Here is a 281,131-nt window from a genome sequence, read left to right as displayed (position 1 = left end):
ATGATGATTTGCACAAATTAAGGAGCGTGGCTTTATATACAGTACCTAGTGAAAGTCTACACTATTTCAATGTCAGTTTTATTTTTCAGTGGGACAATTACACAAATGTTAATGCCAAAGACACACCAGCATGGTGTTGAGAGTTCCTGAGTTGTCCAGTAGCAGTCCTGACTTGAATCTGCTTGACAATCAGAGACAAAGTTTGAATATTGCTGTCCATCAATGATTCCCAACCAAATTTACAGAGCTTGAGCAATTTTAACAAAAACAATGGATAGATTTGGTAGAATCTTATTCAAAATGATTCACAGCTGTAATTGCTGCCAAAGGTGCTTCCACCAACTATTAACTCTGGGGTGTGAAGACATATGCAATCAAGACATCTTTCATATTTTTTATTAACTAAGAACATTTTCTATAATTTTCACTTTGTTAATGTGAAGCAGGCTGTGTAGATAAATAGGGGGAAAACCCAATATAATCCAATGTATTCCTTTTTTAGATCTACATAATTTTAAGGCAGCAAAAGGTGAAAACTGTGCAAGTGGTGTGTAGACTTTCACTAGACACTGTAAATGAAATGGGAAGAGTTTGAAGAATGCTCTTTCAGGTTTTGGACCTTTGCATATCTCATCAAATAGTACTTTACATTATATTGTTTAATTGGGCATTTTCTTTTAAGAACTAAACATTTTTTGAAAAATGGGAAGAGTTTGAAGAATTTTCTTTCAGGTTTTGGACTGCAGAACCTTTGTATCTCTCACCAAATAGTACTTTACATTCTATTGTTTATTTCTTTTAAGAATAAAAATATTTAAAAAAAATGGGAAACAGACACATTTTGATTTTATTTGATTTATTATCAAGAAATTAAGTGTTTATTCTAATAACAGCCTGGTCTCATAGACTAGACATAACATAGTAAATATAAATCCAGAACACTCAAATGAGTATGATATGTTACGTTTGGTATGGTTGTATAACACAGAAGGTTACTTAAGGCAAAAAGTTGGGTGGTTAGTCGGGGTGGATGGGTGGGCGTATAATGCGAATGTCTGAATCTCATCACGGACAACTTTAGCATTTTAGCTAATTAGAAACTTTGCAACAACTAACTACTTTTTAGCTACTTTGCAACTACTTAGCATGTTAGCTAACCCTTCCCTTAACCCTAACCTTAACTCCTAGCTTAGTTAACATTAGCCACCTAGCTAATGTTAGCGTTAGCCACCTAGCTAATGTTAGCCACAACAAATTGGAATTCGTAACATATCATATGATTAGCAAATTTTTTACATATTGTACAAATTGCAATTCGTAACATATCATATGAATGGTAATTTGTCATATATCATACGAAATGGATGATGGAAATCCACAAATTAATACATACAATACGAAATATAACATATCACATTAATTGGAGTGTCGGATGTGGGTTTACTATGTTACGTCTAAACTTCAGTCCAGGTTGCTAATAAAACATGCACAGATATAAAAAAATTAAGACAAAAATTAAAAGCATTGTCACACACTACTTGGTGGTCAAAATGTTCTCATCATGAGTTAGTTGAACATCTTCTGTATCTTTGGCTTGAGAAATTCCAGCATTCCATTGTTCTCAAAGGTTTGGGGCAGGCTGTCCACATGCATGATGGTCTTGTGAGCTTCGTCAAACAGAGCCTCGCCAAGCTCCTTTTTTACCCTGTCTCTCCAAGCACTGAGAGTGGGCCTGTTCTCAAACAAATCCAGACCAGTGCCAACCGGCTAAAAAATATTCACACAGAGGAAAACCCATATAATTTCAGGGAAAGTACAGTGCAAATCTGCAACCAAAGACATTGGGAGGAACACTTGCAACAGAGAATCCCTCACACAATAGCTTCAAAATCATGCACAACTCATTCTTCCCTACCTTTTCACTTTTGACAAATTTTAAGTTACCTGCATGATCTCTACTATGGCCACCAGATCTGCTAGTGAGATCTTCTCCCCAATGATGAAGGGTCTGTCGTCCAAGAACTTCTCCTCAAACACCTTCAGAGACAGCGTCAGGTCCTCCATAGCGGAGTCCATTTTCTCCTTGGGGACTTCTGAACCAGTTATGATGGGAACTATTGCCTGAAAATATGTTAATATTTTTTAAATTTCACTTGTGTCTATACCCATACTTATTCAATATGGTTTGAAGGTAGACTGAGCAAAATTACGTTGCCACGAGCAGCACCGGAGATATTGAGATGAGCAAGTTGCAACACTGTTCACAGCATGGTAGCCAGGGCACCAAAACAGCAGAGAGGTTGAGCCTAGCGCTTCAACGCTCTTAGTTGTTGCGGAAATTGACCCACTATGCTGTTTACTTTCTGCATCTGAGTCATGTCACTGAGTCTACCTTTAAGATAATAATCCAGTGATAAAATGTATATTCACCAATGCCATAGACTTAAATGATCGATGCTAAGGATTTCCATCAGTCATTAACTAAGTTATTACGTTACAAATTATTTGTGTACAAACGGTTCAATAACCAGCCAAGGTCCACACTTAGAAAAAAGGCTTCCAAATGGGTTCTTGGGCTGTCCCCATAGGAGAACCCTTTTTGGTTCCAGGTAGAACCCCCCTGTGGAACGGAACCAAACCTGGAACCAAAAATGATTATTCAAAGGGTTCTCCTATGGGGACAGCCCAAGAACCCTTTTAGGTTCTAGATAGCACAGTTTTTTCTAATTGCAGTTCCACTTACAGGACATATTGGATGTTTATCTCTTACCCTGAACCAGAACACCTTTGAGCCATGGGCTCGCATGGCTGCGTGTTGCCAGGACAGGTACTCATTGATCCGGGCTCGCTTTTGAAGGTCTGCTGGATACCAGTGGTCTGAATCTGAGGTGCCAAATTTTTCAGTCATGTACTTCAGAATGGCAACACTAAAAATAAGGAAAGATATACAATTAATTGAAGGAACTCCCCAGAAACCTAAGTAGAGTTGACATGTAACCCACTGGGCACAGATGTCAATTCAACATCTATTCCACGTTGGTTCAACGTAATTTCATTGAAACCAGTGTGTGCCCAGTGGGAAGTCTCTCTGTGTAGATTACAGTAGGCTACTTTACCTCTCTGTAAGAATGAAGTCTCCATCTCTCATGACCGGAACCTTTCTCACCACACTGATTTTACCAAAGTCTTCCCCATACTGCTGGCCTGAAGAGCAAAACATCACAATTGTGACACTGATTTATCCAATATGACTTTTAAGAGAATATAGTTATTTTGTTGTTATAATGAATTTACACATATAGCATGATGATTATCTATGGTGAAAAAACTTTTCCATATACAGTATGTCTTTCATGTTTCATGACTTCTCTCTAGTTATTGGGTCCAGTTAGATATTACCTTCTGAATAAACCTACAAGGTCATTATGTAACAAGTTCAAAGTTTGCAATTGGTTGTTTTCACCTAGAAGTTTCTAGGCTACATATATACATATACAATTTAACTTTCATTGTCATAATAGGCTAGGCTACTTCCTAACTTTATTTGCAGTATGCCCATATTTACTAAAATGGTTGGGTGCTTGCTTCAAAATAATCCATTTTCGGATTTACCTCGAGTAGAATTTCACTATATTTTAACATATTTTATACACCAAAATTCTATTGTGTAGAAGTCGTCAAAATAAATACTATATCTTCAATATAAACGTTATAAATCACATTCCAAAACATTTCGCAGTAGCCTACCTGTAGCCAGATCGACAAACTTGAAATCAAACGGAATGTTTGTTTTCTTTGCAAAAATGAACACAGAGCGGCATGGCTGAGAGTGCAGATCAAGGTACAATTCCAACGGCATTTTCACAGATGTAGAAGGGGATGTTATGTGCCGAATCTCTTCCCTTTATGTTGGTATGGAGCCCCTCCCATATAGTCAAATTATTATAAGTGGTTGCGACAGTTCAATGTAGTCTCGGCTACTGGTTGTCTGGGCCAGGCGGTGGCAACATTTTCTAAATATTGATGCAATTATCCAGACAAAATAACTGAGCTATAAGGCGACTCTGTGCAATGGACCATGCTATGATTCAGTTGTTATTTGCATATAGACTGTTTTATTTTAATGTCATATAATGAGCAATGTCCCAGACAGTTATTGTTTGTGAGTCTGGATAATTTCATGAATAAGTATTGGGCTTTCACTAGGTGCAATTTACACCTGCTAAAAAGTTGATGAAAACTTTTTTTAAACAAAAGTTGATAACAAGTGGTGCAGTTGTACCAGTAGTGCAGTTGATAACTAGCGTTATCAATTGCACCACAGTATTGATCATGTTATAAGTAGGTCAAGTATTTTGTTTACTAAAATAATGTTTGCTGATAAAGGGCCTTTAAGACAGATTTGGGAGGAAGGCATAAAGTCCAGGGACTCTCTCACCCAGGGACATCACGCAACCCAAAAATCTGAGGGGTCACAAAGTACATGAGGATGGCTTTTAGCATTTTTCAAAATTCTGAAACAGATTTTTCCTACAATCTAGAGCTATAATTATTATGCTTAATATATATATACAGTACCAGTCAAAAGTTTGGACACACCTACTCATTCAAGGGTTTTTCTTTATTTTTACTATTTTCTACATTGTAGAATAATAGTGAAGACATCAAAACTATGAAATAACACATATGGAATCATGTAGTAACCAAAAAAGTGTTAAACAAATCAAAATATATTTTATATTTGAGATTCTTCAAAGTAGCCACCCTTTGCCTTGATGACAGCTTTGCACACTCTTGGCATTCTCTCAACCAGCTTCACCTGGAATGCTTTTCCAACAGTCTTGAAGGAGCACTTGTTGGTGGCTTTTCCTTCACTCTGCGGTCCAACTCATCCCAAACCATCTCAATTGGGTTGAGGTCGGGGGATTCTGGAGGCCAGGTCATCTGATGCAGCACACCATCACTCTCCTTCTTGGTCAAATAGCCCTTACACAGCCTGGAGGTGTGTTGGGTCATTGTCCTGTTGAAAAACAAATGATAGTCCCACTAAGCGCAAACCAGATGGGATGGTGTATGGCTGCAGAATGCTGTGGTAGCCATGCTGGTTAAGTGTGCCTTGAATTCTAAATAAATCCCGACAGTCTATTGCCCAAGTTTAAGATGTTTTTGTCACTTCCACTCTACATGCACAGTTTTGTCAAATCAAATCACATTTTATTTGTCACATGCTTCGTAAACAACAGGTGTAGACTAACAATGAAATGCTTACTTATGGGCCCATCCCAACAATGCAGAGAGAAAAATAGAAAAATAATAACATGAGGAATAACTACACAATGAGTAACGATAACTTGGCTATATACACAGGGTACCAGTACCGAGTCAGTGTGCAGGGGTACAAGGTAATTGAGGTAGATATGTACATATAGGTAGGGATAAAGTGACTAGGCAACAGGATAGATGTTAAGCAGCGCATGTGATGAGTCAAAAGAGTTAGTGCAAAAGGTGGTCAATGCAGATAGTAAGGTTAGCTATTTGGTTAACTATTTAACTAACTATTTAGGCCTTGGGGGTAGAAGATGTTCAGGGACCTGTTGGTTCCAGACTTGGTGCATCGCTACTGCTTGCCATGCGGTACCAGAGAGAACAGTCTATGACTTGGGTGGCTGGAGTCTTTGACCATTTTTACGGCCTTCCTCTGACACCGCCTGGTATAAAGGTCCTGGATGTCAGGGAGCTAGGCCCCAGTGATGTACTGGGCCATACGCACTACCCTCTGTAGCGCCTTGCGGTCGGATGCCAAGCATTTGCCATACCAAGCGGTGATGCAGCTAGTCAAAATGCTCTAAATGGTGCAGTTGTAGAACTTTTTGAGGATCTGCGGGCCCATGCCAAATCTTTTCAGCCTCCTGAGAGGGAAGAGGCGTTGTCGTGCCTTCTTCACGACTTTGTTGGTGTGTGTGGACCATGTTAATTCCTTAGTGATGTGGACACAGAGGAACTTTAAGCTCTTGGCCCGCTCCACTACAGTCCCGTCGATGTGGATGGGGGCGTGCTCAGCCCTCGGTTTACTGCCCTCACCACACTGCCAGGTCACTGACCTCCTCCCTATAGGCTGTCTCATCGTCATCGGTGATCAGGCCTACCACTGTCGTTTCGTCAGCAAACTTAATGATGGTGTTGGAGTTGTTCACGGCCACGCAGTCGTGGAAGAACAGGGAGTAAAGGAGGGGACTAAGCACGCACCCCTGAGGGTCCCCCGTGTTGAGGGTCAGCGTGGCGGATGTGTTGTTGCCTACCCTCACCACTTGGGGCGGACCTTCAGGAAGTCCAGGATCCAGTTGCAGAGGGAGGTGTTCAGTCCCAGGGTCCTGAGCTTAGTGATAAGCTTGCAGGATACTATGGTGTTAAAGGCTGAGCTGTATAGTTTCAGGTGTTTTTGTCACTTCCACTTTACGTGCACAGTTTTGCCCAATGTATTATTATTATTTTGTCATGATAGAGCATCAACTTGTATCTTGCTTGGAAAACAGGAAACAACTGACTTATGAACAAAAATAGCTTTGAATAAAATAATTAACTGATCACGAAAGCTGTACATGACATCATTACACATAGAATCACTACCATATTTCATCCGGGTTTGATTTTCCTTCAGTCGCAGTAAGGGACCCAACCAAACACTCACCTCAGTCCTTTGTTGTGGTAAGTCCCACAGGAGGTCAAACCAGGTCACTCTGGGGGAGAGAAAGAGGGATAATGGTTCTCCCATAGGGCCAACTTTCATGACCCTGCTATTTTATGACCCTGCTATGAGACCAGCCTGTTGGCGACAGGTTACACACTAGAGCCCAAGGTCTGGTTTGCATTTAGGATGACATGTGATCATTGTTGGGGGCTGACACCTAACCATAACATAACTGAACATGTGAGAATGGGTTTCTCAGGGATGTGATGTAATACGTTGGTTGTTGGAATTGACAATTCCCTCTGAAGTAATGACTGACCATTTATTTTCAGGAAGATTATGTATTGTTCTTAGCATTAACAATTACACATACAGTTCCTTCAGAAAGTATTCATACCCCTTGACTTATTTCACATTTTGTTGTGTTACAGCCTGAAATTAAAAATAGATTAAATTGAAAAAATGTCTCACCCGTCTACACACAATACCCCATAATGACAAAGTGAAAACATGTTTTTAAACATTTGAGAAATATTTTAAAGAATGAAATACAGAAATATTTCATTTACATAAGTATTCACACCCCTGAGTCAATGCATGTTAGAATCACCTTTGGCAGCGATTAAAGCTGTGAGTCTTTCTGGGTAAGTCTCTAAGAGCTTTGCACACCTGGAGTGTACAATATTTGCCCATTATTATTTTCAAAATTCTTCAAGCTCTGTCAAATTGGTTGTTAATCAGTGCTAGACAACCATTTTCAAGTCTTGACATAGATTTTCAAGCTGATTTAAGTCAAAACTGTAACTCGCCCAGTCAGGAACATTCACTGTCTTGTTGGTAAGCAACTCCAGTGTAGATTTGGCCTTGTATTTTAGGCCTTGTGTTTTAGGTTTGTCCTGCTGAAAGGTGAATTCATCTCCCAGTGTCTGGTAGAAAGCAGACTGAACCAGGTTTTCCTATAGGATTTTGCCTGTGCTTAGCTCCATTATGTTTATTTTTCATCCTGAAAAACTCCCCAGTCCTTAATGATTACAAGTATACCCATAACATGATGCAGCCAGTACTCAGTAATGTGTCGTATTGGATTGGCCCCAAAAATAACACTTTGTATTCAGGACAAAAAGTTAATTTCTTTGCCACATTTATTGCAGTATTACTTTAGTGCCTTGTTCCAAACAGGATGCATGTTTTGGAATATGTTTTATTCTGTACAGGCTTCCTTCTTTTCACTCTGTCAATTAGGTTAGTATTGTGGAGTAACTACAATGTTGTTGATCCATCCTCAGTTTTCTCCTATCACAGCCATTAAACTCTGTAACTGTTTCAAAGTAACCATTGGTCTCATGGTGAAATCCCTGAGCGGTTTCCTTCCTCTCTGGCAACTGAATTAGGAAGGGCGTCTATCTTTGTAGTGACTGTGTGTATTCATACACCATCCAAAGTGTAATTAATAACTTCATCATGCTCAAAGGGATATTCAATGTCTGCCTTTTTATTTTTACCCATCTACCAATAGGTGCCCTTCTTTGTGAGGCATTGGAAAACCTCCCTGGTCTTTGTGGTTGAATCTGTGTTTGAAATTCACTGCTCAACTGAGGGACCTTACAGATAATTGCATGTGTGGAGTACAGAGATGAGGTAGTCATTCAAAAAATTATGTTAAACACTATTATTGCACAGAGTCCATGCAACATTTCTAAAAACATATTTCCACTTTGACATTATGGGGTATTGTGTATAGGTCAGTGACAAAAAAATCTCAATTTAATCATTTCTAAATTCAGGCTGAAACACAACAAAATGTGGAAAAGGTCAAGGGGTGTGAAAACTTTCTAAAGGCACTGTACATAATAATACCGTGAGGGAAAAAAGTATTTGAACCCCTGCTGATTTTGTACGTTTGTCCACTGACAAAGAAATGATCAGTCTATAATTTTAATGGTAGGTTTATTTGAACAGTGAGAGACAGAATAACAACAAATAAATCCAGAAAAACGCATGTCAAAAATGTTATAAATTGATTTGCATTTTAATGAGGGAAATAAGTATTTGACCCCATCTCAATCAGAAAGATTTCTGGCTCCCAGGTGTCTTTTATACAGGTAACGAGCTGAGATTAGGAGCACACTCTTAAAGGGAGTGCTCCTAATCTCAGCTTGTTACCTGTATAAAAGACACCTGTCCACAGAAGCAATCAATCAATCAGATTCCAAACTCTCCACCATGGCCAAGACCAAAGAGCTCTCCAAGGATGTCAGGGACAAGATTGTAGACCTACACAAGGCTGGAATGGGCTACAAGGCCATCGCCAAGCAGCTTGGTGAGAAGGTGACAACAGTTGGTGCGATTATTCGCAAATGGAAGAAACACAAAATAACTGTCAATCTCCCTCGGCGTGGGGCTCCATGCAAGATCTCACTTCGTGGAGTTGCAATGATCATGAGAACGGTGAGGAATCAGCCCAGAACTACACGGGAGGATCTTGTCAATGATCTCAAGGCAGCTGGGACCATAGTCACCAAGAAAACAATTGGTAACACACTACGCCGTGAAGGACTGAAATCCTGCAGCGCCCGCAAGGTCCCCCTGCTCAAGGAAGCACATATACAGGGCCGTCTGAAGTTTGCCAATGAACATCTGAATGATTCAGAGGAGAACTGGGTGAAAGTGTTGTGGTCAGATGAGACCAAAATCGAGCTCTTTGGCATCAACTCAACTCGCCGTGTTTGGAGGAGGAGGAATGCTGCCTATGACCCCAAGAACACCATCCCCACCGTCAAACATGGAGGTGGAAACATTTGGGGGTGTTTTTCTGCTAAGGGGACAGGACAACTTCACCGCATCAAAGGGACGATGGACGGGGCCATGTACCGTCAAATCTTGGGTGAGAACCTCCTTCCCTCAGCCAGGGCATTGAAAATGGGTCGTGGATGGGTATTCCAGCATGACAATGACCCAAAACACACAGCCAAGGTAACAAAGGAGTGGCTCAAGAAGAAGCACATTAAGGTCCTGGAGTGGCCTAGCCAGTCTCCAGACCTTAATCCCATAGAACATCTGTGGAGAGAGCTGAAGGTTCGAGTTGCCAAACGTCAGCCTTGAAACCTTAATGACTTGGAGAAGATCTGCAAAGAGGAGTGGAACAAAATCCCTCCTGAGATGTGTGCAAACCTGGTGGCCAACTACAAGAAACGTCTGACCTCTGTGATTGCCAACAAGGGTTTTGCCACCAAGTACTAAGTCATGTTTTGCAGAGGGGTCAAATACTTATTTCCCTCATTAAAATGCAAATCAATTTATAACATTTTTGACATGCGTTTTTCTGGATTTTTTTGTTGTTTTTCTGTCTCTCACTGTTCAAATAAACCTACCATTAAAATTATAGACTGATCATGTCTTTGTCAGTGGGCAAACGTACAAAATCAGCAGGGGATCAAATACTTTTTTCCTCACTGCAACTGTGAATATGTTCACATTGTAAGAATAGATTAGCATTTACAGATTAACCAATATTATAATGAGTTGAATATTAGGCTACTGTACTAGAGAATGTTACTCACACAGACCTGACATGCTTTTAAGGCCAAGGTTTATATATCAAACACCTCATAGGATTTATAGCTGGCCCTCTCTGTAAAGAGCAGTGTGATTTTCTCAGTGTTGCTCACAGGTGATATTAAACAGAAACCCTTTCCTGAGAAAGGAATAAAAAGTCCTGAAGACATCACGCCAGTGTCTGCCATTTGAAACAGACTGAGGCAGAGAGGCCTAATGCAGCCAAGATTTAATATCCATTTCACCCCCACCCAGAGGATTATCTCACTGGAGAGCACTGGAGGAAACAGCAGAGGGAGCACCCCCCTATCCACATCGACGGGACCACAGTTCAGAAGGTGGAAAGCTTCAAGTTCCTCGGCGTACACATCACTGACAAACTGAAATGGTCCACCCACACAGACACAGCACAACAGCGCCTCTTCAACCTCAGGAGGCTGAAGAAATTTGGCTTGGCACCTAAAACCCTCACAAACTTTTACAGATGCACAATTGAGAGCATCCTGTCGGGCTGTATCACCGCCTGGTACGGCAACTGCACCGCCCGCAACCGCAGGGCTCTCCAGAGGGTGGTGCGGTCTGCCCAATGCATCACCAGGGGCAAACTACCAGCCCTCAAGGACACCTACAGCACCCGATGTCACAGGAAGGCCAAAAAGCTATGTTTTTAGGTTCAAGGGCAAAACACTACAACAACAAAAGTGTATTTTATGTGCTGTAGTTAGTGGAGCATAATGTTTGCAATAGTCCATACTATTCTTTGAGTTTACTTCACCTGAACAAAGGTATTCACCTCATCATGTATCTGTCTGACCAACAAGGGGCCCAATGAGGTAGGTCGGATGAGGTGGGTGAGGTCAGTGTTCAGCCACCTGGCCCTGGTTCATGAGAGTTACTTAGTAGTGACACACTTATAAACAGTAATCAAGAAGAAGGGTGGGCACAGCACTGGATTATTGGGAAAATATTTCCTGGAAGGTCTTACCTTCTTGTTGAGTGTCCACAAAAGCCTTCGGGTCCTTGAAAAGCTTTAGTTAGTCAGCAATTTCAAAATCATTCACGCGCACACGCACACACACAAACACACACACACACACACCTCTTTATAATATCTCTTTCATTTAACAAGCCCTCTGTGGTTTGTGGCTTGCAATTCTCTTTCAGGCAAATGGGATTTATTAGGGCCTTTTCCCTGTTCTTACCTGTCTGTCAGTAATTAAATAGACTAGCACTGTTAAATTCCTCAATTCTGTTATTCAATGCCCATACTTACTGAAATTAACTTAAATGGAGTTTCAGGGAATACCTTGCTGTGGGTGTTGCAGCTTTTTTTGTGGCTGGTGTGACTGGTGCCAACTTGGAGATGGGCACCACTCCTAGGACCAAGGTTTGGGTTATGAGAGTTGTTGTGACACATTATTTTCAGAATCAAAGACACAAATGGTGAATGGGCTGTTGTTTTTTGGAAACAATCTCACAACTTCTTGCAAACGAAATGTATGTAGCCTATGTGTGTCATTACCAGTTGGCTGAACTGAATAGCCATACACGTATTAATATCAGCTCAAACATAAACTAAAACCTTCAATAGCGTTCTTGAAATATTTACTGATGAATAACACATTTGAGTTTCACATAAGTTATTTTTCACAAAGAGAAAATGCATTAGTTTCCTATTCTGGCCATTGCAGGTAGATCATCCGTTTTGAATCCAAAAATCCATGTTAGCGCACCACAAAATGGGTTAAATGTTACGTTGTAGCGGGTGGTATTATCACTCCAGAGTCCAGCCTATAAAAAGCGTATTTGAAGAAAGAACAAATAATCAGAACCTATAAAAGAGCCCCAAAAAACTGCGCCGCTACTCTTTGGCTGAAGAGAGAGCTGTCCACGGGTCCAGAAGATGATGATGCAGACTTCTGTCCTTCTATCTTGCCTCTTTACGCTGCAGTGCCTCGGAAGCATGCATTGTTCGCCAGTGCCGGAAGCAATCAGGTACAAATCGACGCCGGTGAGTGCAGAATACTTTAGTTTTATAATTTTTCTTTGTTTGATAATATCACTCAACAGAAACACATAGCTTGATAGTGTAATTACTGGAAGTTTCATCGGTGTTGCAAGTCATTGCCAACTATTATCCGTGCATTTCCAATTCACCTGCAATTTCAAATCATGCACACATGAGAGTGCAGAATAGTTTGCTTAGTTGTCAATCCCAGTTTTCCAGTCTTTTTCGAATGGCCAGTGTGCTATACCCACTCTACAGTGTGCTTGCTTACAGTTATGATTGTGCTTCGCGCTGGTTGACCGACACCAACCTGCTAAATGTTTCAAACCCATCTGTCAAAACAAATAATTTTGTAGATTTTATGCTCAATATTATTAGAAGGGCTCTATGTCAATACTTAGTGTTAAAATGATGCACCTGCCCAGTGGACAAAGTGTCATATATGAAATTAGTATATCACAACATAAGATTTGAAAGGGGCAATCAGCAGTTGCTACATCATTTTTTTGGACCTATACAGTTTGTGATATGTATCCATTGATTTTTGAAGAATATCATTTATAAATGCTTTATGAGCTTAGATTAACGTACCCGATCAAAACCCATAATATTTGCTTGTTTCACTTCAATGTTTGTAAACAAAGTAAAAACAAACACTGTATAGCCTCAAAACATGGTTAAAACTATAATTTTGATATCATGGATGGTCAGTCCTTGCATCCATAGCTCTGTCTATGAATTTGAGAGTGGGTACATTACTCCAGCCCATCCCTCAGCTTTTTTACCGGAACAGAGGTAGGGAGATCGCTTTATTATTGTTTCAATTGCTGATTGGCCCTGTAAACACTGCAACATTAATCCTAAACAAAAATATTTATCTGTCAAACACATAACCCTCCCAGGATGGGACTAAGTCTAAGCAATGTTTCATTTAGAAACTTCACAGAGCCACTGCCACATCATCGACACTGACATCAAAAAGGCTTTTATTTTCAACCTTCATGCAATGTTAATTGATCTGATATGTAACATTTGTGCTACCATGGCACAACTGAAAGTCCAGAAGGGTGTGGGCGTGTGGTAAATAGAGAAGGTAATTGAGTTCTTGTCTCCGCAGGGCAGGAAACGATAATAACTGGTCTATAAGGACATTTTGTCAACAACTCCGTGAATGAGAGGATAAAGAGCGAAGCTCCACATTGCCATTGGGAGTTTTTTATGTCCAAATTGATGTTCTAGATGATATATTACTGATAACTTGCAATATTAGCCTACTGCCTCAATGACAGAGATTATTGGCTACTTGATGAAAACTGGAAAAAAAGGCTAACTCATCAATTTGAGAATGTCTGAGGTAGCCTACTGTAAACCAACTGTATGAAGGACCAAGTATAACAAACGTCCCCTCAATGGCATGGAGGAAAAGTTGTTAATGGAGGAAAAGTTGTTAGTTTAGTTTCTACTCTCTTCCTTTACTGAAATTACTTGCAGTGTTATGTCTAGTTTGTAACTGAACTGGAAAGCCTAATCTATAGTTTTGTCAATTTGTTTCCCGTTGTTGACAAAAGAGTGGGTGATTATACAAGCAGGGACAAGTTTCTCTGTATCTGGGTCAGGAAACACAGTGCCTGTTTGCTCTCACATGGAAAATGGAGGGAAAATAACATGATGGGCTCAATGTTTGGATATCCCTTTGTGAATAAAAGCCATGTCCCTTGGTTTTTCTTCCTGTTTTGCTCCATTAGTTCTGTCCTCTGGCCAAACTGACTGCCAAACACCCATGAGACCGGAAGTGACATCAGAGATTACTAGCCTCAGTTCCCATAGCATCCACCTATTAAATTAGGTCACAGCAGGTCACAAAAACCCAGTTAATGTGTGATCAGGTCATGCACGGTGAGGGTGGCATCATCCCCCTGATTCTCAGCTCGGCAGACAGAGAATCTGGAAACCTGAGGTGTCAGGGGAGGAAGTTTGTTTGCCAGGAAAGATAAGAGAGCATAGTAAGTACCCAGAGGATTTGTAACCTATCTTCCATCGCCTGGTGTTACTGATTGTGGCTGATGTATTGGATTAAGGAGGATAAGGAAGCAGATACCAAGGCATTTGTTGATAGTGGTGCATCTATCTTTCACCTCATCAGTTTAATCTTCTATCCTGTTATAGTGAAACAGTTTGTCTGTATTTACTCAGTAGTATACATACACTCTCCAAATCAAGTCCATATCTGATTTATTGTGTAAACATTACCAAGTTGCTCAGTTCGCAGACAATATCCTCTAGTATTGTTCCTATATGAAAGGGTTTAAGTGTCCTCCTTTTTACAAATTCTTACACGAACTGACAGAATGTCCACATGTTTTAATATCTAGGCTTTAGGATACTTGTATACTTGTACAGACATGTTGAGTTGTGCTCTTTGAATACCACTCTGTCAGATCCCCTCCACTGCAGTGACTCACAGATCACTGTAACCAGAAGCTAGACATGCCCATACATGTAATGGATCCCCCTCCCAAAACACATTGGTTCACAAACACAATGATAAAACATCCTGAGTCACCTAGAGGCCTCTTTCGGAGGGTGAACTACTTCATAAATGGGCATCTTGCATAGTCAGCAGAACAGAAGATAATGGACTGACTGCGTCTCCCAGGGCATAGCTGAGAAACACTGTGCCAGAGACTCCTATAAGGATATTCTCTGTCTGCTCTCAGATTATGTGAGAACACGCAAGCCGGCTGCAGACAAGTCAATATTGTCTGGGGAACTCTGCTCCTCCAATGGCTCTACTACCCAGAGTGGTCATCTAGGAATCTCAAGCCCCTGTTGTTGAGTCCCAGCCAGAGCAGTGAAAGCACAGAAGACACCACTGAACACCACGTATTGGGTATACACAACATATGTTCATATTTAAATATGTGTCCAGTCTGTCTGCTCAGTGGATATACATACAGAAGAGCATATATAGTACATGCCGTAAATGTAAACAAAGACATGCAATTTGAGGACAGTCAAAGCTTTCATAAGTTCACTGTTCAAACCCTGTGACACCATGGAAGTGAACTTTGGCCTTTACCCTGTTGGGAATCTGAGGTGGAGGAGCTGTGCTTTCTCTCACCTTAGGGGCTAGACTGATCCATTTGACAGATGGGAGGGAGTTATTGTCAGCAACTTGTCAACCGCAGTAATTTCTCTTCTCATTTCCCTTTTAGAAATATGTTGAGTGCACACTCCTCCTGCTTGATAGCCACGCTTTACAGCGTACTGTAGACAGCCCACACTCCCATTCTCATGCTGTTGGGTATACATCTTATTACCAAACTAGATTAGAGAGCAAGCCCAACATCCATATATTAGAGTTACATTACAGTTTACAAAGTGAAATGCAGGCGGAATGACTGAGAGTTCTGCTGCCTAGTGTTTCTTCCTTGATTGGGTCACATAACTCAGGGTAAGGCCCTCTCATTTTGAGGTCTGGAGCACATTCCACGAATCCTGCTGGGCATTGTTCCCATTATCCCACAACTCCACAACACTAAAGCCTCACAAAGCAGTAGGCTACCAGAGGGAGGGCTGTCTTGACACAATGACAGAATGATTAGGACTTATGTCTGGTTATCGTTCATCTAGAATACGCTAAACTCTTAGAAAAAAAGGGCTATATAGAACCTAAAAGGGTTATTCAGTTGTCCCCATAGGACAGGGATCATCAAATAGATTCAGCCGCGGGCCGATTTTTTCTGGAGCGGATGGTCAGGGGGCCGGAACATAATTACAAAAAATTTGTAGACTGCAAATTGACCGCAAGAAGCCCAAATCTATATAATGTTAGACTAAAACATAATCATTTCAAACCTTGCTTACATTTGTATACGATCACGTGTCTCTCTATTATGCATGGAAATACTTGGGAACAGATTTCTTAAATTAAAATCACTTGGAGCTGATTTCCTGGTGTTTTTACAGTCTTCTATGTCCAACAATGAAATTCCACACACACAAAAAAGTTTTTTTTGCTCAGAAAACTTGGGGGGCCTAATAGGAACCCTGCCATAGGAGAACCCTTTGAAAAACCCTTTTTGGTTCCAGGTAGAACCCTTTTTGGTTCCATGTACAACCCTTTCCACAGAGGGTTCTATATGGAACCCAAAAGGGTTCTACCTGAAACCAAAAAGGGTTCTAACCTGGAACCAAAAAGGGTTATTCTATGTGCACAGCCGAATAACCTTTTTGGAACCCTTTTTTCTAAGAGTCTAGAATACGCTACATTCTCATGTTCTTAGTGCATTAGGAAATCCAATGTGTTTTACAGTAGCAGTGTCAGAGGAAATGTAAACACTTTTGTGATCATGAGAGCACCGCAATGCTTCCTGAAATGCAAATCTGTAAAAGGCCTTGAATTGTACAACTTCAAAAAGCCATGGAGATGCTGTGCCACTGACAGTATTTCTCCTCTCTGTAATTTATGCTTGAGGTAAGAGGTGATGAGCGAAGTCATTTCTTCTGGGTTCTGCAGGGGGATATTTACTGTAATTGTTCCTATGTGTAATGATAACTGCCAGTAAAGTAAGCTACAAGCCCACTCCAAGTCGACAAGGGAAAACACTATCTGACGCACAATTGTTGTTTGTTTACTCTGTGGAGATTTCCAGTTATTGTTGACCTCTCATACTCATTTACATTTACATTTACATCATTTAGCAGACGCTCTTATCCAGAGCGACTTACAAATTGGTGCATTCAACTTATGATAGCCAGTGGGACAACCACTTTTTTTTTTATGGGTGGGGGAGAGGGGGTTAGAAGGATTACTTTATACTATTCCAGGTATTCCTTACAGAGGTAGGGTTTCAAGTGTCTCCGGAAGGTGGTCAGTGACTCCGCTGTCCTGGTGTCGTGGGGGAGCTTGTTCCACCATTGGGATGCCAGAGCAGCGAATAGCTTTAACTGGGCTGAGCGGGAACTGTAGAAGTAGGGGAGCTAGCAGGCCAGAGGTGGATGAACGTAGTGCCCTCATTTGGGTGCAGGGTCTGATCAGAGCCTGAAGGTAAGGAGGTGCCGTTCCCCTCATAGCTCCGTAGGCAAGCACCATGGTCTTGTAGTAGATGCGAGCCTCAACTGGAAGCCAGTGGAGTGTGCGGAGGAGCGGGGTGACATGAGAGAACTTGGGAAGGTTGAACACCAGACGGGCTGCAGCGTTCTGGATAAGTTGTAGGGGTTTAATGGCACAGGCAGGGAGCCCAGCCAACAGCGAGTTGCAGTAATCCAGACGGGAGATGACAAGTGCCTGGATTAGGACCTGTGCCGCTTTCTGTGTAAGGTAGGGTCGTACTCTGCGAATGTTGTAGAGCATGAACCTGCAGGATCGGGTCACCGCTTTGATGTTAGCGGAGAACGACAGGGTGTTGTCCAGGGTCACGCCAAGGTTCTTTGCACTCTGGGAGGAGGACACAATGGAGTTGTCAACCGTGATGGCGAGATCATGGAGCGGGCAGTCCTTCCCCGGGAGGAAGAGCAGCTCCGTCTTGCCGAGGTTCAGCTTGAGGTGGTGATCCGACATCCACACTGATATGTCTGCCAGACATGCAGAGATGCGATTCGCCACCTGGTTATCAGAAGGGGGAAAGGAGAAAAGTAATTGTGTGTCGTCTGCGTAGCAATGATAGGAGAGACCATGTGAGGATATGACAGAGCCAAGTGACTTGGTGTATAGAGAGAATAGGAGAGGGCCTAGAACTGAGCCCTGGGGGACACCAGTGGTGAGAGCACGTGGTGCGGAGACAGCTTCTCGCCACGCCACCTGGTAGGAGCGACCTGTCAGGTAGGACGCAATCCAAGAGTGAGCAGCGCCGGAGATGCCCAACTCGGAGAGGGTGGAGAGGAGGATCTGATGGTTCACAGTATCAAAGGCAGCGGATAGGTCTAGAAGGATAAGAGCAGAGGAGAGAGAGTTAGCTTTAGCAGTGTGGAGAGCCTCCGTGACACAGAGAAGAGCAGTCTCAGTTGAATGACCAGTCTTGAAACCTGACTGGTTTGGATCAAGAAGGTTATTCTGAGAGAGATAGCAGGAGAGTTGGCTAGAGATGGCACGCTCAAGAGTTTTGGAGAGAAAATAAAGAAGGGATACTGGTCAGTAGTTGTTGACATCGGAGGGATCGAGTGTACATTTTTTGAGGAGGGGTGCAACTCTCGCTCTCTTGAAGACGGAAGGGACATGGCCAGCGGTCAAGGATGAGTTGATGAGCGTGGTGAGGTAAGGGAGAAGGTCTCCGGAAATGGTCTGGAGAAGAGAGGAGGGGATAGGGTCAAGCAGGCAGGTTGTTGGGCGGCCGGCCGTCACAAGTCGCAAGATTTCATCTGGAGAGAGAGGGGAGAAAGAAGTCAAAGCATAGGGTAGGGCAGTGTGAGCAGGACCAGTGGTGTCATTTGACTTAATAAATGAGGATCGGATGTCGTCAACCTTCTTTTCAAAATGGTTGACAAAGTCATCCACAGAGAGGGAGGAGGGAGGGGGAGGAGGAGGAGGATTCAGCAGGGAGGAGAAGGTGGCAAAGAGCTTCCTAGGGTTAGAGGCAGAGGCTTGAAATTTAGAGTGGTAGAAAGTGGCTTTAGCAGCGGAAACAGAGGAAGAGAATGTAGAGAGGAGGGAGTGAAAAGATGACAGGTCTGCAGGGAGTCTAGTTTTCCTCCATTTCCGCTCGGCTGCCCGGAGCCCTCTTCTGTGAGCTCGCAATGAGTCGTCAAGCCACGGAGCAGAAGGGGAGGACCGAGCCGGCCGGGAGGATAGGGGACATAGAGAGTCAAAAGATGCAGACAGGGAGGAGAGGAGGGTTGAGGAGGCAGAATCAGGAGATCAGAGGGAGAAGGATTTAGCAGAGGGAAGAGATGATAGGATGGAAGAGGAGAGTGTAGCGGGAGAGAGAGAGCGAAGGTTGCGACGGCACATTACCATCTGAGTAGGGGCAGAGTGAGTAGTGTTGGAGGAGAGCGAGAGAGAAAAGGATACAAAGTAGTGGTCGGAGACTTGGAGGGGAGTTGCAGTGAGATTAGTAGAAGAACAGCATCTAGTAAAGATGAGGTCAAGCGTATTGCCTGCCTTGTGAGTAGGGGGGGACGGTGAGAGGGTGAGGTCAAAAGAGGAAAGGAGTGGAAAGAAGGAGGCAGAGAGAAATGAGTCAAATGCAGACGTATGGAGGTTAAAGTCACCCAGAACTGTGAGGGGTGAGCCATCCTCAGGAAAGGAACTGATCAAGGCATCAAGCTCATTGATGAACTCTCCAAGGGAACCTGGAGGGCGATAAATAACAAGGATGTTAAGCTTGAATGGGCTAGTGACTGGGAGAGATGAGGATTCCTATGCCACTGCCGCGCTGACCAGATGCTCTCGGGGTATGCGAGAACACATGGTCAGACGAGGAAAGAGCAGTAGGAGTAGCAGTGTTTTCTGTGGTAATCCATGTTTCCATCAGCGCCAAAAAGTCGAGGGACTGGAGGGTAGCATAGGCTGAGATTAACTGCCTTGTTGGCCGCAGAACGGCAGTTCTAGAGGCTGCCAGACACCTGGAACTCCACGTGGGTCGTGCGCGCAGGGACCACCAGATTAGAGTGGCAACAGCCACGTGGTGTGAAGCGTTTGTATGGCCTGTGCAGAGAGGAGAGAACAGGGATAGACAGACACATAGTTGACAGGCTACAGAAAAAGACTACAATAATGCAAAGGAGATCGGAATAAAATGAACTAAACATCTGGGAAAGCGAGAGAGCGGGGCCTCCCTCACTTACGTTTCACTGAAACCCTCAAATATAACTCTCCCAACATCCACTTTAGAAATTATAATTGTTGTAAACTACAGCAGTTCTATGTTTTCTAGGAATAGACTCTAACTTAGTTTATTCAGCTAGCTAATTTGGTACAGTATTCTTCCAAGAAAACCGTCCAGGGCACCGAATCCTATAACGCCATAGCCAACTAGCATGCCAGCCTCCAATAACACGGTTTAGCACCAATACTCAGTTACAACAAACCACCGGTGTGTTAACACGCCAAGCAGATCATTCATGTCCGTGTCTAACGTTGTGTAAAGTTTTGGGTTAGTTTTGACAGTTTGAGTGAGTACGTCGTCAACTTATTCAGCCAGTTAGTTAGCTAGAATAGTTAGCATACTAGCTAGCCATTGCTCTCTGCCAACAAACCAACCCCTCCTCCCACGGCACGAACACACAGAGATACTAGCAATCATGTTAAAGGGAAACTTCAAAAATGTTCAACTTCATATTCATAATCTCCAGCACCACCCCAATATCAACATATGTGAAAATGGTGCGTTTCTATGTTTTGTAGTAAAAATATAGAGGAAGATACGTTTTTCCAATGACATCATCGGTGTGCATCGTGTGATTTTGACCAATTGTGAGTAGGCATTGCCTACTAATTGCCTACTAATTGTCTACAAATCTTTCTCTATCTTTTTTACTACAAAACATAGAAACGCACCATTTTCACATACGTTGATGTTAGGGTGGTCCTGGAGATGATGAATGTGAAGTAGAAAAATTGTGAAATTTCCCTTTAAGGCAATGCCAATGCATGCATGGATTCCAAAAAAGTGCAATGCATTGGGATACATATCTGCACCAAATCTATTGTTCTCTAATGCTTTTTAATTAAAGATGTTCATCCAAATAAGTGACAATTTTGTAAACATGTTTTCTAATAAATGTTGGTCATGATCCTGCTGTTTCAAAGGGATGACTCCAGAGGTCTGATCTCCACGACCTAAAGAAGAGAGGAAGAGTGGCCCATCCTCAGGACACACTCAAAGACACAGCCTTAGACAGAGGAGACCCTGTAAGAGCAGGACTGGTAACACTAACCGCCCCCTCTGTGGTGTTCCTGACTACCCCACGCTGAAGGATGTAATCTACAGGGGGAGACACAGGCAGAAACGCTTTGTCCTGTTTGGGGGGCGCTTGGAGAAAACTGACCTCACCTACAAGTAAGGATAATAATAATGATGATATTATTATTATTATTATTATTATTATTATTATTATTATTATTATTATTATTATTATTATAGTATAACCACACTCTTGTACAGCTTAGAGATGGACTTGGACCCAACAAAGTAAATATAATTGTTATCATGTTTTGGTGCATATTTGCCAGTACTGGAGGGAAAGGTACAGTATGTTCAGAACCCAGTGTTACTCTATCCATCATTAGTCTCCTGTTTTGGTCATACAGTAGCTCTCATATTCTAACTCAACAAGGTAAACAGAAGGTGCTATCTCATTACATGTTTGCCTTAAAAACAACGTGTCTCTGAAAAGGAGGAACCTATTATGTTATTACTCCTTCTGAGACTGCATGGATTGTCTGGGCTGGGCTGTCTGTCGACTGGCTGCTGCCTCTCTGTCTGTGTCCTCTGGTTCCTCTCATTGTGGCTGTTCTTTATCATAATGCAATGGAATCTAAGGAGCCGCTCAGAGAGAGGAGAGGGGAAGCCATGATGGGCTAATGAGACTTTACAGATGAAGTAAATGGGAAGGAACATGACTATGATACACTGTTATCATACAGAGCCTGATGGTCTATGTAACAGCACACCTCTCTGTTGATTTGATGGTTAGATATCCGATGAGCGGGAGGTTATAGGAATGCAACAAGGCCGGTGGTCTCTGGTGTGTTTCTACAGGCTACAGACTATGCTCTGTGTGTGCGTGCGGGCGTGAAGTTTACGGTCTCTGATTTATATCTGTACATCTTCCTTCCTCAGAGTGGTTTGTTTCCCCTGGCAGATGAGTGAAGACAAAGTGCAGCGTGTCCTGCTGGAAGCACTGAGAGTGTGGAGTGAGGTCACACCCCTCACATTCATGAGGTCAGCAGTAGAAAGACTGACATTGTCATCGACTTCACCAGGTACGCATGTGTGTACATTATGTGTATTCAAATGTCAGATTTTAAGTTACTGGTCTGCCAGCGCTTTCCTGATATGGATCTCTACTGTAGATACTGGCATGGAGATAACCTGCCCTTTGACGGCCCTGGGGACATTCTAGCCCATGCCTTCTTCCCCAAGACCCACAGGGAGGGCGAAATCCATTTTGACTATGATGAGGCGTGGTCCCTTGGCAACTATATGGGTGAGTGTTTTCTTGGCAGGGAACATGCAGGAAATATGGAGAGTTGATTTACATAGAGCTTTATGTAAAATGAGTAAAGTCAGGAAGTATTTCTACGGTTGTAGTGTATATCCCTGGAGGTGTGACCCTCTCCCTGACTCTAATGCAGGCACAGACCTTCTCCAAGTGGCTGCTCATGAGTTCAGGCATGTTCTTGGCCTCCAGCACCCCAGGAACCGGGCGCAGTGATGTCCCTCTATTACAGCTTCTCCTATCCCCTGGAGCTGAGCGAGGATGACAAGTTGGGGATCCAATACCTGTATGGCCTTCGTCCACATGTCCAGCCCCCATCTCCACCCCCACCACTGCCACAAATCACCACAGAGTCCAATGAGATCATTAGTAGTATTGTGAGTGTTAATCTCGCCATATTTTTCTTTGGAGGTGCTACACAGGCAAATAATCACAATATAAGACATACAATACAACTGAGATACTAGCCACACAAGAATAAAGCAAAAAGGGTTTCAGAAGGGTTCTTCGGCTGCCACCAGAGGAGAACCCTTTTTGGTTCCAGGTATAATTATTTTGGGTTCCATGTAGAACCCTCTGTGGAAAGGATTATATATGGAAACCAAAAGGGTTCTACCTGGAAATAAAAAGGGTTCTTCAAAGGGTTCTCCTATGGGGACAGCCGAAGAACCCTTGTTGGTTCTAGATAGCACCGTTTTTTCTGTAGTGGTCCTCTTTCTGTCTCCAGCCTGACGCCTGCCAGACAGACTTCGATGCTGTGTCTATGATTCGCGGAGAGCTGTTTTTCTTTATGTCACGCTATGGGTGGCGCATTCGGGAGGGGCGGCTGGAGGCAGGCTACCCCGCCCTGGTGTCCCGCCATTGGAGGGGGATTCCAGAGAGCATTGATGCTGCCTTTGAAGACCAATCAGGGAATATCTGGTTCTTTCAAGGTGGGTGACAGAGATATTGGCCGTCTGTGCTGTGGTTAGTTATGTCTTTTGTGTATAGGATTAGATAAGCCCCAAGTTGAATACAGACAGGTTAATATACATGTAGGCAGACAAGCAGTTAGCCAGAAAAGTGTCCTTCCACAACCTTCCACAACCTTAAGTAGGGCATGTCTCTCTCTCTCTCTCTCTCTCTCTCTCTCTCTCTCTCTCTCTCTCTCTCTCTCTCTCTCTCTCGCTCTCTATTGCAGGTCAAAGCTACTTGGTGTTTGATGCAGAGAGACAGATCACAGGGCCAGACTCTGTGCAGAGCCTCGGCCTGTCAGTCTCCCCACATCCAGGCAGCTCTGCGCTGGGGCCAGGACAGCAACTACAACACCTACTTATGCAAGTCAGGCAGCTACTGGAGATTTAGCCCCAAGGAGAACCGTGTCGACTCGATCTACCCTCGCAACATGCAGGACTGGCATGGCATCCCCAGTGATGTAGACGCAGCCTTCAAGGACCAATATGGTAATATTATGAGTGAATCACCTAATCACCTCAATTTGGGAGTGAGTCCGACATTGAAATGTTAGATCATAGGATAATTATTGGATTGTATTGATGAATTGATTTTTTCCCATTGACAGGATATGCCCACTTTATCAGTGGGAGGCAGTACTGGAAGTTTGATCCTGTGGAGATGAATTCACTACAGGGGTATCCTCGCTATATTCGCATGGACTTCTTTGGTTGCAGAAATGTATGAATAATCATTGTGATTGTCACGATCGCTGGAGGAAGTGGACCAATGCGCAGCGTGATGAGTGAACATACTTATTTATTTCACCACACGAAACAAAACAACAAACGATACGAAACGTGAAGTCCTTGGTTACAATACAAACCATACGGAACAAGATCCCACAACACACTGTGGAAAACAGGCTGCCTAAGTATGGTTCCCAATCAGAGACAACAATCAACAGCTGATACACGTTGCCTCTGATTGAGAACCACACCGGCCAACATAGAAACAAATGAACTAGAAAATCACCCTAGCACACAAAACACATAGAAACAACACACCCTGGCTCAACATAACAGAGTCCCAGAGCCAGGGCGTGACAGTGATAATGCTCTCAAGATCAAATTTAAGTCCAAGTTAAGTCCAACCATGTTCTCGTCCTTATGGTCCTTTCAAATACAACATTGTAATGTTGTGCATTTTGGGTAACAAGACCATTTTGGGTAACAAGACCATTTTGGGTAACAAGACCATTTTGGGGAACAAGACCATTTTGGAGAACAAGACCATTTTGGGGAACAAGACCATTTTGGGGAACAAGACCATTTTGGAGAACAATACCATTTTGGGGAACAAGACCATTTTGGGTAACAAGACCATTTTGGGGAACAAGACCATTTTGGAGAATTAGACCATTTTGGGGAACAAGACCATTTTGGGGAACAAGACCATTTTGGGGAACAAGACCAGAGGCCTCTTTATCGTCATCCAAATGTTGAAGAAACTAACTATTTAGAGGGAGACTTTATTACTTTACTTGAGTGATTTCCACAAAATGTTTTTGTTTACTCATTATCTTAACACTGAATGGACTAGATCATTTTTTCTTCTCAGGAAAACAAAATTCAAATGTTTCCTCAGAGTTTGGACTTCATGTGCAGCTATATAGTTGTATTTATTTGTTGCTGGGTTGGGTTTTACTCTCTGGTGCTATCTAGAACCTAAAAGGGTTCTTCGGCTGTCCCCATAGGAGAACCCTTTGAAGAACCCTTGTTAGTTCTAGGTAGAACCCTTTTGGTTCCAAGTATAACTGTTTTGGGTTCCATGTAGAACCCTTTGCACAGAGCGTTTTTACTTGGAACCAAAAAGGGTTATCCTATGGGGACAGCCAAAGAACCCTTTTGGAACCCTTTTTTCCAAGAGTGTATGGTCAGAAGAGGTGTTGGTAAAGAGAAGGGGCTGAGAGGACAGTGCCATCTGCAGGTTATTAACTGTATTATGATGTCTAATTTACTCCAGAGATGTTGCAGTTAGTTTTGTTCTTAAAGGGAAATATGTCTAAGGCACTGCAATTTTCTATGAAGTATTTTTTTCTTTTTCTTTTTACCAATTAAGGTGCTAAATCTAGAAATCACTGACCATCAGGGACACTTTTGTCTCAAAAGTTATGAACACTTACTCACAATCTTACTTGTATGACATCAAGTACGCTATCACGGTCACATTTATGTTCTCTCTAAGATATCTGTACTTAATTCAATAATGTTCCATCCATAGTGCTCTCAGTCAGTCCAAAGGGATGGAATGTTCCATCCTTGGTGCTGCATGATGTGAATCTCAGCCATGAGGATAAGTTACTTTTTGGAGGGCCATTCCCTGCAGTTTGTAAGTGCAGGACACTGATATGTTTGTTCTTCTTAGCCAGGAAGCAGCCTGAGATCCTCTGGTAGGGCACTATTGACCATTCCAAAGTCTACTGTAGGTTGAAAACAAAAGAAGACTGGGCATTTTCCATTAGAGCCCCTAGCCTTTGGAATGGCCTGCCAGAGGAGATCAGGCTGCAGATTCAGTGCCTCTTTTTAAATCCCTGCTGAAGACACACTTTTATAAAGATGCTTTTAATGTATGATTTAAATGTATGATTTAAATTAGCTATCCTTTCTCCTGTCTTTGTTTATTTGTTAGTACTTTTATTGTATTATTTTATGATGTGAAGCACTTTGTTACCTGTATTGAAAGTGCTGTACAAAGAAAGTTATTATTATTATATCTGCTTTACTGTAAAATATGTATTTGTGATATTTTAGTCATTGTGTTTGACAGCCAATAGCTGCAGGCTGGCAGTGGCAGATCTCTTCTAACGTTTTGGGTGTTGACTATAGAGCTCAGAATCATTTCAAGACATACTTGTCCTTTAATTAAAATAGCCATTATCTGTTCTAATTACATATCTTTATGTTTTAACATGTTTTTCTACTCAAATGTCACATTTACTATGTAAACACAAATATATTAATGATGTACTGTGTTTTGGTACAAATAAAATATTTAAGCTTGTCCATTTTTGTGAATATAGATAAATAAATAGATGGAAAGATAGATAGTCTGATTGGCCAATATAAGTAGGGGCGTGCCATGACTATTATTATGTCTCTTTCGTGTTGCTCTGTTAAAGGTACATCGCTGTTGCACCCGGACTTATGGATCAACAAATGTATCAAGCGTCATAGGCGAAAACGAGTATCTTCTGACCATGGCTCACAGCTTCACTCAGGAATATTTCCAGATTCCTTCCGTTACCAGAGCTTACACTACAGCTTGCGTTTTGACTACAGCAGCGGTGGTAAGCGACTGACGAGTAGCATCTATTTTGCAGCAGGCTTGCAGTTAACAACGCAGACCGTGCACAGGATGTTTTGGAGTAATTGGTTAGAGAAATAATATACAGATACTCAAAGATGGGATAAAACAAATCAAGGGACATAACACATTTTCACCATACGTTATTTAAAGGTATACCATATTGAAACAGTGTAACTTCTGATGATGAGGAATTCATACATTCAATGTATTACCTTTCTTTGGGTTTGTAGCAACTGGAGGTAATCACCCCATTTCAGCTTTATTTCAACCCAGACCTGATCATTAGAAGATACCAGGTAAGAGGAAACGTCTGTTAATAAACACAATGTATTCCTCATACTTAATGGGATAGTTCACACAAATTACAAAATGATACATTGGTTTCCTTACCCTGTAAAAAGTCTACACTCTTAGAAAAAAAGGTGCTATCTAGATCCTAAAAGTGTTCTTCGGCTGTCCCCATAGGATAACCCTTTGAAGAACCCTTTTTGGTTCCAGGTACAACCCTTTTAGTTCCAGGTAGAACCCTATTGGGTTCCATGTATAAATCCCTTTCCACAGAGGGTTCGACATGGAACCCAAAAGGGTTCTACCTGGAACAAAAAAGTTGAACCAAAAAGGGTTCTCTTATGGAGACAGCCGAAGAACCCTTTTGGTACCCTTTTTTCTAAGAGTGTATGGACAAGGTATGACAGCAATCTGTGTTTCCCTGTCGTAACTTGTCCATAGACTGCTTACAGGATAAGGAAACCAATGTGTACTTTGGTAATTTGGGTGAACTATCCCTTTAATATTACTTGTGTTTTCCCTCTCTGTTTTGCAGATATGGCGTCTGATCACCAACTTCCTCTTTTTCGGCTCACTTGGATTCAGTTTTTTGTTCAACATCATCTTTCTGTATCTTTCATCTGGACATTTCCATGAGCAAGAACAACTAAAACTAGATTATTTGTTTTTACAGGGCAGTGTTTATTTGGAGTTATTGCGGTTCCTTTCCTTTACCAGACAAACAGGTATCGGTATTGCCGCATGCTGGAGGAAGGGTCTTTCCGAGGCCGCACTGCAGATTTCGTATATATGTTCCTGTTTGGGGGTGTCCTCATGACTGTATCCTTTACATTAGAACTGACACAATGTATCCAATGCACCCAGGTATTGAAGTAAAAAAAGGCATCCAGCAGTTCCCTGTTCTGTCACAGCTGTAGCCATACTGTGCATTCCTGAAGAATAATATATTGTAGTCTCCAGTTGTTTTTCCAGTTAATAACCTCCTTCTATTGTGCAATGGTCTAGGTACAATTTTATGAGTATGTTTTTGAATTGTGATAGGCAGCAAAACATTTTATGGGTTGCCATGTGTTTTGAGCAAAGACAAATGACATGTTTATACACCTGGTATAATCTCAGGTTGGCATATTGCAGGTGTATCTTATGTTTATACTGGTGTCTTTAACTTGAAGGTCTACACAGCTGTTTGGCCTATTTGCCAACCTATTCTTCCTGGGCCAGGCATTCACCATCATGCTGGTGTATGTGTGGAGTAGAAGGAATCCTTACATACGCATGAACTTCTTCGGCCTTCTGAACTTCCAGGCACCATTTCTGCCCTGGGTGCTCATGGGATTCTCATTGCTGCTTGGCAATTCCATTGTTGTTGACCTTCTAGGTACAGTATGTTATCCGTCTCACAAATACCCTGATATGGTAGTGAGGAACAATATAGGTTTTCCCCTACTTTAACCAAGCTGGCAGTCTACAGTGTTTATCTCTAGTATCTACAGAGCATAGCCTAAAATGTGTCCAGACAAACAATAATGATGTGTCCCCCTGGACATTATGTGTTGTCAGTTCCTTTATGTTTAACAGTCATTGCCTGGCCTATTTATTTTGTGATGTCATTAACTGTAAATGCTACTGGTTTGCTCCTCCACCTCAGGGATCGGAGTAGGACACATCTACTACTTTCTGGAGGATGTGTTTCCAAACCAGCCTGGAGGCAGGAAGCTGCTGATGACACCAGAACTTTTGTGAGTATCAGTATCACTAGTGTTGTTGACTAGTGACTCTGCCCTTTTCTCAAGTTTAATTTTGGCTCTGGCCCTTCAGAGAGTACCCCTCAAAGTGTCTGATGTTACAAAGCAATGTCAGTTGACGCACATTGCACACTTGTTTGTTGTTGTTGCAGTCGAACCATGTTTGACACCCCAGAGGAAGACGCTGGCTACTTCCCTCTCCCTGAGGGGCAGGCTGGAGAGTTCTGGCAGGACCAAGGTGGAGACGGAGGGGAGCCCAATGACCAGAGGCAGTAGCATGGGGACCATCTAACCCCATATAAACCCAAGATATACTCCCAGCCCCACCGAAGAAACCAGGAGCCATCCAGCTGTGGATAGAGAGGGTTTACTCCTCAGAGGGATGTGGATGAAGAGCGCAGGAACGTACCATCTGTACAGTTCAGTGTGTCCACTGGGAGCCACTGTAGTGAGTTTTCATGTTGCAGACTTCTCTTTCACAGAGTGTTGTAACTACAAATATCTAATGCAATCATAGGCCAATGAGCATCGCAACCTTTCCATCACCACATGCATTTCAGGCTGTGGTACTACTGGCACACAACCATTTGCCATTTCAAACAGCATAACACCTTTTAAATACAGGTGCAAACTAAATTCTTGCCTCGTCTTTGTTATGGACCTGCTGCTCGACTCATTCATAAATCTGCCGACTATCTGGAATCCTGTTACCCAGGGAACCTGCACCGTCTGCACTTTCCAACTGTTGCCTTTGTGGGTGAAGCACTGCTGCCAAATAGAAATCACTTAGCCCACCACCACCAACTGGGTTGTGCCAGGTGTTGTATGCGTGAACAAAGCATGCATAAAAGCCCAACAACTATGTAATAAGGCGGCAAACTTATTTTTACTCCCTAAATTAGTTTGATAACCTTTCATTTAATTGTATGGTCACTATGATTTAATGCAATTTACAAAGACATAACACTTACCAAAAGCAATCAAGATCATTTTACTTGTATTTTTGTAAGAATTATTCAAATGTACAAAAAGACAACAAATACAACATAACAGAATATATTGTCTGAGTTTTCCTGTGTTTTTCACTCCTCTGTGGGTGGGTAGAAGAGTCAGTGGTCAAAGTGGGAACAGGTTCACCACACAGGGGAAGGGGGAGGGAGGGAGCACATTATAGGGAGTGTTTGTGGTGGAGCTTTGCTCAAATAAACACATTGTGGGGGTGGAGGGGATGCAGGCTGAGTAGAGAGCTGAGGTGACCAGTGAAGAAGAGGACCTGCTCTGGTAAACAGGCTGAAGGAATGCCTGTGTTAATGCTGTTAGCATAACAAGTCCCAACACTCTCGTACTTCATCAAATGGTCTACTGTCGGTCTTGTTGAAGGAGCAGGACATTCCGCTTGCATCAACTACCACGTGTTTGCCAGTCGTCTCATGCGCCTGTAATGCAAATGTACATGGAGAGTCAATATCATTAACTGTAACATTGTTAACACAAGAAACACATTTTATTGAATGACCAGAAGCTGGGTGGATAGTTACTTTTACCATACTTTGAAACAGGCAGCCCAATTCTGATCTTTTGTTCACTAATTGGTCTCTTGACCAATCAGATCAGCGCTGAAAAACAGCTGATCTGATTGGTCGAAAGACCATAGTGAAAAAAATAATAATAATTGGGCTGCCTGTGTGAAAGCAGGCTTTGGGTAAGATAGACGGGTTTGCTGACAACTTCACAAAAACAATGCGCACGCTTCAATGGGGCAGAAATCTGTGTGTTGTTGTGATTCTGGTTGGCCAGATAGCTAGCAACAATGACAAGAAGCTGCCATGTGGGGAAAATTGGTGGTTCGTTTCAGCTAGTTTTAGCTTGTTCTTGATACCATGTCTTGTTTTGACTGGATGTTATGGTTAAAATTTGCTAGAGCTAACCAACAACTGTTTTGCCCCATAGTTGCGTCTGTTTTGCCCCATAGTTGCGCAGGCATCGGTTTTGTTGCTAAACAACCAACCCATCTATAGATCATGAGGTATATTTTTAGGACAGTAGTCCGAGGCACCACCCACCGAGTGTTTCTATCCTGGTCCCTGATCTTCTTCTCCATCTCTGCGTCTGTCAGTGTCTCCAGCAGGGGGCACCACTGGTCAGCTTCACCTGTGTTCCGGATGGCTATCTCAACCGTGGGCAGCGGGTTCTCACTGCACAGAAACAAAGAGCCACAACAAATGACTTGCACAACCATGAGACACAGCCAAACAGGAAAATAGCATGTTGCTGAAAGGGATATTTTAGGATAGGAGCCCAACAGAGGCAGAGGTCAGTGATACTGTCTTTGGAGTTACTTTTCACCCAATTCATACATTGCTTCACAAACAGACTCTACAAAGTCAAGAACGTCTATTACATTTCACCCAAATACAAAAACTATTGGGAGACAGATCAGTCCTCTGTTACCAGCTCAGCTTTGAGTATTTGCTATACATATGTTAGAGACCCGTTCCCGAGGACAACCTGACCCGTTCCGTATAGACCCAGTCGGATCCAGACCCGGTCCGAGTGAGGTAAGCAGCATAAAAGCCAATTTTTAAGCTACTTTATTATCCGTAGCTGAGCGATTAGATACCTCCTAACTTATTTTGCCACACACGGAGGCTCTATGGCTCTATGACTGTAGTGCTGCTTTGATGACTTATGATTGTCGGACAACAAGGTACACGCCACTCGTGAAAAGCAAGAGCAGAAACATAAATATCATTTTCTCTCTTTCTTTACTGCAGCAGTTGCGTTCAGGTCTGTACGGGTCTTTAAGGGGAAATCTATTATAATTACACATACCTGAGACCCGTGACAATCATATCAGATCGGACCCAGACCTGTGAGAGAATTTAGAATTCTGGACCCGGACCCGTGAAGACCATCAATCTGTATATATTACCTGAAAGCGTATGTCCTCTGGTGCCAACTAAGTTGTCCTCGGATGCTGTAAGCGATGGTGGTGACAAACTCTCCCCCTAGACCCAGCTCCGAGCACAGTTTCAAGGCAAACTTCTCTGGGGAGTTCTCCCTTTCCGACATATCCCACTCAAACTGGTCCACCAGTGAGATGTTTCCAACGTGGATGTTTAGCTTATGGTGAAGATAAGAAATCATGTTTGATCTATCAGTTAAAGGTCCATTATGTGATTTCAGATAGAAATAAGAGTTATAGATCTGTCATTCTCATTGAAAGGAAGTCTCATACGTGGTATGACCTTTGTGTGATATTTCTATGATTTCCCTCCGTAAGTTTTGTATTAGCTCCTTTTTCTTTCGTTTTTTTTTTTACATCAGGTTCAAACGGATGAAAATACAATATTTTCAGTTATTCAAAATATATTTCACAGCAGTTTAAAATTAAATCAGGAAATGGTGGAGCTATTTCTACAAATTGCGCCTTTAATTATAAGACACAGTCTACGTTTCCTAACTCTGGTCTCACCACATCGTTGCACACACAGTAAGTTGACATAACAATCTTGGTTGTACCTTGACGATGACCCTCTGGTCAGTCTGTTCATCCAGGATGCTATCTGTGGGATAGGACTCTATCTGCTGGCGGATGGCTGAAGCGATGGCCGGGACGAAGGCCAGGGGGTTCAGGTCCAGGTCGTCACACAGGATCTCCGCAAACATTTCAGGAGTCATGAGCTTCTCTGAGGAACAACAGCATGTATAACATGAGGACTTGAACTAGGACTGAGAAAAAAAGGTGGTTGGACAGAAGATGACAAGAATGTTGTCATGTTGAAATAACTGTTCTAGAAAAGTATGAGATATAAAGGGATTCAAATACCATCGTTATGGACACCAGTTTTAGACTGTGAAAGCTACAATGCAATCCTACCGTTCATATTCCAGGTGAAAGCATCCCTGAGCTTCTGCCCCTCTATCTCCATGTCCAGTCGGATTGGAACCAGAACCTCAGACTGGGTGGCGTTCTCATGGATCACTGCAGGATCATGGTCATCAAAGCTGTGCATGGGAGAGAGAACAGCCACACATTGGAAAGATTGTTTCAAACAGTTTTGTTTACATTATGATTGACTATGATAGGCCTTTACATCAGAGTTAATCTGTTCTGACAGCGGTTTAGGTTTTTATCAGGCTCACCAGAGAGGGAAGGTCCTCTTCTTGTCTCGGCCTAAGCGGCTGCGGTTGATAGTGGTGGAGCAGGGGACAGCGTCCAGGTGATGAGAGCTGTTGGGCAGTGTGGGGACCCACTGACTATTCCTCTTACCCTTCTGCTCCCTGTTGGCAAGGCCAGACACAGTGACAAGTGAAGACAATATATGAAACAAGACTTATTGACTACAATACCTGGACCATCAAGGGCCAGGCAAAACATTTATGAGAGAATGCATAATGATGATGACAATACCTGAGGTAGGCTGGGGGCTCTGTGCTGATGGAGATAGCTTTGTACTTCTCGTCGTTTCCTTCAAAGATCTCCTCTACCTCTGATGCCTTCAGAAGGGTCACACTGGTAGCTAAGGTTGTGTAACCATGATCTGATAGCAGTGAAGAAAGGGCTTAGCAATTAACCACATTACAAGAGTAGGCCTTCGTTATCCCATATTATCGTTTCATGATCATTAACTAATTAGTTACTAACCGTGTGATGATTCCACTATTTTCTTCCGCTCCTCCACTGATGCCAGTTTCCTCCATAGTGATGGATATCTCTTATACAAGGAACCTCTGAACATACGCAGGTAATTTCCTACCTAAAAGCAAAAACGTCAAATTGAGAAAACGTAAGCGCTTGCTAGCTAACGAGGGCAGCATCTGTTACTGTTGTGTTATCGACTAGCTAGCTACTGTTGCTGCTATCTCTCGCCTCCGCTAGCTGCTAACGCGCCGGTAATTATCAAGCAAACGCACCAAACTGTCGTTACTAACGTTGGTTATACTATAGCTAAATTACACTAAATGACTCATCTTAAAATATACTATAACCAAATAAAATACTAACCTCTGACCCAATCATATAATAATCCCCATCTTCTTCAAGCTGGAATTTGACAGGTTTTTGTCCAAATGTCTTACTAAGCGCCATATTGGAAATGTAACAACAAAGATCAGCGCTGATGAGCATGCGCATTGTGTAAAACACTAACGGGCGCTGCGAAATGACGTCAGTATCATGGGTTCCTTTTCTAACTTCTTTGCTTGTCTCCTTTCCTTCATGACCAGTCTGGAGCGCCAGAGAGAACATAACGAATTCCGTAGTCCAGTAGTGATAAGAGACTGTAGCCTATTATGTTCATCATCTTTGATGCTTTCCTGTGAATATTCTTCTATTGCTTTCATTTATTGTGTAGGCTGTATGAGAGCTTCAAACTGTTGATCCGTTTATACCAGGGGTGAGCGTTACTAGCTATCACATCTGCCAAGGAAGGAGCCATCTCCTCACCTCAATTGAACTAAATTACACCAAAACAACAACGTTAAATAAGTGAGTATTTACTTTTATAAACTTAAGTGTTTATTTGTATTTACATGAGTATAGAATCATCTATAATTACATAAGAGAGGAAATAATATACAATGCATAACAAAATCTTTCTGTACAAACCAATAAATAATGCCAGGTCAACAAAGACGTAAAGAAATACAATTCCATAGAGTATGACATCTCAATATTTTGTTAAATAATTAAGAATAGAAAAACATGAGAGACAAGACACTGCAAACACATACAAAGGTTTTAACTAAGTTATAATGGCAATGGCAAAAGATACTGCAAAATAAATCTGCAGAGGAGGACCAGTCATTCCAGGTAAAGCAAAGCAAGCTCCAGTAATTATGAATAACACCACAAAACAATCAGTCAAGTGGTAGTAAACACAGAGAGTTATGTAAAGCATAAATTATACTGAACCCTTTCTTTGAAAAGAGTCAAAGGACTGTTACTATTTAGGGAAGTGGTCCAGTTTCTCCAAGGGTAACCAGTAGTAACCGCACTGCCACCTAGGCTTGAACAGTGTATCTGAGGTTCTTAGAATGGTGTTGTTGTGTTCAGAACATAACACTCAGAAATGGTCATCTCCCCTAGAAAATGCAAGTGATAGAGAAATGAAACAAACATTGTCTTTTGAGAGTGACAGACCCCCTCTCATCTCTTTGGCACATATAGGGGTAAACCAGTTGCCACCTTTTCTCCATGCCCTGAACACATTTCTACCACCACATGGACCTCTATCTATTCTCTATCAGGGTTGACTTTTACTATTTAATTGTGTCATAATGGAGAGCGAGACAGAGAGAGAAGGGTCGTGTTCCTCTGCTCAGACATTGCTGATGCATGACAGATCTTACAATGCCTGGATGGGTATTTTATGTGTCAGCTAACCAAATCATATGTTATAGCAATCTGGTTCCCGACTGCACAGCCGATGATGTGGCACGCAACCATTGGTTGATGCATGCAACGTCTGAGCAGGGGAACACGACCAATGTGTGTTCACAGTGTTCAGCATAGAAGGGAGCCAATCAGAGTGATCGGCAAAGACCCAATCACAGTGTAAGTAGCAAATTACAGTGACAAAGCACAGCATAGATAACCAATCATTATGCTATGTAGGTCCCAAAAGAACAGCCTCTTCTCCACCCCTTCCAGGCCACGGATACAAGAGGTCTGGATAGTACACATCACAGGGGAGTTTCCACCATATTGCTTTCCCCTACCTCTATGGTTCTATCATGGTCATCAAAGAAAGGACAGTTTTAAAAAGCCATTTAAAGGGGTTGGGACCAGCATGCAGCACTGAGCAATAAAGGCATGTAATGTCAGTGAAATGACAAACATCTTTTTGTCCGTATTTTCCATGACATAAAACGACCACAGAGTTTGTGTCATTACCTCCTCTTGCATGCATGGGGCAGGCATTGGGCAGCCATAAGGGGAATCATCAGGCAGTTACAGATTATACATGATACCACTATCCTACTGTTAGTACAGAGATGTAAACCATTGTTATCCATACAGAGATAGTCCAGTAGGGACGGGGTGGTATGAAATGCCGTCATCGGAGCCCCTGAATCACTTAGTGATACTCAATACAATGCCGTCTTCGGAGAGTCCCAAAGTCATGCCTGTCCTCACCCCCAAAAAAGTTTGTAAAAAAATAAGGAATTATTGACCTTTTATAAAATGTGCATTTAGCAGCAGCATAGCACAGTAAAAAGTAGCAAACAAATAGCCTAACTGTAATGGTAACATCATCAAACATAAAGGTCCATTGCAAAGTAATGCTGATATTATACTGTGTGGGTATTTTGTAAATATCTATCACTCCTCACTGTTTATCTCTTCTTTTTTTTTTTTTTTTACACCAACCCTCCTTAATCTTTCAAATGCTTCTATTGAACATATTGAGCCCCATTGCAATATCCTTATTCCTTGTTGTGGTTATAATTCAATAAAACAAGATGTATGTCTCTTAATAAAGTGGACACTCCTGACACCTTGTTTTCTCTGAAATGATCACACACCTTGACCTATATTCAATATGTCAGCGTCTGCATTAAACTCTTTAAACTTACAATGGACCACCTTTCCATCTATTCACAGTGGAAAAGGGCCACATCCCACCAGGAAAGCACATCAGGTCTCTTTGTCCAGGTCTCTCTTGAAAATGTATTTTATCTCACGAGACTAACCTGGTTTAATAAATCTGGCCACCATTGTTCTCTGTGCCTTCCTCTGTGCTCCTCAGTACAACATTTACCAACACCACTCTAATCACCACACAGTCAGAGAGAGTGTATAACGTGGCCATATGTACGCTATACACTCTCTATAATATACCATTTGTAAACACCACTGACACAAACTTAGGCACGAAGGGTTAGGGACAGCACATTGTTAAGCTCCCCTTCATCAAGGCCTGAGCCAAGAAGACATCAGTCTGATATCAGTAAGTGCTTTTCCTGCTTTGCTGCCTGCTTGTGATGCATGCAGACATGATTTGTTCTTGTTTTCCACTGGGCTCCGTCTCTAGTGTAGTTCTCAGATCCTTTAGCTTAGGTGGATTTAGAGGGCCTTAATCCATCAGACTGACAGAGCTGGGACACTCGTCCTCAGAAGATCCCTTTGGCGATTTTCAGGCCCTTCTGCTTCATGCGGGGCAGCGTGGAGCTGGCTACACTCTTGGCCCGGCCTTTCTTGGACAAGCCACGTTTCTTCAGCACAAAGTCATAGTTGGCGGTAGAGTTCATGGCATAGAAAACGTTGGCATTGTCTGGGATCCGCAGCTCTGTGGTGAGAGGAGAGGTATATATTGTTAGTAAAAACATTAGTTTTTCATTTAAGTAATGAATCAATTAGGACACTTTTGTCATGACTCCTGGGTGAGGATCAAAGGTCTCAGATCAGCTTGGCAAATGGCTGACAACAACCAGACCCTCTTACCCACAGAAGAGGGTGGGGGGGGGGGGGCTGTGCCGGTCTTGACACCTTAACACTCTTCCATAAATTAGAGAGTAGTAGAATCTATCTCTGGCCCTCTAGTATGGTGAAAGGAATGTGCTTTGTCCCCCAGAAGACTTTTGCAGCCAAAACTATAACGTCCAAAAAGTAAACACTGGAACAATATTCCTAACATCTGAATGTTTGGAATGATCAGTCGGGATCTAAAGACTAATCATGTCATATTGTTTATTATTTTGTGATGTCATTAAAAATGTTATAACGAAAATACTGTAATTTGGAAAGTATACACACTTTATCTGTCAAATTTACATCCAATATGTTGTGTATATAATATGGAGAATTACGAGAGTATTTTTGTTAAGCTAGGAATATGATTGTAGTTTTCTAACGAGATCATACGTTTTCATATAAGTTATGCATGGTGATTAGACACACCCCGAGTGAGCTCAGAGACCGTGTCAGCAAGTAGGAACACCCCTTTTACCAGAGTGCATAAAAAGCCTTGGTAACGAAATGTACATTAGACCAGAGAACATGGAGACGGTAGTCCTATTCTCGCTATACACCAAGTCACTTGGCTCTGTCATATCCTCACATGGCCTCTCCTATCATTGCTACGCTGACGACACACAACTCATTTTCTCCTTTCCCCCTTCTGATAACCAGGTGGCGAATCGCATCTCTGCATGTCTGGCAGACATATCAGTATGGATGACGGATCACCACCTCAAGCTGAACCTTGGCAAGACGGAGCTGCTCTTCCTCCCGGGGAAGGACTGCCTGTTCCATGATCTCGCCATCACGGTTGACAACTCCGTTGTGTCCTCCTCCCAGAGTGCGAAGAGCCTTGGCGTGACCCTGGACAACACCCTGTCGTTCTCCGCTAACATCAAGGCGGTGACCCGATCCTGTAGGTTCATGCTCTACAACATTCGGAGAGTACGACCCTGCCTTACACAGGAAGCGGCACAGGTCCTAATCCAGGCACTTGTCATCTCCCGTCTGGATTACTGCAACTCGCTGTTGGCTGGGCTCCCTGCCTGTGCCATTAAACCCCTACAACTCATCCAGAATGCCGCAGCCCGTCTGGTGTTCAACCTTCCCAAGTTCTCTCACGTCACCCCGCTCCTCCGCACACTCCACTGGCTTCCAGTTGAAGCTCGCATCTGCTACAAGACCATGGTGCTTGCCTACGGAGCTGTGAGGGGAACGGCACCTCCGTACCTTCAGGCTCTGATCAGTCCCTACACCCAAACGAGGGCATTGCGTTCATCCACCTCTGGCCTGCTGGCTCCCCTACCTCTGCGGAAGCATAGTTCCCGCTCAGCCCAGTCAAAACTGTTCGCTGCTCTGGCACCCCAATGGTGAAACAAGCTCCCTCACGACGCCAGGACAGCGGAGTCACTCACCACCTTCCGGAGACATTTGAAACCCCACCTCTTTAAGGAATACCTGGGATAGGATAAAGTAATCATTCTACCCCCCCCCTTACCCCAACCCACCCCCCCCCAAAAAAATAATAATAAATAAAATAAAATAAAATTGTAAAGTGGTTATCCCACTGGCTATAAGGTGAATGCACCTATTTGTAAGTCGCTCTGGATAAGAGCGTCCGCTAAATGACGTAAATGTAATGTAAATGTTAGAACTTTGAATCTCAACACTAGGTGAAGAAGATAAACTCACTAGACCAGAACATTGCCAGTCTGCAGCTGTCCGTGTAAAGGGATCTAGAACTTTGACTAACCACATGAGGTAGGAAGAAGAAAATCCAATCTCATACAATCATTAGAATGCATCTGAGTATCTGTTCTATTTTAACACTCCACTCCAAGCCAGGACAACTAAGAAGGACATTGTGACCTCTGGTGGACAAGCAGAGCCTTACACCGAAACTGGACACTAAAACCTACTCCTTCCCAAAGAAGGATTGATTGGTTTCAACGGAGAGACGACGAACAAAGACATCTACACGTAAATACATTAATGACTTCTTACCCAAACGGGCGGTGGTTTGTGAGCAAAGTATTATGATTACTTTGAGGGTAGCTTCCAAATGTATCAACGATAAGTTGACTCTCTCTTTGTCTCTCCCTCTCCCCCTCCCTCTCTCTTCCTTACCCCTCCCTCTTTTGATAATCAAGCAGTCATGCTGTTAGTCCACTAGGGACTTTTTCTCATGTATTATGTATGTATTCTGTGTTATTATTTAGTTAGCTAGTAAATACATAATTAAGCCAATTTGTGTAGTGCTGAATCATAAGTAAAGCTGGGGTTCTTGCGGATCCAAGAATTCTGTGACCGTTCAGAATGAGACTGATAAGAGGTAATGATTGATACGTTGAATGATTTATACATATTGATAGGTAAAGACCTTTTAGAGTTTAATTCGGTAGATGGTAACTCTATAAACAATTTATTCCGTAGTGCCCCAAATCCTAATGAGTTAATTGTTACATGATTAATTTAATTGAGTAACAATTAAACATAGTTAGTTGATTCGATAAATAACAGTCATCATATTAATGAAAGTCATGTCACGACACTATACAAGATGAATGGTTAGAGTGAGTCAACAACAAATGAATATACTATTAACAACAATCTATTTGAACGATAATTAGATTTATATTTTGGTTGGAAATTATCATATGATATGACCTTTTTCTTCAGAGATTTTTTGCATCAATTCATAGTCCTCTGTTTTCTCTCGCTCCAGGTTGTGTTTCACCATGGCTTTCCTGATGACTGCTGGTGTCTTGTCCTGACTGGTCACCTGCACCAGAAGAAGCAAAATACGTTTTTTTGTTTTTGGCTCAGACATTGTTAATTGAATCAACCGTCCACTGCTAACAATTTACATTTTGAATCTATCAATCTATCCCTCTGTCTTACCAGGATGCTCTTGTACATGTTGCCGTTGTCCACGTCTAGGCTGACTCTGATGATGCAGCAGTCATCCACCTGCTGGTTGTAGAGGGGCAGGGAGAGTGTGGAGTAGCAGGACACAGCTGAGACGGAGCGCTTGTGGGAGCGGGAGGCACCTGGGAGAGGAGTGGAGGAGGACACAGAGGAGGACGAGGCGCTGCTGGAGCCCGAACCAGAACCCATCCCTGAGGTGTCTAGAGAAGACAGGGAGGTGGACTCCCAAAACTAGAGCGAGAGAGACAGAGAGAGATAGAGAGAGACTGATTACAACCATTTACAGTCCACAGAACAAACTTCTGTTGCTGCTATAAACAAATAGAATGTGGAATATGACAGTAAATGAGACTCATAAGTATGAATATGAGGATGAGAAACTGTTTGTAATATGATGAGAGTGCAGCATTAGTGTAAGAATCACAGTGATATTCTGGGACTGGTAGATGGAAAGTAGTGAGAGAGGAGGTTAGAACAGAAGAAAAACCCTTGTGATGAGAGAGTTGGAAAGAGAAGGCTGGTGAGTGAAAGTACCGTGGAGTTGGGATCAGGAGTCTGGCTTTCTTTCCCCAAAGCAGAAACGGAATGTTTTACTGAGGATGTAGAGGTCTATAGAGGGAATCAGAGCCACAATCAGCCAAAAGTCAGACAGGTAAAGTAAGTACATGGGTCAGTGTCAAGTCACATGGCCCGTATCACATAGCCCTTATCCTCAACATGGCCCTTACAGAAGATGAATTCAAAGACATGGAAATGTCAGGGCTGAAAATGTTGCAGTGATGCTGGAATTTCAGTATCTCAGGAAGAAAGAAAATCAAGGTGGATGTGTGTGGCATGAATCATGATGAGATGCCTCTGCATCTGGTGGGAGTGTTCTCCTCCCCCATGTGACCTTGGCCCCTCCTCCTCACCTTTCTCTCGTGGGCATCCGGTGAGTCAGACAGGAAGCTGCCGTTGACATCCTCCAGGTCAGATCCGCTGGAGCCGGCTGAGGTGACGCTGAGGGTGTCCCCACTATCACCTCCCCCTCCCTGGTACGGTCTGAAGTGGGACTGGTCAAACAACTTGGAGTGGGAGCTTCCTGCACTGCTGCAGCTGGCTTCAGTTAACTGCCGACTGGAGACAGAGGAAAACACATGGAGACGTATGAGAACAGGGCCCCATAAAATATAATGAACTGTACAATGGAAAACACCAAGTAAGGATGTATGCTCAAAATAAAAATGTCATTATTATTAATTTGCAACTATAATAAACATAGGCATAGTGTGAAAAGTTATCTATACAATATGGGACTTACTCGCTCCAGCGTTTCATGATGCCTCCGTTTTTCTTGGCTCTGATAGTATTGCTGGATGACTCTGACAGTGGTTCAATCTCACAGGACAGAGTGTAGCTGTGGGCAAAATGCATGGAAATGACAACACTATGCCCATATACATTTCATTATTTTCATTTACATTTCATAAAAATCTTTAGGCCTCCTCACCTCTCTGCCTCACTGAGTCTCTCCACTCCTGAGAACCACTCCCTGAAGAGACTGTCCTGGGTGAAACTGTAGTTGTTGGATGCCAGCTGCAGTAGCTTAATCTGAGCTATCACCTCAAACTCCTGCATAGAGAAAGAGAGAGAGGGGGCGGGGTGAGTCTCCAGCCAGTCACCTCTGATAGGCAATAGCCACAATGCCGGCGATGTCTCCCTGTTTATCAACGCCTATTTATCAGAAGCAAGAATTTACCTTTCGTCGCTTCTCAAAGTTGATGAGTCCACTCTGGAATAGAGAACAAAGAACAATTAGATGTGAACAGAGAGACTAAACAAGTAGACTGAAGTGGCTACTGGATCCAGAGATAGATAGCGATAGACGCTCACCTCTGTGTAGTCTTTCATAGCCGTGTCCATCATGACCAGGTCAGTGAGGAAGGTGCCCAGGTAAGGAATGGTCCCCTGCATCACCCCCTATGACAGAGGCATAGTCAGAGAGAGGTTTGATGAGAGTGCAGTGACCACAGGCTCCATGAGCAATAACAATGCTCTCATTTCACCACTAGATGGCACTACGAACCCAATAACAGCACTCAAATATAGCTGGCATAAAGTGGTTGAAGTTGGCATTTCATGATAAATTAATTAACTCCAAAAAGATCTAGACTCACCAAGTCTCTCTGCTGTTGGTGTCTCCTCTGTGCTCGTTTAGGGTTGATTTCCAGGGTGGCAAATTTGGATGTGCCCTCCTACAGAGAGAGAGAGAGGAGAATCTGGTTTTACAAAACTGTGCCTAGAACAGTGCAAAAACTAAATGGAAACAACTGGTAATGGCCATGATTACAATTTCAGAAGAGTAGACATACAGGACTGAACTAATTCACTAATTTATGAATGAGAGGAAGGGTTACAGCTTAGTTAGCTCTAGTGTTTCTGTGAATGATACAAATCAGGGGGATTCTTCACCCAACCTAACCGGAGCTTGCAATGCTACACAGGCCTGGTTGGGCTGGCCCAGATAGATAAAGCAATAGTGGAAAGTAGGAAAGGAGGTAAGTGGGACAACACCTTGGAATTTCCCTTACAGGCTCATGCCTCATCAGGGTGGGGCTCTTTTCTGTACCTGCCAACTGCCTATGACATCAACAGGGATTCCCTCTGAGCAAGCACAGGTTTCCTCCCTCAACTCACAGCCAAGAACCCTAAGCTTCAATGTTAGGGTCAATTCAAATACCTGTCTAATAGCCTAGGAATGTGGATAGCCATACCTCTTGGAGAAACCCTCTGCTTTTTGCAATCATAATTGTTTTGTATGACAGCAAAGCAAATTCACTATTTCACCAGTGAAAGAATATACTGCAAGTTAAAGAGTAACTTATGCAAAATTGGCATAACAATGGCGAGGGCACTTCCTATTTCTTTGTGCAGGAATGTATTCAGGTGAGCAGACTAAATGTTTCTCTTGGAGGAATCAGATATAACTGAACATGTTGTCTGCTATCTAATCCTATGTGGTCTTAATCAAAGCGAATCTGATCTGCCTCTAGTCCTGACAGAGGCACTGAGCCTCATGTTGAAAGAGTAAAATATTCATGACTACTGCCACAGCCTACATTGCTGGTGACACACTTCAACAGGCATGCGGTTACGCATCTCAAGTCCTCTCAAAACACACATACACACACTGATACTTGCACTGGTGGATCACATACATTTTAGAGAGAACACTAGAAGGTAAGATTCTATACTGTGATGTACAACTCATGATGAATGATAAATGAGCTAGCAGCTGAGAGGAGACAAGGTGTTAGCTAGTTTGTCTATTTATGTTCAGGTTGCTATGGAGACCCAGCTGTAGAGATAGAGAGGAGAGTCAATAGAGCAGTAACTAGTTTTCAAATAAACTTTTCAGATACGCACTTCCTGTTTTCAAATGCAGTTAATGTCTTAAATATCTATTAGCTGCTGAGTAACATTCAGGTCAATTATGCGCACAATGGTCTCTATATCCAGTTTAACACATTCAGTATAAGAGGCAGGTGGAAAAAGCCTAAACGAACACAGGCACATTTTCACCTAGAGTAACATGAGGGACAACATGTAGACATGTAGGTAATTTGTACCAACTATTGTCTCCACATCCACTTACACATATGGGGCAGGAGGAAAAGGTCTACACAAACACAGACACACTGTACCACATACACAACAGCCCACAGTAGTTTGTACAAACCCATTACACAGATTCCAGCCTCCTGTAAGTTACATTCAGGAGTATGGTTTTTCCCTCTGATCATTGACCCACCTTGACCAGCAGCTCTCGGCTTAGAGAGTAGTTGTTGTCATCTGAGAAGATCTCTGACAGCTCGCGGAAGGTGCGGAAATTCTCTCTGTTGGCAGAATGAGGTCAAAAGTTCAAAAGTGGCAAAGACAAACATAAACCACCACTGCAAAAGCCCTCCAAATAACAATGAAATCTTAGCTTCAACCATCAACCCAACCAAAGACCCATGTCACTAATTCTGTTTTTCTTGAACACTAATTATGTTTTTCTTGAACACGTAACCTGGCCATGAAAACTCCCTGGTCCAATGTATAATCCAATAGTAAACCCTCCAAACCCAAGCCTCAGTCACTGATCCCCTGTCTCACCTGGACACCTCATCCCAGGTCCTCTTGAGTCGGTGGAGAGAGTTACACTGCAGGGCAGAGAGAATAGCTCGCAGGGATGAGAAGTTCTTGAGGATACGACATTCCTGAACACAGCAGAAAGAACCCATAGAGTGAGAAAAACAGCATGACCAATCATCCACAACTGACACTAACTGCTGAGTGATTGACCCAGAGAGTGGATCTGATGCCTTACCCTGGCCACCTCTATCCAGCGCTCCACCAGTCTGGCTCGCTGGGTGGGTTTTAGACAGGGGTTGCTCAGGCAGGTGGTGATGACACAGTTGGTGACACAGTTGAACTGGGCCACTGTGGCCCGAATGGTGGGGGCCAGGTGCTCCTTCCCCTTCTTATCCCGCTGGGACCAGATGCCCCCCAGGCAGTGGTAAGGGACTACCTTCTTGAACAGATCCTACAGGGTGAGGTCAGGGGAGTGTGTTAGTGTGTAAGGGTGAGTAAGGGTGAGCACAAAGCACAAAGCAAGAGCAGTTGAAATTGAAGTTACTTGAAATTGAGTTGAAATTGAGGGGAGAATGTCTCACCGCATCCATGAGTGTGAACTGCTCGGCAACCATGATGGGGTCAAAGGACAAGAAGTTCAGGGCAGGAAGCTCGTCCTCAAAGACACTCTCTTCCGGTGTGGCGAAGGGACAGCCAATGTGCTCCACTGTAAAGAAAACACAGATGAGCTAATAATCAGACTGCCTAAATGACTGTCTATAGTTCAACAGCATCCCCATCATGTCTGATATCGCTGAGACACAGACAAGCACCAGTTTAACCCTATCCTGGCTCTCACCGTCGAGGTCGGGCTCACACTGCTGCCTGCGGTGTAAGAGGGCCAGCAGGTTGCGTGCGCGGCGCTCCAGGTCGGAGCCAGGGAAGTGGTGGTGTAGGTAGGACATCAGGTGGTGTAGACAGCTATATTGTGGAGGGCTCCAGAAGTCCTCTGAGTACTGGTCCAGCCACGCCCCCAGGATGGACGACACAGTGCTGCAGGACACAACCCAGAGGGAAGAGGCAGGGAATGAGGAGACGTGCAGATGACAGAGAGGGAAGAGGCAGGGAATGAGGAGACGTGCAGATGACAGAGAGGGAAGAGTGTATTGTACAGTACGTGTGTACACTGTGCACAAAAAATGAACATATCAAAATGTTTGATAATGCTGGTCTCCCCAGACACTTACTTTCTGAGCTCTGTGCTGTCATCCTGAGTGTGTCTGTGTACATCTATCCCAGGTTGGTTCTGTAGCTTGGCATACCTAAGACATGAAGGACACATCTGTCAACATTACACTGTGCATAGTGTGTTTTTATATGTATGTGGTTATGTGTGTACACATGTACGTGTGGTTTTAGCTTCATGGCCGTCTCTGTACCTGTTGAGTAGGAGGTCCAGCACCTGCTTGGTGGTGGCGAAGGAGCGGTAGGTGCAGAGGAAGATGGTGACGTAGGTGGAGTCCTTGCCCCTGAACGCAGACACCATGTATTCCACCAGCCTCTCCAGCGTACCAGCCTTTATGGTGCGTACTTTACACGTCTCATACAGGCTGAGAGCAGAGTCTGTCTCCACGCCCAGCCATCGCTGTCCCTTACTGGCCGACTGGTGCAACTGCACCTTCCTCAGGGTGATGGTGAACACTGCCCCCTCCTCCACCTCCTCTCCGATCTCCTGTGTCGAGTTCTACGGGAACAACAAGACAAAGAGATGTGATGGTCTGTCAGAAATACATTTACAAAGATCGGGCCCTCCCTCCCTCCCTACATGTGTGGCTATGAATAACAATACTGTTGCATCAAACAGAGGTTGCTAGATACACAGCCCAACAACACAGGCTAAAGCCCATGCTTTACAAACAAGGAATTAACACAAGCTGCTTGCTCAATGAAAGAGAGCTCTGTACCAAACAGTTGTTGGTTGTTGTCACCATTCATTTTTTCTCCAGCTCTCCAACGCAGAATGATGTGGACAGTAATGGTACATTCAAGGACTTTACAGTGAGCATCCCAGGCACTTTACCCAGATAGCAAAGACAACATCGGTTTGATTACTTTGCGGCTTCCTCAGTGGGGGAGTGGTATGTACACTAATCAAGCATCACACAGGCATCAGTCATACACCTACTTATGTATCTCTAGCACATTATTCATCAGAACCTTTCGGTAGCTAGATATATAGCAGCACCTCCCTCATACATTTCCTGTTAGTCATAGCCTACTCTATGTACTCTCTCACCTTCAATCACACAGCCACTCTGTTTTGCTTGGTTTCCATGGAGCTGAGCAGAGATTCGAATGCAGTTCCAGTGCTATATTACTAACACTGATGCAATCTATTTTTGAACAGAGGAGTTTACTGTACGTGGTTATAAATCATTTGTAACGTGTTTGTATGGCTGTGTTTGAAAGTAGGCGCTGAGCACACAGGCCTTGGACTTGACAGTGAGAGTAGCCCTTATCAGCTGAGCACACAGACACTGCTGGCCTATCAATCTAAACCCAATGGAACACAGCCCTGCTCTTGACATAAGGACAACCTTTCTCTCTCTATGTTAATGGACCAAGGCCTAAGACAACTTAAATCAGACCTATTCAGATTCACTAGGTCTTTAATTTAAAAAAGTATAATTATATATAAGATTATATATAGATTAAAGGGTTACAGATACCATTTGGACTGTATGTGAATGTATACAGTGATGACCTGTGGCAGCCTGTGGTCTGGCCGTGCCACACAGGACCTATTTACAACTGTGGAAAGTCAGGGAACTCTCAGAGGCTTTCAGAGACCAGGTTACCATGGACACCAAGGGGAACTCCCAAATACCCAAAGTAACAGGGCATAAGTAGGGCCAGGAAACGGACATACAAGCGAGAACGGCTTCCCCCATTAAGCCTTGACCAGTCATATCCCCTCTCTGCCTGACTCATAGCTTAGTCATCCAACAGAGGTGGCATTGGGAGCCCTGGTAACACATACACAATAGTAGTATGCCTTTCATGGTCTTAATTCCACGTGTCTGTAGTTCTAACAGAAGAATAGACACCGACACACACACACACACACACACACACTATACAAAATTTGATTCAGGTAAACTAAGAAAGACCTTTGTCACCATCTTGTTGACAGACTTGTATTATTCTGGTTAATATTTTGTGAGTACTCGACTCGTTCATATGATGATTTTATCAAGTGTTGAAAGGCTACTTGAGTTGATTTTTTATTACGTTTTGGATATTAAGTTGATTTTATCAAGTGTTGATAGGCCTACTTGAGTATATGTTTTATTAAGTGTTACTTCTTAAGTTGGTTTATCAAGTGTTGTACTTGAGCACACACTAATAGAGTGGCATCATACATTCTAATAAATAAATCCTTATTATGAAAATAAAAACCAAAAGACTGACAAACAGGTACTGCGCTGTCATAAGAGAGTGATGATTACACGAGATACTAGACAATAGTGGGAAATCCCTATAGGGAAGAAAGGAAAGGAGCCTCACATGAGGAAGAACTAAAGTCAAACAAGTCATGCAGTTTATCAGAAAGCGAAATCTAACTGGAAAGTCAGTCAAAAACGAAGGAATATAAAACTAGCCTGTAATGGACTGACTGAGGACCTCTCCGTAACCACAACAACTGCAACATTTGAATGGGTTCCATTTCACAAGATCACTTTTTATGCAAGACTGCATCAGAATGAAAACTTCTATGGGGAACTTCCTCTGTCAAAGCATGTCAACAATGAGTGGGCATATTAATGGTCTCATCTACGTACTGTACATCCCATCCATAAAAAGAATCTATCTGGAACATGTTGATTCAGTCAGTTAGAAGGCTTATGAATAGCATGTACTGAGGCTGTAGCCACAATGACCACATAAACAAAGCATTGATCTTTGGACTCTGAGCTAGTGTCAACAGAGACATCCATCCTTCAGTCATCAGTGGACAGATGATCAGTTCTATACATGTGCCTGAATACACAATGTCACATGGCACAATCACAGCTTATGTAAATGCACATAGCATCGCTAACCATCTACTTTTCATAATTGTATTTCAGTAGTGTGTTGATAGTGTTGGTTATTTGGAAACTGCTGGCCAATCCACAACTGGTTTGATAATAATCATCCTCTCCTCCAGCTGTTCAGGGAATGACATAGAAAGTCCCCACCAGAAAGAGATGCTCCAAAATAGAGTAAACAAATACACAACACAAATATTAGTTCAGTCCAACAGTGGCTCTCTAGCACTGGCCACCAGCTTCCTCTCACACACAATGACTGTTGAATGCCAATGAGATCATGAACCACTTAGGATCACTTTTTTTTTTTTGTTTACCTTAATTTAACTAGGCAAGTCAGTTAAGAACAAATTCTTATTTACAATGACGGCCTACACCGGCCAAACCCGGACGACGCTGGGCCAATTGTGCGCCGCCCTACGGGACTCCCAATCACGGCCGGTTGTGATACAGCCTGGAATCGAACCAGGGGGTCTGTAGTGACGCCTCAAGCACTGAGATGCAGTGCCTTAGACCGCTGCGCCAAGCAAATTTGCAGAAAATGTCCCATAGACATCAATTTATGATTTGCACAAAACTTAGTTATGCAAGTGTAAACTGATTCAGCTTTTAGTAATTAGGAATGCAAGAGTGCATTATCTGCTTGACTTCCACATTCTCTTTTGAGTGCCACAATGTAAGAGACAGCCTGTGAGCACCAGAGAGAACTTGAATGTTCAGAAAGTTCTTTTTTATATGTGAATTTAGATCAGGAGCTGTATCCAGTAAAGTCATACTTTGAGTAGTCAGACAAACCTAGTAAGTCAGAGACTACCACTTATTTGGTATTATTAAGTCTCGAAAATGTAGAATAAAGTTATTTTCCAGGCTTCAGGCCGAAACATTCCAACCACTGTCTGTTTCTCTCATTCAACCTCCATAAACCTCAGTGCCCCTCTCCCTCTCTCTCACTCACTCTCCCTCTTTCTCTCTATCCCTCGCTCTTCTTTCTGTCTCCATTTGAATGATCTACAACAACAAAAGCTCCTCTGTGTCTGTTTCTACAAATCCACCTCCAGTTTCTAGTTACAGGACTCAGTTAAGCTTCCGTCTGCAGTCTGCAGTCTGCAGTCTTCAGGATAAGATACAACAAACAAAGGTCTCCTTAACATCAGCAAGACATTTATAGACCATTTCCAAACACACACACACACACAAAACAACAACAAAGTATGTCATTCACTAGTCAGAGGGAGAGCATGATTTGCTATTGACATATTTGATTGACAAAATAATATGTCCAATATGTTCACAACCACATATGTGGAAATACATTTAAAATTCCGAACGCCTAATATTTTAATTTTTGCATGATTAACAATAAGACTTTTTGATCTGAACAGGCTTCAGGTCCTTCATATTTTACCAATGAGAATCTGTGCCAATATCACCAGTTGAATCTCTTGGATTGCCCTAATAAACTCATACCCCTAAATAAACAATTAGCTATAGAGTGCAGTACTTTATCATCACTACAGTATATTGGCTAGATGACTATGCATCATTAGGTAATTGTGTTACTGGAGAGGATTATATTAGATTAGAGGAGCGAAAGAGAGAGAGAGAGAGAGAGAGAGAGAGAGAGAGATGTAGTAGTGGAGCCTGAATTGCCCTCTCTAAGCATGTGACATGTACAAATGAAGGAAGCATACTGTCTTTAATAATAACATATCGTCTGAGTTCCAGCCTTTAGTTTCACAAGCTTGGTGAAAATAAAAGCAGCTTTTATTCTTCAGAAGGTTATTGAACATATTTAAAATATACATGTCAGACAGTGGTATTACTGAAAACACACACACATACACACACAGGGTGTGCATAAGAATGCACTTTCCCAGAATTACCAATGTTTTGCCTGTCAATTATTGATCTGATGTAACAACTAACCCAATAGCCAAGCCAACATCAACTCACTTATTTACTTTTCTAACATTCAAAGTCACTGTATCAATTACGCTCTTGCCCTCATCTGATTCCCTGTGATTGAAGGAGGCATTATGTAAGGCCAACCAATTTGATTAGTCATCCCCATTGATTTATTTGCTGCAACTTCTCAGTGAATAACAACTGTTAAAGGAACCGACCCACTTTATAATATGTGCTGAAGATTATGTGCTTCTTTACACTTTCCCCATATGCCTATTTGGTCAATACTGAGCATCAGCAGATAGTAAGTTAAAACCAACATATTCCACTCTTTTGGACCTTCCTAGAGAACTGAAATGTGTCCTTATGCAATGGGTAGTAGGCTACAGGACACTCTGGACACATTTCTGGAGAGCATGATACCACCATATAAAAACTCTGAAACATCACTATGAACTTCAGTAGGCCTAAATTCTATAGATTTTAATAAGACACATATCACTAGGCAACTATCACACACCAAATGTTCAGTTTAGTGACACACTAGCTATAGGTCATAAGCCTAAAATACTGGCTCAGTATTGATGGATAATTATTTACGAACAGTTCGCCAACTTACCTCAAATAGTGGTAGGTCAGGGTCCAAATGTGTAAAACTGTTAAGGACCACCGGGCTTTCGTCCTCGCCAACCTCCAGCTTTACCCCATCCCAAATATTGCGCACCTTCCATGTTCCAGCATCAAACATCTCATCGAGGTATCCCGATTTGATGCTTTGCGCATCAGAGCACATCCCCATAAAGTTGACCATTAGTAACGGATACTATTATGGCAATCAATAGCTGTGACAACCTATCTTTGTCGTACATCCATAGTTACTTCTGATGATAGGCTACAATACATTTCATTTTACCAGAGTATCCACACAGTAAAAAGTGTAGTACATAGATGGAGTTGACTACTGTAGGCTACTAAAGGCGAGCGCCTCGATTTACTGTACTTGGAAATTCATGACTCATTACGGAAAGTTACTCATAGCCCCTCCTCCTTTCTTAAGGTACCAGTCCCTCCATGAATCGTTGTTACTATTATGTCGCTGTGGAAACCGTTTCCAGAGAAGGTATATTCAAGACTGAAATATTGGTCCTGTTAAAATGTTTCCAATGCAGATATCCATACAGGCAAGAGGTATTAGACCTCACCTCGGTAGAAATATAAAAATGATAGAAAAAAAGTAAAGCATAGGCTCATTGTCCACTAAAACCTTAGAATAATAATATGCCATTTAGCAGACGCTTTTATCCAAAGCTACTTACAGTCATGCGTGCATACATTTTTGTGTATGGGTGGTCCCGGAGATCGAACCCACTACCTTGGGGTTACAAGCGCCGTGCTCTACCAGCTGAGCTACAGAGGACCACAATAAAGCTAATGAATGAAAAAATACATCCAGTGTTACAATTGGATGGACCATAGTCAGAGAACCATTGTGAAGGCAATTCCTTTAGATGTAATGTGACCCCCTGGGAATGAGTGAGAACAGCACAACTTCACTTAGTGCTGGGGTTTTATAATATATATATTTTTGTATTATTAACCCATCCACCACCACCCCTCTTCCGAGCACACAAATATACACTACCGTTCAAAGGTTTGGGGTCACTTAGACATTTCCTTGTTTTCGAAAGAAAAGCAATTTTTTTGTCCATTAAAATAACATCAAATTGATCAGAAATACAGTGTAGACATTGTTAATGTTGTAAATGGCTATTGTAGCTGGAAACAGCTGATTTTTAATGGAATATCTACATAGGCGTACAGAGGCCCATTATCAGCAACCATCAGTCCTGTGTTCCAATGGCACATTGTGTTTGCTAATCCAAGTTTATCATTTTAAAAGGCTAATTGATCATTAGAAAACCCCTTTGCAACTATGTTAGCACAGCTGAAAACTGTTGTGCTGATTAAAGAAGCAATCAAACTGGCCTTCTTGAGACTAGTTGAGTATCTGGAGCATCAGCAATTGTTGGTTCGATTACAGGCTCAAAATGGCCAGAAACAAATAACTTTCTTCTGTAACTTGTCAGTCTATTCTTGTTCAGAGAAATGAAGGCTATTCCATGCGAGAAATTGCCAAGAAACTGGAGATCTCGTACAACGCTGTGTACTACTCCCTTCACAGAACAGCGCAAACTGGCTCTAACCAGAATAGAAAGAGGAGTGGGAGGCCCCGGTGCACAACTGAGCAAGAGGACAAATACATTAGAGTGTCTAGTTTGATAAACTGATGCCTCACAGGTCCTTAACTGGCAGCTTCATTAAATAGTACCCGCAAAACACCAGTCTCAACATCAACAGTGAAGAGGTGACTCAGGGATGCTGACCTAGGCAGAGTTGCAAAGAAAAAGCCATATCTCAGACTGGCCAATAAAAAGAAAAGATTAAGATGGGCAGTCTGAGATATGGCTTTTTCTTTGCAACTCTGCCTAGAATTCCCATATGCACTGAACAAAAATACAGTATCTGTTACATAACTCCACCATTTCTATTCATAATATCTTTAATAAACATAATCCCATTTGTTTTCCATAAAGAATGTTTTTTTTTATTCAATCAGTGTATTGGTGTTTAACCATAATATTTGTTCTAATATTTGTTATATCTTTTCTGGAGGATAAAATTGAAAATGTAACCAGCTTTGTATGGCTTGTTTAAGAAAGGGCAATACTTTAAACAAAGTTTTATTTTCAATTAGTTGGAAATGATCAATTGTAATCTGTATAAAGGCAAAAAGGCCATTTCTGAACAAAGGATGAGCATTTCCTGGGTATTATTACCGCTCAATTATGATTTATCCTATTACCTGGAGGTGAGGCAACAACTATAGCATTCAATACTGAAAACATCTGCTTATATCACAAGGATGATACGTTTGCAGTTCAAAGGAATGGTATCATTGGTGTTATTTATGCCTCTTATATTCTGTGGATGAGTGCTCATGTCATCTCCAACATTGACTGGACAGACCATTTTGCTGGTATTTCCCTTGAGTGACACTCCCCTCTACTGGTCAGAATTGGAACACACTTGGAACCTCTTGAGAACCAAGCATTACTACAAGACATTGCAAAAAACAATATTCAACAACATACACTATTCTAAGTATGAGAAAGAAAAACAGGTGTGACTGTGAATTGGTTCATTCGCATCTGCTTCAACAACAGGGGGAGTTTTCCCCAATACATTCCTGAGCCCACATTTTCTCGCCTTTCCCAGCATTCAGCAGCACAAAATACAGATTACCGGTACTGCTACGCTTCAAATTCACAAATCTCTCCCTGAACAGCTGTATGGGATGAGGAGATACAGAAAGACTGAGCGATAGAGATAGAGATAGAGATAGAGATAGAGATAGAGATAGAGATAGAGATAGAGATAGAGATAGAGATAGAGATAGAGATAGAGAGAAAGAGAGCGGGAGAAGGAGATGGAAAGTTGTCAGCCTGTAGGTGCATGCAGTTGGTTGCAATCAATGCAATGTAATTACTCTGCTACCTTTTGCCCTGTGATGATTTAACCACAGTCCACCCTCTTCCATTTGTCAGGATTCCTTCTGGAATCAACAAATAGCAGTGTTGTTCTACTATGGCACTGGCAAATACCCCAACATGATTTACTACTCTCTCAGGAGAGGGACTTCATCCACACACACAAAACACACACAAACTTTGCATAATACAGGCAGCACACTCTACCATAATTGCAATCATTTGAGTTTTCTGACATTTTCAGCCAACCAACACACTCAAACCAGTGACCACAATTCCTGAGGTTGCCATGGCAAAAAGGTTCCCATTATCCACAATTCAACAAGAATTACCAAGCATAAATGAATCCACCTTGAAAAGCATCCATTGTCATCAGCAAATCTACATGGTGGTATCTGTTGACAAGGAAACGTGAATGATTTTGCTGCAATCTGCTGCTGCTCATCAAATTGCTGTTGGGCAATTCCACTGTAACAGAATGACGCCACCAACAGCACAAACCGTCATTCTGTTACCAAACTTTGCATCTGCACTGTTCTTTAAGTAAATGTGTTTTTGTCAAATGTTCATTGGAAATTGTTAAAAAGTAGTCCTTGTGCACAGAGTCTTATGGTTTGTTTAACTTCGCAATCATTGGTTTTTGCTTGTATATATTTTAATGTGAAAAATCTTCATCTCAGCATCACTCTGTTACTGTGGAATTGCCCTGTTGCTGATCATAATTCTAAAATGAGAATGCCTGCAATGGTGTTTTCCGTCTGAGGTCAGTGTTACATGAGTTCAGTCCTTGACCGCTCCTCTCATTACAAGCCCCTGTGAGCTAACAGACCCAGACAGGCAGGTCTCACCACAGAACAACAGGCCTTTTGATCACCAGACAGACTGTTTTAACCATGAAACATGTGCAAGCTATTCAGAAGAAAGAAAAATAATGCTAGTTGATCACAACAAATCTCTGTGTGAGTTAATTGAGAGGAGACCCTGACCTTAACCTTTTCCTTTTTTTGACACTCATTGTGTTTTTGGCCACTTGGGTCACCTCAGGTTGTGCAATTGTACTATCTATTACTACTACCCTATAACTACAAAATACAGAAGTATGAGCATATCGGACTTACAATGCCTTCAGAAAGTATTCACACCCCTTGACTTATTTCACATTTTGTTGTGTTACAGCATGAATTCAAAATGAATTAAATATATGTTTTTTCTCACCCACCTACACACAATACCACATAACGACAAAGTAAAAATATGTTTGTAGAATTTTTCGCAGATTTATTGAAAATGAAATACAGAAATATCTAATTTACATAAGTATTCACACCCCTGAGTCAATCAATACATGTTCGAATCACCTTTGGCAGCGATTACAGCTGTGAGTCTTTCTGGGTAAGTCTCTAAGAGCTTTGCACACCTGGATTGTATAATATTTGCACATTATTCTAAAAAAATTATTCAAGCTCTGTCAAGTTGGTTGTTGATCATTGCGAAACATCCATTTTCAAGTATTGCAATATATTTTCAAGCTGATTTAAGTCTGTAACTAGGCCACTCAGGAACATTCAGTGTCGTCTTGGTAAGCAACTTCAGTGTATTTCACCTTGTGTTTTAGGTTATTGTCCTGCTGAAAGGTGAATTTGTCTCCCAGTGTCTGTTGGAAAGCTTAGCTCTATTCCGTTTATTTTTATCCAACAACATTTTGTCCTTGCCGATGACAAGCATACCCATAACATGATGCAGCCACCACCATGCTTGAAAATATGAAGAGTGGTACTCAGTGATGTGTTGTGTTGGATTTGCCCCAAACATAACGCTTGTATTCAGGACATAAAGTTAATTTCTATGCCAATGTTTTTGTAGTTTTACTTTAGTGCCTTATTGTAAACAGGATGCATGTTTTGGAATATGTTTAATTCTGTACAGTCTTCCCTCTTTTCACTCTGTCATTTAGGTTAGTATTGTGGAGTAACTATGTTGTTGATCCATCCTCAGTTTTCTCCTATCACAGCCATTAAACTCTGTAACTGTTTTAAAGTCACCATTGGCCTCATGGTGAAATCCCCCAAAACATAATTCCACTTTGAAATGATGGGGTATTGTGTGTAGTCCAGTGACACAAAATCTCAATTTAATCAATTTTAAACTCAGGCTGTAACACAACAAAATGTGGAAAAAGTAAAGGTGTGAATACTTTCTGAAGACACTGTAGAATAGAGTCAACAAAGCCAAGCGATTGGATAATATGCCACTGTCACACACATACATATGCACACACGCACATGCTCAGGCTCACTAAAAGCATGTTTAACATGGTCAAAGAAGCTAAGTAAAAAAATATCTGATATCAGATATCAAACTCACATTTCCATGCGTAATATTAAGCATATCAGAGTTGATGCCTACCTGTCTGTCTACCTCTCTGTGTCTCACAATAATGAAGGGAGCCTGGCACATAGACTGAGTCCTACAGCAGCCTCCACTCCTCAGCAGTCCACAGGTCCACTGAGCCCACATCACTGCTTCCCTCAGAACCAGGAGATAACACTGGAGATGAAACCGGACCTGGACGAGCAGGGCTCAGAGTTCACCCTCCCCTTGCTCCCCTCCCCAGTCACAGATTGGGTGACCACCTCAAGCCCACCCTAGTGCGTGTTTACTTAAACAGCTGTGTCAACACACACAGAACAATAAAACATTAACTTCTACTCAAAAATAATTGGGATCCCAATAAGCCTGTTAATAGCTTGTAAGAGTGAATAAACTGTCCCTATGTTCAACAGCACAAACCTTAACAAACTTGGTACTTTATTTATCTGAACAGAAAATGAAAATGAAATCACTGGCATCATGTTACCCTGAAATTCCCAGGGGTATTCCCATTCAACTAACGTTGTGACTCACTCATTTGTTAGGCAAAATGTATACAAAAGCTAGTAGGCCTAACAAAATATGATTATGACAATTCTATATTTGCATCAGAAAATCAACTAATGGATTGACAAATGTATACATGTTAGATTTCAGCTAAACCGAAAGCAAAAATGGTCAGCATAAGCAGTCAAACCAAAAACAGTGCCACTGCCAACACAAGTACAGCTTCTTTACGGTGGAGTACGTTTAGTTCCAACTATACGTTATAGGTGTTTTTGTGGTCAATCTCTGATAAAGGTTACAGAGCCTAGTTTTATGGGGCGTTATGTGAACTAGAAGCTGAACAAAAAAGTCCACTAAGTCACCGAGATATAACTCTTAAAGGAACATCCCACTGACAGACGGAGAGATGGCTCCTAAAGAAACCTTCCATTCAAACAGTGAAATAACTCCTGCAAACCACAGCCCTCCTGACTACCTGACAGAAAGAGGCTGCTCTTAAGAACGGCTAGAATTATTGCTTGCCATTATTTCAAGGAGCTGCTAGCCCATTCTGAGGCATTCCTAGCTCATAGGTCTTGGCATAAAACAATTATTTCACAATACCAACTGCACTGTAGCCAACTGAGGACCATTTGAAAAGCAATCACTCTGAGGCAGTTTAACAATACCTTGAGGAGACAGCCTATCTAATAGCAGGGAAAAACATTGTCTTTCTGACATGGTTTGGGGTGTCCGCATGCTTCCCAGCCTAAACAGTTCAGAAGAGTTCGTGCATATATTATGACAACATTTTGTGATGTTTTTGTTTGTTTTGGACTTCGGTAAGGTTTTTTTTGGTTGTTCAGGCACGCCGAAGTTGGTAGCTGAAGTCTATGCTTGTCATGCCCTGACTCAGGGGACACTTATATGTTGAGTCAGGGTGTGTGTTAGTTCTATGTTGTAGTATCTAGTATGTCTATTTCTATGTTGGCCGGTGTGGTTCCCAATCAGAGGCAGCTGTCGCTCGTTGTCTCTGATTGGGGGCCATACTTAGGCAGCCTATTGGCACTGTGTAGTTGTGGGATCTTGTGCCGTGTTAGGTATGTTGTTTGTGTACCTTGGACTTCACGTTTCGTTTCTTGTTTTGTCGTTGTGTTTAATAGTCAAATAAACATGTATGCATATCATGCTGCGCCTTGCTCTGACCCGTTCATGAACGAGCGTGACAGAAGATCCCACCAAACAAGGACCAAGCAGCGTGCCCAGGAAGAGCGAATAGCCATGTCACAGGTGGGCAAATGGTGGTCATGGGAGGAGATATTTGCGGGGAAAGGGCCATGGGCGAAGGTAGATGCCCAGGCAGGAGAGGTGAAACGGCGCCAACCGTGCCGACGACGGAGACCCGAGAGGCAACCCCAAGAACATTTTGGGGGGGGGCACACGGGGTGGATGACGAGGTTACAGGAGGCTAAAAGGGAGAAGGAAAGTGTTAGGCACGGCGAGAGGAGCTGGTTAGGCAGCAGAAGGAGCGGGGGTTAATAAAGGAACCCAGTCCCGCTCCTCGCACCAAGCTAGTGGTGCACGTCGCCAGCCCGGCCCGGCCTGTTCCTGCCCCTCGCACCAAGCTAGTGGTGCGCGTCGCCAGCCCGGCCCGGCCTGTTCCTGCCCCTCGCACCAAGCTAGTGGTGCGCGTCGCCAGCCCGGCCCGGCCTGTTCCTGCCCCTCGCACCAAGCCAGTGGTGCGCATCGCCAGCCCGGTCCGGCCTGTTCCTGACCCTCGCACCAAGCCAGTGGTGCGCGTCGCCAGCCCGGTCCGGCCTGTTCCTGTCCCTCGCACCAAGCCAGTGGTGCGCGTCGCCAGCCCGGTCCGGCCTGTTCCTATCCCTCGCACCAAGCCAGTGGTGCGCGTCGCCAGCGCGGCCCGGCCTGTTCCTGTCCCTCACACCAAGCCAGTGTTGCGCGTTGCCAGCCCGGTCTGTTCCTGTCCCTCGCACCAATCCAGTGGTGCGCGTCGCCAGCCCGGTCCGGCCTGTTCCTGCTCCTCGCACCAAGCCAGTGGTGCGTGTGTCCAGTCCGGCACGGCCCGTGCCTGTTCCACCGGTGCCTGGTTCGGCACCGGTCAGCTGCTTTACTCCGGAGCCAGAGCAGTCCGCTCCACCGGTGCCTGATCCAGCTCCGGTCAGCTGCTCCACTCCGGAGCCAGAGCAGTCCGCTCAACCGGGGTCCAATCCAGATCCGGTCAGTGGCTCCACTCCGGAGCCAGAGCAGTCCGCTCCACCGGTGCCTGATCCAGCTCCGGTCAGAGGCTCCACTCCGGAGCCAGAGCAGTCCGCTTCACCGGGGTCCAGTCCAGCTCCGGTCAGCGGCTTCACTCCGGAGCCAGAGCAGTCCGCTCCACCGGTGCCTGATCCAGCTCCGGTCAGCGGCTCCAGTCCAGACCCAGACATCAGCCCCTCTCCAGGTTCGGGGTCTCCCACACCAGGGTCCAGACAGGGCTTGGAGTATAGTGGGAGGAAGGAGAGGGGAAGCAACGCGCCGAGGTCTAGACCAGACCAGGGGCGCAACAGGGAGGCGAAGAGTGAGAGGTCGTCACGCCCTGAGCCGGATCCGCCTCCGAGGCGGAATGCCCACCCGGCCCCTACCCTGTTATGTGTATGTTGTGCGGTCGGAGTCCGCACCTTTGGGGGGGGTACTGTCACGCCCTGACTCAGAGGACGCTTATATGTTGAGTCAGGGTGTGTATATTCCGTGTTGTGATTGTCTATGTTGTATTTTCTATGTTTAGATCTAGTATGTCTAGATCTATGTTGGCCGGTGTGGTTCCCAATCAGAGGCAGCTGTCCCTCGTTGTCTCTGATTGGGGACCATACTTAGGCAGCCTATTGGCACTAGTGGGTTGTGGGATCTTGTTCCGTTAAAGGTATGTTGTTTGTGTCTACCTTGGACTTCACGTTTCGTTTCGTTTATTGTTTTGTCGTTGTTTATTAAGTTTAAATAAACATGTATGCATATCACGCTGCGCCTTGGTCTGACCCGTCTATGAACGAGCGTGACAATGCTCCTTCGTCTGTGATTGGTCAATAGTAGGGATTCTTCAGGAAAGTCTTTGTTGTCATTCAACAAGAGAAGACTCGTTTTCATGCACATTTTTTCATTTAGAAATACTGCACAAAACATCTTAGTTTTTAAGACTGCCAGAGGGAACACAATGTTTTTCTTTAAAATGCCTCCAGTGCAAAGATTCTGTTTTCCAATTTCTTTGTTCTACAGGTAATTGGAAATACATCATAGACCAGCAGCTACCATTGGGACCTAGTACAACAAAAACAAGGTCCTCTATCATTAAGTTTAAGAGGGTGTGAGTAAGAAGAGCACAGCTAGAGCAAAACAGCTGACACAATGAAACACACAGAGATGCACCTGTCACAGTCAGAAGGAACTAGAGACCAGTACCACATAGTCTATTTCCAAACTCAGTGAATAACAAACATATCATCAGCAAGTAATACCATATTTATAACTATGTAATAAACAATAAAAACACATCCAAATTCAACAGTGGGCATGATCAAACATGTATGAGAAAAAAAGCAGAAGTGAATGCACACCACAGGGGAATGGTTGCCTAACTCTGCTGTGAATGTGTGCCAGACACACTGAACAGCTGAACCACCACTCTGCTGGTAGCATACTGTAGCATACAAACAAGTCCTCCCTCTCTCACCCATAAACACACACACACACACAGCCAAAGACACTGCGACTGCATCAAATTACAACAGATGAGCTCTTTCTTACCAGATCATCCAGTATGTTGACAGGGAAATCAAACATACACATCTTGACTGGCTGAGCCAGGGCTTTGTGAAGGCTGAAGAGGGACTTGGTCTCCATGCTGCTAATTTCACTCTCAGAGAGAACACAGAGGGTGGAGGCTCCTGCAGCAACAGATCGCTGCTCTCCCTTTCGCTTTAATTCTCACTCTGCATCAATCACACACACACACACACAAACAAACGGGAACTCCGAGCTGCTGCTGACAGAAACACCACCACTGCAGACTGGAAGGAACCCCTCCGCTCCCTCATCTGCTTCTTCTAGCCTCTCTATCTCTCTCTCTCCCTCCCTCCCCCTCCCTCCCCCTCTCACTCTCTTTTCAGTGCAGCTCCACAGAGGGTTTCTCACAAGGGAATGTCTGTGTTCTCAGCAGCTGCCCTCTCTGCTTTCTTCTATTTCATCCTGCTGTAGGTAGAACCGCTCAGCATTCAGCGGCACGTTCAAACATTACTGGCTGCTTTTCCTTCCTCAGTAGCATTGCAATGTTGTTCTCACACCTTTTCACACTGACCACAGTATGTAGAAGGCAGAGAAAAAAAGTAATGTGAAATGCAGCTGGTATGCTCATTTCCCTCCTCTCTGACTGTGCTGTAATGTAGTCTATGTTAACAGGAAGCTGCTTATGTGTAAAGAGAGGTGCTGAAAAAACAACACATCCAGGTAAAACAAGAGAAAATATCTCTGGGGCAAAAGCATGTCGCTATGTTCACTGCTGTCAAGGCAAAATTAAAGGTGCAATATGTCCACACTCAGTCCACACATCTTTCTGCATGAAGTACTGCTCCTGTTAATGCCCCAGCTACCCTCTCTAGTAGCTCACTAGGGCTTCAAACAGAATCACAGGCAAGATACTGTATGTAGGTCACACAGCTTTTAGCTCAAATGGCTAAAGACTAAAGTAGTTTCTTACAAGATTTGAAAAATAAGTTGTTTCTCCCCTGAAGAAAGCACGTACACACTTGGTACATTTTGATTTACAATTCTGGAATATGACTAACACCCTGTTTCATAATTTAAAAGAGTGATTCACAGTAGCTGTTCACAGCATCTCTACATGTAGTACTAGCGTACAATGCTCATTCAGAGAAGTGAGAAGAGAACATTTTGTAATCTAAACCAAATCAAATCATAATTTGCAGATTGGGTGCAATTTAACATTGGCTATAGGTAGACAGATAAGTGGGCAGTGAAAAGAGTATGTGTCCTCTATGTTCAATAGAATGAGGGTTGAGACACTGAAAACTGTTTTCAGATGCAGTGACTGTCCCACACTGCCTGCATACTGTAGAAGAGTAGTTGTCATGGAAACTGTTAGGCAAAGATGTCCCCTCATAGGGCTAAATCGTGTGGCCAATGCGATGGCTGCATGCATGCGAGTCTTGCCTCACTGCCACAGCCAGGACAGGAAGCCGGACTGTAACATAGGCCACAGGTCCACTTCTTGTAGACAAAGGCAGGACAGGGTGGTGCACAGCACACTCAGAACCCACATCATGCAGACAACAAGGTGAGTCTTGTTCTGCTTAAAAGTATAATAGTCTATGCCATCGGACATCATCTATTCGTTATTAATAACATCATCTTTGCTCTCCAATTTCAGCTTTGGTGATATCCAAATAGTTTTATGGAACTTCCATGTCGGCTACTAGTTAGCCGAGGTACATAAAAGGGATAGTTACAAACAGGACCCAAACTGTAGTTGGCCAACCTTCCTGATAGCCACTCTAGCACAGGTGGGATACAATGGGATTTGCAAAATCGTGTGCAAAACGAACCGCTTTCCAAACGTCACTCTTTTGTTGGGTCTTTTGCCCATTCATCAGCAAAGATAAAAACAGCATATGCTCGCCATACCTGTGCATCGCTACTTCCTGGTCATCTGTGTGCCAATATACATGTGACCAGTGACCCAACATATAGTGCCCCCTAGTGTACAAATTACGTGTAATTTACAAAGACAGACAAACTATGGACAACATAACACACAACAACCACATCCAGTGCATTCGGAAAGTATTCAGACCCCTTGACTTTTTCCACATTTTGTTATGTTACAGCTTTGTTCTTAAATGGATTAAAATGTTTTTTCCCTTCATCAATCGACACACAATACTCCATAATGACAAAGCAAAAACAGTTTATTTTTTGCTAATTTACTAAAAATAAAAAAACGTATATATCACATTTACATAAGTATTCAGACCCTCCCATTCTTCTCTGCAGATCCTATCAAGCTCTGCTACTGAAAAACATCCCCACAGTATGACGCTGCCACCACCATGCTTCACCGTAGGGATGGTACCAGGTTTCCTCCAGACGTGACGCTTAGCATTCAGGCCAAAGAGTTCAATCTTGGTTTCATCAGACCAGAGAATCCTGTTTCTCATGGTCTGAGAGTCTTTAGTTGCCTTTTGGCAAACTCCAAGCAGGCTGTCATGTGCCTTTTACTGAGGAGTGGCTTCCGTCTAGCCACTCTACCATAAAGGCCTGATTGGTGGAGTGCTGCAGAGATGGTTGTGGTCCTCTGTAGCTCAATTGGTAGAACATGGCGCTTGTAACGCCAGGGTAGTGGGTTCAATCCCCGGGACCACCCATATGTAAAAATGTATGCGCACATGACTGTAAGTCGCTTTGGATAAAAGCGTCTGCTAAATGGCATATTATATTATTAAGGTTCTCCCATCTCCACAAAGGAACTCTGGAGCTCTGTCAGAGTGAACATCAGGTTCTTGGTCACCTCCCTGACCAAGGCCTTTCTCTCCCGATTGCTCAGTTTGGCCGGGCGGCCAGCTCTAGGAAGAGTCTTGGTGGTTCCAAACTTCTTCCATTTAAGAATGATGGAGGCCACTGTGTTCTTGGGGACCTTCAATGCTGCAGACATTTTTTGCTACCCTTCCCCAGATCTGTCAACTGTGGGACCTTATATAGACAGGTGTGTGCCTTTCCAAATCATGTCCAATCAATAGAACTTTCCACAGGTGGACTCCAATCAAGTTGTAGAAACATCTCAAGGATGATCAATGGAAACAGGATACACTTGAGCTCAATTTCGAGTCTCATAGCAAAGGGTCTGAATACTTATGTAAATAAGGTATTTCTGTTTATTATTTTTTATAAATTTGCAAATATTTCAAAAAAACAGTTTTTGCTTTGTCATTATGGGGTATTGTGTGTAGATTGATGAGAAGAATAAAAAATATGTAATCAATTTTAGAATAAGGCTGTAACATAACAAAATGTGGGAAAAGTCAAGGGGTCTGAATACTTTCCGAATGCACTGTAAGTATGCTGAAATGGCTCCTACAGTAGTAATGGCATAGCCTTTATACCATTGGAACAATGCCAGCCTGCAAAGTAAGGTTACACACAAAGGCATCGTATCATAAGTTAACTCACATTGCAACTCATTCTGATGATTAAAGGGCAGGGCCAAAAAGATATAGAAGGATTATAAGGTGCCTCTTCTGCCTTGTGCACAGAAAACTAAGGCGTGTGATAAAAATTCCGTCTAGGAAAAAAAATCCCATATTCCTGTCACATTCCATAAAGGAGAAGGAACCATATGTGTGTAGTGAGGCCAGTCTTTTAGAGAGGAGGCCTGCTTTTTTCTATTCAGAATCAGAAATGAGCTGTAGCTCAATGGAGCTACATCATACGCCACATCAGAACTGCTTAAAGTCATACAATAATGAAGAGCAAATGCATGCAGAAGATCAATCGTCTACTGTTTTGAAGTCAGGGAAGGAGAAAGACCGAGATCGAAAATGAACAGAGCCATAATTTCATGCCTTTTTAGGCATGTTTCTAAATACACAATCCCCCCTCCCCCCACCCACACCCCAACAGACACACACACAAGCACACAGACACGTGCACATAAAAAAACGAACTTTGTGAGGCAGTTCATGATAGGTTTATGTACAAAGGAAGATCTGTGTTCCAGGAGTGACGCAGAGAGCAACATCCTGCAAAACCTCTCCCCGCCTGCAAGCTCATGGTCGACAGGTGATGTTACCATGGTAACCCCAGATATTTCCTCTCACATATGTATAATATATAAAAATCCAGACAGAGCAAACAAGTCCATTTCAAAGGCTGTTGGAGAGTTTTGTGTTTTTTGGGGAGGCTTTCTTTGCTTTCTTTATAGCCCAAGAACTGAGTTTAACAATGGGAGGTCCCCTTCCGTCTGACGCTGAAGGACAGAGGGCCTGATCCAAAAAGGATATTTCCTAGAGAGCTTAACTTCCTTGCCAAGAATATCATTGTGTTTATTGTTCATTCTTATCAATGCACAGCCTGTCTTAAAAACAACAAACAGAGATATAAATATTCAGCGCCATGCCCTTTATCTTTTCATTAGAAAAGTGTGCATGTGTGTGCGTGCACGTGTGTATGTCATTGAACGTGAAGGCAGCCTACACAGGGGCCTTTGTTGTAAACACACAGACAGAGAAACACACATGATGAAGACATTGGAAATGCAAAGAGACTCCAGAAAGCGTTGTATGTGGATGCATGTTTGTGTATGCGCACGTGCATGGGTTTACCTGTCTGTCCATCTGTCGGTCTCTGTGTGTGTGTGTATGTGTGTGTGTGTGTGTGTGAGAGAGAGAGAGAGAGAGAGAGAGAGAGAGAGAGAGAGAGAGAGAGAGAGAGAGAGAGAGAGAGAGAGAGAGAGAGAGAGAGAGAGAGAGAGAGAACATGAGTGTATAAATGAGTGAGAGAGATACACAGAGAGAGAGAGAGAGAGAGAGAGAGAGAGAGAGAGAGAGAGAGAGAGAGAGAGAGAGATACACAGAGAGAGACAGATGGGGAGAGAGAGAGAGAGCGAGAGAGGGACAGAGGGAGAGAGAGAGAGAGAGAGAGCTTATGTGTATCACATTCAGACCATATCTAAGGATGCTGTCTAACAGATGCAGTTGCAATGATGGATGTGAGATAATGATGTTTACTCATGCAATGACGATGAGGGGATGTTTCACCTTCAGCGTAGTAGACCATAGGGAGAATAATCCACACATCCAAGAAAGGCATAAGCATATTTGGGGTCATGGGCATGCTGACAAATTACTATTCACATGCATTCAGATTAGGGGTTTATTCAGTGAGGTTTCATATGAAAATAATCCACCATGATCAAAATAATAATATGATGTATTATTTATTCTGTGGGTCGACGCAACACTACCACAGAGTGACAGGACAGCTAGCGCACCTCACATAATGAACGTTACCCAGGTGACTGTAGCATACCTGTTTTTCCAGCATTATCATTCTCTCAGATTCATGACCTTCTTAAAATGTCTTCTCGTGCACGTTCAGAATAGATTCTCATTTCTTCTGTGCCGGCATCCAACATGTTGATTATCCACAGTGATGTTCGTGTACCAAATCAGCGAATGGTATCCTTGTGGAAATGTCCTCAGTGAGTCCAGCACCACCTTGAGATGGTGTGTAGTAGGATACTGTAACAGTCTATTCAGCTATTAGTCGAAACTTCACAATACATTGCAATCGATCTGCATTTCATTTCATTCTCAAGCCTCCCTCCTGCAACCATGTGCAATGCGCATTGGTCTGATTTTAAAAATGTAATGATGACATTTCTTTCTTTGGAATTGTTAATTTAATCCAGCCAAAATAGTCATACAAACACGGGTCATATAATTTCTGATACTATCCTTTTACTTTGGTGTACATCGCGTCAAGCATTGAAGCATTATGTCGACTGATGCTCAAAATAAACTTTTAGAGCAAATATGATTTACAGCTGTGAACTGCGAATTGTTTTAAATGTCCAATCTTTCGAATCCAGGTCGTGACCAGCCAAGACGCAGAAAAAAATAGAATTTACAGGATGCGTTAGCTCAAGCGTATAGAAAGTTCATGCTCTTGAACATCCCACCAAATCGCATTACCAAGAGCGCAAGTGCAGCGTCCATACGATGTTCTTGAACAAGTCCCAACGCACAGAATTGTGGGAATTTATGTAAAATTAAGATGGCAGCTGCCTGTGCGAGAACTCTCGGTAAGGTCGGCTGGCACATTTTGGAGTCTCCACCATGTCGTGCTGAGAATATTGCCTCCCTGATTCCAAGGGTCCCGCTACATGGGTCGAGCAGGGCATACAGAACGGGTGGTGCAGGATTCCGTTCCAAACTGCTCTTCAGCACACCTCTGCGCGGTGGCAGGGTCCTGGGGTGTGCGTTCCTGTTTGGAGGGGGGCTTGGCTTATATCAAACAATAAAGCTCTCCGTCCAACATCACCTTGCTGAAGAAGATGTCAAGGTAATAATACTGGGCAAGAATATTAGCTATGAAAGGTATTTGCATTCATTGCCATGTCTACCTGAAGCAAAGTAATCTTATGTTTGTCAGGTGGATGTTTGTCAGCTAACAACCTCTGGTGTGCTTGTCAAGTAGCTTGCCCAATGTTACATCCTCAAATGTGGCAAATTTTGCATTGTAAATGTATATGTAACGTTAATTAATGAAATTGACTTTTAACCGACTTCTCTGTCTTCCTCAGGCTTCTGTTGGTGGCCTGAAGTTGACCCTGTATCAGTACAAGACCTGCCCGTTCTGCAGTAAAGTGCGAGCTTTCCTAGACTACCATGGGCTTCCATATGAGATTGTGGAGGTCAACCCCGTCATGAGGAAGGAAATCAAGTGGTCAACTTACAGAAAAGTGCCAATCGTGATGGTGAATGGTGATGTGGTAAGAGGGGACACAGTCACTCTGCATTACTTGGTATTATAGTTACAACTTACAGGTGTGTATGGGATGATGGAAGACTTGTCATGTGTTCTCTCTCTCTCCTTCTGTGCTCTTGACTCATCAGCAACTGAATGACTCCTCAGTAATAATCAGCGCGTTGAAGACACAGTTGATGAGCAAGTAAGTAACTACCTCCCGAGAAGTGTTCTTGTGTTTTCTTTACATGAAGTGGTCTGATTTCTCTATCTCCCCCTGCAGGGATAAAACCATCGCAGAGATTCTACGCTGTTACCCAGAGATGAAGGCCGTCAATGAGAAGGGGAAAGAGGTGACTGAGTTCAACAACAAGTACTGGGTGATGGTGAATGAAGCTGAAGGTCAGACGATGTACCCCGAGAAAGATTCCAGAAAGTAGGTGAACACATTAGGTGCCAAATTACTGCTGGCCATATAATGACCAAAAACCATTCCGTGCATGGGTCATTAATGAAAATCTCTCTGAGGGTGTACATACTGTGCATAACTACTCTTTTAGATTATGATATTGCTTCTTCCAGTTACTGATTGGCATGCACCCATCAAGAGCAGATTGGCAAATATACAGTAAATTGAGATCACATAACTAAACTAAACAAAAAGGAGAAACTATACCATGGAACAAAGATAAATGATATAAAGAATGATAGTAAAAAGCTCTGGAGTACCTTAAATGAAATTCTAGGCAAAAAAGCGAACTCAAACATTGAGGCAGATGGCTTGTTCATAACAAAACCCTTTGATATTGCCAACCACTTAAATAACTTTTTATGTTGAAAAGATTAGCAAATTTAGGCATGACATGCAAACAACAAACGCTCAGCCTTCATATTTATGCATAACGGACCAAATAATGAAAGACAAGCACTGTAGTTTTGGGTTCTGCAAAGTTGGTGTGGAATAGGTGAACAAAATTGTTGCTATACATAAATAAGGACAAGCATCCTGGTACCGACAACCTGGATGGTACATTGCTGAAGTTGGTAGCGGAATACATTGCGACACCTGTTTGCCACATCTTCAATTTAAGCCTAGAAGACGGTGTGTGCCCTCAGGCCTGGAGGGAGGCAAAGGTCATTCCGCTGGCCAAGAATGGCAAAGCACCCTTTGATGGTTCAAACAGCCAACCAATCAGCCTGTTACCGGTGCTTAGCAAACTTTTGGAAAAATCGTGTTAGACCAAATTCAATGTTATTTTACAGAAAACAAATTAAGACTTTCAGCATGCTTATAGGGAAGGGCACCTAACATGCTCTGCACTGACACAAATGATTGATGATTGGCTGAAATAAATTGATAAAAATAAGATTGTGAGAGCTGTTTTGTTACATTTCAGTGCAGCATTTGATATCATTGATCATAACCTATTGCTGAAAACTTAGGCGTTATGGATTTACATCCTCTGCCTTATCAGTGATTGAGGGTTACCTATTTATACTGAACAAAAATATGAACGCAACATGTAAAGTGTTGGTCCCATGTTTCATGAGCTGAAATAAAAGATCCCAGAAATGTTCCATAGGCACAAAAAGCTTATTTCTCAGAAATGATGTGCACACATTTGTTTACATCCCTGTTAGTGAGCATTTCTCCTTTGCCAAGATAATCCACCTGACAGGTGTGGCATATCAAGAAGCTGAGTAAACAGCATGATCATTACACAGGTGCTTCTTGTGCTGGGGACAATAAAAGGCCACTCTAAAATGTGCCATTTTGTCACACAACACAATGCCACGTGTCAAGTTTTGAGGGAGCTTGCAATTGGCATGCTGACTGCAGGAATATCCTCCAGAGCTGTTGCCAGAGAATTTAATGTTCATTTCTCTACCATAAGCCGCCTCCAACGTCGTTTTAGAGAATTTGGCGGTACGGCCAACCAGCCTCACAACCGCCAATGACGTGTACCCACACCAGCCCAGGACCTCCACATCCGGATTCTTAACCTGCGGGATCGTCTGAGACCAGCCACCCGGACAACTAATGAAACGGTGGGTTTGCACAACCAAATACTTTCTGCACAAACTGTCATAAACCGGCTCTGGAAAGCTCATCTGCGTGCTTGTTGTCCTCACCAGGGTCTTGACCTGACTGCAGTTCGGCGTTGTAACCGTATTCAGTGGGTAAATGCTCACCTTTGATGGCCACTGGCACACTGGAGAAGTGTGCACATTATGGATTAATCCTGGTTTCAACTGTACCGGGCAGATAGCAGACAGTGTGTATGGCATTGTGTAGGCGAGCGGTTTGCTGATGTCAATGTTGTGAACAGAGTGCCCCATGGTGGGGTTATGGTATGGGCAGGCATAAGCTACGGACAACGAACACAATTGCATTTTATCAATGGCAATTTGAATGCACAGAGATACCGTGACGAGATCCTGAGGCCGATTGTCGTGCCATTCATCCTCCTCCAACACCTAATGTTTCAGCATGATAATGCACTGTCCCATGTCACAAGGATCTGAACATAATTCCTGGAAGCTGAAAATGTCCCAGTTCTTCCACGGCCTGCATACTCACCAGACATGTCACCCATTGAGCATGTTTGGGATGCTATGGATCGACGTGTATGACATCGTGTTCCAGTTCCCGCCAATATCCAGCAACTTCGCACAGCCATTGAAGAGGAGTGGGACAACATTCCACAGGCCATAATCAACAGCCTGATCAACTCTATGAGAATGAGATGTCGCGCTGCATGAGGCAAATGGTGGTCACACCAGCTACTGACTGGGTTTCTGATCCACGCCCCAATTTTTGTTTTGCTTAAAGGTATCTGTGACCAACAGATGCATATCTGTATTCCCAGTCATGTGAAATCCATAGATTAGGGCCTAATGAATGTATTTCAATTGACTGTTTTCCTTATGATCTGCAACTCAGTCAATTCTTTGAAATTGTTGCATATTGTTTTTTTGTTTTTTTTTCAGTGTATTAGAACACAGTTTTCTTTAATGGAAGTCTCTCTAATGCGAATTCGGTTGAGTGGTGTACCATATTGTCTATTTTTCCTAATTACCTTCCACTGACCTTTGAGTAAAGCCTGTGTGTCTGTATGCTGATGACTCAACCATATACACGTCAGCTACGACAGTCAAATAAATAATGGATACCCTTAACATAGCGCTCCAGTCAGTTTTAGAATGGGTAACTAGCAATAGGCTGGTGCTCAATAAAAGCATCGTTTTTTGGACAAATCACTCACTCAACCCTAACCTCATCTAGATCTATTACTGAATAATGTGTTGATTGAGCAAGTTGAGGAGACTAAACTTCTGGGTGTAACCCTAGATGGCAAGCTGGCATGGTCAAAACATATACTCAGTGGTTGCTAAAATGGGAAGAGGTCTGTCCATGATAAGGCGTTGCTCTCCTTTCTTGACATCTACATCAACCAGGCAGGTCCTACAGGGCCTAGTGTTGTCAGTGGTGTGTCAAAATTGCAGTTGGTCCAGAACAGAGCAGCGTGTATTGCACTTACTGTAGATATAGACGGAGGGAGAATGTCAGTGGTATTCATGTCAATCTCTCCTGGCTCAAAGTTGAGGAGAGATTGACTGCATCACGATTGGTCTTTGTGCGAGGTGTTGATGGGTTAAAGGTACCGAACTGTCTGCACATTGTTCGGACACCCATCGGTACCACACAAGACGTGCAGCCAGAGGTCTCTTCACAGTTCCCAGGTCCAGAACAGAGGCTGTGAAACACACAGTATTAAAAAGAGCCATGACTACATGCAACTCTGCCACCCCTGGTAACTCAAGCTAGCAATAAAACCAGATTTAAAAAACGGATAAAAGAACACCTTAAGGCACCAAGGGGACTGTCAAGACAGACACTTTTGTATATATAGTGTATATAAAAATATGAGGACACCCCTTCAAATTAATGGATTCAGCTATTTCAGCCACACCCGTTGCTGACAGATGTATAAAATCGCCCACACAGCCATGCAATCACCATAGACAAACATTGGCAGTAGAATGGCCTTACTGAAGAGCTCAGTGCCTTACAATGTGGCACCGTCATAGGATGCCACCTTTCCAACAAGTCAGTTCGTCAAATGTCTGCCCTGCTAGAGCTGCCCCGGTCAATTGTACAGTGGGGAAAAAAAGTATTTAGTCAGCCACCAATTGTGCAAGTTCTCCCACTTAAAAAGATGAGAGAGGCCTGTAATTTTCATCATAGGTACATGTCAACTATGACAGACAAATTGAGAAAATAAATTCCAGAAAATCACATTGTAGGAATTTTAATGAATTTATTTGCAAATTATGGTGGAAAATAAGTATTTGGTCACCTACAAACAAGCAAGATTTCTGGCTCTCACAGACCTGTAACTTCTTCTTTAAGAGGCTCCTCTGTCCTCCACTCGTTACCTGTATTAATGGCACCTGTTTGAACTTGTTATCAGTATAAAAGACACCTGTCCACAACCTCAAACAGTCACACTCCAAACTCCACTATGGCCAAGACCAAAGAGCTGTCAAAGGACACCAGAAACAACATTGTAGACCTGCACCAGGCTGGGAAGACTGAATCTGCAATAGGTAAGCAGCTTGGTTTGAAGAAATCAACTGTGGGAGCAATTATTAGGAAATGGAAGACATACAAGACCACTGATAATCTCCCTCGATCTGGGGCTCCACGCAAGATCTCACCCCGTGGGGTCAAAATGATCACAAGAACAGTGAGCAAAAATCCCAGAACCACACGGGGGGACCTAGTGAATGACCTGCAGAGAGCTGGGACCAAAGTAACAAAGCCTACCATCAGTAACACACTACGCCGCCAGGGACTCAAATCCTGCAGTGCAAGACGTGTCCCCCTGCTTAAGCCAGTACATGTCCAGGCCCGTCTGAAGTTTGCTAGAGTGCATTTGGATGATCCAGAAGAGGATTGGGAGAATGTCATATGGTCAGATGAAACCAAAATATAACTTTTTGGTAAAAACTCAACTCGTCGTGTTTGGAGGACAAAGAATGCTGAGTTGCATCCAAAGAACACCATACCTACTGTGAAGCATGGGGGTGGAAACATCATGCTTTGGGGCTGTTTTTCTGCAAAGGGACCAGGACGACTGATCCGTGTAAAGGAAATAATGAATGGGGCCATGTATCGTGAGATTTTGAGTGAAAACCTCCTTCCATCAGCAAGGGCATTGAAGATGAAACGTGGCTGGGTCTTTCAGCATGACAATGATCCCAAACACACCGCCCGGGCAACGAAGGAGTGGCTTCGTAAGAAGCATTTCAAGGGCCTGGAGTGGCCTAGCCAGCTCCAGATCTCAACCCCATAGAAAATCTTTGGAGGGAGTTGAAAGTCCGTGTTGCCCAGCGACAGCCCCAAAACATCACTGCTCTAGAGGAGATCTGCATGGAGGAATGGGCCAAAATACCAGCAACAGTGTGTGAAAACCTTGTGAAGACTTACAGAAAACGTTTGACCTGTGTCATTGCCAACAAAGGGTATATAACAAAGTATTGAGAAACTTTTGTTATTGACCAAATACTTATTTTTCACCATAATTTGCAAATAAATTCATAAAAAAGTCCTACAATGTGATTTTCTGGATTTTTTATCTCTCATTTTGTCTGTCATAGTTGACGTGTACCTACGATGAAAATTACAGGCCTCTCTCATCTTTTTAAGTGGGAAAACTTGCACAATTGGTGGCTGACTAAATACTTTTTTCCCCCACTGTATCTAGGAGCAACAACGGCTCAGCTACGAAGTGGTAGGCCACACAAGCTCAGAAAGGGACCACCGAGTGCTGAAGCGCGTAAAAATCATCTGTCCTCGGTTGCAACACTCACTACCAAGTTGCAAACTGCTTCTGGAAGAAACGTCAGCACAAGAACTGTTTGTCGGGAGCTTCATGAAATGGGTTTCCATGGCCGAGCAGCTGCACACAAGCCTAAGATTACCATGCGCAATGCCAAGCGTCGGCAATGCCCCTGTGCACAAAGCGAGGTCCATACAGAAATGGTTTGGCGAGATCGGTGTGGAAGAACTTGACTGGCCTGCACAGAATCCTCAACTCAACCCTATCGAACACCTTTGGGATGAATTGGAACACCGACTGCGAGCCAGGCCTAATCGCCCAACATCCGTGCCCGACCTCACTAATACTCTTGTGGCTGAATAGAAGCAAGTCCCCACAGCAATGTTCTAACATCTAGTGGAAATCCCATAAGAGTGGAGGCTGTTATAGCAGCAAAGGGGGGACCAACTCCATATTAATGCCCATGATTTTGGAATGAGATGTTCGACGAGCAGGTGTCCACATACTTTTGGTCATGTAGTGTATCTTGTATTTTATTTGTTCGTTTTTTTTTCTGTTTGGACCCCAGAAAGAGTAGTAATTGGGGATCCTGATAAAAATCCTAAATGTCAAGATTCAGTTAGGATTCAGTTAGGCTTAAATGTTAAGATTCAGTTAGGCTTCAGTTAGGCTTAAATGTCCCTTTCTCTTATCTTTCCCTTCAATCTGCTTCAGGGAGGAGATCAAATGGCGTAAGTGGGCAGATGATTGGCTGGTTCATCTGATCTCGCCCAATGTTTACCGGACCACTGGAGAGGCCCTGGCCTCCTTTGACTATATCGTCCGTGAGGGCAAGTTTGGCACTTATGAGGGCTTCTTTGCAAAGTATGTTGGAGCAGCTGCCATGTTTGTCATCTCAAAAAGACTGAAAAGTAGGTGGGTGCCCCATAAAAAAAATATATGATGATCTGCTCTTTAAGGTTTTGTACATGTATACGGTTTTTGTAAATTGAGTGCTTTTTCTGAATAAGTGGACTTTTCTGAATAACCAGCCAATGTTTGGTGATGAGTTCTGTTTTTATATTAAACGCCTCTATCCTGCAGACACAACCTGCAGGATGACGTGAGACAGGATCTGTACAAGGCAGTCAATGAGTGGGTGGTGGCCATTGGCAAGAAGAGGAAGTTCATGGGTGGAGACCAGCCCAATCTGGCTGACCTGGTAAGAGCACCACATGTCATGTGAAGTATTATCTTAGACTTCTAGAACTGCAGATTTGCTGATGACAGACATTTATTTGGCTTTTTGTTTACTATAGCCAAAATGTGTTTGCTAATTATGTCCACGGCTCTCCTCTCTGCAGGCAGTGTATGGGATCCTGAGAGTGATGGAGGGTCTTGAGGCCTGGGATGACATGATGGAGAACACCAAGGTCAAGAGCTGGTACAAACGAATGGAGAAAGCCACGAGGGCCAAAACTGACCCTGCTCTAAACATTGACCAGCACTAGGAGATCTGATTCAATAGTACTTCCAGCCCTCACTAAATCAGGAGATGTCATGAGATGTGAAAAGTGATTTGCATTAAGGAAAGCTGGTATGATGGGAGAAATTGACTTCTCTAGCTAATTTGGCAAAAGGCCAACCTCTTGATTTATTTCCTGTGAAAATGCACCCAAATGATCTGCGTTGATTTGCTTGAATAAACTGGAAGCAGCAAGCCTTTTAGTTGTAGATCCTTGGTTACTGTGGCATTCTGTCTACCTGGTGTGTCAAGGCTGCAGTGACATGCACAATGTACACTGAGTATACACAACATTAAGAACTCTTTCAATGAGAAAGTCGATATTAGGAAGGTGTTTCTAATGTTAGGTATACTCAGTGTATATAACATAAGTAAAACCAAATTAGCAGCTTTAAATTTACATCAGTGTAAAACATTGTCATATACCTACTACACGCAGTCTTAGCATTTTGGATTACATTTTTTCCCCCCATTCTATTTTCCAAGCTAACATGACTTTTTATTAGCTACAGTTGAAGTCGGAAGTTTACATACACCTTAGCCAAATACATTTAAACTCAGTTTTTCACAATTCCTGACATTTAATCCTAGTAAAAATTCCCTGTCTTAGGTCAGTTAGGATCACCACTTTATTTTAAGAATGTGAAATGTCAGAATAATAGTAGAGAGATTTATTTCAGCTTTTATTTATTTCATCACATTCCCAGTGGGTCAGAAGTTTACATACACTCAATTAGTATTTGGTAGCATTGCCTTTAAATTGTTTAACTTGGGTCAAACGTTTCGGGTAGCCTTCCACAAGCTTCCCACAATAAGTTGGGTGAATTTTGGCCCATTCCTCCTGACAGAGCTGGTGTAACTGAGTCAGGTTTGTAGGCCTCCTTGCTCGCACACGCTTTTTCAGTTCTGCCCACTCATTTTCTACAGGATTGAGGTCAGGGCTTTGTGATGGCCACTCCAATACCTTAACTTTGTTGTCCTTCCTGACTGATGTCTTGAGATGTTGCTTCAATATATCCACATCATTTTCCTTCCTCATGATGCCATCTATTTTGTGAAGTGCACCCGTCCCTCCTGCAGCAAAGCTGCCACCCCCGTGCTTCACGGTTGGGATGGTGTTCTTCGGCTTGCAAGCCACACCCTTTTTCCTCCAAACATAACGATGGTCATTATGGCCAAACAGTTATATTTTTGTTTCATCTGACCAGAGGACATTTCTCCAAAAAGTACGATCTTTGTCCCCATGTGCAGTTGCAAACCATAGTCTGGCTTTTTTATGGCAGTTTTGGAGCAGTGGCTTCTTCCTTGCTGAGCGGCCTTTCAGGTTATGTCGATATAGGACTCGTTTTACTGTGGAAATAGATACTTTTGTACCTGTTTCCTCCAGCATCTTCACAAGGTCCTTTGCTGTTGTTCTAGGATTGATTTGCACTTTTCGCACCAAAGTACGTTCATCTCTAGGAGACAGAACGCGTCTCCTTCCTGAGCGGTATGACGGCTGCGTGGTCCCATGGTGTTTATACTTACGTACTATTGTTTGTACAGATGAACGTGGTACCTTCAGGCGTTTGGAAATTGCTCCCAAGGATGAACCAGACTTGTGGAGGTCTACAATTTTTTATCTGAGGTCTTGGCTGATTTTCCCATGATGAGGTCTTGGCTGATTTTCCCATGATGTCAAGCAGAGGCACTGAGTTTGAAGGTAGGCCTTAAATACATCCACAGCTACACCTCCAATTGACTCAGATTATGTCAATTAGCCTATCAGAAGCTTCTAAAGCCATGACATAATTATCTGGAATTTTCCAAACTGTTTAAAGGCACAGTCAACTTAGTGTATGTAAACTTCTGATCCACTGGAATTGTGATAGTGAATTATAAGTGAAATAATCTGTCTAAACAATTGTTGGAAGAATTACTTGTGTCATGCACAAAGTAGATGTCCTAACCAACTTGCCAAAACTATAGTTAACAAGAAATGTGTGTAGTGGTTGAAAAACCAACCTAAGTGTATGTAAACTTCCGACTTCAACTGTACATCTGATAAGCAGAGTGCTTTTCCTCAGGGATGGAATTCCCCTAAAAAAATGCTAAAAATAGGAATTACACAGTAATCCTGTTTCAGGATTCCCTTTCATCTGTTAATGTCTTGAGGGTTCCAGTCATAGCCAGATTAATTACATTATTTATTTATCAGATAATTCTTATCAACTATGCAGGATATAGCTGGGTGTTAGAAGTTAAATGATTTATAATTTGGCAGCATCCATTGGACAAACTGGTTAACTGTCAATTTGGGTGGAATTAGTACCCATAAACTCCTAACCAATTTCTAAATTAAACACTGGGTATTGAAAACCACCCAATGATGTGCATACATGTAAAAATATTCAATAAAAAAGGAAACCGATAATGTATCATGTTTTAATTCAGGAACACTGTACATTGTTCTATTTTGCGCCACGAGGTATTACATTAATTTTCCAAGGAGCAAGATATGGCTCTTACATTTCATACTTTACAAGTTACACCTGTATTCTCATTTAAATGTTCAATACAACCTCAACAGCAGCTCAGCACCAACTGAGAGACAGTGGTATGTATATACACTATATAAAAAAAAAAATGAAGAGCAAATTATGTCAACGTACAAAATATTAACAAATGTTGGTGGACTACCTTCCATTATCTATGACAACACTGACAATATGGCTTGAATAGTGGATGTCATGATTGAGTAACTGGTTCTAAAAGTAATCAACAAAAAATTCATAAGAATACAAAGACGAGGTAAAGGAAGTCACATTCCCAAAAACTTAAAGGACATAAATCCATCCAATAAAAATAGCACATGGTTAAAATCTACAAGTATTGCAATATGAATTAGGTGAACCCAAAGATTATCACTGCAGTGAATGAGACAGGAAAAAAACCTTGAACCATATACAGCAAGAAGCCACATGAACTACCTTGATAATGATCTTCTCAAGAAGGGTAAGAAACAATGGTTATGACTCAGTAGGTTTAGCACGACCATTGGATAAAATGGTTACTGTTGCAGTCACGATAGAGGCCAATTTATATGCAAATTTGGTTTTGGCATACTATACAGTGCATTCGGAAAGTATTCAGACCCCTTGACCTTTTCCACATTTTGTTACATTACAGCCTTAATAAAAATCCTCGTCAATCTACACATTTCTCATAATGACAAAGCAAAAACATTTTTTTTGAATTTTTGTGCAAATTTATAAAAAATAAAAAACAGATACCTTATTTACATAAGTTTTCAGACCTTTTGCTATGAGACTCGAAATTGAGCTCAGGTGCATCCTGTTTCCATTGATCATCCTTGATGTTTCTACAACTTGATTGGAGTCCACCTGTGGAAAATTCTATTGATTGGACATGATTTGGAAAGGCACACACCTGTCTATATAAGGTCCCACAGTTGACGGTGCATGTCAGAGCAAAGACCAAGCCATGAGGTCGAAGGAATTGTCCGTAGAGCTCAGAGACATGATTGTGTCAAGGTACAGAACTGGGGAAGGGTACCAAAACATTTCTACAGCATTGAAGGTCCCCAAGAACACAGTGGTCTCCATCCATTAAATGGAAGAAGTTTAGAACCACCAAGACTCTTCCTAGAGCTGGCCGCCCTGCCAAACTGAGCAATTGGGGGAGATGGACCTTGGTCAGGGAGGTGACCAAGAACATGATGTTCTCTCTGACAGAGCTCCAGAGTTCCTCTGTGGAGATGGGAGAACCTTCCAGAAGGACAACCATCTCTGCAGCACTCCACCAATCAGGCCTTTATGGTAGAGTGGCTAGACGGAAGCCACTCCTCAGTAAAAGGCACATGACAGTCCACTTGGAGTTTGCCAAAAGGCACCTAAAGGACTCTCAGACCATTAAAAACAAGATTCTCTGGTCTGATGAAACCAAGATTGAACTCTTTGGCCTGAATGCGAAGCGTCACGTCTGGAGGAAACCAGGCACCATCCCTACCGTGAAGCATGGTGGTGGCAGCATCATGCTGTGGGGATGTTTTTCAGCGGCAGGGACTGGGAGACTAGTCAGGATTGAGGGAAAGATGAACGGAGCAAAGTACAGAGAGATCCTTGATGAAAACCTGCTCCAGAGCGCTCAGGACCTCAGACTGGGGCGAAGGTTCAACTTCCAACCGGACAACGACCCTAAGCACACAGCCAAGACAACGCATGAGTGGCTTCGGGACAAGTCTCTGAATGTCCTTGTGTGGCCCAGCCAGAGCTCGGACTTGAACCCGATCTAACATCTCTGGAGAGACCTGAAAATAGATGTGCAACGACGCTCCCCATTCAACCTGACTGTGCTTGAGAGGATCTGCAGAGAATAATGGGAGAAACTCCCCAAATACAGGTGTGCCAAGCTTGTAGCGTCATACCCAAGAAGACTCAAGGCTGTAATCGCTGCTAAAGGTGCTTCAACAAAGTACTGAGTAAAGGGTTTGAATACTTACGTAAATGTGATATTTATGTTTTTGCAAAAATGTCTAAACCTGTTTTTGCTTTGTCATTATGGGGTATTTGGTGTAGATTGATGAGGGGAAAAAACTATTTAATCCATTTTTGAATAAGGCTGTAACGTAACAAAATGTGGACAAAGTTAAGGGGTCTGAATACTTTACGAATGCACTGTACATCATAGGAGGTTGGTGGCACCTTAATTGGGGAGAATGGGCTCGTGGTAATGGCTGGAGCGGAATAATGAGCCGTCCTCGTGTTATACATACTATAAACAAATTGATCAGGATATAGTGCATCATTGCAAACATAACTTCCACATCTAGACATAGCTCCTCTACCTAATGCATTCTATGAGTTGTAGACTGTCACTGGGGTCACACAGCCTTGAATCCAGGCTTATTTGTTATTGTCCAACAAACCTTCCATCCTTCCGTCCCCCAATTAGGATCTCCAGAAGTGGGAGCTCAGCTGGCCTTTGGGGGGAGGGATATGCTTGCTTCTTAATGAACTCTGATAGGAAGATAAAAATAAAACACGATCACTTTGACCAATTGTAACAGAGTTCAGTAGGTTTTAAAGAGTGCAGTGTCAGTTCACAAATGGTGCACAATACCAAAGACAGTACAGTATGAAGATAGTCAGAAAGTGCTTCTCCAATAGAATTCCCTGATCACGCTTGTAGGCGATGTCATGGTGATCTTAGCTCATACGCAGAAACATGGAATCGGGTCTAACGGTCGCGCCGAACTGCGCATGTCCAGGCCATCAAATCAAAGGCACTCCTTCGATATAAAGTTGTTTTTGTCAGTTTGTCACTTTCACCAGGTTGGATTAATAACATGTTCAACTACTTAAGACATTGACTCGAATCTAGGTTGCCTTTAGATTTCGAGAATATTAACTAAGGAAGAATTTGTCACTTCCCTCATTGACTTCTCAAACCCCAAACCTAGGCCTTGTCTGCTTGGTCAGTTTCACAAGCCTTGCAGCTCACTCACATCCAGGAACTACTTCAACCTTGTGACTGAGCCCGTCTGGCCTTGGCTGGTGAAAGCTTCAATCCTGAGAGAGAAGAAATGAAAACATGAGATCTGAGTATTGAAAGAGTGTCTAAGGTAAACTGTACCACAATGCTACACCAGATTATATTTTGTTTCAATGTAAAACTGAACTGCTGAGAGTGGTGATTGTACCTTGGCAAGAACTCCTCTTTGATTAACAGAATGAGCTTCCAAAACTGAACCTGATACTGCTTCATCAGGGCGTTGCCACAGACTTAAGGGAAGACAGAACATCAGTGACCTACATTAAAATGTCTAATCCAGAGACAGTCTTTGGAGAGGTGTCAGACTTGACTTAATCACCTCTAGGAAGTCAAAAAGGAGTGTTGCCGTGACGTCTGCCAGGGGTGCCATGTTCAGCATCTGAGCCAGCCAGCGCCAGCTGTGGTTCATCCCATGTGGGTCAGGCTGGAGGGGTGGACACAAAGAGGAATAATGATGATAATATGGTCAGCCTAATAACATTATACAAAACGGGGTGATATTAGCATCCGTTAGGTAAATACTGTAAGATTGCTCATACCCCCTGCTTGGAGACATAAGGCCATCTGAGCTGTATGATAGCAGCATAGAGGCGGATCATTCCTGACCACCTCTTCAAAAAGCTGTCCTGAACCTCCACCCATCCGTCTTCCACACGGTAGCCTAAGATTCTGATGGGACACAGAACAACACTTCAGACAGAGAAACTAACCTCTTGTTAAGATCGTGGAAGCAACACACTTGAAATGCAGCATAGGTGTTTTCAAACCAAAGTCATGGAATTACTTCAATTTTTGTTTCATTAGTTAGTTCCAGATGCATTGCAAAACAGTGATGCCTCACTGACTGTGCCATCCTTCATAGGTGGGTAGTGGGGCACTTCTTGTGAAGGTGGGCGAGGATGAGAGCTCCCACACCCCAGAGGCCACCACAGCGATGGGGAAGGCTGCCTCGTGGTGGGACGACACCTCCTCCTCTCCCTGTTTCTGGAGACACACATTGACAAGGAAGCATTTAAGAGACCTATGAAAACAAGACACTACAATCTCTTTTATTCGTATGACAAAGGAATTATAGAACATAACATTAGGCACTGTATGGAAGACGTATTGGATTGTAAAGAGACAATACAGACCAATAGTCCTGTGTCTCCACCAGTTCAAATTCAAGGTCATGTGAACTCACCACAAACTTCTCTGCCAGTTTGTAGCTGACAAAGTCCATGCCGTTGGGATGCTGGGAGGTGGAGACTGACTTCCCTCCGGACACCACCAATCGCCCAGACAACAGCTTGTCAATCTTGTCAAAAATGTCACTGAGCTTGCAACCTGGGTATTTGACAAACATGCCGCAAACAATTTCATTCTCACATTTGTTATAGCAATGTTTACCTTCTTACACTGTACCATAGATTAGTGTCATTATTAGCCTCTGATCCCTCTCCATAACCCACAGACGCACCTGAGATACTTGAGATCTGGCTGACAGGGATGGCGGCTGCCTTCTGGAGCTCCATTCTTACCTCCTTTGTCTGAAACATAAAAAAAACAAGGTAATAGGAATGTTGCCATTCATTTTTATTGTGAAGGTGTAGTATCATAAAGTGGGTACTGCATGTTCCTATAACGGCATTGCTCATCCATGCAGTTTCAACCAACCTGGATATCCTTAGAGTTGTTCAGGCCTTCAAAATACTGTGCACACTGGTTAGCCGAGACCTGCAGCTCTTGGTACCACTTTAGAGTACTCTGCTCAGCTTTAGTCTGCAGGAAAAACCGGGTTTTATTTTTTTTTACTTTTACCCCTTTTTCTCCCCAATTCTGTGATATCCAATTGGTAGTTACAGTCTTGTCCCATCACTGCAACTCCCGTATGGACTCGGGAGAGGCGAAGGTCGAGAGCCATGCGTCCTCCGAAACACACTGCTCTTGACACACTGCTTGCTTAACCCGGAAGCCAGCCACACCAATGTGTCGGAGGAAACACTGTACAACTGGCGACCGAAGTCAGCTTACAGACGCCCGGCCCTCCACAAGGAGTCACTAGAGCGCGATGGGACAAGGACATCCCGGCAGGCCAAACCCTCCCCTAACCCGGACGACGCTGGGCCAATTGTGCGCCGCCTCATGGGTCTCCCGGTCACGGCCTGCTGTGACACAGCCTGGAAACGAACTCGGGTCTGTAGTGATGCCTCAAGCACTACGATGCAGTACCTTAGACCGCTGCGCCACTCGGGAGGCAGAACAGTGCTTTTAAACCGATTGTTCAATTCCTAACCTTCCACTCATTCGTACATACCATATGTATCCAAACAAAAACATTCCTGACTTTCCTTTTATCCATCCATTTATCCTCCCTCTCCTTACCCTTCTTCTGTGCTTTCTCTTTGGCTGACAGAGCTGCATTCTTCTTCTGCTCCTCTTGCTGGGCCTGCAGCTCTGCCAACTTCCTGCGCTCCTCTTCCCCCTGCTCCTTCTTCCTCTTCTCCTGGGCCTGGGCAGCCGCCTCCTGCATCACCCGGATCAGTGACCTCATTTCATGCAGTGCCCGCTCTGCCACCGTCAAGTCCTCCACACTGGAGAACTCCCCCTACACAAGCACACATAGCCACTTACACATATTGACCAGAGCAGGGACATAAACAGGATAGCAACAATGGAGGTGTTTACTTTCCCCCCATACTCTGATGAAAAGCCATGATGGAAGAGTTCCACCATTTGACATGTGGTGCTATAATGTCTATTGAAAGTGTAATTTAGGCCATTCAATGCAACCATAGATGAATGAAGAATAGGATCTCACTGACCTCAGCTGTTGTGCGCACCACCTCCGACACTTGGGAGCATAGCTGGTTGGCACGGGTGCTATAGGATGTGAGATCAGGGGTGGGGTCTGACTGGGTGGGTGGGTGCGGCCGGCTCCAGGAGCTGATTGAGTTGCAGTATCTCTTCCTGGATGGCGTTGGGAGCACGTAGTCTCTCCCTGCCCTCCACCTTTCTCTGCCTCCCGCATGCGCAGGTTCAGGATCTGTGGAGGAGGTTTTTCTTTTTTATCTGAACACGATTGTTTTGCATTTTGCTTTCTGAATTTCTAGTGGTTAAACTTTCAATACCTTTATTCTGTTTTTGTGCTCTTCTTTCAACTTCTCTTGGCGCCCGAGGGTTTCTTGTGTTATTTTAAACAAGAGAAAGACAAGCAGCAAATGAAGATTCTTGACACGTAACACATTTTCAGTCCTGTCACAGGGACAGAAGCATATTGGTGGGTGAAAAGGACACTTATTTTTTTGAGGTAAAACAAGCAGTGCTTACTCTCTGTCCATCATGTCCCTCAAACTCTGGTACTCATGCCTCTGCTTCAGCTCCATCAACTCCTCAAAGCGTTTAAGCTGCTCTGACTCACGACTCGCCACTGAAACCCCCAGCATCTCCTGCAGCTCCTGCCTCAGACTCAGCTCCATCTGCATCAGGACATTCAAGGCTCTAGATTAGGTATGAAATGCTAGCATAACATAATGCCATGATGGCTCCCACATATATAGCAAATAAACAGTGTTGGAGACAATATGTAACAGTGATATGTTGATTCATGAACAAGCTAACTAAGAAAAAAACAGCAAGTAGCCTATGCAACCTTGGCCTTGGCACAATGTTTCTTCTCACACATGTGTATAAGTCCTGCCATTTGAGTTGCCCTGGGAGACAGAAGGGAGATGGTGAGGTTGGAGACAGGGCTGAGATCGTCGCTGGTATCTGGGGCACTTTCTTCATCACCAACAATCTGCTGCAGATTGATAGGAAGAGAAATGTGATATAATAGGTTAATAAGAATGTACAGAAATAGTGTGCAAAGAGAGTTAAAATATGGGAGCGAGAGACTTACCTGCTCCTCTTCCTTCTTCGACCTGGGAGTGGGCTGATCATTGGCTGAAGGGAATGAGCTGGTTGAGGAGACTGGGGCCTCCTCGGACAGGCCAGGGCTTGGGTCACGGGAAGCAGAGCCCAAAGAGGTTTTTTGAAGGGGTCGAGGGCTTACATTAAGCCTCTTCAGGATGAGCCCAGAGAGCGGGGACAAGCTGGGAGCTTCATTACAACCTGACAAAATTTCCTGCAGGGGACATGAGAAAGGATCATAATAAGCTAGCTAGCTATATCACATTTCATCCAATGAAAGGCTGATTTCAAATATGTATCTAGTGTTGGCTAGCAAACAAAAATCTTAGACATGTCATGAGCTAGTCTGATTAATCAGGCTGTAATACACAATAAATTGGTATATACAGCCTGAGACATTTGTGTGCAAAATCATGTAAATGTTTCTTATAAGCCAGAATGTTGAATAAAATTACATTTTAACTTATTCTCCCGGTTGTCTGTGCAGTAATGTAATAGCTCTGAAGTAGTTCTGCTACAATGTGCTGTCTAACATTCAAAGATATTACCTAGGTGACATCTGCTGAACCCCATTTATGCCTCAAAACTATCTGAATTAATCTAAGCTAAAACAATAAATGTCAATAATGTCGATGCTTTTTTGGTGAGGAAGTCTTAGTCGCCCCATTTGACACTTAGCTAAGGATTATTGCAGGTCAATGAGCAGTATTTCTGAAGTTTGACTATGGCACGAAAGCTAGCATAAATGTGTCCAACATTAACGCTAATGTTAGCTGAGCCAGTCACTGAAATCATCTTTGACTGAAATGATGCTGCTAACACACAATGTTGAATCTTCTAACAAAAGCTAGCTAGCAAGCTGCAGTAGTTACTAGTGCTAATGCTTACATTATGAGTTTTCATGAAGCAGCCGTTCTTCTGCCACAAGTCATGATACGATCACGGAGAAACATGCTGACCTACGGACTGATTTCTGATAACAGTCAGTTCTTAATTGCGGGGCAGCTTGTCTACAACTTCACGGTAATTAAAACAGGCTAAGAAAGCTTTTTATGTCAGCGAAGGAAGAGCTAGCTAACTACAACAGTTAGCTACACAGCTGATCAAGTCACTGCACTGGCAACCAACATCCTTGCACAGAATTTGTGCAAGCGATAGCCACCGGTTTGTTAGTTTTTTTCTCACGATTACAAACGGTTAAATCACTGTCATAACGTTTGTAATAATTTAGCTCGCTATTTATTCTGCCCATTTAATGGAGAGCGAATGGCGGATGCTCAATATTCAAATTTAATATGAGTTCCACTTCCTACAAGACAGATCGGTTGAGGTACGATTGAAGTGACGCCATCTGGTGAGACGATGCTTGGTTCAATAGCTATTGATGAGAGAACTGAATAGCCAATGTAAAACTAACTTTACATCTGTGCTGAACTGAACCATATACCTACCGGCTCTCTAGAAAGTTGGGTAAACAATACTTTACTGTGGATATTTTGTCTCAAATTTCGAGTAGCTGAAGTACAAACTTCACAGACAACCAGTAGAGTACATTTAAATGTCATTTGAATCAACATTCTGCCAGAATTCTGGCTTGTAAGGAACATTTACACGATTACCCACACAATTTTGTCTCAGGATGTACAGTACCAGTCAAAAGTTTGGACACACCTACTCATTCCAGGGTTTTTCTTTATTTTTACTATTTTCTACATTGTAAAATAATAGTACACATCAAAACTATGAAATAACCCATATGGAATCATGTAGTAACCAAAAACGTGTTAAACAAATCAAAATATATTTAATATTTGAGATTCTTCAAAGTAGCCACCATTTGCCTTTGACAGCTTTGCACACTCTTGGCATTCTCTCAACAAGCTTCATGAGGTAGTCACCTGGAATGCACTTCAATTAACAGTTGTGCCCTGTTAAAAGTTAATTTGTGGAATTTCTTTCCTTCTTAATCCATTTGAGCCAATCAGTTGTGTTGTGACAAGGTGGTAAAAGACCCAAGTCCATATTATGGCAAGAACAGCTCAAATAAGCAAAGAGAAATGACAGTACATCATTACTTTAAGACCTGAAGGTCAGTCAATACGGAACATTTCAAGAACTTTGAAAGTTTCTTCAAGTGCAGTCGCAAAAACCATCATGAGGACTGCCACAGGAACGGAAGACCCAGAGTTACCTCTGCTGCAGAGGATAAGTTAATTAGAGTTAACTGCACCTCAGATTGCAGCCCAAATAAATGCTTCACAGAGTTCAAGTAACAGACACATCTCAACATCAACTGTTCAGAGGAGACTGAGTGAATCAGGCCTTCCTGGTCAAATTGCTGCAAAGAAACCACTACTAAAGGACACCAATAATAAGAAGAGACTTGCTTGGGCCAAGAAACACGAGTAATGGACATTAGACCGGTGGAAATCTGTCCTTTGGTCTGATGAGTCCAAATTTGAGATTTTTGGTTCCAACCGGCCTGTCTTTGTGAGATGCAGAGTAGGTGAACAAATGATCCCCGCATGTGTGGTTCCCACCGTGAAGCATGGAGGAGGTGGTGTGATGGTGCTTTGCTGGTGACACTGTCAGTGATTTATTTAGACTTCAAGGCACACTTAACCAGCATGGCTACCACAGTATTCTGCAGCGATACACCATCCCATCTGGTTTGCGCTTAGTGGGACTTTCATTTGTTTTTCAAACAGGACAATGACCCAAAACACACCTCCAGGCTGTGTAAGGGCTATTTGACCAAGGAGAGTGTTGGAGTGCTGTATCAGATGACCTGACCACCACAATCACTCGACCTCAACCCAATTGAGATGGTTTGGGATGAGTTCGACCACAGAGTTAAGGAAAAGCAGCCAACAAGTGCTCAGTATATCTGGGATCTCCTTCAAGACTGTTGGAAAAACATTCCTCATGAAGCTGGTTGAGAGAATGCCAAGAGTGTGCAAAGCTGTCATCAAGGCAAAGGGTGGCTCCTCTATTTCGATTTGTTTAACACTTATTTGGTTACTACATGATTCCATATGTTATTTCATAGTTTTGATGTCTTCACCATTATTCTACAATGTAGAAAATAGTAAAAATAAATAAAAACCTTTGACTGGTACTGTATATACCAATTAATTGTGTATTACAGCCAGATTAATCAGACTAGTCATGAGCCAACTATCCTGATCATCTTCCAACGTTGTGTTTTAGTAAGCACACAACTTATACAATAACTTTGAACCAGTAGCTAGAACGTTAGCCAACGGTTAAGTTCATTACCTCCCCCTTTTCGAGCCAATCTGGGTTGTATTTCAGTCTTCCTTTTGAATAGTTTTTCAAGGCCTCCAATGTTTCCCATCGTAAACTTTTAGCAGGCATGTCGACGTGTAAATAAACACACAATAGACACTTTGAGAGATCGGTGATGCCGTGGCTAGCAGCTTGCTCAATGAGCTTGCTGCATACGAGCCGCCTAATGAAAAACTCCGAAGGGCTCAACTTCCGGCTATTTCGAGTTCCGATACAATGGTTCCGAGTCAACGGTCCAAACAGTTACAAAGCTACTTTGACCTCATAATGGATCAAATGAAATCATAACATATATATTTTTTAATGTATCTATGGAAAATACTGGGAAAAACACTGGATAACTATTTAGTTATTCATACAACATGTTGTGAGTTTGTTGTTTGTGAAAGAGTGAAACATGTCTGGCAGTCCATATTAGTTTTAAGATTTTATCATAGTTTTGATAAACAGTATACAGTACATTTAAACTGAAAATAACAAATAGATCATTGGTACACACCTCATACAATATAAGGCTAACACTATGCAATCAGATTGGTGAGTGTGTGTGTGTGTGTGTGTGTGTGTGTGTGTGTGTAGTGAGCTTATAATAATAATAATAATAATAATAATAATAATAATAATAATAATAATATGCCATTTAGCAGACGCTTTTATCCAAAGCGACTTACAGTCATGTGTGCATTCATTTTTACGTACGGGTGGTCCCGGGGATCGAACCCACTACCCTGGCGTTACAAGCGCCATGCTCTACCAATTGAGCTACAGAGGACCACTTGATAGCACAGAGTCACCAAACACATTACTATATGAAGCTTTGAGAAACTGAACATAATTCTGCAGGCTGCGGTTGGTAGAGTCAGATTGTTCCAGTCTCTCCTTCATGTTCTTCAACTGATTCTGGAATCGTCGCTCCATCTGCAAAGAAAAAAACAGACTTACATATCAATTCAGTTTGACACAGTTAACATACTTGTTGTATCATACCTTATTATGGTGTTCAGATTTTGTAGTTTGTATAGATATACAGTATTTTGGTATTTTGGGGTATTTTATTAGGAACCCAATTAGCTGTTGCGATAGCAGCAGCAACTTTTCCTGGGGTCCACAAAACATGAAACATGAAATAATACAGAACATTAATAGACAATATCAGCTCAAGGACAGAGCTACACAGTATTCCTTGATTGGGAAGTTGGAACAAATATTTTAAAAGATATTGGATGTATAATGTATAACACATAAATAACTCTATAAAACCAGGTCATTGGGTTAAAAGGTCTCACTCACATCCTCTTTGCTTCTGCGTAACTGACTGAGCTCTGTCCTTTTGAGGCCCAGTTGGCTCTCCAGGTCCAGAGCCTTGGCCTGGATGGACCTCTCTTTGAGTAAAGCCCGCTCCAGGCTCTGATCCGCCTAAAAGTCCAACCAAAATGATCAAGTTGACATTAACAAACCGGTAAAAACAAAATAATCTTGAGACTGAAACAGAAACTGAAAGGTATTTAAGTGATGTTCAGTAATAAGACAGACCTGTCTCTGTCCATCTTCGAAGGCCTGCTCCAGCTGCTTGGAGAGGATGCTGCACTCCCGGGCCCGCTCCTCCAGCTGTTTCTGGGTGCTGTGGATAGTCTCTTCCCGCTTGCCAATTACATGGACCATATCTCTGTTCTGCAAGTTTGCCTCCTCCAGTTTCCTGGGGAGGGAAGGAACAGTCCAGACATTGACCAGCAGAAACATGCAGGATGTCTTGTGGACCTGAGTGTGATCATGGTACATCGGGACACCAAATAGGCGATCTCCCCCTCAGGTATTGATATGACTTACCTCTCTATACTCTCCATCTTCTGCTGCAGAGTTTTGTGCTCCTCCACCAGAAGCAAATTCTTCTCTTGAAAAGTCTCCACCCAACATCCCTGTTGTTCCACCTACACAGAGACACACACAAACACCTTTCTTATTCAAACACAGATCAGAATCAATCTGTGAACAGACGACTGTCCATTTACAGTATGTGTGCATACCTTGTGTCTGAGTTCAGACAGGGTGTTGTTTTGCTCAGTGTTTCTCCTCTCCTGAGTGTGTGTCTCTTCCTGGGCCTCTCTCAGCTGCAGCTCAGAACGCTTCAGCCTCTCAGGCAGAGACTCCAGCTCTTTCAGACGCCCCAGCAGCTGCCTCCTGACCTGCTCAATCTCCCTCTCCAGGTCAGCCTTCATCTCTTGTGCGTGTTTCTCAGAGATCTCCAGCTTTAAGCAGTACTCCTCTGACTCTGATCGAGCCCTCTGAACCTGCAGCACATGATCACTTATCAATTCAAAATCTATGCTACAGACTGGATAGCATGCAGCCTGTACAGTATTTATTGCTGGATTATAACACCTTGGCTTCTTATAAGGTTGAAGTACAGCCCACTCTGGTATGCTGATCAACTGTACCTTGCGCTTATAGTTTTCCACCTGGCTCTCTAGCTTCTTGACTGAATTCTTCAGCTGCTGGGCTTTAGACTGGGACTGCATCAGGTTCTCTTCTGCAGCAGACAGGGTGGTCTCAAGAAGAAGATGCACAAATAACTAAACAACTATCCAGACATTAAAAGTTCTAGAACGTTTAATCCTTACAATGTTTCATATTCTACAGTTTATTACACTCAATGACTGATAGTGAAGAAAAACAGATGTTTACCTTCAGTTTCTGGTTCTCTAGTTTGTTGGAGGAATTGTCAGAGGTGAGGCGGTGCAGCCGGTCCAGGAGCCCCTCCCTCTCTTGATGGCCTTTCTCCTCCACAGTGTGGATCTGTGCAGTCAGCTCACTCACCTGGCTGCACAGACAAGACAGCAGAGCACATAATGAAGAAATCATAAAGGATGAAATGTCTGAGAAACACTTAAAAGGTTTTAGACAACTTTTTTAACAAGATCATTTGCCAAAGACAAACTGTTACAGAGTGAAAGTTGTTGAATCATTCATAACAAACAGGTCTTGAATGCCTCATGGTAGTCACAATTACTCACTTCTTGAGAACAGCGATTTCCACTTCAAGCTGGCTCTTAACAGTCACCTCTTTCGAGTGGCGGGTACACCAGCTCTCAGCTGAGGTAAGGGCCTCTGCCAACTCAGTCTCCTGAATGATGGCATACAAATACATTAGGGCAGTGTGACTCTTGGGCCCAGACCCGGCGCCAGGATAAAGTGACTAAGGGGGCAGTTGAAATCAATGAGGGGGCACCATTTTAGCAGGGTTCTTGCATTGGAATTACATTGAATTCTGCTTATATCACACTATACCACAATAAACAAAGTTCAAATGCAGAGACTCCGAGACCATTGAGTGCTTTTGAAGTGACAGGTTGGCACGATATCTGTAGCCAATCTCCACTGCCCTGTATCAGCACAATGGACAACGCCTACACACTAAAGCAAGGCCTATTTGGCAATGAATATAGGCTACAAGATAGATAGGGTAATTCACCTATTACAAACAGCCTATGTGAATGCAGCCGTACACACAGCTGTCTTACCAAAATAATGCTAACTAAATGCTGAAAGTAGTAGCCTAGTTATTCATGCAAAACAAAAATACTGAATAGCAGTTTGGCTTAGAATACCGACACAACCGTGAATGCGAACAAATGAATGTTAACAGAACAAAACAATGGTAGGCGTACCATAGGCCTATAGACTAAATATCAGATCAATAAAGGCATGACACAATCTATATTTAGGCTAGTTACATTAACAGTAAGCAAAAGGCAAAAGCAAATAACCAAAACATAGCCAACAGCCTACTACAGTGAGATGCAGCCAGGCACAGCTGTCTTGCAAAATAAATAGGCCTATAGGCTGGCTTAAAACATGGAAAATCATGCAGCTCATGCGTTCAGTAACACGTTGCGATATCGCACAATACACTTCTGTGGATCAAATTTGACTCACCCACGTAATCAATTAAGCAATGCCAACCATGAAAAGCAATAGGCTACAAATAAAGCCTACGTTCTATTTCTATGATGAAACATATCGATATGTAGCTATACTCAGGGGCGTCATTTGGGTTCTTGCATTGGAATTATATTGAATTCTGCTTATACCACAGTAAACATCAAAGTTCAAATGCCAAGACCATTGAGTGCTTTTGACCAAGAAGTGAAATCTCTGTTGCGCTCTATCAGCATCATCTCTGCTGGGTTTGGCGGCAGCCTTGGTGGTTTGATTTCTGATATCCATCGTGCCAGATTAGCTGGTTAGAGCTAAATAGGCTAATAACACTAATGCCTTTTACAGCCAGCTAAGAAGATAACTATACTCTGTAGTGGGGGGAGTAAGGCAGAGTTGAGTGAAGCAGCTTCAACTGTAAACTTGACCTCGTCCTTATAAATCAAAATCCAATATTCCAGGCGGAGGCGTATCACGTTATAAACGTTGCCTGCCATGTTATTCATGTAGCCTACCACAGATGAGCAGCGTTTCCCCCCGCTTTTTATGGAAAGGAGTCATAGCCTAACCGCCCAGTGGCTTTCTATACTTCCCTACACACAAACACTCCACGGCACACTCTGTCCATTGTGTTGATACAGCGCAGCGGTGATACAGATTTCGCACCAACCTGTCACTCAATCATTTGAACTTTTATGCAATTTTTACATAAAACTAAAACAGAGGTGGCACAAGTTTCAACTGAGGGGGCTAAGCCCCCTTGTTGAACCTGGCCCGCTTGGATCGCTTGTTAATATAACTATACATGTACCCCTCCCGTGGTCCTCTGTAGCTCAGCTGGTAGAGCACGGCGCTTGTAACGCCAAGGTAGTGGGTTCGATCCCCGGGACCACCCATACACAAAAAATGTATGCACGCATGACTGTAAGTCGCTTTGGATAAAAGCGTCTGCTAAATGGCATATTATATTATTATATTATTATATAATAATATTCACAGGATCACACCCAACCACCCTGTTGCCATCCCAACACCACATGTCAACCCATGAGAGCAGCCTGAGGACCAGTGAGTGTCTGACCTTCTCCAGCAGCTGTGCAGAGAGCTGTCTGGCTGAATCCTCACTGTGCTCTGCCCTATGCCTCTGTGTCTGGTTGGCCTGCTTCAGCCTCTCTTTGTCCTCTTCACTCTGCCGCTTCAGCTCCTCCAGCTGCTCCAGCAGGGCCTGTATCTCCTCCTTCTGCTGCTCCTGGGTCTGCTCCATCTCCTACTCCACACAAGGAAGGGAGATAAAAAAGGGGCGCAATGGAGAGAGAAGATTGTTGTGGTCAGATGTTCCAGTCTATACTTTAAAGACCCACTCCGGACTCCCTAGAAACTAATTTATCACCTGATTTACTTAACAAATGGCTCAATAGGTGGTCCAGGTGTCCTCTGACATTGCTCCTCTATTGCACCATCAGACCAACTCCTTGAATTGCCCCCAAGGACCAAATAAAAGCAGACTCTTAATTATGTGGCCTATAAACCTTGGTACCCACTTTACTATGGCCGGCCTGGCGGTTATTTTCAGTCTCTTTGCTGCGTAACTGAACCATAAGCTGGCTGCAGGTTGACTCCAGAACTTTAGACAGCTCTCCTGTGGTCTTCACAATGTCCTGTATGGAGGATATGGAATGATGAGTAAAGATAAGATGCTATTTGTGAGCACTGGTGGCAGGTAGCCTAGCGGTTACAGCATTGGGCCAGTAACCAAAAGGTTGCTGGTTCAAATCCCAGAGTATTTCCCATTTACACAATTGTACATGACTGAAATAGGACAAAAATAAGTACCCACCAATTTATGATATATATATATATATATATATATTATATATGGTTTTTTTTTATTACCTAGTAAGCTAAATAAAAAACGTTATGATCTCGCTCTGCATCAAATGCAAACGGATGAGAATCTAGAGAACTAGAGACAATGTACCTTTTCAAAATCCAAATGTACTGCAAGCTGGTTGGCTTCCTTTTCTTTGTTGTTGAGTTTTGCAGCAAGATGCTGAAAGCCAGAAAAGCAGAAACAACATTCTTAATGTCATCTATGACATGGATATGCACCACACAGAGTGAAAGGAAACCAATATAAGGGAAATGTAACAGATAAAAGTGCATGGTGATAAACACAGGAACATGGTGATGCATACACACCACTTTTTCTGCTTCTGTGTCCACCAGTCTCTTCAGTAGGCCTTGCCTCTGCTCTGACGTCCTCAATGATTCTATCTATCAATAAATACATCAACAAAAATATAAGACCACAATTCTAATTGTCATTTTAGATATTCTTTCAAAGCCACTGTCCTCGTCAGTCTGAGCAAGTCGATGTATTGGGGAGAGTACCTCTCGTTCATGGCACTCCCTGAGGAGTTCTCGGAGAGTGCGGTTTGTGCTGTCAAATGTTTCTATCTTCTTTGTCAGCAACTCCTGCTGCCTACCAAGCAGGGCAGCGTCCGCCTTGGAAAACCGCTTATCCTAGCAAGGAGAAAGGGCAGTCTTAAAGAACATTTAAAAAAACATTTGTCCATATTTAACAGGGTCACTTGTATCAAATTCACCTTTTTCACACCACCCATTGACTCATTCAGAGCTGTCAACTGTGTGACCACTGCCACCCCATCAAACTCTGCTTCTACCAGCTTCCTCAGTAGCATGTCTCTTTCCCCGTGTAGAGTCCCCGAATAAGCCCTGCACGGAATGGAAAGGTTAAAACCAAGCTGTTCCTAAACTGCCTCACATTTTTAAGTTGTCTTGTAAACATTAAATAGTTCAGATGTATTTTCACTCTATTCTATTGGCTACTCAATCTAATACTGATAATCCTATGCTTGATTACTAAATGTCCTTATGATATTACAGGTGGAGTCCACACCTGTTGTGGCCTGTCTCCCCCCTCTTCCTTAGGGAGTGTTGGATGGAGATCTTCTCTCGTTCTCTAAGGTCCAGCTCTTTGGCGGCATCCAGCAGCTCCTCCTCCTGCTCGTCGATGACACGCTGGCATGCGCTCAGACACTCAGACTGGTGCTCCATCAGACGCTCCTTCTTCCGCAGCTTCACCTGACCACCAAAAGCAGACAAACACACACACACACACACACACACAACTTCTTTGTTTACTGGACACATTCACGAAACAAACAAGAGGGGTGCACTGGATATTGCTGAATTTCAGTGAGATCGTGGCTCGGTATTGTAATGAAGCAGTAAATTGTGATAGTGTGATGAACCATAGAAGGGGCTAAGTTGGGTAAGGGGAAAACAGAATTTTACACACTATACAGTGCCTTCATAAAGTATTCACCCCCCTTGACGTTTTCCAAATTTTGTTGTGTTAGAGCCTGAATTTTAAAATTGATTAAATGTAGATTTTTTTTTTCACTGGCCTATACACAATACCCCATAATGTCAAAGTGGACTTGTGTTTTTAAAATTTTTTAGAAATTAATTACAAATGAAAAGCTAAAATGTCAAGTCAAAAAGTATTCAACCCCTTTGTTATGGCAAGCCTAAATAAGTTCAGGAGTAAAAAAATGTGCTTAACAAGTCACTTAATAAGTTGCATGGACTCGCTCTGTGTGCAATAATAGTGTTTAACAGGATTTCTGAATGACTACCTCATCTCTGTATCCCACATACAATTATCTGTAAGATTCCTGAGTCGAGCAGTGAATTTCAAAAATAGATTCAACCACAAAGACCACAGAGGTTTTCCAATGCCTTGCAACAAAAAGGGCACCTATTGGTAGATGGGTAAAAAAATAAAAAGCTGATATTGAATATCCCTTTGAGCATGGTGAAGTTATTAATTGAACTTTGGATGGTGTACCAATACATCCAGTCACTATAAAGATACAGGCGTCCTTCCTAACTCAGTTGCCGGAGAGGAAGGAAACAGCTCAGGGATTTCACCATGAGGCCAATGTTGACTTTAAAACAGTTACAGAATTTAATGGCTGTGATAGGAGAAAACTGAGGATGGATCAACAACATTGTAGTTACTCCACAATACTAACCTAATTGACAGAGTGAAAAGAAGGAAGCCTGTACAGAATACAAATATTCTAAAACATGCATCCTGTTTGTAATAAGGCACTAAAGTAAAACTGCAACAAAAAAAATGCTATGAAATATACTTCATGCCCTGAATAAAAAGCGTTATGTTTGGGGCCAATCCAATACAGCACATTACTGACTACCACTCTCCATATTTTCAAGCATAGTGCTACGGCTGGCCATGCTTTCCACCTGGCTACCCCTACCCCTACCCCGGCCACCAGCTCTGCACCCTCCGCTGCAACTTGCCCATGCCCCGCCTTTGCTTCTCCTTCACCCAAATTCAGACAGCTGATGTTCTGAAAGAGCTGCAAAATCTGGACCCCTACAAATCAGCTGGGCTAGACAATCTGGACCCTTTCTTTCTAAAATTAGCCACCGAAATTGTCGCAACCCCTATTACTAGCCTGTTCAACCTCTCTTTCGTATCATCTGAGATCCCCAGAGGTTGGAAAGCTGCCACGGTCATCCCTCTCTTCAAAGGGGGTGACACTCTAGATTCAAACTGTTACAGACCTATATCCATCCTGTCCTACCTTTCGAAAGTGTTTGAAAGCCAAGTTAACAAACAGATCACCGACCATTTCGAATCCCACCGTACCTTCTCCGCTATGCAATCCGGTTTCCGAGCTGGTCATGGGTGCACCTCAGCCACGCTCAAGGTCCTAAACGATATTATAACCGCGATCGATAAAAGACAGTACTGTGCAGCCATCTTCATTGAACTGGCCAAGGCTTTCAACTCTGTCAATCACCGCATTCTTATTGGCAGACTAAATAGCCTTGGTTTCTCAAATGACTGCCTCGCCTGGTTCACCAACTACTTCTCAGATATAGTTCAATGTGTCAAATCGGAGGGCTTGTTGTCTGGACCTCTGGCAGTCTCTATGGGGGTGCCACAGGGTTCAATTCTCGGGCTGACTCTATTCTCTGTGTATATCTTGCTGCTGGTGACTCAGATCCACCTCTACGCAGACGACACCATTTTGTATACATCTGGCCCTTCATTGGACACTGTTAACAAACCTCCAAACGCGCTTCAATGCCATACAACACTCCTTCTGTAGCCTCCAACTGCTCTTAAACGCTAGTAAAACTAAATGCATGCTCTTCAATCGAATGCTGCTTGCACCCGCCCGCCCGACTAGAATCACTATTCTCGGCGGGTCTGACTTATGTGGACAACTACAAATACCTAGGTGTCTGGTTAGACCGTAAACTCTCCTTCCAGACTCACATTAAGCATCTCCAATCCAAAGTTACATCTAGAATCGGCTTCCTATTTCACAACAAAGCCTCCTTCACTCATGCTGCCAAACATGCCCTCGTAAAACTGACTATCCTACCGATCCTTGACTTTGGCGATGTCATTTACAAAATAGCCTCCAACACTCTACTCAGCAAATTGGATGTAGTCCATCACAGTGCCATCTGTTTTGTCACCAAAGCCCCATATCCTACCCACCATTGTGACCTGTACGCTCTCGTTGGCTGGCCCTCACTACATATTCGTCGCCAAACCCACTGGCTCCAGGTCATCTATAAATCACTGCTTGGCAAATCCCCGCCTTATCTTAACTCATTGGTCACCATAGCAACACCCACCCGTAGTATGCGCTCCAGCAGGTATATCTCACTGGTCATCCCCGAAGCCAACACCTCCTTTGGCCGCCATTCCATCCAGTTCTCTGCTGCCAATGACTGGAACGAACTGCAAAAATCTCTGAAGCTGGAGACTCTTATCGCCCTCACTAACTTTAAGCATCAGTTGTCAGAGCAGCTTACCGATCACTGCACCTGTACACAGCCCATCTGTAATAAGCCCATCCAACTACCTCATCCCCTTATTGTTATTTATTTTGCTCATTTGCACCCCAGTATCTCTATTTGCACATCAGCTTCTGCACATCTATCACTCCAGTGTTAATACTAAATTGTAATTATTTTGCACTATGGCCTATTTATTGCCTTACCTCCATAACTTACTACATTTGCACACACTGTATATAGATTTTCTATTGTGTTATTGACTGTACGTTTTGTTTATTCCATATGTAACTCTGTGTTGTTGTTGTTTTTAATCACACTGCTTTGCTTTATTTTGGGCAGGTCGCAGTTGTAAATGAGAACTTGTTCTCATCTGGCTTACCTGGTTAAATAAAGGTGAAATAAAAAAAGTAATTAAAAAATAGTGGCGGCTGCATCATGTCATGGGTATGCTTGTAAGCATTAAGGACTGGGGAGTTTTCCTGGATAAAAAAAAATCAATGGAATGGAGCTAAGCACAGGCAAAATCCTAGAGGCTTTCCACCAGACACTGGGAGATGAATTCACCTTTCAGCAGAACAATAACCTAAAACACAAGACAGAATCTACACTGGAGTTGCTTACCAAGAAGATGGTGAATGTTAATCAGTGGCCAAATTACAGTTTTGACTTTAATCTACTTTAAAATCTATAGCAAGACTTGAAAATGGTTGTCTAGCAATGATCAACAACCAATTTGACAGAGCTTGAATAATTTTGAAAGAATAATTGCAAATGTTTTACAATCCAGGTGTGGAAAGCTCTTAAGAGACGTACCCAGAAAGACTCACAGCTGTAATCAGTACTAAAGGTGCTTCTACAAAGTATTGACTTAGGGGTGTGAATACCTATGTAAATTAGATACTTCTGTATTTAATTTTCAATACATTTGCAAAAATGTCTAAAAACTTGCTTTCATGTTGTCATTATGGGACATTTTGTGTAGATGGGCAAGATTGTTTTTTTTCCCCATCCATTTTTAATTCAGCCTGTAACACAACAAAATGTGGAATAAGTCAAGGGGAATGCTTTCTGAAGGCACTGTACATACCTCGTTCTTTGGAGACCCAACATCCATCATGAGTCCATCAATCTTCCTCATATATTTGTTACACTGGCCATGTATCCTCTGCTCTTGTTTATCCTCATTAGACAGGTCAGCCAACTGCAGTGGGGACAGGGAGGGCTTAGCCTGTGATACAGGTGTGATCTCCAGACAGTATGAAGGCTGCTGAGAGACATGAAAATCAACATTGGTAGTTGATTGTAGCTCAGTTGGTTGAGCATGGCGCTTGCAACGCCAGGGTTGTGGGTTCGTTTCCCACGGGGGGCCAGTATGAAAAATGTATGCACTCACTAACTGTAAGTCGCTCTGGATAAGAGCGTCTGCTAAATGACTAAAATTTAAATGTGGATCTAATGATATCATGTAGGATATAATATCTGTGGGAATAGTGAGCAATAAATGTATCTTTGTTAATGTGAAATGTAAGCAATGTCCATAGCACTGGATGAAAATGTATATGTGAGGAGCAAATAACATTTCCAGGACCTTCCACTTGTATGCGTCATCCCGAGTGGCGCTTCTTCCTGTGGCCGGCACCCAGGGGGCCCGGGCCCTCGTCCTGGCACGCAGGTTCCCAATATCCCCCTTGATTTGCACCTCTTTAACCTTCATACGCAAAGAGAGCAGTGGTTGACTGACATGCAACTGTTGAGGCAGTCAAGGGAGGCCTATTTCTATTATAGGCCTACTTTATTTCGAAGGTTGAATAAGTGTATCACTTAATTGACTAAACATTTACTAACCTGTGAGGTCTTTGCAGTGCCGCTCTTCTGACTCCTCTTCAGGTGTACATACATGTACATGTGTGGTCTCTGGCACGTGAACGTGCAATGGTGGGGAAGAATCACGCGTTTTCATTATTGACCAATAATCAGTTAATCTAGAAATTGGAGCACATGATAGAACAGAATTTTCTCTAGCTGCCAGAAAGTCATACACCAGAGATAATGATACCACGACATAGCCGAGTAAACTCAACTCCATATGGTCAAGTTGAGTTCATTCAGCTAACCACGACAACAGTATTGACACCATGTTCAAGATTAGCTTCGTCCAGCTACTATCCAGTTAAATTAACATGTATATGAACAATTTTGACTTTTTATTTTACTGTCAAAATGGTTAATTGAAATGGCTAGTTCACGAGACCACTCCATGCATGACCAGCAAGCTAACCTCAACAAATATAAAGTTCCTTATTCATAAACGTGCTCCATAGCTAACTGAAGCCCTTACAAACTTGTTTCGCAAAAGTGAGTGTTTTGTTAACCAACTAAATATCTATGGATCCGGTCATCTTCTACGCAATTGGCTCGTTCATAACCGATTTCTAAAGACATCGGTCTGTGATTGGAGAACATTAGTTGGACCCACGTTCGAGTTTACGTTGCCAGCAGTAACGGGACGTCCTCTTCAACGCGTCATATTTCCGCGAAATGCCCACCTCCTGCCTGTAGACGGCGCAATGCGTTAACGGATTCATTCGATCTTGACGGTCCTTGTAAACATTACGTGGTTTTCCAGTTAATGTGTGAGGTTTTCAAACGAACCAAATTTTAGAAATGTCTATAAATATATGAATCCGCTGTAGACGTCCGAGGGAAGTACCATTTTCGACTACTCGTGTTTCATCCGAACTCGCTCGTTCCTGATTTGCATCTAGGTGTAAAATAGATTTGCATGATTGCACGCATACAATGATACAAAAGTATATATGTGCGCTTCGAGTTGCTACATTGTTGGCAACAATGGCGGGTAGAGCGAGACAACTGTCTGAAATTCGGCTACAAACACTTCTGTTTTTCACTGTATTTCTGTGCGATTCTAAACTCGTCGAAGCCTGTGTTGGCGAAGATGTCGGAGACTTGTTACTCTGCAGGTCCTGTGGACATGAATTGGCTTTTGAGAAAGATGCCAACTTTATCCACAGTCGACTTGCGCTCTCTTATAGAAATGATACGGTTATTGGGGAAAGAAGAGTGCCCGTCCAGCGGTTCGAAAACCCTCAGGGCTACCAGTTTGAAGTAATGACTTTCAGAAAGGCAGACGTTGTCAAGCACTGGCCTGCGGACAAACATTTCACCTGGTATCCTGGATATGCCTGGACAGTGGCCACATGTCCGCGATGTAACGCGCACCTTGGTGGGTTGGGAATTAAAATAGATTTTGATTCTGTGTCTCATCCATTAAACGTGTCCGGCACGTGGGTCTATTCTAACCTTAGGCAACAATTGCAAACTCAAAATAGAACTACCTTATGCTGTTTGTAATAACGAACATTTCACCCCCTCCCAGGTTGGGCCTTTCAACCCATTGAATGGCCAAAGACATTAACCAAAAAGGAGTTTGAGGAATCGGAGGAGACATTTGTGGCTTTGGTCACTAATCGATTGTTACAAGAAAAATTTGCATCAACACTTCTGACTCCGAAATCATTCAGAAGTTGAAATCTCCTGCTTTCAAAGCTACAAATGATACCTGGCAGCATTTTTTTTTTGTGCATTTCATAATAATAAAAAAGTGTCACTAATACAGCATGTAGTATTTCCTGTGAATTGTAATACACCAAGTATGCACTTTTGAGATAAAGAAACTGTCAGTAACAGTCTTAACATACGTCAGTAACAGTCTTAACATACTGGTCCAGTACTGCAAGCTTACCACAATTATAGAGGTAACAGCCAGACATTTAACATCCATTTAGCTAGTTTCTGGCTCTAGAGCACTAATTGAACTACAATTGACTACTATGGTTGGTTAGATGACACATTCGTGTACACATGACGTTTTATTGTAACAAAGACACTTGTACACCTTTAAGTTTAAAACAGATTGGTTTTTTCCCCCCAGCAGAAAATAAAAATGGTGATTAGATGCAAATTCCATGAGATAACAGGTCATTTTCCATGAAGCAGTGGGGGCCCAAATTTACAAGCAATTTTTTTTTTAAGTTTTTGTTTTGTTTATTAAAAATGTCATTTCAAATCTCACGGATGTCTGTAAAACAATACAATGAAAATCAAAAAACAAACCCATAGTAATGGTGTCATAATGCCCACCCTCCCCAACACCCTAAGATATCCCTCTACCCTACCCCAGCATTGACCACAAACATTGCAAGAAGTGATAGGAATGAGCTAGTACTTTCTATCTGTTCACTTTTAACCACATAGGGGAAAAACATTTTTTTAGGGATCTACTCCCCAACTGAACAAAATTATAAAAACTGGAGGGGTCCGCTAGTGCAAAGTCACTGCACCATGGCTTTTGTTCAGTTAAATCGCACAACCTTTAACAGGAAGAAAAAATTATAGAAATTGCCATTCATTTAACTACAAGATGGCATGCTTATTCTATTGTTTTGTAGGTTTTTTATTTTTCTTCAGATGAATGTGGGAATTATTGTGGTTTGACAATTCAAAAAGGCAGGAATTTGGAGATTAAGCACAAAATAAAAGTAACAAATCTTGCTCCCAAATATGGGTGGATAACCAAATGGAGGGGGGGGGGAATAGCAAAGGTAGATGATTTAATTTTCCGGTTTAGTCATCTTCTCCATCATCCTAAACAAAAGGAAAGAAATCAATACTGTGCAAACAAATCTCACTATTCAATATAGTGAATTGAGTTGATTAATAAGAGCAAATTAATTATTTAGGGCATACCTCGCCATCATCTCCGTCATCCTCCTCTTCTTCCTCCCCATCATCTTCATCACCCTCCTCATCAATGTCCTCAAGACCTTCCTCATCATCATCATCATCTTCACCTTCGCCCTCCTCATCATCCATGTCAGGAACCTGCCAATCAAATTAACCAACCTTTTAACTGTATATCATTTGTCTACATAGCAGACTTAAATCTCCTGGGTGACATTTACAGACAGCAGAATCGACGTTTAATAGTCACATGTACAGGGTTGCAGGTGTAATTACAGGGTACAGTGAAAATCTTAAGCTCCGAGCTCAAACAACGCAGGTCAAAGTGAAATAAAAACATTAAAAGTAATAAAGAATATAACATATACATATTAACACTAACAGTAGTAAACAAACACTCAAAATGAAGCATCCAAATAATTAATACAGTAGCACAATGGGCATAGAAGTCATAGAACATGTAACAAGTCCCATTCAAAGTAAAGGGAACATTGATAACAGGGAGGTGTTAGGCCTTGGAGACCACTCACCAGGTAGTACTGCAGGGGGTTTGGCCAGATGTCATCCTTGATGACCTCTCCCAGCTCATCTGCCCCAGCATCTGAGTGATCAGTGAACCAGGTGAAGAAGCTCTCTGGCTCTTCATGTTGCCTCTTCTTGCCGGCTTTGTTCTGTGTCTGGCTGGAGCGCTTTGTCAGGTCCTTCAGAGACAACGTCACAGGGATTACAAACCAGCTTGTTTTTGTTTGTTTTAAAGCAATGAGTTTTATTTCATAGCAAAACATATGAAATACTGACCACAACTACCAGGCATGAAAACCAAAAGGCTCTGATCACTAAGGCACGTACAACATTCAGGTACAGTGTCTAACCATTATGTTGAGCAGACTTTTAAAGAAGTGCCCCACTTGTTTCTGCCAAATGCCATGCATTAATAGAATGTGCAGTATTCCCATGCATGTGAAAAGACTCATGTGAAATACCTTTCCTGATTTCCATTTGATTTCTGTTGACTTTGAGGATGGGTCTCCACTCTCATTCAGATGGAACTCTTTGGAAAGGACTTTGTTTTCAAAGTATGGATTTTCATCGTAATACTGGAACACAAGTCAATTTAATTGAGTACATTTTAATATACGCTATAAAGTACAGACATTAATGCAATATCCCGTGAATGCAATATGATGGTAATCATTATCGCTTACAAAATCTATTCTGTAGCCTGACTTGATATCTTCAAACTCTGTAACCTCCACCCTGGTCAGATAGTGAAGTGCCTCCTCATCTTCCTCCCCAAGAAGAGCAGAAACTGTAGGGAGAAACAAGAAAACAGTCAGAATCTGAATATTATAGGTTCCTGTGATAAAATCCTGTGACAGAGGCCAAAGTGATGTGCTGAAGCTCACCTTGTGGATGGTTGACGAATGTGGTGACCCAGAAATTGGGGATTTTGGCGATCAGTTCTGATCTCTTCTGAAAGAACGGCTGACGGAGTTTGTTGTATTTCTGTTCTACTTTCAATATCTCCTCACTCGCTTGCTCGTTCAGTCTGGAGAAAATAGATTGCACATCAAGTACACATCACACGGTTAAACACTTTAGTTCTTCTGATACATATACATTTTAACCTGAGTGGCTTACCTGTCAATTTCGTTTTGAACTTCATCGATGTGTTCAATAGCTTCCTGTTGCTCTTTTTCTAGGAGAAGAAAAATGCAATAATGTCAGAAAATATTGTAGCGACCATCCGTGCAGTGCATCAGCGGTAGCTGGACGTCAAAATTAAAGAGTAACTACCAACTTCCTGCGCACTACCAACAAATAATCAAAGACGTAACTTAACTGTAGCAAACAAAGTTACGCGCTAATGGTTCTGAAATTGACCCTGAACACCAAGCTGCTCTCAAGACCATGGACGGAAAACCATTGCAAAAAGCTGCATGAGCTAATCAGTAACGATTTGTAATCTGAAAAGGGGTGAAACATTTGCGCAAATATTATATAAATCTTAACCAACTAATTCTTAAATTGGAATGCATGACTGAAATGTGTGTGTGTTAGCACCACCGTTTTGCAGCTAGATATTTCAGAGCAGCTTGCAAACGGCGTTTCCTGCTGGCTACACTGAGGATGGCCGCGTGGTTTAAATGTGAGAGTCCGCACACCACACTCTGCCTCCTTCCCCAACACTGTCTAATAGCTAGGTAGGTGCGCATTGTATCGACACCATGCCCAAGTTACAGACAAATAACCCTGCATTGTTAAATCCGTTATAAAACTCTTCCAATGGCCTACTTCTCGAAAACGGTCGTTCACTAGATGTTAGCTAACTAGCCGTGTTGCCAATTTCACAGTTGCAAACTAGCTAGCTACGGCTTGCTTCATCATGGCGGATATGCACAACAACAAAGTAACACTAGGCCACGGTTATTTCATTCAACATTGAAAACACATTACTCCTCAGTAACCTACAAAAAAATACACCGTCTATAATAAAAATGTTTTTCAATTGTATTTATAGTAGCAACGACTGGACTTGCGAACGAAAATACTGGACAGGACATGCATTGATTAGACAAATAACTATTAAGGAAATGTTGCTAGCTAGGTAACATGGCCTCCATCACCGGTCTAACGTAGTAGCGTTAACAGCTAGAGAGAACTAACTACGCACTCACGACAGACAATACTGACTGCACCCAAAACCGGGCAGATTCATATTGAAAAGCTCACAGGCGACAAATTACGATTTGTGAACTATATTACATTAAAGTAGTAGTTTTCGGTAGAACTAATAAAGGAAGTGAAAATGGCGGTGAACTGGAGGCCGCCATTCCTTACCGGAGGTCTCGTCCGCTCCGTCATGGTTTGAGTTCAGCTCCTTTTTACTCACTTTTGCCGCCGGTGCCGACATGTTTATCGAAAGCTGTGAATAACAGACTTCGGGAAAGAATACTGAATTTGGTTTTGTATTCTCCCCGAACAGGAGATTAGTATTTCTAAGTACAATTTCGGTGTGCTATAACAACGTGTGCAGCGCTCCTCCACACAATATAACGCGAGGAAGTCAAGCACATTCAGACACTCCACCAAGAAGCTCTAGCCCGCTCACGCGCTCCCTTTCATTACGAACGCGCCTCAGCAAATGGAACCGATTGGGCTCCGCCTCTCGAGAACTAGTCTGCGTGCTGGGTTGTAGTGTTGCTTTCTCATAGGCGAGATTAACTCCGAAAAGGCGGGATTTTATAGAAAAGCTATTACAACGTCTTTGAAAATGTTGTATTCATTTACATAATCATGTTACATTAAAATGATCATAGCTAACAGTTTTACTTTTAAATAGGTCTAGTTATTTTGTCGTCGCATTTGCCCACCTACGGTACCCTGCTGCAAAGGGAAATTACTGCTATTGCCGAAAAATATCGATATTTTTTATATGTGTACATATACCTAAAAAATATGTATATATAACCCCTACAAAAATCTTGGTGTCTTTAGTAATCTGGTTTTTAAATAGGCCTAAAAGGAAAAGAGAAAATAGCTTACATCATTGCATCATTCATGCATATATATTAACCTGATTTTATGGCCCATAATATTTTTCATTTTGGTACCTGGCTGCCTTGCCAAAGTTTAGATGAACATCATAATTCATTGCTCATTCATTCATCTGTCACCCAGTGCTCACCAATATTATCCCACACTTCTACTAGCATAGTGTAAAAACGATTACATAAAGCTATTTTATAAGTACACATATTTTTACAATTATTACACTGCATGCATCCCATTTAAAACTGGACATAAAGACATGTCCTTCTGCATAAAGAGCTGCAGCTGACTCCCCGGAGCGTTTGATGTATGTCCAGGCGCTCCCCCATGCTGGAATGGGTTTAGCAAGGCTCTAGCTGGATGCTCTCTGCCTGTCCTGAGGAGAGCGGCTCTGTGTTTGTCTTTGGTTGGTGACAACAGAGGAACACGTGGTTCTGCGCTGGCCAATGCTGAGCCTGGACAGAGACATCAGCACTCACAGACTAACAGCAGTGTTGGCACAAAAGAGGGATCCTTGCCACCCCTGCAGGAAGCCTACACAGGAAAAACCCAGTGAGAGAGCGAGAGAGAGAGCGAGAGAGGGGGAGAGCGAGAGAGAGGGGGGAGAGAGAGTGATTAGTAACAGAAAGAAGAGGAGAACAGGATGCAGTGGAAGAGGGATTTTGCAGAGCAGTCAGCAGAGAGGCAAAAACAAACAGAAGGAAAGACTGCTGTGTGACCAGATTCACAAGATGTAAAGCAGCATCAGGAGGAACCCTGCCTGCCTGCTTGCCACTGACGGTCTGCAACAACAACAGCAGAGGACTTGTTGTGTTTTCAAGGATAGTGAAGGTGGAGAGGTGCAATGTGAGAAGCCCTCCTGTGGCCAAGAGGATGACAAATTAGCCCTTATTCAGCAAGGAGAGACAGGAGTGCTCCAAGGTTAGTGAAGTGCATGGTCATACTACTGTTTTCACCTGGTTTAGGCATGTTTGTATTATTATTTTAGCTCATACATCCCTTTTTTCAGATTGGACACTGGCAGAGCTGAGACTTAAACAGATGCTCCTTGTTTTTCAGTTTCTCATTCACCACTATTTTATGAGTCAGACAGACTATCAGAGTATTTCTTTTCTTGGACCAATAAATATGGAGCAGGTTTTGTTCAGGTGTACTGTACTGGTGTGGGTGTGTTTCCGCATCATTGTGTTAGTGTTATTGTCACTGTCCAGGATCTGGAGATGCTGTCTACAGCTCAGCAGATGCTGCAGGACAGCCGTTCCAAGATCGAGCTGATCCGAATGCAGATTATCAAAGTCACCCAGACTAGTGTTGGGGATGGGAGCAGCAACCATGGCAGCACCAATCATGGAGGTCAGAGCTTTATGGTACAGTTTAGTTAGGGGATCATGGTTACAATATACAGTTAACTCAATCCACATCTTTGCACAGAATTTAAAATGCTATCAGGATTGAACTGCCATCAGATAGATTACTGTCTTGTATCTTACTATAATTCGTTAGGTACAGTGCATTCGGAAAGTATTCAGACTCCTTCACCTTTTCCACATTTTGTTACGTTACAGCCTTATTCTAAAATTGATTAAATAAATGTTTTTACTCATCAATCTACACACGATACCGCATAATGACAAAGTGAAAACAGAAATACCTTATTTACATAAGTATTCAGAACCTTTGCTATGAGACTCAAAATTGAGCTTAGGTGCATCCTGTTTCCATTTATCATCATTGAGATGTTTCTACAACTTGATTGGAGTCCACCTGTGGTAAATTCAACTGATTGGACATGATTTGGAAAGACACACACCTGTCTATATAAGGTCCCACAGTTGACAGTGCATGTCAGAGCAAAAACCAAGCCATGAGGTAGAAGGAATTGTCCATAGTGCTCCGAGACAGGATTGTGTCGAGGCACAGATCTGCGGAAGAGTACCAAAACATGTCAGCAGCATTGAAGGTCCCCAAGAACACAGTGGCCTCCATCATTCTTAAATGGAAGAAGTTTGGAACCACCAAGACTATGGGAGACTAGTCAGGATCTAGGGAAAGATGAATGGAGCAAAGTACAGAGAGATCCTTAATGAAAACCTGCTCCAGAGCACTCAGGACCTCAGACTGGGGCGAAGGTTCACCTTCCAACAGGACAACGACCCTAAGCACACAGCCAAGACAACACAGGAGTGGCTTCGGGACAACTCTCTAAATGTAATTGAGTGGCCCAGCCAGAGCCCGGACTTGAACCTGATCAAACATCTCTGGAGAGACCTGAAAATAGCTGTGCCGCGACGCTTCCAGTCTAACCTGACAAAGCTTGAGAGGATCTGCAGAGAAGAATGGGAGAAGAATCGAGGCTGTAATTGCTGCCAAAGGTGCTTCAACAAATTACTGAATAAAGGGTCTGAATACTTATGTGAATGTAATATTTCTGTATTTTTTTATATTTTTGATCAATTTACAATTTCTGAAAACCTGTTTTTGCTTTGTCATTATGGGGTATTGTGTAGGTTGATGAGGGGAAAAAACAATTTCATCCATTTTAGGATAAGGCTGTAACGTAACAAAATGTGGGAAAAGTGAAGGAGTCTGAATACTTTCCGAATGCACTGTAGTTCCAGTGTTTGTTTTGCTCGCTATTTTATATGCTGGTATGATTATGAAAAATGTAAGACCACTGAATTTGACAACTGTATTACCTATGTGAGGATATATCATAATGCTTTCTCTATGCAGTCTGAGTCGGAACTTGACCCTATATCTCTGGCCTGTTTTCTCATGCATCATTGATCCAGAAGGAAGTACCCCAGTGGGTGTAAATCCCGTGGACATCCATGTGGCTGAGTTAAAACAATATGTCCAGAGAGAGACAGAGGTGGTGAAGGTGGCCAGGGATGTGGTGAAGCAGCTTGAGGAGCTGCCATCCCAGGACCAATTGGCCCTGGCTGAGGTGGGCTAGCTAGGATGTATCTATAAATTATTTTTATTGTTTTACTATTCTATTTGAAAACATTCTAAAAACAATCACAAAATGAGTATAATTTCAGAGGGATTAATTAATCTTTCGTACAATTAGTTAGTTTGAGAGTGGAAAGAGTCTTGGTTAGAACATTTGTTTTTGTGCCTATGCTATGCATGTATGAGAATGCATAAATCTCTCTACCAGGCCCGGTCCCGTGTGCAAGACTCTTCTCAGAAGCTAGATCTTCTGCGACTTTCTCTGGAGTACCGCCTGTGGGAGTCATCTCAGGAGGCTCTCCGGGAGCCTGTCACCAAACAGGGGCTCCCTACAGGATCCCCACCCCCCGAGGGACAACAGCAAAATTGCCTACTCTGCTCCTTCCCCTCCTCCACCTCCTCATCCTTTCTCAAGCCGGCCTCCCTAACAGGTAACCACTCTCTTCAAACCTTACAGGTATTTTATGTCTGTTTATGGATCTGATGTAAAAGCAGAATGATAATGTTTATTTTAAGGCCTGTTCTCCTGATATATGTAATATTTTACAGGCACACTTGAGGTCAGGCTTCTGGGATGTGAGGACTTGCTGAAATCACTGCCAGGACGAGGCCAAATAACCAGTGGATCGTCTTCTCCGGATAGCCCACCAGATTCCAATGTCAACAGCCAACCTGATCACACAGAAAACCTCTCCTGTAAGTCCCTATATAAAGCCCTACCTCACTCTTTAGTGTTAGATTCAACATCCACTACCTCCTCTCCTGCAGGGAGTGTACCGTGCCTGTATGGGATTACGGTTAGTGCCCAGAGGGCCAGTGACTTTGTGTTGAAGCTGTGGTTGTTGCATTTGAATATCCAAAGTACTGTACCTGTAGAACCATCTCTCCTAAATGTTATTGTAGTCATGGAAGTACAGTACAGGACAGTAATATCAGACTTTCTGTCTGGCAGTGGAGATAAGTGCAGTTTTGAAACTGGATAACAGAGTGGTGGGTCGCACCCACTGGAGACCCCTGAGCAAGCAGGCCTGGAGACAACGCTTCAGCATCCAACTAGAGCGGGTAAGTAGTGTCAAAATAGTGGGCAATTGATACAACAGTGGAAGTTGAAAAGGTGACTGGTTGAGGCAGAGTTCTTTTAACTGAACACCAGGAGGAGCCATTGTACTTCACATAACTGCTTGTACGGGAACTCTATGGGATTGTTGTACATAGTCTGAAAGTGTCTGTATTGGTAAAATGCCATATAATTTCTCAGTTGGGAGATTGCACATGTATTTCATCTTTGTGCCCCCACAGTCTCGGGAGCTGGAGATTGGGGTCTTTTGGCAAGACTGTAGGGTGATGTGTGCTGTTAAGTACCTGCGCCTGGAAGAGTTCCTGGACAACCAACAACATGCCCTGTGTTTGTGCCTGGAGCCCCAGGGAACACTCTTCACTGAGGTCTGATTCCTTTATAGTTCTGAATGTGTGATGGCTTAGCCAGAGTGTGGTCTATCAACCAGATACCCTTATGTAACAAGCTACTTGTTTTTCTGGTGGCTTTGCAGATTACCTTTGTCAACCCTGTGATTGAGCGCCAACCCAAACTAAGGCGTCAGAGGTGCATTTTCACAAAAGAGAAAGGTACTGTATGTAACCTGCCTGTGGTCACAGATCGAATAGACCTACTCATGTTACTATTGATAAGTGTTGATGGGTGTTCCTGTACCTCCACTCAGGGAAGAACTTCCTTCGTGCTGCCCAGATGAACATGAACTTTGCCACATGGGGTCATCTGATGATGAGTGTCCTGCCTCAATGTTCCTTTACCACTTTGAGTCCATCTACTTCCTCTGATGTTGTGGTCAACCCCCCACCTTCTACCAATAAGGTCACTCGGTCAACCCCCCTACTGCCAGGGTGAGAGAGAACACAGTGCTGCCCATGGAAACACAATACAAAAATGTGTGCATTAAGAACTTAGTACAAACCATAAAACAAGTATTTTGTGTAGTGTATTTATAAGAATATTTGGTATGGGAGTATATGTAATATCTTTATCATTGCATGATTTCCCTGACTATATGACCATCACTGTGTTTCTCTTTATCTGCAGTGAAGTGCCGGTGATTAGTCTTAATATAAATGAGGAGCAGTCATCTAAAACGTTTAGCATTGACCAAGGAAGAAACATCCCCAAAATGGTGTCAACAGCACAGAAAACACCACCTATGCCTACTCTGACAGAAAAAGAGGTGAACACCCATACCAGCTCCACTAAACATAAAATTGTGGTTCCAGTCTATTGTCATCTTGGTAAAGTAATGTGCATGTAGTGCATTGGTAGACTTGCTATTTTAATAAATGACTGGCCTCTTTTCAGTCCTCCATTGAAAACAACACAACAGAGAGAACAAGGATGCAGATGGAAGATTTCAAATGTATCTCTGTCCTGGGAAGAGGACACTTTGGAAAGGTCCAGACATTTTTGCCAACACAACATTTATATTACAGTACTATATGATTTTGCATAGCCCACTGCTTCATGTACGCCAATGTTCACCCTATCCAGGTACTTCTAGCTGAGTTTAAGAAGACAGGAAAACTCTACGCCATTAAAGCGTTGAAGAAGAGGGATATTGTAACCCGTGATGAAGTGGACAGGTTAGTGTTCTTTATTAAGACATATACCATACAATGAATAGGCTTGCTCACCTTACACACGTACAGTAGTGATACACACAGATACTAACTTATTTACAGTAAGAAATGCTCTTTCTGATGCCTTGACAGTCTTATGTGTGAGAAGAGGATCTTTGAGATGATCAACGCATCGAGGCACCCTTTCCTGGTCAACCTGCACGGCTGTTTCCAGACCAGTGAGCATGTGTGTTTTGTCATGGAGTACTCACCAGGAGGAGACCTCATGATTCACATCCATAATAACGTCTTCTCTGAGTTGCAGACCAGGTGAGTTTTACCTTCCAACCACAAGCACACACACACATACATACACACACACACATGCACGCGCCATTAAAAAACAATTTGAACAGTGCAAATTTGTATTGTGTTTACTTTTGTTCGATTCTCTTTGGGTTACAGGTTCTACTCAGCTTGTGTTTTGCTGGGTCTAGAGTTCCTGCATCTGAATAAGATAGTTTATCGGTGAGTCGTGTCTGAGTCGTATTGACTCACGGGTGTTATAAACCAGCACTAAATACAGCTCTGGCTACAGCTTATTTAAATTGCATGTGTTTTACACAGAGATTTGAAGTTGGACAACTTGCTGATGGATGCAGACGGATTTGTTAAAATCACAGACTTTGGACTTTGTAAAGAAGGTAAAACTATGGTTTATCATATCTTATGACAGGGTTTGTGGTTATGTGTGGAAATTACGTGTGTGTGTGTGTGTGTGTGTGTGCGCGTGCGTTTAGTTAAACACTGTTCCATCTGCTGTTGTCCTGGCAGGGATGGGGCATGGCGACCGGACATCAACATTCTGTGGAACCCCAGAGTTCCTGGCGCCTGAGGTGCTTACTGATGATAACTACACACGAGCTGTGGACTGGTGGGGCATGGGTGTCCTTATCTTTGAGATGCTTGTGGGAGAGGTAAGTAATCAACAGACCAAAAACACACTCCCTAAAACACAGTCATATATTTTTGTAAAAGAAACAACAACAAAAACAGTCACAAAGCAATAATAACAGCACAAATACACAGAAATGTAATGCTTTATAGTTTCAATGACTGGTGGTTGTATATCAGAATAAAGGCTTCCCTCTCTCTATCTTGTGCCAGTCTCCATTCCCAGGAGAAGATGAAGAGGAGGTGTTTGACAGCATAGTTAATGACGATGTTCAGTATCCTGGATGCCTTTCTCCAGACTCCATCTCCATCATTCAAAATGTATTTTTGTCTCTCATATTTGTTATTCGGAAACTGTTCAGAAAGATTTTTGTTATGAAAATATCAGTGTTTGTTTTGAACCATCACCCTGTCTGTACATGCTGACCCCTAATCAAACCCCTCCACCCTGCAGCTTCTTAAGAGGAATCCAGAGAAAAGACTGGGAGCCGGAGAGGGGGATGCAAATGAAGTCAAGGGAGAGAAATTCTTCAAGGTCATTTAGTTCAAATCAAATAATTTTCAATCAATGCTTTTACATATACTGTAGATGCATCAACCTTATCTTTGAGATGCTTGTGGGAGAATACCTTCTATTTTCTAACTTAACCCTTATGTACTGTATCTATTTGACAAACAGACTATAGACTGGGATGCACTGCTAGCTAAAAAAGTGAAACCTCCATTCCTGCCAAAAATCAAGGAGTCTGTGGATGTCAGTAACTTTGACAGCGAGTTCACGAGTCTCCAGCCGATCCTGTCACCTCCCCCCGTGTCCTGCAGCCTATCCCCTGAGCAGCAGGAGGCCTTCGCAGATTTTGACTTCTCAGCCCTGCATGGATGAAGCAATCAGAGACCAGGGTTGCATCCAGCTCATGAAACGGTTGCATGAACAGTTCCATAGCACAACCTTTTCATAACTGACAATAACTGAATGTAGCACGCCCCAATGGTACATGTAGATGAGGCGGACTGTCCTCACTGCCATCAAACGCCATCATCAACAAACCCAACCAAGCAGGATATGGGATCTGAATGCAACCCTGGTATTTCTGTGCCATGAATGAGTCTGACGGCCAGGTTCTATGACTCTTTCATTGTTTATAGTACCCAGTGACATCCAAACATTAACACTAGTGTGTAATGCTCTCTTGAATGGATTTCACTCAAATAAAATTGGCTGCCATCTACAAAACATAAAGGATTTGAAGAGAGGTCTAATGTGGACAGAATTTGAGCATGCTTTGTGGCCTTTGCTTATTTTGCTATTATCAGATAAATGTTCCCTTCAGAGAGGTACACGCTGCCGTTTCTATGCATCACTGTGAGAGACTTTGCCCACTGCCTTGACTGAGCAAATGAAAAAGGCTGTTTATTCCTGTTACAATATGTCTTTTCAAAATGTTCTGTGTGATGATGAAAAATTCCATGTTCTCATACCTGGGTCCAGTCATTCCCTACCAATGTGTGATTAACTACTAACTCCTACTAACATATCTACCTTCTACCTACCAGCCAATTTATTATTTTTTGTGTGACTAAAATGTGCATGGCACACTTGTTGTGAACTAAGTTTTATGTATACATTTTAATGAGAGAAACCATTAAATAAGGTAGCCATATTTATGAATAAACCAATATTGTGGGATTGAGCACTTAATGCAATAACGAGTGAGATTGTGAAGTGAGAAGCTGATAAATAGTATTTTGCTATTAAAACGGTTCAATAGTTGCTGCTAATAATTATGCATTACCGTATGAATGTATGTGGATTACCACATCAAGAAATGTAAATGAGACAAAATGTATGCATATTCATTGAAATCATTAGTGTTTTATTGTGTTGTCTATGTCAATAAATACAAAAATATGAATACATTATTACCAATTAATGAAAGAGTGAAACGTTTTATCAAAGAATACAGGTAAAAATTCATCAAGCATTTCAACATATAAAACCGAGTACTAAAGTTAATGCATAACATTTTTGTTCAACACCTTTCAATATTACAGTACATCATTAGTTCAACATGACAAAATAACATACTCAATGACTTACGATAAACTGTCACTCAGTTAAACAAAACAATAAAAAATACACAGTACCATGTACTACATAAATATCAAAACATTAGGCAACTTCAACATGGCTACAATTGTAAATGATGGGGGAAGCAGAATGGAAGGCCTACGCGGTGACATGACCCTGGCTTAATCCTATAGCCTGGTATGGGCATGTTGTCTGTAGAGTGAGGTCAGACGTGATTGTGGCTCCCTCTGTAGTACACCTTCTCCCACACCACAGTTCGGTACATGCAGAAGAAGTCCCACAGATTACAGAGAATGCCCTGATCAAAGGGGTTCTCCTCGTCACTGTAGCTCTTCAGGTAGGAGATCCGGTGGCGGGACATGAACTCCCAGGTGGTGGAGTTGATGGAGATCAGATAGAGGTGGCAGCCCAGGAGCAGGACCACCACCAAGGACAACACACCCACAACACACAGCGCCGCCAGCAGAAACCCATTCACAATGAGCCACAGTTTCCAAGTGCCGGCTGAATGGAAACCTGACCTGAAAGACAGAGTACATCAAATTATATTTGCTGCAATAATACAACAAGGGAACTATTGTGTATGTGGGACCATAAGTATTTCAACTACATCTCAAGAATAATAACTCATAGCTACTCTCATCAGGTTAAATCCCCCACACTCACCAAGCAATATGCAGTGCCCAGAGTAGAGCAAGTAGCTGAACAGCCAGATAGATGATGAACCAGCGGTGGTTTCTCTCGCCCACACAATTCTCTATCCACGGACAGTGATGGTCAAACCGCCGCACACAATGTTTGCAGGCCTGGCAGTGCTTAGCTCTCATGGGCTGCTGCTTGAGACAAAGGGGAGAGGACAAGAAGTCATACTAATAACAACATAGCACACCCCCAATATGTCATCCCAGATTTTGGTTATAAGTATATAAGTTATTCCCCATGTAATGATCTAACTGCAACTGGATGGTATTCTACCTGCTGTCCTACCTGTAGCAGACAGTAGCCACAACGGCGCAGGCGAGGAATGGTGTTTTGAGGGATCATCTCCTCCAATTCTTCACCTGAGCCCTGGGCACACTCACACATTCAAAGGCAAAGATAATGTAATAGCAGTAAGGAATACATCTTATCAGAAGGGCTTTTGGGGGAGGGTTGGTGGGGTTTAAGGCTCACCTTGACACTGTCAGAGAGAACAAAGCCTGGGTCCATCAGAGAGACAGTGGAATACAGCATCACTGACAGCAGGACCATCAAGGAAAACACTACAGGCTGCATCAACTCTCCATTCTCCTCTTGTCTTCGGAGATCTTAACAGGCAGGTTAAAGGTTAAAATGTCTATTGTATTCGCTGTGGCTAAATTATATGGCTGAGAGCAACTACTTTATCTAGCCTGCAAGCTATCAATAGTATTGTTGTCATAATATGACAGTCTCCCAGTCTGTGTTGCCTAGCAAGCTAACATTAGCTAGCTAAATGTGTAATCAAATGGGCTCGTCTCGAAGAGAAGCTAACTTACCGGTGTCATGTAAGAATAGTATCAGTGTAATAACCCATGTTAGGATGACATGTACGGTCCTAATTAGAAAACCAGATCGAAACACGTTTTTAAACATCGTTGCATGATTGAACGAACACTAGCTAGCAAAGTTATCTAGCTAGATTTATTTGCGACTTCCTGTTTTGGTAGGGCATGTGGTTTGTGTCAAACTTAGTACTGAAATCGAGGGGGTGAAAGGGTGGTGTCAATTCTAAAATCCCAATCAGAGTCTTTTTAAAAAGACCCTTATTGAACATCCAGCCATGGAGGGGACACACTCAAGGAGTCAAGAAATACACGTGAATATTATACAATACTTTTAATTTATTTGCTCAAAGAACATTGTACAAAATGGTCCATTAAAAAGGTTTAATAATTACATTATTATTTTCAAAAGTTGAAGTGATTTCCCAGTTTGTATCTAAAGGTAATGCAAAACATTCAAAAGTGTCTCCAGCATGAATTAAAGTGCATTACTGTTAATCATCAATCTACTCAAAGCTCTAAAATCATGTTTGGTTTTAGGTATAAAGACATTGATTAAGTGTCCTGACAACCAAGACTCTCCTGACCTCAACACAGAAGTAATTATTGTGCATTTCCATAATAAGCAACTAATGTAAACTGACAAACTATTACATTTATATATTAAGGGAAAATATATGCAGGGTTGACTCAAGCAATAATTTAAAGCTGGTTTGCATTGAAAACATTTACAAATACATGCTCTTTAACATTGCATAAGAATCTCATGTGATCTTATTTAGCAAAAACACCCACAATACTTGTACATAATATGGCTCTTCAGTTAGTTATCCATAACAATCAAACTTATGAACATAAAGGCAGTTAGTGCCGTGTTCTGGAAGAAAAAAAACAGACATGCCATTCGTAATGGTCATCTCCAGACAATAAAAAACCAAAATAAATATTGGATCGATTGGACATCAATAAATACTTAAATCCTTCAGAAATACACCCTAATTTAGTCGGAAATGGCAGTGTGAATAAATTGTCTATCTGCACCAAGTGAGAAGGGGAAAGAAACACCACATGTGCTTTTGCTCAATTCCCTATATTCAAGGAACATGAATGAATATCATTTTCATATCAGGCAAATGTGGGGGAAAAACCAATAACTACTCGGAAAACCCATTAATGCTAAGGAAAATGTCTGAATACATCATGTTAGTCAAAAACATTTGTTGTGCATTGGGCATAACTGAAGTAGTTTCTACTTAATGAGTCTGGTGCAGTTTGCACTGTTGCATAGCCTAATTTACTGAGTGAAACCAAAGTGAGAGAGGAACATTCTTACAGAGGCACTATACCACAAATGGGCAACAACAAGAATTGGTCCCCAATTATAGAGTTGCTCACTCAGTTGAGTAGCTAACCAACATTCACTGTATAATTCTGGTCATAACTCAACAATTGATCTTCTAAAATAAACTATTAAACAATAGCAGCAATAGCAATGTTGAGGGAAGCCCCCCCCCCCCCCCCCCTCCATTTCAGCTCACAGAGTCGATACCTTTTCATTCTGTTGTCCCTTGTTCTCCTCCATCCTCTGACATTCACAGAATGAGATGGCTCCACAAACCTCAAGAGTCAGAGATTCCTTAGCCTCAACTCGGAGGAGTCTCACACACACACCAACCTCCTCAGTGCTTTCAAAGCTGAACCATTCAGATGTCGTGAGTCACCTTCTCATCGCGACTTAACTCCCAGCGACATCTTCAGGTTCTCGTACACCACATAGCTGATGCTGACAGCTGGAATGACCTTCAGGAAGTTAGGGGCCAGGCCCCTGTAGAGGCCAGTGGCCCCTTCTGTCTGGATGATTTGTTTGAAGAGCCCTGACATTGTCATCTGTGGGCTGCCCTCCATCATGGCTGTAGGGGAGAAATGGCACACAGTCAGCATTAAAGCCAAAGATGCATACAAAGGAACAGCAAAACTGGTAGTTAATTATAACCGCATCTCAATAAAATAAGGAAAATATAATATATTTGAAAGAATATAAGCAGTGTAAATTAGGTGTATTGTTGAAGGTCTAACCTTGTGCCTGCATGCGAGTCCTGACCAAGGCTAGGGGGTAGCTGGCCAGCTGACCACAGGTGCTGGAGACTGTGCCACAGCCAAGCAGAACGAACACTCCCGGGTCAGTACTTTTGGTGCCATACTTTTCTAACCAGGAGTTCTTCAATGTCTGTGGAAAAAGGAACATAGTCAGAGAATTCCAAATGGAGCATCCAATGCAGTGAAAACAGCTTTGTAAAGTCATATCCGGGTCTCTTCTTACCTCATACACAGCCAGGTCGATTCCAGCATAGGGGATGATGCCCATCATGTTGGGGATAAAGCCCTTGTAAAAGGCACCCAGTCCCTCTCTCCTAAAGATGTTCTTTGCACAGTCAGAGATGCCAGAGTACTGACCAGTCTTTCGCAGGGCAAGCCGCGTTTTCAGAACCTGGTGTTCAGAAATTAAAGACTATGAAAATCTAGCCGGTGGCATGTAATCGGAGTGAAAATATTGGCATTACTAACTTATTTGCATATAAATTATGTATTTTTGTCCTTTCTATCCTAACAACAATAATATATGTAATCATTCCAGATCTATGCTAGAAGGGGATGATTGATGGCTGCTCACCTCCATGGGGTAGATGGTGCTCTGAGCGATGACTCCAGCCATAGAACCAGCCACAAAACGCTCCAGGATGCCAAGTGTCACCTTATCACTGCCAATCAAACGCTTGATCTGTGCCATAGAGTTTCAGTTGAAACGAGAGAGAGAGAGAGGGGAGAAGATGAGATGGGACAGACACCGGTTAGAACATGAACTTGGTCCTCACAGCAGAAATTGAGATTAAGGAATTATAATAATGGTTTATATATCTTTTTTTTTTTTAAGAGTAATACAATTCTCTAAATTAAGAAAAATGATATAGCAGCAAGTGTGCATTGCATGTAGTACCTGCTCATAAGCCATGAACTTAATGGCAGATTCGGGGGCGATTTTGATGATGTTCATTCCATTCCCTCTCCACAGCGACCTCATCCCACCTTCTTTGATCATCTGGGTGAGCCCACTCATGATGCACATGTTGTTGCTATGGGAACCATGGACCTGACAAATAAAGAATATCAATGTTTATCATACAGAAGACACGTGACCAATAAGACAATTAGGGCCGTATTCTGAATTGAGATCTGTGCACTTAACTCAAATTTTCATGCATGTCTCCCATTGACGGCAATCAATGATTTATATGAAAGTCGGGCCTTTTATTCTCATAACGTTTATTCAGTTATGAGGCATTGGCTCTGAGAATGTGAACATATTTGCTCAACAGGGGGATCAATGTGGAACAAGTCAAAGTGTTCTGGGATCAGTTGTACCAACACACAGATGACTCTAGACGACTTGTTCAAACAGAACCACTAACGCCAATCAGGGGTTACTGATCCCCACATTGCTATCACGTAAAAGCAGATCTACTCTCTTCTGATGCAGCCAATCACATCTCACCAGAGACGATGTGCTGGCTCTTAGCCACTATCATTGGTCAGCTGAATGAGCCGGTGAGAATGAACAGCCCCCAGGACTCTTGCCCTCTGTTCTGGCACATGTACTCTTGAACTAATCTACGTCCTCATTAACCCATGTATGGCTCTTAGGTAATTGAGGGCTAGGTGTACCATTACTAGGACTCAAACTGTTGTTGGGAATACAGGGCTGTGATCGTATCTATTAAGAAAGTAGATCAAGGACTTCTTACCTGCATGAGTACTTTGAGTCGGTCTAAGGGGGCGGTGAATGTTCGGGACACTGCTCCTGCACCTCCGCCGGCAACCAGATGCCTCCACCACATTCCTGTCAGTTTTTCCTCTGTTGTGAAATCATCAGGCACCATCAGATTCTCACCTACATCAAAGAGCTAAAGAGAGCAGAAAGATATAGAACATGAGTATTATCATCCACTATTAGCCTCTCTTTCGGCCCAAAATACATTGGCGTTATCTAAGAGTAGTTTGCAATTACAAATATAGTCAAGCGATAAAAAAGGGGCGAAATGACATTTTTCAGTGTGTGTGATTTCTAAGGCCCCATGTGTACACAAACCTTTCATCTAGAGGTAGGGACAGTGACGAGCGGTATTGACAGTGAAATGTGCGTCAGTGTGTCTGCCCTCATCCCTCAAAACATAGGTCATGAGGCTTTAGGTCAGTGATTACTTAATGTTCTGAGTTAGGAAGCAAGTTGGATTCTGTTGTTTCCTGCTCTCTTATTTCTGGGACACTTCTTTGTAATCTGATATCAAACCAGAGAGAACATAAGGGCGCTTCTGCTTTGATGTCATGGTTCAGACTTAACATGCACTGCAATTATTATATGGGTAAAGAATGAAGGGCATGTTCCCTTCTTGTAAAGCTATCTATTGCATAATGACAATCTGAGTCAGCCAGGGAGACTCTCCACTCTAGACATAGCTTTGGGTACAAGTCCCTACAGAGGTGCCTTTGCAAAACCCAAGCCAGAGTACAGGCTCTATCCCCCCTGAAGTTTTACCATGCCAGAGATGGTTCACCAGCTGGAAACTATTTAATGAGCGCCAAGTTGATATTAAAATCAGAAAATGGCAGCACCTGTTATATAAGTGTAAGTAACACTACTGGCACGAGATGGTCAGGCCAAAGTGACTTGAGTGAATGCCTTGGGACATTTTCCCTGGCCTTTGTTTTAGGTGGTCATCCCATCTCCAAGGAATGCTTCTGAATATGTTTTGCCCCAGCTCGACTTATAAACGTTGTTCTGTAGCTCTTGGCACATAGGAGAGGTACACAGGCTAAGATTTAGAGCCGGCTTCACTCATTAAGACATATTGTATTTCATTACCCCACCCGCATGCTGCCCAAGAACACACTGTCCTGTGAAAGTGGTTCTGAGAACCGAGGGGATAATTTCTGTGTCCTCTTACCACTTTACAAATGTAATGAACATCTTACATAAGGGATCATTAAAAACTGTAATCAACATTTGATATACAAGGGGGTAATTAATGAATCATGTAAATCATGATATTACATTCAGTGCTTTCCTGTCCTATTTTAACACCAATAAGACTTAATTGGTGACGCACGTCCATTCACAGTGTTAATCTATGTAATAGGATGAACATCCCCATTCACAATATTGAACTTTCAGGGATTTTGTCAGTGGATACAGAGTGTACTCAAATTAATGTGAAATAGAAGTGTTCCCTGCTTTGTGAATAGCTAGTTCACACCACCCGTCCTCCCACCCTCCTTACCGTGGAGTGTTTCCAGTAGAGGGTGATCCCAGGGATGTTGTTCTCTTTGGGATGTAGCAGAGGGTAGTTGCTCCACTGATTCCAGTCGATAGTCATCGTTCCATTCTTATCCATGCTATTGACAAAGATAAAAACAAAACCATAAACTATTGAGAATATGAATCAAACTGGTAATAATAGCTATACCGACAAGATTGACTAAAATCTTAAGGAAACTCTGCTCCATCCTAATATCTTACCTTTGTAGGACCTTCTCGGCATGCTGCTGGGATATGTGAAGACCAAGGTCCTGGAGTGACTGCATGATCTCCTTAGAATATATTTTACCTGAATCACAACGGAAGACAATTCATCACAAATCATAATTCCACCTAAATCAGAACAAAACTTTTGAATTGTATGGTAGCTAAGGCATGTTCCAAAACTGTAACAGCTGATTTGTGTATAATAGCATACCAGCTCTCCTTCTGTCCAGGCTCTTGAAGACAATCTTCAGGTCTTTCTCATGATCTTGCAAATAGTTAACAAACTCCTCGAAGACCATCTGCCCATCCAGGTCCTTATCTGCACTTTTCACCACTTTCTGCAAAGGCAAACAAAACCAAATGATCAACAACAGTGGCAAGATACACTGACCTGCTTTCTAATATCAGACAAATTCAAATCAAATTTGCCACATGCGCCGAATACAACAGGTGTAGGTAGACCTTACAGTGAAATGCTTACTTACAAGCCCTTAACCAACAATGCAGTTAAGAAAATAAAAAAAAGTGGTAAGTAAAAAATTAAAATAGCAAATAATTAAAGAGCAGCAGTAAAATAAAATAACAGTAGGGAGGCTATATACAGGGGGTACCGGTACAGAGCCAATGTGCGGGGGCACCGGTTAGTCAAGGTAATTTAGGTCATATGTACATGTGGGTAGAGTTAAAGTGACTATGCATAAATAATAAACAGAGTAGCAGCAGCGTAAAAGTTGGTGTGGGGGGGGGGGGGGGGGGGGCAAGGCAAATAGTCCAGGTAGCCATGATTAGCTGTTCAGGAGTCTTATGGCTTGGGGGTAGAAGCTGTTAAGAGGGGACCATTGAAAATCAATCAACTATAGTAAAGCCAAGACTGGGGGGTTTTCTGGAGGGGGACAATATTAATGGGATGTATTGTAAGCACCTGGAAGGAGGGTAAGGTGTGAATAATGTCAAACTGTGCATCACCTTAATGTCCAGTCAAGACAAACCATTTCAGCAATGTCTCTGAGAGGCAAAGACCACCAAGGCCATATGTTGAATGCACATTGACTCAAATCTAGGCTAACATTCACTGTCAAACGTGACATATGGCTGGATAGAAGGAATGTACTCTATGGGAACACTGTCACATACTGTAGTTCAATACAGTAGATCAAATATAAACACCGGCCCAGCAACCCCGGTCCTATTTTAGACCAGGTAGACAGGCTTAGCGTGAGTTTGCAGGATATAGATAGATGTCACAGGCACTATTACCCACGCCTGAAGACATGAGGACTCGAACCACAACGCCAACCTCTGCCATGAACATCATGTCTTGCCTCTGATAAGTGGGTCACGCAGTCTTGGGGGTCAAGAAGCTCCAGCCAAGTCTTGCATGCACAGTTATTTAATAATTCCATCATCTTCCTGTGATTTCTTCAAGTAGGCTAATTTGCAACCCTGAATCTGATGGTTTAGGGCTCCATGTCAATGATACTTGATTATATTAATAAGATGATATTAATAAGCGGGTCTTGCAGGCCAATAGTTTTAATTTGCAAGCCCTATGCACCATCAATGTGTAGCCAAACAATAATAATCCATCTATGCACTATTTTATCTTTTGATGATACATAGGAGAGTCATTCAATGAATTTAAACTTTCATGAAGCAATTCCTTTTTTAAATATATTAATGAACATCAGGGAGCCCTCTCCTTGAGTAGGGCTTTAGAGTTTTTAAAGCATGTCTGCATAATCTATTACATAAATTCATACGTTCTATTTGGATTTCCATGGGTCTGAATCATTGTTGCATTCAATTCCTCTTGAAATATTTTAACATTATGGTCTGATAGGTGCAGTGAATTGCATGGGATCACTGGGTAGGTGTAGATTTTGACTGAAGTTAGTGCTATCCGGGACCATTGGGACGTTTTGACAAACTCACAGCCACAAAGTCATAAATGCCGCCCATTTCTAAAATGTATCTTCTTAAAAAGTCAATTTAAACCCAACCTTAAACACACTGCTAACCTTATGCCTAACTTTAAATTAAGACCAAAAAGCATATTTTTGTTTTTATGAATTTTTACGATATAGCCAATTTTGACTTTGTGGCTGTGGTAACTAGTGGAAACCATGACAAACCGCGAGTACAGGAAGAAGGGGGTTGTACTTACAGGAAACTACGACAGCATGATCGTTACAAAAATGTGTAGTTTTGAAACCATCACTCAAAATGTAAAACTTGATGTGAACACCGCCGAAGCATAAAGACATGCAAGTAAAATAATATACTGAACGTTTTACCTTTCTCCATTTCCGATAAGTAGAAAATTCTTGTGAAGGTAGAAACACACTCAATTTGAAGAGCGATTTCAACTCTGATGGTAGTCCATTGGACTCAAAATACTCGAATTCAGTCGCATCCGAATTCGGAACAGGCACATAAAGGCACAGGCCAAGCATATTTAAAATAAAGGTAAACACGTTCCACAATAAATAAATAAATAGCTAGTACACCAAAAACTGTTCAACTTGGCGTGTTAATACTAAAATGCCGGTAAGGAAGTGCGTCGTGTTATAGAAACCCATGAAACCACGCCCTTTTAAAAATAGACCTATTTCATTGGCTCCTACGAACTATTTTATTTCCATTCGGCAACGTAATTTGCTCGACCCACCACTGTATCATTCCATTGACGCGCCTTGATCTTGCGTAAAGGGCGCTCAATGACCATTAACCCTTTCCTGTCCCAAACTACTGTTTGACCTACTATGCCATATTCTTGTTTCACCTGATAGGCTATATATTGGGAAAATATCTCATTTGGTCCTGTTTGATATCACTTGATATAGAGATTCGTCATGTCTTGATTGGAATTTGTGTTAGGCCAGTAGACTATTTTGCAGTCTACATCTGGGCTACATGATGATATACTGTACACTGATGTCATTAGACATTTTTTTTTTATATATATTTTTTTATCATCATTGTTTGTCATTCTATATTGTCATTTAAAGTTGATGGATTCTACCAGCAGACAGAATAATGCCAAATACACTCAAAGATGGTCTGAGATCAACCAACATAACATCATAATAGCAACTTTCTGAGAATGTCCGGCTTAGACAGAACAGACAAGCAGTTCCTTGAACTGGTATGTTCCTTGGATTAATATTCAGCCAGTTAGTAACAATGTTTACAACTCTAGGAATTCTGAGATAACGTGACGTGCCTTTTATCATTTTATCATGTGTTTAATACCAACATTCTAGGAGGACTAGCTCAGTTGGTAGAGCATGGCGCTTGCAACGCCAGGGTTGTGGGTTCATTTCCCACAGGGGGCCAGTATGAAAAATGTATGCACTCACTAACTGTAAGTCGCTCAGGATAAGAGCGTCTGCTAAATGACTAAAATGTAAATGACTACATAGCAGAATTTATGTGTGATAATTTGGGTGATAATTTGCTTTATTCTCGCACTAAAGAGAATAAAAAGTAATCAACAGATTTAAACTTTTAATATGAGCAAATGTTTATGTTATTGTTTACATGGGGGTTGTATGTCCTGCAAAGGTCTGCACTTGTCCCACCAGACCTCCAGGTACTAAAGAACATCATGAAGTTGTGTAGTAGAATGATGAAAACATGCCCAGATTTAAATGCCAGGGGACAAGCGCCAAGTGATGATTATACTGGAAGAACATCAAGGTTTTGGGTTAAACCACATGGTGGAAAGACAGCTGAGTCTGGAGCTTCCCTATCTGTAATTATAGAGTCTTAAGGTAAATCCATTGAATGTCAGTCTCCATCAATAAAGACATTGCAATCCTTGACAAACCCTTATAGGGAAAAATAAATTATTTGTGGCATAGAATAGTTACTTTATTTTACTTTATTTCACAATGATTTAAAGCTAAATCAAGTACTATTTGCATTTGAAAATGTCACAGGTTGTATTTGCTCCATTCTTTACATTTTGTGTGGAAGTAGAAAACACAGAGAGGTGCTACAGATAATTAACAGAGACAAGTGCAGGTAATTATATAAGCAGTAATAATGTTTTGCATGATATGTTTAATGGAACCCATCGGTCTATTGACATGGGTAGCCCTTTCCTGCAGTCAAATGATCTACTGGCCTCATAGGTGGAATGTTATACATTTTTTTTCATAATTTGATTAATAAATATATATATTTTTTAAACTGCCGAACATTTGGTGTTTCTATGTCAAACGGTTTTGTTATATTTCAGTCTTCTGTGATTTATATAAAGTGTAACATTGGGATGCAAACTCAAAATTGAACACATTTCAACTCTATATCTGACATGGTATAACTTACTTTAACTTACTACATTCGCACACACTGTATATGTATTTTCTGTTGTATTTTTGACTTTATGTTTTGTTTACCCCATATGTAACTCTGTGTTGTTGTTTTTATCGCACTGCTTGGCCAGGTCGCAGTTGTAAATGAGAACTTGTTCTCAACTGGCTTACCTGGTTAAATAAAGGTGAAATAAATAAAATGGTACAGCTGTCTTATTTTTTGTTGTTGCCCATAACCATGTGTGTGAGGTGTATACTTTTGTTTCAAAGTAGATTTGTTTAACACTACCAAGAAACACTCTGTGTGACCCTGACTTAGCCCACTGCAATAAAAGGTGAAGTGTTTTCATTAAAAGACACCTTCCCCTCTGCATCTGTATTTATATTACTTAAAATGACCAAGTGCCTCAGAAAGGTATAAAGCCATTTTTAGAAGTAACGTCACAAACAAAACAAGATTACCACACAGTGCTGCGGAGAAGAGAGTGCATACTAACCATTCCAAATAGCAAACAGTGTAAACCCCTAAGGTCAAATTCCATGATAGACTGCATCACTTCAGGTTGTTGTTACCTGTTGTTTTTGAATGTGACTGTTCCAATATGTGAATAGCTTTACACATGACAGATAACCTTTATAATGGGCACAAAAACAGAACAACAGCACATCATTATTCTTTATTACCTGTTATACCAACAGCAAACCCCTTATCCATCTGTGAAAGGAAACAACAGGGAAATATGGGACATATTATCAGTAGGATACAATATACAGTATGTATAGTCAGAATACAAACAGATAAAGGTTTTTGTTCACTTCATTCATAATCTGTACCCAAAGACAATTCTCAGTAATTGTAAATAGTACCATATGAAAAAGTATAGTGTTAAGAATGTTTAAGTGTCAAACATGAGTTCTAATGAGAATTTATGGTCGGCAGTCTCGGTACATATTAATTTACTATCCAAAGAACATGGCACCTCTTAGGCAATAAACTCATAAGAGATTGCAATAACTCTGGGACAATAATAGTTTGGCAGGCAAGCTTCAGGGATATCAATTTGGGGTTACAGGGCTTGTTGTCATACCTAGATTCCAGTGCAAGCCCAGTGCGAGCAGGACCTCATCACAATGAGCATTCCAATAAAACTGCAAAGGGCAGCCCTTTTAATGTTTAGGATATCTCTGCATCTGTAACTTCACAGGCATTTTAATAAATATTGTTTTAGGAAAGTGAAAGCAAATTGACCAACTTATAAGAATAATGTACACTACATGACCAAAAGTATGTGGACACGTGCTCGTCGAACATCTCGTTCCAAATCATGGGCATTAGTATGGAGTTGGTCTCCCTTTTGCTGCTGTAACAGCCTCCACTCTTCTGGGAAGGCTTTCCACTAGATGTTGGAACATTGCTGCGGGGACTTGCTTCCTTTCAGCCACAAGAGCATTAGTGAGGTCGGGCATTGATGTTGGGCGATTAGGCCTGGCTCGCAGTCAGGGTTTCGATGGAGTTGAGGTCAGTGCTCTGTGCAGGCCAGTCAAGTTCTTCCACACCGATCTCGACAAACTATTTCTGTATGGACCTCGCTTTGTGCACGGGGGGCATTGTCATGCTAAAACAGGAAAGGGCCTTCCCCAAACTGTTGCCACAAAGTTGGAAGCACAGAATCATCTAGAATGTCATTGTATGCTGTAGCGTTAAGATTTCCCTTCACTGGAACTAAGGGGCCTAGCCCGAACAATGAAAAACATCCCCAGACCATTATTCCTCCTGCACCAAACTTTACAGTTGGCACTATGCATTGGGGCAGGTAGCGTTCTCCTGGCATCCGCCAAACCCAGATTCTTCCGTTGGACTGCCAGATGGTGAAGCGTGATTCATCACTCCAGAGAACGCATTTCCACTGCTCCAGAGTCCAATGGCAGCGAGCTTTACACCACTACAGCCGACGCTTGGCATTGCACATGGTGATCTTAGGCTTGTGTGCGGCTGTTCAGCTATGGAAACCCATTTCAAGAAGCTCCCGATGAACAGTTCTTGTGCTGACGTTGGTTCCAGAGACAGTTTGAAACTCGGTAGTGAGTGTTGCAACCGAGGACAGACGATTTTTACGCACTTCAGCGGTCCCGTTCTGTGAGCTTGTGTGGCCTACCACTTTGTGGCTGAGCCGTTGTTGTTCCTAGACGTTTCCACTTCACAATAACAGCACTTACAGTTGACCGGGGCAGCTCTAGCAGGGCAGAAATTTGATGAAGTGACTTGTTGGAAAGGTACCATCCTATGACGGTGCCACGTTGAAAGTCACTGAGCTCTTCAGTAAGGCCATTCTACTGCCAATGTTTGTCTATGGAGATTGCATGGCTGTGTGCTCGATTTTATACACCTGTCAGCAATGGGTGTGGCTGAAATAGCCGAATCCACTAATTTGAAGGGGTGTCCACATACTTCTGTATATATAGTGTATCTCATTATGTTCAGTAATATCACTTTGGGGAAAGAGAAATGTACGTCAAGTGATTGAAATATTACAGGGTGCAAGTGCAACCATGATTATGTGTACAGGACACAGTAACTATGATGACACTGTCTGATAGAAACCAAGCTGAAGACCACATTTTTTAAAGTCTCAACATTCTGTCCTAGGACACCACAGAATGTGCTGTATTTGAATCAATTTTTCTCCCCCACCAGAACTGTAGTAGACAATCTTTTAAATTTAACCACTCAGATGCATTTATGTCATTTAGCAGACGCTCTTATCCAGAGTGACTTACATTATTTATTTTTCATACCCCCAACCCTGGCGTTGCAAACGCCATGCTCTATCAACTGAGCTACATCCCTGCAGGTCATTCCCTCCCCTACCCTGGATGACGCTGGGCCAATTGCGCGCCGCCCCATGGGTCTCCCGGTCACGGCCGGCTACGACAGAGCCTGGATTCGAACCAGGATCTCTAGTGGCACAGCTACCACTGCGATGCAGTGCCTTAGACCACTGCGCCACTCAGGAGACATATGCAACTTTGAAACATTTTGTAGGGTGCTGGAGGAAACACAACAGAATGTCTGTGACAAAAAGTAATTGTAGCCCTGTGATTATAGGTTATCTTAAATAATTCCCTTTTATTTGTAGAATCATGGTTTCAAAAGTGGTACTCTTTGCAAACACTATATTCTAATACAAAATTATGATTATACTTATACTTTGAAATGCCCTTAATCAAACAGTTCTTGCACCCCATAGCATATATTTAAACTTAGGTTTGAATGAACACAGAAAGATGTGAACCATATCAATGAGACAAACCCAGTTAGAGTGTTGTGATGAAGACATGAAAAGAGAATAAGGATTTTAGTCCAAGCAGGCCATGTTGTAGGCCTATTTATTTATTTTGATACCTTGGGGCTCTATCACTCTCTTGTGGCATGGTATTGTTATGCCAAGTAGCAATAGCAGTTTGAAAGTAAGTATCCACCTGTGTCTGTATATAGTCAAACAAATTATTGAATAAATAAAATCAATAAAATGTATTAGCTATAAAAAGGGGAACCTGGCTATAACCTATGAAACAATGTTTCCCATATAACAATTCCTTATTTACAATGGCCATTACTTGTGAAGAATGCCAGAAGGAGAAAGTTATATAACTAAAACCTGCCTAAGAATAATGAGAGGAACATGTGTGTTTTTAGAGGTTGGAAATTAGACACACACACACACACACACACAAACCATCTTCACAAATGCAATGCAGCATTGAATTCATAACTCTGTGGTGGAAAAAGTACCCAATTGTCATACTTGAGTAAAAGTAAAGATACCTTAATAGAAAATGACTCAAGTAAAAGTGAAAGTCACCCAATAAAATACTACATGAGTAAAAGTCTAAAAGTATTTGGTTTTAAATATACTTAGGTATCAAAAGTAAATGTAATTGCTCAAATGTACTTAAGTATCAAAAGTAAAAGTATGTCATTTCAAATTCCTTATATTAAGCAAACCAGACAGCACAATTTTCATTTTTATTTTATTTACGGTTAGCCAGGGGCACACTCCTACACTCAGACATAATTTACAAATGCATTTGTGTTTAGTGAGTCCCTCAGATAAGAGGCAGTAGAGATGACCGGGGATGTTTTTATTTTTATTTTAATTTTATTTATTTAACCTTTATTTAACCAGGTAAGCCAGTTGAGAACAAGTTCTCATTTACAACTGCGACCTGGCCAAGATAAAGCAAAGCAGTGCGATAAAAACAACAACAGAGTTACATATGGGGTAAAACAAAACATAAAGTCAAAAATACAACAGAAAATATATATACAGTGTGTGCGAATGTAGTAAGTTATGGAGGTAAGGCAATAAATAAGCCATAGTGCAAAATAGTTACAATTTCGTATTAACACTGGAATGATAGATGTGCAAAAGATGATGTGCAAATAGAGATACGGAGGTGCAAATTAGCAAAATATATAACAATATGGGGATGAGGTAGTTGGATGGGCTTATTACAGATGGGCTGTGTACAGGTGCAGTGATCAGTAAGCTGCTCTGACAACTGATGCTTAAAGTCAGTGAGGGCGATAAGAGTCTCCAGCTTCAGAGATTTTTGCAGTTCGTTCCAGTCATTGGCAGCAGAGAACTGGAAGGAATGGCGGCCAAAGGAGGTGTTGGCTTTGGGGATGACCAGTGAGATATACCTGCTGGAGCGCAGACTACCGGTGGGTGTTGCTATGGTGACCAGTGAGCTAAGATAAGACGGGGATTTGCCTAGCAGTGATTTATAGATGACCTGGAGCCAGTGGGTTTGGCAACGAATATGTAGTGAGGGCCAGCCAACAAGAGCGTACAGGTCACAATGGTGGGTAGTATATGGGGCTTTGGTGATAAAACGGATGGCACTGTGATAGACTACATCCAATTTGCTGAGTAGAGTGTTGGAGGCTATTTTGTAAATGACATCGCCGAAGTCAAGGATCGGTAGGATAGTCAGTTTTACGAGGGCATGTTTGGCAGCATGAGTGAAGGAGGCTTTGTTGCGAAATAGGAAGCCGATTCTAGATCGAACTTTTGATTGGAGATGCTTAATGTGAGTCTGGAAGGAGAGTTTACAGTCTAACATGACACCTAGGTATTTGTAGTTGTCCCATACTCTAGGTCAGACCCGCCGAGAGTAGTGATTCTAGTCGGGTGGGCGGGTGCAAGCAGCGTTCGGTTGAAGAGCATGCATTTAGTTTTACTAGTGTTTAAGAGCAGTTGGAGGCTACGGAAGGAGTGTTGTATGGCATTGAAGCTCGTTTGGAGGTTTGTTAACACAGTGTCCAATGAAGGGCCAGATGTATACAAAATGGTGTCGTCCGCATAGAGGTGGATCCGAGCGTCACCAGCATTTACATTTACATTTTACATTTTAGTCATTTAGCAGACGCTCTTATCCAGAGCGACTTACAGGAGCAATTAGGGTTAAGTGCCTTGCTCAAGGGCACATTAACGTCATTTAGCAGACGCTCTTAGCCAGAGCGACTCACAAATTGGTGCGTTCACCCTATAGCCAGTGGGATAACCACTTTACAATTGGGGGGGGGGGGGGTAGAAGGATTCCTTTATCCTATCCCAGGTATTCCTTAAAGAGGTGGGGTTTCAAATGTCTCCGGAAGGTGGTGAGTGACTCCGCTGTCCTGGCGTCGTGAGGGAGCTTGTTCCACCATTGGGGTGCCAGAGCAGCGAACAGTTTTGACTGGGCTGAGCGGGAACTATGCTTCCGCAGAGGAAGGGGAGCCAGCAGGCCAGAGGTGGATGAGCGCAATACTCTCGTTTGGGTGTAGGGACTGGTCAGAGCCTGAAGGTACAGAGGTGCCGTTCCCCTCACTGCTCCATAGGCAAGCACCATGGTCTTGTAGCGGATGCGAGCTTCAACTGGAAGCCAGTGGAGTGTGCGGAGGAGGGGGGTGACGTGAGAGAACTTGGGAAGGTTGAACACCAGACGGGCTGCGGCATTCTGGATGAGTTGTAGAGGTTTAATGGCACAGGCAGGGAGGCCAGCCAACAGCGAGTTGCAGTAGTCCAGACGGGAGATGACAAGCGCCTGGACCAGGACCTGTGCCGCTTCCTGTGTAAGGCAGGGTCGTACTCTCCGAATGTTGTAGAGCATGAACCTGCAGGAGCGGGTCACCGCCTTGATGTTGGCGGAGAACGACAGGGTGTTGTCCAGGGTCACGCCTAGGCTCTTCGCACTCTGGGAGGAGGACACAGCGGAGTTGTCAACCGTGATGGCGAGATCATGGAACGGGCAGTCCTTCCCCGGGAGGAAGAGCAGCTCCGTCTTGCCAGGGTTCAGCTTGAGGTGGTGATCCGTCATCCATACTGATATGTCTGCCAGACATGCAGAGATGCGATTCGCCACCTGGTTATCAGAAGGGGGAAAGCAGCAAGAGCGACATCATTGATATACACAGAGAATAGAGTCGGCCCAAGAATTGAACCCTGTGGCACCCCCATAGAGACTGCCAGAGGTCCAGACAACAAGCCCTCCGATTTGACACATTGAACTCTATCTGAGAAGTAGTTGGTGAACCAGGCGTTACCAGGCGAGGCAGTCATTTGAGAAACCAAGGCTATTCAGTCTGCCAATAAGAATGTGGTGGTGACAGAGTCGAAAGCCTTGGCCAGGTCGATGAAGACGGCTGCACACTACTGTCTTATCGATCGCGGTTATAATATCGTTTAGGACCTTGAGCGTGGCTGAGGTGCACCCATGACCAGCTCGGAAACCGGATTGCATAGCGGAGAAGGTACGGTGGGATTCGAAATGGTCGGTGATCTGTTTGTTAACTTGGCTTTCAAATACTTTCGAAAGGCAGGGCAGGATGGATATAGGTCTGTAACAGTTTGGATCTAGAGTGTCACCCCCTTTGAAGAGGGGGATGACCGCGGCAGCTTTCCAATCTCTGGGGATCTCAGAGGATACGAAAGAGAGGTTGAACAGGCTAGTAATAGGGGTTGCAACAATTCCAGCGGCTAATTTTAGATAGAAAGGGTCCAGATTGTCTAGCCCAGCTGATTTGTAGGGGTCCAGATTTTTCAGCTCTTTCATAACATCAGCTGTCTGAATTTGTGTGAATTGTGTGAATTGGACCATTTTCCTGTCCTGCTAAGCATTCAAAATGTAAAGAGTACTTTTGGGTGTCAGGGATATGTATGGAGTAAAAAGTACATGATTTTCTTAAGGAATGTAGTGAAGTAAAAGTAAAAGTAGTAAAAAATATAAATAGCAAAGTAAAGTATAGATACCCAAAAAAACGACTTAGGTAGTACTTTAAAGTATGTTTTACTTAAGTACTTTACACCACTGATTAGACAGCCATAGGATATTGAGCGGATGGTTACAATTATCGTCCTGAGACGTACCTCTCCACCTCTTATGCATAGCCACAAGGGGTCGTATTCATATCGTTCGATGGGAGCACTAGTCTACACAATCAGTGACGCGTAAGCATCCAGGGGCGGAGCTAATTGAGCAACTTTGGTATGCGTATTATACTAGAACCATACATATTATACGGTGTGGGTCACCTGTGGGATGTCAATTGTCTTTTTTCCTAGCTTTAGCTAGCGATATGTGGAAAATAGATACATGTCATGATAAAAAAAAAAGAATTAGAGGCTGTTTTGAGCAGAAAAGTGCCTGACAAATGCATCGCATCAAGCACACAGAAGAAAACATTGTGAGGTGACTACAAACTGTGGGTCGGTTTCAAGGTATGTAACCAATGTTTTGTAATGATATGTCCTATCAGTTTGTTTCAATGTGTTATGTTCACATCGGTTTCGAATTTAATAGGCTGAATTAATATTTTATGTAGGCTGTTGAGTTTTAATATCTGAACGTTGTTATCATCATCATAATCGAAATCGTTTTTTGTTGTCATTGTTTACAGGTCCTTTACTATATCATTCATCAATGGCTTTTTTTGCAAAAAAGAAGATATTCAAGTTTCAGACACATTTGACATTGGAGGAGCTGACTGCTGTGCCTTTTGTGAACGGGGTATTGTTCTGCAAGCTGAGATTGTTGGACGGTGGAGACTTTGTTGCAACTTCATCAAGGTAGAATGTGCGCATGCCGCATGGGCAATATAGTACACTATAACCAAACTGCTGTCATAATGGTATAACTTTAAATGCCTCATACCACTCTTACCCCAGCATAACCCAAAATATAAAGTTGTTTTACTGCATTGTTAGTAAACAATGTCTTTGTGTACAAATAATAATATAAAAGTACAGTACCAGTCAAAAGTTTGGACACACCTACTCATTCCAGGGTTTTTCTTTATTTTTACCATTTTCTACATTGTAGAATAATAGTGAAGACATCAAAACTATGAAATAACACATGGAATCATGTAGTAACCAAAAAAGTGTTAAACAAATCAAAATATATTTTATAGTTGAGATTCTTCAAGGTAGCCACCATTTGCCTTGATGACAGCTTTGCACACGCTTGGCATTCTTTCAACCAGCTTAATGAGGTACTCACCTGGAATGCATTTCAATTAACTGGTGTGCCTTGTTAATTTGTGGAATTTCTTTCCTTCTTAATGCGTTTGAGCCAATCAGTTGTGTTGTGACAAGGTAGGGGTGGTATACAGAAGATACCCCTATTTGTTAAAAGACCAAGTCCATATTATGGCAAGAACAGCTCAAATAAGCAGAGAGAAACGACAGTCCATCATTACTTTAAGGAATGAAGGTCAGTCAATCCAGAACATTTCAAGAACTTTGAAAGTTTCTTCAAGTGCAGTCGCAAAAACCATCAAGCGCTATGATGAAACTGGCTCTCATGAGGACCGCCACAGGAACGGAACACCCAGTGTTACCTCTGCTGCAGAGGATAAGTTCATTAGTTACCAGCCTCAGATTGCAGCCCAAATAAATGCTTCACAGAGTTCAAGCAACAGACACATCTCAACATCAACTGTTCAGAGGAGAATGCATGAATCAGGCCTTTATGGTCGAATTGCTGCAAAGAAACCACTACTAAAGGACACCAATAAGAAGAAGACTTGCTTGGGCCAAGAAACACGAGCAATGGACATTAGACTGGTGGAAATCTGTCCTTTTGTCTGATGAGTCCACATTTTTGGTTCCAACCGGCGTGTCTTTGTGAGAAGCAGAGTAGGTGAACGGATGATCTTCACATGTGTGGTTCCCACCGTGAAGCATGGAGGTGTGATGGTGTGCGGGTGCTTTGCTGGTGACACTGTCTGTGATTTATTTAGAATTCAAGGCACACTTAACCAGCATGGCTACCACAACATTCTGCAGCGATACACCATCACATCTGGTTTGGGCTTAGTCCCACTATCATTTGTTTTTCAACAGGACAATGACCCAAAACACACCTCCAGGCTGTGTAAGGGCTATTTGACAAAGGAGAGTGATGGAGTGCTGCATCAGATGACCTGGCCTCCACAATCACCTGACCTCAACCTAATTGAGATGGTTTGGGATGAGTTGGACGGCAGAGTGAAGCAAAAGCAGCCAACAAGTGCTCAGCATATGTGGGCACTCCTTCAAGACTGTTGGAAAAGCTTTCCTCATGAAGCTGGTTGAGAGAATGCCAAGAGTGTGCAAAGCTGTCAAGGCAAAGGGTGGCTACTTTGAAGAATCTCAAATATAACATATTTTGATTTGTTTAACACTTTTTTTGGTTACTACATGATTCCATATGTGTTATTTCATAGTTTTGATGTCTTCACTATTATTCTAATAAAGAAAAACCCTGGAATTAGTAGGTGTGTCAACTTTTGACTGGTACTGTATGTCTAACATTATCATGTTGTACTTATGTCAGTCATTGCTAGGGTTGCAACATTCCAGGAACTTTCAATAAATTCCCTGGTTTTCCTGAAATCCTGGTTGGAGGATAAGCAGGAAATCCAGAAACCTCCAGCCAGGATTCCTGGAAAACCAGGACATTTATTGAAGGTTCCTGGAATTGTGCAACCCTAGCATTGCATCCATAGCTCCATCCTATGATCTTGAGATTGGTTAGCCAACCATCCTTCAGCTTTTATAGCAAACCTAGCTATACATTAAAATGGTGGTATGTGAATTCTTCCACAGATCGCACCGCAGCCTAGTGCGGCATCCCCAACGTAGCGTTGTGGACTGCTGCATTGACAATTAATGACTTCCGTTGGAACGCAGAGTTTGATGCATCTGGTATAAAGCCTCATGTCCACCAGATGCATCAAACTGCGTTCCAGTGGAAGTCATTAATTGTCAATGCAGCAGTCTGCAACGCTACGTTGGGGATGCCGCACTAGGCTGCAGTGCGTTCTGTGTACCGCACGCGTTCAATGTTTTCAACTTGTGTGTTGCTTTACCCTGCGGTGGTACAAACTGAAGTACACACACAGACTCCAACTAGCTAGCTTTTAGGTATTTGAAAAGCACGTGCGTCAAGTACAAAAAATGCGGCCTAGACATCTGGCAAAACGAAACGTATATGCATCTGGTGGACATCTGGCATAAAGCCGGTTCTTACGCGACACAGCCGCGGCCACGTATAGAAGTAGATGACAGCGCATCACACAGTGCAATCTAAAAGATGGCTACTATGGAAGAATTCACATATTGCTGTTTTTAATGTATAGCTATAGCAAACCAAATGGCAGGGCTGCCATATAGCTGAAAAACAATCAAGGGCTTTAATATGCCAAGCTATTGATACAGCCTTAACCCTTTAACGCCCGATGTTACAAACACATAAAAGGAGACGCCTTCGTCAGATGACTTGTGTGGGACTGAGAGTCATGATCAATGGCTAACAATTTTATGACTCTTTATATATAATTACGTTGTTTGTATATCACGTCAAATAATGACACACTGAAGATAAACAACTTGTGCAATATATATGATACTGCTTTTATAACTTGGGTTTCAGAAATAATGAGTTTTATTTTGATGAATGTTTACATTTTAGTGCAAGCAGTTCACAATGCAGAAATAGATATTGTTGAAACTGTGTGGTTTGCACCCCTTTCTACCCAATGTTACATATATGAAACATTGCATAACTATTGCTAGGAGTGTTGATTTATTGTATTTTCCTCCAGAAATGTTATTTGGGGTCTCCTTGGGCAGTCCTAATCACTGCTTAATTTTCATGCAAGGAAAATTGGGTCCGGGTTTCTAAGGGATAAACCTCCAAACTCTGGTTTAGAACCTAGGTCATTGTTTACTTTAGTAATTTAAATGAGAACACAAAAGGAATCTGTTTTTTGATCTGGGAGTGTTTGTTGAAGAGTAGGCTGGGGAGGAAAGGGATGCTCCTCTGGGGCTTTCAGTGTTTGGTAGAGGGGTGTGTGACTTCACACACTGACCTAAAGATGAAAGGTAGCCGCACAAAAACAAGACTATTAGGGGGACCTGTTTTGTCTCTTGGATCTGAGGTCATCAGCATTTGTCATGCCACATTTGTCCTAGATGTCCAGAGAACCCCCCCCTTATTTTAATTTATAGGATTCATATTTACATTTATTCAATAAATATAGTACCTAACATTTGATTTGGACCAAACTTCTAACAATGAGTAAGACAAACCCAACGAGTATACAGTATCAGTTCTCTGTCTGACAAGTAGTATGGAGCTGCAGCTCGGAGTATTGTTTCTTCATCCTATGGAATGTATTCTCAGTGAATTGTATTTATTTTTTTATGTTAAGAGAAATTAGTCATTGAAGTTGTTAGGTTTATGGCCCTTCGTACATCCTGATATTACTAGGTTCTGACCACTAGATGGTGCTGTTCCTGCTATTCATTTTAATTTAAATGTATTTTTTAAGATTCCCCCCACCATTCCTCTGGGCTTTCAGATAGAAGCTAAACTTTCTCCCCACTGTAGAGAACCTCATGACACAGTAAGCCCTAACTGAACTTCTGAACTGTGTATGGCCTTTGAAAGAGCACAAAAACAAACTAAATCATCATGATAACCCTTACTATGATAACTGGTCAGCGGATGTTTCTCTCCTATGCCTGTCATCATTGATAAACACATGGAGTTAAAAAGAATGTTGCCCTCCACTCCCCTTCCCCTGCAATGATACAAGACCCGGGTGTGCTGTGCGCCCATTAAGTCTATTTTTTTGGATTATATAACAAGTTGTCTCCATCCAATCTATCTGCCTGAGTTATCTGGCAACTCTGTCTGTGGTTTATCTCAGTAACCCGAGTGCAGGAAACAAGGTCTTCTCAGAAACACAGAGACTGATTTGGTGGTCCCACTGTCTCTGATAGAGATTGTGTTATATCATAGGGCCTGGGGAGTACAGAAGTCCCTTTGTTCAGTTGTTGCCTGAAATATACTGAACAAAAATATAAACGCAACAATTTCATAGATTTTACTGACTTACAATTCGAATAAGGAAATCAGTGAATTTAAATAAATAAATTAGGCCCTAATCTATGGATTTCACATGACTGGGCAGGGGTGCAGCCATGGGTGGGCCTGGGAGGGCATAGGCACACCCACTTGGCAGCCAGGCCCACCCACTGGGGAGACAGGCCCAGCCAATCAGAGTTTTTCCCCACAAAAGGGTTTTATTAAATACAGAAATACTTCCCAGCTTATGGAAGAGAGAACTACACACAATACCCCATAATGACAAAGAGAAAACAGATTTTTAGACATTTTTGCAAATTTATAAAAAACGTACATAAGTATTTAGACCCTTTGCTATGAGACTTGAAATTGAGCTCCGCTGCATCCTGTTTCCATTGATCATCCTTGAGATGTTTCTACAACTTGATTGGAGTCCACCTGTGTGTTCAATTGATTGGACATTACATTTACATTTTACATTTTAGTCATTTAGCAGACGCTCTTATCCAGAGCGACTTACAGGAGCAATTAGGGTTAAGTGCCTTGCTCAAGGGCACATTAACGTTATTTAGCAGACGCTCTTAGCCAGAGCGACTCACAAATTGGTGCGTTCACCCTATAGCCAGTGGGATAACCACTTTACAATTGGGGGGGGGTAGAAGGATTCCTTTATCCTATCCCAGGTATTCCTTAAAGAGGTGGGGTTTCAAATGTCTCCGGAAGGTGGTGAGTGACTCCGCTGTCCTGGCGTCGTGAGGGAGCTTGTTCCACCATTGGGGTGCCAGAGCAGCGAACAGTTTTGACTGGGCTGAGCGGGAACTATGCTTCCGCAGAGGAAGGGGAGCCAGCAGGCCAGAGTTGGATGAGCGCAATGCCCTCGTTTGGGTGTAGGGACTGATCAGAGCCTGAAGGTACAGAGGTGCCGTTCCCCTCACTGCTCCATAGGCAAGCACCATGGTCTTGTAGCGGATGCGAGCTTCAACTGGAAGCCAGTGGAGTGTGCGGAGGAGGGGGGTGACGTGAGAGAACTTGGGAAGGTTGAACACCAGACGGGCTGCGGCATTCTGGATGAGTTGTAGGGGTTTAATGGCACAGGCAGGGAGGCCAGCCAACAGCGAGTTGCAGTAGTCCAGACGGGAGATGACAAGTGCCTGGATTAGGACCTGTGCCGCTTCCTGTGTAAGGCAGGGTCGTACTCTCCGAATGTTGTAGAGCATGAACCTGCAGGAGCGGGTCACCGCCTTGATGTTGGCGGAGAACGACAGGGTGTTGTCCAGGGTCACGCCTAGGCTCTTCGCACTCTGGGAGGAGGACACAGCGGAGTTGTCAACCGTGATGGCGAGATCATGGAACGGGCAGTCCTTCCCCGGGAGGAAGAGCAGCTCCGTCTTGCCAGGGTTCAGCTTGAGGTGGTGATCCGTCATCCATACTGATATGTCTGCCAGACATGCAGAGATGCGATTCGCCACCTGGTTATCAGAAGGGGGAAAGGAGAAGATTAGTTGTGTATCGTCAGCGTAGCAATGATAGGAGAGACCATGTGAGGATATGACAGAGCCAAGTGACTTGGTGTATAGGGAGAAAAGGAGAGGGCCTAGAACTGAGCCTTGGGGGACACCAGTGGTGAGAGCACGTGGTGCGGAGACAGCTTCTCGCCACGCCACTTGGTAGGAGCGACCGGTCAGGTAGGACGCAATCCAGGAGTGAGCCGCGCCGGAGATGCCCAGCTCGGAGAGGGTGGAGAGGAGGATCTGATGGTTCACAGTATCAAAGGCAGCAGACAGGTCTAGAAGGACAAGAGCAGAGGAGAGAGAGAGTTAGCTTTAGCAGTGCGGAGAGTCTCCGTGACACAGAGAAGAGCAGTCTCAGTTGAATGACCAGTCCTGAAACCTGATTGGTTTGGATCAAGAAGGTCATTCTGAGAGAGATAGCAAGAGAGTTGGCTAAAGACGGCACGCTCAATAGTTTTGGAAAGAAAAGAAAGAAGGGATACTGGTCTGTAGTTGTTGACATCAGTGGGGTCGAGTGTTGGTTTTTTGAGAAGGGGAGCAACTCTCGCTCTCTTGAAGACGGAAGGGACATGGCCAGCGGTCAAGGATGAGTTGATCAGCGAGGTGAGGTAGGGGAGAAGGTCACCGGAGATGGTCTGGAGAAGGGAGGAGGGGATGGGGTCAAGCGGGCAGGTTGTTGGGCGGCCTGCAGTCACAAGTCGCAGGATTTTATCTGGAGAGAGAGGGGAGAAAGAAGTCAAAGCATAGGGTAGGGCAGTGTGAGCAGGACCAGCAGTGTCATTAGACTTAACAAACGAGGATCGGATGTCGTCAACCTTCTTTTCAAAGTGGTTGACGAAGTCATCCACAGAGAGAGAGGAGGGGAGGGGGGGGGGGGGGGGGGAGGATTCAGGAGGGAGGAAAATGTGGCAAAGAGCTTCCTAGGGTTAGAGGCAGATGCTTGGAATTTAGAGTGGTAGAAGGTGGCCTTAGCAGCAGAAACAGATGAAGAAAATGTAGAGAGGAGGGAGTGAAAAGATGCCAGGTCGGCAGGGAGTTTAGTTTTCTTCCATTTCCGCTCCGCTGCCCGGAGCTCTGTTCTGTGAGCTCGCAGTGAGTCATCAAGCCACGGAGCTGGAGGGGAGGACCGAGCCGGCCGGGAGGATAGGGGACACAGAGAGTCAAAGGATGCAGAAAGGGAGGAGAGGAGGGTTGAGGAGGCAGAATCAGGAGATTGGAGGGAGAAGGATTGAGCAGAGGGAAGAGATGATAGGATGGAAGAGGAGAGAGTAGTGGGAGAGAGAGAGCGAAGGTTGCGGCGGCGCATTACCATCTGTGTAGGGGCAGAGTGAGTAGTGTGGGAGGAGAGCGAGAGAGAAAAGGAAACAAAGTAGTGGTCGGAGACATGGAGGGGAGTTGCAGTGAGATTAGTAGAGGAGCAGCATCTAGTGAAGATGAGGTCAAGCGTATTGCCTGCCTTGTGAGTAGGGGGGGACGGTGAGAGGGTGAGGTCAAAAGAGGAGAGGAGTGGAAAGAAGGAGGCAGAGAGAAATGAGTCAAATGTGGACATAGGGAGGTTGAAATCCCCCAAAACTGTGAGGGGTGAGCCATCCTCAGGAAAGGAACTTATCAAGGCGTCAAGCTCATTGATGAACTCTCCAAGGGAACCTGGAGGGCGATAGATGACAAGGATATTAAGCTTAAATGGGCTAGTGACTGTGACAGCATGGAATTCAAATGAGGAGATAGACAGATGGGTTAGGGGAAAAATTGAGAATGTCCACTTGGGAGAGATGAGGATTCCTGTACCACCACCCCTCTGACCAGATGCTCTCGGGGTATGCGAGAACACATGGTCAGACGAGGAGAGAGCAGTAGGAGTAGCAGTGTTTTCAGTGGTGATCCATGTTTCCGTCAGCGCCAGGAAGTCGAGGGACTGGAGGTTGGCATAGGCTGGGATGAAGTCAGCTTTGTTGGCAGCAGAACGGCAGTTCCAGAGGCTGCCTGCGACCTGGAACTCCAGGTGAGGGGTGCGTGCAGGGACCACCAGGTTAGAGAGGCAGCAGCCGCGCGGTGTGGTGCGTTTGTGTAGCCTGTGCAGAGAGGAGAGAACAGGGATAGGCAGAGGCATAGTTGACAGGCTGTAGCAAATGGCTACAAAAATGCAGAGGAGATCGGAATGAAATGAGCTAAGCATCTGGGAGAGGAGAGAGCAGGGCCTCCCTCACCAAAAACTTCTACCTCAGAAACTAAAATTGTTTCACTGAACCACCCGAACAAAAACTCTCCCAACTTCCACCTTTAGAAATCAGAATTGTTGTGAACCACAGCGGTTCAATGTTTAAAGGAATAGACTCAACCCACTTTATTCAGCTAGCTAACTATGACACCATAGCTAACTAGCATGCTAGCATCCAATAACACACAGTTTAACACACAGTTTAGCACCAACACTTGGTCACAACAAACCACCAATAGTGTGTTAACTAGCTAACTAGCATGCTAGCATCCAGTAACACACAGTTTAGCACAAACACTTGGTCACAACAAACCACCAATAGTGTGATAACACACTAAACAGATCATTCGTGTCTGTGTCAAGTTCCTTTCATGACGCAGCAATGATTAAACGTTGGCTAGCTAGGACAAGTATATTGTATTTAGCTACTACAGTACAGTTAGCTGGACGTGTTGGGTAGCTAGCAATGGCCACTGTGTTGACTTTGTTTGAAGAACGGCTAGCTAGCTAGCTTCGTGCTACACCCGGCACACAATGGCTACTGTGTTGACTCTGACTGTTCGAAAAAACGGCTAGTTAGCTCGCTTCGTGCTACAGCCGGCACGGCCGAAGACACTGCCAAGACACACCAATAGTATGATAACACACTAAACAGATCATTCGTGTCTGTGTCAAGTTCCTTTCATGACGCAGCAATGATTCAACGTTGGCTAGCTAGGACAAGTATATTGTATTTAGCTACTACAGTACAGTTAGCTGGTCGTGTTGGGTAGCTAGCAATGGCCACAGTGTTGACTTTGTTTGAAGAACGGCTAGCTAGCTAGCTTCGTGCTACACCCGGCACACAATGGCTACTGTGTTGACTCTGACTCTGTTCGAAAAACGGCTAGTTAGCTCGCTTCGTGCTACAGCCGGCACGGCCGAAGACACTGCCAACCTGCAGTAACTACCCACAACAACCCACGATACCTAGCTATGACGCCGTAGCTAACTAGCAAGCTAGCATCCATTAACACACAATTTAGCACCAATACTTGGTTACAACAAACTGCCAAGAGTGTGTTAGCACACTAAACAGATAATTCATGTCCGTGTCTAGTTCCTTTCATAACGCATAACGCAGCAAAAATTAAACGTTGGGTAGCAGCACATTAACATTGGAAACAGCTCTCGACCGTTGCTAATCGTTACCAGTAGCTACCCGCTAGCTAGCTAGCCTCGTGCTTCGATACTAACCTACAATTACCTACGGAAACCTACAATAACAACAATACTAACCTATAATAAATACAATACCTAACTACAACTAACTACCTACCTACGATCTAATACATGGTTAAGCTTTACTCAACACCATATGAGAAGCTTACCTCCTGCTTACCTCCAGCTAGAGAAAAACACAACAATTACCTACGGAAACCTACAATAACAACAATACTAACCTATAATAAATACAATACCTAACTATAACTAGCTACCTACCTACGATCTAATACATCGTCTATATACAGTGGGGGAAAAAAGTATTTAGTCAGCCACCAATTGTGCAAGTTCTCCCACTTAAAAAGATGAGAGAGGCCTGTAATTTTCATCATAGGTACACGTCAACTATGACAGACAAATTGAGAAAAAGAAATCCAGAAAATCACATTGTAGGATTTTTTATGAATTTATTTGCAAATTATGGTGGAAAATAAGTATTTGGTCACCTACAAACAAGCAAGATTTCTGGCTCTCACAGACCTGTAACTTCTTCTTTAAGAGGCTCCTCTGTCCTCCACTCGTTACCTGTATTAATGGCACCTGTTTGAATTTGTTATCAGTATAAAAGACACCTGTCCACAACCTCAAACAGTCACACTCCAAACTCCACTATGGCCAAGACCAAAGAGCTGTCAAAGGACACCAGAAACAAAATTGTAGACCTGCACCAGGCTGGGAAGACTGAATCTGCAATAGGTAAGCAGCTTGGTTTGAAGAAATCAACTGTGGGAGCAATTATTAGGAAATGGAAGACATACAAGACCACTGATAATCTCCCTCAATCTGGGGCTCCACGCAAGATCTCATCCCGTGGGGTCAAAATGATCACAAGAACGGTGAGCAAAAATCCCAGAACCACACGGGGGGACCTAGTGAATGACCTGCAGAGAGCTGGGACCAAAGTAACAAAGCCTACCATCAGTAACACACTACGCCAAACCATGAGGTCGAAGGAATTGTCTGTAGAGTGCCGAGACGACAGGATTGTGTCGAGGCACAGATCTGGGGAAGGGTACCAAACAATTTCTGCAGCATTGAAGGTACACAAGAACACAGTGTCCTCCATCATTCTTAAATGGAAGGAGTTTAGAACCACCAAGACTCTTCCTAGAGCTGGCTGCCCGGCCAAACTGAGCAATCAGGGGAGAAGGGCCTTGGTCAGGGAGGTGACCAAGAACCCAATGGTCACTGACAGCTCTAGAGTTCCTCTGTGGCGATGGGAGAACCTTCCGGAAGGACAACCATCTCTGCAGGACTCCACCAATCAGCTCTTTATGGTAGAGTGGCCAGATGGAAGCCACTCCTTAGTAAAAGGCACATTATAGCCCGCTTGGATATTTATTTATTTATTATTATTTATTTTTTAGGGGGTAGATCAGCTTTAATATTGCAGATAGATTGTAACTTCCATCAATGTAATTGTCTGCATCACTTCCAATCCCCCATATGTTTTGTTATGTTATGTGTGTGTGTGTGTGTGTGTATGTGTGTGTGTGTATATATATATATCTCCTTTTTTAAAATTATATTTCCCTTCATTACTTTCCAACCCCACCACCCCTTCCCTAATTTGAGTAAACTAGTGAACAACAATGCTTAGGCCTCTACTTCCAGCTTATACATACTATATACATTTTATGGACACAGTCAAATTTTACAATAATTATATTTGGTTTGTTTTTACTCCTGAACTTCCTCCGATCATTTTCATGATGTCCATCTGGTTTGCTTCTATATGCCATATTTTTCTAACTGTGCTCTTTCACAAAAGCTCTCAACCTATAACATATAGTTATTATGGACACAGTATGCTTTACATTAGTTATCTTGTTGTTGTTTATTAGTCCCATCCTTCAGCTCCATTCAACACCTTCCATCTATCTCTTAACACCATCCATATTGGATTTCTATTTGCCATATATGTTTCACAAAAGTTCTGAACCCTTCTATTCTCATTGTTTCTACAGATTGTACTTTTAAAATAAACAGTTTTGCTAAAAGTATTATTATATTATTGATTATGACTTTTCAAATCACCCAGTAGTGCTATCTGCAGGGTTAGCTCCAGGTAAATATTGCAATCCTTTAGCCATTTCTGGACCTGTGTCCACCAATCACCCCTTTATGGTAGAGTGGCCAGATGGAAGCCACTCCTCAGTAAAAGGCACATGACAGCCCGCTTGGAGTTTGCCAAAAGGCACCTAAAGGACTCTCAGACCATGAGAAACAAGATTATCTGGTCTGATGAAACCAAGATTGAACTCTTTGGCCTGAATGCTAAGCGTCACGTCTGGAGGAAACCTGGCACCATCCCTACGGTAAAGCATGGTGGTGGCAGCATCATGCTGTGGGGATGCTTTTTGGCGGCAAGGACTGGGAGACTAATCAGGATAGAGGGAAAGGTGAACAAAGCAAAGTACAGAGAGATCCTTGATGAAAACCTGCTCCAGAGTGCTAAGCACACAGCCAAGACAACGCAGGAGTGGCTTCGGGACAAGTCTCAATGACATTTAGTGGCTCAGCCAGATCTTGGACTTGAATCCGATCTAACATCTCTGGAGAGACCTGAAAATAGCTGTGCAGCAACGCTCCCCATCCAACCTGACAGAGCTTGAGAGGATCTGCAGAGAAGAATGGGAGAAACTTCCCAAATACAGGTGTGCCAAGCTTGTAGCGTCATACCCAAGAAGACTCAAAGCTGTAATCGCTGCCAAAGGTGCTTCAACAAAGTACTGAGTAAAGGGTCTGAATACTTATGTAAATGTCATATTTCAGTGTTTTATTGTTTATAAATTGGCAACATTTCTAAACCTGTTTTTGCTTTGTCATTATGGGGTATTGTATGTAGATTGGGGGGGGGGAAACAATTTAGTCAATTGTAGAATAAGGCTGTAACGTAACAATGTAGAAAAAGTCAAGGGGTCTGTATACTTTCCGAATGCACTGTATGTATCACGGCCTGGCCTGAAGTCATCGTCCCCTGCTGAACACTGCAGCTTCCTCATCTTTCCACACTGCTCTCTCCCAGTACAACACACTGCTCTCTCCCAGCCAGGCTGTTTATTGATGTCCTGTCAGGGGCTGACACAGGCCTGCTGCTGTTTGTGTTGCTTCTGGAGAGGGCCGGAGGACAGCAGCCAGCAGTGAGGATTGTCTTTCAACATTGTTCAGAAACTGTATATCTCTTGGTTTCTCAGTGTTTTTGCCAGCATCAGCTTTGTGTTATGGTGAGGTTATTAGGTAGCAATTGTGTGTGTGGTTGTGTTCTTGGTGAGATCCCTGCTGCTTACTCCCTGTGACATTGTGTATCTGAGAACTGACTCAGAGATACAGTGCCTTGCAAAAGTATTCATCCCCCTTGGTGTTTTTTTTCTATTTTGTTGCATTACAACCTGTAATTTAAATTGATTTTATATTTGAATTTCATGTAATGGACATACACAAAATAGTCCAAATTGGTGAAGTGGAATCAAAAATAATTTGTTTCAAAAAAATAAATAACAGAAAAGTGGTGCGTGCATATGTATTCACCAACTTTGCTATGAAGCCCCTAAATAAGATCTGGTGCAACCAATTACCTCCAGAAGTCACATAATTAGTTAAATAAAGTCCACCTGTGATTAATCTAAGTGTCACATGATCTGTCACATGATCTCAGTATATATACACCTGTTCTGAAAGGCCCCAGAGTCTGCAACACCGCTAAGCAAGGGGCACCACCAAGCAAGTGGCACCATGAAGACCAAGGAGCTCTCCAAACAGATCAGGGACAAAGTTGTGGAGAAGTACAGATCAGGGTTGGGTTATAAAAAAACGTACGAAACTTTGAACATCCCACGGAGCACCATTAAATCCATTATTAAAAAATTGAAATAATATGGCACCACAACAAACCTGCCAAGAGAGGGCCGCTCACCAAAACTCACGGACCAGGGAAGGAGGGCATTAATCAGAGAGGCAACAAAGACACCAAAGGTAACCCTGAAGGAGCTGCAAAGCTCCACAGCGGAGATTGGAGTATCTGTCCATAGGACCACTTTAAGCAGTACACTCCACAGAGCTGGGCTTTACGGTAGTGGCCAAAAAAAAGCCTTTGCTTAAAGAAAAAAATAAGCAATCACGTTTGGTGTTCGCCAAAAAGCATGTGGGAGACTCCCCAAACATATGGAAGAAGGTACTCTGGTCAGATGAGACTAAAATAGAGCTTTTTGGCCATCAAGGAAAACGCTATGTCTGGCGCAAACCCAACACCTCTTATCACCCCGATAACACCATCCCCACAGTGAAGCATGGTGGTGGCAGCATCATGTTGTGGGGATGTTTTTCATCGGCAGGGACTGGGAAACTGGTCAGAATTGAAGGAATGATGGATGGCGCTAAATACAGGGAAATTCTTGAGGGAAACCTGTTTCTTAAAGATTGCTGTACACCAGCGGAACCCATCCAACTTGAAGGAGCTGGAGCAGTTTTGCCTTGAAGAATGGGCAAAAATCCCAGTCGTTAGATGTGCCAAGCTTATAGAGACATACCCCAAGAGACTTGCAGCTGTAATTGCTGCAAAAGGTAGCTCTACAAAGTATTGACTTTGGGGGGGTGAATAGTTATGCACGCTCAAGTTTTCTGTTTTTTTGTCTTATTTCTTGTTTGTTTCACAATAAAAATATTTTGCATCTTCAAAGTGGTAGGCATGTTGTGTAAATCAAATGATACAAACCCCCCCAAAATCTATTTTAATTCCAGGTTGTAAGGCAACAAAATAGGAAAAATGCCAAGGGGGGTGAATACTTTGGCAAGCCACTGTACCTCCTGATACAATGTGTTTGGCTGTTAAATGTTGTCTCAAGCCTCCCCCTGACCCCCCACTCTCTCCTCAGTGCTCTAACTCATTCACTCTTGTTTTGATTGAACTTTGTAGTTGGGGATTTGAGGCGCGTGGGTGCCATGGTGGTTTAATAAAGCCACCTGCTCTATGGAATGTGGCTGAGAACGTTTTCAGAGACTTATTGAATGGGGGGCAGTGATTAGTGTGGCGCTCTTGATAAGAACTGGATAAGTGTGTGTGTGTGTGTGTGTGGCAAAGAACCAAGGAATGCAAAACAAAGAAACCACTATATAAAGAACCTATGTGAGGAAAAAATCTAAAATGGCAGTGAACTAGAATACTTGAATAAAAAGTATGCATAAAATGTGTTTCATTGCAATTATAGACTGTACATGATTAATCATTGAGAGTGGAAATGGGGACCTCTTTAATGCATTTTAAACAACATTTAAGTATGACCAAAGGTTTGGAGCCAATCAAATTGTTGGAATCTGTTTTTGGAATACAAAGCAGCAGTATTGGATTGTCTCAACAGTTTCTCAAGTAAACAACAGGATTTTATTTGGCCAAATTGTCCTAACACACCATAGCTGGTTTTGGAACCGAAACCATACTTGAGAAGGGAAAAATGTTATCAACTTAAACAACTCTATATTCACTATGTGGAAGGTTGGTTCACATCTCTTGCATTTTAGCCACGCAGAGAGCTGCCCTATACTAGTCCAGCATTGTATAAAGTATCAGTCATGTGATTTCAGATAGTATGCCCAAAGATGGTGGATAACTGAAATGTCCAAAATGGTCACTTAAGGGGTGGTGCTCCCATAGGCACCAATGTGATAGCAGCTGGGTCTTCTTAGTTCAGTGACTGTATATGAACCAGAAAAAAGAGCGAGTAAGATGTCTCGCTTCCTCTTCCGTCTCTGGTATGCCTAAAGTGTGACGTTGATATTCAGCTATTCCAGTTCAAGAGGACATTATCTGATTTGTGGACCTCAAACCATCTTTATGGTACCTTTTTGAAAAAAAAATATCAGCCAAAACATGACACCCTGTATTCAAGAAACAATTTTTTTTCCAGAAATGATAATTGTTTGACAACCCTGTTTGTAAGGTTTTAAATTATATCAAACTCAACAGTTAATATTTTCCAGTGATGAAGACATGGATGTCTCATGGTATGGTGGAGTATGCCAAATGTTTAAACTTTGAGCACCTTATCTCCTGAATGTTTTGCAATTGGGTCCAGAAAGTATCTTTTTGAGCACTTATACGATGGGTAAATATTTAAGGAAGGTTTCGTTCAAATCAAAAGGGGTGCTGTCAAAAAGTGATTGAATTCAAATGGATTTATCCTTCTCACTTAAAGGGTGCTTTAGGTTTATCTGAAGGATGGTTGTTTCACTGTGTGTACTTTGTGGTGAGGTCAGCTGCAGTCTGGTAATACCTGATTGTTTGAGCACTCCCACAAGGCAATAGGTACACACTACAGTAAACGGGCTGATCTGTCCACCTCACTACTTTTCTGCTCTGTGAGCTGTTAGTTTTGGTGTATCCATGGCTGTTTGTTTACATTGGAGATGATGGGTCATGCATATCCAGCCCTGTACATTTACATTAGCTCCTCTTGCTCTGTAAGTTATTCATTATTTCCAGAGTCCACATTAAGCCCCGGATTCACTTGAGTTGCTTCTGTGCATTCTGAGTGGCTGGGTCCAGGCCCGGGGCATGACTGTAATACTGTCAATGGTTGCATTCAGTCTAGTTGGGAAGGGGAGGGTATAAAGTGAGTTAAAATGGGAAGTAGACAGATTATCACCAGGAATGTTTTTACATCAACCGTCCTTCTCTGTATACTCAGCCATTTCCCTGAATGTATGGACAGACAGTGTGACGTCATGCACTGGCCTATTTACAATGTGAACTCTGTTTTTACAGAAGCCCACAGGCTATTGTTTACCGTTTCCTCAACAACAAGTTTGCTTTCACTAAAACTGGAGCAAAATGTTGGAGAGCGAGGGCAAAAGCACAAGTGATGTCTTATGTGCTGTTGAATTAGTGACTTCTTCTTGTGACACCACTCAAACAGTAATGACTGTCAGTAACTCTTGACACTAATTACAGATGTGCTATAGCTAACCGATTCCCTTTTATTGAGGTTGATGTAGCTGCACTGTACTGCCAGGCCCTCTCTGATTCCTGTCCTCTTGTCCCATAGAGAGGAGGTTCAGGAGAACTGTGTTTACTGGAAGAAGAGGTTTACCTTTGTGTGTAAAATGAGCGCCAACCCCACGACTGGAGTGCTGGATCCCTACATCTGTCGGGTCTCTGTGCGGAAGGTCTGTCTATCTCTGTCTGTCTGTTGACTTTTGGGGGACCTCTCTTAGCAACACATAGCTCTTTGCTGTTATCTCTTTGTCTGTGAACATCAGGGACTACCGTGTCCTGCGTGTACCACTGGATTATTTATCTTTCCAGTCACTATTCACACCCCTGATAGTGTAAACTCTGTAGCCTCTGTAATCTGATGATAGATCAGTGTTAATCACACACACTCCACTGCGTGCAAGACTGTCAATGCTCAGTAGTTATCTCCCTTTTCCTGTTTTCACTACAGGAACTCAAAGGAGGAAGAACGTATTCAAAGGTAAGAGCCCACTCCTCCTGAGCACCCCACCATATAGCCATAAAAACATTACAATTTACTGTAGCCTGATGTCAACACACATCAACACTGCTGTTAAGACATTTAAACATTCACATTAGTCACCCCACTTCTACAAACACAAGCAACAACTTTGGCACTATGTATAAGCAGAATAAACTACACTGAACAAAAATATAAACGCAACATGCAACAATTTCAAAGATTTTACTGAGTTACAGTTCATATAAGGAAATAAGTCAATTTAAATCAATTCATTAGGTCCTAATCTATGGATTTCACATGACTGGGAATACAGATACTCTTTTTTTTAAGGTAGGGGTGTGGATCATAAACCCAGTCAGTATCTGGTGTGACCACCATTTGCCTCATGCAGCGTGACACATCTATTGATTGTGGCCTGTGGAATGTTGTCCCACTTCTCTTCAATGGCTGTGCGAAGTTGCTGGATATTGGCGGAAACTGGAACACACTGTCGTACAAGTTGATCTAGAGCATCCTAAAAGTGCTCAATGGGTGACATGTCTGGTGAGTATGCAGGCTATGGAAGAACTGGGACATTTTCAGCTTCCAGGAGTGGTGTACAGATCCTTGCGACACGGGCTGTGATGGCGGCGGATGAATGGCAAGACAATGGGCCTCAGGGTCTCGTCACGGTATCTCTGTGCATTCAAATTGCCATTGTGTTCGTTGTCTGTAGCTTATGCCTGCTCATACCATAACCCCACCGCCACCAAGGGGCACTCTGTTCACAACGTTGACATCAGCAAACTATTTGTATTTTATTTAATTTAACCTTTATTTAACTAAGTTAAGAACAAATTATTATTTACAATGACGGCCTACACCAGCCAAACCCGGACGACGCTGGTCCAATTGTGCGCTGCCCTATGGGACTCCCAATCACAGCTGGTTGTGATACAGCCTGGAATCGAACCGGGGGTCTGTAGTGACGCCTCAAGCACTGAGATGCAGTGCCTTAGACCGCTGTGCCACTCGGGAGCCCACACGACGCAGTACAGTTGAAACCAGGATTCATCCGTGAAGAGCGCACTTCTCCAGCGTGCCAGTGGCCATCGAATTGAGCAATTTCCCACTGAAGTTGGTTACGATGCCGAACTGCAGTCAGGTCAATACCCTGGTGAGGAGGACACAGTTTCTGATGGTTTGTGCAGAAATTATTTGGTTGTGCAAACCCACAGTTTCATCAGCTATCCAGGTGGCTGGTCTCAGATGATACCGCAGGTGAAGAAGCCGGATGTGGAGGTCCTGGGCTGGCGTGGTTACACATGTTCTGCGGTTGTGAAGCCGGTTGGACGTACTGCCAAATTCTCTAAAATGACGTTATGGTGGAGAAATGAACATTAAATTCTCTGGCAACAGCTCTGGTGGACATTCCTGCAGTCAGCATGCCAATTGCACGCTCCCTCAACTTGAGACATCTGTGGCGTTGTGTTATGTGACAAAACTGCACATTTTAGTGGCATTTTATTGTCCCCAGCACAAGGTGCACCTGTGTAATGATCATGCTACTTAATCAGCTTCTTGATATGCCACACCTGTCAGGTGGATGGGTTATCTTTGCAAAGGAGAAATGCTCACTAACAGGGATGTAAACAAATTTGTGCACTAAATTTGAGAGAAATACACTTTTTGTGCCTGTGGAAAATTACTGGTATCTTTTATTTCAGCTCATGAAACATGGGACCAACAGTTTACATTTATATTTTTGTTCAGTGTAAATGAACTTCAAATAAAGATGTGGAAAGTTTATAGATAATGCACTCTCAGGTTGCTAGGGACACTTCCTGTGTTTTCTCACACTATACTTCTGGATTTCCTTAAGCTAAATAAACTCCTTTCCCCCTTGGAAATGGGCTTCCTTAAATACACACATCTGTAAACAATAGCTTTGAGGAAATGCAACCTGGAGAAAGGGAAATTAGACTCATCTCCTCTTGGATAACCTTAGATTCAAACAAAAAAACAGGAGGACTAAGTATCTGTAGCAGTCTGTCTCTACATCCAGTCCCTTAGGGCTAGAAAGTCATGACATTTGACATTTTAGGTTATGTCACAGTATATGCAGGTTTAGAACTACTGTAGTGAATGCAACTGTTGCTCTTTCTCCCTCAGCTGGGTTTTACTGACCTCAACATGGCGGAGTTCGCTGGCTCGGGCTCTGCAGTCCGCTGTTGTCTGCTGGAGGGATACGACACCAAGAATACCAGACAGGACAACTCCATACTGAAGGTAAAGGGATTGTGCTGGGGTGGGCAGGAGTCAGGACTATTGACCTTGGGACTTTGTCAGGGTTGTGTTTTGTTTGGTTGAGCAGAACAACTTATATCGTTTATACTTAGTGACTTTGTATTGTGGTAAAGGACCTCCCCCCCCCGCCACACTACTGATCACCCAGAGCAGTTGATGCCCAGCACCTCAGCTGAACTTTGATATACTGTAGCTAGTGCAAACATGACTTGCTGTCTTACTTTTGATATGTTCTTCTTGTAATGAAAGTTGATTTTGTCTGGATCTTCTCTGAAGGTGACTATTGGGATGGCGCTCCTATCTGGAGATCCGTGCTTTAAAACGTGAGTGACCTGACATGTTCAAATCTCTGATCGTCATGCATTTAGAAAATGTGACTCTGGCGCCCCCCCAATGGTGAGTCAATTAGCCCCATCAAGCAACCCTAACATTGCACAGTATAATATGGCCTGACCAGTCATGTTTTTTTGCAGTGCCCCCAGCACAGCCAAGTCCATCTCCATCTCAGGCCAGGACCATGTCCTGCAGCTGGACTGTAAGGGGGAGGGCACTGGAACCCCTAACTGGCCCCCTTCTCTGGGCCGGTCCATGAAGCCCAGACCCTCTATCATTAGCTCAGGTATGACAGGGCACATGGATCTGCTCAAACCTGGTAACAGTGGGTGTTTTATGATAATCCATCAACACGAAACAGTTAATCTAGGTCTGGGACACATGGCGAGGGACTCTAACTAATTGAGATGTGGCTCTGGTTGGTGTCAGGTCTTCCAGAGGAGCCAAACCAGACCCAGGCAGCTAGCCCAGGAGAAGTATTCCAGTCGGGGCACTCTCGCAACTCCAGCTATGCCAGCCAGCTGAGCAGGATCTCAGGTGTGTGGGTTCCTGTTCCCCATCATCCCTCTCCAGAGTTGTTTTTTGGTATTTGCACCTAAGTCTGTAATGTAAACATATTGTCCCCTAGGCTACAGCACAGAGCACTCCTGCTCCTCCAGTCTGTCTGACCTCACACACAGGAGGAACACCTCCACAGGAAGCAGCGCATCTGGGAGCCTCAGTGTGACAGTAGACACCACCACAGAAGGGGAGAAGGACATCTGCCGGCCAGAGAGACCCCCTCGACCCCCACGGCCCATCCTGCCATCCAGCAGACCCCCTAGGCAAGACCTCCCACTCACCAGATGTATTTAGCCCAATGTGTCTGTTTTCACAATCTATGAAAAAAATGAAACACTCCAATCATCAGTGGAACACTACTGTTATTTGTATGACTGCTGTTTATCCACTTAATGTTGCCTGACTGGGCCTTTTCCCTCCACCCTGTGACAGGAGGAAGCAGGATTCCGTGGAGAGCCATCCCTCTTGGGTGAATGACACCCGCATCGATGCCGACCATATTGTTGAAAAGATCGTCCAGAGCCAGAACTTTGCTGACATAAGTAACACTGAAGGTATGAAGCCCCAACCTAACCCTGCCCTTTCACTTGTCCAGTACATTTTGTGGGGGGCTCTTTTTGTACATAACTTGTCTCTTTTCTACTGTTTCATTTGTCTCTTGGTGGGTTTGTTTCCTCCTCAGACAGTAACCTGCGACTGTTTGTCAGTAGAGACGGCACCACATCCCTGAATGGTCTACTGCTTGGAAACAGGTGAGAAAGCAGAAAGGGCACATATAATAGTAATACAAGCAAACGCACACACACAGGTCTTACTCTGCCATTTGTCATTCTTTCAGGGTGTCTGCCGGTGTCTATGAGCCAGTTGTGATAGAGAGCCATTAGGACTGGTGAAGAGGAGATTGAATTGAGGCCTCTGCAATGAAACGTGTGGACTAACTCTAAAAATATATTGCAGTCATCCTGGAGCACCGGCTGAGCTGGGTGCCATGAGGAGGACTGTACCATACAGTTTTCATGTTTAGTTGTGGGTCTGTTTACCTGATGGGCCTGATTTTGATTGTGAACTGTTCTGTTTTTGCCTGGTCAGTTTGCACTTTATTTCCAATTTGTTGTTTTGCCCCCAGAAGCTGTGGCTTAAGTCTGAACTCAGTTCAGCTGTATGTTGTTACAGGCACTTTGTTTCCATGGTAAATGTCATGTCCTGTTGATCAGGAAGTGACATCATGCTTTAGTTATGTATCTATCTATCCTCTCTATCCTTCCCACAAATATGAAGAAATAACTATCGGACAAATGTAATACTTTAAAGAAAATACCAATACACTTTTTATACGCTACTTTATAATGTATTTTTCCCATACATGACCCAAAGCACCAGATCCTCTCTGTGACGACCCTGCTAGTCTAGTCACTACTGGAGGAGAGCTGGTGATGGAGAAGAGAGAAAGTCCTCAGCGCTGTCTGACTGTGGTATTTGTCCCATTTAGACTGTAGTACTCTGGCGCCCCCGTGTGGAGAATTGGTCTACTGAGGGATCAGTCTGTTCTTCAACCATGGGAAGGACTCAATTGCATGCTCAGAGTCCTCTCCCCTAATCTCCTTCTCAAAACCCATTGGATGAGAAAGCCAGAGGTCCCGCCCCTCTCCTCCAATGGGTTTTGAGAAGGAAACGAGGAGTGAGGATTATGTCCCCAAAAAACGGACATCTCCTAGCCTGTCCATTTTTTGTGTTCACAGATCTCAAGGAACTGGATAGTTGTAGCAATATAGGGAAGTTTTAAATGCTGTAAGTTCTAAACCCATTTGATGGTTATTTGGTGCAAGCTAGGTGTTGTTCTCAGACTTGGACATACATATTTAGCAGACTTTTACACTGGTAGATGTCTCCAAACATTATCTTATGAAGGATAATTTGTTTGTGATTTTCCAACCAGCTGGCTGGTTTGTTGTATTTAAAAAAAAAAAAGGATTTTAACACTACAAAGATGGTTGAAAGGTTCACTGTTGTATTATATATTTGATATTTTTAATAAAGGGAACACTTAAACAACACATCCTAGATCTGAATGAATGAAATAATCTTATTAAATACTTTTTTCTTTACATAGTTGAATGTGCTGACAACAAAAACACACAAAATGTATCAATGGAAATCAAATGTATCAACCCATGGAGGTCTGGATTTGGAGTCACCCTCAAAATTAAAGTGGAAAACCACACTACAGGCTGATCCAACTTTGATGTAATGTCCTTAAAACAAGTCAAAATGAGGCTCAGTAGTGTGTGTGGCCTCCACGTGCCTGTATGACCTCCCTACAACGCCTGGGCATGCTCCTGATGAGGTGGCGGATGGTCTCCTGAGGGATTTCCTCCCAGACCTGGACTTAAGCATCCGCCAACTCCTGGACAGTCTGTGGTGCAACGTGGCGTTGGTGGATGGAGCGAGACATGATGTCCCAGATGTGCTCAATTGGATTCAGGTCTGGGGAACGGGCGGGCCAGTCCATAGCATCAATGCCTTCCTCTTGCAGGAACTGCTGACACACTCCAGCCACATGAGGTCTAGCATTGTCTTGCATTAGGAGGAACCCAGGGCCAACCGCACCAGCATATGGTCTCACAAGGGGTCTGAGGATCTCATCTCGGTACCTAATGGCAGTCAGGCTACCTCTGGCGAGCACATGGAGGGCTGTGCGGCCCCCCAAAGAAATGCCACCCCACACCATGACTGACCCACCGCCAAACCGGTCATGCTGGAGAATGTTGCAGGCAGCAGAACGTTCTCCACGGCGTCTCCAGACTCTGTCACGTCTGTCACGTGCTCAGTGTGAACCTGCTTTCATCTGTGAAGAGCACAGGGCGCCATTGGCGAATTTGCCAATCTTGGTGTTCTCTGGCAAATGCCAAACGTCCTGCACGGTGTTGGGCTGTAAGCACAACCCCCACCTGTGGACGTCGGGCCCTCATACCACCCTCATGGAGTCTGTTTCTGACCGTTTGAGCAGACACATGGACATTTGTGGCCTGCTGGAGGTCATTTTGCAGGGCTCTGGCAGTGCTCCTCCTGCTCCTCTTTGCACAAAGGCGGAGGTAGCGGTCCTGCTGCTGGGTTGTTGCCCTCCTACGGCCTCCTCCACGTCTCCTGATGTACTGGCCTGTCTCCTGGTAGCGCCTCCATGCTCTGGACACTACGCTGACAGACACAGCAAACCTTCTTGCCAGCTCGCATTGATGTGCCATCCTGGATGAGCTGCACTACCTGAGCCACTTGTGTGGGTTGTAGACTCCGTCTCATGCTACCACTAGAGTGAAAGCACCGCCAGCATTCAAAAGTGACCAAAACATCAGCCAGGAAGCATAGGAACTGAGAAGTGGTCTGTGGTCACCACCTGCAGAACCACTTCTTTATTGGGGGTGTCTTGCTAATTGCCTATAATTTCCACCTGTTGTCTATTCCATTTGCACAACAGCATGTGACATTTATTGTCAATCAGTGTTGCTTCTTAAGTGGACAGTTTGATTTCACAGAAGTGTGATTGACTTGGAGTTACAGTGTGTTGTTTAAGTGTTCCCTTTATTTTTTTGAGCAGTGTATATACACACACACACATTTCCACACTGAGGTTGGAATAACACAGTGAAAATTATGATATTCCCTTTGTATAAGAGCCGTTTGAAAAGACCACCTGAAATGTTGTTCTGTTTTGGTGGGATGGACTGCCTGGTGAGGCGGTAAGTTAGTTAATAGCCCAATAAGAAAGAGTTCCAAACCTTTCTGCCAATAACAGCTAGTTTTCCGCTTTCCCTTCCCCACTCAGACCCCTCCCAGACAGTCTTAGCTAAATTCTTGCTTGATAAATTGCTCTTCGCTAACAAGCAATTTATTTTCAATTAAAATGGTCAAAAATAAACAATCACAGGAAGGTACTTAATTGTTAGCCGGAAATGATTTGATATTGAGATAAAAACAGCTGCATTGACTCTTTAAACTAAATGGAGCAATAACTTTGTTTCAGATGTTAGTCTGGTTCTTAGTTATGCTGTTCAGTGCTACCCCACTGCTATTAACCCACTCAATAACAGATAGAAAATCATGTCCTGCGTAAATATCATCTGTCTCATCATAGAGTGACTCAGGAAGAATGGCACTTAAATAAAAGTTTTCATCTCCCACCATCTCATTCACCATCTATACTATCCCACCCTTCAGAGGGTTTCCTCTCATATGGAGATGGATCTTCTGCTCCTCTATTATCTCTGCTTTTAGTGGTCATGTAACAGAGCATGCACCACACACTTTCCTCTGGAGCGATCTGCACTCCACTGCCTGTCCTGAATGGACGCAGAGTACAGGAACCTGCAGAAAGGAGCACAAAGAGGGGAGGAGGCGAGGGGAGGTTAGAAGGGGCTCAAAAGAGGGGACACGGTAATATAGTAAGGCATCTGCTGTCACCTGTCTGAAGATGTGGATACACTATTTACCCAGGATGAAGTAGGTGATGGCGCCTGGACCCACGTCCCCCAGGGCACAGGCACATGAACAGGCACAGGGACTTTCCATCCAGATCTGCAGGGGGATGTCTCCACCAAAGTGTTGGGTGAAGGAGGTGGATCTGTTGGGACTACAGTGGTGCACTACTGCAGGTGTACTCTAGGACTATGGAAAGGGGAAAGCTGATGTCAGTGTTGAGCACACAGACAACAATAATGACACTTCTGATTTACGCTTCTGCTTACCACAATATGAAACAGACAGCTGTTGTTGTAATGGAAGTTTTTGCCCGTGTGTAGACTTGATGTTTTGATAACCATGTTAATCTCTCGGACAAAGTAACTTTTATCAATACATTCGCCTGTAATTACCCCCCCCCCCCCAAAAATGAAATACTAATTAGCCACTAATGTGGCTATCATACAGAACTACAACATGTAAAGTGTTGGTCCCATGTTTCATGAGCTGAAATAAAAGATCCCAGACATTTCCCATACGCACAAAACGCTTATTTCTCTCAAATCATGTCACAAATTTGTTTACATCCCTGTTAGTGAGCATTTCTCCTTTGCCAAGATAATCCATCCACCTGACAGGTGTGGCATATCAAGAAGCTGATTAAACAGCATGGTCATTACACAGATGCACCTTGTGCTGGGGACAATAAATGGTGACACAGTTTTGTCACACAAACAATGCCACATATGTCTCAAGTTGAGGGAGTGTGCAATTTGCATGCTGACTGCAGCAATGTCCACCAGAGCCACGTGCATCCACGCCAGCCCAGGACCTCCACATCCGGCTTCTTCACCTGCGGGATTGTCTGAGACCAGCCACCCAGACAGCTGATAAAACTGTGGGTTTGCACAATCAAATAATTTCTGCACAAACTGTCAGAAACCGTCTCAGGGAAGCTCATCTGTGTGCTCGTCGTCCTCACCAGGGTCTTGACCTGACTGCAGTTTGGCATTGTAGCCAACTTCAGTGGGCAAATGCTCACCTTTGATGGCCACTGGCACGCTGGAGAAGTGTGCTCTTCACTGATGAATCCCAGTTTCAACTGTACCGGGCAGATGGCGTTGTGTGGGCGAGCAGTTTGCTGATGTCAACGTTGTGAATAGAGTGACCCATGGAGGCGGTGGGATTATGGTATGGGCAGGCATAAGATACGGACAAAAAACACAATTGTATTTTATCGATGGCAATTTGAATGCACAGAGATACCGTGACGAGATACTGAGGCCTATTGTTGTGCCATTCATCTGCCGCCATCACCTCATGCTTTAGCATGCTAATGCACAGCCCCATGTCCCAAGGATCTGTACACAATTCCTGGAAGCTGAAAATGTCTGAGTTCTTCCATAGCCTGGGTACTCACCAGACATGTCACCCATTGAGCATGTTCTGTATGCTCTGGATTGACGTGTACGACAGTGTGTTCCAGTTCCCGCCAATATCCAGCAACTTTGTACAGCCATTGAAGAGGAGTGGGACAACATTCCACAGACCACAATCAACAGCCTGATCAACTCTATGCGAAGGAGATGTGTTGCGCTGCATGAGGCAAATGGTGGTCATACCAAATACTGACTGGTTTTTTGATCCACGCCCCTACCTTTTTTTTAAGGTATCTGTGGCCAACAGATGCATATCTGTATTCCCAGTCATGTGAAGTCCATAGATTAGGGCCTAATGAATTGATTTAAATTGACTGATTTCCTTATATGTACTGTAACTCAGTAAATTCTTTGAAATTATAGCATGTTGTATTTATATTTTTGTTCAGTGTAGCTAGTAAAAGTAACTTTTTATTTTGTCTTTCACTCGGGTCTGCAGCTGCCATTTTCCATTGGGAAAGAGAAATGGCCCACCATGGCAGAAGAGGAAGATCCAGACTCATCCACCATGGCAGACTAGGAAGTTCCAGGTCCCTCGGCCGCTGAAGAATGTAGGAGGCTGCTGTCTGCACAGCTGCAGAATGTTCTCACTGAGGTGCATCTTGAGGAAACATTGGCACAGTTGAAGGTTCTACAGGAGAATCAGCTCTATACCTGCAACAGGTATTCAGCATCACAGCTTCCTGATAAAGTACATTACTTAGTATGGAAACAGGACTTCCAGACAAAGACATGTTTAACATTGTTGAATACTTGGAACGTTATAAGGACTGCGTTGTCTACTTTGCCAAGTGAAGGGTCGAGGTGCTGTCATTTGAGGATCAAGTGTTTATGGTGCTTATGAAGTTGCATCACAGCTACACCAACTAACACCTGGCTCAACTATTCCATTGTAGTGCAAGCACTGTCAGCAATGTTACCATCACTTTCATTCATGTGATCAACAAGATTTTTTTCATTAGCATCATGAAGACTGTTCCAGAAACTGCAGGATGGTCATTGACGGTACTGACATAGAACTTGCTATTCCAAGTCAGATGGATCTGCAGAAGCAAATCTACTATGTGTACCATTCAATGCACTCCTTCAAGCTACTCCTGGGAGTTGCACCTAATGCGATGATAACATACTGCATTGATCTGTATCCAGGATCTGTGTCGGACAAAGCCATTGTCCAGAAGTCAGAGTTTGAGAAGATCTGGAGACATGATTTTGGCAACCAAAGGCTTCTTGATCCAGAGCTTGATGCCTGCTGGAGTCACTGAACATTCCTCCATTCCTGAACCACAAAAAGTTCACAGAGAGTGAGAGACATCTCACAAAAGACATAGCGAGAAACAGGATCCATGTTGAGAGGGCAAATGCTCGATTAAAAGATTTAAGAATCCTGAGATTCATCCCACCTTATCTGCATTGTTATAGTAATGTGCTGGCGCAGACTTGCTGTGCACTTGTAAACCTCCAAGACCCACTCATCAGAGAAGTAGCTGTTGATTGGGAAACAAGAACAAACAATGAGGTATGAGGGTTGGATGTTGAGGAACCACTTGTCACATTATCCAAGGTGGGTTTGTGTTATGATAAACAATGCATTTTCTGTCCAGATAAAGATGTTGATACACCACTGATCAAATCTCTCTTTGTTTTCCAGTCCAACAGGAGTGCATCCCTCAGACCATCCGGTGCGTGGACATCCTGTGGCAGTGTGATCCGAGCACAAGCGTCCAGTTGTTGAAGCTACAGCAGATTGAGCCTGTGGACGGACAGATCAGTAACTCATCAAATATGACACAATATTGTGTACAACAATGAATTTGTAGATATATCTACACAGTATGTTTGTCATGTTTGTGTAAGGTTCTCATGACTTAAGATTGTGTGTTAAGATGTGCTCTCTCTCGCTCTAGTTAAGCAGTCCAGATTATTTTCGTATGGTGTGACCTATCCAACTCTACTTATTTCTTATTTGGAGTTCAATGGAACGAGGGAGGATGCCAGATGCCGGGATAGCAGGTAGCCCTTTGATGTTGCTTTGCTTTGATGTTGGCAGTTAATTTGAAATATTGTCAGTTAAATCATTCCACTTAATCTGGCTGGCTAGTTAGCTGACAAACTAACATACTGTGCAGAGACTAACTACATTATTTTATTTGGCTGCTTTGAGCAAAACTTGAATGTAATATAAATCAAATCAAATTTTATTTGCCACATGCGCCGAATACAACAGGTGTAGACATCACGTGAAATGCTTACTTACAGCCCTTAACCAACAATGCATTTATTTTTTAATAAAAAAGTCAAATAAAACAAAAAAGTGTTGAGAAAAAAAGAGCAGAAGTAAAATAAAATAACAGTAGGGAGGCTATATACAGGGGGGTACCGGTGCAGAGTCAATGTGCGGGGGCACCGGCTAGTTGAGGTAGTTGAAGTAATATGTACATGTGGGTAGAGTTAAAATGACTATGCATAAATAATTAAGAGTAGCAGCAGCGTAAAAAGATGGGGTGGGGGGGCAGTGCAAGTAGTCCGGGTAGCCATGATTAGCTGTTCAGGAGTCTTATGGCTTGGGGGTAGAAGCTGTTGAGAAGCCTTTTGGACCTAGACTTGGCGCTCCGGTACCGCTTGCCGTGCGGTAGCAGAGAGAACAGTCTATGACTAGGGTGGCTGGAGTCTTTGACAATTTTGAGGGCCTTCCTCTGACACTGCGTGGTATAGAGGTCCTGGATGGCAGGAAGCTTGGCCCCAGCGATGTACTGGGCCGTACGCACTACCCTCTGTAGTGCCTTGTGGTCAGAGGCCGAGCAGTTGCCATACCAGGAAGTGATGCAACCAGTCAGGATGCTCTCGATGGTGCAGCTGTATAACTTTTTGAGGATCTGAGGACCCCATGCCAAATATTTTCAATCTCCTGAGGGGGAATAGGCTTTGTTGTGCCCTCTTCACAACTGTCTTGGTGTGTTTGGACCATGATAGTTCGTTGGTGATGTGGACACCAAGGAACTTGAAGCTCTCAACCTGTTCCACTACAGCCCTGTCGATGAGAATGGGGGCGTTCTCAGTCCTCTTTTTTTTCCCCTGTAGTCCACAATCATCTCCTTTGTCTTGGTCACGTTGAGGGAGAGGTTGTTATACTGACACCACACGACCAGGTCTCTGACCACCTCCCTATAAGCTGTCTCATCGTTGTCGGTGATCAGGCCTAACACTGTTGTGTCGTCGGCAAACTTAATGATGGTGTTGGAGTCGTGCCTGGCCATGCAGTCATGGGTGAACAGGGAGTACAGGAGGGGAATGAGCACGCACCTCTGAGGGGCCCCCGTGTTGAGGATCAGCGTGGCAGATGTGTTGTTACCTACCCTTACCACCTTGGGGCAGCCCATCAGGAAGTCCAGGATCCAGTTGCAGAGGGAGGTGTTTAGTCCCAGGATCCTTAGCTTAGTGATGAGCTTTGAGGGCACTATGGTGTATAACCTATTCTAGGAGCCTATTGTTTGTGTATGATCTTCATTCATTGTTCACTTGTTCACCTGTCAGGTACAGGCAGGGATGACCGGGGCCTTCAGCAAGTAAGACACAGGGGGTAAGACATCATTTAAACATCACAGATATACATTCTCACTGTGCCCATGATAAAGTTAACTACATTACTTTAGTTGGCTGCTTCTAGCAAAACTTGTAGGTAATATAACCTATTCTGGGAGCCTAGTGTGTGTGTATGAACTATGTGGAATATCTTTGGACCATTGGCTTCCCTGAAAACAGGTACTGACAAGAGGCATGACGAGAACGCTGATCTTGGATATAGAAATCCTTTGACTTCACTGCCTTTTCAATGGTAAGGTCCCTTGCACCATAGCGACACTTGACCTCCATCACTGCTGTGGTGCCCACCAGACCATCCAGTGAGGCACCCAGGAACCCAGACCCCGTTACCCAAAGCCCTGACTCCTGCACATCAATTCCTGTAGCCATTTGAATGCCTTGATGTCCTCCTCTTCGTTATCTGTGCCCCACTTTACAGACACCCCATCCAACGACTGATCTGAGGACCCTTTTTAGCAGCGATGGAGTAACGCGCTTGGCCCTAACCACTGCTCCACAATTGCTGGCCATCAACGTCCCTCTCCTCATGGTGTGCCAGTTTGGGTTGGTGCGCTGTCCAACTGTTGCCGGTTGTATAGCCTCTTACTGCTCCACCGACAGCGCCATGCCAGGATGCCTGCATCCCTGAGATGCCCTTTTTATTTTTTACAATGTCCGGTACAGACAGGGATGACAGTTGTTGTTCTAGCTCAGGTTCAAGGATACATGCCATTCCACTGAACCTGCCCAGAGAAGGTTCCTTAGTCACTGAAGATCCTCCTGTGTGGGCTCTAGGGACAGAGGCTTGTAGTCTTCATCCGGGTACAGGTCCTCCACTGACTGCACCTCATTGGGCATGGCTGGCTTCCTCCACTCGCATTCCACATCCGTACAGCTGATATTGCGAACCGCAAAAATAGCCAATGCAGCTGCATGGCTACACATATGAGCTTCACGGGGGCATTCGTCTGTGGTAGAGAGAATCACCTGGTCACCTATAGACACATGCAAAGAGAAGGATGTTAAGTGCAAAATGCCTTTCAATGCATGACTTTGAACACCTTGAAATGCATTTGTTTTAAGAAATGTGCTATATAAATAAAGTTTGATTTGATTGATGACATTACAGCTGTAAAATATAATACAAGTGCAGTTTTTCCATAAACTTAATTGATAACTTGGGATTTTAGCACTTGACATATCATACACGGGGAAGGATCCTATAAATCAAGACTGTGAATGCATGTACCACTGAGAATAAACAAATACTGTGCCTTTGAAGATTTGGCTCTGGTCATTCAACTACAATACAGGCTGGATGTCTAAACAAAGTCAATCATTCTGAATGTTAGATTTTTTGATTCATTCTCATCTATGACAACATTCTAGAACGGAGTTATCACTCATCTAAGTCTGATATACGGGGTAATCTGGTTAATGATAATATAATTGATTAAGTGGCTCTTTCCTTGTAGAATGTTGACAGCTGTGTAGAACACATAGTATTGCTAAGATGCTCAAACTTAACAGCTACACTCACCGACACAGGATAAACTTTATCCCTCATGCTGGCCCTGACCAAACCGGTAAATTGCCCCTCACTATAGCTGCACTTCTCCACATGCCCAGACTTATCGTGGTCTTCTCCCCTGTTAATGCTCTTGAAAAATGCCATAAGGTCTGAACTAGACACCATAGTTGACATACTGTACAAACAATTATCTAGGCTAAGTAAAACAAAAATATTTGATCTACTGCTCTGCTAACTAGCTAAAGTGTAGTCAGTGGCTAGCTAAGACAGTAAAGGGACATAAGTTCAACACTATTCAATTAATTTCAATACAGCACATGATTCATCATGGATTGGGCACAGGTCTCTGATCGTGCTGGTGAATGGTAGCTGACAGTGTCGGCTAGAGATGTGTAGGAGCTTCCTGCAGGAATTTGTAGTCTTGCTGAAGTCTTCTGTTGCTAATTAGCGTTATATATATTTTGAGTAGATTGAGACAAATATATTGATAAGTCACCTTGTCCAAGAGAGAATTACACGGTTATCAAAATGTCACGCCAAGGTAACCCCTACAGCTTAGCGTTCAACACCATAGTGCCCTCAAAGCTCATCACTAAGCTAAGGACCCTGGGACTAAACACCTCCCTCTGCAACTGGATCCTGGACTTCCTGACGGGCCGCCCCCAGGTGGTAAAGGTAGGCAACAACACATTGCCACGCTGACCCTCAGCACTGGGGCCCCTCAGGGGTGCGTGCTTAGTCACTTCCTGTACTCCCTGTTCGCCCATGACTGAATGGCCAAGCACGACTCCAACACCATCATTAAGTTTGCTGACGACACAACAGTGGTAGGCCTTATTACCGACAACAATTGTTACGAACCCTGGGGCTTTAAAAGTCTAGGGTGGACGGTAAAGAAACCTGTAACATAACTTATGCAAATTAGAATAGTGAAACGGAACAGTGAGAACAAAATACACTGACAACCAATCCTACCGTCAAACACAAAACGTTTATTTTAAACACACGGTAAATGTTTTGGGGAAAGGGGCTGAGCTGGACCCAAGGAATGAAAGACATTTTTAAAAACCTAAACCGATCCTGCCTACCTCAAGAACCGCTAACTTGCTACTAACTATACAAAAATACAGTGGGTGGTCCGCTCAGGTCTAACTAGTGTTTTTAGACAACGTTTTCCTACGGGTAGTGTATGCCCAAGGGCGACTTGCTAAAAATCCCCTTTTCCCCAGGCACAAACAAACATAGCTAGGTAAAATAAGGAATAAACAGCAAATGAGTGACTAGACAATAGCAAACAAGACTACACAGTAATACATACTCACATGGAACAGGACAAAGTGAGATGTATGGGCTATGACTATGTGGTGTATGAAGGAACAAAGGTAGTCTGTCTATCAAAAAGGTCTGTGACAAGAAGTTTGCATCTGTGTAGCCTAATGTGTGAGAAAGCCAAAAAAAAAAAAAGTATTGGTGAAAATCACAACTGACTGGGTTTTTAAACCAGGGGATGTGTGATGTGATTAGGTAATGAAAACCAGAAACAAGTGGTGCATTCAGGAGGAGTGTCCACTGATTGGGCCACCTCAGCAATCAGCAGATGAACTGATGACTGACAGGTGGGACACACCAACGACCACCAATCAGGAACACAAGGGACACCTGTGATTAGGGCAGAAGGAGAGGAAAAACACAAATACACATACAGGATATCTGTATCCGTAACAACGATGAGACAGCCTATAGGGAGGAGGTCAGAGACCTGGCAGTGTGGTGCCAGGACAGCAACCTCTCCCTCAATGTGAGCAAGACAAAGGAGCTGATCGTGGACTACAGGAAAAGGAGGGCCGAACAGGCCCCCATTAACATCGATGGGGCTGTAGTGGAGCGGGTCGAGAGTTTCAAGTTCCTTGGTGTCCACATCACCAACAAACTATCATGGTCCAAACATACCAAGACAGTTGTGAAGAGGGCAAGACAACACATTTTCCCCCTCAGGAGACTGAAATGATTTGGCATGGGTCCCCAGATCCTCAAAAAGTTATACAGCTGCACCATCAAGAGTATCCTGACCGGTTGCATCACCGCCTGGTATGGCAACTGCTAGGCATCCGACCGTAAGGCGCTACAGAGGGTAGTGCGTACGGCCCAGTACATCACTGGGGCCAAGCTTCCTGCCATCCAGGACCTATATACTAGGCTGTGTCAGAGGAAGGCCCAAAAAATTGTCAAAGACTCCAGTCACCCAAGTCATAGACTTTTCTCTCTGCTACCGCATGGCAAGCGGTACCGGAGCACCAAGTCTAGGTCCAAAAGGCTCCTTAACAGCTTCTACCCCCCAAGCTATAAGACTGCTGAACAATTAATCAATTGGCCACCCATACTATTTACATATTTTCTTAACTCTATTTCTTGAACTGCATTGTTGGTTAAGGGCTTGTAAGTAAGCATTTCATGGTAAGGTCTACTACACCGATTGTATTCGGCCCATGTGACAAATAAAATTTGATTTGACCAAACACATACTTAATTTGAAGTGTTCGTAAAATTCACTATGTGAAAAATGAATGGTGGAAAGATGATTGGAACCATTTCCGTGTTTGACCACTAGGTTTTATGGGGTATTATGACACGTCCACTGTGGGGGACTATGTCAAAACAAGGTGAAATCCTGACATCAGTGATCTTCCGGTCGGAAAGTCGGAGCTCTAGAAAGATGCCAGAGTTTCTGATTTGGAATTCCGAGTTGGATGACCGTTCAAAAACATTTTCCCCAGTTGGAGCTAGTTTTTTTCAGAGTTCCCAGTTGACTTGAATGCACTGAAGTCGGAAGTTGTAGATTTCCAAGTTGTTTTGAACGCGGCGTACATCACTACAATAGGAAGTTGACGCCCTCACTGCACTGCACACGCCTCTGCAGGTGTGACACACCCTGACAATCTGCTTACCGTGGTACTGCTCTCGGCTAGAAAAAGAGGTAAGAGAAGATAGACCATTGTCATGAAATATGCTTATTTTTGTATATATGGCTAAACCAAATGCTATTCAATCGCATATGAAGATGACTAGGCTTCAAATGCATCTCCAATGATTTTCACTGAATTCAGATATTCTTGGTACAGCAAGGCATCTAAAGATAAAGGACAACATCAGGAAACCAGGTTAAGGTAAGAACTTTTGTGAATACAGTGGTTGTCAGCTTTCATGCCAGTTAAAACAGTAAACAATGTCTGAGTGTAACTAATATAAATGTGTCCATGTTATGCCCCAAAATATGCATTTCTTAGCCACAAGATATAATTACAATTTCTTCAAATTAAAAACACCTGTCTAACTTGAAATTGAGCTATACAGTATACATATACAGAGTGTACAAAACATTAGGAACACCTGCTCTTTCCATGAGACTGACCAGGTCAATCCAGGTGAAAGCTATGATCCCTTGTTGATGTCACCTGTTAAATCCACTTCAATCAGTGTAGCCTTGAGACAATTGAGACATGGAATGTGTATGTGTGCCATTCAGAGGGTGAATGGGCAAGACAAAATAATTAAGTGCCTTTGAACGGGATATCCTAGTAGGTGCCAGGCACATCGGTTTGAGTGTGTCAAGAACTGCAACGCTGCTGGTTTTTTCACGCTCAACAGTTTCCTGTGTGTATCAAGAATGGTCCAACACCCAAAGGACATCCAGCCAACTTGACACAACTGTGGGAAGCATTGGAGTCAACATGGAGTCCCTGTGGAACGCTTTCGACACATTGTAGAGTCCATGCCTTGACCAATGGAGGCTGTTCTGAAGGAAAAAGGGGGTACAACTCAATATTAGGAACGTGTTCCTAATGTTTTGTGCACTCAGTGTAGATCCACCCATGTTTGCTGCGGCTTGGTTTATGTGGTGTGTGTCAGATGGAGAAGAGGAACAGTCTGCGTCGCTCTGGGACAACAAGGCGGTGGTGGGGTCTGCGGAGGCGCTGGAGGATGTTAGGACTGTTTGAAATCAACCAGGAACATGAATTCTACAGCCTCACCTGTCTTATGAAAGAGGGGCTGCATGCTGCCCTCCAGACCAGCATCGACACACCAGGACCTGTCAGTAAAACTATAGACTACACAACAATATACACACTATTTCAACTGTCACACAGAATACGTTTTTATACCCTAGGAACTTACTGCATTGACCCCCCTCTGAGAAAAGTACTGTACATACATCTATACTGAACAAAAAATATAAACGCAACATGCATCAATTTCAACGATTTTACTGAGTTACAGTTCATAGAAGGAAATCAGTCAATTGAAATAAATCATTAGGCCCTAATCTATGGATTTCACATGACTGGGCAGGGGCGCCGCTATGGGAGGGCATAGGCCCACCCACCTGGGAGTCAGGCCCACCCACTGGGGAGCCAGGCCCAGCCAATCAGAATGAGTTTTTCCCACAAAAGGGCTTTATTACAGACAGAAATAACCCTCAGCACCCCGCCCCTCCCACTCCTCAGACGGTCCTGCAGGTGAAGAAGCAGGATGTGGAGGTCCTGGGCTGGCGTGGTTACACGTGGTCTGCGGTTGTGAGGCCGGTAGGATCTACTGCCAAATTCTCTAAAACTATGTTGGTAGAGAAATGAACATTAAATTATCAGGCAACAGCTCTGTTGGACATTCCTGCAGTCAGCATGCCAATTGCACGCTCCCTCAAAACTTGAGACATCTGTGGCATTGTGTTGTGTGACAAAACTGCACATTTTACAGTGGCCTTTTATTGTCCCCAGCACAAGGTGCACCTGTGTAATGATCATACTGTTTAATCAGCTTCTTGATATGCCACACCTGTCAGGTAGATGGATTATCTTGGCAAACGATAAATGCTCACTAACAGGGATGTAAAGAAATGTCTGCTCAAAATTGGAGAGAAATAAGCTTTTTGTGCGTGTATTTTTATTTCAGCTCATGAAACATGGGACCAACACTTTACATGTTGCTTTTATATTTTTGTTCAGTATATTTCGAAATACAATGCAAGTACCTCTTCAAAGAGTCTCTTAAATAATCCCACAGCGCCCCCTCCGCACCCCCCAATTTAGAAAAGTTAAAAAAAGATTGCCTTTCGTGAACTAACACTCGCACTTGACCTTTCCCCCCCTACTAGCACTGACATTGGTAGATACTTTGAGAAAAAGGTTACTTACTATGACTGAGATGTGGTTGTCCCACATGCAGTGCATTCGGAAAGTATTCAGGCCCCTTGACTTTTTCCACATTTGGTTACATTACAGCCTTATTCTGAAATTGATTACAAAAAAATAACAAATCTCATCAATCTACACACAATACCCCATAATGACAAAGCGAAAACAGGTTTTTAGAAATGTTTGCAAATTTATTACAAATAAAAAACAGATACCTTATTTACATAAGTATTCAGAACCTTTGCTATGAGACTCGAAATTGAGCTCAGGTGCATCCTATTTCCATCGATCATCCTTGAGATGTTTCTACAACTTGATTGGAGTCCACCTGTGGTAAATTCAATTGATTGGACATGATTTGGAAAGGCACAAACCTGTCTATATAAGGTTCCACAGTGGACAGTGCATGTCAGAGCAAAAACCAAGCCATGAGGTCGAAGGAATTGTCCGTAGAGCTCCGAGACAGGATTGTGTCGAGGCACAGATCTGGGGAAGGGTACCAAAAAATGTCTGAATTATTGAAGGTCCCCAAGAACACAGTGGCCATCATCATTCTTAAATGGAAGAAGTTTGGAACCACCAAGACTCTTCCTAGAGCTGGCCGCCCGGCCAAACTGAGCAATCGGGGGAGAAGGGCCTTGGTCAGGGAGGTGACCAAGAACCCAATGGTCACTCTGACAGAGCTCCAGAGTTCCTCTGTGGAGATGGAAGAACCTTCCAGAAGGACAACCATCTCTGCAGCACTCCCCCAATCAGGCCTTTATGGCAGAGTGGCCAGACGGAAAAAAACACTTGTCAGTAAAAGGCACGTGACAGCCTGCTTGGAGTTTGCCAAAAGGCACCTAAAAGACTCTCAGATCATGAGAAACAAGATTCTCTGATCTGATGAAACCAAGATTGAACTCTTTGGCCTGAATGCCAAGTGTCACGTCTGGAGGAAACCAGGCACCGCTGATCACCTGGCCAATACCCTCCCTACGGTGAAGCATGGTGGTGGCAGCATCATGCTGTGGGAATGTTTTTCAGCGCGAGGGATTGGGAGACTAGTCAGGATTGAGAGAAAGATGAACGGAGCAAAGTACAGAGAGATCCTTGATGAAAACCTGCTCCAGAGCGCGCAGGACCTCAGTCTGGGGCGAAGGTTCACCTTCCAACAGGACAACGACCCTAAGCACACAGCTAAGACAACGCAGGAGTGGCTTCGGGACAAGTCTCTGAATGGCCTTGAGTGGCCCAGCCAGAGCCCGGACTTGAACCCAATCTAACGTCTCTGGAGAGACCTGAATGTACCTGTGCAGCGACACTCCCCATCCAACCTGACAGAGCTTGAGAGGATCTGCAGCGACGAATGGGAGAAACTCCCCAAATACAGGTGCGCCAAGCTTGTAGCGTCATACCCAAGAAGACTCGAAGCTGTAATCGCTGCCGAAGGTGCTTCAACAAAGTACTCTGTAAAGGGTCTGAATGCTTATGTAAATGTGATATTGATGTTTATTTTATTTTAATACATTTGCAAAAATGTCTGAACTGTTTTTTGCTTTGTCAATATGGGGTATTGTGTGTAGATTGCTTGAGGGGGGGGAAAACTATTTAATCCATGCTAGAATAAGGCTGTTATGTAACAATGTGGAAAGAGTGAAGGGGTCTGAATACTTTCCGAATGCAATGTAGTATCTTAAAATGAATGCATTAACTGTAAGTCGCTCTGGATAAGAGCGTCTGCTAAATACTGGTAGTTTTTCCTTATTTTGTTGCATGTGACAAGAAACCTTTCATTGTGGGTTGATATTGTTTCACTCAGGATGAACTTTCTGCTGAACATTACAAATCGGAGGAGACTCAAGTCCACAAGGTGCTATTTAAACAATATTCACATGAATAACACTATGAATCACTATTCACATGGAAAACCAATCCTGACAACTTACTGTCTATTTTAGTAAATGTTTTGTGGGACATATCTGTTTTGATTCATGGTCCTCTGTTGCCTCCCACTGCAGGACTATGAGATGCAGACATTTGCACGACTGGTGTTTTCCAGCCTGCGGCACTCCCTGGACATAAAAGAGGAGGAGTACAAGAGGTCCCTCTCTTCAGACTGCTGCTATCTACAGTTCATGAGCAACTCCAAGAGCAAGGCTGACTTCTTCCTCACGTGAGGCCTACTGAAGGACAACATAAACATCATAAATGTACATACAACACATCTAATCTAGCCAACTCTATAGTAGCACATGCAGAAAATGCCTTATTTTTTACCTCCTTAGGAATGACAAGAGGTTCTTCCTAAAGACACAAAATAAGCGGGAGGTGAAGTTTCTTCTTTCCAACCTGAAGGCATATATGGATCACTTGGAGAAATACCCCCACTCATTGATGGTCAGGTTCCTGGGTGAGAGAGAAAATATCACATGAGAAATATTGGGTAGAATGTCACCTGTTGCATGTCATTTTGTCAGCTGTGCATACTCGTTTCTTATTCCAGGTCTCCATAGTATCCAAGTACCAAATGAAACAAAGGTGATTATAATGAAGTGCACATATTCAAACACAGCCGTAAAAAACAACTGTATTTAACTCTTCTCTTAATCTTTCTCAGAAGTATTTCATTGTGATGCAGAGTGTGTTTTACCCGGACGAGAGGATTGATACCAGGTAAACATTGTTTGTGCTGTAGTTATGTAGTTAAAAATATATATTTCTGGATTGTGTCGACAATTTTGGCTTTGTCTCTTAGATATGACATCAAGGGCTGTGAGGTGGGTAGGTGGACTGACCCTGCATCTACTGGAAGCCCAGTTAAGATTCTGAAGGATAACAACTTTGAAGGAAAGCACATCATTCTAGGTAAGAGCCTGGTATGCCCTATATCTGCCAGATCCTGACGGAATGGAGAAAGTCATATTTTATTGTGTTGTGTTGTTTCCTTGTGTCTTATGACTTGAACAAAAAGTGAGATTAAGTGCCATTCACAAAGGTAAAAACCCATGCATTCTCCTAAGAAGTAAATGTTTATCATGTGTTGACAGATCAGCAGCGCTCCTGGCTTGTGGATCAGGTTGAAATAGACACAGCCTTCCTCCGTAGCCTCAATGTGCTTGACTACAGTATCCTGCTGGCCCATCAACCCTTGCACAAAGACGAGCTGGACAGGAAGCACTCCTTTAGTAACCTTATTGTGCGCACTGCAAAGTAGGTGTTCAGTGGAGCACAATAATCTACTGTATGACAAAGTATGAAAAAAAAGTAACGGAATAGTCTTTATTGGACACTCCAGACATGCAGTTGTTGCTGAGCTAATGTAAGGTAACACTGTGAGAAGATCACTGGTAATCAGGGCTTTTACTCTTACCCTGATGTAAGCTGATTTTTATCTCTTTTGTTATTCAGTTCTTACATGGTCTTTCCTCTGCAGGTCCATGGCCCAAGACAGTCCCACAGAGGAAGAACACCACACTATTCTGTTGTTGGAGGGGGACTCTTCTCGACTGGCATCAGATACAATAGACAGTGGGTCAGACCACGTCCAGGACACAGGGGAACACTCTGGCCATTCAACCCCCTCGGTAAACAGTACAGATGCAGAACTCTGGGAGTTCCATGCTCATCACCGTAGGCTGCTGCCTAATTTCAAGAACTCAGTGCATGTCATAGATGGGCCAGAGCTGCGCTACTTTGTGGGTGTTGTAGACATTTTTACTGTGTACGGTTTGAAGAAAAGGCTGGAGAACCTGTGGAAGAGTCTGCGCTTCCCTGGCAGAGCCTTCTCCACTGTCAGCCCAGCTACCTACTCCCAGAGGTTCTGCCAGTGGGTAAAGGACCACACCAAGTAAAACAGGGACACTGAGATGGCTAGATGCATTGTTAGTGACACAAAGCCCATTGAAAGACACAGAAGAGACTGTCAATTGAAAAATCTAACTGGGCATTTTATTCAGTTTTTGTAGTTAACAGTATGAACAATAGGTGGTACCACATAGCTTCTGTTGCAGAGGTGGTAGCCTATATCAAAATACAGATACTACACACACAATTTAATTAAGCAATAAGGCCTGAGGGGGTGTGATATATGACCAATATACCAACAGCTAAGGGCTGTTCTTAGTCACGACTCAATGTGGAGTGCCTGGACACAGCTCTTAGCCATGGTATATTGGCCATATACCACAAACCCCCGAGGTGCCTTATTGCTATTATAAACTGGTTACCAATTTCATTAGAGCAGTAAAAAAAATATTTGTATCATACCTGTGGTATGTCAGCCAATCAGCATCCATGGCTCAAACCACCCAGTTTATAATTGTTATTTAACTTATGTTATTAAATTTGTTCATATTATTATGGTATTCTGTGTGTTATATAAAAAAATTACCAACAGGAATTTCACCCAAATAATTATGTGGCAAGTTTCTCATAAAAAAAATGATGCATGAATATGTATTACATTTTCTTGGAATAAGTCGTGAATACAGAATCAATCATTAAAAACATGTCACTGCATAATAAACCATACACTGCATAAATTGTAATATGGGTAGACAATAATTTATTGAAGTAATGATTCCAGGATGATGTGTCGATACCAGGGTCACATTGCTTGGCAGTGACAGATCCGAGCTAGCGCTGTCACTGACTGGCCAACGTAATATGTCCCTGCCTGGACATACAGTGGCTAGGTTGATGCGGTGGACTCAGTGTGTGTTCATCATATATATAGCTAGCTAGCCATTGGTTTAGCCAGATACTACTGACATGGATTTCAACGTGAAGAAATTAGCTTCGGATGCAGGAATTTTTTTCACTCGAGCTATACAGGTACCTAACTATGTTTTTAAATTGAATGTATTTCGTGTCTCCAATAAATTGACTAAATGCTAAAGTTACTGTAGCTAGCTACCTAAATGCTACTGTAGCTCGCTAGCTAGCTAATGTTCGCTAACTAGCTAGCTGACGTTAGCTAGCGTCTGGCTTCAGTAAAAACTGGAAGCATTATTACATATGATTTAGCATATTTGCCAGTCCTTAAGCTAGATATTAGAGGAAGGTTTCTGTGCCGTCTGCTATAGCCACTAGCACTGCTAGCTTGATACTATAGCTAGGTAGCTATGTTTCCGCTAACTAACGTTAGCTATTTAGCCATGTTTTCGAAGAACTCTTTGCTTTTCGGTTTCAGGTACAGTCAGTGTATCTATGGGGTCAGACGTGACCTTTCGTGCCACGACCCTCCAAAAATGCCTACGCAAGAGATATATTTCATTCTTGTGACAGTGTGTAACAAGTCATGATGAAAATGTCCCCAGGGAATGACAGTCAGACTGATTTCCTAATGACTGTTGCACATAAGCAATGAATGTCTGTGCTCAGCCCATAGAAATTGCATTCAGTTTAGTTTCTCTTTGTATTTGAACCATTGGCAGAGGATACTGGGAATGGGAAAAGACTGGTGAAACATTAGACGGGGAAACTAGCAGGTGTATTGTTTCATGGCCTATGAGGACTTGGCATTTAGTTGCATGGTTTCCAGTAGCCTATGAGGAGACCATGACATGAAGTGCATCCCCAAAACCAGTGATAATGATGCAGCTTCTAGTGGCATGGCATAGGGCAGTTCCATGGACACCATGTGAAAGTACAATGATACACAGAAACAGTGGAAAGTCACTTGATGTTGAGTCTCTGCAATAGGCCTTGTTTACAGAGAACTGAAGGGTGATGCTGTTATTGTGTTTCTTTTGCCAAAGTTCACAGGGGAAAAGTTTGGACAGGTAGAGAAGACTGAGCTGGATGCCCACTTTGAGAATCTGCTCAGCCGTGCTGATTCCACTAAAAACTGGACAGAGAAAATCTTCAGGCAGACAGAGGTTCTGTTGCAGCCCAACCCCAGTAAGGCCCAGCATACAAACTGAACTGATCAGGACAGAGTCCTCCACAACTCCCACCACCCATCCCTACTCCCTGCTTAATGCAAACACACAAGCACATACACACACAGGATAGATGAACCAAAAACACATCAATTGAAAACCATTTCAACAATTTCAGACCAGTTTTTTTTTATGTGAAACATGGTGGTTAGGTTACATGGTGATGGAGAGCAGGTAGCGCTAACCTGTGACTTTCTGATTCTCCATGCTACAGTTGACCACACTGGTGAGTATCCCTACCTCCTATAGTGCTCTGTCGTGGAATCTTTTCATCCGTGTGGTCTGTAGTGCAACAGACAAGTGTTACGATGCTCTATGCAGTATTGGGGGCTTTCAAGCACCAGTCTGTGTGAAAACCTGTTGATTAGCCTATCATCTGTCACAAGTAGTACTTATCAGTGAGCAGCTCAACAGCTGTGTCCGTTAGCCACACCAGACACTGACTCAACACTGCAGGCTTGTGGGTAACATGCAGCTATTAATTCCCATGTTAGTCTCTCTACTAAGTAGGGCTGTCCCCGACAAAAATAATAATAATCTTGGTCGACCGAGAGTCATCTGTTCTTTCAACCAATCGATTGGTCGAAATTTTAAAACAAGTATTTTTCCATATATAGACACACCCAATGTTTGAATAAAATCAACTATATGTAGACTAATGAGCTTGTCTGATGCTTTAAGCACTGAGATTAAAAAATAAGACACAAATTAAAGAGGGAGCCAGAGATCAAACCTGTTAAGCCCAGAAGAAAAAACCTGTTCCCAAACCCCCTCCTTCCGCGGCTGCTGGCCTTAGCAGATTCTGCCATTAAGCTCATGAAGTTGCCGGTAATAGGCTACACCAGCGGTTGGCAAACCTTTTCCATTTGGAGTGCCATGTTATCCTACCGATCTGCGTGCCAGTTATGATTTTAATATGCACATTTTTGTGGAACAGTTTAATTTCATTTATAATAAAGTCTTCATATCTCAAAATCAATGTCATGTGGTTAATTAAAATTCTAAATGAAAATGATACAAATCTAAAAGTAACTTATATTGCCAATATGTAAAAATAGCCTACATAAAGCCAACAAATATAAACATTGCAGCCTGCAGGTAGAAAATATCCTGATGAAAATAAATATCCTATAAATCACATTGGCTACGCATGGCCTGTCTGCAAGGAACTTGAAACATTGTATCAACTATTGTATTAACTTGATCAGAGCATGACATTTTTCCCCCTTTCATGCTGAGTGGTAATCATGTGACAGATGTAGCCACCTGTAGCTCAGTTGGTAGAGCATGGCACTTGCAACGCCAGGGTTGTGGGTTCGATTCCCATGGGGGGGCCAGTATGAAAAATGTATGCACTCACTAACTGTAAGTCGCTCTGGATAAGAGCGTCTGCTAAATGACTAAAATGTAATCGAAATGGAGAGAGCTGAAAATATTTTTCAAATAGGCTACGTTGAGGAACTGTTGTCATTCTCAATGGATGTAAAAACAGACATTGTTTACTTGCTGTTTGAGGCGAAGAAAAAATTACTTTGAGAAGTTCCACGGCGATGGTGAGTTAAGACAATCAGAAATAGTGTCAGATCCCCAAATGGGCACACTTCTAGGCAGGCCTACGTTTGCGCGCAGGCCAGGTAGACTAGTCCTACTTCTATATGCGTAATCGGGTGCGTGTCCTTACTCAAGATTGACAGGAGCGCTCCAAACAAAAGACAATGAATAAATTGACAACTCGTATCGACCAAACAATCGACCAGTTGACTAAATGGGGTCAGCCCTACTACTAAGGCTAGTTCTATTCATTATCTGAGTGAATAATAATAATGTATTTCCATGACGACTTCATTCAACACCTTATTCCCACCATGTTGAATTACAATACTGTACATTCTCATACTGGGCATTAGCTTACTTTGCTTTGGCGTTCTCCTCTCCCACCAATTTCCATTTTCAGACTAGGTTTCATAGTGTCCTTCTGTGATAGCTATTTTTGGCCAGTACTCTCTTGAAGCAGGCCCCCTCGTTCTATCTGCAGGTTCCAGGATTGAGGAGTTCCTGTATGAGAAGCTTGACAGAACGGTTCCCTCCAGACCAAATAATGAAGAACTGCTGGGTCATTACATGCAGGATGCAGCAAAAGATTTTGGACCTGGTACTCCATATGGTGAGTGTGACTCAAGCTTTGTGTAGTCCTACACTGTCTTTCCAGGTGGTCTAAAACAGTTTTTTTTTTAAAAATAGGATTAGCAAGTGATAATAACATTTTTGAGAGAGGAAATTCGACTTGGGCCCCAGTCGAATCCAATAATTAGATTTTCTGGAAAATGCATTTCGCCTTATGATCTTACTCAATACATCTCCACTCTGTGCTCTCTCCCTTATGCAATCCCTAAGAATGGCTCGAACCATTTGTGGTACAGTGCGTTCAGAAAGTATTCACACCCCTTTACTTTTTCCACATTTTGTTGTTACAGCCTGAATTTAAAATGGATACAATTTAGATGTTTTGTCACTGGCATACACACAATACCACATAATGTCAAAGTGGAATGATGTTTAGTAAAAGTTTTACAAATTAATAAAAAATGAAAAGCTCAAATGACTTGACTCAATAAGTATTCAACCCCTTTGTTATGGCAAGCCTAAATAAGTTCAGGAGTAAAAATGTGCTTAATAAGTTGCATACCCTATACAGTGGGGAGAACAAGTATTTGATACACTGCCGATTTTGCAGGTTTTCGTACTTACAAAGCATGTAGAGGTCTGTCATTTTTATCATAGGTACACTTCAAAAAATCCAGAAAATCACATTGTATGATTTTTAAGTAATGAATTTGCATTTTATTGCATGACATAAGTATTTGATACATCAGAAAAGCAGAACTTAATATTTGGTACAGAAACCTTTGTTTGCAATTACAGAGATCATATGTTTTCTGTAGGTCTTGACCAGGTTTGCACACACTGCAGCATGGATTTTGGCCCACTCCTCCATACAGACCTTCTCCAGATCCTTCAGGTTTCGGGGCTGTCGCTGGGCAATACGGACTTTCAGCTCCCTCCAAAGATTTTCTATTTGGTTCAGGTCTGGAGTCTGGCTAGGCCACTCCAGGACCTTGAGATGCTTCTTACGGAGCCACTCCTTAGTTGCCCTGGCTGTGTGTTTCGAGTCGTTGTCATGCTGGAAGACCCAGCCACGACCCATCTTCAATGCTCTTACTGAGGGAAGGAGGTTGTTGGCCAAGATCTCGCGATACATGGCCCCATCCATCCTCCCCTCAATACGGTGCAGTCGTCCTGTCCCCTTTGCAGAAAAGCATCCCCAAAGAATGATGTTTCCACCTCCATGCTTCACGGTTGGGATGGTGTTCTTGGGGTTGTACTCATCCTTCTTCTTCCTCCAAACACGGCGAGTGGTGTTTAGACCAAAAAGCTCTATTTTTGTCTCATCAGACCACATGACCTTCTCCCATTCCTCCTCTGGATCATCCAGATGGTCATTGGCAAACTTCAGACGGGCCTGGACATGCGCTGGCTTGAGCAGGGGGACCTTGCGTGCGCTGCAGGATTTTAATCCATGACGGCATAGTGTGTTACTAATGGTTTTCTTTGAGACTGTGGTCCCAGCTCTCTTCAGGTCATTGACCAGGTCCTGCTGTGTAGTTCTGGGCTGATCCCTCACCTTCCTCATGATCATTGATGCCCCATGAGGTGAGATCTTGCGCATGGAGCCCCAGACCGAGGGTGATTGACCGTCATCTTGAACTTCTTCTATTTTCTAATAATTGCGCCAACAGTTGTGGCCTTCTCACCAAGCTGCTTGCCTATTGTCCTGTAGCCCATCCCAGCCTTGTGCAGGTCTACAATTTTATCCCTGATGTCCTTACACAGCTCTCTGGTCTTGGCCATTGTGGAGAGGTTGGAGTCTGTTTGATTGAGTGTGTGGACAGGTGTCTTTTATACAGGTAACGAGTTCAAACAGGTGCAGTTAATACAGGTAATGAGTGGAGAACAGGAGGGCTTCTTAAAGAAAAACTAACAGGTCTGTGAGAGCCGGAATTCTTACTGGTTGGTTGGTGATCAAATACTTATGTCATGCAATAAAATGAAATTAATTACTTAAAAATCATACAATGTGATTTTCTGGATTTTTGTTTTAGATTCCGTCTCTCACAGTTGAAGTGTACCTATGATAAAAATTACAGACCTCTACATGCTTTGTAAGTAGGAAAACCTGCAAAATCGGCAGTGTATCAAATACTTGTTCTCCCCACTGTATATCCTACACAAAATACTGGTTCAGCTGACGTTAAATATCCGCCCTTCTCTGCAGTAGCCGTCGTACTGCTAGGTAGCTTTCCTGTCTTGTGCAAAGCCCGACTAATGTTAGATATTAGAGGAAGGTTTCTGTGACGTCTGCTGGAGCCACTGGCACTGCTAGCTTGATGCTATAGCTAGCTAGCTAGCTATGTTTTCGCTAGCTAACGTTAGCTATCTAGCTATATTTTCGCAGAGCTCTTTGCCTTTCGGTTTCAGGTACAGTCAGTGTATCTATGGGGTCAGACGTGACCTTTCTTGCACCCACCCCCCAAAAATACCAATGCAAGAGATATCTTTCATTATTGTGAAAATGTCCCCAGGGAATGACAGTCAGATTGATTTCCTAATGACTATGTTGCACATAAGCAATGAATGTCTGCTCAGCCCATAGAAATTCCATTCAGTTTAGTTTCTCTTTGTATCTGAACCCATTGGCAGAGGATATTTGGAATGGGAAAAGACTGGTGAAACATTAGACAACTAGCAGGTGTATTGTTTCATGGCCTATGAGGGCTTGGTATTTAGTTGCATGGTTTAAGAGACCATGGCATGAAGTAATTCCCCCAAAACAGTGATAATGATGCAGCTTTTAGTGGCATGGCATAGGGCAGCTCCAAGGGCACCATGTAAAGGTACAATGATACACAGAAACAGTGGAAGGTCACTTGATGTTGAGTCACTGCAATAGGCCTTGTTAACAGAGAACTGAAGGGTGATGTTACTGTGTTTCTTTTGCCAAAGCCATAGGGGAAAAGTTTGGACAGGTAGAGAAGACTGAGCTGGATGTGCTTAACAAGTCACATAATACGTTGCATGGACTCACTCTGTGTGCAAGAATAGTGTTTAACATGATTTTTGAATGACTATCTCATCTCTGCACCCCAAACATATAATTATCTGGAAGGTTCCTCAGTCGAGCAGTGAATTTCAAACACAGATTCAACCACAAAGACCAGGGAGATTTTCCAATGCTTCGCAAAGAAGGGCACCTATTGGTAGACTTTGAATATCCCTTTGAGCATGGTGAAGTTATTAATTACACGTCCTAACTCAGTGGTGAAATACAACACATTACTCAGTACCATTCTCCATATTTTCAAGCAGGGTGGCTGCATCATGTTATGGGTATACTTGTAATCGTTAAGGACTGGGGAGTTTTTCAGGATAAAAAAGAAACTAAATGGATCTAAGCACAGGCAAAATCCAAGAGGAAAACCGGGTTCAGTCTGCTTTTCACTAGACACCTAATTCACCTTTCAGCAGGACAATAACCTAAAACACAAGGCCAAATCTACACTGAAGTTGCTTACCAAGAAGAGTGAATGTTACAGTTTTGACTTAAATCTACTTGAAAACCTATGGCAAGACCTGAAAATGGTTTTCTAGCAATGACCAACAACCAATTTGACAGAAATTGAAGAATTTTGCTAAGAATAATGGGCAAATTTTTTGCACAATCCAGGTGTGGAAAGCTCTTACAGGGTATTGTGTGTAGATGGGTGAGAAAAAATCAATTTAATCCATTTATAATTCAGGCTGTAACACAACAAAATGTGGAATAAACCAAGGGGAATTAATACTTCTTGAAGGTACTGTATATCCCTGTGAGAAAACATCACCATAGTTGATGCTTGATATTGATCTTGACTGTATGCTCTTTTTCCAATAGTTTGTAGTGTCACTTTTCCCAAAGCCTTTGCTTATACTGATGATTTCACCCTAAAGTGAGTGAGTGGTGAGATTGGTGATGAGGGATGTTGTGAGCGTTAGTGAATTAATCTCCTTCCGCCCCTTCACTCCCCTGCCCTCCAGGCTGTCTCATGTCTGTCAGGCCAATAAATCTCCTTCACTGGCAATCCTGAGGATCAATAGTGCTCTGTCTCTCTCTGTTAATGTTGTTCAGAGTTGCAGGCTTGGCTCTGCAACCACAACCTTAATGCAAAAAGTTTATGCAGAAATTAGTTTATTAGGCTGTCTGTCTGTGGAGCTTTTCCCCTTCAGTTGGAGACATGTAACTCAGTCACAGAGACCTGAGTGATGGGTCATGTACAGCTTTATTTAGGGCTCTGCAGACCTCCTGTTTAGCTAGAATTTGTTTTATAAATTAATTCAGCTAATTTAGAATGGCAAGCTCATGCCAATAAGTCCACTTTGGCTTTTTTCCAAGATGGAAAAATCACAAATACAGTAGCCTATACTAAGCAATATACTTTTATACTCTGTAATTCCATCCTCATGAGAGAAACAGGCATGTTTTAGTGATTTTGAAATAATTCATTTTCTAATGAATTCATTTGTACACAGGGAATTCAGTCCTGTATTTTGTTCTGTAGCGAGGCATAAATGTCACAAACAGACATCTGCGTGGAGCCGTGGAAACCCCTGTGGAAACCCCTTATTGGCATACATCAATCCCATTCTCTCCTCTCCTGCCATAGCAACTAGATGGACACTCAGCTGCTTTAATCAGGCCGTTAGTGTCCCGTTTCTCAGTGGTGGCTTTTAGTGATGCAGCCTTCTGTGTTGATGGGTGTTGGGTTAGAAACTGTTGTAATAGTGGCTCCTGACAGTAAATATGCGTAGAAAAACATTTCCTCAGAATTAGAATGCGGTCTGTCCATGTTTGACACATATTTGCATACTTCAAATTCTGCTAGTACTAGGCCTGTTTGATGCTATAATCATTGCTGTGTGGTGTTATTCATTAGGTATTCCCTTGAGGTCTGTAATCTAGTCTGTTTTACATCTGGGGAAACCCCTACGTTAAAATGGGGAATTTTGAGTTGTGTTGTTTTGGTAAAAGTCATGTCAAGAATGTCGCCATGTTCCCTCAGTGTGGCCCTCCCCCTCTCTTCGCGGGTATAAGGTAGTTGGGCAAGGTTCTCCCACACATTATCTCAGCTGCAGCGCTTTCATTATTGATGCAGTGGGTGTTGCTATCTAGATGGAGCTCTGAATCTACACTACTTCCAAAACAGCAGTCTTTGTGGGGTAGGCTCATCAGGGCATTGATAGACAGTTGGTGCAGGGGTGTTTGGGCCATAGATTTCTGGGATGGGAATAGCCTAAATGTTTGCTTCATGTTGTATTGCACTACCATGTGCTATTGGTCTAGACTTTGTCTGTCTGTTTGTATTTCTCTGATAAGTAATAAGTCATTCCTCTGATAAGTAATGTAATTAAGGGCTGTAAGTAAGCATTTCACTGTAATGTCTGCACCTGTTGTATTCGGCGCATGTGGCCAATAAAATTTGATTTGATTTGAATTCCTCTGATAAGTAATAAGTAAATATTCTGATGTAGTAAGTCATTCCTCTGATGAGTAATAAGTAAATATTCTGATGTAGTAAGTCATTCCTCTGATGAGTAATAAGTCATTCCTAATTAATAAGTCACTCTTAGGCCTATATTTAACATATTGTGTGTGTGCTGCTGTAGGTAGCACCCTGATCAAAGTAGGCGATTGTGAGAGGAGACTGGGCAGTGTACAGAGGGAGTTCCTACAGACCTCCGCTATCGGCTTCCTCACCCCACTCAGGAACTTTCTGGAAGGAGACTGGAGGACCATCTCAGTGAGTCTGGCTTTCTGGCCTCAGAGGGACATCTTGGGATTGCATGCAGACCAGTGTGTAGACCAGGATTTAATACAATGCTAATCAATACCTTGGGGTTAACTTTTCTACTTATTCCTATATGGATGTAGCAGAGCTTTAGGGCCTAGCCAACTTAAATGTAGCCTGAATGTGTGGGGTTATGTCGTGCAGAGAGTTGCTGAACTTCTCCTCCCTGTCTCAGAAAGAGAGGCGTCTCCTGGAGAACCGTAGACTGGACCTGGACTCCTGTAAAGCACGGCTGAAGAAAGCCAAATTAGCAGAGTCCAAGGCCGCGGTGAGTCTACCCTCCTCTCCCTGTTCCCCTTAAGCTGCATCATGTAACCAGGCGTCCCCCCTCTACCTTCTACCCCCCTCCACCTCTTCCTGTTCCCCTTTAGCTGGATCATGTAAACAAGTGTCCTCCTTCTACCCCCCTCCACCTCTCCCTGTTCCCCTTCAATTGTGTCATATAACCAGGCATCCCCCTCTACCCTCTACCTCTCCCTGTCCCTCTTCACCTGCATCATGTCACCAGGCGTCCCCCCCTCTACCCTCCGCCCTCCTCCACCTCTCCCTGTTCCCCTTCAGCTGCATCATGTAACCAGGCTCCTGTTCAGAGTGAACTGCTACTGCTAACTAACATCTCTCTCTGTTCTAATTATGTTCACAGTGTGAGGGAGAAGTGAGTATTAGTGCAAAATATTGTCCACTTTAGTTATTTTTTCCCCCTTTTTTCTTTCTGACACGCTCTGCCCATTTTCTCATTGGTACTTTGAAATCCAGTTGAACGCATGTGTTTTCCAAGCATTGCTCAATGAGAAGCCAAGAGAGAGAGAGAGAACAGACTTTCACGTTCTCTTGAAAGTGAATGAAATGAACTTGTGGCATGGTACACTGGAGCAAACCCATATATGACCCTAGAGCAGTGGTATTCAAACTTTTTCAGCAGGGACCCCATTTTCTTCCACCAGATTTTCTGGGGAGCCCACCTCAAATGTAATGACACAACCTTAAAATCATAAATGTATGATTTTTACATCAATTCATAACATTTTCATCTCTTATCAAAATGAAAAGAAACCAATAAATACATTTACTCAATAGAATTGTATTTATTTTAAAAATATTTTTTCTCTAAAACATTTGTATATTGTGCCATATAATAATCTGTACTCTAAATGTTTTGTTCCTAAAACAATATACTGTGTATTTACAGTGCCTTGCAAAAGTATTCATCCCCCTTGGCGTTTTTCCTATTTTGTTGCATTACAACCTGTAATTTAAATGGATTTTTATTTGGATTTCAGGTAATGGACATACACAAAATAGTCCAAATTGGTGAAGTGGAATGAAAAAAATAACTTGTTTCAAAAAATTCAACTAAAAAAAATAACGGAAAAGTGGTGCGTGCATATGTATTCACCCCTTTGCTATGAAGCCCCTAAATAAGCTCTGGTGCAGCCAATTACCTCCAGAAGTCACATAATTAGTTGAATAAAGTCCACCTGTGTGCAATCTAAGTGTCACATGATCTGTCACATGATCTCAGTATATATACACCTGTTCTGAAAGGCCCCCAAGTCTGCAACACCACTAAGCAAGCGGCACCATGAAGACCAAGGAACTCTCCAAACAGGTCAGGGACAAAGTTGTGGAGAAGTACAGATCAGGGTTGGGTTATAAAAAAATATCTGAAACTTTCAACATCCCACAGAGCACCATTAAATCCATTATAAAAAAATGGAAAGAATATGGCACCACAACAAACCTGCCAAGAGAGGGCCGCCCACCAAAACTCACGGACCAGGCAAGGAGGGCATTAATCAGAGAGGCAACAAAGACACCAAAGATAACCCTGAAGGAGCTGCAAAGCTCCACAGCGGAGATTGGAGTATCTGTCCATAGGACCACTTTAAGCCGTACACTCCACAGAGCTGGGCTTTACAGAAGAGTGGCCAGAAAAAAGCCATTGCTTAAAGAAAGAAAATAAGCAAACAAGTTTGGTGTTTGCCAAAAGGCATGTGGGAGACTCCCCAAACATATGGAAGAAGGTACTCTGGTCAGATGAGACTAAAATTGAGCTTTTTGGTCATCAAGGAAAACGCTATGTATGACGCAAACCCAACACCTCTTATCACCCCGAGAACACCATCCCCATGTTTTTCATCGGCAGGGACTGGGAAACTGGTCAGAATTGAAGGAATGATGGAATTGCGCTAAATACAGGGAAATTCTTGAGGGAAACCTGTTTCAGTCTTCCAGAGATTTGAGACTAGGACGGAGGTTCATCTTCCATCAGGACAATAACTCTAAGCATACTGCTAAAGCAACACTCAAGTGGTTTAAGGGGAAACATTTAAATGTCTTGGAATGGCCTAGTCAAAGCCCAGACCTCAATCCAATTGAGAATCTGTGGAATGACTTATAGATTGCTGTACACCAGTGATGGGTCATGCGCACAAGCATCGGCTCTGAGAGCCGGCTCTTTGTAGTGAATCAGAAGAGCCGGCTCGCATCGAGTGAGAGCCGGCTCCCAGTTTTTTGCCCATTCGCTGCTTAGGTTTCACTTTCACAGAGGTCTGTTATGATTGGCTAGCATGGCGACCAGCATGCGGCATTCACGTGAGAATTAAGGATGTGTAAACAGAGAGGGGGCGGGGCAGACACACCACTTGACTCCACTGCAAGTGAAGAGAGAGACAGAGCGGACTGAGGAGCGTGTGTGCGTCTTGCATTGTCGTGTCGTTTAACTATGAGTGACACTAGAAAGCGAAGCAGCATCTGGCTGCAGTTTAAATATATTGGGAACAAGAAAGCAGAGTGCCTTCACTGCAAAACGAAGGTCACTATAAGAGCAGGTTCCACCACAAACCTGCATAGACATACAAGAACTGTCCATCCTACAGTGCAGTTAGAGGAGAGAGGGCAAGCCAGCTCACCATCTACTGATCCTGGTGTGTCTCATACCAGAACAACAGCTGCTGTAACGTCTACTGCCATCCCCATGCGTGCAAGTATAACCTCTCCTACTGCAACTCAAAGCAAAATAAGTCAGTTTTTACCTAAACTTTTACCTAAACTGATGACCCCAGCCAAACAGCACAGTATTGATGATGAGTTGGCTAAAATGGTAGCTTCTGATTTTCAACCCTTTTCCATTGTGGAGGACAAAGGAATGAAAAACTTTGTCAAAGCCCTAAATCCCACATACACTCTACCCAGTAGAAAAACACTTTCCCAAACAATGATCCCAAAACTATATGACACAGAACGTGCATTATGGCAAGAAAGGGTGACAAAAGCTCCATCAGTTTGCCTGACAACTGACTGCTGGACCTCCAGAACAACCTGCTCTTTCATGTCTGTCACTTGCCACTTTATTGAAGATTACAAGATGACATCTTGCCTTCTGGACTGCTTCGAGTTCACCGACAGACACACTGCAGAAAACTTGGCAGTGGAGCTACTAAGAGTGGCAAAAGAGTGGCAAGTAGAGGACAAAGTGGTGTGCTGTGTGAATAATGCTGCAAACATCACCAAAGCCATAAAAGTTTTGAAGTGGACCCATCACCCATGTCTGGCGCATACACTAAACCTGGTGGTTAGAGATGCTCTGAAGGTGATCAAAACAACCGTGGATAAGGTGAAGGCTGTTGTGGAGTTTTTCCACAAAAGCACAGTAGCAGCACAGAAGCTAAAGTCCACACAGCGCCAAATGGGGATTCCTGAACTGAGGCCCAAACAAGAGTGTGCCACCAGGTGGAACTCAACATTTGATATGTTGAAACGAATGCTTGAAATAAAAGATGCCATCATCTCCACCCTGGCCCTCATCAACGCATCTATTGAGCCATTAAGCCAAGAGGAATGGGAGCTGGTGAAAGAGGTCTGCGCCGTCCTGCAACCATTCCAGGAGGTGACTGTGGAGATAAGTGCAGACAGGTACCTAGAACCATTGAAGCATTGTTTTCTCTACTACTATTCAGTCACTATTATACATTGCAAACACAACACATACAGTATAATGCATCACGTATAATATGCCACATACTTTTAAAAAACTAAATTCTAAAAGTTGCTGTTTTCTCTCCTTCAGCTATGTCACAGCCTCGAAAATGCTCCTGCTTTGCAAAGGTCTGCAGCTGGTGACAGCCGAGAACCAATGGACAGTAACTGTGCAGAAAGTGAAGGAATTAGTTGCAGCTCTTTGTTCAGCCATGGACCGCAAATTTCTGCGGATGGAGTACAACACTGTCCTTTCAGAAACTACCTTATTGGATCCAAGGTTTAAAAAACTTGCCTTCAGTGATCGTAGAGCTGTTGATGAAGCTCTTCAGAGGATTAGTGCAGCAGCAGCAGCAAAATGCACCCCCAGCAGCCAGCCAGCTCCACCATTACAGGGCCAAGTGGAGGAGGAGCAGCAAACCTCTGCTGTTTGGAGGCTTTTTGATGACAGAGCTACAGGAGATGCTTCAAGGAGAAATCCGACAGCTGATGCTATAATGGAGGTGAGGAGCTACCTTGAGGAGCCCCTCATCCAGAGAGCAGAAGACCCACTGAGCTGGTGGCAGGCCAAGGCCTCAGTCTTTCCACTCCTGGTGAAGGTGATGGAGGGGAGACTATGTATTGTTGCCACATCAGTTCCTTCTGAGAGAATCTTCTCCAAAACAGGGCAGATACTCACGGAGAGGCGAAATCGTATCAGCCCATCCAAGCTGAGGCATCTGATCTTCCTGAATGCCAACCTGCCCTGAGGACTAATGCTGTTTGCTGGAGTTTGGTTCTGGTTTTGATTCTGTTCTGTGGATTTGTTTGAAGTTTATTGTTAATTTGTGCAATAAAAAAGTTTAATTGAAATAAACAAATGTAAGAGTGGTTTTGTCACAGAATAAATGCACAGAATTAGGCATTATAAGGTCTCTCATAAAAACACTGAAAGCAAAAGGGTTTTCAACACATAAACCATGATTTTTTTTCAAAGTTAAGGTAAAATATAGGCTACAAAAGATCCTAAATAAAGAGCCGTTCGGGAGTCGAAAGAGCCGGCTCTTCTTTGGGAGCCGAGTCAAAAGAGCCGGCTCTCAGAAAAGAGCCGAACTTCCCATCACTACTGTACACCAGCGGAACCCATCCAACTTGAAGGAGTTGGAGCAGTTTTGCCTTGAAGAAAGGGCAAAAATCCCAGTGGCTAGATGTGCCCAGTTTATAGAGACATACCCCAAGAGACTTGCAGCTGTAATTGCTGCAAAAGGTGGCTCTACGAAGTATTGACTTTCGGGGGGTGAATAGTTATGCACGCTCAAGTTTTCTGTTTTTTTTGTCTTATACTTAGTTTGTTTCACAATAAAAAAATATTTTGCATCTTCAAAGTGGTAGGCATGTTGTGTAAATCAAATGATACAAACCCCCCAAAAAATCCATTTTAATTCCAGGTTGTAAGGCAACAAAATAGGAAAAATGCCAAGGGGGGGTGAATACTTTCGCAAGCCACTGTATGTATGTACACTACCGGTCAAAAGTTTTAGAACACCTACTCATTCAAGGGTTTTTCTTAATTTTTTACTATTTTCTACATTGCAACTACATCAAAACTATTAAATAACACACATGGAATCATGTAGTAAACAAAAAAGTGTTAAACAAATCAAAGTATATTTTATATTTGAGATTCTTCAAATAGCCACCCTTTGCGTTGATGACAGCTTTGCACAGTCTTGGCATTCTCTCAACCAACTTCATGAGGTAGTCACCTGGAATGCATTTCAATTAATAGGTGTGCCTTCTTAAAAGTTAATTTGTGGAATTTCTTTCCTTCTTAATGTGTTTGAGCCAATCAGTTGTGTTGTGAGAAGGTAGGGGGAGTATACAGAAGATAGCCCTATTTGGTAAAAGACCAAGTCCATATTATGGCAAGAGCAGCTCAAATAAGCAAAGAGAAACGACAGTCCATCATTACTTTAAGACATGAAGGTCAGTCAATCCGGAAAATGTCAACGTTTCTTCAAGTGCAGTCGCAAAAACCATCAAGCGCTATGATGAAACTGGCTCTCATGAGGACCTCCACAGGAATGGAAGACCCAGAGTTACCTCTGCTGCAGAGGATAAGTTCATTAGAGTTACCAGCCTCAGAAATTGCAGCCCAAATAAATGCTTCACAGAGTTCAAGTAACAGACACATCTCAACATCAACTGTTCAGAGGGGACTGTATTAATCAGGCCTTCATGGTTGAATTGCTGCAAAAAAAAACACTACTAAAGGACACCAAAAAGAAGAAGAGACCTGCTTGGGCCAAGAAACACGAGCAATGGACATTAGACCGGTGGAAATTTGTCCTTTGGTCTGGAGTCCAAATTGGAGATTTCTGGTTCAAACCGCTGTGTCTTTGTGAGACGCGGTGTGGGTGAACGGATGATCGCCGCATGTGTATTTCCCACCGTAAAGCATGGAGGAGGAGGTGTTATGGTGTGGGGGTGCTTTGCTGGTGACACTGTCTGTGATTTATTTAGAATTCAAGGCACGCTTAACCAGCATGACTACCACAGCATTCTGCAGCGATACGCCATCCCATCTGGTTTGGGCTTGGTGGGACTATCATTTGTTTTTCAACAGGACAATGACCCAACACACCTCCAGGCTGTGTAAGGACTATTTTACCAAGAAGGAGAGTGATGGAGTGCTGCATCAGATGACCTGGCCTCCACAATCCCCCGACCTCAACCCAATTGAGATGGTTGGGATGAGTCGGACGGCAGAGTGAAGGAAAAGCAGCCAAAAGTGCTCAGCATATGTGGGAAGTCCTTCAAGACTGTTGGAAAAGCATTCCAGGTGAAGCTGGTTGAGAGAATGCCAAGAGTGTGCAAAGCTGTCGTCAAGGCAACGGATGGCTATTTGAAGCCGTGAACACAAAAAAGGTGAACACAGCGGTTGGAAACCAAAATCTCAAATTTGGACTCATCAGACCAAAGGACAGATTTCCACTGGTCTAATGTCCATTGCTCGTGTTTCTTGGCCCAAGCAAGTCTCTTCTTCTTATCGGTGTCCTTTAGTAGTGGTTTCTTTGCAGCAATTCGACAATGAAGGCCTGACTCACGCAGTCTCCTCTGAACAGTTGATGTTGAGATGTGTCTGTTGCTTGAACTCTGAAGCATTTATTTAGGCTGCAATCTGAGGTGCAGTTAATTGCCGATTTCTGAGTCTGGTAACGCTAATGAACTTATCCTCTGCAGCAGAGGTAACTCTGGGTCTTCCTTTCCTGTGGCGGTCCTCATGAGAGCCAGTTTCATTATAGCGCTTGATGGTTTTTGCGACTGCACTTGAAGAAACGTTCAAAGTTCTTAAAATGTTGACTGACCTTCATGTCTTAAAGTAATGATGGACTGTCGTTTCTCTTTGCTTATTTGAGCAGTTCTTGCCATAATATGGACTTGGTCTTTTACCAAAAAGGGCGAGCTTCTGTATACCACCCCTACCTTGTCACAACACAACTGATTGTCTCAAACGCATAAAGAAGGAAAGAAATTCCACAAATTAACTTTTTTAACAAAGCACACCTGTTAATTGAAATGTGTTCCAGGTGACTACCTCATGAAGCTGGTTGAGAGAATGCCAAGAGTGTGCAAAGCTGTCATCAAAGCAAAGGGTGGCTACTTTGAAGAATCTCAAATATAATATATAGTTTGATTTAACACTTTTTTTGCTTACTACATGATTCCAATTGTGTTATTTCATAGTTTTGATGTCTTCACTATTATTCTACAATGTAGAAAATTGTAAAAAATAAAGAAAAACCCTGGAATGAGTAGGTCTGTCCAAACTTTTGACTGATACTGTACATACATACATGCTTGTTTTAATTTTGGGGAGCCCACTGCAGTTCCCAATGGGTTTGCTACCCCGACTTTGAATACCACTGCCCTAGAGTCAACAAAACTGAGTAGTACACAAAATTATTTGTAAAATGGAACAGAAGTGTCTTTTAAATTGGACCAGTGTATGGGTGCAACGTGACTAACTGCATCCAATTACCAAATATCATCCCCCCATTAGAGAGGAACGGCCCTGTCCCGTGTGAGTACAGATGACTTGGGTTAAAAGTCCTGATTGCTAACATGCTTGCCCAATTATACCATGTCCAGTGAATGTCTACCTCCACCTCAGATTCCCAGCTCCCACTCTCAATGAGAGCATTTGAAATGTTAAGATTTATGGCTGAGTTTTTCCTTCAGGTCAAAGATCTAATTTGATAAGACATTTGATAAGATATGTTTTCTTTATAGCATGAGTAAATAAACCGATATACAGAGGAAACTCCGTAAATACATTTTATTTTGATTGTAGACTAATATCAAATCAGACCTTTGAAACCTGTATGCATGGTGATTGCCACATGAAGGCATGCACATTTTGAAAAATGTATTTGTTTAGCGTACTTATTTATTTCCTGCAAAACATTTGTCTTTTAGAAGTACTTTCATTACTTAATGATTAAGAAGTCAATTGAGAGTAATTTACTGTATTCGATTAGATAGATGTAATGCCCTCTGAAGAGGAAACTATTTTCCACAGACTCATACATTTACATAAAATGTACGTAAAAGATCAAACCAACTTATCACCCAGTCCCAGACATTACATTCACAGTTCCTTCTTCCATACTCCATATATGATAGCTTAGCCTCTGTGACCAGACGACCAGAACTATTTCCCAGCTATACTGTAGGCTACACATTCTATAGGCTACTGCACATATCTTTTTTTTTTTAATCCAGCACCTGGTTTGTTTGGAGTTAGAAAGACATGATGGTTGAAGGATGGCTTTCTTAAGGGGCTATGACAATGACACATGACAGGCTGTGTACACATATCATCTCACATGCTGCTGTGTTTATTTACACATGCTGCATAGTCATTATCCTTCTAGTCTAACACGCCTTGGGACTCTCCAGGCAGTAGATATGCAGCACAGGAGGTTGATGGCACATTAATTGGGGAGGACGGGCTCGTGGGAATGGCTGGAGTGGAATAAGTGGAATGGTTTCCATGTGTTTGGTGCCATTTCATTCGCTTCTTTTCCAGCCATTATTATGAACAGTTCTCTCCTCAGCAGCCTCCACTGATATGCAGGTGAAGAATGATATTTGTACCATTCCAGGGCTCTACAGTGTGACCATTTTACTTGCATATGCGCCTAAATATTTTGCTGTACAACCTGGAATTTTTTATATTGGATCACCAGTGTGCCTTGAAAAATTAATGATTTTAGCTTTAATATCTGAAATATTTTTCATTGTGCTCCTACATTTCTTTGTGTGCACCTACATTTTTAGGCGCACACATGCTCCTTGTAAAAATGGTCAGCGTAGAGCCCTGCAGCCTTCGATTCCCCATATTGGCCAGTGCTTATAGAACAGACTTGTCTCGTTATATCAGCAAGAAAATAACAAAGGGTATAGTTTTTGCTATGTGTGCTTCCCTGTCACATGACTCTCTTATATTTTTGGTTTTGTTTGTTGATTTGTTTGTCCTTTTGTGTATTGTTTGGTTTGGTGCAGACCATACTGTATGTGTAAACTGCTCTGCTGTGTCTGTAGGCTGTGCCTGATTTTCAGGAGACCAGGCCAAGAAATTATGTCCTCTCTGCCAGTGCATCTGCGGTAAGGAGCTTAAACAGCCAGTCCACTCTACACTAACACTGTACATGTAGCCTACTGTCACTGACCCTCAGTGTGCTCATAACCTCAAGCAGTCTCACCATACACTCAGTGTACATATGCTTCATGTTCAGACAGTCCGAAACTACAGCCTACTGGTGAGCGTGCAGCTCCCCCTAGAGGTCCTAGAGCAGTGTTTCCCAATCCTGGTCCTGGGAAACCAAAGGGGTGCACATTATTGTTTTTGCCCTAGCAGTAACACACTTGATTGAACTAATCAACTCATCAGCAAGTCTTTATTATTTGAATCAGGTGTGTTAGTCCTTGGGCAAAAAAAACAAAGGCAGGCCTTTGTGAGTTTTGGTCCACAGGACTAGGGCTGTTGCGGTGACCGTATTACCGCCACATCGGTGGTCACGGTAATTAGGCTTCTCCAAGCTCTGATGCTGCTGCTGGTCATTAGTAGACTACCAAACTTGCTAACTACCTGGTACTCAGCATTCTATTGTCCCTCTAATCACTCTGACATCAATGCAAATGTTTTCAAAAATCGAATCAAACATTTAATGAGAGCCCATGAGCTCATGTTGTGCAACATTTCTATATGCTATGCGATAGCGAGAGAAAACAGAGTGATGGCCGCTACTAAAAAGAGGAGGATCCCATCAGCTTTCTATAGGCTAGGCCTACTATATTTATTTCTCAACTTTCCTAATATTAAGCACATTGCTTATATTTGCAATAGGAGTATAGCCTACCTGGCTGGCATGAAAATAAACCATGGGGAAAAGCGCCCTCCATTCGCTATTTAAGTGCATAGATGACATGTATTTTTTCCGCTGCCCCTGTTTCGATACAGGTGCATGATAATGGTCCATTCTAAATCAAAACAAATGTCACACATATATTATTTAGTATATGTAAAGACAATATTAAATCAAGAATAGTCTGATGGGTGACAATATTAGCCTGTCACTTTTTTTTGCTACTTACATTTTACATTTTAGTCATTTAGCAGACGCTCTTATCCAGAGCGACTTACAGTTAGTTAGTGCATACATTATTTTTTCATACTGGCCCCCCGTGGGAATCGAACCCACAACCCTGGCGTTGCAAACGCCATGCTCTACCAACTGAGCTACATCCCTGCTGGCCATTCCCTCCCCTACCCTGGACGACGCTGGGCCAATTGTGCGCCGCCCCATGGGTCTCCTGATCGCGGCCGGCTAGCCTAGCCCATAGGCCTATATGTTTATTAAGGTTTGTATCACAACTAAAGTGGCCAAATAACTTCTTAAAATTAAGCACATTAATCCACTTTACAAGGGGTGTAGAGCCTAACTGGCATATATAAGCAGCGTGTGAGTTTCAATTTGAGGGAAGATAATTTTCACCATAAAAATGCACCTTCATAATAAATGCACAACATGCATAATTGCATTTGCGGTCACTTTTGATAATGGTGTTTTCCGCTAATAGAACATTTGCGCTTATAGCTTACTACCATGTGCGCATTGCTGCGCTTATAATGTGAAGAAATAGCCTAATAGTTTATCAACATTTTAAGCTAAACGTTCTCATCTGTTGCATCAGCCACATTGCATAAAAAAGGTTTTTTGATGCTAGTGGTTGTATTAATTTGGGATCTATCGCATCCCACAACTGTCCCAGACTATGTTTGTAATATTTATTTCTCGCACAGAATAGAATAGGTTGACTTATGTACTATGAGGGATAGTAGATTGACATAGGCTTGTGCTTTTGCTGTTCGTAAGGCCTACTCATCTTGTTGGCTGCCAAAAAGTAAATGTGGACAGTTCTTCCAATATCTTCAATATGCACCTCGGAATTGGATAAGGACGCGCGCAGTTGCGTCCCCGATGTGTTTGCCTTCACTTGTAGCCTGTGAGAAAGACCCGATCACGTGACCGAGAGCCATGTGAGTGAGAGGCGCTTCGGATTGCGCAGCACACTCAGGGAGAAGGGCACAACGCAGCACTCCGGGCCGCAAAAGGCATGGATTTTTTTAGGTTGCATTACGGCCACAAAGGGGATGCCGCCGTGAAATTCGAGGCATTATCAAGTGCTTGTCAAATTGTGAATGAGAAAACAAAGCAGAGCTCATGCCTTTTCAAGCGACTTTTTTCAAATCATCATTAGAGTCTCATCATGCAGCCTTACAATGTATTAAAAATGAAAAAATATAGCCCAACGTATGTAGAACAACTAAAGTTACATTAATAGCTCTAAATTAAGCATATAGGAGTACCTATTTCTTTGTTAACCGCTCAACACAGAATAGCCCTCAAATCGTTTGGAGAAAATATTTATATTTTATTCAGCTTTGTTCAATTGTATTCTTCATACTATAAAATAATATAAAACAATGCCACAAACTAGTGAACTACAGTCGTGGTCAAAAGTTTGGAGAATGACACAAGTGTTGGTCTTCACAAAGTTTGCTGCTTCAGTGTTTTTAGATATTTTTGTCAGATGTTACTATGGTATACGGAAGTATAATTACAAGCATTTCATAAGTGTCAAAGGCTTTTATTGACAATTACATTAAGTTTATGCAAAGAGTCAATATTTGCAGTGTTGACCCTTCTTTTTCAAGACCTCTGCAATCCGCCCTGGCATGCTGTCAATTAACTTCTGGGCCACATCCTGACTGATGGCAGCCCATTCTTGCATAATCAATGCTTGGAGTTTGTCAGAATTTGTGGGTTTTTGTTTGTCCACCCGCCTCTTGAGGATTGACCACAAGTTCTCAATGGGATTAAGGTCTGGGGAGTCCTGGCCATGGAACCAAAATGTTGATGTTTTGTTCCCCGAGCCACTTAGTTATCACTTTTGCCTTATGGCAAGGTGCTCCATCATGCTGGAAAAGGTATTGTTCGTCACCAAACTGTTCTTGGATGGTTGGGAGAGGTTGCTCTCAAGGATGTGTTGGTACCATTCTTTATTCATGGCTGTGTTCTTAGGCAAAATTGTGAGTGAGCCCACTCCCTTGGCTGAGAAGCAACCCCACACGAATGGTCTCAGGATGCTTTACTGTTGGCATGACACAGGACTGATGGTAGCGTTCACCTTGTCTTCTTCTCCGGACAAGCTTTTTTCCGGATGCCCCAAACAATCGGAAAGGGGATTCATCAGAGAAAATGACTTTACCCCAGTCCTCAGCAGTCCAATCCCTTTACCTTTTGCAGAATATCAGTCTGTCCCTGATGTTTTTCCTGGAGAGAAGTGGCTTCCTCGCTGCCCTTCTTGACAGCAGGCCATCCTCCAAAAGTCTTCGCCTCACTGTGCGTGCAGATGCACTCACACCTGCCTGATGCCATTCCTGAGCAAGCTCTGCACTGGTGGTGCCCCGATCCCGCAGCTGAATCAACTTTAGTGGTCCTCTGTAGCTCAGCTGGTAGAGCACGGCGCTTGTAACGCCAGGGTAGTGGGTTCGATCCCCGGGACCACCCATACACAAAAATGTATGCATGCATGACTGTAAGTCGCTTTGGATAAAAGCGTCTGCTAAATGGCATATTATTATTATTATTATTATTATTATTATTATTATTTAGGAGACGGTCCTGGCGCTTGCTGGACTTTCTTGGGCGCCCTGAAGCCTTCTTCACAACAATTGAACCTCTCTCCTTGAAGTTCTTGATGATCTGATAAATGGTTGATTTAGGTGCAATCTTACTAGCAGCAATATCCTTTCCTGTGAAGCCCTTTTTGTGCAACGCAATGATGACGGCACGTGTTTCCTTGCAGGTAACCATGGTTAACAGAGGAAGAACAATGATTTCAAGCACCACCCTCCTTTTAAAGCTTCCAGTCTGTTATTCTAACTCAATCAGCATGACAGAGTGATCTCCAGCCTTGTCCTCGTCAACACTCTCACCTGTGTTAACGAGAGAATCACTGACATGATGTCAGCTGGTCCTTTTGTGGCAGGGCTGAAATGCAGTGGAAATGTTTTTTTGAGATTAAGTTCATTTTCATGGCAAAGAGGGACTTTGCAATTAATTGCAATTCATCTGATCACTCTTCATAACATTCTGGAGTATATGCAAATTGCCATCATAAAAACTGAGGCAGCAGACTTTGTGAAAATTAATATTTGTGTCATTCTCAAAACTTTTGACCACGACTGTAGTGTAGCCCACAGCCATTTGGCATAGCCACATCAGGACCTAACATAAGGACAACTCAGAGTATTATTTTCTTCTGAAATAGACTACATTTTCTTTCATATCATTCTTCTTTAGACCTGTCTAAAATAAATAATGGATTTATTGTGAAGGTGTAGGCTATATTACATGGATTTATTAGACTTTTTAAATGGTTTGTAGGCTATGTGTGGAAGCCAGGAGATGCTAAATGTGTTTGTTAATTAACGGTCAATTACCGTGAGACCGACAGTTATTTGCTTGACATTCACCGGCTGTCGAAATTTCATGACTGCCACAGCCCTACCCAGGACCAGGATTGGGAGACACTGTCCTAGAGAGACTATTGTGTCACTATAATGTTAACCATGTCTGTCTTTGTGCTATCACCCATGACAACCAGGGTTGTATAAAAGACGCACCATGAGACATACGAAGAACATATTCTCAACACTTTACAAATTATATGGTATTTCTTCATATCACCAGATTGCTTCCGGCATAGTAATATAGTAATCCATTATCTATGTGGTACTTTACTTATCACAGACAACTGTCTAATTTCCCAGGCACAGTGACCAAAAGTAGGGCAAAGATCTTCAAAGGTGTTGTACTTCAAATGATCCAGATAAAATTAACTCTGAATGCAGGACCAGAATATTTGGAAAATGCTGTATTTTGAACGCACCCCTGGGTTGAAAATGTGTGTTTCTTTACTGTCAGTCTCAATCCAATCTAAGAATGTGTGTGTCTCCCCTGTGATGTCATCAGAATGTGTGTCTCTCTCCCCTTCTCTTGTTGCCCTGCGGCTTTTCAGCTCTGGAGCGAGGAGGTGGACAAAGTGAGTATGACATGTTTGGACACCATCCTCCTCCCGTACTGTATAAATAAGTCATATCTTTACTCCTGGTGATCTTTGTTTCTAGGTAAAGTGTCTGTATCTTTCCACAAGTTATCACCTTCAGAGTTCACACAGGTAGACACAAACAAAACAGCTGATCATGGAAAATGGGGGCTGTAATATTTCATGATACTGCTTTCTGTCTGTTTTGGTTGTTGTTCTGTAGGCAGAACATGAGCTTCGAGTGGCACAGACAGAGTTTGACAGACAGGCAGAGGTCACACGGCTCCTGCTGGAGGGCATCAGCAGTACACACGTGAGTCATGAGGTCAAACCTGTAGAGTGGACAAACATGACCACTACACATGACCACTCTCTTCAGCATATGCACTGTTTACCAGGTAATAAGTAGGGATAATCAATGAGGCGCTCTATGGAAAATAATGAACTACGTGGAAGTTGTGTTAGCACGGAGTGGACTAACCTTCCATGGAGTTGCATTATTTTCCAGAGAATGCATAGAGCCCCGAGTTGATCATCCCTTTATACCATAATTTAACACATTTGCAGCCACAACAAAACAATTATTTGCAGATAGAAATGTGTTCAAATCAAATCAAATCAAATCAAATTTTATTGGTCACATGCGCCGAATACAACAGGTGCAGACATTACAGTGAAATGCTTACTTACAGCCCTTAACCAACAGTGCATTTATTTTAAACAAAAAAGTAAGAATAAAACAACAACAAAAAAGTGTTGAGAAAAAAAGAGCAGAAGTAAAAAATAAAGTGACAGTAGGGAGGCTATATATACAATAGAATAAAGTGACAGTAGGGAGGCTATATATACAGGGGGGTACCGTTGCATAGTCAATGTGCGGGGGCACCGGCTAGTTGAGGTAGTTGAGGTAATATGTACATGTGGGTAGAGTTAAAGTGACTATGCATAAATACTTAACAGAGTAGCAGCAGCGTAAAAAGGATGGGGTGGGGGGGCAGTGCAAATAGTCCGGGTAGCCATGATTAGCTGTTCAGGAGTCTTATGGCTTGGGGGTAGAAGCTGTTGAGAAGTCTTTTGGACCTAGACTTGGCACTCCGGTACCGCTTGCCGTGCGGTAGCAGAGAGAACAGTCTGTGACTAGGGTGACTGGAGTCTTTGACAATTTTGAGGGCCTTCCTCTGACACCGCCTGGTATAGAGGTCCTGGATGGCAGGGAGCTTTGCCCCAGTGATGTACTGGGCCGTACGCACTACCCTCTGTAGTGCCTTGCGGTCAGAGGCCAAGCAGTTGCCATACCAGGCGGTGATGCAACCAGTCAGGATGCTCTCGATGGTGCAGCTGTAGAATTTTTTGAGGATCTGAGGACCCATGCCAAATCTTTTTAGTCTCCTTCAACATCCACTGAAGTAGGTAGCAAGTTTACTAGATAGCTACAGTAGTTGCCTTGGTAACCAAACAGACTTAGTAGTTTAGCTAACCAAACCATCAGTCCTAGCTCGTTACTATGAAAATCGAATTCAACAATGCCAATAATGTTTTCAATTCGACTTTTGCTTTCAAAAGCAGCTCAAACATAGAACATGTAAGACTGAACTATAGACATTGAATTCTACCGTACTGATATACCGTGCGTTATAGGGAAATAATGCATGCTCTAGAATGCACTTCAAGCCAATCAGAAATGAGTATTCAACAATGCCATGGTATAAACTGTTTTAACATGGTGGTAACAGGGTATGTTGCGGGGGACCAAGGAACAACTGTGTTGTCTGTGTTTTGGGTATGTTGTCTGTAGGTGAACCACCTGCGCTGCCTGCATGAGTTTGTGGAGGCACAGACAGCCTACTACAAGCAGTGTCACCTGCACATGCAGGACCTGCAGAAAGAGCTGGACAGGTGAGTACTGGCTCTGGGTAGATGCACATCTTTATATTGGACATACTAGCATACTTAGCTGGGCTGTCTAGATCTGGCTTTTATTTGCTGCAATGTTTGCTATTCAAATGGATGTAAGCTGTTTATCAATGACCATCTACACTGTTATCTCTTATGCTTTCAGTTCCAATGGAGATGTGTAAGTAACATTTGATGACAATTACAGTTGAAATCACCTTTACGCAACATACTTTTGTTAACCAGTAGTAAAGTCTGCTGTATTCCTTATGACTGTCTTCTCTCCCTAAACCTCTGCAGGTTTCCCAATGTGTTTACTGGTAACCCAGGCCACTCCATGGCCTCCGGTGGCTCCTCTCCCCTGGACCCTGCCAGCCATGTGGAGACAGACACGCTGAAGATCGAGGAGGTGCAGGCTCCTGCCACAGGCACACGCAAGGCCAAGGTCCTGTACGACTACGACGCTGCCGACACCAGTGAGCTGTCCCTACTGGCTGATGAGGTGAGCACACAAACACACACACAATCCTTTCTACCTGCACACCCGTGATTAGTTGAATCAGGTGTATCCGTGCAGTGCTGGAATACGTGGTATGGTGGGCCGGAAACAGTCTACAGTCTTGAAACAACTAGGACTAGATGGAATATACAGAATGGCACCGGAGGGGATGGCTGCCATTTTACAGGCTCCTAACTAATTGTGCTATTTTGTGGTTTTACGCATAGTTTGTAACTTTTTTTGTACATAATGTTTCTGCCACCGTCTCTTATGACCGAAAAGAGCTTCTGGATATCAGAACAGCGATTACTCACCCTGAACTTGACAAATATTTTTTCTTTAACGAGTCGGACGCGAAGGATCTACTGCTGATACCGGACCAGGCCCAAATCCCTGTCATTTGCATGAAGAGGAGATGCCGATACAGGGGACGCAGATCCAGGTGCCTTGTGAGAATTCGTCAGCAAGTGGGTAACCCGCCTCTACCATCCGTCCTATTGGCCAACATGCAGTCATTGGAGAACAAACTGGATGAGCTCCTTTCGAGACTATCCTACCAAGGGGACGTTAAAAACGGTAAAATCTTATGTTTCACCGAGTCGTGGCTGAACAATAACATGGATAATATACAGTTGGCTGGGTTTTCCATGCATCGGCAAGACAGAACAGCTGCCTCCGGTAAGACGAGGGGTGGTGGTCTGTGTCTATTTGTCAATAACAGCTGGTGCGTAAAATTTAATATTAAAGAAGTCTCAAGATTTTGCTCGTCTGAGGTAGAGTATCGCATGATAAGCTGTAGACCACGCTATCTACCAAGAGAGTTTTCATCTATATTTTTCATAGCTGTCTATTTAACACCACAAACCGATGCTGGCACTAAGACCTCACTCAACGAGCTGTATAAGGCCATAAGCAAACAAGAAAATGCTCATCCAGAGGTGGTGCTCCTAGTGGCCGGGGACTTTAATGCAGGAAAACTTAAATTCGTTTTAACTAATTTCTACCAGCATGTCACACGTGCAACCAAAGGAGAAAAAAAACTCTAGACCACCTTTACTCCACACACAGAGACACGTACAAAGCTCTCCCTCGCCCTCCATTTGGCAAATTTGACCATAATTATATCCTCCTGCCTCCTGATTCCTGTTTACAAGAAAAAACTAAAGCAGGAAGTACCAGTGACTTGTTCAATATGGAAGTGGTCAGATGACACAGATGCTAAGCTACAGGACTGTTTTGCTAACACAGACTGGAATATGTTCAGAGATTCAGCCGATGGCATTGAGGAGTACACCACATCAGTCACCGGCTTCATCAATAAGTGCACACCACAGTGACCGTACCTACATACCCCAACCAGAAGCCATGGATTACAGGCAAAATCCGCACTGAGCTAAAGGGTAGAGCTGCCGCTTTCAAGGAGCGGGACTCTAACCCGGACGCTTATAAGAAATCCCGCTATGCGCTCCGACGAACCATCAAACAGGCAAAGCGTCAATACAGGACTAAGATTGAATCCTGCTACACCGGCTCAGATGCTCGTCGGATGCGGCAGGGCTTGCAAACTATTATGGACGACAAAGGGAAGCCCAGCCGCGAGCTGCCCAGTGATACAAGCCTACCAGCCGAGCTAAATGACTTCTATACGCTCTTCGAATTAGAATGCTGTTCGTTGACTACAGCTCAGCATTCAAGCTTTCGACACCTTATAGAGTCCATGCCCCAACATAGGGGGGGGGGGGGGGGGGTGCAACTCAATATTAGGAAGGTGTTCTTAATGTTTTGTACACTCTGTGCATGTTATTTTGTCTTTTCCCAGCTAATCACAGTTTACACAGTGCCAGGCATGGACTCAGACTGGCTGGTGGGAGAGAGAGGGAACCAGAAAGGGAAGGTGCCTGTTACATACCTGGAGCTGCTCAGCTAAAGAAGCTACACGCAACATTGCACTCACATGCCTTCAAACATGCTGACGTTGACAAATTCAACCAACCAAACACACCCACATTCTGTACGCACACGACCGCATGACATCTTGATGAATATGAAGGCAAATGCAGAACATTGAATAAGGAGGAATAGTTACCATGACAACTTGGCCGAAAATTCTGAAATGTAAGATATTTCCGTACTGAAATGCCCTGTATTATTCAGGTTTTGTAAATTTATTTTTGGTGACCTTTCACAGCTGTGGAAAAAGCTTCATACAGCCTGCCCACACACTTGCACCTGTTTTAGACATAATTATGCACAAAACTTTCCCAAATCCATTACTTTTATGTAAAACATTCCATACATCCTGTGCACCTCTTGTTAGTCCACATTCCTATATTGTCATTTTCCTGGACACCTCTAGCACGACCTGGCACTGAAACATTTCATGGCCGTATGCCCTGCTTAGTGACTAACCAGAAATTGAAACACTCGTACAGTGAAGATTTGAAGCACTCCTAGTCGTTTACTAACTGCCTTAAAATAATGGGAGAGAGGCTGTGTCCATCTGCTAAAATTCATAGAATGTATTGGACACACCGCAATGTCCACACTCTCCAGTTTGCCTGTTTGCTTGGACACTTCTTTTGAAGAAGACAAGCCAGATCTAACACAGAACATACATTTTGGCATGCAAGACTGTAACTTATTATTTAAGGATCTGTGGTGAGTTATATTCCCATTTGTGTCCCTTTTTTAGTTTGCCCTTTTGCTGTTCTGTTTAACATGTCATTGTTCCTTCAGTTGTCTTTGTTGTATGTTTTTTGTTGAATTGTTTGATCCGATGTTAAGTGTCTTTTCTGTGATAGTCTGTGTCTTCAGACAGGACACAGGCTGCTACATGTGCTTAGTCAGACTGTACTCTGTTCACTGCAAAGCCTCTTTTTCTTTCTTGTAATCAGAAGTTTAATGCCTGTATATTTATTTCTCATAGACCTTTTAGTACCAAAGCAAACTTAAGTATACACGTGCGTGCATGCACACACTCTGTCAAGGTTTGTACCACTGCTGCTGTGACTCTGTTTTGCCATGTCTTGTTTTTACCCTTTTCTGCCTTTACTGTCAATGTATTTATTGTCCGTTCCCAAGCCATGCTGGGTTAATGAAAATACGTAGGAAGTAATAAATAAAAAAGTATGCTTTGGACAAAATCTAGTTTGTGTGGTTTGTCAGTTCAGGTTCTTAGTGTAATATTCTGGTGTAGCAGTCAGTCAGATTGGAAGTAAGCATTCTCTTCTAAAAATTTTGTTTTATGTCCAACATTCTATAACTCATACTGGTAAATCACTGTATGACACAACACACTCCTTTTTACAATATTTTCTATGAGTACGGCATCAACATGTTCATGCGTATAAAGTATTTTAATCTGGCATGCTTGGCATTAATGTAATGATTTCATTTCAAATAAACAATTCAAGAAAAATAACTTAAAACTATATTTCAAATAAGTACTATAGGTCATTTGTCCAGAAAATCGATTAATATACAGTACGTACAGTGCCTTCAGAAAGTATTCACACCCCTTGATTTTTTCCACATTTTGTTGTGTTAAAAAGGGATTAAATTGAGCTTTTGTGTCACTGGCCTACACACAATACCCCATAATGTCAAAGTTTTTAGAAATGTTTTGCTAATTAATAAAAAATGAAAAGCTGAAATGTCTTGTCAATAAGTATTAAACCCATTTGTTATAGCAAGCCTGAATAAGTTAAGGAGTAAAAATGTGCTTAACAAGCCACATAATAAGTTGCATGGACTCACTCTTTGTGAAATAATAGTGTTTAACATAATTTTTGAATGACTATCTCATCTCTGTACCACACATAATTATCTGTAAGGTCCCTCAGTCGAGCAGTGAATTTCAAACACAGATTCAACCACAAAGACCAGGAAGGTTTTCCAATGCCTCACAAAGAAGGGCACCTATTGGTAGATTAAAAAAAAAAAACAGACATTTAATATCCCTTTGAGCATGGTGAAGTTATTAATTACTCTTTGGAAGGTGTATTAATACACCCAGTCACTACAAAGATACAGGCGTTCTTCCTAACCCAGTTGCCGGAGAGGAAGGATACCACTCAGGGATTTCACCCAATGATGACTTTAAAACAGTTAGAGTTTAATGGCTATGATAGGAGAAAACTGAGGATGGTCACAACATTGTAGTTACTCCACAATACTAACCTAAATGACAGAGTGAAAAGAAGGAAGCCTGTACAAAACATGCATTCTGTTTGTAACAAGGCACTAAAGTAATACTGCAAAAAATGTGGCAAAGCAATACAATTTTTGTCCTGAATTCAACCCTTTCGGTATCTCATTCAGTGTTGTGCTCCTAAAAGGAGAAATAGGGCATGGAATGGTTTGATGATTTTAGAGAAATGCTTTTGGCCCATTTCACCTGCAGTGAAGATGGAACTGCTGAGGGTTCCTAATGTCCAGACAGACAGGTGCCAGAGAGGCCAGCCAGTATGCGTGCAGTCAGTGTCACTGCAGTGTGTCTCCTCTGAGTCACCAACCTGCCTGCAGTAGCAAATCAGCCTTGACTGTACTGTATGCATGACCTCCACACAGCCTGCAAAAATACTGAACATTTTTTGCCAAAGAAATTAACTTTATGTGCTGAATACAAAGTGTTATGTTTGGGGCAAATCCGACACAACACATTATTAAGTGGCACTCTTCATATTTACAAACATGGTGGTGGGTGCATCATGTTATGGGTATGCTTGTCATCGGCAAGGACAAGGGAGTTTTTTTTTAATTAAAATAAATGGAATAGAGCTAAGGACAGGCAAAATCCTAAAGGAAAACCTGGTTCAGTCTGCTTTCCAACAGACACTGGGAGACAAATTCACCTTTCAGCAGGACAATAACCTAAAACACAAGGCCAAATATACACTGGAGTTGCTTACCAAGACGAAATTGAATGTTCCTGTGTGGCCTAGTTACAGTTTTGATTTAAATCGGCTTGATCTAGCAATGATCAACAACCAACTTGACAGAGCTTGATTAATTTTTTAAAGAATGTGCAAATATTGTACAATCCAGGTGTGCAAAGCTCTTATTTGACTTACCCAGAAATACTCACAGCTGTAATCACTGCCAAATGTGATTCTAACATGTATTGACTCAGGGTTGTGAACACTTATGTCAATTAGATACTTCTGTATTATAATTTTCAATACATTTGCAAAAAACAAATAAAGGCATTATGGGATATTGTGTGTAGATGGGTGTGAAATTAAATCTATTTAATCCATTTTTGAATTCAGGCTGTAACACAACAAAATGTGGAATAAGTCAAGGGGTATGAATGCTTTCTGAAGGCACTGTACATGTTTATGTATATATGAAATGTCATTACAGTCGTGTTTACCTATAATGCCTGTACTTTCTACGCCGATAAATAACGTTATCCATCTGGACCTTTGCCACCTAGGAAATTTGTGTGACCGGACCTTCTCAAATAGTACTTGAGTACCCCTGTTCTAGAAGGTGCATTTTAACAAGATACAGTTGAAGTCGGAAGTTTATATACACTTAGGTTGGAGTCATTAAAACTCATTTTTCAACCACTCCACAAATGTCTTGTTAACACACTATAGTTTTGGCAAGTAAGTTAGGACATCTACTTTGTGCATGACACAAGTAATTTTTCCAACAATTGTTTACAGACAGATTATTTCACTTATAATTCACTGTATCACAATTCCAGTGGGTCAGAAGTTTACATACACTAAGTTGACTGTGCCTTTGAACAGCTTGGAAAATTCCAGAAAATATTGTCATGGCTTTAGAAGCTTCTGATAGGCTAATTGACATCATTTGAGTCAATTGGAGGTGTACCTGTGGATGTATTTCAAGGCCTACCTTCAAGCTCAGTGCCTCTTTGCTTGACATCATGGGAAAATCAAAAGAAATCAGCCAAGACCTCAGAAAAAAAATTGTAGACCTCAACAAGTCTGGTTCATCCTTGGGAGCAATTTCCAAACGCCTGAAGGTACCACGTTCATCTGTACAAACAATAGTACACAAGTATAAACACCATGGGACCACGCAGCCATCATACCGCTCAGGAAGGAGACGCGTTCTGTCTCCTAGAGATTAACATACTTTGGTGCGAAAAGTGCAAATCAATCCCAGAACAACAGCAAAGGACCTTGTTAAGATGCTGGAGGAAACAGGTACAAAAGTATCTATATCCACAGTAAAACAAGTCCTGAATCGACATAACCTGAAAGGTCGCTCAGCAAGGAAAAAGCCACTGCTCCAAAACCGCCATAAGAAAGCCAGACTACGGTTTGCAACTGCACATGGGGACAAAGATCATACTTTTTGGAGAAATTACCTCTGGTCTGATGAAACAAAAATAGAACTGTTTGGCCATAATGACCATCGTTATGTTTGGAGGAAAAAGGGGGTGCTTGCAAGCCGAAGAACACCATCCCAACCATGAAGCACGGGGTGGCAGCATCATGCTGTGGGGGTGCTTTGCTGCAGGAGGGACTGGTGGACTTCACAAAATAGATGGCATCATGAGGAAGGAAAATTACGTGGATATATTGAAGCAACATCTCAAGACATCAGTCAGGAAGTTAAAGCTTGGTCGCAAATGGGTCTTCCAAATGGACAAAGACCCCAATCATACTTCCAAAGTTGTGGCAAAATGGTTTAAGGACAACAAAGTCAAGGTATTGGAGTGGCCATCACAAAGCCCTGACCTCAATCCTATAGAAAATGTGTGGGCAGAACTGTAAAGGTGTGTGCGAGCAAGGAGGCCTTCAAACCTGACTCAGTTACACCAGCTCTGTCAGGAGGAATGGGCCAAAATTCACCCAACTTATTGTGGGAAGCTTGTGGAAGACTACCCGAAAAGTTTGACCCAAGTTAAACAATTTAAAGGCAATGCTACCAAATACTAATTGAGTGTATGTAAACTTCTGACTGACTGGGAATGTGATGAAATAAATAAAAGCTGAAATAAATAATTATCTCTACTATTATTCTGACATTTCACATTCTTAAAATAAAGTGGTGATCCTAACTGACCTAAAACAGGGAATTTTTACTAGGATTAAATGTCAGGAATTGTGAAAAACTGAGTTTAAATGTATTTGGCTAAGCTGTATGTAAACTTCCGACTTCAACTGTAGCTATGATGTGTCCTTGAGTTACCTCATATGAGTACATGAGGGCGATGAGCACACTCATGAGACTCTATCATGAAGTCCTTGGGCAGGAGAAGCTACTCATCCCCCAGTGGAGGGCTGAAACACAACACAGGCGAACATGCAGGTATACAATAGCCCATTAAAATAGCAGACATTCTTGATTTTGAATAGAAATTTTAAATAGAACTGGCACATTACTTACATTATTGTTTATCCGGAAGTAGTCTCGCATGATAAGGAATAAGGAAATCCATTGTTAAACCATAACTGAATCATGTCCTGTGATTAAGGCTGTTGTGGTGACCATATTACTGCCACACCGGCAGTCATGAGTCATTAGTCATGACCACAGTAAAATAAATTGTGACCGTAGAGTCACGCTAACTCGCTAATGATAATCAGGTCGCTAATGGCCTGGTACTCTAGGCTCTATTGTCCCGCTAACCACTCACATCAATGCAAATGCAACGAAAATCAAATCATTTTACATTACATTTTAGTCATTTAGCAGACGCTCTTATCCAGAGCGACTTACAGGAGCAATTAGGGTTAAGTGCCTTGCTCAAGGGCACATTTACGTCATTTAGCAGGCGCTCTTATCCAGAGCGACTTACAAATTGGTGCAATCACCCTATAGCCAGTGGGATAACCACTTTACACTTTTTTTTTTTTTTTTTTTTTTTTGGGGGGGGGGGGGTAGAAGGATTACTTTATCCTATCCCAGGTGTTCCTTAAAGAGGTGGGGTTTCAAATGTCTCCGGAAGGTGGTGAGTGACTCCGCTGTCCTGGCGTCGTGAGGGAGCTTGTTCCACCATTGGGGTACCAGAGCAGCGAACAGTTTTGACTGGGCTGAGCGGGAACTATGCTTCCGCAGAGGAAGGGGAGCCAGCAGGCCAGAGGTGGATGAACGCAATGCCCTCGTTTGGGTGTAGGGACTGATCAGAGCCCGAAGGTACGGAGGTGCCGTTCCCCTCACTGCTCCATAGGCAAGCACCATGGTCTTGTAACGGATGCGAGCTTCAACTGGAAGCCAGTGGAGTGTGCGGAGGAGGGGGGTGACGTGAGAGAACTTGGGAAGGTTGAACACCAGACGGGCTGCGGCATTCTGGATGAGTTGTAGGGGTTTAATGGCACAGGCAGGGAGGCCAGCCAACAGCGAGTTGCAGTAATCCAGACGGGAGATGACAAGTGCCTGGATTAGGACCTGTGCCGCTTCCTGTGTAAGGCAGGGTCGTACTCTCCGAATGTTGTAGAGCATGAACCTGCAGGATCGGGTCACCGCCTTGATGTTAGCGGAGAACGACAGGGTGTTGTCCAGGGTCACGCCAAGGCTCTTCGCACTCTGGGAGGAGGACACAACGGAGTTGTCAACCGTGATGGCGAGATCATGGAACGGGCAGTCCTTCCCCGGGAGGAAGAGCAGCTCCGTCTTGCCAGGGTTCAGCTTGAGGTGGTGATCCGTCATCCATACTGATATGTCTGCCAGACATGCAGAGATGCGATTCGCCACCTGGTTATCAGAAGGGGGAAAGGAGAAGATTAGTTGTGTATCGTCAGCGTAGCAATGATAGGAGAGGCCATGTGAGGATATGACAGAGCCAAGTGACTTGGTGTATAGGGAGAATAGGAGAGGGCCTAGAACTGAGCCCTGGGGGACACCAGTGGTGAGAGCACGTGGTGCGGAGACACTTGGTAGGAGCGACCAGTCAGGTAGGACGCAATCCAGGAGTGAGCCGCGCCGGAGATGCCCAGCTCGGAGAGGGTGGAGAGGAGGATCTGATGGTTCACAGTATCAAAGGCAGCAGACAGGTCTAGAAGGACAAGAGCAGAGGAGAGAGAGTTAGCTTTAGCAGTGCGGAGAGCCTCCGTGACACAGAGAAGAGCAGTCTCAGTTGAATGACCAGTCCTGAAAATCAAATCAAACACTTATCATCAAAACCGTTTGTGCTTTTAAAACTCACCTCACTGTGATTGATCAATTTGAAGAAAGAAATTCAACAACAGGATGAAACTGAGTGGAAAACATGGTATTTTTGGATGAGGTTTCAAAGCCTAACACAACGAAATGGACAGCGCTTTCTAAGGCGATGATTAATTCAAATAACCATATGCATATTAGAGCTTATGCAAAAGCATAGGCCTATATATGAGCCAAAGCCCCCCCCCCCCCCAAAAAAACAAAAAAAACACTGAATTAAAATAATGATTGTGAGTTATACAATACATAGCATACCTCATTTTACACATGGCAGAAAAACATTTGAAAAATACTGATTTAAGAGATCTTTGATACATAATTGGTCTAGCCTAAATTAAACAATTATAGTGAATTTGTATTTGATTTTGAATAGCCTAGTAATAGGGCATTTTTATATTTTCATATTTAATAGGCTGACACATTACCTTTAGAATATCTCACCACTGTGCGTATCCATCTCCTCCCCTCTCCTTCATTCCTTTCTCCAGCGTGCAGAGAGAGGGGCTGTCAACAGTTTAGTGAAATGTGTTTAGTTGTGAAAACATGTTACTATCAATGTTCCCGAACAGATTTCACTTGATTTCCCAAATTAAGCATTGGGTAGCTGCAGGAACAGGGTTGGAGAGCCCATGGCATACAGAGTTTGGGCGGAATTCGCTATTTGAGTGCATATGGATGACATGTATTTTTTGTCTTGCCCTTGTTCCAGCCCATTTAATAATGGGCCATTCTAAATCGAAACTACACTGAACAAAAATATAAATGCAACATGTAAAGTGTTGGTCCCATGATTCATGAGCTGAAATAAAACATCCCAGAAATGATCCATTTGCACAATAAGCTTATTTATCTAAAATGTTGTGCACATATTTGTTTACATCCCTGTTAGTGAGCATTTAATCTTTGCCAAGATAATCCATCCACCTGACAGGTGTGGCATATCAAGACGCTGATTTAACAGCATGATCATTATACAGATGCACCTTGTGCTGGGGACAATAAAAGGCCACTTCAAAATGTACAGTTTTGTCACACAACACAATACCACAGATGTCTCTGAGAGAGTGTGCAATTGGCACTGCAGGAATGTCCACCACAGCTGTTGCCAGAGAATTGAATGTTAATTTCTCTACCATTAGCCGCCTACAACGTTGTTTTAGAGAATTTGGCAATATGTCCAACCGGCCTCACAACCGCAGACCATGTGTATGGCAACGTTGACATTTGCTGAGGCACTCTGTTCACGTTGTGAACAGAGTGCCCCATGGTGGCGGTGGGGTTATGGTATGGGCAGGCATAAGCTTCGGACAACGAACACAATTGCATTTTATCGATGGCAATTTGAATACACAGAGATACTGTGACGATATCCCGAAGCCCATTGTACCTCCTGAGTGGTGCAGTGGTCTAAGGTACTGCATCGCCACTAGAGATCCTGGTTCGAATCCAGGCTCTGCCGTAGCTGGCCGCGACTGGGAGACCCATGGGGCGGCGTACAATTGGCCCAGCATCGTCCAGGGTAGGGGAGGGAATGGCCGGCAGGGATGTAGCTCAGTTGGTAGAGCATGGCGTTTGCAACGCCAGGGTTGTGGGTTCGCTTCCCACGGGGGGCCAGTATGAAAAATAAAAAAATAATGTATGCACTCACTAACTGTAAGTCGCTCTGGATAAGAGCGTCTGCTAAATGACTAAAATGTAAATGTATTGTCGTGCCATTCATCCGCCGTCATCATGTTTCAGCATGATAATGCACGACCCTATGACGCATGGATCTGTACACAATTCCTGGAAGCTGAAAATGTCCCAGTTCTTCCATGGCCTGCATACTCACCCACTGAGGAAGTTTGGGATGCTCTGGATCGACAATGAGTTCCAGTTTCCGCCAATATCCAGCAACTTCTCACAGCCATTGAAGAGGAGTGGGACAACATTCCACAGCCAACTGCCTAATCAACTCTATGAGAAGGATATGTGTCACTCTGCTTGAGGCAAATGGTGGTCACACCAGATACTGGCTGGTTTTCTGATCCATGCCCCTACCTTTTTATTTTATTTTTACTCGTCTTTTTCTCCCCAATTTCGTGATTACGATCTTGTCTCATCGCTGCAACTCCCCAACGGGCTCGGGAGAGGCGAAGGTCGAGTCATGCGTCCTCCGAAACATGATCCGCCAAACCGTGCTTCTTAACACCCGCTCGCTTAACCCGGAAGCCAGCCGTACCAATGTGTCGGAGGAAACACAGTTCAACTGACGACTGAAGTCAGCCTGCAGGCGCCCGGCCTGCCACAAGGAGTCGCTAGAGCGCGATGAGCTAAGTAAAGCCCCCCGGTCAAACCCTCCCCTAACCCAGACAACGCTCTGGCAATTGTGCGCCACCCTATGGGACTCTCGGTCATCGGTAATGACACAGCCTGGGATCGAACCTCAGGCTGTAGTGACGCAGCAACACTGCGATGCAGTTCCTTAGACCGCTGCGCCACTCGGGAGACCCTCCCTACTTTTTTAAAGGTATCTGTGACCAACAGATGCATATCTGTATTCCCAGTCATGTGAAATCCATAGATTAGGGTCTAATGAATTTATTTCAATTGACTGATTTGCTTATATGAACTGTAACTCAGTAAAATATTTACAATTGTTGCATGTTGCGTTTATTTTTTTGTTCAGTATAATTTTACATATTAGTAAAGACAAGATTAAATTGAGAATAGTCTGATGGGTGAAAATATGATCAAATGATGAGAGAACAGCGTGTGCAGCCTGAGGCAAGGAACAGAGTGCAAGCTTTTTTTACAACTTTCTCAAATCATCAATAGTCTATAGTTGCATCATGCATCCCATATATCTTTTTGATTTCTAAGACATTCTAAGGTTTGTATCATTCACAACTAAAGTTGCCAAATAACTCTAAATCTAGTTTATAGGACCTGTTTCAAATGATCACTTTTAAGCTCAACAAAGCCACTTTATATGCGCACACTCTCTCCGGAAATATCCTTTCTATTTTATTCAGCTAAGTTCAATTATATTCTTCTTACTATAAAATCATATAATATAAAATAAGGGCACGGAACTTAGAAGCATATCTTGTCTGCTAAATGAACAAGTCTACAGCCTATGGCATGGAGCATAGCCAGATAACAGACAGTAGGCCAACTCATATTCTGTTCTTCTGAAATACATTTTCTTCATATCATAATGTTTCTTTAGACCTTTCCAAAAATAAATAATGGATTTATTTTGATGGTGTATATTCAATTGAATTATTATACTTTTTTTAAATGCATCAGCGGCTTGTATGCGGGAGGCCTGGAGATGCTAAAAGTGTTTATGTAAATTAACAGCCAATTACCGTGAGACCTGCAGTCTTTTGCATGACAATAACCGGTTGACACATTTTTTATTTTGCTCTATACTGATATTGTGTCTCTCTTACTATGGTATAGGGTAGGTAGCTGGGCGAGGGCATGAACTGGGCCTGGTAGAAGGCTGGCTGGTTGGGTCCTGGCTGGCAGGCTATGACAGGGGGGCCTGGGTAGTGAGCTGGTTTTGGAGGATAGATAAGGTAGGCCATCTTGGGGTCAAGTGGGCTGTAGGGTGGAAGTACTGTCTGCCTCAGGCACAGGAGGAATACTCTCATTATTATGAGTGGGATTTGCTGGACAGAGAGTGTGGGCACTGTCACTGTTGGATGTTAGATGGGTGGCTTGGACAGGTGAGCTTGTACTTCCAACAAGGTCTTGTGTTCCTGGATTTTCTTCCTGAACTGCTGTCCTCCCATTGGACAGGGCCTGGTTCTCAGGGCCGGGGGGTTGAATGACTGAGGAGTAGAAAGAGGAGGGATAGGTAGGATCAAGATTAGACTGTGTATAATTGTTAGTCAACTAGCAATGAAAAATGTGACTAAAAGCTGTTTACCTACAGCAATGATGTAGCCATGACTTACAGTGAGGGAAAATAGTATTTGATCCCCTGCTGATTTTGTACATTTGCCTACTGACAAAGACATGATCAGTCTATAATTTTAATGGTAGGTTTATTTGAACAGTGAGAGACAGAATAACAACAAAAAAATCCAGAAAAACGCATGTCAAAAATGTTATAAATTGATTTTACATTTTAATGAGGGAAATAAGTATTTGACCCCTCTGCAAAACATGACTTAGTACTTGGTGGCAAAACCCTTGTTGTCAATCACAGAGGTCAGACGTTTCTTGTAGTTGGCCACCAGGTTTGCACACATCTCAGGAGGGATTTTATTCCGCTCCTCTTTGCAGATCTTCTCCAAGTCATTAAGGTTTCAAGGCTGACGTTTGGCAACTCGAACCTTCAGCTCCCTCCACAGATTTTCTATGGGATTAAGGTCTGGAGACTGGCTAGGCCACTCCAGGACCTTAATGTGCTTCTTCTTGAGCCACTCCTTTGTTGCCTTGGCCGTGTTACTTTTGGGTCATTGTTATGCTGGAATACCCATGCACGACCCATTTTCAATGCCCTGGCTGAGGGAAGGAGGTACTCACCCAAGATTTGACGGTACATGGCCCCGTCCATCGTCCCTTTGATGCTGTGAAGTTGTCCTGTCCCCTTAGCAGACCTGTCCCCTTGTTTCCACCTCCATGTTTGACGGTGGGGATGGTGTTCTTGGGGTCATAGGCATCATTCCTCCTCCTCCAAACACGGCGAGTTGAGTTGATGCCAAAGAGCTCGATTTTGGTCTCATCTGACCACAACACTTTCACCCAGTTCTCCTCTGAATCATTCAGATGTTCATTGGCAAACTTCAGATGGCCCTGTATATGTGCTTTCTTGATCAGGGGGACCTTGCGGGCGCTGCAGGATTTCAGTCCTTCACAGCGTAGTGTGTTACCAATTGTTTTCTTGGTGACTATGGTCCCAGCTGCCTTGAGATCATTGACAAGATCCTCCCGTGTAGTTCTGGGCTGATTCCTCACCGTTCTCATGATCATTGCAACTCCACGAGGTGAGATCTTGCATGGAGCCCCAGGCCGAGGGAAATTGACAGTTATTTTGTGTTTCTTCCATTTGCGGATAATCGCACCAACTGTTGTCACCTTCTCACCAAGCTGCTTGTCGATGGTCTTGTCGCCCATTCCAGCCTTGTGTAGGTCTACAATCTTGTCCCTGACATTCTTGGAGAGCTCTTTGGTCTTGGCCATGGTGGAGAGTTTGGAATCTGATTGATTGATTGCTTCTGTGGACAGGTGTATTTTATACAGGTAACAAGCTGAGATTAGGAGCACTCCCTTTAAGAGTGTGCTCCTAATCTCAGCTCATTACCTGTATAAAAGACACCTGGGAGCCAGAAATCTTTCTGATTGAGAGGGGGTCAAATACTTATTTCCCTCATTAAAATGCAAATCAATTTATAACATTTTTGACATGCGTTTTTCTGGATTTTTTAGTTGTTATTCTGTCTCTCACTGTTCAAATAAACCTACCATTAAAATTATAGACTGATCATTTCTTTGTCAGTGGGCAAACGTACAAAATCAGCAGGGGATCAAATACTTTTTTCCCTCACTGTACCTGATTAACTTTATTCATGAATTACTTATTTTAGAGGAAATGTAAGTCCCCTGTGTACTGTGAACAGAGGAACTCTCACAAGTCTCTCAGGGCAGTTGACTGACCCACTTTGGGTTCTACAGTGGAAAAGAGTGCATCTGATTAATGAAAAGGCTCAGGCCAAATGAGTGTGGTTATTCACGGTCACTCTCCAGCGGCCAGTGTGGTTTGTCAAGGCTCATTGAGTTTCTGCTCTGGAGAGGGTGACACGTGCTGACTGACTGAGACCACAGCACAAACAGCAGGGCAGTGTCCCAGCCAAGGCAGCCAGGCTGCTCTAGTGTTGCATGTCTGGGAGAGAGAGGGTTTGGACTTTGGCCCACAAAGATATGAAACATGTAGATTTAAAACCAACTGCAATCCTGTAGAATGTATTTTTACTTGTAGATGGGTCAACGGATGTAAAATGGGCCAGTGCATCACTGAAAATTCTGCTGGATAACTAGAGCATAATAGCAACCTAAATGATCTTCAGTGGGAATTTGACCACCCTGAAAGAATATTGATCGTTTTATACAATCCCATCTTTTGTTTTACTTCAACCCAATGCATACAGTTGAGCTAATGTTGCAATGTTTGTTGTTTGTTTTGTCTGACTGACCAAAGTCAGTTGATTCATCCTAATCATTCAATTTAAATTCTACTGTTTCAACATTTTATAAAATAATAAATGACAATTTTTGTTTGTAGTACTAAACATGCCTTAGAGTCAGAAATGAACAGAGACTAACCTGGGTCCATTTTGCCAGGCAGCGTACAGTACAGGGCAGTATCCAGTTGGAGAACGGTAGAGAGGAGGATTCAGGGGGTCATCTGTAGAAAATGCCTGATCCAGACAACAGACACAATGTGGGAATATTGTGTCTCCTCTCCACAGGGGAGAAATATAATCGTGTTTGTTAAAATATTTACAGGCTTGTGTGTGTGTGTGGGTGTGTGGACGTGTTTAACTATTCTTGTGGGGACCAGAAGTCCCCAAACTGGAGACATTTTGTTAGTCCCCACGACGTCTAGGGGATTTAGGGTTAAGGTTAGGGTTAGAATTACGTTAAGGGTTAGGGTTAGGAGCTAGGATTAGTTTTAGGGTTAGGGTTAAGGTTAGGTTTTTGGGTTAAGGTAAGGGTAAGAGTACGGGTTAGGGTTAGGTTAAGGTTTAGGGTTTAGGGTTAGGGGTTAGGGAATATAGGATTTTGAATGGGACTGAATTGTGTGTCCCCACAAGGTTAGCTGTACAAGACTGTGTGTGTGTGTGTGTGTGTGTGTGTGTGTGTGTAGTGTGTGTTTTAGGATGTGCCAGTGAACTCAAATGGGGGAGTGGGATTATGGATGAAGGTGGATCTTGAAACCTGGATTGTAACGTAACCTGGATACGACAACATCACAGTCTCTCTGGTCACACCAAAACCAATGTAAAAATAAACAACCATGTTTTAGAAAAGGATAGCTTATTATCATGAATGGGAACTGTGATAACATTTGATATAATTCTGATGGAATGTTTAGACAAGAATCAAATGAACCGTGAAGAACAATTCATTTTCAAGGGGAAAACCAAGAGTGTGACTCGGTGATCAGGTATCTAGAGCACTGTACTTCCTTTCCTCATCCACAACAAAGGTTAGTAACAAAGGACAGGATCTGCAACAAGCATCAAAGGCATTCTTTGGAGTAACTACAGTCCACTTTCCATTTAGAACCATATGTGCGTTTAGAAAAATTCTGGTATTGTCAAATACAGTCAGGTACATAATTATTGGCACCCTTGACAAAGATGAAGAAAAAAGGCTGTATAAAATAAATAATACAAATACTGAGCTATATTGCATTCTCCATAAAAAAAAAAAATATATATATATATTATTTTATACTAATATGACTGCTCAGAGAAAGAGATTGTAATAAAATAAATCTAAAAAAGATAGGGTCAAAATGATTGGCAGCCCTGTTTTCAATACTCCAGCACCCTACCCTTGAGAGAATAACGACACTGAGCCTTTTTCTAAAACATTTTATGAGATTGGAGAATCTGACCACAGCACCGCCTGGAGTTTGATAAACGCCATTGGCACTTGAATGGTAACCGGTGCTATGGTCAGATGACAAGAAAATAGAGCTCTTTGGCCACGCACACCAGTGGTGGGTTTGGTGTTGAAAAACAGAAGCATATTCAGAAAAGAATCCCATAACTATTGTAAAATATGGTGGTGGATCTTTGATGTTATGGGGCTATTTTGCTTCCACTGGTCCTGGGGCTCTTGTTAAGGTCAACGGCATCATAAACTTGACCAAGTACCAGGACATTTTAGCCAAAAACCTGGTTGCCTCTGCCAGGAGGCTGACACTTGGCCGCAAGTGGATCTTCCAGCAAGACAATAACCCCAAGCACTAATCAAAATCCACAAAGAAATTGTTAATTGACCAAAAAGTCAACATTTTGCATTGGCCATTCGTCTCTGGACTTGAACCCCATTGAGAACCTGTGGTTTGAATTGAAGAGGGCAGTCCATAAGAGCAGACGGATGTCTGTATGGAGGAATGGTCTAAGAGCCCTCCCAACGTGTTCTCCAATCGCATTATAAAAAAATAAAAAAAGGCTCAGTGTCGTTATCCTCTTAAGGGGAGGATGCTAGAGTATTGAAAACAGGGCTGCCAATCATTTGGACCCCTATCGTTTTAAGATTTTTTAAAATTACTTATTAAACTAAATCTGTTTCTCTGAGCAATTGTATTAGTATAAAATAAGAGAATTAACAATGTTTTTAAACATACAATATAGCTCAGTATTTGTATTATTTATTTTATACAGTTTTTGCTCATCTTTATCAAGGGTACCAATAATTATGGACCTGATTGTATTTCTCTCTTTTTTTATATATATAACACATCAAGTGTCATTATTAAAAGATTGTCATCACACTATTACCTTTCAATTATAGTTGCTAGTTTTTGATTTTATACTTATTTTCCATACTTTTATAATGATTTATAAAGTCATTTTTTTCAAACTGCACATTACAGTGCCTTCGGAAAGTATTCAGACCCCTTGACTTTTTCCACATTTTGTTACGTTACAGCCTTATTCTAAAATTGATTCAATATTTATATATGTTTAGCAATCTACACACAATACACCATAATGACAAAGTGAAAACAGTTTTTTTGAGATTTTTGCAAATGTATACAAAATAAAAAACTGAAATACCTGCTTGGCCTCCGACCGCAAGGTACTACAGAGGGTAGTGCGTACCGCCCAGTACATCACTGGGGCCAAGCTTCCTGCCATCCAGGACATCTATACCAGGCGGTGTCAGAGGAAGGCCCTCAAAATTGTCAAAGACTCCAGCCACCCTAGTCATAGACTGTTCTCTCTGCTACCGCACGGCAAGCGGTACCGGAGTGCCAAGTCTAGGTCCAAAAGACTTCTCAACAGCTTCAACCCCCAAGCCATAAGACTCCTGAACAGCTAATCATGGCTACCTGGACTATTTTTACACTGCTGCTACTCTGTTAATTATTTATGCATAGTCATTTTAACTCTACCCACATGTACATATTACCTCAACTAGCCGGTGCCCCCGCACATTGACTCTGCACCAGTACCCCCCTTTATATATAGCCTCCCTACTGTTATTTTATTTTACTTCTGCTCTTTTTTTCTCAACACTTTTTTGTTGTTGTTTTATTTTACTTTTTTATAAAAAAATAAATACACTCTTGGTTAAGGGCTGTAAGTAAGCATTTCACTGTAATGTCTGCACCTGTTGTATTCGGCGCATGTGGCCAATAACATTTGATTTGATTTGATTTACATAATTATTCAGGCCCTCTGCTATGAGACTCGAAATTGAGTTCAGGTGCATCCTGTTTCCATTGATCATCCTTGAGATGTTTCTACAACTTGATTGGAGTCCACCTGTGGTACATGATTTGGAAAGGCACACACCTGTCTATATAAGGTCCCACAGTTGACAGTGCATGTCAGAGCAAAAACCAAGCCATGAGGTCGGAGGAATTGTTCTGTAGAGCTCAGAGACAGGATTGTGTTGAGGCACAGATCTGGGGAAGGGTACCAAAAAATTTCTGCAGCATTGAAGGTCCCCAAGAACACAGTGGCCTCCATCATTCTTAAATGGAAGAAGTTTGGAACCACCAAGACTCTTCCTAGAGCTGGCCGCCCTGCCAAACTGAGCAATTGGGGGAGAAGGGCCTTGGTCAGGGAGGTGACCAAGAACCCGATGGTCACTCTGACAGAGCTCTAGAGTTCCTCTGGGGAGATGGGAGAACCTTCCAGAAGGACAACCATCTCTGCAGCACTCCACCAATCAGGCCTTTATGGTAGAGCGGCCAGACTGAAGCCACTCCTCAGTAAAAGGCACGACAGCCCGCTTGGAGTTTGCCAAAAGGCACCTAAAGAAGCTCAGACCATGAGAAACAAGATTCTCTGGTCTGATGAAACCAAGATTGAACTCTTTGGCCTGAATGCCAAGCGTCACGTCTGGAGGAACCCTGGCACCATCCCTACGGTGAAGCATGGTGGTGGCAGCATCATGTTGTGGAGATGTTTTTCAGCGGCAGGGACTGGGAGACTAGTCAGGATTGAGGCAATGATGAACGGAGCAAAGTACAGAGAGATCTTTGATGAAAACCTGCTCCAGAGTGCTAAGCACACAGCCAAGACAACGCAGGAGTGGCTTCGGGACAAGTCTCTGAATGTCCTTGAGTTGCCCAGCCAGAGCTCGGACTTGAATCCGATCTAACATCTCTGGAGAGACCTGAAAATATCTGTGCAGCAACGCTCCCCATCCAACCTGACAGAGCTTGAGAGGATCTGCAGAGAAGAATGGAAGAAACTTCCCAAATACAGATGTGCCCAGCTTGTAGCGTCATACCCAAGAAGACTCAATGCTATAATCGCTGCCAAAGGTGCTTCAACAAAGTACTGAGTAAACAGTCTGAATACTTATGTAAATGTAATATTTCAGTTTTTAAAGAACAATTATTAGCAAAAATGTCTAAAAACCTGTTTTTGTTTTGTCATTACGGGGTATTGTGTGTCGATTGATGAGAGAAAAAACAAATATTTAATCAATTGTAGAATAAGGTTTAACGTAACAAAATGTGGAAAATGTCAAGGGGTCTAAATACTTTCCGAAGGCACTGTATATGGTTCTTTGTCTGTATGATTCAGTAGTGAGGTTATTTACGTGCCATTCCATTCCACATTCCATTTTTCTGGTCTGGTGTGTTTTTCCTTCCCTAAAGTATTTGGCAGGAATAACACAAAAGTGCAGTTTACTCCCATAAAAGGGATATGTATCATACCATTCACACCCTCCTAAAATCCAACCCACATGTTTATTGTTCATGTAGCCCACCCAGGCTTCTGGTGTCTTACTACAGCCTCATGATGCATTTTGTTATTCCTTTTAGGGTCACCATGCAAATCTTTAATGTGATGGTAAGTATCTTCTTTCATAAGAGGTGATTAATTATATTTTTAATGTTTCAAAGTAATTTTCTGTATTCAAAGACTAGTTGAAATGTTACACCTTTTTCACAACTCTGTTCTTGTTTTACTATGCACCTGGATGTCAATGTGTCAACATCAATGTAAACTGTTAACCAACACTTAGTCTAGCAGACAGGTGCAGAATCCAAACACAGTGGGAGTATTACTATTGCTCATCCCGTGTAAACAATAAGCCATGCATCATTTAATCATAATTTACAATGGGTGTTGACCGTCACATGATAGTGCAATAGCGTGCATGCCATACATTCTTAAGTAAGGTTAGGCTGAGGTGGTAAACCACACATTGCATGTTCATCCTGTTGTTAATCTGCTGGAGACACATCAAACCTCACTTTATTTTTTATATAGTAGAAGATCTGGATGAGCTATAGGGACATTTGTAGTTCAATAACACAAACTGATTACAAGGATTTCCAGGCATTGGGTAAGATCGTCAATCTAATTTCGATTCTTAATTATACTTTCTCTCCTGTACCAGCTCACACTGAGGCTGACTGGAACTTGAGACCTCTGTCTTGAAAACACACGCAACCACCCTCTTGACAACTTCTCTGGGGCGCGGGTGGAGACATTTCAGGCTGAGGAGTGAGGTTACAAATCCTCATTTGTTACACCTGCTCATTTGAATTCTCTGTTGCTGGCAACAATATGAAACAGACTGTGAGTAAAACAATCTACTGGAGTTGCAGAGTAAAATGTATGAAATTTCAGAGTAAAGTAGTAGCCTCTCCTTTTATCACATTATGATCACGTTTGTTTGACACTTTGATATTGGCAAAAGAGCTGATCTGATTGGTCAAAATACCAATTTGTGGAAATATAATTGGGCTGCCTGTATTAATGCAGCTTATAGCAATGGCACTGTTTTACTGAACAACAAGTTATTTATGGACACACTTTATGAGAGCATAATAAAATGGTGATTTCCTACTTTAAGTGTTCTCTCACACATTATGAAATCATTTAATATTAAAACTCCCAGAAATAAGTAAAGTATACAGTGGACAGACATGAATGTGTCTGATAAGTGATGATTAATTTCCACAAAGTAATGCTTATCCCTGCACCTGTAGTTTCTGGGGAACACCATCAAATGAGATGTGCCCCAAAAAATGTCCTGTCTTCTTGAAGGAGCATCAGCTCATGGTACCTGTCCCCCAACCTCACTCTGAGCCTGTCCCCAGCTTTTAGTGCAAACACGCCGGACGTGCAGGGAGACTTTTCCCAGTACTGAGTCCCTGAGCCCTCTGAACCAGGCGGCTGACAGTCATTTGATTTGGGAATGCAGTCCACTGTGTCAGATGCTGTTAGGAGGTCTCTATTTTTCTGGTAGCTCTTTGCAAACAGGATTACCTTCTGGGTGAGGATGAACACTGAGTCCTCCTCGCTACACACAAAGTGACCAGGCCTTCGGAAGGTGATCTGCAGGTAAACCTTGTACATGCCATCTTTGAGCACGATGAGGTCGCCGTCCTGATACTTAAATCCAATAAGGTGAGCAAGTCCAAGGTTGTACTCCCATTCAAGGTATACCCTTTTTGAATGATTAAATGAGTCTGGAGCTGGAGGAGAGACAAGAGAGGACATTACTTTTTAGCTTAGTCTTATTAATGGGTCTTTCAAGGAATAATGTCATGAATAGTGTGTATCATAATTGTACCTGTCAGATGGGCACTTGGATTGTTTCCAATTTGCTGCTGTTTCTGCTGAACACTGCCTATGGAGGGATAAAATAGACAGTGAGGATGATGATGATCATGATGATTATGATGAAGATTATAATAATATCATAACCATAGTCATAATGCTAATTTACCCATAGAATCACCTCCAGCTGAAGTGTGCTACAAATAAAAACAAGATCCATTAAGATTTACTGAGCATATTTAACTTTTTTGATCTAAATACAGTCCCCAAGTATTACCACAGCCCTCCACAATTAGAATGACAAGCGTGTTCTGATGTTGGCTCTCTAATAATTACGCATTTACTGTAGGCTACTGTACCAGTTTCGTTTCTTACCACACACACAACACTATCCATAAACAAATCTGAATCGGGATTATTTGCAGGTAACAGGTTCATTTAATCGAAGGACACTTGAGCGCTGTTGAATGAGAAGCTCACCTGGTAGTCCGCTGCTTTATGATGATATGCGTTTAGCAAGAGTACAGCGCAAGACAGAAGCAGAGAGACAAGAGCAGCGAACCGAGTGAGGCACATTGGCCGCCCTTTGTCTCTGCGGCTCACTCGGGCATAAAGACTCCTGTCACTCTCCGCATGATGACACCCAGGGATCTCAAAGCAAACTGCTTCAGCGCCAGCAGCTGTCATGATCAGCAGGGAGGGAGTACTCAATGGGATCTTGCCATTCAAGTCCGACTTTTATCAATGTTGTAGCCCACGTTGCACCCAGGGGCGTTTCTAGGATTTGAAGACATTCGGAGTTTAGCCCAAAGCCAGTAGGGTGGTCTGGGGGCATCACCCCCCGGCAAAAAAATAATTTAGAATTTTAGAATTTGGTGCCCTTTGATATTAACATCGAGAGATAAGATATTTTTCAGGTAACTGGCACCTCCCCACCTGCCACAGCAGACAGCTCCAGTTCTCAATTACAGTAGATACTGTGGGTCTCTACTCTGGAACATTCTCTACTCTGGAATACATACATCTACAGTCAGTGGTGGAAAAAGTACCTAATTTCCCACCGTAAAGCATGGAGGAGGAGGTGTTATGGTGTGGGGGTGCTTTGCTGGTGACACTATCTGTGATTTATTTAGAATTCAAGGCACACTTAACCAGCATGGCTACCACAGCATTCTGCAGCGATACACCATCCCATCTGTTTTGGGCTTAGTGGGACTATCATTTGTTTTTCAACAGGACAATGACCCAACACACCTCCAGGCTTTGTAAGGGCTATTTTACCAAGAAGGAGAGTGATGATGGAGTGCTGCATCAGATGACCTGGCCTCCACAACCCCCCGACCTCAACCCAATTGAGATGGTTTAGGATGTGTCGGACCGCAGAGTGAAGGAAAAGTAGCCAAAAGTGCACAGAATATGTGGGAATTCCTTCAAGACTGTTGGAAAAGTATTCCAGGCGAAGCTGGTTGAGAGAATGCCAAGAGTGTGCAAAGCTGTCATCAAGGCAAAGGGTGGCTATTTGAATAATCTCAATATATAATATATTTTATGGTTCCATATGTGTTATTTAATAGTTTTGACGTCTTCACTATTATTCTACAATGTCAAAAAATAGTACAAATAAAGAAAAACCCTTGAATGTGTAGGTGTGTCCAAACATTTGACTGGTACTGTACATTAAGTACACATTGCAATAAAATGCTTACCAGAGCGGCAGGTAGCCTAGTGGTTAAGAGCATTAGACCAGTAACCGAAAGGTAGTTAACCCCCAACAACAACTGCTCCCAGGGTGCTGATGATGTCGATTAAGGCAGCCCCCCTAACACCTCTATGATTCAGAGGGGATGCGTTAAGTGCGGAAGACACATTTCGGTGCATTCAGTTGTGCAACTGACTAGATATCCCCTTTCCCTAACTTGCAGGTTAACCTCTCGACAATGCCACAACAATAGAAAAAGTACAAAGATGATCAAAAGTATGTGGACACCTGCTCGTCGAACATCTCATTCCAAAATCATAGGCATTAATATGGAGTTGGTCCACCCCCCCCTTTGCTGCTATAACAGCCTCTACTCTTCTGGGAAGGCTTTCCACTAGATGTTGGCACAATACTGTGAGGACTTGCTTCCATTCAGCCACAAGAGCATTAGTGAGGTTGGGCGATTAGGCCTGGCTCACAGTCGACGTTCCAATTCATCCCAAAGGTGTATGATGGGGTTGAGGTCAGGGCTCTGTGCAGGCAAAGTCAAGTTCTATCACACCGATCTCGACAAACCATTTCTGTATGGACCTCGCATTGTGCATGGGGGCATTGTCATGCTGAAACAGGAAAAAGGGCCTTCCCCAAACTGTTGCCACAAAGTTGGAAGCACAGAATAATCTAGAATGTCATTGTATACTGTAGCGTTAAGATTTCCCTTCACTGGAACTAAAGGGCCTAGCCCAAACCATGAAAAACAGCCCCAGACCATTATTCCTCCTCCTCCGAACTTTACAGTTGGCACTAGGCATTCGGGCAGGTAGCGTTCTCCTGGCATCAGCCAAACCCAGATTTGTCCGTCGGACTGCCAGATGGTGAAGCGTGATTAATCACTCCAGGGAACGTATTCCCAGTGCTCCAGAGTCCAATGGTGGCAAGCTTGACACCACTCCAGCTGACGCTTGGCATTGCACATGGTGATCTTAGGCTTGTGTGCGGCTGCTCAGCCATGGAAACCCATTTCATGAAGCTCCCGACGAACAGTTCTTGTGCTGAAATTGCTTCCAGGAACGGGTGTGGCTGAAATAGCCATATCCACTCATTTGAAGGGGAGTCCACATACTTTTGTTGGGGTAAGGAGGGGGTGTTGTTGGATTAATTAAGATAGACTTTGAAGAGGTAGGGTTTCAGGTGTTTTCTGAAGATGTGCAGGGACTCTGCTGTTCTAGCTTCAGGGGGAAGCTGGTTCACCATTGGGGTACCAGGACAGAGAAGAGCTTGGCCTGGGCTGAGTGGGAGCTGCCCTCCCATAGGGGTAGGAGGGCCAAGAGACCAGAGGTGGCATAACGGAGTGTTCGGGTTGGGGTGTAGGGTTTGAGCATAGCCTGAAGGTAGGGAGGGGCAGTTCCTCTTGCTGCTCCGTAGGCAAGTACCATGGTCTTGTAGTGGCTGCGAGCTTCGACTGGAAGCCAGTTGAGAGTGCAGAGGAGTGGGGTGACATGGGAGAACTTGGGAAGGTTGAACACCAAGCGGGCTGCAGCGTTCTGTGTGAGGTAGGGTCGTACTCTACGGATGTTGTAGAGCATGAACCTGCAGGAATGAGTCACTGCTTTGATGTTTGCAGAGAATGACAGGTTGTTGTCCAGGGTCACGCCAAGGTTCTTTGCACTCTGGAAGGGAGACACTGTGGAGTTGTCAACCATGACAGAGAGGTCTTGGAGCAGACAGGCCTTCCCCGCGAGGAAGAGCAGCTTTGTCTTGTTAAGGTTGAGCTTGATGTGGTGGGTCGACATCCAAGCTGAGATATCTGCCAGGCACGCAGAGATGCGTGTCACCACCTGGGGGGGTGGGGGAGAAAAGTAGTTGAGTCTCATCCACACAGCAATGATAGGAGAGACCATGTGAGGATATGACAGAGCTGAGTGACTTGGTGTATAGAGAGAAGAGGGCCTAGAACCGAGCCCTGGGGGACACCAGTAGTGAGAGTATGTGGTGCAGACACAGACCCTCTTCACGTCACCTGGAAGGAGCGGCCTGCCAGGTAGGATGCAATCCAAGAGTGTGCAGAGCCTGAGACGCCCAGCCCAAAGAAGGTGGAGAGGAGTATCTGATGGTTCACGTGCCGAAGGCAGCCGATAGATCTAGGAAAATAAGAACAGAGAAGAGAGTGTCAGCTTTGGCAGGGCGGAGAGCCTCCGTGACACAGAAAAGAGCAGTCTTGGTTGAGCAACCCATCTTGAAGACTGACTGGTTAGGATCAAGAAGAGGGTTCTGAGAGAGATAGCTAAAAAGTTTGTCAGAGACACACACTCAAGTAAGAAAATAAAGAAGGGATACCGGTCTGTAGTTTTTGACGTCAGAGGAGTCGAGTGTTGGTTTCTTGAGGAGGGGAGCGACTCGGGCTATTTTGAAAGTCAGAGTGGACACAGCCAGTGTTCAGGTTTGAGTTGGTGAGGGAGTGAGGAATGGGAGAAGGCGACTCCCCAGACCAGAGGAGGGGATGGGGTCGAGCGGGCAGGATGTCGGGTGGCCGGACCGCACTAGTCGCAGGATTTCATCTGGAGAGAGAGGGGAGAAAGAGGTCAAGGCGTAGGGTAGTTCTGTGTGAGTGGGAACAGTGGACTCAATACACTGAGTGAGTGAGGAGCGGATGTTGTCAACATTCTTTTCAAAGTGGCTGACAAAGTCATCCACAGAGAGGGAGAAAGGAGGGGGAGGGGGTGGAGGAGAAGGAGGAAAATAGTTTCCTAGGGTTAGAGGCAGAAGCTTGACATTTAGAGTGAGAGAAAGTGGCTTTAGCAGCAGATACAGAGGAAGAGAAGGTTGAGAGGAGGGAGTGAAAGGATGATAGGTTTTTTTTCCTCCATTTTCACTCAGCTGCCCGCAGCCCTGTTCTGTAAGCTCACAATAAGTCACTCAGCCACAGAGCAAGAAGGGAGGGCCGAGCTGGCCGGGAGGAAAGGGGACAGTGCGGAAAGAGCGGAGAGTAGGGTCGAAGAGGCAGAATCAGGAGACAGGAGGGAGAAGGATTTAGCAGAAGGGAGAGATGATAGGATAGAAGAGGAGAGAGTAGTGGGAGAGAGAGAGAAAGTGAGAATTGCGACGGCGCATGACCATCTGGGTAGGGGGTGAGTGGCTAGGGTTGGAGGAAAGGGAGACAGAAAAGCAAACAAAGTACTGATCAGAGACCTGGAGGGGGTTGCAGTAAGATTTGTAGGCGGTCAGCCTCTAGTAAAGATGAAGTCAAGTGTATTGCCTGCCTTGTTAGTGGGAGGGGACTGGGAAAGGGTGAGGTCAAAAGAGGCAAGGAGGGGAAAGAGAGTGTTGGAAATAAATTAATTGAAGGCAGACGTTGGGAGGTTGAAGTCGCCAAGTACGAATAGCAGTGGGCCATCGTCAGCAAATTTGCTTATCAAGGTGTCAAGCTCATTGAGGAACTCTCTAAGGGCACCTGGTGGGAGATAGAGGACTACAATGTTAAGCTTGAGTGGACCACTGATAGTGACAGCATGTAATTCACATGAGGAGATGGACAGGTGAGTGAGGGAGAAAAGAGAAATTCTACACTTAGGAGAAATGAGTAGCCCTGTTCCACCACCGCAACGAACAGATGCTCTCGGACTATGAGAGAACACATACAGTAGTCAGATGAACTGAGAGAAGCTTGAGTAGCCCTGTTCTCAGGCTACCCAGACTATTTGCATTTGCACCTGACGCCTGAGGGGAATTCCAAGATGCTCGGAGGGGGGAACTAGTGATGTGCAGTTCGCAAATTATTCGTTTTTCTGAGTGACTCATTCATTTTAGTCGTTTGCTGGCCGCAATGAATTCTACAGCAGTATTAGGGTGATTCTACATCTACGGGCACTTCTATGTCCTCTGGGTCAATTTTTTTGATTTGATTTAAAAACATGTTTTTATTCTTTATATGTTAAATTCACACTACAATCACCCCAGATTTTTTAAACACCTCTCTATCAAGTATTTTAGTTACTTTTCAGATGCATTTTGTACCTCAATTCCACTGTTTTGCCCTTGTATAAAATTTAAATTACAGGTTGTAATGCAACAAAATAGTAAAAACACCAAGGGGGATGAATACTTTTGCAAGGCACCGTATGTTGGATATACCACAAATGATACAGTTTCACTTTGCTCACTGAGCTAATCAATGTGGATGACCCCTCTGCAATCTGGGCCTACCTCTCAAAAACACTGGCCTACTTCCTTGATCTCTGCCCATCGGCTACTTTTGGAATGTTACTTTGTCTTAAATTAGTTAAATGTTTAACAATGGTTGTTGTTCAAAATATTTGCAATAAAATATTGTTTTCATATGTTACTTTTTTTTTTACATAGATGTCATTTCCACCACACCTTGTCATTTCCACCACACCCATATTTTTGAGGTAAATTAGTATATTATGTATAATTTACATTGATTGATTTGTTTTAGATAGGGAAATCATATGGTTGTTATCATAATCTCATAAAAAGGTTGGGTGGAAGTATCTTATTTTTCATAATAAATACAAATGTTCAGCTGTCATAAAGGCAAGTTTATACATTCAGGTATTGTATTGAATTATTAATATTAGGAAAACCTTAAAAATCACTTAAAATAATATTCAATACAAGTCTCTCTCTCTCTCTCTCTCTCTCTCTCTCTCTCTCTCTCTCTCTCTCTCTCTCTCTCTCTCTCTCTCTCTCTCTCTCTCTCTCTCTCTCTCTCTCTCTCTCTCTCTCTCTCTCTCTCTCTCTCTCTCTCTCTCTCTCTCTCTCTCTCTCAATTCAAAGGGGCTTTATTGGCATGGGAAACGTGTTTACATTGCCAAAAACAAGTAAAATAAACAATAAACAAAAGTGAGGAGAAAAAACAATAAAAACAAAAAACGATTAGAAATTAACAGTAAACATTGCACTCAGAAAGGTTTGAAATATCTCATTCCAAAATCATGGGCATTAATATGGAGTTGGTCCCCCCTTTGCTGCTATAACATCCTCCACTCTTCTGGGAAGGCTTTCCACTAGATGTTGGAACATTTCTGCGGGGACTTGCTTCCATTCGACCACAAGATCATTAGTGAGGTTGGGCACTGATGTTGGGTGATTAGGCCTGGCTTGCAATTGGCGTTCCAATTAATCCCAAAGGTGTTTGAAGGGGTTGAGGTCAGGGCTCTGTGCAGGCTAGTCAAGTTCTTCCTCACCGATCAAACCATTTCTGTATGGACCTTGCTTTGTGCATGGGGGCATTGTCCTGCTGAAACAGGAAAGGGCCTTCTCCAAACTGTTGCCACAAAGTTGGAAGCACAGAATCGTCTAGAATGTCATTGTATGCTGTAGCGTTAAAATTTCCCTTCACTGGAGCTAAGGGGCCTAGCCCGAACCATGAAAAACAGCCCAAGACCATTATTCCTGGCACTATGCATTCGGGCAGGGAGCCTTCTCCTGGCATCCGCCAAACCCAGATTTGTCCATTGGACTGCCAGATGGTGAAACGCGATTCAGAGAATTCATTTCAACTGCTCCAGCCGACACTTGGCATTGCGCATGGTGATCTTAGGCTTGTGTGCAGCTGCTTGGCCATGGAAACCCATTTCATGAAGCTCCCGACGAACAGTTCTTGTGCTGACGTTACTTCCAGAGGCAGTTTGGAACTCTGTAGTGAGTGTTGCAACCGAAGACAGACGATTTTTACGTTCTACGCTCTTCAGCACTCTGCGGTGCTGTTCTGTGAGGTTGTGTGGCCTACCACTTTGCGGCTGAGCCGTTATTGCTCCTAGAAGTTTCCACTTCACAATAACAGCACTTACAGTTGATCGGGACAGCTCTAGCAGGGCAGAAATTTAACGAACTGACTTGTTGGAAAGGTGGCATCCTATGACGGTGCCACGTTGAAAGTCACTGAGCTCTTCAGTAAGGCTATTCTACTGCCAATGTTTATTTATGGAGATTGCATGGCTGTGTGCTCGATTTTATACACCTATCAGTAACGGGTGTGGCTGAAATAGCTGAATCCACTAATTTGAAGGGGTTTCCATATACTTTTGTATATATAGTGTAGTTGTAGTACAAATAGCAGGGGAAGATAAATAAACAGATAAATATTGGTGGTATTTACAATGTTGTTTGTGCTGCAATGGTTGCCCTTTTCTCATGGCAACGGGCCACAAATCTTGCTGCTGTGATTGCACACTGCGGTATTTCGCCTAACAGATATGGGAGTTTATCAATGTTTGATTTGTTTTCAAATTCTTTGTGGGTCTGTGTGATCTGTGGGAAATATGTATCCCTAAGGTGGTCATACATTTGGCAGGAGATTGGGAAGTGCAGCTCAGTTTCCACCTCATTTTGTGGACAGTGTGCACATAGCCTGTCTTCTCTCGAGAGCCAGGTCTTCCTATGGTGGCCTCTCTCAATAGCAAGGCTATGCTCACTTAGTCTGTACATAGGCAAGGATTTTCTTAATTTTGTCACAGTGGTCAGGTATTCTGCTACTGTGTACTCCCTGTTTAGTGCCAGAGAGCATTCCAATTCGCTAAGTGTTTTGGTTGATTCTTTCCAGTGTCAAATAGTTATATTTTTGCTTTCTCATAATTTAGTTGGGTCTAATTGTGTTACTGTCCTGGGGCTCTGTTTGTGTTCGTTATTTGACATTTGCTCAGGACATTGTTTTCACTGAGGAAATGTTGGAGTCTGCTGTTGATGATAATGCAGAGGATTTTTCAGAGATTGCTGTTCACGCAGATTCCTCTGTAAATATTGGGGTCAAATTCATCTCCACTTTTGTGGATTGGGGTGATCTGTGGAAAATGAGTTTAAGAATACCCCATTTGAATTTGTGGTCTGTATATTTTATTATTTCATTTACTATCCCACCAACACCACAGGCCTTTTTTGGTTGGAGGGTTTGTATTTTGTCCTGTAGCTCATCCAATGTAATTGGAGAATCCAGTGGGTTCTGGTAGTCTTTAATAGCGGATTCTACACTGAACAAAAATATGAACGCAACATGCAACAATTTCAAAGATTTTACTGAGTTACAGATCATAAGGAAATCAGTCAATTGAAATAAATTCATTAGGCCCTAATCTATGGATTTCACATGACTGGGAAAAAAAGGTAGGGCCGTGGATCAGAAAACCAGTCAGTATCTGGTATTACCACCATTTGCCTCATGCAGCACGACACATCTCCTTCGCATAGAGTTGATCAGGCTGTTGATTGTAGCCTGTGGAATGTTGTCCCACTCCTCTTCAATGGCTGTGTGAAGTTGCTGGAGATGGGCGGGAACTGGAACACGCTGTTGCACATGTCGATCCAGAGCATCCCAAACATGCTCAATGGGTGACATGTCTGGTGAGTATGCAGGCCATGGAAGAACTGGGACATTTTCAACATCCAGGAATTGTGTACAGATCCTTGCGACATGGGGCCGTGCATTAACATGCTGAAACATGAGGTGATGGTGGCGGATGAATGGCACGACAATGGGCCTCAGGATCTCGTCACGGTTTCTCTGTACATTCAAATTGCCATTGATCAAATGCAATTGTGTTCGTTGTCCGTAGCTTATGCCTGCCCATACCATAACCCCACAGCCACCATGGGGCACTCTGTACACAACATTGAAATGTCGCTCGCCCACACGACACCATACACGCTGTCTGCCATCTGCCTGGTACAGCTGAAACCAGGATTAATCCGTGAAGAGCACCCTTCTCCAGCGTGCCAGTGCCTATCAAAAGTGAGAATTTGCCCACTGAAGTCAGTTAATGCCAAGAACCTGATGGTCACTCTGACAGAGCTCCAGTTCCTCTGGGGAGATGGGAGAACCTTCCAGAAGGACAACCATCTCTGCAGCACTCCACCAATCACGCCTTTATGGTAGAGTGGCCAGATGGAAGCCACTCCTCAGTAAAAGGCACATGACAGCCCGCTTGGAGTTTGCCAATTGCACCTAAAGGACTCTCAGACCATGAGAAACAAGATTCTCTGGTCTGATGAAACCAAGATTGAACTCTTTGTCCTGAATGCCAAGCGTCACATCTGGAGGAAACCAGGCAGTGTCGGGATTGTAGTTCACATTGAGCCAGCTGTGGTCCCTCCCATCAGCTGATAACCCAAAAGGGTGGCCGGCTGCAAACTGGGTATACCCCCCTTGGGTTCTCGAGAGCTAATGGGAACCTAGCCATACCCTTACCAAGCAAGATGTTGTAGCAAATATCGTGATTCAACAACAATGGATTCGAGTTACAGCTCTTTGACCATAACTGGTAGTGGACATGCTCTATTGTCATAACACAACATAACACATAAACTGGCATGACATTCACTCGCGGTTGCGCAAAAAGAAATGTGTGCAAACCACACGTCCAAATATTCCGTCAACCTAGTGCCGTTAACCTTGCCAGGCTGGAAGGACCGGTGTGGTGATACTGATGGTTTCTCCATGAACTGATGGTTTCTACGGTTGTGGCTAGATGTAGTACAGCTTCATCTAGTTGTTGAGTTGTTGTGTCAGGGACAACTGTAGCATTTTAGCTAAGCCCAACCTAACCCCTTTCCTAACCTTAACATCATTTTCCTAACCTGCTACATTCATTCTCCTAATCTGCTGCGTTAGTTCTCCTAACCTGCTACAAAGTCACTTATGTCTGTAGCTGTACTCCATCTAGCCACAACCGTAGAAGCCAATCAAGCCATCAGTTCCGAGAAATCATCAGTATCACCACACCAGCCTTGACCACGGTTGCCAGTTGCTCTCCTCAGCTTGCTTTTCACCTCCAACACAGGGCACCGAGTGTAGATGTGGTTGCACGAACAGCTCGAAGGACATGGGCTCAGAGGCAACTGCCATACGTACACATTGCGAAGGGCAGTCCCATTGTGAGTAGTTGGCCTTGAAAAAACTGATAACTATTACAAATAAATTTTCATTTTAGTCAACGAAAATGTGACGAGATGAGAAATCCACGTGAGACTAATGGACATTTAATTTGACATGACATGCAGACTGCGGCACAAGAGCGGCAACACAGATGAAAGAATAACAGCGCACATGGGAAAATAGAGCTTCTGATGTGATCAAAGCAAAACGCATCCATGAAAGCAAGAGACAGTAAAGGTTATTGTTTCTAGTTGAGGCTAGTTACAAGTCAAGTGTCCTGGCACTTTTTTTTTGTGTATTAGTACAAAGTCATTTTAAATAGAAAACAATAGGCTATATAAAAGTTTTACACAACTGTGTGTTCTCCATCTTTAACTGTCAGATTATGAACAACTGATATGATGTGCTTGTTTAAGATTAGCCAACCATTTTAGGTACCAATCCCAGCAACAGACAGGGTTCAGTTGGACACTGCTCAGGGTTAGAAGTCCTTTTGAAGATCACTCTTTTTAAGATGCTCCCCTTTCCTTGAGCGAGCCATCCCTTCCAGGAATTGATCAAACAGTTTCACATACTTCGCCAAGCTTGTTCGTTTGTAGTCTCTTATCTTCCGTCGCTCTCCTGCTTCTCTCTCATTCTCATTCTCCTTGGTGTCCTCCTCCTCCTCTTCCTCCTCTGCTGTCTTGGGCCGATACAACTCCTCACAGATCAGACTGATAGTGGGCACATCAAAGGCATCAAAGCGATCCAGTTCTCCCAGGTCAATAGGAACAGAAATCCGCCCAGTTTTGGGATGGACGCTGAAGGGGTTCTTCAGCAAGTGGTTGACTCCTTTACTGATGTTCACATCGAGCCGAGGGTAAAAGTACTGCAACATGACCTCCTTCTCAAAGTAGTGGCCCTTGGCAGTCGTACTGTACGTTTGTTTTGGACCAGAGTCTTAAGTCTGCCCCAGCGCTTCTCAGGGTTTTTCTCAGTCTGTAAGCACTGCAGCAGCTCCTTTCTGACATCTTCGGGCATGAGGGCCAGCACTTTGTCTGCAACCTCTTTGCTGCTCCTGTCGCACTAGAGAGTACTGGGGAAAGTAGTGCTCCACCACCGTCAGGGATTCTTTGATGAATGGATGAATTGGGTCTGACAGGACTACTTTCCTCACCGTCTCTTTTCCATCCTTGACCAGACTCAGGTACTCAGACACAGCGGAGCGCGCCGCCACAGAGAGCTTCCGGGCGGCCTCGCCGGTGATTGTCAAGCAAATAACTGTCGGTCTCACGTAATTGACCGTTAATTAACATCTAAAGAAGCATGATATGAAGAAAATGTAGTCGTCTCACACCCAGCAATGCACCCCTCTCCTGCCCGAGTACTCCCACAGGCAGTGCCGGAAACCAAAGACATCTCGAAGGGCTCTGTCCAGGATATGGATGGCAATAGTCATCAGAGTCCAGCACTTTGGGCAGATGTCTGCAGCACTGCAACAACTTATTATGCAAATGTCTAGATTTAAGTGTGAAAATAAGAAAACATCTAAAATGTTGACAGCCGACTGTACCCCGCAATTGTTTTCATGTCCTGGCACCTTGCTTTGCTTCAGTTCAAACAACTGACGAGTAACGGAAGTGACCGCCTGGAAATGTGTGGGAGACCACAGAACTGAAAGATGTAAATTCTGCCTATGAGAGAGTCATAGGTAACTGCATAAATGGAGTGTATCTGAAAGTGGGCGTGTCAACAGAAGTGGGAGGATCAACAGAAGTGGCTGTATGGAAAGCGAATCAGCTATTGGGCAGATTTGTTGCCACTCAAGACCATTTTGCATGGCTGATTGGGCTGCACGACGAGTTGATTGTTGACAACTGTAGCATTTTAGCTAAGCCTAACCCTTTTCCTAACCTTAACCTCATTCTTCTAACCTGCTACGTTCATTTTTCTAACCTGTTATGTTAGTTCTCTTAACCTGCTATGTAAACATTAAGCTGACCTGCGGTGCACCTGGATATGGCCTGTCTAAACAATAATGGAGCGCTGATGTTACACCCATAGCTGTTGATCCACCCATTGATGTTACGCCCATAGCTATTGAGCCACCCACTTCTTTTGCAACACCCACTTTCAGACACACTCCAAGTATGCAGTTACCCATACTTGGAGTGAGAGGATTCCATGAAATATTCTGCATGAATTCATGTTTAGGATTGGACAAAACAGATGAAAAGTGTTTGTTTGCATAATTTACATCTTTCAGTTGCGCGGTCTGATTGACCTGATCTGCCCGGATCTCCTCCCACACAGCTCCCAGGTGGTCACTTTCTTCTTCTTCTTCTTCTGGGTTGTGTTGGTGGATCGTATCCCATTTAAGGTGCATACACCGTCACCTACTGCACTGGAGTGTGAGGCCATTCACGGCCTACCTACATTAAATTATTTGTGATGTGGTACTATAAAATCTGGGAAAATAAAAAATTACCCTGCCAACTATTAGCCCTCTCAAAATATAAATAAATAAACACCACATTCCACTATTGAACCTATCAAATCCTACTCCAGACCAATTGTCTGGGAGGACAGAACACTACCACTCACCCCCCCCCTGCAACTGTTCTGCAGTAAAACCTCGCAATCCCAAGTATTTCTCTGCCGTTGCCACCACAACCTCTGTTTTCTGTGACTTTTGATCCATTTCTGCAATACAATTAACAACCATAGCTATAAATGCCAATAAACCTACCTTACTGAAGCACATATTCTTCCCATCACTCTCTATTAGTCTCTGCCTACTCACAGGAATCCTCTCAGGATCCCTCACCCTGTACCCATCTTCCTCTACCACTCTCTTCACTGCTTCAGCATATAACACTTTCTGTACTACTCTGACCCTAGCAACCTAAACCTGCCTTTCTCTCACCGGACACCTCTGATCTCCAGCCCCATGGGCACCCCCACAACTAACACACACAACCTCCTGCACCCTTCTCACATCTAGGACTCTCCTACATACTGCTGCAACATGCCCAGACTCTACATCAAAACTCAACAGAACAGACTTCTCTGTTTCCCCACAATCTCCACCGGATCTGTGTCGCACCAAACGGCAATCTTCCTCAACATTTAATGCCAACCCCGTTATCACTCCTTTCAATGGTCCCCTGCTCCGGAGAGCAAAGCAAGTCACATTTATTTTCCCAAATTGCGTGATCAAGAGTGCCCGCTCCCTCTGGGCTGAACAAACACAATAAATCATCACTAGTCCACTCCTAGTTACTTTCACCAACTCAACAGTCCCCAACCTCTTCTCCACCCAACCTACATATGGATCAGCCAAAATGCAAGGATGCATTCTCTCCACAAATCTTCCTCCCACTGGGCCATAATCATCCTCGGACCGAGGCCCGACTGAGGCGGTCCTCACTGCAGGAACTTCATCCACACTCGTCAGGTTCCATCTCTGAGCTACTGGAACACATATCCCTCTTTTTGCACTTGACGCCAACCTTCCTCGCCACACTGCTTCCCACTACACTCAACTTCTTCTCAACAGTCATCACTGCACCTGCCACCACATCTAACTCATCCTCACTCTCGTCACTCTCCATTTCCTCAAGTTCTTCCAAAAGTTCAGTGAAATCCCTCATTCCATATTCCCTCATAACCATTTCCATTGTTCTCCTTTTCTTCTTGTCCATCATCTTCTCCTTTACCAGATCTTTCAGAAGGCCTGTAATCCCCCACTCCATGTTATTCAGAATATGCTCCACTTTCTTCCTTAATTCCTTTCCCGCCATCTTCTCCAATCGCTCCCCGGTGGTCACTCCAGTCACTTGTCAATCTTTTGAACTGATGCGAAGCCAGGTGCCAGGATACTTGACCTGTAACTAACCTCAACTAGAAACAATAATCTTTACTCTCACTCTTATTTTCATGTAGGCTATTTAAGCAACAAGGCCAGAGGGTTTGTGGTATATTGGCCATATACCACAAACCACTGAGGTGCCTTATTGCTATTATAAACTGGTTACCAACGTAATTAGAGCAGTAAAAATAAATGTTTTGTCATACCTGTGGTAAATGGTCTGATATACCACAGCTGCCAGCCAATCAGCATTCAGGGCTCGAACCATCCAGCTTATAATTTTGCTTTGATCACATCAGAAGCTCTATTTTCCCATGTGTGCTGTTATTCATTCATCTGTGTTTGTGCAGCGGTCCGCAAATGCGAGTGGTTTCTTTTTTCCTGAGAAAAACAAATGCTGTTTGTTGAATATTAGAGTACAGTAATACTTCTGGCATTTTGGGAAACCATTGTTATTTATGATATTATGATGGGGAGGAAATCAGAACTGTACATTGTTTAACCTGTAGCCAAGGCTTTAGGTTAATTATGGCTGGCATTGGTAACAATCTGCCACAATATCGATGTTGCCAGCCAGAGAAGGTATACGAAGGGACAGTAGGCCTAGCTGGACAAGGCTATCTGAATGTGAGATAGAGGTAGCCTAAATATTCATTATTTAATAGAAAGAAATGCACTGACTATTATGTGACTAAAATTGTCCAGAGTTTTAGTCGACTGATAGTAACTAAAACTAACAAAGGATGAAATTACTAAAATGTGACTAAGACTAAAACCTAAGAGTAAAACTAAAATAGCTACCAAAATGAACACTGCTGCCGGCTGCTGCTTGGCTGCCCAGGTTGGCACTGACAGGGCACCCCTCCGTTGTTCCAGAGCTCCTGGGGTCCCAGCAGTGGCTGAGGGGGAGCTATGTTACACAGTACAAGGCCATGTACACATGAAAACATTTTACCATGTTGCCACGTATGCCCAGAAAAAGGAAGCAAAGAGTATGACATTATGCAATAACAAACAAATTAAAACAAATCAGCCCAGTCTTCCCTGTTGAAATTACGCTACACTTCATTAGAACTGGTGAGGGACTCAAACGGTTGGCAACCATTATTTTGTTGATGTCGTTAAGCCTTCCATTCACAGAAATGTTGCCACTGTAAAAACAATATAACAAAAGAAAACTCCAGGTAGGGTAAACATGCAAATATAAAGGAGTTAAACACAGTTACAGACTAACCAATAAACCCAATTTTATTTAGCATTGTGTGTGAAATGATCAGTTTGTAGTATTTACAGTTTTTTCCATTAATTATTTAATTGAAAACAGTAGTTAGGGATGATGGCATGTAGCATATCCTGCAACACAATACAGAGGGTAGGTCTATTGATAGTTCATTTCCTGTGTGGACTGTGCCAAGCCCATATTTGAGTCTTTCAGTGTAAGGGTACTGACTGTTCTGAGTGTAAACTGCACTCTACCTGTACAATAATAATGATCCTATTCACATTCATCTGTACAATGTCCTACTCTTATTTACAGTGATCACACTGGGGAAAGAGGCATTCCCTGAGGAGTGAGTTCCCTTACTAGCTTAACCCACTCATTATACTTTTTCCAGAAACAAATCCAGGATATCAATTGTAGTTTATAAACAACATAAAAACACTTGAGCGGGATTAATGGTGATGCTGCCAGCAACACATCACCAAGATCTTTTTGTATTTTGTACTGATAAGACTTACATAAGAAATTGTGGCTGGCATCATTTTGTCCTAGAAGTGGATTACTAAATGGACTAGTACTACTTTTCTTTTTGCAATAATTTGTTCAGCAACTTCCATTGAGGTAGGCATTTCTCAAACCAGCAGAGTAGCACACCATCAGTAAATAAGTCAAAGTGATGATCATAATGAGCAATGGGATGTACTGCCCTGCAGTGAACAGTAGTGAGTAGAGAGAGGATACAATGTATGCTTGTTTTATCATCTAAACACCCTTCGTTAATACTCAAGGAAAGGACCTGGAAATTCTTTATACAGGATACAACTGAAAACAAAAGAGGATGTCATTAAGCCAGCAGCCTTCACATTTCCTAATATCTCTCACAAAAAAGACATACACATGAAAACATTTTGCCCTTTTCGATTTGCATTCAATATAGCACACAAGTTAAAACACCATGAAAAACACATCTTACATGCGCAACATTTAACCCAAAAAGAAAACTTGAAAATAAATAAGAAATGAATAAAAATAAATGAAATAACAATCATCGTCTAGACTAGATCTCTGTTCAAGTTATAACTTAAACTGTTAGTTCATTTTAGTTCATTTTAAAAGGTTCTAAAATGTTATGGTTCCTAGTGTAGTCTGATGTCCAACAGAGCTGCATAAGGAACAGTGTGCCAACAGAGCTGCATAAGGAACAGTGTGCCAACAGAGCTGCATAAGGAACAGTGTGCCAACAGAGACATGGGAAGAATCTCAATTGCATACTCCTCGTGTTCTCTCTCCTCGCCTCCTTCAGAGGGGAGGGACCTCTGACTTTCGTTCTCATCCAATCGGTTTTGAGAAGGAGGCGAGTAGCGATGACGTGTGTGGAGTATGCAATTGAGATTCCCCATGGTCCTCTACTCTTGCATGGACAAACGCCCCATTACCACAACCATCCACATCTGCAATAGTGCCCTCTGCAGGCACAACTGAATTGAAAAAGTCTACTCTTCTTTGGAGCCTTCATTGACTTCTTCTTTTATGTGAATCACTAAAATCTGAAATGGAGCCCAAACTTCAGGACAAAACAAACAGAAACATACCATTCCTTTTTTATTTGCAACCATCTGTGTCAGTCTGTTGGTGTCCTTCTGCTCCACAGAAGGAGAGAGGAGCTGGGTAGAAGGAGTTGGGTTACGCATTGAGCTTTGGGTTTGGTGTCCAGCAGCTTTGAAAGTCTTTATCCATTTCATGTCTCTGTCCTGTGAGGCAAGCAGCCAGGCCAGAAGCCTCTCTGTGTGTGTCCAGTCTGTCCGCAGTGTGCTGTCTGTCTGCCCTGTGGGCTAGGCCTTGTAGCAGTTGCCCTGGGTGGTGAGGGCCAGCTGGCCGTTGGGCGCCACCTCGTTGGCCTCGTCTTCCAGCAGGCCAGACACGTCAGCGTTGGGAATGCTGTCATGGTAACTGCTGAAGCTGATGTTGTCCTCCTTCAGCTCGATGGTCCAGAAGGGAGCATTGAGCTTGCGATTCTGGTACTCTCTGTAGGTGTACACGCCTCCCACGAAGCCCAGCAGCAGCACCACTACCAGGATGATGACGGCCAGGACGATGATGTTGAACTGGGTCCAGGAGACCTCTGTGAGGGCGGTCGTGGTATTGCCTGTAGGACTGCCCAGGCTGGTGAGCAGGGCCTGGGTGGTGGCTACGCTCAGTAGGGTGCTGGAGTTGGTGGTGGAGGTGGTGGAGGGGGGAGCACTGGTGGGCACTGTGGTAGTCAGGCCCTTGCTGCTGGGGGTTGGAGCAGGGGTTGTAGTGGTAGTTTTAGGGGTCTCTGTTGTTGTAGCAGGCTCTGGGTTAAGAATGATCTGTGCTGATAGAAAACAAATGATTCACAATGTGAATGGGAATTAATTGAACTACTCATGGCTCATTCAATAACTTCACAACTACTAATACTCCTTTGCACCAAATTATTGGATAACCCTTACCTGGGCGGGTGCAGTTGTGGGCACGGGCTACCCCTGTGAAGCCGGGGGCACAGAGCTGGCATTGAGGCCCTGTGGTGTTGATGGTGCAGCTCAGGCAGTGGCCAGTGTCAGGGTGGCAGAGCTGGGCCGGGCCCGTAGGGTCTGCGTTCCCACTGCAGTCGCAGGGGACACACACACCATTGGCACTGTAGAAGCCAGCCTTGCACCGGTCACACTGCTGACCGCTGTACTCAGACAGGCACTGGTCACACACTGGGAACCCATCAGAGTCTAGAGAAACAAAAACACACACTAATTACATGTCAGTCATAAATCATAAAAGAGACCACTAGGTGGCACCAGAATGCCAAAGAGATTGGTTTCTAATACTAGACAACACGGAGGGTAAGCCCTATGGCAGTGTCTAATAGTCTACCAGGCTACATATGGGACTATCCTAGCTAATAATACGATTGTTTCTGTTGAAGAATCAGAGACATTTTAAAACTACCCCAAAAGATTCGGAGAAAAGATTCAACGATAATATAATAATAATAATAATAATAATAATAATAATAATATGCCATTTAGCAGACGCTTTTATCCAAAGAGACTTACAGACACACATCTCTACAGCCAGGAATCAAATTCAGTTCAACCGTTTTAAAAGACTGCTCCCTTGTATCAGAGCATCATCATCACTCCTCATTATCAGGAGTCATCCTCCTCCAGGTCAGCTTTCTCCTCCAGCCTCTGGTCCTTAGTAATATGATGCTACTTTACAGTGTCCTTCCTTCTCTCCCAATGGCTTCACTAACTGTGATATATCCCCTGTTGCTGTTGTCACATCCATTAAGGGCCAGGAGCTCTGACACCAAATATTATTGAGCATAGTAATTAGGCTTGCTGCATGTCATTAGCATAAGTGTTGATCCCCTCCTACTAAACAAGGTAATCGAGAAAATAGCCACACATTTAATGGTACCTAATATTTGTGCTGCAGGCTTTAGTCTGCTCAAGATCATATCTAACTCTTTCAGACTTACGGGAACAATATTTGTGCCCACAACAGACACACCTTTAAAGCCACAATTAAAATCCTAGACAAGAGTTAGACCAATAAAGTGTAAGAGTGCTAACACCTCTTATCTATAGGCAGTGTCTGATTGGTCTGTTTTAACCCCAGGCTGTTGGCAGTGGAAACGCTGCAGTCAGAGTGAGCCTATGTGTTATATCACCAGGAGAGAACATGACCCAGTCAGCACGGTGAAGGCTGGGGGGCAAACCTTCACATACTGATACTGTACAACCTGACCTGGATATTTACCCAATACCTTTACCATCCTCCCTGTCTACTGCAATACAGCCAGCTCAGCCACTGACAGGCCTACACTTCATTTTCACTCCAGTTCTCCCTCTCCACCCCCCACGCACACACACCCACACCAGGCCGAGTTTGAGTTGAACATAGAGCACACTGAACATCATGGGCACAGCTGGGCCACTTCACAGCAAGCTAGTCCGGCAGCAGCATAACCGAGGGGGGTGGGCACCACACTCCATTGACTTCACAAGGCAGCAGTAGGGGGATCATGTGGTGTGTGTATGTCCCTTCCCCTCCCAGTGCAGTGATGTAGCTGCTCAGTTCAGCCCCACTCGGCACTCAGCCCTGGCTGGGCAAACAACCTGAAAGGCCTCAGAACCCTCTCCACATGGCTGTTGCCAGGCTGCTGGGACCCAATGGGAGGCTGTCAGCAGTCACATGCCTGCAGCTGATTGGTCAGATAAGAGGTAGGGAGGAGGTGAGAGAAAATGACAGACAGACTCTATGTATGTCTGTGTCGCCAAGGCTCAGGCCTCAGCTGCTGAGGTATCAGTTTAGTATGGGTACAAACTAATGCTGGCTTGCTTGGTTAAAACATGCTTAAAACCTAATAAATGTAAGGTCCCCATATTTGAGGACCCTATACAATTTTAAAAATCAATTCAGTCTGGTATGAGAACGGTAGCCTCTATCTGCAAAGCAGGGTGTCTGTGGAAAGCTGAGTATCTTGGCTATTGATCGGTGCCTTCAAATCTTTGGTATGACTTACTACCATATATGGGCATACAGATTTATAAGGGCAGGCCGAGCCGATGACCTCATTTCAAAATGGCTGCTACCTACATTCCGGTTAGCGTTGTGAAGCATAAATGAAATAAACACGGAATACATTGATACACACCGAAAGCAGGGACTCCACAGATCATGAGGATATGTTATTTGTCTGCCTGTGACCTACCGTTATTGATCACCAACCCTGAGTCAAAATGTTTAATTAACCAACGTTTTCACATAACAGCAAACATCTTACAAGGTAAGCTTCGATTTGGTCTGTGTTTGAGCTATCGCTACATGGGGGTGTCAAATTAATCCTTAGATTGGTAGGAACAAATCTAGCCTATTGCCAATGTTATCTGAGGATGTATGACTTAATGGCAACATCGAATGTCCACCAAGTGACTATATCTTTGGCCATCAAAAATATGATGCCTGGTTAGGCATCCATATCCCCTGTATGACCCCCGACACCACCACGATGTCGTAGCGAGGTTGGTGTTGTAGACATTTAGTTTTTTTAGTGAACAATAACTTTTAGGCACATCCAGTGTGCAAAAACAGTGCAATTGCCACATTCGGACACTTTGGAGAGGTTGAAAGGACACTTGAATGTACCCTCGATCCCCCATAACACCACCACAATGTTTTAGAGAGGTTGATATGGTAGAAATTGTGTTTCTATACTGAACAAATAACATTTAGGGATTGCAAATACAGTGGGGAGAACAAGTATTTGATACACTGCCGATTTTGCAGGTTTTCCTACTTACAAAGCATGTAGAGGTCTGTAATTTTTATCATAGGTACACTTCTAGCTTCCCTACACTGGCTTCCTGTTAAGGCAAGGGCTGATTTCAAGGTTTTACTGTTAACCTATAAAGCGTTACATGGGCTTGCTCCTACCTATCTTTCCGAGTTGGTCCTGCCGTACATACCAATACGTACGCTACGGTCACAAGACGCAGGCCTCCTAATTGTCCCTAGAATTGTCCCTAGAATTTCTAAGCAAACAGCGGGAGGCAGGGCTTTCTCCTATAGATCTCCATTTTTATGGAACAGTCTGCCTACCCATGTGAGAGACGCAGACTCGGTCTCAACCTTTAAGTCTTTACTGAAGACTTATCTCTTCAGTAGGTCATATGATTGAGTGTAGTCTGGCCCAGGAGTGTGAAGGTGAACGGAAAGGCTGGAGCAACGAACAGCCCTTGCTGTCTCTGCCAGGCCGGTTCCCCTCTCCACTGGGGTTCTCTGCCTCTAACCCTGTTGCAGGGGCTGAGTCACTGGCTTGCTGGTGCTCTTTCATGCCGTCCCTGGGAGGGGTGCGTCACTTGAGTGGGTTGAGTTACTGACGTGATCTTCCTGTCTGGGTTGGCGCCCCCCCCTTGGTTTGTGCTGTGGTGGAGACCTCTGTGGGCTATACTCGGCCTTGTCTCAGGATTGTAAGTTGGTGGTTGGGGATATCCCTCTAGTGGTGCGGGGGCTGTGCTTTGGCGGAGTGGGTGGGGTTATATCCTTCCTGTTTGGCCCTGTCCGGGGGTTTCTTCGGATGGGGCCACAGTGTCTCCGGACCGCTCCTGTCTCAGCCTCCAGTATTTATGCTGCAGTAGTTTATGTGTCGGGGGGCTGGGGTTAGTTGGTTATACCTGGAGTACTTCTCCTGTCTTATCCAGTGTCCTGTGTGAATTTAAGTATGCTCTCTCTAATTCTCTCGTTCTCTCTTTCTCTCTGAGAACCTGAGCCCTAGGACCATACGTCAGGACTACCGGGCATGATGACACCTTGCTATCCCCAGTCCGCCTGGCCTTGCTGCTATTCCAGTTTCAACTGTTCTGCCTGCGGCTACGAAACCCCTACCTGTCCCAGACCTGCTGTTTTCAACTCTAAATGATCGGCTATGAAAAGCCAACTGAGAGACCTGAGCCCTAGGACCATACGTCGGGACTACCGGCCGTGGTGACTCCTTGCTGTCCCCAGTCCGCCTGGCCTTGCTGCTATTCCAGTTTAAACTGTTCTGCCTGCGGTTATGGAACCCCTACCTGTCCCAGACCTGCTGTTTTAAACTCTAATGATCGGCTATGAAAAGCCAACTGAGATTTATTCCTGATTATTATTTGACCATGCTTGTCACTTATGAACATTTTTGAACATCTTGGCATGGTTCTGTTATAATCTCCACCCGGCACAGCCAGAAGAGGACTGGCCACCCCTCATAGCCTGGTTCCTCTCTAGGTTTCTTCCTAGGTTTTGCCTTTCTAGGGAGTTTTTCCTAGCCACCGTGCTTCTACACCTGCATTACTAGCTGTTTGGGGTTTTAGGCTGGGTTTCTGTACAGCACTTCGAGATATTAGCTGATGTAAGAAGGGCTATATAAAATAAAATTGATTGATTGATTGACTTCAACTGTGAGAGACGGAATCTAAAACAAAAATCCAGAAAATCACATTGTATGATTTTTAAGTAATTCATTAGCATTTTATTGCATGACATAAATATTTGATACATCAGAAAAGCAGAACTTAATATTTAGTACAGAAACCTTTGTTTGCAATTACAGAGATCATATGTTTCCTGTAGGTCTTGACCAGGTTTGCACACACTGCAGCAGGGATTTTGGCCCACTCCTCCATACAGACCTTCTCCAGATCCTTCAGGTTTTGGGGCTGTCACTGGGCAATACGGACTTTCAGCTCCCTCCAAAGATTTTCTATTGGGTTCAGGTCTGGAGACTGGCTAGGCCACTCCAGGACCTTGAGATGCTTCTTACGGAGCCACTCCTTAGTTGCCCTGGCTGTGTGTTCCGGGTCGTTGTCATGCTGAAAGACCCAGCCACGACCCATCTTCAATGCTCTTACTGAGGGAAGGAGGTTGTTGGCCAAGATCTCGCGATACATGGCCCCATCCATCCTCCACTCAATACGGTGCAGTCGTCCTGTCCCCTTTGCAGAAAAGCATCCCCAAAGAATGATGTTTCCACCTCCATGCTTCACGGTTGGGATGGTGTTCTTGGGGTTGTACTCATCCTTCTTCTTCCTCCAAACACGGCGAGTGGAGTTTAGACCAAAAAGCTCTATTTTTGTCTCATCAGACCACATGACCTTCTCCCATTCCTCCTCTGGATCATCCAGATGGTCATTGGCAAACTTCAGACGGGCCTGGACATGCGCTGGCTTGAGCAGGGGGACCTTGCGTGCGCTGCAGGATCTTAATCCATGACGGCGTAGTGTGTTACTAATGGTTTTCTTTGAGACTGTGGTCCCAGCTCTCTTCAGGTCATTGACCAGGTCCTGCCGTGTAGTTCTGGGCTGATCCCTCACCTTCCTCATGATCATTGATGCCCCACGAGGTGAGATCTTGCATGGAGCCCCAGACCGAGGGTGATTGACCGTCATCTTGAACTTCTTCCATTTTCTAATAATTGCGCCAACAGTTGTTGCCTTCTCACCAAGCTGCTTGCCTATTGTCCTGTAGCCCATCCCAGCCTTGTGCAGGTCTACAATTTTATCCCTGATGTCCTTACACAGCTCTCTGGTCTTGGCCATTGTGGAGAGGTTGGAGTCTGTTTGATTGAGTGTGTGGACAGGTGTCTTTATACAGGTAACGAGTTCAAACAGGTGCAGTTAATACAGGTAATGAGTGGAGAACAGGAGGGCTTCTTAAAGAAAAACTAACAGGTCTGTGAGAGCCGGAATTCTTACTGGTTGGTAGGTGATCAAATACTTATGTCATGCAATAAAATGCAAATTAATTACTTAAAAATCATACAATGTGATTTTCTGGATTTTTGTTTTAGATTCCGTCTCTCACAGTTGAAGTGTACCTATGATAAAAATTACAGACCTCTACATGCTTTGTAAGTAGGAAACACTGCCGATTTTGCAGGTTATCAAATACTTGTTCTCCCCACTGTATGTAATAGCACTGGAATTATCTAATTTACAGACATATTCCACTTTGGAGAAGTTTTGGGACACTTGGAAACATCCCGTGACCACAGCTGACACCACTTACTAAAACATCTTCCCATTTCTAGTTGTTAGGTCTATCAATCCCATTATTTTTTCTGATATTGTTCACATGTTGTGGAAACCATCTGATGTGTTTCCAGCTCTAGCAATCAATCAAATACTTATAGCTTGTCAATGAAAGATCACTTTCAAAATAGATTTTTATTTATTTTGTGTGTGCTTGATCTTGTGTATTCTGAACTATGTAACTCCTATCTATCTTCTGATCATTTCCTCATCATCTCCCAGATGTCTTCTTTCCAAGTTTTTGCATGTCAGAGTCATGTAATTACACATGAATAGCAGTTACTTTTGGGTATGTCTATTTAGGCGGAAATCTACATTTTTGCCATTTCATTTTTAATATCAAATACGTGTCTACATGAGCACAGACATACACTGTGACAGACATTTGTGATGAAGTTGATGTGAGCAGACCCATGCTCGGTGACGAAGCATAACTTGACCAGCAGGGACAAGACAGATAGGTGGGATTAAACATCATCAACAAGAGGGTCCAGATATTGATTCTTTAACAAATCATCCCAAGTAAATTGCAATTATCTGTGAAAGATTAGAAGTATCCTTGCGGATGAGGCTATAGTAATGGGCGGGGGCGCAACTTTCACTGGGGAGGTGGGCCTAACATTCTGAAATTGCATTTTTGTCCCCCCCAGTTTTATCATTGGAATGTGATACAAAACGAGGCAATGGTGTGCTTTAGGACCATGCAGACGCCTCCAAGCGGTCAGGTAGGCTGTTTGGAGTGTTTATCCGACCGGATAAGAAAAATAAATGTCCCCCCCACTTCTAAAACCAAAGTTGCGCCCCTGGTAATGGGGATTAGAGCCTTCATCCCAGGCAGTGACTGTCAATAGTGTTTTGCTGTTGGAACATTAAGAGTACTCCTGGGCCACTACCTTCTGTGGTCACTCCCTCTCTGCCAGGCAGAGCACACCAAGACATGATGACAGGTACACCAGCCTAGTAGTAGCAACCAGACTGGCAAGGGTTCTAATAAGGTGACCTAACTAAGAAGGGCACTACTGAGGCAGGGGTTAGTGGCTACTCACCGGTGTGACAGGTGCCAGTGGAGGTGGTGTTGGAGCAGAGGCAGGCGGCACAGGCATCGGTGGTGGCAGCACCAGAGCTGCGGTAGAATCTGGGCTTGCATTCCTCACAGTTGGGTCCTTGAGTGTTGCCCTGGCAGTTCAGACAGACGCCTGTGTGGAAAAGGAGGGAAAATGATTGTTAAAAGTTATGCCAACACATGTTTTGAAAACAGAACCTTGGGGCATGTCTCTAAACTGTGGGAAATATGGTACATGCCATTTGTTGACCACACCTAAACCCTATGGTGGTTTTGTTTGTACACGTTAGAGCAGCAAATACTGCTATCCTGTTGATTTGAATTTGAGCCTCAGGTTGTTGAGTTACCTGTTCTTGGGTCTTTACTCTGCCTGGGCTGGATGGAGAACTTCTTCTGTTACTCTACACCTGTTTAGTAACGCTGTAATTACTCTAACACTATTGTATTAATATACTGTTTTTATACTTACATTAAAATTGACTATTTCATTGGTAATTATATAGTAATGGAGTTGTTGAGTGTTTTCTGTGGAATAGGAACCAAGAAGGGATATGAAATTATTCTGTATAGTGGGACATTGCAGACGTCCTCTCTGTCTCTGTTTTCTCTGTCCTTCTCGATAGAGAACACCCCTATCACTCCTATCTAAAAACAATCACCCTATAGAGGTAGGAACAATCAGCTTGATTTTCCAGTATTCTGGAAATGGAACAGGTTAATGCCATGTTAATCTGGAAGAGACAGAGAGTCTGTTAATATTTGTTACATGTTTCTCATGTAACGCTTCCTGGCTGACTGAGAGGGTCATTCTAGTTGATATCAGACCTGAGCTAAGGAAGTAAATATACAGAATTCCTCCATTGATCCCAGGAAAGATGACTGTGCCATCTGGCTGTGTATCACAATGGCAAACAGATGGGTTCTACAATTCCATCCAACTTTACCCCCTCCAAGCCTCTCAATATCATTTAGTGTCCACTCACACAACAATACACAGCTGTGGGGATGGACACAAACAGGATTAATGTGTAGCAGAAACAAGAAAGTGTGATTGTTGTGGTTGTGGTTTGTAGATAGAAGGTGTGGTGTAGTGGATGACTCACCAGATTGCGGGTGGCAGTAGTTAGTAAGGTTGTTGCACTGGCAGGGTTGGCACCCCGTGCTGCTAAAACGGAAGAAGCCTGGGTGGCACTCGTCACACTTGGGCCCGTACACTCCCGTCTTACACACACACATCCCTGAGCTGAAAGAACAGGAGAGCACAGTCAGCATACGGTCACATACTTTGATTCTTTTCTATTTGATTATCCAGCCTTTAGGTTCTGTAACAGCCTAACTGTAATGCTGTAATGGTGGAACTGCTCTATTTGGTTAGAGACTCTTCTGATGGCAGGATTGTATTAGCCATGACATTCTGTGGTTTCACGCATGACATCCTGCAGGTTCCCCCTGAGTGGTTTCTTCCATCAATCCATCTGCTACCCATAACTCCCATCACAATCCCTGCCCTGGTTAACCAGATCCTTCCCCCCGTCCGTGGTGAACAGAACACAGCTACTCCAGTCAGGTTGAATGGAATGGGATAGCCTAGCCCCCATCCTCCACAGTTCAAAGCTATCTAGGCCTTTCATATTTTAATTCTACTAACATGTTTGGCATGTTCTGGGGGCAGGGCAGCACGGTAGTGTCTGGACCACAAACTGGAGCACTCTAGGGACATCTGGTCCAAGGCTGGAGACGGTGGCTGCCTGGATCACACAGCCTACAGGCCAGGTATGATAATACTCACCCTAGCAGGGCCTCTTTCTGCCAGGTTCTCATCACAAGCTAGGTTTCCATCCAATTGGCGACAGTTTTTAATGCGAAATATCTAAAATCTGCATAAAGAAAATATGCGCATTTTACCACCAGTGGTGTTTCCACCAAACTGACTTGTTGCAGATAGAAATCAGTGTATGATGACAGTGCACACAAAATATACGTTTTCACTTAAGTTTTAATGTACTGAATACAAATCTAAAGTTCAATGTGTTTCCATTGCATTTTCAACTCTACCAATAGTTGTCACAAAAACTGTCACGTTAAATAGCAAATGTGCCTCCTCTGTTCTTGGCATTTGGTATTTTTTGTATTTTATTAGGATCCCCATTAGCTGCTGCGAAAGCCGCAGCTACTTTTCCTGGGGTCCACACAGAACATGAAACATGACATAATACAGAACATTAATAGACAAGAACAGCTCAAGGACATAACTACATACATTTAAAAACAGCACACACAGCCTACATATCAGTACATACACACAAAATATCTAGGTAAAATAGGGGAGAGGCGTTGTGCCGTGAGGTGTTGCTTTATCTATTTTTTTAAACCAGGTTTGCTGTTCATTTGAGCAATATGAGATGGAAGGTAGTTCCATGCAAAAATGGCTCTATATAATACTGTACACTTTCTTGAATCTTTTCTGGATTTGAGGACTATGTGCTTTAGCCAACAGCTGGCAGATACAGTGTAGGAAGGCTGTGTGGGTAGGCTAGTCTACATGATGAGATTATTATGGATAAGAGCGAGAATATTTTTATTTGTCAAACAGCAGTCAAGCATTGATCAACATGTCACCAGAATAAGACCCTCAATATTTATTGGAATGGAGCATCAAGCTCATCACCCTGCACTTTCACCACCCTGTGAAGTTCATCATAACTTATTTCATCTGTAGCCTAATCGACAGCATGGTTTCCTGAGTCGTAGTGGGAGGACCACCCACCATATCATCGCGTGATTCCAAGTTTACCTCGATATGATGGTTTTTATATCAATATTTCTGCATAAAGACGTTTCGCTGCCATTTCTCGCATAATTCATTTTAGATCCCATCATGTCGAACAAACAAATTATCTGTTGGCATTTATAAAATTGTACTGAAATGTCCTGTTTCCATCACAGCTGTCGTGATTTTTTTTATACGGTATGACTTTACTTGCATATAACTGTGGATGGATGGAAACTTTGAGGAGTGAATGGGTCAGGGTACCTGTGGGACCCTCTTCAGGCATTCAGCCCGCCTCAAGGGCTCTCAGCAAGACAAAAAAAGGACAAACCCTCTTCTACACAGCCCCATCTCATGCTGGGTAGAAAGAGCAGTCGCTATGACTAAAGAGAAGAAAGATCTGTCTCAAGCAATAACTAATTTACACCAAGTTGCATCTGGTCATCATGGACTGACATGCAGCTTATAACTAACCCTGAACTGTACCGTGGGGCTCTGCAGGGTTGGGCTATGATCTAAAAAACAGGTAAGTCATTCATGACAGAGAATGCACTATGGTTTTGATTACGGTACAATCCCTTTTGGAAGGAGATGAAAGAGAAAAATGATTACACATTAAATAGAAGAATAAATACTGTTTATCATTTGTTTATGATAGTGGAAGAGAGATTGACTTCATCACTGCTTATTTTTGTAAGAGGTATTGACAAGCTGAATGTACCGAAACCCATGCATACCCCACAAGACATGCCACCAGAGGTCTCTTCACAGTCCCCAAGTCCAGAACAGACTATGGGAGGCGCACAGTACTACCATAGAGCCATGACTACATGGAACTCTATTCCACATCAGGTAACTGATGCAAGCAGTAGAATAAGATTTTTTTTAAAAACAGATAAAAATACACCTTATGGAACAACAGGGACTGTGAAGAGACACACACAAGGGTATAGACACATGCATACGCACACGTATGGTGGTATTAAACATTTTGTATTGTAGATAGGTAATGGTGGCCTTGGCAGCAGCTAATGTGGATCCCTAATAAATACAAATACAAATGTCAATCTAAACCTCTGAGATAATAGAATGGCGGGCTAAAACTAAACAATGAGTTAGTGTGCTGCTGCTGATGATGATGATGATGATGATGATGATGATGATGCGTATACTAGCTGTGTATGATTGCTGACAGCTGGAACTAAGCTATCTCAGTAGAGGGTGCTTTCTGTTTGATTATCTAGTCTTGCTCTTGCCCAATTAAATCCAATTAAACTTGAGCTCTTTAGCACCCCTTCGAGCTTTGAACATCACTTATTTCATTCGCTAATGCGTTTTGTCCTAATGCCAACACAGTCCACTGCATTTCACCTGCACATTCCACATTCTGCTGCGTGGTCAGCATGAAAAACATACAAGCTGAAGCTCATATTGAATCATACATTAGACAGACTGGAGGAAAACAAAGGGGGTTGTTCATTCACAGAAAATAAATAAAACATTTCTAAAAAATGTATCACAAAAAAAGGCTGCACATCTATAGGCTACGCACACACACGCTCTCTGATTCCAATCATCCTGTGTGCTGATCCTGGAGTCTCAAAGGAAAAACACACAGTGATGAGTCATGCCTGATCACTCCCTTTCACCAAAACAATCAACAAAATAGATCTGTGGACTACAACAAGTAAATAGCAATCCAGCTCCCAAGAAGTGACAGAGCAGTTGCCTCAATGCCTTCCCATGAGTGCGTGGGCCTTATTCAAAAGAGGCTTTGTTAAAACACTGCTCTTCATGCAAATGTAATGTTGATGGTAATGCTTAGTGGGGCGTGTGTAGCCAAGGCTAGGAGTTAATCAGCAGCAAATAAACACATACAGAGACACACATCCAAACAAACATGGACCCCCCCCCCCCCCCCTAAAAACAAAAAAGACAAAAAACACACGTGCACCATCGTATGACTCCATGGGAGTGGAGGCGGAGAGGAGAATGCTACAGTAGCAGTAGACTGGGACAGTGAGCAATAGGGATGTAACACAGTAGGGAAGTGACAGCTATTTTCTGTTAAAGTGTTGCAGAATCAACAGCACTGCGAATACAGTAGGGCTATTCCTGACGCTTCCATCTTTACAAGTAAAACTTTTGGTGGAAAGTACTACACTGCGTACAGTTTAGTGAGGTCGGGCACTGATGTTGGGCGACTAGGCTTGGCTTGTGGTTCTCTGTAGCTCAGCTGGTAGAGCACGGCGCTTGTAACGCCAAGGTAGTGGGTTCGATCCCCGGGACCACCCATACACAAAAAAAAATGTATGCACGCATGACTGTAAGTCGCTTTGGATAAAAGCGCCTGCTAAATGGCATATTATTATATTATTATTGCAGTCGGCGTTCCAATTCATCCCAAAGGTGTTCGATGGGGTTTAGGTCAGGGCTCTGTGCAGGCCAGTCAAGTTATTGTCATGCTGAAACAGGAAAGGGCCTTCCCCAAACTGTTGCCACAAAGTTCGTCTAGAATGTCATTGTATACTGTAGTGTTAAGATTTCCCTTCACTGGAACTAAGGGGCCTAGCCAGAACCATGAAAAACAGCCCCAGACCATTATTCCTCCTCCAAACATTACAGTTGGCACTATGCATTCGGGCATGTAGCGTTCTCCTGGCGTCCGCCAAACCCAGATTCGTCTGTTGGACTGCCAGATGGAGAAGCGTGATTCATCACTCCAGAGAACACGTTTCCACTGCTCCAGAGTCCAATGGCGGTGAGCTTTACACCATGGTGATCTTAGGCTTGTGTGCGGCTCCTCGACCATGGAAACCCATTTCATGAAGCTCCCGACGAACAGTTATTGTGCTTACGTTGCTTCCAGAGGCAGTTTGGAACTCGGTAGTGAGTGTTGCAACCAAGGACAGACGATTTTGAAGTGCTACGCGCTTCAGCACTCGGCGGTCTTGTTCTATGAGCTTGTGTGGCCTACCACTTTGCGGCTGAGCCATTGTTGCTCCTAGACGTTTCCACTTCACAATAACAGCACTTACAGTTGACCAAGGCAGCTCTAGCAAGGCAGAAATGTGACGAACTGACTTGTTGGAAAAGGTGGCATCCTATGACGGTGCCATGTTGAAAGTCACTGAGCTCTTCAGTAAAGCCATTCTACTGCCAATGTTTGTCTCTGTAGATTTCATGGCTGTGTGCTCAATTTTATACACCTGTCAGCAACGGGTGTGGCTGAAATAGCCAAATCCACTAATTTGAAGGGTCCACATACTTTTGTATATATAGTGTATCTACAATACAAAATCCATGTGTACGTGTGTGTAAAGTGAGTGTGTTATCATGTGTATTTGTATGTACCCATCCACCACCCCCCTCTTCGGAGGACACATCTTTTTTGGTTTTTACAGCTTTTCTGCTACATTTACATACATTTTACATGTACATCACCAACAAACTATCATGGTCCAAACACACCAAGACAGTCGTGAAGAGGGCACGACAAAGCCTATTCCCCCTCAGGAGACTGAAAAGATTTGGCATGGGTCCTCAGATCCTCAAAGAATTCTAAAGCTGCACCATCGAGAGCATCCTGACTGGTTGCATCACCGCCTGGTATGGCAACTGCTTGGCCTCCGACCGCAAGGCACTACAGAGGGTAGTGCGTACGGCCCAGTACATCACTGGGGCCAAGCTTCCTGCCATCCAGGACCTCTATACCAGGCGGTGTCAGAGGAAGGCCCTCAAAATTGTCAAAGACTCCAGCCACCCTAGTCATAGACTGTTCTCTCTGCTACCGCACGGCAAGCGGTACCGGAGTGCCAAGTCTAGGTCCAAAAGACTTCTCAACAGCTTCTACCCCCAAGCCATAAGACTCCTGAACAGCTAATCATGGCTACCTGGACTATTTTTACGCTGCTGCTACTCTGTTAATTATTTATGCATAGTCACTTTAACTCTACCCACATGTACATATTACTTCAACTACCTGAACTAGCCGGTGCCCCCGCACATTGACTCTGCACCGGTACCCCCCTGTATATATAGCTTCCCTACTGTTATTTTATTTTACTTCTGCTCTTTTTTTCGCAACACTTTTTTGTTGTTATTTTATTTTACTTTTTTTTATTAAAAATAAATGCACTGTTGGTTAAGGGCTGTAAGTAAGCATTTCACTGTAATGTCTGCACCTTTTGTATTCGGCACATGTGGCCAATAAAAAACTTGATTTGATTTACATGGCACTTTTATATACAGGAATCACATAACAATAATACATTATCGAACATAAGCTCTTTAATCCCACCCCTCAGCCACTACTCAGCCCAACCCACCTATCACCACAGACCACCCTCGTTTGGTTTCCATGTGCCATATATTTTTCAATTGTGCTGTGATGTTTTACATACATTTTGAACCTTTCTAATCACATGGTATCCACAGATTGTGAGCTAAAGATGAAAACCTTTCCTACGAGTATTATTATATTATTTATTGACTGACTATGGCTTTCCAAATCACCCAACACAGCTATTTGTAAGGTTAATTTTAAGTGAATGTTGTGATTTTTTACCATTCCTGAACCTGTAACCAGAAACAAGCTACATAGGGGCAATACCAGAATAAATTATCTAGTGATTCTGTCCCTTTGCAGCAAAATCTACAGAGCTGAGATTGTTGTATGTCCCATATAATGTCCCTCTTTGTGGCACCTGACCACGCGACTGGACAGTAGTCCAGGTGCGACAAAACTAGGGCCTGTAGGACCTGCCTTGTTGATAGTGTTGTTAAGAAGGCAGAGCAGCGCTTTATTATAGACAGACTTCTCCCCATCTTAGCTACTGTTGCATCAACATGTTTTGACCATGACAGTTTACAATCCAGGGTTACTCCAAGCAGTTTAGTCACCTCAACTTTCTCAATTTCCACATTATTCATTACAAGATTCAGTTGAGGTTTAGTGAATGATTCGTTTTTGAAATATTTAGGACTAACTTATTTCTTGCCACCCATTCTGAAACTGTGTTGCAGTAATTTCACTCGCTGTACTAGCTGACGTGTAAAGTGTTACATAGACACACTGGCTTTACTCAAAGCCAGTGGCATGTCATTAGTAAAGATTGAAAAAAGTAAGGGGCCTAGACAGCTGCCCTGGGGAATTCCTGATTCTACCTGGATTATGTTGGAGAGGCTTCCATTAAAGAACACCCTCTGTGTTCTGTTAGACAGGTAACTTTTTATCCACAATAGAGCAGGGGGTGTAAAGACACAACACATATGTTTTTCCAGCAGCAGACTATGATAGATAATGTCAAAAGCCGCACTGAAGTCTAACAAAACCACTCCCACAATATTTCTCTCAGCCAATCATCAGTGCCATGCATGTTAAACACAATTTTTCCCAAAAGTTTACTAAGGGTTGGTAACAGGCTGATTGGTCGGCTATTTGAGCCTGTAAAGGAGGCTTTACTATTCTTGGGTAGCAGAATGACTTTTGATTCCCACCAGGCCTGAGGGCACACACTTTCTTGAAAGATTGAAGACATGGCAAATAGGAGTGGTAATATCGTCCGCTATTATCCTCAGTAATTTTCCATCCAAGTTGTCAGACCCAGGTGGCCAAATTTTGGTTGTTTACATTTTTTTTTTTTATACTGTCACATGACAATAGAAATGGAAACATTTGTGATTTCAGAAACACAAAATACGCCTCTATGATAAAAGGGATCAGAGTCCATCTGTTACCATCATCATTATTTACAGTGGGGAAAAAAAGTATTTAGTTAGCCATCGATTGTGCAAGTTCTCCCACTTAAAAAGATGAGAGAGGCCTGTAATTTTCATCATAGGTACACGTCAACTATGACAGACAAAATGAGGAAAAAAAATCCAGAAAATCACATTGTAGGATTTTTAATGAATTTATTTGCAAATTATGGTGGAAAATAAGTATTTGGTCAATAACAAAAGTTTCTCAATACTTTGTTATATACCCTTTGTTGGCAAACATTTTCTGTAAGTCTTCACAAGGTTTTCACACACTGTTGCTGGTATTTTGGCCCATTCCTCCATGCAGATCTCCTCTAGAGCAGTGATGTTTTGGGGCTGTCGCTGGGCAACACGGACTTTCAACTCCCTCCAAAGATTTTCTATGGGGTTGAGATCTGGAGACTGGCTAGGCCACTCCAGGACCTTGAAATGCTTCTTACGAAGCGACTCCTTCGTTGCCCGGGCGGTGTGTTTGGGATCATTGTCATGCTGAAAGACCCAGCCACGTTTCATCTTCAATGCCCTTGCTGATGGAAGGAGGTTTTCACTCAAAATCTCACGATACAAGGCCCCATTCATTCTTTCCTTTACATGGATCAGTCGTCCTGGTCCCTTTGCAGAAAAACAGCCCCAAAGCATGATGTTTCCACCCCCATGCTTCACAGTAGGTATGGTGTTCTTTGGATGCAACTCAGTATTCTTTGTCTTCCAAACACGACGAGTTGAGTTTTTACCAAAAGGTTCTATTTTGGTTTCATCTGATCATATGACATTCTCCCAATCCTCTTCTGGATCATCCAAATGCACTCTAGCAAAACTGGACATGTACTGGCTTAAGCAGAGGGACACGTCTGGCACTGCAGGATTTGAGTCCCTGGCGGCGTAGTGTGTTACTGATGGTAGGCTTTGTTACTTTGGTCCCAGCTCTCTGCAGGTCATTCACTAGGTCCCCCCGTGTGGTTCTGGGATTTTTGCTCACCGTTCTGGTGATCATTTTGACCCCACGGGGTGAGATCTTGCGTGGAGCCCCAGATCGAGGGAGATTATCAGTGGTCTTGTATGTCTTCCATTTCCTAATAATTGCTCCCACAGTTGATTTCTTCAAACCAAGCTGCTTACCTATTGCAGATTCAGTCTTCCCAGCCTGGTGCAGGTCTACAATTTTGTTTCTGGTGTCCTTTGACAGCTCTTTGGTCTTGGCCATAGTGGAGTTTGGAGTGTGACTGTTTGAGGTTGTGGACTGGTGTCTTTTATACTGATAACAAGTTCAAACAGGTGCCATTCATACAGGTAACGAGTGGAGGACAGAGGAGCCTCTTAAAGAAGAAATACTTATTTTCCACCATAATTTGCAAATAAATTCATTAAAATCCCTACAATGTGATTTTCTGGATTTTTTTTCCTCAATTTGTCTGTCATAGTTGACGTGTACCTATGATGAAAATTACAGGCCTCTCTCATCTTTTTAAGTGGGAGAACTTGCACAATTGGTGGCTGACTAAATACTTTTTTTCCCCACTGTACATCCTTCAAATTCCCCAAATCATTTTGTTTATAGGTCCACTAGGCTACTCATTTGTTGTCATTAAATGTCCTGAATAATAGAAAGAAAATACCTTGGTTCTTCAAGCAATAGCCTAGGCTATCCTACACAATTGCGCACAGTAGCCTAGACTCAGTGTCCAATCCGACGCACAGAAACATATGAAAACATTAACTCATTACCCTGATGCTTTCTCTGTTAAATCTTCTAGACCCTGCTGTGAATCAAGCAGATAATAGTAGATAATCAACATAAATGTAGGGTCATTGGAACTGTCTTCACCGGCACAACGAACGAGACATCATAATATTCTGGACATTCTTCCGAACAGTATTTTACGCACTGGCTGTTTTTTATCGGGTGCTATAAGCCTATCACAACAGCTGTCACTTGACTGTCATTCAGAAAAATATTTCCTGGATCAGCTGATGATGGTCGACAATATCACTAGGCCTAACTAAACAGCTGGATACAAAATGCGCACCCAACAAATATGTCTATTAGTCTATAAGTTAGGTGACTCTTTTGGTTAGAATAAATCAATTTTGCAATCGCATACATCATTTTGGGTTTGTGTGCCCATAAAAACTGTTTTCACGGCGTAGCCTAAAATAGTGATGCTGCCGTTATTAGCACCATCTAGTCTGGACACTCTCCTATGTGCAGTGCAGGTCAGTCATAATTCCCTCTCCTTTTCATATAGAAAACAATTGAACTAGTAGCCTATTGATACAGACTTTACATAGGCTATTGGTGCCGATCACTATAGCCTAATACACTTCCAATCGATGGAAAGCTTTAGTGTGCTGCTGACAAACAGCGGTGCAGAATCTCAAATAATTAGCCTATCCTAAAAAACTAAATGTTCTGAAAATTATTATTTTATTACTATTTTTTAATATTGATAATTAGATTCTACAGAGCAAATTGAAAGAAAATGAATTATTACAACGTTTATTTTGTTGTTGTTGATAGGTGTACAATTTCTATTGATTAATGAATGTATTAGTAGTATGTATTACATTTTTCAAGTTATTCACCCAACCTTGTTTTATTTATTCTGTCTAAAAGGAAGGCAACGATTGCAGCACATTTTTATTTATTCATTTTATACAATATTCTGCTCATTTGAACAAATTTGTATACAATATTCTGCCCATATGAATACATTTATTTTTGGACATAAGTGAACCAATATATGAGAGCCTTCAGACAGGTTTAAACAAGTTTCCTCACGTAAGAGAGCCTTCACGAGTTTCCCCACAGTGCCATGGAGCCACCAGCGCACACACATTGTTAAATATAACGCGTTGCGGCGCTGCTTCGATTCCTGACACCCCTCTTATTTGGTAAAAAGCATACAGGAAATATGGAGGCAGGTTCCCAGCGTCACTGTCAGTGATTCAGTCTCTCTGATGTAAGAGGCTTTTCTTTTCTCGCCAAAGAGAGCAGATGGTGAGAAGATCTCTGAGTTTTATATGTTTGACAGGATGTAAATCAGTGTTATACTACAGCACTGATCTCATCCTTGGTGGCCCAATTCTCCCTGACTGATATCACCCCCAAACAAACCTGCGATGACACACTAGAAGCTACCATCTGTGATGACATCTATTGAGTCACAATGAAACTCTTTCAAATTGAATCTAATAGATAGATGATGATATGACAAATATTTTATATGTAGCTGGGAAAGGCATTCTGTGAGTAGTTATGACTCGAGGAAATAATAACCACAGGATCCATTCAAACAGACATTTAGGGCAAAACAGACCAGAGATGAGCAGGGTTGGTAAGGGGTGCAAGGCTGGGGCCTCTATGGAAATGTCTCCTAAGACCAGGATATGGTTGAAAAGCTAGTCACACTCACAATGACCACCCACCTAGCGTGTCAATGAGCAGTTTTACTCCAGGCCCAGGTTCCAGCTCATGGTCCCATAGACTGGGCTATGTTTTCTCCAGTGAGACAGTGTGGCTAGGGGGAAGGGGGGGTTGTTATTGTTTTTGGTGTGGTTTCACTGGGCTGCAGGCTGTGCTGTGGTAGGGTAGCCCAGCCGCTCAGCTCCGCGTTACAGCCGCATACTAACTAGGTCAGTATTACATGGCAACCAGGCTTAGCTTAACCACGTTCTGCTGCTGCCATGGTGATGCCGGCCATTCGTTGCTCACATATGCCTGGGGAATCACAATAGACTGAGCACATATCTGTGATGCAGCAACGCTGACTGCATCCTCTTTAGCCACAGGGTGTATGTGATAGTCGTCATATACGCCATGCGGGAGGGAGCAGAGTCATCAGTCAGGACAGACACACACCGTTTTATACCAAGCAGGTTTTAGATTCAGGGCTCACTCTGTCAGATCTTCAGAGAGAGAATGTTCAACAACAAGGGTCAAGAGTTGTGATCCATTCCGCAGAGACCCTGGCTCAGGATCACACACTGGGCCAGTTATGTAACTGAGCTCAGAGTAAAGCCAGGCAGAATGTGCTGGCAGTCATGGCCACTGCACTGCACTCCAGCCATTAGAGCAACAAAGCCTCCGACTGGGTCTCTGCCACTAATACAGCCTGGGATGCGGCCTGCCACTTGCTAATGTGAGTGTGGGGTCGCCTGCAGTGTCCTGTCACTAGGCTTCTTACTACACAGCACTCTCTCCTTCTTTCTTTCTTCCTCCCTGTCAGAGAAAGCACACAGCTGGGCCAGTGTAGCATATACTAGATGAGTCCTGTCAGGTTTGGATACCATGCATCTACCTACAACCTGCACTCCGGAGTGAACTGCATGCACCACTAGATCAAGAGGCTAGCTTGTCGCTCTGGAGGAAAGAGTAACAGTTGATTTCAGGTCTGAGCAAAGGATGTCACTGCATGCAGGTGCCAACCACCTCGGCTCCCTAACAGTGCTCTGCTAAGCTGGTTCATGATGACATGACCCCATCACAGGGAAGGGAGGATATTGAGAGGGAGCTCCCCGGGGTTTCCATTGATTGCCCCAGTAATTCTAACTTTTTCAAATCAAACCCACAGGAAAAGGGAGATGTTTGCTCCGTAATCCTTGAAAACAGAGTGCTTTTTCAACAGAATATCCCAAAATAAAGAAATTCAAGCACCTGAAACCCATTTACACCAATGCGTGTTTTTGTATTCTTTCAAAATGGCTCACAATCTCTCAATTCATTCCTGACAAGAAATATGCAAACAAACTGTTATTGTAATTTGCTTAATCCACTGTATGAGAGAGTGAGCCTAAAGGAATAGGCGGAAACAGCTGCACCCAAATCAATATTTAATTACAGACTGTTCTCATTCCATAGAGGATGAGGGTGAAAAATAAATGTGCAACTTTGAAAACAGTGCCCCTATGAATTCACCCAAATAAACTATTGATATTTATGGCGAAAGGAATTAATCTGAGCTAGAACATTATTGTTTTTGGTAGTATATTGACTTAACTGTGAAGCTAAATAATGGTAGTGCGATTACAGAGTAGTACCATTTCATATCAGAATACAATCATTAACTAAGTTGCTAAGATACAGCAGTATGAAGCCCCCTATAATATAATCTGGGGCTCAATGCTACAGTCTCTTAGCAACAGCTAGTTTTCCACAGGCTTGAGATTAGTCTCATTTTTAGATTCAGAGTGTTTAATAGTCACATGTACAGGGTTGCAGGTGTGATTGCAGGGTACAGCGAAAATCTTAAGCTTTGAGCTCCAACACGCAGGACTAGGTGAAATAAAATAATGAAAATGGTAATAAAAACAAATTTATCAGACATCCTACTGTCCTAATTTATCAGACATCCTACTGTCCCTGTACAGTTGATATGTTCATCAAGCCCCCAGCCTATACACACAGAGACAGAAAGTGCAGTCGGCACTGTTTCCAATGCTGCACTCCTTATTATTTAGTATTGAGGCCAGTGGCGACCCGTCATTCAGGGCAGGTGGGCCACCTGTTTAGAACCCCACCTGTTTAGCATGTTATTTTGTCATTAATACGTGTCACATATCAGTTTGCAAACAATGTAAAAAGCCATCGAGTTAATAAAGCCGCATTCAAACATGGTATCTTTTTTGCTTTCTTGAGTAAGGCAGCTCCAAAATGCAGGTGTTTCAGCCTAGCTCAGTGCTTTCTGTGGTGGTGGGGCAGCCAGCAGAAAATACAGAACGTAGGGGTTGGTAATGTTCTCTAGTTGCGCCGTGATTGGCTCAGTGTTCTGTCACTCATGGGGACACTACATCACCGCAAAATCTACAGGGAGAGCTCGAAATTTCAAGCCCCTTGGGTGCTGCCATAGAGTTACATTGGACGTGCCCATCCAAGAAGGCTCAAGGTAATTGGCCACAGATAAAATGAAGTCAAATCACGTTATATCTACCGTAGCTTTGATTGGACTGATCATGTCAACATCATACTTTCAAAATCTTATCTAGCAAGCGAGACAAGCAGTCATCATCATGAATCATCAAGAAGATAATGGCGCCGGAGGGGATGGCTGCCGTTTTATGGGCTCCTAACCAACTGTGCTATTTGATGTGTTTTTTTGCATTGTTTGTAACTTATTTGGTACATAATGTTGCTGCTATTGTTTCTTATGACCGAAAAGAGCTTCTGGATATCAGGACAGCGATTACTCACCTCGAACTGGACGAATATTTTTTCTTTAATGAGTCCGACCCAAAGGATATACTGCTTCTCCGAGACCAGGCCCAAATCCCTGTTATTCGCATGAAGAAAAGTGGAAATACAGGGGGCGGAGATCGGGGTGCCTTGTGTGAATTCGTCGGCGAGTAGGTAACACTCCTCTACCATCCATTCTATTGGCCAATGTGCAATCAATGGGACATTAAATGGGACATTAAAAACTGTAATATCTTATGTTTCACCGAGTCGTGGCTGAACGATGACACGGATAATATAGAACTGGCTGGTTTTACATGCATCAGCAGGACAGAACAGCTACGTCTGGTAAGACAAGGGGTGGAGGTGTGTGTCTATTTGTCAATAACAGCTGGTGCGCGATGTCTAATATTAAGGTAGTCTCGAGGTATTGCTCGCCTGAGGTAGAGTACCTCATGAAAAGTTGTAGACCACACTATCTATCAAGAGAGTTTATCTATATTATTCGTAGCCGTCTATTTACCACCACAAACCGATGCTGGCACTAAGACCGCACTCAACGAGCTGTATATGGCCATAAGTGAACAAGAAAATGCTCATCTAGAAGCACTCCTAGTGGCTGGGGACTTTAACGCAGGCAAACTTAAAACCTTTTAGCCTAATTTCTACCAGCATGTCACATGTGCACCCAGAGGAAAAAATACTTTAGACCACCTTTACTCCACACACAGAGACGCATACAAAGCTCTCCCTCGCCCTCCATTTGGCAAATCTGACAATTGTATCCACCTGATTCCTGTTTACAAGCAAAAACTAAAGCAGGAAGTACCAGTGACTCCGTCAATACGGAAGTGGTCAGATGACGCGGATGCTACGCTACAGGACTGTTTTGCTAGCACAGACTGGAATATGTTCCGTGATTCATCCAATGGCATTGAGGAGTATACCACCGGCTTCATCAATAAGTGCATCAACGACATCGTCCCCACAGTGACCGTGTGTACATATCCCAACCAGAAACCATGGATAACAGGCAACATCCGCACCGAGCTAAAGGCTAGAGCTGCCACATTCAAGGAGCGGGACACTAATCTGGATGCTTATAAGAAATCCCGCTATGCCCTCAGACGAACCCTCAAACAGGCAAAGCATCAATACAGGAATAAGATTGAATCCTGCTACACCGGCTCTGACACTCGTCGGATGCGGCAGGGCTTGCAAACTATTACGGACGACAAAAGGAAACCCAGCCGCGAGCTGCCCAGTGACGCGAGCCTACCAGACGAGCTAAATGCCTTTTATGCTCCCTTCGAGGCAAGCAACACTGAAGCATGCATGAGAGCACCAGCTGTTCCGGACGACTGTGTGATCACGCTCTCCGTAGCTGATGTGAGCAAGACCTTTAAACAGGTCAACATTCACAAGGCCGCGGGGCCAGACGGATTACCAGGGTGTGTACTCAGAGCATGTGCGGACCAACTGGCAACTGTCTTCACTGACACTTTCAACCTCAAGTTAGTCAATTTCATTTGAATCACGTTGATAATCTACTGGAAAATCCTTTTCAATCCTTCTCATATGAAGAGAAATTATAGATAAAACGTATCGGTGCTCATTGGCCATTGGACATTAACATTACACAACAAGTTGGAAATCGCAAATTCAACAATGAGTGGTTTGGAAGGAATCAGTGGCTAACTGCAAGCATTGCTCTGGATAAGAGCGTCTGCTAAATGACGTAAATGTAAATGTATTGCAAAGCAATCACTAGCCTGCTATTCAGTGAGGTGGGTGTGTGGTCCAAGTCTGGGTTTAAGGGTCTCTTTTCCAAGCTTAAAAGGATAAACATTCAACACCATGGGCCAGAAAAGGTTGACTACATTGGCCATGCTGTCAATCCAGCATGACTTCTGCCGCGTTCAAAACAACTGGAAACTCGGAACTGGGAAATCTCAGACTTCAGTGAGTTCAAGACAACTGGTAACTTGGAAAAAAAATGAGCTCCGACTGGGAAAATATGTTTTGAACGGTCATCCAACTCGGGCCTCTTTCTAGTGCTCCGACCTTAAGATCACTGACGTCATGATTCAACCTTTTTTTTTCTTGAAAGCACCATAAATCCAGAGAATGCCAGACTTTGATGACAAAGTTTGATGACAAAATTTGCCCACAAGGACCGCTGCGCCACCTTCCTGTTCAAGTGAGCACAGCACAACAAGGTGAGTCCAAAAATGTATTGTATGCTGCTGCATAAATTATGTAATATGCCAGGGAGATATGTATACTGTAGCTAAGAAAGTAATACTAAGTGTATGTTGTGTAGTAAGCTGTTAGTAGCCCATGTGCCTCACCCTAATAATTTGGTCCCTTTCCCCGTCATAACTTAGCCTACTGTTCTGACTTGGTGGTGCACATGTAGCCTATAGCCTGATTTAGAGAAATGTAATCATCGAATATTGTAAGAGCTTTCATTGTCTGCTTATATTCCCCCTTTATTTATCTAACGGTTCTGACTTGGTGTACAGGGAGAATACTGTAAGAACGGACCATGTTCTGAATTCTGTCGCTGTACATTTCAAAAGTGCTGAACAAATAGTTATATTGACTACGTCCATCCTAGCTCGCTCATTAATGTCTTAATCGAAATTAGGGATTGCCTCTTATCCACTCGTCGTCCCCCTCTGTAGCTCAGCTGGTAGAGCACGGCGCTTGTAACGCCAAGGTAGTGGGTTCGATCCCCGGGACCACCCATACACAAAAATGTATGCACGCATGACTGTAAGTCGCTTTGGATAAAAGCGTCTGCGAAATGGCATATTATATTATTATTATTATTATTATGCTATAGTTTGTACATCTCAATTGTCAGTAAAACCACATTTGTTTAAGCAAGTCAGCCATATCAGCTATGTTTTTTTTAAAGGCAGTAAATGAGGCTGAATTAACTGTTTCGCTGCCAGACAAGGCTCCGCTGATAGCCAGGTGTAGCAGTGGTAAGGTGTTGGGACTCTGCTGTTGGGACTCTGCTGTTGGGACAGCTTTATGTAGGCCCTAACAGTTTGTGTGCACCGTTTGTCACTGTTATAGCGCAATTAATGTATTGTTTAGTGTTGTGTTGTGTAGTGGCTTTGCTGGCATGCATCCCAACAATTTTGGGGGAGTTTGCCCCACCAAGATTTCAATGGCAAAATCGCCACTGATTGAGGCCCTAGATGAATCAGAGTACAAGAGCTAGTCAGTAGTATTAACTGGTACAAAACCCATCCTGTTTGGCTGAGGATTGGCATCAAATCACCTTCACATGTTAAGGTCGGGCAATTCCATGGTAACGGAATTATGCTGAGACTCAGTATTTTCACTTTAATATGTATACCAAACAAAAAACTATTGCTTTCAATGGTTTTTGTTTGGTATACATTTTAAAGAGAAAAATCTGAGACAGCGTAATTCCGTTAGCATGGAATTGCCCGGTTGCTAACGCATATCATGATTTAGAAAAGAGCTAAAGACAAGACTGGCCAGGTTCATGCATGTTTCACCTCCTGCAGTCTGCTGTCTGTATATGTGCAGTGTGCACATACTGTATTGCATATTGTCAGCCTAATGGGTACAGGTCAAGTCATTATCACTAATCATCATGCCTGAAAACAAATAATCAACGGAAGGCTCTGAGACAAGATCATAGCTCAGTAGCTTTTGTTTTGACTGATGAGCCCTGTGGCCAAGGATCTATTCCAGAATCTATTCCCTGTTTGTTGTTGGTCCCCTGTGGATTTATTTTGGTAAAGAGCACAGCGGGGACACAGTAAGATATAGCTTCTTACAGACGAGTGAATTAAAAAGTAGCAACTTCCTACCAACATGGTCTAGTGGTCTGGGAGCCAAGCAGATTGTTATTGCAATGTAGTGCCACTACCAAGAGGAGCTCATCCTTCCTATGCAAGATAACAACTGAAACTGAAACAGTACATCTCATATCGTGCTACATCCACATAGAGTACCTCATCCTCAACAACTTTCATTTGATTGACCCTGTTTTGGTCTTTTGAATAGAACTGTGGCGCTACTAGACTACGACACTATACAGATCAGATATATGCTCATCCTAGATCCGGTCAGTTCATTTGTCCTTGAGGAAATGTGAAGAAATCCCAGGCAGGCAGCTCTGATCCAGACATCTGCAAGCCTATTACATCCTGGTCCTCTCCCAGGTTCCAGGCTGGATCAGATCAGTATTATGCTGTGATCTGGAACCAGTAGGTTGTAAATGTAATACAAGCCCTCTGTTCCTGGCCATGCAATTAAATAGACCTAAGCGAGAACAACACACACACACACACACACTGACGGAGTTCCAATAGCAAATGTGATAGAATGCCAAAGTTAAAGATGAGTAGGACTATGACTGTAATACAGAAAGGCTGGATGGTCCATCAGTATATGAGAGGCATCCCCTAAAGCATGAGGCTGGGGGGTCTGGGAGCCAGCTAATCTGTGTAAATCACAGTGCTTACCCGCTGGGAGAGAGCTGGCCTGGCCTAGGTTAGACCACCTCTACATTAGCTGGGTTAGCACTGTGTTGGCTCAGACTGTCTGAGCAGGATCATATGATGTGTGTTAGTATTACTGCGTGAAGGCAGGGCTAGCCCCATATGTCCCTGCCCTCAGAATAACCCCCTGGCCTAGCTGCCCCTTCACCCACTCATTTGATCTATACCCGCGGCCCCCCAAGTTTTCGGCGCAATTGTTTTTGTAAATAACTTTTTAATGTTTTATTGTTGGACGTAAACAACAGTAAAAACACCAGCAAATCAGCTCTAAGTGATCGTAAATTTGGAAATCTGTTCCAAAGTATTCTGTTCCAAAGCATTCCCATGCATAATAGAGAGATATGTGATCCTATACAAATGTAAGCAAGGTTTGAAATGATTATGTTTTAGTCAAATATTATATGTTTAGGCTTCTTGCAGTCAATTTGCAGTCTACAAATTATTTGTAATTATGTTCCGGCCACAGCTGAATCTAGTTGATGATCCCTTCTCTATTGATTCATTTTTTGTGGTAAATTAGGCAAAAAAATTTACCTGAATTTTTATCCTACATAGGGTTGCAAAGCTACCAATAATTTACCTAATTTACGGGAATCTTCTGTAATTTTGGTAATTAACAGGTAATCTATGGTAACTTTGGTAATTTATACTTGAATAACTTTTTTAAAGTTACTGATAGTATTCATTTTTTGTGTCCATATTGTCCATGTGTTTCTGGTGGATAGACCATATGGTTCAAGAGAAAATAGCCTAATTATTGAAAAAAGCATCTAAATCAACAACGGCATTATTTCAATTAACTCTGCAACTCTTCCAACTATTGACTGTGTTCACAACTGCCACCAGTTTGGCGCCAAAATATTTACAACAAAGACATACTGACATAGTAAAATAAATAAAATTGACCATATGACATTCTCCCAATCCTCTTCTGGATCATCCAAATGCACTCTAGCAAACTTCAGACGGGCATGGACATGTACTGGCTTAAGCAGGGGGACACGTCTGGCACTGCAGGATTTGAGTCCCTGGCGGCGTAGTGTGTTACTGATGGTAGGCTTTGTTACTTTGGTCCCAGCTCTCTGCAGGTCATTCACTAGGTCCCCCCGTGTGGTTCTGGGATTTTTGCTCACTGTTCTTGTGATCATTTTGACCCCACGGGGTGAGATCTTGCGTGGAGCCCCAGATCGAGGGAGATTATCAGTGGTCTTGTATGTCTTCCATTTCCTAATAATTGCTCCCACAGTTGATTTCTTCAAACCAAGCTGCTTACCTATTGCAGATTCAGTCTTCCCAGCCTGGTGCAGGTCTACAATTTTGTTTCTGGTGTCCTTTGACAGCTCTTTGGTCTTGGCCATAGTGGAGTTTGGAGTGTGACTGTTTGAGGTTGTGGACAGGTGTCTTTTATACTGATAACAAGTTCAAACAGGTGCCATTAATACAGGTAACGAGTGGAGGACAGAGGAGCCTCTTAAAGAAGAAGTTACAGGTCTGTGAGAGCCAGAAATCTTGCTTGTTTGTAGGTGACCAAATACGTATTTTCCACCATAATTTGCAAATCAATTCATTAAAAATCCTACAATGTGATTTTCTGGATTTTTTTCCTCAATTTGTCTGTCATAGTTGACGTGTACCTATGATGAAAATTACAGGCCTCTCTCATCTTTTTAAGTGGGAGAACTTGCACAATTGGTGGCTGACTAAATAATTTTTTTCCCCACTGTACTTTGAAGAATCTCAACTATAAAATATATTTTGATTTGTTTAACACTTTTTGGGTTACTACATGATTCCATATGTGGTATTTCATAGTTTTGATGTCTTCACTATTATTCTACATTGTAGAAAATAGTAAAAATAAAGAAACTGTGGAATGAGTACGTGTGTCCAAACCTTTGACTGGTACTGTATATCCTTACATTAATGTATAAAACAGCAATATAAATGTCTAATGTTCTGAATGTTTGTCATATACTTACTTCGGCACAATAAAATATAAAGCTCTAGGTTGTCAACCTGCTGTATATTCTGACAGTTGATTCACTGCCACTAGGTATTAGAAACATCACAATAATTTCAAGGATGTTTACTCAGCTTTCTGACCAGACACATTCCTTTCAACGGTTTAGAAGTAAAAATACGACAGTTATTTTTACTGTGTTCCAAAGTCACACACGCTGCCTCTCTCCAAGTCACACTCTTTCCCACAACTGTAAGGCTGCACCTGGGGCAGTGTGTTGTTTAGCTCAAGATATGAGAACCAACCGAGGTCTGGCGGCCCCACTGTCTCGCTCTACAAAGGCCAGGGGTATGGTGGTCTGGCCGGCCAGGCTGCTGAACAAGACCAGGAGGATAATGACTCCACAAGATGGATCCGGTATATCATAAACACTAGATATTTGGAGCAGCTCTAACTCTACAACTTCCTGTGTGACAAGTTAATGTACATTTCAGAGCAGTATCTTTATGCACAACAGTGTCTGCTAAATCAGTTATTCAAACAGATTTTATACATTGTGATTTCTAAACTACATCTCCCTGAAGTTTTGCCAAAGATGCAGTATATATGGACTCAAAAATGTAAATTAATTCTGGTTTGGTAGCTAGTCCGCTATACTGGATGTCTAGTGTTCTATTCCCAGTGCCACTAGTGCACAGGGGAAGCGAGAGCTCATACCTGTCACAGAGGTGGTTGACAGCGCCGTAGGAGTCACAGCCGCAGGGTATGCAGCCAGTGGTGCCATTGGTGAAGTGTCCTTCCTCACAGTCCTCACACAGCAGCCCAGTGTACCCTGACATGCAGACACATTGACCTGTCTTCTTGTCACAGTCATCCACGTCTAGAACCCCCTCACTGCTACAGTTACACAGAGACTCTGCAGAGACAGACAGCAAGAGAGAGGGGGAGACTGTTATAATATACCGCCACTAGGATATTCTGTACATACACACACACACACACACACAATTAGAAGTGCCATACATCTGGATGACCGTGTAGACTATGCTGAGTGGGCATGTATTATTTACTTGAGCCCAGGTATGATGAGCATGGAGTCTGAGTTTTCTTCCACTTCTCTCCCATCTGTTTCTAAGAGAGAGATGAAGGGAGAGGAGAGGGACACAGGGGATGAGGCGGTAGGATAGAGACTGCTGCTGTTGGAGTATGAGACTACTCTGTGGTTCTTCCGGGAGACACAACAGTCATGACATGCAGAGGAAATACCAGGCTGCCATAGGTGTGCTGTTTAGCACATGTGGGCTGTTCTTACAGGAGAGGAGACAGGTTTACCCGGTTGCTTGTCCTTGCAGGTCCATGTAGGAGGTTGAAACTGAGAATGATGGGTTTGAAATAGAAGTTTGTCCTATGATCCAACAGGTTACTGTGATGCATTTGCTATTAGCATAGTACTGTATGTTTCTGTACAGTGAGGTAGGAAGTTTTGCAAGCGGCACGGTTCGTGGTGCTTGCTCCCATTAGCGGCGCCACTGGCTCGGCGCTCGAGGCCCCAAAAGATGAAATTAGCTGAAGTCTTGAGTGGCCGCCGCGCATGGTTGACCAATGAGCAGAGTTCATCTTGTCAACCAATCAAACAATGTTTTAATGACATAATTTGAGTTGACAAAAACCAGGACCGCTGGTCTTTATACACTGTAAGCTGATTTTCTCGCGGTTCAATTGCAGTTTACCGCGGACCTTCTGTAAACGCCTTTAAACTTTCAGAACACTGTACTGTATTGTTGTGCCGTCTTGTCAGACATCGGCTTGGCCATTAGAGAGGACTTAATGTCATTTTCTGAAACAGTTGCCTCCTCCTCAGATTAGCCCTCTCCATCTCTGGCCACTGTTCCAGCTTTATGCAACAAGGAAAGGGCATGGTTATGCAAGCATGGAGAGCACTGTCAGCTTTCCATTTGTTCACTGAAGCCATCTTCCCTGCACAACTGTCAGCCAAGATCACCCCCCAGACTGTGTGAGATCTTGGGCCGTGCAGCTCCCTATCACACACACACACACACACACACACACACACACTATTATAATCATGTTACACACAAATAAATAGCACTGAGCTACTGTAGGATCCATCACATCAAGTTACTTGTCACTTCCTATCTGGGCACAAAGCACAGAAGAAGAGAAGTTAACCTTCGAACCAAATTCTGCAATAATAAGTACAGGTGCAAACCACATAGTATAAGAATGGAGGATCAAAAACCCATGAATTGTGTGGGCTGTGTGTGCAGAGGAAATGTGCACTTGACTGATGTCTGTTTGTGTTTAATCTCAAAGCGGCAGAAAATTGGTTTGAGGGGAAATGTAAGCACAGTGAACAAAGGAGAGGAGGAAATCTCCATCTTCTTCATAGTAATTTGTTCCAGCAAAGTGAAGCAGTGTGGCGGCATGGTTCAGGTATGCAGACGGACACATGTGACAGAGATTATTCAAAACAACCTGCTGCTGTAAAATGACCTATGTCTAAAGTCACACATCCTTCTATGACAGTGTTTATGCTACTAACAAAAAAACATGGGAGGGTGGTACCACCTCTCCAACTGTAGACTGCTGTGTTTTAAACTCATAGAATGTGATATTTTATCACCATGCTTTGCATTGAATGATTGGGAGGGGTAAAAAGAAAGACATTACATGTCAACCCACTAACACAGTGACACACCAGAAAGGGGTCCCATCAGGCAGAGAATTTGTGTCACTGGGGTGAGGCATTAACCCTGGTTGTTGATATTGTTATCAGAGTGACCTTTACCCGAGAACAATGGAGCCTCGACAAGGTTGTAGAATCGCTGACTAGCTAACTACCCCCAAATCAGTCTGGTGGCGGGCGCATAATTTCACAGTCCCCTGATAGTCACCAGGGAGGCCATTTTATACAGTGACTAATAGGTGTTTCACAAGTGTTGCCCACCCCAACCTCCACAGAGGCTCTGTCGGGACGTTTATCATCATGCAATGCACACGAATAGCGGAGCAGCGGGGGAGAGAGAGGAGGGAGACAAGCCGCTGAGCATATAGCAGTGCTGGCTCATTCATGTCTTGGTCTGGTCATTTTGATTGGATGCGGAGTAGCACATTCCCCTATCCCTCTTCCTTGGTCTAAGGATGTTGAATAGACACAAAGGGATCAAACCACTATCCAAGCGGACATGTTATTGTCTGCTTGTATGAAAAATAAAATCTCATCGTTTTACGCGGACATGGAGAAGTCCGGGAATGGATAACTAAAAACATTGCTTAAACGCCGTCTCCCCTCCCATCCAATCACAATAATATCTGACACACTTATGCATGTCATATAGCCTACCTCAGAATAAGGGCCCCATCTCTGTGATCGCAAATCGTAGCCTATAACCTTTTAATATTGCGCAATTGGTCAATCTTGAACCGGTATGGTGTAATTCATATGGATCATTCGGTTATTTGATCATTTTACAAGGAGGTGGCCGTCCATGGATTGAGGTCCATGATCTATTGTTTCTACAAGCTGTCAGTTTCTTCGCCTGCCTGTGCTCTGCGTCAAAAGCCATAATACCGACATTGTTTTGACTGTGCCTTTGCCTACATATGAATTGAGTTTCTGCATCAAAAGGGCAATTTCTGCAAACCTAATGTGTGAGGTGATTAATTAAAGGCCAGAGACTCAATACGTTCATATATCAGTATATTTATAATGACGTTATCCATTGTGGAGGTGTGGCAGTCAGAGGATATTCTATACAATACACAAGATAAAATGACAATTGCATGCGCCTTAGAACATTATATATTTTATTATCACACCCAAGAGCAAACACAGGCTACTCACCTTGACTATTCTCGGAGGAGGTAATCGATGCATCGATGTTATCTGAAGACCATGCATCATTTGTCGTCCGCTGAGAAACCATGGAGACCATGTTCGGCAGCGTTTTTTCTGGAGGAAAAACTGATGCTTGCGCATCAGTGGATCTTTTGCTTGAATTGGATGTTCTGGAGCTCAAAAACGTAATTGTTTTTCTAGTGTGGGAAAGCGTTTCTATGCTTGGCTTTGGGGTTGTAGGGTCAGTTGTCGGTGGCTGAATGGTGGTTGCGGTTGGCGAGACAGGAGTCGTGGAGACCTGTATCGTTTTGCTGGCCTCTCCGGTGAAACCAATAGTAGGGGACGGCGTGAGCCCAGTTAGTGGGCCGAGCACAAACCTGCCCTCAGGTAAACGATTAGGCAAGGTGGTGTAGAGCGGCTCCAAGCTCTCGGAGGCTGAGCGAGGCTTCCTGGAGATAGGCGAAGCATCGTAGGAGTTGACGCTAGGTGCAGCATCAGAAAATCCAATATACAAAATAAATAGCAAAGCCGGGGATATGTACATCATTAAGGTCGTTAACCTCATATTAAATGTTAGCTCTCCATGTAAAGCCCTACCTAGTAAGGGTCTGTTTTAGACCTTTCCCTGAATGGACTAGCTCGCGTACTCCACTCCACCAGTGATGTCCTCAGCGACTATACGCTGTTCTCAGTGATTGAGAACAGAACTACCCACAGCTTTTTGCCTTCACTTTCCGTTCAACCTAGCACAGCGCAATGAAACGCTCTAAATTGTCACACTCTTCAGCCAATGAGGGCATTGATGGGAGGTCTCGTGGTATGGTTAGGAGCGTTTGTTTTGCTATGGCAAAGTCATTTTGATTGGTTCAATGCGTAGCCTAATCGTGAGCGAGTGCACATTGAGTGCATAAATCTGTTTTACTTTTCCTTATCAGTCCACAGAACACATCATTGGATACACTTAAACAAATAATAATATTACATTCTAAGAACACATGACTTTGTGTTCCTAGGCTAGGCTGCGAACCTACATCAATTCGATTATGGGACATTCGGCCTAGGCTAGGCTACTCAATAAATAACAGGCCCCTCTTTAACCGATTTCCACCTATAAGCAACAACATGTTTAAAAAGTGACTGTAGGCCTATAGAGGTACATTTAACCCTCATACTACCATACTACCGACAGCGGTAGGCTATATATTTTCTATCATAGCCCAAATATGTATTTTTTTATTATTCCGATTTTTCATGACTTTGTCAACCAACTTGATCTAAATCATTGTTTAATGTTTCTGTATCAATATGGACTGGAAAATCTAATCCTCTGGGGTCATTTTGCCCAAAGCACCAAATTCTGCCTATAGTAATTTGATAGATATTACCTTTATTTGAATCTAGGTTTCTCTGGATAGACAGATTATCTGTAGAGATATACAGTGGCTTGCGAAAGTATTCACCCCCCTTGGCATTTTTCCTATTTTGTTGCCTTACAACCTGGAATTAAAATTGATTTTCGGCGGGTTTGTATCATTTGATTTACACAACATGCCTACCACTTTGAAGATGCAACATTTTTTGTGTGTGAAGCAAACAAGAAATAAGACAAAAAAACTGAAAACTTGAGCGTGCATAACTATTCACCCCCCCCCCCCCCCCCCCCCAAAGTCCATACTTTGTAGAGCCACCTTTTGCAGCAATTACAGCTGCAAGTCTCATGGGGTATGTCTCTATAAGCTTGGCACATCTAGCCACTGGAATTTTTGCCCATTCTTCAAGGCAAAACTGCTCCATCTCTTTCAAGTTGGATGGGTTCCGCTGGTGTACAGCTATCTTTAAGTCATACCACAGATTCTCAATTGGATTGAGGTCTAGGCCATTCCAAGACATTTAAATGTTTTCCCTTAAACCACTCAAGTGTTGCTTTAGCAGTATGCTTAGGGTCATTGTCCTGCTGGAAGGTGAACCTCCGTCCCAGTCTCAAATCTCTGGAAGACTGAAACATGTTTCCCTCAAGAATTTCCCTGTATTTAGGGCCATCCATCATTCCTTCAATTCTGACCAGTTTCCCAGTCCCTGCTGATGAAAAACATCCCCACAGCTTGATGCTGCCACCACCATGCTTCACTGTGGGGATGGTGTTCTCGGGGTGATGAGAGGTGTTGGGTTTGTGCCAGACATAGCGTTTTCCTTGATGGCCAAAAAGCTCAATTTTAGTCTCATCTGACCAGAGTACCTTCTTCCATATGTTTGGAGAGTCTCCCACATGCCTTTTTGCGAACACCAAATTTGTTTTTTTCTTTAAGCAATGGCTTTTTTCTGGCCACTCTTCCATAAAGTCCAGCTCTGCGGAGTGTACGGCTTAAAGTGGTCCTATGGACAGATACTCCAATCTCCGCTGTGGAGCTTTGCAGCTCCTTCAGGGTTATCTTTGGTGTCTTTGTTGCCTCTCTGATTAATGCCCTCCTTGCCTGGTCCGTGAGTTTTGGTGGGCGGCCCTCTCTTGGCAGGTTTGTTGTGGTGCCATATTCTTTCCATTGTTTAATAATGGATTTAATGGTGCTCCGTGGGATGTTCAAAGTTTCGTATATTTTTTTATAACCCTATCCTGATCTGTACTTCTCCACAACTTTGTCCCTGACCTGTTTGAAGAGCTCCTTGGTCTTCATGGTGCCGCTTGCTTGGTGGTGCCCCTTGCTTAGTGGTGTTGCAGATTCTGGGGCCTTTCAGAACACGTGTGTATATATACTGAGATCATGTGACACTTAGATTGCACACAGGTGGACTTTATTTAACTAATTATGTGACTTCTGATGGTAATTGGTTGCACCAGATCTTATTTAGGGGCTTCATAGCAAAGGGGGTGAATACATATGCACGCACCACTTTTCCATTATGTATTTTTTAGAATAATTTGAAACAAGTAATTTTTTTCATTTCACTTCACCAATTTAGACTATTTTGTGTATGTCCATTACATGAAATCCAAATAAAAATCAATTTAAATTACAGGTTGTAATGCAACAAAATAGGAAAAACACCTTTGCAAGGCACTGTAGGTCCCCATGTACTTGCCTAAGATTGTACTTTTCTATACCACGTCGTATGGCTGTGTACAAAACCAAAAACGACCTTATTTTTGTGCATTCAGGTTTCTCTGGAGACATAATATTAATTTATACATATCCTCAGAGGGTGGAGGGGGACCTGTTGGAGTGATGTTGGCCTGATAGACAGATCACCTACAGAGATGGAGAACCTTATGTACTCGCTTATGGTTATAACTGGTTATAACTAAGTATGAACGTGTACAAAATCAAAATTACCTTAGAGATATGCTTAGTTACAGTCAAAACAGCTCACGAAAGTCTGTCAGTGGTATGAATACTCGGTAGAACTGTAATACAGAAACCAGCTACCCTCTGAATGTGCACATAGTGCTGTATTGGGGTGTATTCTCTGAAAAATAGAATTCCTATAATATTGTCCAATATTCTATATGTGCAACTTGTGATATTTTGGTTGCTATACCATTTGGTTTGAATGGTATATAATGCTGCACATTATATATAAGGGAATCAGTTATATGTTCATTTGACAGAATATGCAAATTGCTGTAATTTTACTTAAATAACAGTCTGTTTTGATTATATATTTTTTCAGATAACATTATTTACATGTCTAATGATGTTTTGATAATAATTAAGTTGATATTTTGCTATGATTGTTGCTTTTTCCAATAGTTTCTTCTTGCATTTGGTAATCCATTCATGTAAAATATGTTGGTAGTAGGCTATTATGAGGGTTAAAAGGAAAAAAATATGATTGTGATGTTTACTAGGCCTAGGCAAGATATGTGCGCTCAGTAGCCTAATCACCCATTGTTTCTACTGTGTGCGAGCGCCACTGTGCGGCTATAGGCCTTAACACCTGTCGTCATTGATCAGGAGTGACAAGAGCTGCACAACATGATAACAGAGGCTAGTTATGAAGCCAAGAGCTACAGAAATGTACATCTAATAATTACTCATTTGATTATGATTTGACAAGCCTTCAAGAGCCCACAATATGCAGTGTCCGGGTCCGGAGCATATAAAACCAAATTCTAAGGCCTATGTATGTGCGTATCCAACACAGCAGATGGCAGCACAACGCAAACTCTTCAGTAAATCCGGCTGACGGAACCGAACATGCACAGTAGTAGAAACATTAGCGAACAGCTGATACAATGGCGCCACTGGACCTGGATAAATACGCGGAGATTGCCAAGCAGTGTAAATATTTACCTGAAAACGACCTCAAGGTGAGAATCAATGCCTTCGCAATGGCAATCACCTCTACAAATAAGCCTGATGAGCAGCACGCATAGTAGCCTACTTATCAGATATAAGCAACAGCAAAATCACTATCACTTCTAATCATATCTAAGCATCCTGAACTGAAATCACAGACTGTGATGCCATAGCCTAGAATTAGAATTCAATGGATGCCATGATCACTTATCAATGTGTAAGTCGCTCTGGATAAGAGCGTCTGCTAAATGACTTAAATGTAAATGTAAAATCATGCTTGACGAAATGATTGGTATGAGATAGTATCATTTACAGTAGCTTAGTTGTCACTAGTGAATTTTTCTACTATGCCATTAATTCATTAAACCATTGCTTGGCATTGCATGACACATCACATTGAAGTCTCTGAAACTGTTACATTATGCTTCTTATTCTTACCAAGTGTGGGTTTTTCCTCAGAGGTTATGTGATTATGTATGTGACCTATTGCTGGAGGAATCCAATGTCCAGCCTGTGTCCACCCCTGTGACTGTGTGTGGAGATATACATGGACAGGTAGGCTACTTTATTGATCATCTAAGCTTTACAGCAACATTGCTAGATATTTGAGTTTGAAGCTGATGGATTTTAAATTTATTTCCAGTAATTCTGAAGTTAACTTGGTTGTTTCTTCTTCTCTCAGTTTTATGATCTGTGTGAACTCTTCAGAACCGGAGGACAGGTCCCAGACACAAACTATATTTTCATGGTTAAAACTAAACTATTCTCCCCTTGTCCACTCCCATTTATCTCAATTGATTTACAACGTCCATCAAGAATCACCCCATCATGATTTGGTGTCTGTGTCTCTACAGGGTGACTTTGTTGACCGGGGATATTACAGCTTGGAGACATTCACATACCTGCTGGTGTTAAAAGCCAAATGGCCTGACCGCATCACGCTTTTAAGAGGAAACCACGAAAGCAGACAAATAACCCAAGTATATGGCTTTTATGGTGAGAATTTCATTACTTCACCATATCCAGCCCAACCAAATGTTGCAATAATAGGCTACATTAGTAGTTATCGTACAATCCAAACCATTGACTCCAGGTGCACTGGTTGTAAATGGGATGTCCCCGGTCTATTTTGCCTTTCAGATGAATGCCAAACCAAATATGGAAATGCCAATGCCTGGCGCTACTGTACCAAAGTATTTGATATGTTAACAGTTGCAGCGGTGAGTACAACTCTATTGCTTTGTATTTCTGATTTCCTGCAGTAACATCCCCCATATCACAATTTTAGCATTTCAAGCCAACATGGAGATGATTACACATGATCCTTAAGATATGTTCTACTATCACAGTTATTGAGCATTCTAATGCTGTACTTTGGTTGTTTTCTTATGCCAGCTGATGGATGAGCAGATTCTGTGTGTTCATGGGGGCCTCTCCCCAGACATAAAGACCCTGGACCAGATCAGAACCATTGAACGTAACCAGGAGATCCCCCACAAGGGAGCATTCTGTGACCTTGTCTGGTCAGACCCCGAGGACGTGGACACCTGGGCCATCAGCCCCAGGGGAGCTGGGTGGCTGTTTGGTGCAAAGGTCACCAATGAGGTAAGATTAGTCTTGTTCAACACTGATAAGAGATGCACACTGCAGTACATACATTGTCAATTTCACACAGTAATATATATGAAATAGGTAATAGTAATGTTTTCTTTTTCACATTCACATTTATCTCACTCTGTCGTTATTTTTTTGTTTATATATCCCTCTATGTGCAGTTTGTTCACATCAACAACTTGACATTGATCTGTCGTGCACATCAACTAGTCCATGAAGGTTACAAGTTCATGTTTGATGAGAAGCTGGTCACAGTCTGGTCGGCTCCTAACTACTGCTATCGCTGCGGCAACATTGCCTCCATCATGTTCTTCAAAGACGCCAATACGAGGGAGCCCAAGCTGTTCCGGGCGGTGCCCGACTCAGAGAGAGTCATTCCACCCAGAACAACGACACCATATTTCCTGTAAACACTGCACTAACTATCATCAGCTTTGGCCGCACTGTTATCAACCACCACATTTGTAATGTATCACATACAACGGAGCGACAACAACTCCCGTTGAAGTGACACCACTGATTATGTCATTCATATTTTACCAGTGGAGGCTGCTGAGGGGAGGACGGCTCATAATAATGGCTGGAATGGAGTCAATGGAATGGTATCAACCACATGGAAACCACGTCTTTGATACCATTCCATTGACTCCATTCCAGCCATTCTTATGAGCCGTCCTCCTCTCAACAGCCTCCACTGTATTTTACTATAGGCTATTGTATGTAACTTGTATACAGTGCTGTGTGTTTTTGTGTCTGCTGTAGCTCCCTTGTGCCAACATGTGTGTTCACACAGAAGTACCCTATCAAGTAATGCCACTACTCAGTTTCAAACGTTTTAGGTGATAGCAGTGTCAATATTTTATGTTTTTATCGAACACATGTTAGATTTAATGAATCATGGTAGTTTACAATAAGAACACGTGAAGTGAAACAGGAACACTTATTTTAGCCACTTTACAAGGAGAAGTCACCGTTTCAGTTTGACTTAGGTCTATTTGCAGCTTATTAGGTCTATAGAAGATGTTATTTGTCAGATGTTAGATTTTATTTTTGTAATGTATATTTTTTGAATTTCATGTATCGTGTAGATATATATATACAGTGTAAAGCACTCAAATTAGAAATATGTTTAAATGAGAATGTACTCATGCACTTGACTTAGTTGTCTCATGTAGTAGTCTTATAATAAAGCTATAAGCCTGATAATTGAGCCTGATAATTGAGGTGAGAAATTATTATAATGAACATCACTGATCTAAAACGTATAGATAGATAGGTTCATATGTCTGTAGATAACGTGATTCAGTTGGTAGGCCTATTAGAGCAGTAAGCCTAGATGTGGTTATTTGTTTGAACTGTCTGTGATACAGGATGAGCATGTGAGCTTGTAGGCTATCAAAATGAGGGATGCTGCTATTACTGTAAATCATTAAATACGTGGGAATACAATCAATGCATCTTATGTTCACAGAGAAATGTCATTTTATGCACACACAGGTGTAGTCTCCCCAGTATCCATCGCCCTGTTTTAGTTGACTGACATGAAGTAGAGCGAATACCTTTCACACCTCTCTTTTAGATGCAGTCTCAATTTGTTTTTTTATAAGAGAAAGTGGGCTGGCAGGTATAAGAGCACCTCCTCCCAGCTGCCCACTGCACTGAGGCTAGGAAACACTATCACCACCGATAAATCTACAATAATCGAGAATTTCAACAAGCATTTTGCATAGGCTGGCCATGCTTTCCACCTGGCTACTACTACCCCGGCCACCAGCTCTGCACCCTCCGCTGCAACTTGCCCATGCCCCCCCCCCCCCGCTTCTCCTTCACACAAATTCAGACAGCTGATGTTCTGAAAGAGCTGCAAAATCTGGACCCCTACAAATCAGCTCGGCTAGACAATCTGGACCCTTTCTTTCTAAAATGAGCCGCCGAAATTGTCGCAACCCCTATTACTAGCCTGTTCAACCTCTCTTTCGTAACGTCTGAGATCCCCAGAGATTGGAAAGCTGCCGCGGTCTTCCCCCTCTCCTCACTACATATTCGTCGCCAAACCCACTGGCTCCAGGTCATCTATAAATCACTGCTAGGCAAATCCCAGCCGTATCTTAGCTCATTGGTCACCATAGCAACACCCACCCGTAGTATGCGCTCCAGCAGGTATATCTCATTGGTCATCCCCAAAGCCAACACCTCCTTTGACCGCCATTCCTTCCAGTTCTCTGCTGCCAATGACAGGAACAAACTGCAAAAATCTCTGAAGCTGGAGACTCTTATCTCCCTCACTAACTTTAAGCATCAGTTGACAGAGCACCTTACCGATCACTGCACCTGTACACAGCCCATCTGAAATTAGCCCACCCAACTACCTCATCCCC

The 281,131-nt window shown here is 43.0% G+C and overlaps 16 protein-coding genes and 4 pseudogenes across 26 annotated transcripts; 9 read left to right on the top strand and 11 right to left on the bottom strand.

Annotated features, from left to right (window-relative positions):
• Positions 1-1,159: 1,159 nt before the first annotated feature.
• Positions 1,160-3,887, bottom strand: gstt1a (glutathione S-transferase theta 1a). Its single transcript, XM_084176903.1, has 5 exons — positions 3,748-3,887; positions 3,117-3,204; positions 2,771-2,927; positions 1,945-2,121; positions 1,160-1,767 (listed from the first exon to the last, which is right to left on the bottom strand). Exons 1-5 carry the CDS (start codon positions 3,857-3,859, stop codon positions 1,567-1,569), a joined length of 735 nt encoding a protein of 244 aa, XP_084033029.1. The 5' UTR covers positions 3,860-3,887; the 3' UTR covers positions 1,160-1,566.
• Positions 3,888-21,006: 17,119 nt separating this feature from the next.
• Positions 21,007-26,410, top strand: LOC311140998 (stromelysin-3-like; annotated as a pseudogene). Its single transcript, XR_014615513.1, has 7 exons — positions 21,007-21,250; positions 22,034-22,176; positions 22,267-22,400; positions 22,549-22,789; positions 23,140-23,344; positions 23,593-23,854; positions 23,974-26,410. The product of XR_014615513.1 is annotated as a stromelysin-3-like (transcript).
• Positions 26,411-26,536: 126 nt separating this feature from the next.
• Positions 26,537-29,623, top strand: derl3 (derlin 3). Its single transcript, XM_084177439.1, has 7 exons — positions 26,537-26,694; positions 26,945-27,010; positions 27,538-27,611; positions 27,728-27,821; positions 28,185-28,380; positions 28,651-28,741; positions 28,900-29,623. The coding sequence occupies exons 1-7, from the start codon at positions 26,605-26,607 to the stop codon at positions 29,021-29,023; spliced, it is 735 nt and encodes a 244-aa protein (XP_084033565.1). The 5' UTR covers positions 26,537-26,604; the 3' UTR covers positions 29,024-29,623.
• Positions 29,624-29,718: 95 nt separating this feature from the next.
• Positions 29,719-33,884, bottom strand: LOC311141925 (SWI/SNF-related matrix-associated actin-dependent regulator of chromatin subfamily B member 1; the record flags this gene model as incomplete). Its single annotated transcript, XM_084177438.1, has 9 exons — positions 29,719-30,183; positions 30,811-30,942; positions 31,680-31,870; positions 32,270-32,436; positions 32,628-32,755; positions 32,894-33,031; positions 33,162-33,291; positions 33,396-33,507; positions 33,756-33,884. The coding sequence occupies 9 exons, from the start codon at positions 33,882-33,884 to the stop codon at positions 30,153-30,155; spliced, it is 1,158 nt and encodes a 385-aa protein (XP_084033564.1). The 3' UTR covers positions 29,719-30,152.
• A 377-nt stretch (positions 33,885-34,261) lies between these two features.
• LOC311141281 (ral guanine nucleotide dissociation stimulator-like) lies at positions 34,262-60,753 on the bottom strand. 4 transcript variants are annotated; one of them, XM_084176560.1, is made up of 18 exons: positions 60,433-60,753; positions 45,674-45,978; positions 45,482-45,556; positions 45,094-45,287; positions 44,837-44,961; positions 44,491-44,706; positions 44,277-44,380; positions 43,930-44,014; positions 42,296-42,373; positions 42,012-42,098; positions 41,878-41,910; positions 41,629-41,750; positions 41,440-41,535; positions 41,051-41,255; positions 40,674-40,748; positions 40,113-40,370; positions 39,879-39,993; positions 34,262-37,041 (listed from the first exon to the last, which is right to left on the bottom strand). In XM_084176560.1, exons 1-18 carry the CDS (start codon positions 60,526-60,528, stop codon positions 36,866-36,868), a joined length of 2,445 nt encoding a protein of 814 aa, XP_084032686.1. In that variant the 5' UTR covers positions 60,529-60,753; the 3' UTR covers positions 34,262-36,865. The 4 variants fall into 4 exon arrangements, with proteins under 4 accessions (XP_084032686.1, XP_084032685.1, XP_084032684.1 ...); XM_084176559.1 differs by lacking the exon at positions 60,433-60,753 and adding an exon at positions 56,185-56,338; XM_084176558.1 differs by lacking the exon at positions 60,433-60,753 and adding an exon at positions 50,850-51,247.
• A 5,710-nt stretch (positions 60,754-66,463) lies between these two features.
• LOC311141063 (prostaglandin E synthase 2-like) lies at positions 66,464-74,710 on the top strand. The gene is made up of 7 exons (XM_084176341.1): positions 66,464-66,759; positions 67,001-67,189; positions 67,314-67,369; positions 67,448-67,600; positions 73,725-73,925; positions 74,094-74,211; positions 74,354-74,710. Exons 1-7 carry the CDS (start codon positions 66,472-66,474, stop codon positions 74,498-74,500), a joined length of 1,152 nt encoding a protein of 383 aa, XP_084032467.1. The 5' UTR covers positions 66,464-66,471; the 3' UTR covers positions 74,501-74,710.
• Positions 74,711-76,924: 2,214 nt separating this feature from the next.
• Positions 76,925-87,389, bottom strand: LOC311141601 (mRNA export factor GLE1-like; annotated as a pseudogene). Its single transcript, XR_014615512.1, has 16 exons — positions 87,238-87,389; positions 83,948-84,172; positions 83,699-83,848; positions 83,377-83,525; positions 83,178-83,238; positions 82,872-83,092; positions 82,432-82,654; positions 81,724-81,860; positions 81,527-81,596; positions 81,251-81,393; positions 80,896-81,051; positions 80,607-80,736; positions 80,387-80,491; positions 80,216-80,298; positions 80,021-80,084; positions 76,925-79,532 (listed from the first exon to the last, which is right to left on the bottom strand). The product of XR_014615512.1 is annotated as an mRNA export factor GLE1-like (transcript).
• A 494-nt stretch (positions 87,390-87,883) lies between these two features.
• On the bottom strand, positions 87,884-99,281 carry LOC311141019 (outer dense fiber protein 2-like). The gene is made up of 18 exons (XM_084176298.1): positions 98,917-99,281; positions 98,660-98,779; positions 98,159-98,338; positions 94,121-94,305; positions 93,807-93,936; positions 93,592-93,723; positions 93,400-93,474; positions 93,179-93,250; positions 92,742-92,858; positions 92,282-92,467; positions 90,279-90,388; positions 89,950-90,085; positions 89,703-89,813; positions 89,292-89,555; positions 89,095-89,195; positions 88,801-88,963; positions 88,558-88,683; positions 87,884-88,185 (listed from the first exon to the last, which is right to left on the bottom strand). The coding sequence occupies exons 1-18, from the start codon at positions 98,974-98,976 to the stop codon at positions 88,030-88,032; spliced, it is 2,424 nt and encodes an 807-aa protein (XP_084032424.1). The 5' UTR covers positions 98,977-99,281; the 3' UTR covers positions 87,884-88,029.
• Positions 99,282-100,925: 1,644 nt separating this feature from the next.
• LOC311141438 (protein SET-like) lies at positions 100,926-104,978 on the bottom strand. Its single transcript, XM_084176768.1, has 8 exons — positions 104,674-104,978; positions 103,474-103,531; positions 103,239-103,381; positions 103,038-103,141; positions 102,816-102,929; positions 102,363-102,533; positions 101,839-101,973; positions 100,926-101,736 (listed from the first exon to the last, which is right to left on the bottom strand). The coding sequence occupies exons 1-8, from the start codon at positions 104,744-104,746 to the stop codon at positions 101,716-101,718; spliced, it is 819 nt and encodes a 272-aa protein (XP_084032894.1). The 5' UTR covers positions 104,747-104,978; the 3' UTR covers positions 100,926-101,715.
• Positions 104,979-106,604: 1,626 nt separating this feature from the next.
• Positions 106,605-112,798, top strand: LOC311140902 (serine/threonine-protein kinase N2-like; the record flags this gene model as incomplete). The annotated part of the gene is made up of 18 exons (XM_084176175.1): positions 106,605-106,737; positions 108,177-108,331; positions 108,548-108,770; positions 108,889-109,035; positions 109,292-109,401; positions 109,639-109,782; positions 109,890-109,965; positions 110,061-110,241; positions 110,438-110,576; positions 110,705-110,797; positions 110,894-110,985; positions 111,115-111,291; positions 111,427-111,489; positions 111,589-111,665; positions 111,796-111,938; positions 112,129-112,236; positions 112,370-112,450; positions 112,595-112,798. The coding sequence occupies 18 exons, from the start codon at positions 106,605-106,607 to the stop codon at positions 112,796-112,798; spliced, it is 2,346 nt and encodes a 781-aa protein (XP_084032301.1).
• A 970-nt stretch (positions 112,799-113,768) lies between these two features.
• Positions 113,769-115,695, bottom strand: LOC311141175 (palmitoyltransferase ZDHHC12-B-like). 4 transcript variants are annotated; one of them, XM_084176430.1, is made up of 5 exons: positions 115,522-115,695; positions 115,178-115,311; positions 114,980-115,081; positions 114,671-114,837; positions 113,769-114,525 (listed from the first exon to the last, which is right to left on the bottom strand). In XM_084176430.1, exons 1-5 carry the CDS (start codon positions 115,616-115,618, stop codon positions 114,210-114,212), a joined length of 816 nt encoding a protein of 271 aa, XP_084032556.1. In that variant the 5' UTR covers positions 115,619-115,695; the 3' UTR covers positions 113,769-114,209. The 4 variants fall into 4 exon arrangements, with proteins under 4 accessions (XP_084032556.1, XP_084032557.1, XP_084032558.1 ...); XM_084176431.1 differs by having other exon boundaries at positions 114,992-115,081; XM_084176432.1 differs by having other exon boundaries at positions 114,992-115,072.
• A 151-nt stretch (positions 115,696-115,846) lies between these two features.
• LOC311141174 (calcium-binding mitochondrial carrier protein SCaMC-2-B-like) lies at positions 115,847-123,641 on the bottom strand. The gene is made up of 10 exons (XM_084176429.1): positions 123,400-123,641; positions 121,317-121,443; positions 121,100-121,187; positions 120,861-120,975; positions 119,328-119,486; positions 118,523-118,675; positions 118,199-118,306; positions 117,848-118,015; positions 117,604-117,754; positions 115,847-117,437 (listed from the first exon to the last, which is right to left on the bottom strand). Exons 1-10 carry the CDS (start codon positions 123,556-123,558, stop codon positions 117,253-117,255), a joined length of 1,413 nt encoding a protein of 470 aa, XP_084032555.1. The 5' UTR covers positions 123,559-123,641; the 3' UTR covers positions 115,847-117,252.
• A 9,334-nt stretch (positions 123,642-132,975) lies between these two features.
• On the top strand, positions 132,976-155,593 carry LOC311141062 (early estrogen-induced gene 1 protein-like). The gene is made up of 12 exons (XM_084176340.1): positions 132,976-133,187; positions 133,367-133,535; positions 149,856-149,976; positions 150,255-150,284; positions 152,439-152,555; positions 152,850-152,896; positions 153,047-153,192; positions 153,336-153,443; positions 153,535-153,730; positions 153,900-154,021; positions 154,150-154,219; positions 154,306-155,593. Exons 2-12 carry the CDS (start codon positions 133,390-133,392, stop codon positions 154,349-154,351), a joined length of 1,149 nt encoding a protein of 382 aa, XP_084032466.1. The 5' UTR covers positions 132,976-133,187; positions 133,367-133,389; the 3' UTR covers positions 154,352-155,593.
• Positions 155,594-168,377: 12,784 nt separating this feature from the next.
• LOC311141509 (phosphatidylinositol 4-phosphate 5-kinase-like protein 1) lies at positions 168,378-173,493 on the top strand (annotated as a pseudogene). The gene is made up of 8 exons: positions 168,378-168,560; positions 171,462-171,512; positions 171,661-171,815; positions 171,928-172,052; positions 172,146-172,315; positions 172,398-172,507; positions 172,690-172,852; positions 173,076-173,493. The product of its transcript is annotated as a phosphatidylinositol 4-phosphate 5-kinase-like protein 1 (transcript).
• Positions 173,494-174,322: 829 nt separating this feature from the next.
• On the top strand, positions 174,323-203,696 carry LOC311141885 (endophilin-B2-like). The gene is made up of 12 exons (XM_084177383.1): positions 174,323-174,475; positions 175,402-175,543; positions 177,620-177,748; positions 183,343-183,476; positions 183,700-183,792; positions 193,089-193,151; positions 198,135-198,158; positions 198,385-198,474; positions 199,957-200,057; positions 200,221-200,235; positions 200,355-200,556; positions 202,373-203,696. Exons 1-12 carry the CDS (start codon positions 174,413-174,415, stop codon positions 202,478-202,480), a joined length of 1,164 nt encoding a protein of 387 aa, XP_084033509.1. The 5' UTR covers positions 174,323-174,412; the 3' UTR covers positions 202,481-203,696.
• Positions 186,892-188,290, top strand: LOC311141782 (E3 SUMO-protein ligase ZBED1-like; the record flags this gene model as incomplete). Its single annotated transcript, XM_084177234.1, has 2 exons — positions 186,892-187,439; positions 187,594-188,290. 2 exons carry the CDS (start codon positions 186,892-186,894, stop codon positions 188,249-188,251), a joined length of 1,206 nt encoding a protein of 401 aa, XP_084033360.1. The 3' UTR covers positions 188,252-188,290.
• A 16,928-nt stretch (positions 203,697-220,624) lies between the features above and the next one.
• LOC311141856 (tumor necrosis factor ligand superfamily member 14-like) lies at positions 220,625-223,204 on the bottom strand. The gene is made up of 4 exons (XM_084177349.1): positions 222,948-223,204; positions 222,637-222,664; positions 222,481-222,537; positions 220,625-222,382 (listed from the first exon to the last, which is right to left on the bottom strand). Exons 1-4 carry the CDS (start codon positions 223,152-223,154, stop codon positions 221,910-221,912), a joined length of 765 nt encoding a protein of 254 aa, XP_084033475.1. The 5' UTR covers positions 223,155-223,204; the 3' UTR covers positions 220,625-221,909.
• A 10,321-nt stretch (positions 223,205-233,525) lies between these two features.
• On the bottom strand, positions 233,526-235,456 carry LOC311140933 (DNA primase small subunit-like; annotated as a pseudogene). The gene is made up of 3 exons: positions 235,320-235,456; positions 234,393-234,537; positions 233,526-234,314 (listed from the first exon to the last, which is right to left on the bottom strand). The product of its transcript is annotated as a DNA primase small subunit-like (transcript).
• A 2,674-nt stretch (positions 235,457-238,130) lies between these two features.
• Positions 238,131-273,412, bottom strand: LOC311141489 (multiple epidermal growth factor-like domains protein 9; the record flags this gene model as incomplete). Its single annotated transcript, XM_084176831.1, has 6 exons — positions 238,131-240,484; positions 240,603-240,872; positions 247,760-247,909; positions 248,880-249,019; positions 269,706-269,904; positions 272,854-273,412. 6 exons carry the CDS (start codon positions 273,410-273,412, stop codon positions 239,961-239,963), a joined length of 1,842 nt encoding a protein of 613 aa, XP_084032957.1. The 3' UTR covers positions 238,131-239,960.
• A 3,629-nt stretch (positions 273,413-277,041) lies between these two features.
• Positions 277,042-280,209, top strand: LOC311141507 (serine/threonine-protein phosphatase 6 catalytic subunit-like). The gene is made up of 7 exons (XM_084176854.1): positions 277,042-277,150; positions 277,599-277,694; positions 277,822-277,887; positions 277,994-278,135; positions 278,280-278,359; positions 278,535-278,744; positions 278,915-280,209. The coding sequence occupies exons 1-7, from the start codon at positions 277,076-277,078 to the stop codon at positions 279,161-279,163; spliced, it is 918 nt and encodes a 305-aa protein (XP_084032980.1). The 5' UTR covers positions 277,042-277,075; the 3' UTR covers positions 279,164-280,209.
• The last annotated feature ends 922 nt before the right edge of the window (positions 280,210-281,131 follow it).

This window comes from Coregonus lavaretus, assembly GCF_964263955.1.
Source record: "Coregonus lavaretus genome assembly, chromosome: 14".
Classification (NCBI taxonomy): Eukaryota; Metazoa; Chordata; class Actinopteri; order Salmoniformes; family Salmonidae; genus Coregonus; species Coregonus lavaretus.
This window is presented reverse-complemented; position numbering and strand designations above follow the sequence as displayed.

What these genes read in the sequence shown, in the direction of transcription:
- LOC311141281 (XM_084176558.1), bottom strand. Translation starts at nt 51,041, where the DNA reads ATGGTCAACTTTATGGGGATGTGCTCTGATGCGCAAAGCATCAAATCG. An exon ending in GTGTGAGCCCGACCTCGACG is followed by an intron (nt 44,962 to 45,093) that starts GTGAGAGCCAGG and finishes TTTTCTTTACAG; the next exon opens with TGGAGCACATTGGCTGTCCC. An exon ending in GCTGGATAGAGGTGGCCAGG is followed by an intron (nt 44,381 to 44,490) that starts GTAAGGCATCAG and finishes TGCTGTGTTCAG; the next exon opens with GAATGTCGTATCCTCAAGAA.
- LOC311141856 (XM_084177349.1), bottom strand. Translation starts at nt 223,154, where the DNA reads ATGACAGCTGCTGGCGCTGAAGCAGTTTGCTTTGAGATCCCTGGGTGT. An exon ending in ATAAAGCAGCGGACTACCAG is followed by an intron (nt 222,665 to 222,947) that starts GTGAGCTTCTCA and finishes TTTTATTTGTAG; the next exon opens with CACACTTCAGCTGGAGGTGA. An exon ending in AGCTGGAGGTGATTCTATGG is followed by an intron (nt 222,538 to 222,636) that starts GTAAATTAGCAT and finishes ATCCCTCCATAG; the next exon opens with GCAGTGTTCAGCAGAAACAG.
- LOC311141885 (XM_084177383.1), top strand. Translation starts at nt 174,413, where the DNA reads ATGGATTTCAACGTGAAGAAATTAGCTTCGGATGCAGGAATTTTTTTC. An exon ending in TTTTCACTCGAGCTATACAG is followed by an intron (nt 174,476 to 175,401) that starts GTACCTAACTAT and finishes CTTTTGCCAAAG; the next exon opens with TTCACAGGGGAAAAGTTTGG. An exon ending in GAGACTGGAGGACCATCTCA is followed by an intron (nt 183,477 to 183,699) that starts GTGAGTCTGGCT and finishes TCCCTGTCTCAG; the next exon opens with AAAGAGAGGCGTCTCCTGGA.
- LOC311141438 (XM_084176768.1), bottom strand. Translation starts at nt 104,746, where the DNA reads ATGTCGGCACCGGCGGCAAAAGTGAGTAAAAAGGAGCTGAACTCAAAC. An exon ending in CGGAGCGGACGAGACCTCCG is followed by an intron (nt 103,532 to 104,673) that starts GTAAGGAATGGC and finishes TTCTTCTCCTAG; the next exon opens with AAAAAGAGCAACAGGAAGCT. An exon ending in ATTCGTCAACCATCCACAAG is followed by an intron (nt 103,142 to 103,238) that starts GTGAGCTTCAGC and finishes TTCTCCCTACAG; the next exon opens with TTTCTGCTCTTCTTGGGGAG.
- LOC311141063 (XM_084176341.1), top strand. Translation starts at nt 66,472, where the DNA reads ATGGCAGCTGCCTGTGCGAGAACTCTCGGTAAGGTCGGCTGGCACATT. An exon ending in TTGCTGAAGAAGATGTCAAG is followed by an intron (nt 66,760 to 67,000) that starts GTAATAATACTG and finishes TGTCTTCCTCAG; the next exon opens with GCTTCTGTTGGTGGCCTGAA. An exon ending in TGATGGTGAATGGTGATGTG is followed by an intron (nt 67,190 to 67,313) that starts GTAAGAGGGGAC and finishes TTGACTCATCAG; the next exon opens with CAACTGAATGACTCCTCAGT.
- LOC311141507 (XM_084176854.1), top strand. Translation starts at nt 277,076, where the DNA reads ATGGCGCCACTGGACCTGGATAAATACGCGGAGATTGCCAAGCAGTGT. An exon ending in TACCTGAAAACGACCTCAAG is followed by an intron (nt 277,151 to 277,598) that starts GTGAGAATCAAT and finishes GTTTTTCCTCAG; the next exon opens with AGGTTATGTGATTATGTATG. An exon ending in ATATGTTAACAGTTGCAGCG is followed by an intron (nt 278,360 to 278,534) that starts GTGAGTACAACT and finishes TTCTTATGCCAG; the next exon opens with CTGATGGATGAGCAGATTCT.
- gstt1a (XM_084176903.1), bottom strand. Translation starts at nt 3,859, where the DNA reads ATGCCGTTGGAATTGTACCTTGATCTGCACTCTCAGCCATGCCGCTCT. An exon ending in GTTTGTCGATCTGGCTACAG is followed by an intron (nt 3,205 to 3,747) that starts GTAGGCTACTGC and finishes TTTGCTCTTCAG; the next exon opens with GCCAGCAGTATGGGGAAGAC. An exon ending in CCATAGTAGAGATCATGCAG is followed by an intron (nt 1,768 to 1,944) that starts GTAACTTAAAAT and finishes AATATTTTTTAG; the next exon opens with CCGGTTGGCACTGGTCTGGA.
- LOC311141019 (XM_084176298.1), bottom strand. Translation starts at nt 98,976, where the DNA reads ATGTACATGTATGTACACCTGAAGAGGAGTCAGAAGAGCGGCACTGCA. An exon ending in GCACTGCAAAGACCTCACAG is followed by an intron (nt 98,780 to 98,916) that starts GTTAGTAAATGT and finishes TTGCGTATGAAG; the next exon opens with GTTAAAGAGGTGCAAATCAA. An exon ending in TACGCAGAAGCAAAGAGGAT is followed by an intron (nt 88,186 to 88,557) that starts GTGAGTGAGACC and finishes TTTTCTTTGCAG; the next exon opens with ATGGAGCGACGATTCCAGAA.
- LOC311141062 (XM_084176340.1), top strand. Translation starts at nt 133,390, where the DNA reads ATGGCTTTTTTTGCAAAAAAGAAGATATTCAAGTTTCAGACACATTTG. An exon ending in GAGGAAGAACGTATTCAAAG is followed by an intron (nt 150,285 to 152,438) that starts GTAAGAGCCCAC and finishes TTTCTCCCTCAG; the next exon opens with CTGGGTTTTACTGACCTCAA. An exon ending in GGTCTACTGCTTGGAAACAG is followed by an intron (nt 154,220 to 154,305) that starts GTGAGAAAGCAG and finishes TCATTCTTTCAG; the next exon opens with GGTGTCTGCCGGTGTCTATG.
- LOC311141175 (XM_084176430.1), bottom strand. Translation starts at nt 115,618, where the DNA reads ATGTTTAAAAACGTGTTTCGATCTGGTTTTCTAATTAGGACCGTACAT. An exon ending in ACTATTCTTACATGACACCG is followed by an intron (nt 115,312 to 115,521) that starts GTAAGTTAGCTT and finishes CTGCCTGTTAAG; the next exon opens with ATCTCCGAAGACAAGAGGAG. An exon ending in TGGGCACTGCATATTGCTTG is followed by an intron (nt 114,526 to 114,670) that starts GTGAGTGTGGGG and finishes TCTGTCTTTCAG; the next exon opens with GTCAGGTTTCCATTCAGCCG.
- derl3 (XM_084177439.1), top strand. Translation starts at nt 26,605, where the DNA reads ATGGCTCACAGCTTCACTCAGGAATATTTCCAGATTCCTTCCGTTACC. An exon ending in TGATCATTAGAAGATACCAG is followed by an intron (nt 27,011 to 27,537) that starts GTAAGAGGAAAC and finishes TCTGTTTTGCAG; the next exon opens with ATATGGCGTCTGATCACCAA. An exon ending in CATTGTTGTTGACCTTCTAG is followed by an intron (nt 28,381 to 28,650) that starts GTACAGTATGTT and finishes CCTCCACCTCAG; the next exon opens with GGATCGGAGTAGGACACATC.
- LOC311141174 (XM_084176429.1), bottom strand. Translation starts at nt 123,558, where the DNA reads ATGCTTGGCCTGTGCCTTTATGTGCCTGTTCCGAATTCGGATGCGACT. An exon ending in CTTATCGGAAATGGAGAAAG is followed by an intron (nt 121,444 to 123,399) that starts GTAAAACGTTCA and finishes TTGCCTTTGCAG; the next exon opens with AAAGTGGTGAAAAGTGCAGA. An exon ending in AGTTCATGGCTTATGAGCAG is followed by an intron (nt 118,307 to 118,522) that starts GTACTACATGCA and finishes TCTATGGCACAG; the next exon opens with ATCAAGCGTTTGATTGGCAG.